We start from the raw sequence: 288,358 nt of genomic DNA, 5'->3' as shown, positions 1-288,358 counted from the left end.
TTTCTCATCGAGAACCAAATAAACGCACCGGATGTTTCTCGCTGCAATCGAATCATCTGGCAGTAACGATCTACGGTGGGTGCAGTAAGCAAGTGGTCTCATGAAGAAATATGTATCCTGTGCGCTCTTCCTATACATTTCCGTGTGTCTCGAGCGTGAAGGGTAGTTTTGTGAACAATAAAGTAGCACAATTTATTAGCCGCTTGCCTGTGTGCAATGGCTTTTTATGGCGTTGTTCAATAAGACACGGAAACTAATGCGAATAGTTGTGGAGACGGCGCAGTGTACCAACGAACGAAACGATTGCGATGAGACAGGGTGAAGGAAAATTATAGTATTGTAATGAGTGTAGCCAACCACGTAGGCAAAGAGGTGAACATTTATTTGACTTTCAAACAAACAGCTGCAAACTCAATTGTATAAGCGTCAATTAAAAATAAGAGACGCTTTATTTACGAAGAAAACCTACCATTCGGGCAAAGCATCGTTATCGTGCGCATTGCAGATATTTTTCTGCCACAATTCCAGTAGGACCAACTCTGCTTTTGATGGACACACACAAATTAAGGCCGTACGTATTATCTTTGCGTCTCATTGAATGCAAACAACTCTTCAGCATGAAATAAAGGAACATTCTTCGCCATGCGTTCTATTAATGCTTGCGCTGTCCCTAATGGAATCATACAGTGAACCGTTTTTTCCTGCAAAGAAGGCACAATCGAGTGGTCTATTTGCCAGGAAAAATCTATCAATTAACCCCCGCCCATAACATAACCGTCACCACTTGTGGACCTGCTGTGCTGTGCTGTGCGAGCGAGATATATTCAATTTATGTGCGTTTTGACTGTGATCCAATACTTACAGCGCGTCGATACTGTTGGCCAGCTTGACCGGTTCGATACGCTCGATCGAACAGTGCCTCAGAACTCTGCCACCGGAGAATGCGGAAATAAAACAAGAAAGAAAGCGTAAATCAAACAAAGGAAACGGTTAGAGCAGTAAAGTTACTACCGAGGAGGAAAAAGCAATTTGTGGCGAAACGGTTTGTGAAGGGTGAAATGGGACGCAAGTTCTTGTTTGGTGCGGATTTAATTAAGCTCTTACTCGTGCTGTCAAGCTTGATAACGAGTGCGACAGAGCCGAACGTAACTGGAGGATCTATTTTTGTGCCCCAGGGCAACACTTAGCGTCCGGCGATTGGACAATAATTGTACGTGATGTAATTTTTAACGTAATTGTCGCCATCCGGAAGGAAGGGGCAGCTTCTCGGTATCCTGTTTTCCCGATGCACTGACCAATGCACCAGTCGCATGCATCACGCGTTTCCGGGCTAGCTATCCATGCGATGATAATTCCATGGAAAATGGATGAAATTGATTTCGAGTTGACGGGAATGCTGTGAAAGGGACACTCTTTCTAACACCGGCGATTGTCCTGCCGTTGGTCAGTTCATTTCTATCCCAAGACAACATCCAAACAAGCACAATGGATATGTTGACACGGTGACACATGGCAGTTACGGAAAGAACTAGCGGAACAAACTGATAGTGAAGTAGGAAAAAGGGAAACAAATGGAATCTCAATGCGATCGGTAGTGTACTTACAATGTGTTGAGCTCGGGAAACCGCTGGAACACATTCATATTCAGCTCGATAAACACATTCCCTGTGAGATCGCTGCAACGACAAACAAAGCACGGAATGAAGGGTTATTTCTATTTTGTTCTTCGACTCTATTATATCAAACAATCCGTGCACGTGCTAGCAAATCTCTTGGGAGCATGATTTAGGGATTCGCGCCGCATTCCCTGGCCTGGTCACACCCGCGAGATGTCACTTCAGCCATCATGTCAATAGTGTGAAATGAAGCTTTCGCATCTGCAAAGTATTTGATTTCAGCCCACACTTACAGCAGTGTGACGTTTTCCGAGGTGAGTACCGATGGTAACGACGTGAGTCCCTTGTACTCGCACAGCACATCCGTTCCGCGACATTTGCAGGTATTGTTGGCGTCATTCCAGCCTGCAGATAAGAAGGCATTGCAATGTTCTAGTTAGTATCCTCTAATTCCTACACACAAAATGCTCCATCTTACTGCAGGTCGTGTAGGGTAGCTGATCGTTGATGGCAGCCGGTCGCTTGCGGAAGTAATGATCATAATAATTCCTTCCAACGGCATCATCTGTAATGGCAAGGCCGAACAAACAAACATAAACTACAAAATTGGGTTGATTGTACAGAGAGGATTTTCGGGGTCAAACTAAAAAATCCATCATTCCATACCACACTCGAGCTCATCCGAACCGTCGTCACAGTCGGGGAATCCGTTGCAGTTCTTGCTCTGCTCGATGCACTGAAGCGTGTTGTTGCACCGGAAGTATCCATCCTCACAGCGAAACGGCACTGTTCCGAACGGTGGATACGACCCAGCACCATCCACGCTGACGGCATTCCGGTTCGCCGGTCCAGACTGTTCCAGAATTCTTTCGTACTCCGTCTCGGGCAGAACCAATGCACGGCGCAACGTGCTGGATGCTGGAAGGGAAGCAAAGAATAAATTGAATCAGTGCAACCGCGTTGCTGTCAACGGATGGATGGACGATTTCGGTTGTATCAGCAAGCTAAGCCGCGGCATCTATTTGTAGCTTTCGGTAAGCTCATTACGATTGTTTCAATACATGAACGCTAAATTCAATTTTATTTCCCATGAAATAAGATTTGTATGTCTTGATAAAGGACTTAGGTGCGTATGCTAATTGGTTTTATTAAATACAGCCAGAAATTCAAAAATACTGCAGATGAAGCGTGCCAGGGAAATTAGCGACTCTTGAAATTTTGCGTAAATCCTATTCCCTTTGCAATACTGTTTATATTGAGTGTTCAGAGATCGAATACTTCTTTTCACATTACGAAGCATACGCATAATTGATATCTCTACCCGCCCAGCCTAGTTCGGAACAGAGTTACGAAATCTGACAGTCATTATTGAGGCAAATAGATTGTGCGTCATCGAGTATTCAATGATGTGAAATAATTTGAATAATTTAGTCTTTCATTGAGGCTTAAAGTACGTACGTAGTACGTAGTATTAAGCAATAAATTATATTTAAAGTTGTTGCGTCGTTATTGACATAAAGTATTCTGCAGAATTCGAATCGTATTTGGTCATGTACGCTTAAATGTTAAAGTCACAGAAAGTTTTATGAAATCAACATCAAAAATAGCTAGTTCAATTTTGGTTATTTGTTCCCCAAAAATAACGTTGCACTGGTGTCAGTTGTGACCAATCGAACAGAATTGCTTGGTGACAGGGAGCATATGGTTACGGTTCACACACCCCTACAATGTTATCACAATATGATCCTTTGCGCTATGCGTTGTTTGACGTTTTCCTACCGATTTAGGTCAACAGTTGGTGGACGGTTGAGGAACAGCTTGCATGTGAAAGGCTCCGGGGTCTGTATCGTTGCGAAAAAAAAATACACTCTACCGGCTACGAAAGATATTGCACTGGAGGCAATTCTTTTATCCGTGTGCGTAGAGCGATTCATCAACAAACTTTATGGGCCCGCATTCGAAAAATCGAACATGGCCAACAGGATGTTAACAGCGCGACCAGCTACCCTAACAGAGCCCAACGTCACATACATGTTTTGTGGGCATTTTAAGCAATGGAAAACAATCGAATTCCATGCGTAAAATTGCTGTACCTTTTCTAGGAAACGGCAGATGAAATTTAATACTTCGGTGAAAATTACCTTGAAAAATGTAACAGCTTATAAGTTTAATTTAATTAATTAATTGCTGGCGGAAATCCCAACTTTTACAGAGTTGTTTCGCACAACAAAAGCTTCGTACAAGTCAATTAGTTGCATCAACTTTCTCTTTCACTTCCTATAATCAGTCTATGCGCCTAATTAACCCACTTATACTAATCAACGAACCAAACGTTCCATGGAGTCACTTTCTAAATATCCTTTCGCGTGTAACGAATGAATCGCTTCTGCTTCCATCAGCCAAGAACATTCCCAACCCGGTGACGCTTAACGTAGACGGCTTCCCAACGGAACACACTATGCCTTCCCTATTCATTTGACCCACATTGCGGTTTGGATCTGCGTAAAGAACGGTACGGCAAATGACACTTAATGACTTCCGAGACTCACGGAACGCATACGTTGGTCCAGATTACCTGAAACGAACGACGTGCTGCTGAACCTTATTTTCACACACAGTTTCCGACGAATGTCACCATTTAAAACACAATTTATTTACACGTACCACATTAGTTTGCCTCAAAAGTATACCCAAGCGAGGTTTCCCAGGAGGATGGGAAAAGAAACAAGAGATGAATGTTATGCTAGTGAACTACCGTTTGACTTTCGAACGTAATATTAGGTGTGCTTTTAATCATTTCCATGCGAATTATCCTTTGACCGGTCACACAATATTCCCCCAACAGAGCAGGTCATCTGCGAAGAAGGCGTCCCATCACGAACGCAACAGTGCAAACGAGTGTGCAGTTGCCTTGAATGGAGTAAAACTTTGCACCAGCCGGAACGACTGGAAACCGCACGCCCAGCAGGAAATGAGCAGAAGAAGGAACCACACGCCACTGTGCTTATTAGGCAATTGCCAGCATCTTATCTGAAGGTCATCCATTTGCGGTCGAATTTCAGCAGCAGTTACGCTGTAAGTCGCCTGTAGCTCCCGGAAGGTCCATGATACATGCCCTGTGGACTATTGCACTGTGCTCCAAAAAGTTAAGCACGACTATTTCCGTCCAGTGACAACCACAATCAGTTTCTGCCAAACGTTCCCTCCTTCGACCGATGGTTCACATGCTTTACGAGAGCTGAGAAATATGCTGAGTCCGAACGGGTGCCGGAACAACATCCCACACTCGAACCGGACGCTCCGTCTAATGTGAGTGATAAATCAGAATATCCATTTTATGCATGAGCTTTTCACTCGCTTTCGCCGTGTCCGTGTGCGAAAAACCGGCCCGAGTGTCGGTGTTAAATAATACCATTCCTACACTATTGCCACCATTTGTCTGCGCACAATTCTTTTGCGCTTACGTAGTAGTTGCGTTAACAGATTTTCATTTTTAACACACCACGAGGCTGGTCGAAAGACTAAATTGACTACCGGCAGCACAAGATTGGTACGATTCCAATCTCGGATTTTCTTCCAACGGCTGTTAGTGGGACTTTCGGGAAAACAACAATTAACGGCCGAACTCGCACTATCGTGGAAATTTACGACACAACGCACTCGTCCCTGCACTAGAGGCGTTCAATTTTTGGGCCACGGTGCTTTAATTGCTTCAACTGGTCATTCCCCCCGGGGGCAGATGAAGTCATTCCGGGTCCGACAAAACGATGGAGGCGGTAGCCACTTTTGTGTGTGAGGGTGTTTTTTTTTCTTACCGGTCACCGTAATTATGCTCGTAAAAATCCAACTCGGGACCAATTCCCGACTTCCGGATTCTTCGTGTGCGCAAAGTATGACAAACATGAACCTTTTGGGGTTTATGCTATAGTGCTGTTGCTCTTATATCGCAACGCGAAACGAAAACCCATCCCTTCGTGATGTATGGTTGTGGAAGATAATTGGGAAATTTATTAATATGCTCCTACTTGTGCAGCTGCCAGCTTACGGCTAGGAATGAATAACTTCTTTCGTGCAGGTAAATTTATGTTAAAGTTATTATTTACCGTTAAAAAAAATACAACTATTTATCACATAAACTAATTGTTATTTTCCTATACATTTCAGGGCATGATTATAATAATATGGACGCCTATTTTGAATAAAATATAAAAAATAAAGGTGAAATCTTTACCCAATGAATTAAAACTAAAATATGTGCTGTCAAGAATCGTAAGTTTATGGAAAAGTAATCATAATAGATCATGAAAAGGAGTCCAGCATAAAAGAGACCATTCACTGTAAAGCGCATCCTTGAAGCAGATCATTTTGTCCGCTGTTCCCAGTACCACAAAGTAGAAGTATTAAAAATCATAAATATGCAAACATAAATGGCCCTCCCCCCTTTCCAGTGCGTCTAGGCAGATAATTGAAATACAGAGGCAACGATCTCCCGTCGATTTGTATCGCGTGCGTAAATTCGCTCGGAGGGCTTCATGTAATACCATCGACAAGGAACGTGCAGCAAATGTAATGCTTAATAATGCAACCATTACACGGGCGTCTTTTGCGTCAAGCGTTGAATGTTATTGCAGTGCTGGACAAAACGTACCGACCGATTCTAACCCAACGGCCGTTACAGTGACCGTGGTCATGGTCACCGGCAACTGACCCACGGTGTCGTTCGTTCCATCCACGTGGCGAACCAAAAAAACCACTTCAAAAAAAATGGTGAACAAAACCTCACTTGACGTCAAACCGGTCGGAAAGATGAGCGCAACGCCGGAACTGACCGCGAGGGATTGTATTTTTATTCAACAAGTTTCAAATGCATCCACCGCTGAAGCTATTCTCGGACCGGCAATGTTTCAGATTACGCCGGCAAGTCCATGCGAAAGATTGTCTCTTATTTTTTTTCCCATTGTTGTTTTGCGTGGTACACTCGGGAAAAAACGAGCGCGGACAAAGAGATTATTTTCTCGGCCTTGCTTGTTTTCGGTTATGCAAAATGAGACCCTGGACGCAGTGCAGCAAAAACGCGTGTCAGTGCAGTGGTGCGCTTGATGGTAATTTACAATTTACTGATCGGATTAGGTCAGCTCATGCTAGCGTCAAACTAGACTCGCGTCAAGATGTTGTGTAGCAGAAACTTCCAAGTCCTAAGGGAGCGGAAAAAGGAACGTTCGTTCTTGCCTGATTGTTTGTTGTGTACCAAGATGTTTGCTGCGGGGGTTTCAGGATAGTGCATAAATGGTTAATATAATTTGTATGAAATGGGAAAACACTAAGCGTGATGAAATAAAATTGGTTTAATATCTTATGAATGTGCGTTTCATGCCCAAGAGGCTTAGTAACCAGCAATACATAACTACAGGTCAGTGGATTATAACGCCCAAAGGTATGCAATCCCTCTGTTAGTAAATCCTTTTCATGATTGATGCGATGGTGAAAAGTTTAAAATTACATATTTTATCAGTATGATGATCGATATGAGATATCAATATGATTTTCCTAACTCAAGGTGCATAATTTAAGGAGAAAGGGGAATTTTCTTAACAGTTTTCAGGTAAATTATAGTACAGGCACCGGTTCACATTCATTTTCATCCACAAGCAATGTTTAATAAATAATATTATAAAAATAAAATAAATGTGATAAATACTAAATCTTTATAACAGTAAAAGGCAAATAAATATTATTCAAAATTAACGTTACTATTCAGTTTCGCTATTGCGTTGTAGAACTAATTGGTACACGTTTACTTTGCATTCATCCACCAAAACCTTATGCCTTAGTCACCATCACAGGAAACCCGTTAGCATTATCACACCGAAATACAAACATCGTACGGCCATAACCTTGGCAATAAAGATAATTGGGAATTTTTGAGAGCAAGGATGGAATATGACCTTTTTTCCCCCATGGAAATATCATTTGGGTTTATCAAAATATGCCCGAAGTACGCATTACGCTCGCTAAACAACCCAACAGTAACGTTGAAATACCCATCCATTAGTGCAACCTGTTGGCAACCTGTTGGTATGGTGTTTCCGCCAGACGGAAAAACTGCCATTTTCCCGATAAGATCAAAAGCGATTCTTTTCATCGCGTGAAGCGTAAAGCGGCGGCTCGTTAGTTCACACTTCCAAAAAACGATAATTCAACGGTTTTCCTTTCGCCCATCCGTTTCCTTCGTCACTCATTGTCCGATCGTGTTCCGCCAGACCGAATGAGGCGGCCAAATGAACCGTTTTTCATTAAGGCACTATCATCGCCGTTCGGTGAATCCCCACATCGGCCAATAAGTAATAATCCTTCAGGTCGATTACGTGGATAAATATTTACCTCCATTAGACCAATGGCCCAAAACGCACGAAGCCAAGCACGGGCTATGCTTTCAGCGTTGGCCATCCAACGCTGCGGATGACGAATGGCTATGCGGCGGACGAACGCAACAGCCACACACGCACACACAAAATTGGCTTCAAAAGTTAGTGGAACACGCAAAATTGAACCCAGGTGCAAAGCCTGCTTCCTCGGGAAAATGAAATGCAAGGCAGCAGAGCTGATTGAAGGAATGTTCTTTTCCTCCAGCAGGAATGTAAGGTCAAGTGATTAGCCGGCCGGTTTCGGAAGCGAAGCATCAGAAAACCAACGGAAAATCGAATTGTTTATTATTTCGGTACGATGTTTCGTTCCGTTTCTCACTCAACCCATCACTATTGGCTTTGAACAAATAACCATACCATAAATTTTGCATTCCAGGCGCGGCCATGCTTTGTTTTCCTAGCAGCTGAACAACACATACAGCCAAACAGATGTATTTTATGTATTGTCGAAAGGTTTGTGTGTTTGACTTTTTATTTTTAATACGCGTTTTCTCTGTAACCGATCAGTGTTCGAGCTCGTTTGCTTCGAGGTTTCCTGTTCCAATGAAATCGAACAAAGTGGACACATTCACATTATTCTACAAACATGCATGATATGTTTGATTAGTAAATGGTACCCCAAGTAAATAACGGATTTCCTTCCTTCGATTGAAATTTTTTACGGAGGAAAATATTACTTCTGAAATGTACAAAGTTTTTCTCCTTTTATGAAAAGTTAGTCCACAAAACGAATGATTCTCTTTTTTCTCGCAAGTCCCCCAGTATTCAGTTCTGCGTTCCTCCTCATTTATATACCTATACCTTTGCGTAGAATGCAAAAAGTCCCAATTTTGTTCCCTTACATTTTACTAATTGCTGTATGCAACAAAAAATCCAGCATCGAGCAATTATTTCTGCGCTTTAGTAGATACCTTCTTCATTGTGCCACTGTCCATCAAGTTGTCCTGCTGATTTGTATGATTTACAAAATATCCCACTGGTGTGTATTCAATGATCATGCAATCCAGGTGATATTGCTTGAAATCTGTACGTCATAAGCAGCATAATGTACACCGACCCTTGTCACGTGGCATGGCAGACGATTTAATGGAAGGGACAATGGAACCTAACCATCGGCAAGGGATTGGATTCACCTCGGTTTTGTGGAAAGGTCGTATTCGTTGATTTTTTATCCACATTCTACAGATATGCCGTGTAGTTAAATAATAGCAGATTTAATTGAAATAAAAATAAGATCCCTTTTTTGTATTGAAGCTGAACTTGCAAAACTTTTGTAGTTGAGAATGTGGAAAGAGTTTGAAAAAAAAAATAAACATTTCGTTCAACCGTTTTACCTCCAAAGGCAACATCATTTACATCGTAAGCCGTGAAAAAAAAACTTAACTCAACTCGTTGTCTATCCCGCAAAAGTGAAGGAACGTAAATTATGTTTGCTTTCTGCAAACATTGCCACGAGAGTGACAATGGAACCAGAAGCGGCAGCATCAGCAGCTCACTGCACGGTAAAGACATAAATCGATCTTCACACCACCGATGGCGAGTGCATGGAACATGAAATTCAAGGCCTACGCAACTTCTTTACATCACACCATACAACCGTCCTGCCAACCCGATGCCGGCGCACCATGATTGAATGTCAAACAAAGGTATCGTTCGTCATTTTAATGGAATATGATGCGATGATGTCTGACGTTGGCCAACTGTTTGGTTTTTGTTTTTCTTTTCTTTTGGACGATGTTTTTTTATTTTTTTTTTTGTTTTGGATGAATGAAGTTCATGTTCCGGAATAAATTGCATAGCCGAATGACCTCATCGCGTCTTCATTACGGCGTTGTTGACAATTCGTTTCACGAGTTCAGGGCCAGGCTGTCCAAACGTAGTACCGAGGCGTTTGTAAACGCGATTATTGGTTGCTCTAATTTGTCTGATAAGCTTGGGCATAGCCTAAATTCGCACAGGTCTATGTAGATAATGTTTTAATTTAATCGTAACGAGTTGTGAACGACTGTTCACGATCGTCCAAATGCGAACGTTTGGATCTGTCTACGTATGGTATCTGGGTTGGTAAAATATGAAAAAAATAATTATTGCTGTTTTCTTTTTCCAAAATTTTACTCATTTTCGAATAAAATGAAATTGGTTCAACATATAAAATTAAATTGTTTAGAAGTAAGCGTATCATTGAAATTATTGGTTCGGTAGAGTGCGTGATATGAATAATTTTTTGCAAAATATGAACCAGTAACAAGCGATTCTTTATGACGAATATCTTCCGAAATCGACTAACTACATAGGTATATAAATGTATCTGAACTGTGGAGTGGGTGTACTCAAAAGTATGTATCCCTTATTCAAGATAAACATTATTCAAATGCTATAAATGCTGATGCTAAATGCTAACATTACGAAACACTGCATTTAAAGCTTGGATATGCTCAAATTTTGAGCTCTGGAATCCTTTAATAAAACCAATCGTACAGATGTGGCCGCTATGGCGGCTCTTTTAAGTAAAGCTATTGTTTTGGGTTTGTTTTTATTCTTTACGTCTGCTGTTCTCTTACAACTTCTAAAGAACACTTCAACTCCACCACATAGCTTATTATCTGGACGGATGCTTCCGCCATAGTTTTAACACTACCAGCTCTACAAAGGACGATCTTTGTCGGTGAGAACGACTTCCTATTTTCCACCCTTATAAGTTTGCATTTGTTTATGAAAGCGACTTTCAACATGGTACGACCACACACTTTGGTGCGGCAAACCACTTTAGCCTGCACGGTTGCCGGAAATAAGAGTCAAAGGAAATCCACTTCCTTCGGTTCTGTGTGTCGGCTCAGTTCAATAGTGTCACGACATGCTGGAAAAAAGATGGTTTTCTCTACTAACTGTACGGCTGCGCTCACTTACAGCGACTTATCGCTAAGCGCTTGGATAATAGACCGTGCTACAACTATTTCGATGACGGTGAATATCGACGAAAAGAGCAAACAAAACTGGAATATTCTAAGGCATGGTTGGTGCTAAATGAGAAAAAATGATCAATACTTGTACGCATTGTACCTTCCAGCAAAGTGCTACTTACCGATGGGGAAATTGACTGCGAAGATGAACAAAAATCCTACCAGCAGCTTCATCGTGTGCCTCATCGGATGAAACTGGGAGCAGACTAGCAATGGTGGACGATTTTTCTGAGGACAGAAGAACTTTTCTTCTTGTTCGAGAACCACACAGGGGCACACAAACACACAGTCACAGCGAGCTAAACGACCCGCAGTACACACACCCACACAAACACACGTTAAGCACTTAATTACACCCGGACGGAAAGGCGTGAAAGGATTAAATTTCTTTATTTCCGATCAGTCGCGGGCGTTCCGGGCGTCATCGGGATTTTCACTCGCCCTGCTATGCCACCGTTCTGCTCGCACACTAATCACTCGCACACAGTTCGCCGTACCGTACCGTACACACATACGGTGAAGCTTTGTTTCTGCTTCGGTTGTCCTTACTGTAAGCCGCTTCCAGCAAAGATGACACGGTGCGGGGCTCCGGGCTTGGCCTTCGAAGTTGGTCGGGTTTAACGCGAACAAAATATCGGATTGAATCGACTGCAAACGAAAAGCAAGATACACATAAAACTGGATGAGTTTTGAGCCATTAGAGCTTAGGAGCTTTTGAATCTGATTTGATGACTGCGTTGCAATGGGGTGGAATGGAAAAAAAAAACCCGTTTTGTCACTACCATTCGGTACTAGCACCAGCGTAGACAGTAATGAATGAAGCAACAACAACATAAAGGGGAAGAAAAATATAAAACGCCTTAAATGGATAATGCCAGGAATTGAAAATGGTATCTTGGCTTTGACTTGATGCCAAAAGCATGGTGCATTTCGTTTACTTTGATTGCTTTTCCTATGCTTTTCCACGCCGCACAGAAACGACGGAAACGACACACACACACACGCGCACAAGGAACAACCGGGAGGTGACGCAAAGCTTGCACACTTTCGGGTGATCGAATCTTATCGCTGACTGGTTATCGGCGGTTAAACCATTTTCCCCACCAAACATTATTGTACCGCAAAAAATCGATTTTTGCATTCTGCAAAATACGCTTTTCCTGGGGTGAAATTTTTCCATAATTTCACCGTACCAAACATTAAGATGCGAGATATTTCCCCACTCCGATTTTCCTCCTTGCGCCAGAGAAAAACAAAAACACCTAAAGAAATCAACAACACAAAACAGAACTATGTTATCGCACCCTACCGATAGGGGTGAGCTAAATCATGATGCTAACTCTTGCGCTTCAAATTTCGTCAGCCAAACTTTCTATCGCGCATTCCGTTTGGGCGTTTAAGCGCAAAAACTCCACAAGTAAAATTGGCTTTTTTACGATTATGATTGCAGTTTAGCTTTCTTCCATCCGGCATCCGGTTTCCCCCGCCAGAACCACAACAAACCACTAGAATTACAATGGTCGGTTTTTGTGTGTGTGTTTTTTTTTGGCTCTCGGGAACTTATGCTTCGAAGCGTGTTTACTCTGTTCGCAACAACCTGCAGCAGTACATTCCATCTTCCCATCCGCGATCGGAGCGACCAAACGCAACTTGCGACCATTCGAACTTCTTATCTAAACACACATTGCTTTCACTGTGCCCGATGACGCTGACGAAGCGATGCGTAGTGGTTTCGTTATGATGATATAAATATTTATCGTGCTTGTCTAGACGAAGCGCAACTGGCTGCGGGATAGAGAAAAGAGAGCACGAGAGACCTAAGACACACATAACCGTGTACATGCCGATTGGATGCTTTCGAAAAACATTTTTCAAACGCTTCCACAGCTCATTTTTCAATCAATTAGTTTTCCCTGACCAAAACAAATGGCTAGCAACGATCGGTTCGATTAATTTGATAATGTTTCCCATTTCGTGGAAGCGATGGCGTTTACGCAACGCGCTCCTTGTTGTCACTGCTGCAGTGCCCGGTTTTATGAAAATGTACGATCGCAAATTGTGCGACTGTAAAATGTAACATTATTCACACAAACCGTCCCAACGCAAATCGAAGGGTGTTTGAAGGGGCCGGCAGGCGTCCGTCCACTGTTTGGCAGGCGTTCAATTTTCGGGAAACGAATAATTGTAATCGGTTGTTTATGGGATGTGTATTGGGGCTGTGCTATCCAATATTATCGATACGATAAAATGAGATCGTAGTTCGCTACTGGTTAACGAGGCGTCAGCTGTTCCGACAGGACTCATCAATTCGTTCCACTAATAAAATCTAAATGACACGAAGAAGTGCAAGTTCACTTAATAAAATTTCTGCACTGTAGTTGCTTCCAGGTTTATTCTAAATTTTCTATTCATTTGACTTGACCAAGGTCTCATGTTCTCTAACCATGCTGACGCCGTTGTCGGCAGGATTTGGAAGTGTCTTGGAATGGTTATACGTGCTGGCAGTATTTTTTATACCCTTCAATAAGATTTTAACTATTTCTAGATATCTTTATTGTTTTTTTTTTTTTTTTTTTTTTTTTTTTTTTTTTTTTTTTGGTTACATCATCATATGAATTTTGGTCTGGAATCTGACCAATCTGTCGGTAAACTCATTCAGATCATATCGAGCTTGTACAGAGAGCTTTCTTCATATTGGCCATGAACAAGATTCTTGTTGTTCGCTCTACTCCACGCCTTTGCTATAAGATTGGGATTGGCTTACTGTACTTAGGGTCCTGCTGCTTTCCTAATTCTCGATAAGATGAGTGGAGAACATTGTAAAGGCTTTCGTCTATTAACTTACACATTCCTCGACTCAATTATTTCATGCAAGATCACAATAAGTGTACTAATGTTTTGATATGGCAATGCAAGTTTGACTTTGTAAGGTTGATTGGCAGCCAATTTTTAAATAAATGAAAATGAAATTTTCTACATAACACATACACAGGAATTCTATAAGAATTTATCACATTGGAAAACAACAATATAAATCAATTTGTAAAAATTCATAAAACTGTCGATTGCACTCAATAAAACAGGAAATGAATGAAAAAAAATCATAATGTATAGATTAAATGGAGGTTTATTAAATCAAATTCCTTTACAAACATCAACAAAACTTCACGAACAGCCTTCCAAAATGGTCTGGCAAGATGGATGATGATAAATACGATGTCCTCACCACACCATCTTAACACTTTCAACACCACCGCGAGTGAGAAGAAAGCAATTCACCAAGATTCATTGCACATTTCCACTATTTTCCCGTTCGTAGGGTGTTTCACAATGGTTGAAAAATAAGTTTTCTTTTCGATTCCATCTGTAAAAGCGAGAAAAATCCAAGACAAGTCAGCAACAAGCGACACGAGCAAAAGCCACATTTATTATTGGACTCCAAAAGTGATATCACGATCACGGCGGTGTGATGGGAAACGATGGAAAAGCTTTATGTAACCACATTCATTCATAATGGTGGATCTTTCGCCTAACTTTGCGTTTAAATTATGCTCCTCTCTAATGGGATGGCTGGATGTTGTGTCGTGGTTTAATTGAACCTCAAAACAGAATTCATTGCCTATCTGACCTGTCCCGTGCGGTGAAAAAAACAATGACCGAAAGAGCCACTAACAGGTGTTTACTGATAACCGGCACCTACACGGTGTTCTGTTTTTTTATCATTCCTGCCAGAGCACTCTGTCTTCCGATGTCTTTCCTATCGCGTCGCAGTCGAACATGGTTCGAACCCTTATCTTGCTAAAGGTGTCGGACGGTTTTTACCTCTGATCGGGCATTCGAAACATTTAAAACGGTGATAAAAAGGTAACTAAAGAGCAGCCAACCCAAAACCCACGCTACCACACACAGCTTTACTTACCGTTTGTAGTTTTAGTGGTTTAGTTTGTTTTTACGCTTAGCAGGAACCATTGCGCGTGCAGCATCATGCTCACCAAACGCCATTAGCTCATAAATTAGCAAACAATCGGATTAGTTGCACACGCTGAGTAATTAATTTATAGTCTTTCGCTCGGCAACGGTAGTGGCTTAACCTTTCACTGTTGGCATGCAGCTTAGAACTAGTTGTATCTGCACGGAAGATTTTATCTGTTCATTTTTGTTCCGTAGGATATTTTACTTATCGTATAATGAAATTGATTCAGTTCAATGGACTAAACATTTTTTACTGCTCTGGTAGCGCATATATTTCATTTCATACCGAATGCCACCTGGTAATAAATCTAAGCAGATACTTCATCCACTCACGATCAGCGTGCATTTGTGCTGCTGCGTTTTATGCTTCCTCGTATTCATAGATTGACGGTAGTAAAATGGCTTTTATTGCATTAAACTTTTTTTGTTCCATTACAAACTTCCATTGTGTATATAAAAAAACACACTCTCACACACGTACGCACTTTACAAAACGACCTCTTATCACATTATATGGCATATGCAGAATGTAACCATCAGCGACAGGTTAACGATCACTTTAAACCATTCATTCAACAGTTGCACACGGCCGGCGATACAATTGGAAGAGGTTTGTTTTATGAGCGCAACATGAAGCGCATCGTTAAATTATGCTTACGAATTACCGCTATTCTTCTCGTGCCATAAATTCACACCATATACACACACACTCACACACACTGATTTACAATATAAAACGTAACACCACACTCGCATATACGCACTTCGATCGCGTTTGTTCGACCATATCGATACGGATGGTGAGGGTGCCAGGAAGGGATGGTTGAACGTGTGAATGAAGATGGTCCGAAAAACTCACCACAGATGGTGCAAGTTTTACGGTGGTGGGACGAAACTGGACATTAAGATACGCGGCTTACAGTTTTCACACCACGGGTAAGGGTGGGTAGAAGACAAAGTGAAAGAGAAAGACGAAGGAGCGACCTAAGGATCCTCCCGAGACTACAACGGTTTTGTAACGTTACGAAGTTACTAGGAACGATAAAACACCATATTTCATATTTATATTCAACAACGATACTATTTGCACAAAACTTTACAACAATAAACATGGGAGAGAAGGTAGCAAAAATTTACACGCAATTGCACTAGGGGAACAGACACTACACTCGCTACACACTACCGGAAAATGCTGTACCGATACTTGGAATATGGAAGGCATATTTCGATTAACACACTAGCGAACAACAAGTGTAGGGCAACAATATACAAACACACGGAATGTACTTTTTACACTGCCTTCCCGTTCGATCGTGTTTCACTGGTTGACTGTCGGATCCTTGCGAATCACTTCCGACCGTAGCCATGAAAACGCCGACACTTGCTAGATGTGTGGTGGCAATGTACAGCAAATCGGCTCGTGTCGGCAATGCTCCACCGTACGGAGGTGCCGGATAAAACGGTCAATTCTTTACCACGGTCACGGAAGCACTGAAACGTTTCAGCTGCGTTTGCAGACGACGCGCCAGACTGTTGTTTTCGTGCTCATGGTTCGCCCGTTGGATGGCGTACCGTTTGAAAACATGTCGGCACTCATTCGCTGCTTCAGCGTGAGTTCCTTCCACGCATGCCGGTGAGAGAACTGGAAAATTGTTCGGTTGGCGCTTGTTGTTGTCGTGCTTTGCTAACGAATTTTAGTTTATTTTACTCGGTAAATTAGTCTTGGTAATCATTGTTCATTAGTTGTATTTTTTCGAAATCCATATTAGGGTAGGTGGCTCAATTATGGTTAAGTTACGTCATCAATATAGTGAATCAATTTTTTCAAAAGTTAATCGTAGATAATATTATGTGTCATGTAGTCTGCAGAAGAATGGTTTATAATTAATGATAAACTATTCAACTAAAAGGACGTTCAATTAATCGACATCTAGCCATTAGATTATTTTAGTTAGTTTAGCACAACGTCTATGTAATTTTAAGATTATGGTTGTATCTATTATAATTATATAATCATTACTTGATTACTTCCTTTAAAAACAATGATGCAGATAAATATGTGCAAAACCATTTATTTATTTTTTGGAACAAAACTCACGAAAATAAGTGCTCCATATTGTGAAACAGGCCAGGTAAGCTAGGAGTTCCATTCCGTAGGACAGCAAACAAATAAAATTTTAATTCACGATCGCTTCCAGCACGTATAAATCAACTATTACACATATGCCCATACCCATGCTATATAGGTAATAGGCGCTTGAATGGTACATATGAACAAATTAGCACCCGGATCAGCATTTATTTTACAACCCACCCACCAAACCAACTAGTGTGAGAAGCATTAAAATAATACACAATAATTAAGCTGCTTACGACGGCTCGACTTCCGCGCTGCACAACACTCGCACTTCCGTATTTCACCAATTCCAGCGGCACTAAATTACGACATAAAGTATTAACCATAACTTTCGCCTCTAATCTCCGTACCAAATCAGTACCGTGCACGATTAGTTCACGGAAGCGTACGTGTGGAAAGGTACGTTGCCACCGATTTCAAACTGTGCTTCCATAATGCACTCGACATAAACCAGATGATGATGCGCTTGATAATGATGATGACGGTAGTAATAAATTTTGCCCGAGCAGTAAAAGACTGTTGGCAGATAAATTTTCACCCACCGTAGTAGTTTCAACCTCAAACTGCAAATTCTCCAAAGTAGGGATGATCCTGCTGACTTTTAACAGGTGGTAATGGGAGCGTTTTAGCGCCTAAATCCGGTTACCGCTACGAACCGGCCGATCCCCCACAGATGGAAATCGAATTGGCCCATTTCTGGCGGGTGCATTTGTTTGCGTCAAACAGCATCAACTGGGTCAACCTTGTTGAAAACGTATTAAAAGAAAAGGATATTGTGAGTGCATCCGAGCGGATGAAAATATTTTACCCAGCATTCTGTTCGGTGATTAATGGCGTGAATAAACTGTGCCGCGTGCCTTCCGGGACACATCTAATTTGTCGCATTTAATCATGATGATAAAAAAAACAATCATACTCACTGTCTCTCTCTCTCTTTCTATCTATATCTTCCTTCCAAAAAACTCACAGCTGCTCTGTTTCACGTTAGGGCAAATAATGCTAAATGCCACCTGCTCAATGGGTCGTTTGTTGATAATGAAACCATTTGTCGCACTCTGTTTGGCTTCCGATCGTCCAGGCTCATCACATCATGGTGTGGCTGTGCCTCCCACAGGTATTTATATAAACGATTATAAACGATAATCGATGTGATGTGTGATGCCTTCTGCTGCCGTTAACCACCATCATCCGATTGGAACATAATTTGATGGTAGTTTTTTATATGATTTCGTTTCGCTGGTGGGTTTTGAATTTAATTAATAGGCTGTACTGATTACTCGCATCCCACCAATGGACAACAACGGTGACAAATGGTTAGGGTCACTAACGGTCTCCCGCGTGCATTGTATGAAAAGGACTTCAAACATGTCTGAACGTGATCAAAGAAGGCTTTTTTTCTGAAAATGATCAAAGAAGCAATCCATAGAAGGTTGAAGACAATAAGCTGTACCTAATAGGGCCCCTAATCATAAAATGCTAAAATTGGTTTTGTGTCACATCAACCTAAGAAAATCTAACTACTACACTTCATATCTTATACATCATAGATCCAAAGATTAATTACCGGTTTTGCGGTGTGAAAAATGATGATATCACTAAACTACCGGGCGTCTCCATAACATCAAACTTTTTTCTTTATTCACGATTGACGGCCAGGCCGTATTGCTTATAACAAAGAGTGACTTAATGTAAGATACAATCCACATTCGTTTGAAGACATTTCTTTCTCCAAACAGTGAAAGGTCACCTAATCCCGGGTGTACTAGGCCGATAAAATCAAATGTTAATATGAATGAATTTGATTAAGAATGTATTGTCAGACAGTAATTAACAAACCAGGTATGACTTGCCATTCTATTTATCTTCTTAGTGGATAGTGATAAGATTTAACGCTTATCTAAAAACTTTAAAACTGGACAATTTATTTTATTTTATATTTATTAACAGGACTAAATCAAACAATTTTAACATCATCTATGCTGTACCATTCCTTTATACTCAAATGTAAAAATTCTTCTTCAGTAAAAAAAACTACCAAAGAAGTGCCAATTCTGGGTTTAGTTCGTACCGGTATCAACGTTTGGAGATTTCCGCTCATTCCACCTACTACCTCATTCCACGAACTACCAGGCGCTTCCATCCAATCAAATATGAATAAGAATTAAAGCACGTATGGATTGCATACTTTACGGCGTAGGAAGCTAGGTTTCGTAAACCTGGAATGTATCTAATCTTTACCGATTAGATACCGACGGAAATTAACGGTGATCCAAAAAATATATACAGTTTTGCCATTTAGGTAAAGTAGAAACAAAATACAAAATGGTATGATAACCTTTTAAAATCCTCAGAATGTTTAAAATGTTCAATTGATTGGAACTATAGGTGTTTTTCATTGTATGGTGTCACAGATTTTTTTAATTTTTTTTTATTTTTCATTTTTCATTTTACACACAGATTTTTACATACCTTCTTCTTATACTCGTACACATACATTCGGTTCAATTTCATCGGAGTAGCTTCTTCATTAAAGATGCTCCAAAAATTATGCCAGCTACATTATATTATACATATGCATGAAGCTGTGAAAACATTCATAATAAAAAAACAAGCAACATCAGATACTTCCCGAATAAGAAATCCAGTTCGAACTGACTCCTACGAAGCAGGTCGGCGATTTTTGGCAAGCTGTTTAGCGAGACACTGTTACGCCTAGAGAATTCCGCAACACGTTGTCCCAACACGGACCTGCTTTCAGCTGCAATGCAAGCAAACGGTCGCGAAACTGCTGTTCGCCCACTTCTAATCTATTTCCACTTACGCGCTTCGCAGCACGATTCCCATGCGAATGGTTGCGCGAAAGATGAAATATGGTCGAATATAAAAATTTGCTCCCAAATCATCACTTCCAGTGCACGCGGAAACACAACTTGTCCCGACATTGGTCGCATAACAACGAGAAGAGGTATGCCGTCTGTCCCGACGGCGCCAGGCAAAGTAAAATCCAGGCGGTGTCGATCGCGTTCAGCAAAACAGGAAGTTATCACAAGGTATACTGAATGAGATTCGACATATAGTTTTTAAGACAAATTAGAGACATTACAACCATTTCGTTGCATAATATTTGTTTCAAAATTAATGTACTATCTCCACATTTTTACCACTAGTTCATAACGCAAACCAAAGCAAACAAAATTTATAAAATTTAAAACCATAAAGCATTGTTTGTTCCTGCCAATAAATAAAAAAAAAACCTTTCCCATTTTGTATGAACCAACGCCGACCGACGGTATGGAAATAAAAGCATAAAAATGTTCAACCATGCGGTCGTCGTCTTGCGGTTATGTCTGCAGACTCCTGATGAACCAGACAGATACATACACACACACACACACGCATGCTGGGAAAAACAGGGACACAGATCAGATGATTTCTTTTCTCCTTGGTAAAACGGTAAACCACCGACTGAAGCTCGGCACCGCAGCCGGAAACAAAGTGCTTTATTCAAGTTGCCAGTGACCGTAAGCATCGTGCTCGTATTATATCGTAATTTAAAGCTGTGCCCCACCCAACATGCATGTATCCCGGGTGTATAAGTACCGGTGGTAATGCTACACACTACCGTGCTCAGTTGTTTGGATGGTGCTTTAGTTTGCTTTACGATCGTCAGACGATGCTGCGAGTTTTTCTTTTCGCTTCCGCCACTGTCTTTCTGATGCAGGGAACCAAACGCCTAGCATGAAGTCAAGACATGTGGCAGCAGATGTGACAAAAAACCTCACTAATGCCGAGAATTTCCACGAAAATGTGTCAAAAATTAATACCTGTGTGGAAAATGAAACGAGTTAGGATGGAGCTGATTAATTCACAGTAAGAGTTATCAAAACATAATTATCTCCTTGTGGGATTGTTACTCTGTGTGTGTTTTTGTTATACTTTTTAAATAAAGTGTGTGTGTGTTTCTATACTATTTAAATGTTTTCTATTCCTTACGTATCAAGTTAGACGTTACAATACAGTAAATAATATAACTTTATTAGTTATAATGTTTACCTTTGAATAAAGTTATTTGAGAAAAAATATTGGAATGTGTGGTTAGTACAATTATTTCACATTCATTTTAGTAGTTTGTTGATTTAAAGACCAGCTTTCTAATCATATGCGCTGGAATAGTTGGTATTAATTTCCGAAATGTTCCATCCACCAACACTGGGCACAGGCGAATCTCATCAAACTTTCACCCAACACACATTTGGTCAGCACACGTTGAACAAATTTCAATTAAAATTCACAACCTGTCCGTATGGTTGTAAAACAATTTCAAAAATTGACCAAAATCTACCACCTGTAAGTAACCGGTTAAGGAAAACTTCTTGCCTCGAAGCTTTACCGTAATGAACCAGGCCGAAAATGGACCGTGCAGAGTAGCTTCAGCACCACCGTTCACCGTTAACCAAACGGACCGTAATGGAAAAAGGTAAGTCAATGGTAAGTTTTTTGTTTCCTCCTATTTAAAAGCTCTTCTTTTTCCATACTGTAATGCAGCAAAAATGTTATCGTTAGTCGTAAAAATTTAAATCCTCGTACTACCCCATCAGCGTCGAGTTGGCACGAGTTTCCATTTAGCGCAAATGTCTCTTTAAAGCCAATTTCACCATTACCCATGGTTTTGGGGCATTGTGCTGCAGTGAATGAGCTTTAAAATGCAGAAAGTTTTTAGTGTTCCAGATTTCTGGTGGCTTTTTTTTCTTTGCTTCTACCTTATCCCATCAACCGTCTGGGAAATGGCTTCTCCCGATCTGATACGATGGCGATGGCCATGCAGTGAAGCTGTAGGAAGGAAAAATGCAAACGAAGCGTTAAATTGATTCTTTTACATTTATACGATTCTAGGGGTGGGAAATGTTACGGTGCATACATTAAGGGGCTGCGTACAAACATATCCAGACCGCCATGTGCGCTTATGTTTTGTTCCATCCTATGCTATAAATGGATGGAGTTTCTTTTTTTTTTTGATCGCTATTGCAGCCTTACAATAATTGGGCTAAAAGCATAGCGCCAAAATGTGGCACAATATCGTTGCAAATAATTTTGAGCTTGACCGAATTACCATTCTTCACATGTTTTTAATCAACAGTGACAGTAAATGATTGTTTTCACATTTCTTTTCACACGCAAACCCCGTAACGAAGTTAATGCAATTAACTTGCCCCTTTATGGGTGATGGAATGGACCGTGATTTATTATGCGGTGTAAAATTATTACAACTACTACGCTGTGATGAATTTCGGTACATCGGTTCGAGCTACCAGGCCCAGTGCACACCCATGACACACCGTGATGGTATAAATTTAATTTGATTTTAATTCCAGATTGCAATTGCAAGTCACATATCTCTGCCCTTCTGCCTTTTGGAAACCCTTTATGTCACCGGTCATCGAAGGTTCTCACCACGGTACGGAAGATTGGAAGACCCTTTTGCAGCTATGCCGATCGAATCCGCCGCCCTACGGTCAATAATCTGTCAAACACGCATACAGATCCGTTTAATTACATTATCACTGGCGGGCACCATCGAACGGAACGACCATTTCAAACCCATCATACCCGATTACAACCGTTCCAAGGTATGGATTGCCGTTCCGTTCGGCACACCGTACCTGTAAACCGTAAAGTTTGCCTTCTGTCGTTGTTCTTGTGTCGTGGTATGTAGATTTCCGGTGCATGTTAACCTGGCTGCCACAGATAAGAGACCGTCAACCTTTGTGAATGGTCAGATAATTGACATCCGGTTTGGACGGGAACCTTAACAATAAACGCAGCATGCTGTGTAAGTGTGTGGTATTTAAATATGGAATAAGCATACATTTTGAACGGAGGTATGCTAGAAATAGCGTAGCGTGAAGACTATATACATCTGACCTGCACCTTAACCAACCTAACGAAAAGCTAATCGTACAAAAAATATAATCAACGAAAAATAGACATGAGTCGCACAAGCGTCTGGGGTTCTAGTGATCGACTACCAGGTCTGTATTCATCTCGGCATGGTTGCACAACATCTATATAGCCCTTACTATCTCCCACTGACTAGCAACGCTTGAAAATAGTGCTAAAGTGTAAGCACTGGAACACGCTTGAGAACATGCAAATTAATGTCATAGGAGCCCTAAAGGGTATGCCAGCAGATGAGGGTAGCCGGTGCGGCTTGGAAGATCCATCTACAGCAAGATATTGATATAGGAGGTGACTATTTTGAAGATTTGTACGGTTTTGTAATTATCGAATCAATTTTTTTACCACTTGTTACCATTGGGATGCGGTTTTGACGGTAAGGTGATGTATCGGTGGCGGCACCGGTCTTATGACCACGGGACCACGGAAAAATCCTATTCGACAAGGACTGGAAGCACATCCATAGCAAGGACTACGAGTTTAAGGACAGATCCTCGTCTATTCTTACAATACTCATCTTCCATGCTGCTAATAGGAATTACATAATTAACTTTAGATCAACGGAAATCTAAAGTTAGTTCTGTAGTTCCTGCTGGCAGCTTGAAAGATGAGTATTGTAAGAATGGCCGAGCAAGTGTCATTGGATCCATCTGATGAGCTTAATGCACTGAATTGTGATTCGCCTTTGTTGGAGCATTCCAGATTGAAAAATGTTGGCCGTGGCAGCGAATCAAAGACGACACACATAAATGCTAAATGAATTGATTCTAACCTTTCCATTCTGGATAGTTGCGTTTGTGGCTTTATATAAAACAAAGTCAAGTATGGAAAAGTAATATTATAACTATTCTATTGTACATTAGTTTTAAGTATAGTTAAATAGTTTGGAAATATTGGATCAAGGAAAATTTTTATGAATAAAAGAATAAAACTAATAGAATCTCAAACTAAAGCTTTACGTTACTGGGCACTAACAGCAAATATCTATATAATACTCAGATTGCTTCCTCTAGTGTTATTCCCATTAACTCAGCTCTTCAAACAATGCAGCATTTGAAGTGTCCCAGAATGGCATTAAGGAAAATCTCAATTTGAAAAGTAAATATCTACGAAAATCGTAGCGCTGCGCTTTGAAGGTCTTGCTTTGCGCTTTCAAAAATCTTCCCGCCGTACTACGCGTTCATTCCATTCTAGATTAAATTTATCATTCATGCCATTTCATCCACTCAGAATAATCCCATTCAAAACTTTGCCCAGCAAGCAAACGTCGACCGGAAACTTTGACCCAAAACAGCACTATGGGTAGTGTGTCCTGAGCAGACACGACGAGTTCGTTGGTGTATTGCAAAAAAAAAAGACTAAGAAAACATGACAGATTTCTGAAGGCTGCAACATGAAACGGTTTAGCGAAATATGCCCACCGTGTGGCATGTTTATGAGCAAAGTTTTCGCGACGGCGAAAATCTCGTGACAGCGAAGAATTTTGCCAAAGAATGTGGATTTTATTTTTTTTTTGGCCGATACAAAATCAACTCTACTTAAATTCGCCTTTCCCTTACCGGGGGTTAAAGCTAATGTGCAATGAGGTGGTAAACCTATCGTTACTGCACCAGTACGGTCAGCAATACACGATCGTGTGAGATTCGATTTGAAAAGCATGAAACAAACGAATGCGTCAGCCAGTAGCCGGTTGGTACGAGGGGCAACACTTTCTAGCATGTCATTCGGATTGGCCTTGAGCTTAAAACACATCGATGTCCCACGTGCGATTCGGTTCCTTCGGTCGGTGGGACGGCTGCCAATAGAATCGCAACTGTGGGCGAGAACGCAAAATTGGAACGGACAGCTTCTTGCCTCGTGCATCGTAAGACTGGAACACTTGGTGGTTTAGTTACATGTTCCTGTCTGTGTTGTATTGCTAGCTTTGGTTCCGCTTGACCGTAACCTGAAACAGGACTATATTATTAAACACAATGACAATCCTACAATCCTCGTGATCATGCTTTTACAGATCATAAGCCTAAAGGAGCAGAAAAAAAAAACATTTCTACCAATAGGTTACAAGAGTTTGTTAAATAATTTTCTGAACCAAACCAATCTTGCTTTAGTTTACTTTTTTAGACATGACTACGCTTTCTTGAGGGGTTATCTTTTTCATATTTATTTTAGAAAATTGAAACTACCCCAAGATAGCCCACCTGGTTCTTCATTCTGTTCAAGTGATTCCACTTATTCTTTACCACCACCTAATGAGACGTACTTGGAATATGACCCCCCGTAGCGCACAAGTACTTCCATTTTCTCTCTTGCCTTTTTATTAACAACGATGAATAGTTGTATAATCCCAACAGTGATGCACACACCTTTTTCTGCACTAGCTGGCATGTTTTCAGGTTTTCTCCCGTGGTGCTCGATGTAGTAGTACCGAATAATAAACAATCGACGGTGAATCTTCATCTACTTGCCCGTCGTAGATGTACCGAAATCAACCGAAATGAGTCTGACTCACACGACGCTTTACAAAACTCGAACGTTCTTCAACGGACCCACCAAATGCTTTCACCGGTCGGAAGAAAAATGTACAACGGAGCAAAAGGCGAACCACTTCTTTATGGTTTTGCCCCTTGGCGGTACCGTACGCTGGTCAATTTATGTAAATATCGTACTTCATCCTGTTGCCCTGCGTGGTTCGGCCGAGATCGTGGCCGACGTTGATGTGGACGATGACGTGCACTTAATCAATCACTTGAAACGGTTCGGCTCTCATTACATCAGGCCAAAATACATTACGATGTAATGAACATTACAACGAGTTTGCGCATTTCTGCATGAATGCACCAAATGGAAACCATTCTCATTAAACTGCAACTGTTTAATGTAGCACGATGTATAAATGATTAATGAGCAACCAATTTTTTATAAACAAAACAAGCATTGTAACATATTAAAAGCATTTTAGAATATAATATAGAAAGTTATTCATGTGTATGAAGTCTTTTTTTTTTGTAAGTATAATCATGATGCTTTATACAGTGCGTATCATAACTATACGATCATTAAGTTCTGATAAACTTCAAAAAAAATTACAGTTGTGTCGAAATGAAAGTTAACCAATCATAATTAATTTTGATTCTACTTCAGAGTTGAAACCAGTCCTCAAATGTATATCAATTGCTTTATCAATATTTTAATACGCATTTATTGCGAAAGGTGATCGTCGAATTGCACGGTTCAAATTACTAAACAACTGTCCCTATTGTCACTTCAATTTTTATTTATTTTATAAGGCACAACAAAACATTGACACGCTGCAACAATGAACCAAGTTTCTAAATATTATCGAATTTAAACGCACTCCCATAACCCATAGCTTACATCTAATTATTTGGCTTATGATTTGTAGCAAAAGAGCCTGTTGTCCGAATACCTCCAGATTTCACCACGAATTGGACATTAAATTTCGATTGCTCCTTGAAGCAGGAAGCCAATTGTGTACATTGGTTCCTGTTGTCGTATAAAATAGAGTTGGTCTGGACCATCATGTAATAAATATTGCCTAATGAGATATAGAGCCAGGCGCTATATATTTCATCCCTGATTCCACCGTACAGGCGTAAATCATAAGCCACCGGGCGTCTCCATCGAGGAACGGTGCCGGACGATTCCAGCAGCTTTTCGGTCTTCGTTCATCAGATTAATCTGTCGCAATAGTTAGTGTGTGACCTTCGGATATTTCGCTTTGTAACGCTGGGTGACAATCGTACGAAACTGGTCGGTTAGAAGCTTGTGAAGAAATATCCCTACATCACTTCTCCCGTGGTTAGCTTTGTACTCTCAAGGGACCGTAAGTTTCTTCCTTATTATGTTTATCGAACAAAAAAAATTATACCGATAAACTGAAACACACCAAGACGTTGGATAGTATTCACAGACAAAGGGTCAGCTACGATTAAGACCAATCGAATGTTCCGGTTTTGCTCGCGGTTATGTTGTGTGGCTCCCTTATCATACCGGAGTGGGAATTGTAGACCACAAATTACCCATTAGCCGGATTGTTTGTGAAATTTAGGAACTACATAAAGTTAGAATTGATTAATACCATCTATTTGTTAATGAATAACATCGATTTAAACTGAATATCAGTAGTATATACTTTAGGAGAAATAAAACATAATACGTTTCATTTCATGATATTTATAATCATATTTGCTCTTGAATACTTTGAATGTCTAAACAATGCTTCCAAGAACTGCCCTTATTCCCCAAATCATCCTACGGTATTTTCTGCCGTTTCAACGAATGACTATTGAACAGATCAGCACTTTTTGGTGCTTTTAGCATTCATGTTACAGCAATCTCAACGTAGAGTCCCGTACCTGATTGTCAAGGGCAAAACATTGCAAACTAGTGTAACGAAGATAATTGAACTTTTAATTGAATTTGACCATTTTCCGTACACCCCAACAATGTTTTAGCGCTTTTCGTACCGATCGCTGTTTTCAATTCCCCAATCGGTGGCATTTACTCGATTCCTTTAATTCAAAGCACAAAAGGAAGCGATGTATGGTTTCAATTCTTGATGTTTTTGTTTAAGATTATGTAATAGACATTTTCGCGTTCAATTTATTCGCAACAACGTAAAAGCTGTTTAATAACCAAGCAGAAAGACATTTAAACTAGGTTCAAAACAACAACCAGCCAACAATACTATAAAATGACTATTATCGATACTTCAAATACCTTTATTCCGTATTATGAAGTTTTCGAACTGGAGTATGAAGAAACCTTTTCTCCAGAAGCTAATAACAATTCCCCGGAACCAACAACGCATTCCGGGTGGAATAATAATTCACCCACACAATCTTCCCGAACGGGGTTTGGGTTCCGTATGGTCGGCGTGCAGTTTTGAGCAATTTCCCTCATCTTTGCCGCACCCTAGTTGTTGCATCGTACATGAACACTTCTGCTGGCCGTGGGAATGAAACTGCAATCACAGTTTCGATTTCAGATTCCCCGCATGTACGAAGCCCGGAGAAATGATTTCAACGACCCAAATGAACTTTTATTGACTTTCATTCACACATTCCGGCACGGGTTTCTTTATTCATCCCATTACTTCTTTACCGGGTGACCTTGTACGGTACCTTTCTAGTGGTCTGGCATCAGTCCACCTTGTTTCCGGCTTACACTGGTAAAGTGAAGCTTCCGGCTTACACTGGTAACGTGAAGCACAGAGATGGATATTCGAACTAGAAGATTTACAATATTTGGATTAGTATAACTCATTGAATACAATTTAAATAAACAAATTTCACGATCAACAGTACCGTAATAATTGGTTTGCACCTTCAGTAATTAAACATTCCATCGTTTCAGTTCTATCGTGTTGAGGAAATCTAACGAAACCTTTCCATTTTCTGAATCTTGCTCTTATACCCCGTTGGGCTCTTCTAACTCCAACTCCGTTATATGACAGTTGCAGCATTAACCACAACCGCAGTACACTGTAACCAACAAAGTAATATACACCAGCTCAACGGCACTGCCATTATGACATTCATTCCAACGTCCTTCAATGCTAAATGGTCATTCACACTAGAAAGGCTAGGAATTGTAAAACAAGTCTTACGTCCGACTCCATTACATAAATCAACTGTTTGTCGTTTTGACGAATGGTTGTTTAGAAAGTTACCGTTTGACGTAGGCCTTTGGTTGATTGTTTCGTATTATTGTACCGAACAGCGGGTACACGGGGCTCGGTGTGGAAAAAAAACAGCTGGCAGGGCGGTGTAAATCACTGCGATGTACACAATCATGCAATTCGCCTGCATTTCAAATGATTCCAGTGATTAATTTGCACTCGATCTCCACTTGACTCATGGTGCCCAGACGTCGACAGCCATGATGGTTGAGACGGACCAATTGTAATTTCATTCAGTTTTAATTGATTCGAGGCCGCTTTTGAATTAATTACATTCGAATTAAATTAACTGTCCACTGTATTCACCAAATGTTTCTTTTTGAATAAATTTCCCTGTAAACTATATAATTATTTAATCGTTTTTGATGCTCATAAAAAATATTATTGCTACACTTGTTCACTAGGAAACCAGAATGTTTAGCTTGATTCTGCAACCAAAGGATGCATCCCGACACGAACGCTTTACTTTCAAATGCATTTCCAATCGCATTCCCATACCGGAAACTCGTTCTTTGTGATGTAAATGCATTGTCATACGTTAGCAAATGCAGTAAATCTTCCAACATGTTTTATTACTTGCGTACTTTGAGAGGTTCAAAATAAAATACAGTCAAACCCAACTCTAAAAAAATCTTTCTCAAATTCCGATTGCATAAGTCAGATTGGTGGTAAGAAAACCTACAATAGTCCGCTGCCATGGCAACAGAACGAACCGTTTGGTGCAGGTTATTAGCAAGCTTCCAGCAAGTGTTTTTATAATGACGATCAAACCAATTTACAGCCCCAGATCAATCATGGAATCCAACCACAATACTAACAAACACGAAAGGAAAACCTTTATTTACATCATGGTCGGTGTCCATTACACAATTTAAAGCTAGGTCAGTCCACTCGTTTTATGATCTTAATAAACAGAGCTTGCATTATTTTCCCCAACGGAAAAGTGTTTTTCCATGGTAACATTAAATCTTGTTCGAACTGTTGGCACTAGTTGTACTTTAAAGTGAAAGCTATTAATTCATTTTACAACTCAAAAAACAATACCGAAACGGGTTTTTTTCGTTCCGTTTTACCGCACACTCACGAAATTCTCTCTCTCTCTCTCTCTCTCTCTCATCTGCTCTCGACACCAACACCGTGAGTGCCTGGAAAATGAGCTCCCGGCTAGCGAACAGAACGTAACACAACCGGCAGTTTAACAGTTTTCCCGCCGTTTTCAAAAGACCGGCTCACAATCACCATCACCTGACTAATCCTGTACTCTTACGCGTCATCACAAACAAGCTTTAAAAGGTGTTTGTTTATATTACACGAGTTCGGGTAGATGTAATTCGACCGCACGGTAAATGAAGCGCCTGTAAACGCACCGAGTCATGTTTTGCACACAAACATTTCACGCGAATTTACCTATGATCAATGAGGTCGTTCGGTTCTTTTGAATTGTTTTTCAACCAAAAACTAGCAAAGGCGGCAGATGTTCCGAGGCAAATGTAGTGCCGTTAGTGGCGTTACGTCAATATTTGAAGGGTAAACTTTAAAACGATAACAGATCATAAATTGTAAACACCACTATCCATAACTTTCCCTCACACCTTTCTGTCACTGCGAGGTACCACGCAACTCATCACGACCAAAGTTTCACCAAGATACGCAACCCGGTACGACCTATGACCTCGTTCCAGCGATGTTTGCGCACTTTCTTGCTTTTGCATAAAAAAGGGAACAATTGCTCAAGTACTATTTTCATCACAAGTTCTTTCACTCGCAGTGTGCTATCACTACACACATTCGGCACGGGTTAAGTGTAATGCTTTTCAAACAATCATGCATTGCATGTGTCAATAAGATGAAAAACGCAATTTTCGTCTTTGGTAAACAATAACGGTTTGCCAATTTTAATTAAAAGCAACATCAAATGGGGAAGTTTTTTGTCAGTAAACAGTATCGACAATTTAAACAAAATCGACATTAAAATGTTGCTGGTTTCTTTGAAAAAAATCGAATGAATACTTTCAAGAGAATAATATACAAAATGTGTAGTTTATAACATATACGCAAATAACCTGGTTCACCACATGAACATGTATTTTGCAATACTTGAAATTAATAATAATGCGTGTATTCACATCCCAAACTACCTTATTATTTTATTATTACCTTAACTTTCCACATTCGTTCCACGATGAACAGTGCCTCAAAAATCAATTTACCACACCTTCATTCCGATCAAAACATGTGTCCAAAACTTTCGTCGCTCAGGCGTCGCATTCTGGAGGTTGCTCAATGCTTTCCGTCCAAACTCAAAGGAGCAAAAGTTGGTCTCATCCGGTTGTGGTGCCGTTGCAAAATTTGCCAGCAATAAGGGTTCAAACGTTTACGCTAAGTGTGTTCGGTTGTATGCAGTTGTTTGTTTGAAGGTCCATAAAAACTCAAATATTACCAGTTCCTCTTTTTGGGCAATGGCGTGTATCGGTGGAATGGCGATGGTGTAGAAAATATTTTTGCACCATACGGGTATGCATATGCATCAAAATCATGTACCTTTATGCAGCTTCCAGGAAACTGAACGAAACGTCTGAGTGCTGATTTACGATCGATGATTGAAATAGTATGTGTCACGTGTTAAAACAATGCAAAAAAACACTGGGTGACGGGAACGCTAACCATTCGAATAGAAATACTTCTGCATAATGAAATCATAAGCGAATCATGCATAGCGAGTCAAAAATACAGTTCTTTTATAGTATCTATAATATTCTTCGTTAAATGTGAATAAGGCAAATAAATGTACAACTAACACTTGAGGTCCTTTACTATCTGGAAGTAACCTTCATTGTACAATAATTTTCCTCAATTCCAGTAAGCAACTGCAACAATCTATTCCCTTATCCTTAACAATTGATTTTTCGCCCAGCACATATACACACCATAAACGGTAACGTCCCATATTCTATCAATTTCACGCACCCAGGATTGCAGTTGACCTGGATTATTCGCCCGTTGTCTATTTGCATTCGGAATCATGGGAGAAATAAAAAAAAATGATCTGCATCAAAACATCCGCACCAGTTGTGCAGCTGGCAAAAGAGGGCTTGGAAAACATGCACAACCGATAACCGGAAAAAAAGCTCCTCCGAACACTTTGGAAGGGCAAAAACAATAAATAAAAAACACATCCCCCTGTTGTCGCGTTGACTAATTGATGGTGAAACTGTGTGCATGCATGTGTGCGAAGTAAACATTTAATTTGTAACATCCCAAACGGGGCGGTACCGGCCGAACGGTGGGCACGCATGCAACATCCGAGGTACGTCAGAAAAATAAAACGCAAGATCAAAACCGAACGTTGCCGCTTGTGTGGGGTTGCGTTCAAAGCGTATGTGCATTTACATCGCCTATTAGCATCGAGAGCAGCATGGTTGTGCATTAAAACCGTTCCACCCCACTCAGTTTGAGAACCGAAAACATGACCTCAACAACCTAAGCCTTGCTATAGTCCTGACGACACAGCAACACCGGCTAAGCCGGACCTATCTAGCAGCTGTTTCCGGTAGCGTTCGGTTGAATTACACTCACTATCATTTTGGATGGGAGTTCTACTGCCGCCTACCAACATAATGGTGTTAGCTTAAAAAGTTCCTCGAATTTAGATTCTCCGTGTGTGTGTGTGCCATGCACATTTCCAGCGCAATGATGGTCAGTGTAGCACACCCGGAATCGTTTACAAAATGCTAAGGTTTCACGGAAAACTCGTCCAAATTCCCGGACAATCTCGGATCAATGAGGGCGAGCTAGCTGACTTTGTCCGTGAGACCTATGTCGACGGGGACCAACAATGAACTTTTCCGGATTTTTCAAACACCATCTATAAACCAACCCTAGACTTCATGCTTGAAAGTTGTTGGGTTAGAATAGTTGGGTTGGGTTAGGATATTTGATGTCATGTCGAATCTGAAACTCACTGCTTATGAACATACCGAATGTAACACGCACAAGCCCGTAACAAAGCGACAAAGCCGGTGCCCCAAACTAATCCCCACTGTTTGAGCTGGAATTCGGTGTTGGGTGAGATCCAATCGGTCCAACTCCCTTTCCGGCTACCGGACATGAATGTGTGAAAATTATTCTACCGGATACATTACCGACGCTACGCAACGGTCCACTGAGGCTCATCATCATCGTAGTCGACTCATCGTCGCTTTAGAGGTACAGAAATTAAGCTCAATCCTATTTGCCAAAAGCCACCTGTTTCGACGTAATGGTTATCCTTTGTTGCCTCCCATAATGACCATCGTATCCCACAAACAACCGTTAACGACTGTGTGTATCGTTTAAAAGCTCATGCTTACGTCCATAACCGGATGTGTGATGGTCGTAAATGAAAAAAAAGAGTTGGTTTATTTATACTGATTATGTCACTAAACATTTTTTTATGAAGCATGCACACCCAATGTCGTGTGGAATAGTGATGTTCTAAAGCAGGACAATTCCTAAAAGTGGTGACCTCTTACCGACTACTTCTGCTAATCCCATTCTATAATCCCTAATAAGCCAAAGACCATATGAGGATTGGCGATGGAAAACTCTTTCGCTTGGTTGCCAATATGATATTTACGATGCACGATTTTTCGGTCCAACGGACACGCTTCGAGTATCAGAACACATTTTTTTTTGTTCGTGCTTTTTCAATCAATTGCCACTACAATTCAATCAGCCATAATCGTATTATGTTCCGTTAGAGCGATTACAATTAATCTGGTCGTATGTGACAAATTTATCAAAAGTCAAATGAAACCAGATTATTGATTCTCTTCGTCTGTACATAATGAAAATTGACAGATTTTTCAGTGATGATTCTGCATCCAACCTATCTTTTCAATCTTGTTTTCAGCACGCACGATATTATTCCTTTTCAAGTATTATTCTTGTGAATTGGTTCTCTCCGCTACCGTAATCTGACCATAGATTACTGAACGAATCAGCGACCATATGTAGTTTACACGATTCCTTTTACGTTGGTGATATTGAGGATCACCGAAAGTGATCGAGACGACACAGCTTAAATAACTTTACATAAAATAAATACTTATCGGAGACGAAATAACGACCTTGATCGTCCTGCTCTCTCATACCTGGACATTTGTGTTCCTACACCGGCGAGAGACTTCGAGTCGGCGTACCGGCGGAGAACGAGTTTTCATTCTGCAACATTCTTGCATATTTATGCAAAATGTTTGATAACTGGACACCAGCAGACGATTCACATTTCGTCTGCTAAGCAACGGAGCAACCTGATACCACCTTGACCGTGGGATACATTCAGATGTGGCCGAAAGTATTCTTCGATGCTTTTCGCAAGTTCAGAAAAGCTACTATATATGGCCTTTTTCCATCTTCAATTCAGTCTAGATTCAATAGATAATTCTTCTTAATCACATTTTTTTTAATCACCCGTGATGCCTGATATAATATCCGCAGCCGAGTAACCAATTCTACGTTAAACTCTGCTCCGAGATGTTGTGGAGTCAGTCATCCAGTAGACCAGATTAAGGTTATTCTTTAAAGCTAGCTAGCTATGGCAAGCTTTAAGTTGTAGTGCCACTAAAGAAGAAAAATATTTTTAAGGTATTCAATACAAAGATGCTACAATTGAGTGATGGTGTTGATGCTATCACCGGAAAGGTTGGCATAATTGGTTGACACTAGAACACTCGACCGAGAGAGTTTTAAACAACTCGTTGAAAGGAGGAAGCAAAATTGTTTTTCTCACATAGTCGTATAAGGCACAGTTCATGCTACGGAGAACCTCAAGATTCAATCTACAACCTTCGTTGTATTACGCCGAGCCGCCAAACTATGGGTCAATCCGAGGTGCATATGTACAGGAGCATATTAAACACGCTTGCGTCAACCAACGCTTCCGTTACCATAACAACTCGCTATTACAAACAAGCGAAGAATACGCTACCGGCCACATACACTGTACGTAGCCACCATCATGGTAAGACAAACATATCATTCCAATATGTTAATCAGTTAAACTAATTTCACGCAATCTCACCCTTCTAGATACTTTCTCGCACAAAATCCGAATCGGCCAAAGGGAACCGTAATTCCGCTGGTTCCGGTACAGTGCGCACCGTTACCATCCCTTCGTTCGAAGATTTCCTTCTCAAGCGGGATTACATCGGAGCGAAAACGGTCCTACAGGTACAGCTCTTCATTTATTTCCCCACATTCACTGATGTCTAAACAATCTCTCATAGTGCTCCAAAGATTATGACGAAGTGCCGGAACAGCTCAAGCAACTATGGACGGGATTTTGCGACTTTCACATCGGTGAGTACAAACGTGCCTTGCAGCTGTACGAAAAAATCTACGCAGCGGACGGTACACTGCACGATGTAGCGCTCAACATTTGTGTGTGCATGTTTTACCTTGGCATGTACGATGAGGCTCAAAAGTTGGTGGAGGAACTGCCGCAAAGTCCGCTCAAGATACGACTACTGTTCCATCTCGCGCACAAGCTGAGTGACGAGGATCGGCTAATGGAGCTGCACGGCTCACTACGCGATGTCGTCGAAGATCAGCTCAGCCTGGCCGGGATGCATTATCTACGGTCACACTACCAGGAAGCGATCGATATTTACAAACGGGTGCTGCTAGATAATAAGGATCTTCTTGCGCTGAACGTGTACGTTGCAATCTGTTACTATAAACTCGACTACTATGATATCTCGCAGGAGGTGCTCGATCTATACCTCAACCAATTCCCCGACAGTACGATCGCAATCAATCTGAAGGCGTGCAATCGGTTCCGTCTGTTTAACGGTAGAGCAGCGGAACAGGAGATAAAACATCTTGTCGAAAGTGGTACATTCGGGGCAGATTTGATCCGGCACAACCTCGTGGTGTTTCGGAATGGTGAGGGTGCGCTGCAAGTTTTGCCGCAGCTGATCGACATCGTGCCGGAGGCACGTCTAAACCTTGCCATCCACCATCTGCGTCGTGGTGAGATTCAAGAGGCGCACTATCTCATGAAAGAGGTACAACCGACGGTACCGCAGGAGTACATCCTGAAGGGTGTAGTACATGCTGCCCTCGGTCAGGAAACAGGCTCCAAGGAGCATCTGAAAAACGCCCAACAATGTCTGCATCTTGTCGGTGGGTCAGCGTCCGAGTGTGACACCATCCCCGGTCGGCAAAGTATGGCGTCGGCATTTTTCCTGTACGGACAGTTCGAGGAAGTGCTGGTGTATCTGAACTCGATCCGTAGCTACTTCGTAAACGACGACACGTTCAACTATAACTACGCACAGGCGAAGGCTGCTACCGGGTACTACAAAGAGGCGGAAGAGTTACTGCTCCAGATACACGACATCACCATCAAGACGGACAGTACGTTCTCGATGGTGTTGGCCAAATGTCACATACATGCGGGCCATGCGGACCAAGCCTGGAATATCTTCCTCACGAAGGATTCTACACCGGATGCGTTCGCGCTGCTGCAGCTGATTGCGAACGACAGTTATCGGGTCGGTGAGTTCTGGATTGCTGCGAAGGCGTTTGATACACTGGAGAAGCTGGATCCAAATCCGGAGTACTGGGAGGGTAAGCGCGGTGCGTGTGCCGGAGCCGTACAGGCCATTCTGGCCAAGCGTGGTAGTGGAGCACCGCCCGGAGGAGTGTCCGAGATCATTTCTCTTCTGCGAGATTCGACAAACGCCCAAGCGGAAGGGATGTTACGTGTTATCCGACGGTTTGCAAGTAGCATTAAGTAGGCGGCTTGTATCAACTTTTTAAATCTATCCAGATATAGTCATTTGAATCACTTAAAGAGTCATATTTTTCATATTTTATATTTGCACATATTTCACGCTCCCTCCAAAACCCATTAATGGACAGTTCGATCGATTTATAAGCCAATAAAATGCCATCCGGATTCGGAAGGTGTAAATTTTAGACTCATAATCCCATTCACTGAACAATGGTGGTTGTTCCGTTGACTTCATATGCGTATCTGAACTATGGTTTAACTTCATTTTTATGAGTATTCGTGCGTATTTCACTCGACATCCGTGCACTTTGCGGCCATCAAATGAAGTGCACCGAGTGCTGCTCAATCGATACCCGAAAAACTTTATGCCGGTAGTAATTTTTCACTCTGCAGGGATGCACAGTGCCCCATTCAATGGCACTCTAGCAAAGTGTCAAAGTGCACTGATTCAAATTTTATCACGAAACACAACCCGCACTCGGGGGTTCTTCGCTAAAAGCTGTCCAGTTTGATCGGTGGTTTCGTCCCTTCTCATCATCATTCGCCTTCACAACGAAGGTGTTGGGTTTGTTTGGCTCTCGAACACCAAAGTAAAATTAATTTAAACTTTTGTCTAATTAGCTTATCCTAAGTGAAATACGTGCACGAAGCTAAATGGAAAAATACGGTAGCGAAAGTCTTACCTTTGGAGGTAGAATTTATCTGCGAAAATGTTTTATCTTCTGCACAAACACACCTGGCATGATTAGTCCCCTATTTGGTCACCATCATGATGATTTTAATGCGATATTGCATCAAGTTTATTGCGTTCTTATCATGATTCTTTTCAATTTTTGCCATGAATTTTTCGCTTCCAGACCAAACGAAATTGTGTTGTTCAAGTTTACTAATGCAACCGTTAGAATTATGGTAAATGGTGGATATTATCTTCGAAGCGGATGCCTGCTTCCAGCGTGTCAAGAAAGTTACCGAAGTTTTGCAAGGAAACGGAAGCCAAGGGAAGGAGGACGGAAGTAAAAGTCAAAAATTTGGAAAGAACCACAAGAGCACTCCTATAACAACCACACGACAAAAACCATCTGCCACCGGACGATGAATGGAGTAAACTTTTTCTCACAACCAATACACGGCGAAGGTTAACGGAGAAGAATGCACTTGCATGGCACAATACTTACCAGCGCATACCAAAGAGAAGCAAATAAGATCAACTCTTCTAACCTAACAGTGCGACGAATTGAACAAAACTTTGGAACTTACGCTTACAAATCGACGTTATGGAATGGTTACGAAGGTAAAAGAAAACATACCCGCAAGGTTAGGCTACTGTCAGGCGCGTGAACAATATGCATCGGGTTTGTATGGCACATTGTGAGTTATGTTAGTGAAATCATATTGGCAGTAATCGAATTCTATAAATCATGTTATCTTGGGTAAAATAAACCAATATTTAATAAATTATTAATTAATTATTCGAGAAATAATAACTTTAAAACCACAATCTGCAAATTATAGCATCTTTAGCATACAATTTCATACTAATAAATTTAAAAATCAGAATCAAGTCTCCAACCGCTAGACAGGGACCATTTGGTCAGATGATACACACTTGGCAGAGTTTAAGGTGATATTTGTTTATCGTACAAAATACTGCGTACGTCCCTGTCTTACTGTCCTTAACCCGGCTGCTACCGAATGGTATATTCTATAATGGCATAACAACACGTATGATCCTATTTCAAAGTTAGAATTCAACGAGATATCTGCAGGAGACAACGATTTCCCTGGGAATTTGAGGAGCAAATGACGAGACTAAAAGGATAATTCTTGTTATACGAGATTGTGAGGAGAAAAGTGTACACAAATTACAACTTTTGGCGCAAGTTTTCCCAAAGATGCCTCGGGAAGATAAAAAAAAAAAAAAAGTACTATAAGAGATTAGGGGACATTGCCATCAAATTGTCTAGACATATGTATGTCCCTACACAGCGGTTAGACAATTAGCTAGCATCGTTGAATGAACTGCTCAAATGTGGTTTACGGCAGCATCGTTGCTAAATTAGAAATGTTTGCCAAACGGATAACAAACAACCTAAAGACGTGTTTGTACTAGACAATATGTTGGCAACGATGCTGCTGTTTGTTTCGCAAATAACAATCCTGTTTCACAAATACCAATCCTGTTTCACAAATAACAAGGGGTTAAGTACATAATGAAACTTTTTCTCCGTGAAATTTTCCAATGGTAGGTAAGCTAAACAAGTAATCAAAATCGAATTTGCGAGCTGATTTCGTATTTATTTCAAAGAAGGAAGGTAAGGTTTTTCATAAATTATTCGAAAAACGGGGTATCTCGCAGCGGATGGTCTGATAATTTACGTTTACGTTTGTGAAATGTTTCCCCGTATGCAAGTTCATTATTTCTGCTGTGTGTGTGTATGTAAGTATTTTTCATCTGCCCGTAATACCAAAACGGAAAACAATGTTATATCTATCACTCGTCGCAATGTATTATCCAGCTGCCGGGTGTAGCCGAAATACCGTCGTAATGAGACATTTTACCTATTACCTTTACCGTATCTCTAAAGATCGTCGTTAGAAAGGGGCGAATTCAGTTTCACAAAAACGGACCATCACCTCTGTCCGCATCCAGCAATCCTACAATCATCAATAAAAACAAAGAACAATCTACCGGTCACTGTAGAAAATGGATGCGCACTAAATTAACCTCCGCGTTACATCCATACGCGCCGTCCTATGTGTGTGTGTGTGTGTGTGTTTCTGTGTGTATGTGTGCTCTCCACGTGCTGAAAAAGTGGGGCCCGTGTTGCACAATTGCTCAGCTGTCGTAGTAGAAAAACCACGATTTGGCTGCATTTGACTAGTTGTGTAAACTTTGTAATTTATCACAAGACGGTGTGTTGATGCTTTGCGCCTTATGGTAAAGCTCTCGGTCGCCAAAGTTTCGTGCCTTCATTAGCATGGTGTCTTCTATAAGAACGGTACAAAAAATGGGAGACAAAAAAAAGTAAATGGATTAGCATCCGGGATACGTATCAGCTGAGGAATGGAATCAAAACAAAAGCAACGTACTATAGTTTCGTTCTCGGTAGCAGGAATGCTTTAGATTGTTTAAATATTCTTCCTCAACCGAAGCTTCCAACCGGCCCACCGATCCCTGGTACTCGGAGTGAAAGTTGTCCTTCACGTAATACGGTATCTTCAACTGGTTCGTTTTGCGGGCGACCGAAAATTTTCTGTGTTGGGGAAAGAAAAAAAAAACACACACACACACATTACCCAACGTCCATTCTACCGGTAGGTTTTTCGTATGCAACTTACTGGCTCGGCGTAAGGCTGTAGATAGGATCCGAAATGAAAAACGACGACATCATAGACAGCGCGATAAGCAGTATGATTGGCAGCAGGTTAATGAACGCGGCAATCCCTGATTGGGGCTGGAAAAACAATAGGACCGTAAATTGGCAGCGTTTCAAATAGCGGTGTGTTAGTGCGTTCAACCAACTGTCTTACCTCCCTGTACTGCTGCTGTTCGGCTCGATGAAACCGTCTTTGGCGTGTGTACACATGCTGGGTAGGAATTTCTGCTCCGAAGAACATGTTGAACAGTTCTTCGGCAGTAAACTCGGTTTCGAATCCGCGCGAATACGCATAATCGTACTGGTAGCGCGTTTTACGTGCCGTCGGTTGATGATGTTCCTCCGAACCATACAGATCGTACGAACGTCGTTTTTCCGTATCCGTCAGGATGGCGACCGCATTGCCAATCGCTTTAAATGCTTCCACCGCACCGGGTGCATGATTCTTGTCCGGATGTAACTGGAGGGCAAGCTTCTTGTAGGCTTTCTTTATGTCCGAATCGGTCGCATCCTTCGTTACGCCCAGCACTTCATAGTAATCCTTACACCTGTACGGAATCAAAACAATGTTTGCACTTGATCTTTTCGGTCCGCGGTTTCGATTCAAACTTACTTCTTGATCCTTTTCACTGCATCCAGCTGTTCCGGTGTGTATTCCGCCTCGTTGCCACTTTCCGCCTTCGGTGCAGAACCCTTCGCAGTGTTTCGTTGCCGCACACCGTCGTCGGACGTGTTGCCGGATGTAGCGCTTTCCGCGTACGCACCACATTTGATTTTGCTAAGCAGCTCTACAACGTGCAAATCGGATCAGTGTTCAGTACAGTGCAGCAATAGGTCAAGGTGTGCGATATCAAGGCACCCTACAAAACGAACATACCTTCTGCCCGTTCCGTTCGATGGAGTGTAATCGATTTGTTTAGTAGTTTTTCAGCTTTCTCGATTTTCCCCTCGGCCAGGTACTTCACCGCCCGCTCAACACAGTCCTCGGCTGCCTCCTTGTTCATGGTTTATTTTTATCCTCTGTCGGGGTTAGCTATCCCGAACCACCTTTAATTGAGGAAAAGAGAAAAAAAAGCAGACAAGTAAAAAAAAAGTACAAACCCAGTCGGTACACGCAATACGCAGCACGAATTTACTAAGCTAATATGCAAACAAATCAACTCCCGTGCATGGTAACGATACCACGACGGTGTCTACTACGGCACTTGTGGAAATACGCACCACGGAAGAATGTTTCGTTTGCGACGGAAAGCACACACGGGACAATGCAACGAAGCGGTAATACACACAGGAGAAAAAGTGTGAAAACTCGCTCAAATCTAATCGACACACTTCCCAAATCGTGTCATTATCTTTCCCCTATTGTCTTCTTCTTGATTTGGCAGGCGATTTCGATGGCCGCGTATCCTAGGATGTTGGTTTTTTCTTCACCAATATGAGCTAGCCCTCACTTTCACCCCTTTGTTGTGGATGCTATGTTTATCTCTCGCCATCACTGTCCCACAATTTACGTATTGCTAAAACGTCAAGCGATGCGTTTACAACATGCAGTTCAGCTCTCACGCAATATAGCTGCATATGCGAAGAGACAAACTTCGAACCAAGGGGCCCTTCTACAACTGTTCGTGTAAAAATGTTGTTTTGTAAAAACTTGTTTTGCTGTAACTACATCTTCAACAATGCGAGAAAACTATTGCTATGCTTGTAACGGAAAGTGGTCAAAGCTTTTAAGCTTAAATCTGTACAAAATTCATAACAAGATCATCATGCGAAGCCATTCAATGAAGAACAATAAGTAAGTTTTCTAATGTTCTACAACTAATTTCACAGGCCTTATGTATGAATCTTTCGCAACAAACAACTTCCGAAAGAATCTCTCGAAACAACATCCCGAATGCGAATAACGCCACCAAGCTGAATTTAAACTCAATCCCCCTATCAGTTCCATTAGAAACCATATCAAAGCTCTCGTTCCATATCGATGTGCATCCCGGGAGACGCATAGGATATACGCATTACTTCCGGCGGTATCGCGACAGTTTCCGTGCTGAAAGGTATAGAATGGCCGTTATCGATCAAACGCAAACACCGGCTAGCGAATGAAGTTGCTCGAACTCAAACACCGGTTCCAACGCCTGGTCCCATACTGATAGTGACCTGAAGCACCTTTTTGATGGCGTGCTTGATTTCAGGCCAGATCCTGGCATACTTCCCCTTTTCGAGTTTTGCGTGTCTTGCGCCTGACGACTACTCCCGAAGGTAATTTGTCATACCGTTGCCCATACCGGCATCAAAGCCCAAAACTCGATGACTACTACAGCACGGTTGGAGGGAAACTTTTTTATCGGCATTTGTTTAGTTTTCGGCTACGGCTGAGCCAGCAGACGGGTTATCCGGACACTACCGTCAGTACAACGATACCACTGATCGATGTTGGTGGGTTTTGATAGAAGTTTAGCAAAAAAGCAATGCTGTAAAGTAAATAAAAGAGTATTCGAACGAATGTGTCGCTATTCTCGAACGTCCCTGCCGGATTTGTCGTAATAATTTAAGTGTAGTAATTCTAGCAAGTTAATTTCCACGTAATGGAGTATCACTGTCGCAAAAGATCAAAGTAATCTGGGTGTTCCGTGCCGAAAGCTCGTATATCATGCATTGTGTGAGTTAAAAGTCAAGCTAACAAGCAGATAAAAAGCTGCGCTCAGGCTACTACACACCGAGAGCAGTCGCCAGAAGTCCTTGCCAGGTGCCAAATTCCTTTCACAGACAATTGACATTCCTCAGCACAGCGGATGTGGTACGCTGATTTGATTTATGGTATGGAGAGTTACAATTGACGGAAAACGATGTTACGCGGTCCGTGTTACAACTGCGGTCATTTCGTGTCTTCGGAACACCATACCGAACAGTACCGACGCTACTAACAAACGAAATATCACTATGGTGTCGGTGGTTGCCGTTTCCCATCTTTTACTTCGCTGGTAGTGTCGGTTGCGTGTAAATAGTCATCAAAAGCTTTCACTCACATAGTACAAGACACTGCCTGGGGAATGGGTGACTTCGGTTCGGGTGAGTAACATTTTGCTTTTGCCATTTATTTACGACCCTTCTGTGGGTGTACTTTTACAGCTTTTCATCGACTAAACCGCTCGTCTGTTATTTTTGACGAATTGCACACGTTACGAAGCGTTAGCCAAATCGTATTAACGACTAACAATTAACCAATCGTCTACAGTACTACTATTAGATAGTACTATTCTAAAGCAATGCCACACCGTGATCTAAACCAGGGGTCTCCAAACTACGGTCCGCGGGCCGCAAGCGGCCCTCGAGAACATGCAATGCGGCCCGCGACGCTATCGTTAAAATTTAGAACTTATGAAACTGGATTGTTCAACCAAAGATATAATATTTCCTATTCGTTAATCTATTAATTATTGTTTAAGTTTATTGAATTGAAATGTTTAAATTCAAAATAAAGAAAATATTTTGAGAGCAACATCAGTCAATATCAGTCCCGCAAGATGCTGAGTTATTGGCCCCCAGCTACGGTAGTTTCAACCAATGCGACCCCGTGGGCTGAGACCCCTGATCTGAACTATAGTTCAAGCAAAGCATTTGTACGGGTGAAATGATTGATATTTTTGTGCGGAAGTGTTAAACTTTCCACAGCCGTCTAGCTCTGAGACAGGCAGCTCAGTGTCGCCCCTGCAAAACCTTACTGACAGTGATTTCTAACAGCAACACACCGATACTTCCGACGATTGTGCCGAGCAGCAGTACCAGCACCGAGGACACCTGATCTAGGTTAACCTCCGGCATTTTAACCTCATTTTCGTCACACCTTGGTTTGTCTGCGTAACAACGCTTCCGTTCATACTGTACCATACTGGTTGCGAAGATCTTTTGCACCGTGACACGAAACTGTTCCCTCAAGGGGTGATCTTTCCTCAGGGCCAGATGGGTGGATTTTTTACTCATCAACGGAATTTCCTGCAGGGCACACCGTTGCTCGTCGGTAACATGGTCTGCATAATGGAAAAAAAACGGAACATGGGCAAACGTATTGTCTGTAGTAAAAGGCGTCATTCAACTACGACAACTACGTACGCCGTATCAGCTGATAAGCACGGTTAGCTTCGCATACGAATGCATTTCTTCCACCATCGAGCATCGACGAAATTCCTTCCTTAAGATCGTAGTACACAGTGCCCGTTTTAGCCAGCTTCATTTGAACCAACGTCAACAAATGTTCGTCTTCCGTGGCCTACTTGAAACGGTAAAAAACAAAATAAAATACATCCCATCAGTGTGTTGTCACGGGCTTGCGCCCGTTTTCAAATTCATTAGCCTACATTGACAAACTCGACGATTTCTGGGGCATTTTCCATCGCTACATCGAACTCGTTCTCTACCAACTGTTCAAGGGTTTGGATGTTTTTCGGTGGCACCACCAGCAAAAAGCTGACAATGTGCGTAATGTAGAATTGATAAATAAGCATGCTGAAGATCAACATGCTGAGCAGCGTCAGTCTGCTCGCGTACGTTCTGCAGCTTTCAATGAAACCTGCAACACGATGAGATCATTTCCTTAAATGTGGATTTAGAGTGTTATTCTCTTGGTGTACATTTACCTTGCTGGCAGAGTATTCCCAATACGATCACCATAATTCCATTTTCTCTATCCCGTTGTGCTTTTGCGCGCTCCTGTTCCTGTTGCTCGAACGTTAACGTTTTGTACATTAGCGACGTAAAGCCAACGAAAAATGCACCAATTGCTACCCATACGACGGTGCTGAAGGGGCGCAAAAATGAATTCCTCGTGCGGTCAACGTCCGGGTGTAAAAAGAGAAGAATAATCCTACGGGGAAGGAAAAAAGAAACGAGGAATTGAAATGTAGACATGCGGCATTAAAGTTCACACGTACTGGATATTTTGAACTGCGGCAGTGTAGTCAAGCTTGTGTAGATCCTCTTGCTTGATTGCTACAGGTTCAATGATAAAGTCTGCCAGATGGTCATCGTAGTACGTTGAGAGTCTCTCGGTGATGCTGTTAGAGAGGAAAAGTTGTCAGTGATTTCTGGCCATCGAAGGTTTGGTATGTTTCCGAAGACATGAAGCAGATACCTGGTGTTATGTACCATAGACAATAAGTTCCACAGACGCTGTCCGTAGGCTCGTGTACTCAGACTTTCATCATTTAACGTTCTGTTACCATGCATGATTCTAGTCTACAGATTAAATAAATTGTTTAAAAAAAAGCACGTTTCTTTTTGCAATCCATCCAACCTCACCTTACTGATACCCGACAGCTGCATTCCGAATAGATTCAACTGTCTCTCGTACGCGCTTCTATTATCCCACATCGTTAAACCGTTGGCCACACTCCAGCTACCAATCTGCGGAAAGCTTACGTCGCCCGACATCCCCATCCACTGTGCCGAACGTACGTCCAGAACCGCACTGCTGTCCACGCCAACCGGTTGAAGCAAAAGTACACCCGAAGGAACGGTAATATGGAGCTTCCGGAAAAACGCCCCAATCTCCTCGATGGCACGCAACCCGTACAGAAACCAACGAAAACGTACACCATTCAAATAACCTCGTTCGGCAAGCATCGCTAGTACGCGGTCCGTATCCTGACAGCTCATGTCGGCCATGAAGCCCACCCGGACATGAACCGGTTCGAGCGAGGTAACGAATTTCTGCTCACTAAAACTTGCCACATTCACGAAGGACATACTTTCGGAGCGGTTTTTTCGTGCGCTGTGTAGCAGGTGGATGTATTCTGCGGAGTAGAAAGCAAACGAACCGAAAGAAAGTTTTGCGATTTATCGTATCGACAGAACGGTGCTTTCTCTCGCACGAACCATCGCGTTGTTCGTTATAACAGTGGAAAACATATACCACCCTGAGATGGTACCAGTTGACTAAATCAACCAGCAAACGCTCGGTCGCCATCGTGAGAACAGCAGGCACAAAAAAGCACAGCAACAGAAGCATCCAATATCTCATGGTTGCGTATGTGTCGATGATGGTTCAACAACTGATAATCGATAAGTTGGAAAAGTGGTCTAGTAGGCGCAATCAACCTTTAACTGCAGATAATGCAAATATACCACCCAATTATCCTGTCCAGAAGTAATAAGACCAATCTGCAGTAACTTCCGTTTGCAGTAAATTCTTGAGCAACACAAGCCTGTGGTCATAAACTGCAGATCAATTCGTGTAGTGTGACGTGCCTAATCCCGCAATGCTTCGTTCCATTCTGCTTGTACTGTCCGCTGTTTCCGTTGTCCATGGACGATGGTTTGTAATAAAGCAGTTTATACGGGAATCGGCAACCAACAGCTTAACGGTGATCCATTGTCACCGGGAAGCACCCGATCAGGATGTGCTAGTTTGGGCGCGAATTCTTCACCAAAGTTTTGCCGGCCCGGTAGCTTACATTGACATTGGTAGGACGCGCAAGGGAGATGGGTTAAAAGTTACCCCCATCGATGTACGATCATCGTTGTATAGGTTGGGGTTAGTACTGAACCTGGAGTGCCACAACCATCCGTCCTTCTTGCAACAGGCATCTCGATCGGGTGGGTTCAATTCTTCGTACCGTTGGTTGTTCTTCGGAGTCCATAACCTTAGCAACTCCATGGGTATTTTGAACAATTTAAACATCAACATCGACGCGTACATTACATTGGCTGTTCGGCGTGACTCGGAGGCTCGGAATGCCTACGCGATATACGATGTGTACGGCAGTGTAAAATTACGTGGCGGGATGCTTACGGTTGATTATTTGGGTGATTCTACACCGACCAGTGGATGGCTGAAATCAAATCACAGGAGACCAAATCTTCAGCAGATCGAATTGAGAGCCGTCGTGTCTGTAAATATATATTGTGGCTATCGTAGTTCTGTGCTCCCTACCTGATCACCTTCCAATTTCGTATCTCCTAGACCTTGAACTTACATCAACCAAAGAGCCTCAAAGCGTACCTGAATTCTGTTCCCGTTCGATCCAGGGCATATGATGCACCGAAGTTTGCTTATCAGCTCACGAAGATACTACAGATGAAGCTAAACTTTAGGTGTTTTCCAACGTGACCGTCGCTTATTTTTTATGATTCTCAAAACGATCATTCCCTTCCATACAGATTGAAAATCATTTTAGCTTCATCCTGGCGTTTGGATGTTGTCGGCACCAACTCGACCGTGGGCGTCATAGGACAGCTTCAAACCAAACAGGTAGACTTTTCCTTGACGCCACTCTCCCTGCAACCGGAACGCATGTTAACCTACGATCCCACGATTGAAATCGCCCGTGGAAAGTATGTCGATGGGAAGACTTTGCTGATGGGCCCAAGCCACCCTAACACGGTCCTACCTTGCGCCTCCTTTCAAGGTTCTACACAATCTTTCGCCATCCTAAGTATGGGATGGAACGAAACATTTTCCTTCGACCATTTCAAACCATGAGCTGGATCATCATGGTGACGCTGCTGGCCTGCAGCGCAACGCTTCTTAGCGCAATTTTTATTGCACGAAGAACTACAGCTGCTAACGCACTGCCTGTGGCGCTTCTCAGTGCGTTAGGTGCACTTACGCAGCAATCAATAGTAGCAGTAGCCGGCAGAAGGACGCTTACTGGCAGTGAAAAGCTACTACTGCTGGCATTGTTTGGTTGCTGTATGCTTTTGCTGCAGTTCTACTCATCCTTTGTCATAGGGTATCAGCTTATAGACCCGCCCAAAAGCATCAACACGATGGAACAGTTGATTGCCACCGGAATGCCTGTTTCGATTGAAAATGTATATTACAACCGAGACTTCTTCATGGTAGTACCGCGATCGGTGAAGATCTATCAGCAACTTAAATATTTTATTTTTGCAGAGAACCACAGATCCTGTCGCAAGAGATCTGTATCGCAGGCGTATTCTACCGAGTAAGGAGGGATTTGTTAACGTGTCCACTGGAATCGCCCTAGTCAGGCAGGGTGGGCATGCTTTCCACTGTGAAACATCATACGGATACACACACGTTTTAGGTGGTTTGTATGTGGTTTTTGATTGTTTGCTATTTTACTTCAACCAGGGTACTGATTACAGAAACGTTCACCGAAAGGGAAATTTGTGAATTACACCATGTGCTGCTGTACCCGCACCGAATTATTCATATCCCGCTAGCGAAAGGCAGCCCACTGAAGGAACCGTTTAAGGTTCAGTTACAGATCGTGCGTGAATCCGGCCTCCTGGCATACCACCAGGCGCGATACTATGCGGCACGGCCTAGATGCGTCAAAGACAGCCATCAGACCGAGCCGGTGAAATTGGCTGATGTCGTGTCTGCGTTCGTACTGTTGGCCTGTGGGGTACTTTGCTGTTGGTTCCTCCTGTTAGTGGAAGTATTGTTCCGATGTATCCAGTTACGCTACACCAGACAGATAGAGTCCGTCTCGTTGGAATAACTGCAAATATGCATTTTATTCAATTGTTAGAATGTCCACGGTCCTGTCGTGTGAAGACCGGCGTCGCTACACACCATCGTGCACTGCACCAACGCTGAATCTCTTACGAATCACTGAATCAACTAATGAATCCGTAGGTGCGTGAGTTAGTAAACACGGGAGGGGGCTTGGAACCGTGAAGAATATTGTAGCATGTTCTTGTCTGGATCATCTGGTGGATGAGCTGTTAATGGCTGTTTATGCTTCTGTAGTCTATACTACAGGCAGATATCATGGCAGTACCCTTTGCCGGTATCAGAATCGTGGCGATGTGTGATCGTGCACTCGTGCAAATAGTGAAATCCGCATTGAACAACAAAGTCGCCGATAGTAAGTAATTAATAAACACAGACTTTAAAGACCCATGCCGGAGTCGTTTAAGAAGATCTTACTTTAACTTAATTTGAAAATACATATAAGGAACTCAGAAGGCGTAAGAAGTCGAATGCGAACCATGTAGAAAGATCTCATGATGAAGTTAGTCTCACCAAAGCTAAGTGTAATTAGTTGCATAACAATGCGTCTTCGGTGCGTACCTACAGTTTGTCATCTACTGCTTCATTAGATATGCTACAATTTTACTGTGCTCTGTGCTGTTCCTGAGAGTGGTATCTTCTACACGTACAATAGACATCATATCCTTGCAGCATTCGCTTCCACCAAAATACTTTTTCCAAAAAGCAACCTACAAAACTTGTGGTTCATTCATCTCACCTATCGTTCGAAAATGGCGTGTCAATATAGCATATATCGCACAGTAAGGACATGTGTTACGTTTGGTATCTTGATGAAGGCGATTGGATTGTTTGTGTAGTTGAAAAGTATGTCCAACAATGTTCATGCCATCATGGGAAGGAATAGGAACGAAGTATAGCAAATCTAGCTCCAAGTCTCGATGTATGCGTTTCGCATTAATTTTATTGGACTCAATTCCGGATGACCTCAAAGGAGAATAAGGAGAATTTTGAGGACTTGGCCTCAACAAAAAAAAAATACAAAAACTATAAGAGCCTTGCGGTCGAAATGGCGGCTGGGATGAAGTTTGGTATTGGTCCTGTCCCGTTAAGAACGGCATTACCCGAAGATGTTACAGTTTTTTTTTTCAATACGAATGTTTGTGGTTTAATTTATCATAAAGTGGAGGCAAAAAATCAACATCATCAGGGTATGTCAAACTATAATTGGTCCCAATAACCCTTTCATTAGCCTCGGAGCAATCATTTCCTCTGGGAATGAGAATAATTGAAGATCGCAAAATCTCTTTGCAGTAATTGTGGTAGTAGTAAAGGACTTTGCGAAGAAAATTCCACCAATCATGACAATTAGATACATACTTCACATGCAATCAATACAATCAAAATTACCTCCTCCCTTTTATATCAACTTAATTCGCAGCACGCGGCTTCCTCTGTTGACAATTTAATTACGACATTATCGTATCATGGTTCGGGCATCAATATCTATTTAGCTTACATTGGAAGCGCTGTGTGTTCTACTTGCCTTCATTACAGCAATTGTAGGTAATACTACTGAACAACTACTTTTAACTTCTCGCTAATTTGCTGTTGGAATTTAAATATGAGCAACATTTATCTATACTTCTCTAAGAACGTTAATAATTTACCTACTTCTTATTATACATCATGCTTGATAACGAAGCATTTATTATACCAAGATCTCGTAGTAGTGTAGTATGTAAAAACCAATTGGCATTGGCGAGTATTTAAAGAGCTTCACTGACTTCACTTCGCGTCGTCAGTATTGCAACTGTTCTCTGTAATAACCCCGCCGTGATGAGGCTAGTGCTTTGGGCCGTGCTTCTGCTACAAGCTCCGAATCTGTCCCAGTGTTCTACTCGTACACGGCTAATTGAAGAGTTTCTGCAACAACGCTCCTTCACTAGTCTCACACTGCTGCACTGCGTGCAGGAATCGGTCGATCGGGATGTGGTTCGTATAGCAAAATCACTCCATGAATCATTTCTCGGTACCGTCTATTACACCGACGTGAGTAAAATACACTTTGAGCATCAATTCCACCGCCACATGTTTTACGAGCGCTACAAAACAGCCATCTTCTTGAACCTGGAGTGTTCCGGCATGGATCGAGTGTTGGGACAACTGTCGGAAAATGGATATTTTAACAGCACCTTTCATTGGCTGATGTTCGGGGGACGAAGCTTTGAGCAAGCGTCCTGTTTACTGTCCAAACAAAACATTAACTACGACACTTCGATCACGCTGGTGTTTGACGAGTACAATCCCCAGAACATTACACGTTACGAAGTGTACGAAGTTACGGGAACTGTAAAGCGTCGTGGAGGCAGGGTCAATTTCGAGCTGCTGGGAATTGTTCCTTCGTTGATGGATCTTCCCAAACGAGCTGCTCTGCAACGTGACTTGGAGGGTATTGAACTGCGGACAGCACTAACGGTAGTAAATTGTTGCATTTTTCTACTGCTTTGGAAGCAGAAACTGTATCCCAGCGCTTTATTCTTTGCAGACCGTTAATCAACATCAGCCCCGACCATTTATCGAGAAGCTCAATTCGGCTAGGAGGCCCAAATCTTACAGTGCTACCACGCACTGCTACCAGATGGTTAAACTTCTTCAAATGAAGTTAAAATTCAAGTAACAGACATACTCCTTCCTACCGTGCGATCAGCAGCCTCCATTAATCTTTCGATGTTTTGCATTACCGGATAGGCTTACCATGATTCTTGCCAGCGACTGGCGCTTCGATCTGATCGGTCAAAACTCTTCGCATGGTGTCGTTGGGCAGCTGCAGGCTAACCACGTCGATTTTGGAATAACACCATTTGCAATGGCACCGGAGCGCTTCCCGATTTGTGAATTTACCATCGAGATTGCTCATGGAACGTACGTGCCCCCGGTTGAGTGTTGTATCGATTGCCTTGCCTAACATTCCTTCCTTCCACCTCGTCCAGCTTCTACACCGTGTTCCGGCATCCGAAAAGTTTGAACAACAACAATATTTTCCTGCTTCCGTTCGAGACGCTGCTTTGGATCATGATCGGTATCATATTCTGTGCAGTCGCACTTATCCAAGCGATATCGATCGTGTGCAACCAACAGCCAGCTTCTGTACGGTCCTGCATCGATAGTCTCGTCGACCAGTCACTGCTGGGTACGCTGGGTGTATTGTGCCAGCAGGGACTGCACCACCGCATCATAGGGATAGACTCGAACAAGATACTCATACTGGTTGCGATGGCATTTTCCATGTTAATGCTACAGTTTTATTCCACCTTTATCGTAAGTTATCAGCTCATCACTCCACCGAAGACGATAAACACGCTGGAGAAGCTTTTGGACAGTAACATTAAGATGGCGGTTGAGAATTTAAGCTATCAGTACGATTTCTTTCGCGTAACTATCAAGCTGCAGCCACCATAAAGACACTGGGCGTCCCATATTCTGATGGAATTCATCTTTCCCAATAGCGTACCAAAGACCCGACGGCACTTAAACTCTACGAATCGAAGATTCTCCCCAACAAGTACGGGTTCGTTAACTTATCGTTCGGCATACAACTGGTCAAACGTGGAGGCTACGCATTCCACTGTGAGACTTCTTACGGCAATACACTTATCATAGGTTGGTGTTCGACTTCCACGGTACAAAATGTTCAACGGGCAAACATTTATCTCGCGTTTGAACGCTCCCCAAATTGATCCATTACAGAAACCTTTACCGAGCGGGAAATTTGTGAACTGCAGCAGGTGGAGCTGTATCCACAACGTCCGGTGCATCTGCCGATGGTTAAGGGCAGTCCGTTGCGAGAACTGTTCAAGGTTAATTTGCAACTGCTGAAGGAACGCGGACTGATGGCGTACCATCATTCGCGTAACTACATCCCCAGGCCAAAGTGTAACAAGCACAGTAACAATCACGCCGAACAGATCTATCTTACCGATATGAGGTTCGCCTTTCTACTGCTGGCCGTTGGTATGGCTGCGAGTGTTGCGATGCTATCGTGGGAGCTGGCATTCGAACGTCTTCAGCACTGGTGGCGTCGCTACCAAACACGGACCCACATAATTCCGGACGGGTTTGTGTGGCTTAATTAAACCGGCGGAATTGCATTCTGCTACTTGCTTGCACACGGTGTAGCAACACTACTGATAACCACAAGAACAACTATGAAATACAGCACCGTTAGTTCGCTTTATCGTGTGAATCATTCCACCTAACGGAGTAGAGCAAGGATGTAACTGATGTCTACCTTTATCAGAACCACTTAATCCGCGACTTTTGTGCGCGAGGCTTACCCATCGCATGTTAAATGCAAATACACACTTCGTCCTTTTTGCTAGCACTCGTCGGGTGAAACTTTTTCAAATTGATTCCCACAATGAACAGCGCTGTGTAGCGCACTAGAGTTCAACATGCTGCAACGACGGGCCGGTAGTAACTGCCACTTCCTAAATTCCTGATGGTAATCACACATTGCCCTGTAACGGACGCGATGTTAGTTTATCGCACACACGGCAACTCCTTAGAAACGGTTGCATTCGTCCGAAAAATTGGACCTAGCGTAAGGAGTTACCCGATGTGCCGGGAAGGGGTACCGAGGTTCCTCATTAACTCGAAGCGACTGGGTAAAACACTATTGGCGTGCATCGTCAGCAGAACCTGAGCCTCGCTTCGTTCCGAAGTTGTACGGAAAATGTACATGCATTCTATCGCGCTGTTCTACTACTCCATGACGTCACGCACGGGAACCGATTCACACCCATGGGTGGGCAATAGAATATGCACATTATGTTTGATAGACAGGCAAACGCAAACGAGACCCATAACCCATAACGTCTAAGTAGGCTTTTCACCTTAAGGCCACCCCGTGTCTAATGCCTCAAGTGCAGGAGGTATCATCACACGGACGGAATATGGAGACTTATGGTCCTGCGTCGATTCGTATGCAGACGTTACATTACGCCCAGGTGTGCATTATGGGGTGCTACACTTCACATAGTGTTGTCTCGTGGTCGTTTGCCATTGCCATCATCGGGTGGTAATGGCCGTGAGTGTGCGATGTGTGCGGTTTTTGCCACCTTGCTTGCTTCCATCATCTCCATCTTTCCATCTCTTGAACCACAACCCCCGCCGATGGTCGGTTTCCAAGCGCCACTGCTCATGAGTATCCTTCCTGCTTATTCTTGCGTATAACTGAGTTTTGTCCGTTGCAGTAACAGCACTGTAGAGTCTTCGATACACCAACAGACCCGGCGAGTTGCCTTAGGTGAGATTTCAATCTGCTTCAACGCTTCAGTAACCTGTACTCATTCGATCCTGACGGATCTGGGTGTGTTCCGTTGCGTGGTGGGCAAATTGGTTTTATCGACGTGTACCCCAGAAAGCCTCAGACATACACATACACACACACACACATTATGAATCCGGATGCGTGTGATCCACTTGCTCATACGAGCATGTACCAACGTGCGGAAGAAGGTGTTACTAGGAAGTGCTTCCGGTCTTTTCGTTTACTCCACTAACTTTCTACAGTGTTCTAATGTATGTGTTGATTTTCTCGTTTTGTACTCACAGATAGCGACGATAGTGATGGAGAGGGCGGTCTAGGAAATGTGAGCCGTGTAATTGTTCGACCGCCAGGTAAGTGCATTTCGACTTTGGCTTTACTTGAAGTTTTGAATGAACACTCCGTTGAGCACAAGACCTCTTTTCTAAAGGCACTGTTGTAAATAACTAGCTGCAAGTGTAATTCCATATCAGTTACAAAGACCAAGAACTGAGGCCTAAATACTGCTAACTCAGTAGGAAGTTGAGAAGCGTGTGTGATAATTATTCTCTATAATGATTAAAACTTCAACCTGATCTTGCATGCTCTTTAATCGCTTTTTTCGTCTAAATTCGGATCAGAAATCAATGAAATAGTCACGTGTTTTTTTTTTGGAACAGACAGAGATAGAGAATCTACGTCTCGAATGTGTACTGTGTTAAATTCATTTTATTACGAATTACTGTCAAACGGGCTACTGCAAACATTGACAAATTATGATTTTCCATTGCTTTTCTTTGTGTATTGAGTGGTCTGTTTTTTCTTTGCAACACACATGTTTTCACCGGCTATTGCAGAAGTAGCGAAGAAATGCAGAATATATCGGGTTATTATTGTTATTGTAGTGTGGTTAATGTATTCTCATGACCGTTGCGCATTGTGCTGCTGCATAATCCTCAAAATGTCTAGGATCTAGAGATCATCGTCGAATGATCTTCCGCTGGCTGGAATGAAGCTGCACCAAAAACCATTCTAAGCTAGCTAGTGGAGAGATCTTTCCAATCGAACGAACGATCGTTGATTTTTCATGTTTTTTTTGCAGAATACTCCAGTATTCTTTTGTGATCGTGTTTTGCCTTGTACGAATAGTATGTGTAATGTTTTGTTTAAAGTATATAATAAAACGTTGTTGTTACTAATGTAGATGTTGTAGTTTATTATAAATGTAAAAGCTTTTTAAGCGCGTTCGCCTCGGATACGACGCGCCAGCTGGATATCCTTGGGCATGATGGTAACCCGTTTGGCGTGGATGGCGCAGAGATTGGTGTCTTCGAAAAGACCAACCAAATAGGCTTCGCTTGCCTCCTGAGTAAGGGACAGAGGGAAATAAACAATATAGAACACAGGTTAGATATATTGGCGCTTACGTATGTGTTCAGGTGAGATGCCATAACTGAATATAAACATCAAACAAACGTACCTGCAGCGCACCGATAGCGGCCGACTGGAAGCGCAAATCGGTCTTGAAATCTTGGGCGATTTCACGCACCAAGCGCTGGAACGGCAGCTTACGGATCAGCAACTCCGTCGACTTCTGGTACCGACGGATTTCACGCAGAGCCACCGTACCAGGACGGTAACGATGCGGCTTCTTGACGCCTCCAGTAGACGGGGCACTCTTACGGGCGGCCTTGGTGGCCAGCTGTTTACGCGGAGCCTTTCCTCCGGTAGATTTACGCGCTGTTTGCTTGGTACGTGCCATGGTGATTTATTTTCGTCTGGGGGGAAATTCGGAAGAAAAAAAACACACATTATTAGTTATTGCTGCTGGAATACGAGGTTTAAGGGAGGAATATTCCATTGCATCCGACAAACATTCTCTCGCTCTCGGATATTGTCGCTCTTTTAGCAGAAAGGAAGGTGCAAAACCGGTTTCTCCTTCTCGACCATCTCCTCTAGGTGGGTCGTGAGAGGGGGAGGCATGCGCATTAGCGCTCCCCGCCAAAAACTTGAGAAAATCAATAACCAAGCCAAACACTTTGCCTAACATGAAATTATTTACAGCCTACTGCACTTAAAGCAGCATAAATCCAAGATGTCGGTTATCGTTTGATTAAATGCGCAAACAAACATATCAATATTACGTAAAATATAACGAAGAAAAAACAAGCAAAGTGAAAAAAAGTTCAAAAACGAATTGAAGCAATTAAAATTATAATTTAAAACATACAATATAGTTAATTTTAGATAATACACAGATTTGCAAAAAACAACAAATTAACTAAAAAAATCACTTATTTTCAATAATACGCATTTAGCCAATCTTCCGTCCATCCAAACTAAATTGTATAAATTATTTACGTTGAATTTACTCGGACAACGAAAACAGTCGAAAAATTCCACCAAAACAAAAAATAATCTCTATTTATAATGTTCAGAAACATTGTTTTTAAACGGTTTACACCACGATTTCATCAAATCTCATCACTTTTGTCACACAAAAATGAATTTGGAACATTCAAAACATAATAAAATTCCATCTCTTGCTTGACCATCATTGGCCTTCTATACTTCCAGCTTAGTAGCGCTGCCACACAACAAAATGGCGTCGTTGGTGGACCACCGCGCGCGAGATCGAACATTTATTGCTGCACTACTTCTTTTCTTTCATCGCGCGCGCATCACCGTCCACACCGTGTCAAGCTAAATGAGAGTGCTTCGTCGAAAAACGCACATTGCGAAGCATAACTAACTTCTTTCTTCATCAGCATCATCATATCTTTTTGCCAAACAGCACTCTGTACGCGTTTAAGGTTTTCACTTTCGATTCACTTGAACTTTGCAGCGCGGCACTGTTCTTTGCGTACATTTCCACGAAACAAAATCTTTTGTTGGCCCTTGCGGAGCGCTAGCGCTACCGCTGGGGGCCGCAAAACTCTGGGACAGCATGATGGCGATGGGGGCTGCTTACCTCTCACTCTTTTCAAACAAAACAATTGCAGCTCACACACAGGGAGACAACGCTTGAATTCACTTCTACTCGCGAAGAAGACCCGAACGGTAATGACGTGTTGGTGTGTACATTGGCTTTCTTGGCACTGCAAGTGTTCACACCAACACACACGCCGACGGTACCTGCGGTCTCTTTCGCGCACATTACGTGTGAAGCATCGTTGGTGGGAGAGCTAGTGTACTCGCTCACGCTCTCCCGCGCTACACAGTAATCAGTTAGCAGTGTGTGTAGCAGGTTTATCTTGGGAAGTGTGTCTTTGCTGAGTCTTTTCTGCGCAATCGTTTGCGTTGTAAATCGGTTATGAAAATACCTTATCAACGGCATTTTAACAAAAAGAAAACAATGGCACAAAAGATTTTTTTTATGATTCTTCAAACTAACAGAAACAATTTTTAATTTGCTTCGCCTTTATATTTTAATAAACACTCATATATTACCAGAGCTCTAAATAAGTGACCTACTGTACTGACCAACGATCCTAAATATATTAAAGGATATAAAGTCAAACGGGAACCAGTGCAAGTTCCTGAGCTAAATATCCAACATCCAACCAACTTAACTATGTCTTCTGTTTACCATCCTTTTAGGACACAGCGGAAAGGCTAAACGTGGTCACCTATGCTTCGATGCAGCGTTCGAAACCGGAAACCTGGGCCGGGTTGATCTGGTCGGAGAGTTCGAGTATGATCTGTTTCTGCGTCCGGACACATGCAATCCACGGTATCGGTTCTGGTTTAACTTCACCGTGGACAACGTGAAACAGGACCAGCGAGTTATATTCAACATCGTCAACATGAACAAAAGCCGGAACCTGTTTAAGGATGGCATGACACCGCTGGTCAAATCAACCAGCCGCCCCAAGTGGCAACGATTGCCCCGGTGCGAGGTATTCTACTACAAATCGCCAGTACATCAGAACCACTATGTGTTGAGCTTTGCCTTCGGGTTCGACAAAGAAGATGAGGTGTACCAGTTCGCACTTACCTTCCCCTACTCATACTCCAAGATGCAGGCGTACCTGAATGCTGTTGAGCTCAAGTTTCCGGAAACCTTCGAACGGTCAACGTTGGGAATGAGTATCGTAAGTATCGTACCTTTATCTCGACGTTGGAGGTAGTGCATTGCGCTCCTTAAGAAAGTTATTCTTTCGACTGTAGCAAAATCGTAAACTGGAATTGATCACGTTCGACGATGTGAAGAAACCGGACAAGATGGACCCGAAGAATGTGATCCATATGGTTGTCATATTGGCCCGCATACACCCGGGCGAATCCCCGGCATCGTACGTGGTGCAAGGTTTGATAGAATTTCTAGCCGCCGCTAATCAACCCATCTCCAAGGCATTGCGGGAACACGTTGTGTTTAAAATCGTACCGATGCTCAATCCGGACGGTGTATTTCTCGGCAACAACCGTTGCAATGTGATCGGTCACGATCTGAACCGTTCGTGGAACAAGCTGTCCCAGTATACGCACCCAACGCTATCGGCTGTTATGAAGATGCTGAAGGAGTACGATAATTCAAGCGTTAGTGTTATCCTTGCTTAACTTCTCGTTGTGACAAATGCTGATGGATGTATTCTCTTGTATGTTGGCAGTGTTATCAAGTTGACTTTGTGATCGATATCCATGCCCATTCGAGCCTGACCGGGACGTTTATCTATGGTAGCACGTACGACAACGTGTACCGCTACGAGCGTCATCTAGTCTTCCCGAAGCTGTTCGCTACCAAGTGTGAGGACTTTTGCCAGGAGCACATGATGTTCAATGCGGACGATCGCAAGTCTGGTACGGCTCGGCGATACTTTGTCGAAGCGCTCAGCGACATTGTCAACACGTACACGCTGGAGGTGTCCATGTGCGGGTACTTGCTGAACGGTACCAATATTCTTACGCAGTACACGGAAGATGGATGTATGTATGATTGGCAAGATCCATCCAATATATCCCAAACCATACCATCTCTAGAACATCTTTAGTTTATGTTTTCCCTTGATCACTTTATTTCAGATATGCGAATTGGAAGAAATCTAGCCCGTACATTCCTGGAGTATTATCGATTCACCAACATTTTGCCCATTCCTCCAGTCGATGAACTACGGCCCCGGAAGGGTCGCCCTAGAACACACCGACCACGGGCCCGTTCAAAAACACGCAGCGAAGTACGTGTCCGGCCGAAAACGACACGTGCTTACGCTCCGATCAGCTACACAGATCTGTCCATCTGTTACGATAGTGCCACTTCGGAGGATGGTTCTCCGGTGCGGTATATGTACGGGCAGGGTAACGCCGGGTATGGCGGGTTCCGGATGCGTCCACTCATCCATCAGGATCAATTTTCACTGTCCAACATTCAGGCGGCACGGTTCAGCAATCTTGACTTCACGAGCGATTTTCGACTAAAGGTACCGAAAGTGAAAGGTACCGCACAGGAACCAAAAATGCCACCGATCGAGATGTTGAACATACCGCCCAAACCGCACCTGACGATTATCGACTTTAATCAACTAACGCGCGGTGGCCTGGATGAGGCAACCTCGGGCAAAACGATCGAGCGCGAAAAGGAAAAGATCCGACGGCACACGGTCAAATCGTCCTCACGGAAAGCCTAAACTGAACGGCAACCTTAGTGCGGTGTACCAGCTGCTAAAAAGTGTAACAATTTTCTATTTCCATCCTCTGTAGACTAGACTTGATAAACGCTTTAAACGGTTCCGTACCGCACAGCAATACGAGCAGTGATTGTTTCCCATCCGAAAATGGGCGCTCCAGTAGTCGTTCGATTTCTTCCACCTCTAATCGTCGATCGTAGATCGGTTCATTGTATCTCAATCGCATTGCTAGGCAGCCACAGTTTTGCTCCTTGGCCAGACATGCACAGGTACGCCTGGAAAGGAAGATGCTATATTTGAAGTTCCAGAATCCGGCTAGTGAGTGTAGTTCTTCGCGAAGTAGCACATTCGGGAGGTCCCGGAAGCATGCGCATAGCATCAAGCGAGTCTCATCTTCGTCATCGTCTAGAATCGCTCTCAGCGTGCTGTAGATCGGTGCTATGGCAACACCTTGCACGAATGCCACAACGTTACGATATTGATTGCGTTTCCACAGAAAATCTCCATAAACTCCCTTCCACTCGGTGCGCGATCCAACCGTGAGGGTTACGAGATAGCTGCTCATTAGACCGCCGGGATCCAGCTTTACCAGCACATCGAATGTGCCCTTCTCTTGGTCGAATGAAATCGGTGTGTAAGGGCGGCTGAAATATATGTCATCTTCGCTTTTATCGTACTTTTGTATCGGTTGCTTTGATGCTAACGTGATGCATTCTTTGTCGATCTGCACGGAATTCTTTTCACGCCAGGCTTGTAACAGATTATTTCCAGCACCCAGGCCCCAATTGTGGCATGAAGTTCTAAGCGTACGTAGCATTAAATGACATCCCGGAGGTACAATCAGACACTCTCGGTCGTTAGCAAACTTTGGATCATAACGAAATCGGAACCGGAATACATTCGCCGCAGCTTGAGTAATTGTTTCACACAGGAATTGTTTGTACGTTCGATCGAAAACGTTCGTAACATCGGCAGGAAACGTATGCTTTGTGGGTTTCACATCCAGTACACAGCTCGTACAGCCTGAACCGCAACATACCGGATCTTCGTCGCTCATGGGAATTTCAATCGCTTCGGTAATTTTCTTTCCTTTCGCCAATTTCTAAACTTTGCCCATTTTGACAGTAGCTGATGTTGTTTACATTCCTCCTCCATGCATTGATGCGTCAGCGAGCGTCTCACGCAACCGAGCACATTGCATTGCAGGAACTAACCAAAATCTCCAATTCCTGTCGGTTTTCAATCACAAAACCCGTTCCATTAAATAGAAACAATGATTGACCGGATTTTTATTAATTATAACATAGTTTAAGTATGTACGCAGTTGTACGTATCACAAGTATTGCTTCCTTACACACCCACCTTCCCCAGTGCCGAGTCCGTTTTCGGATCGGCGGTAACGTTCTGCACTGTGACGATCGTTTCGTTTATCGTAGTCTGCATCGAGCGCATGTTCTGTATCTGCAGCAATCGCAATATGTGGGCCGCCTTTTCAATATCCCGTTCCACGCCCTGGTTTCCTGCGGTGGTACTATTGTCGGTCCCAAATGCAAAGGGTTGTCCGGAGATCAGCGGTTCCTTCAGCGTTTCCTTGTTTAGACAATCGTGAATGACGCGTCCAGCGGCACGCAACGACACGAGATGATCCGGGTGATAGGCAATACCCAGTCGATCGGCCAGTTTGCGTGCGCCCTCCTCGAACTGAGCGTTGGTGAAATCGAGACTATCGAACGGGTTGGCCGATTTCACTTCCGGTGCGTTTGATTTTTTCTGCTCTTCTGCCTTCCGGGCACCGCTCAACGGCCGGTAGGTATCCACGTTGTCCGAATACTCCAACCGGACGGCATGCAAAAGCAGCCAGGTTAGTTGCTCTTGCCGCGTTACCAGCTCGTACGGGAGCCCAACGTCCGTCTTGTACTTTTCGTACGCCGGCTCCCAAATATCGACCGAACCGATCTGCTTCAGGTTTTCGCGACTTTCGATCGTGTAATGGCGTATTTTCTGATCCTCCAACCATGAGACCAGCGTGCGGAATTCCTTCAGATCTGCAAAAACAAAAAAAAAACAGGGCGTTTTAGGTTGGGGCGGGGGTTAATAGTCGCCGGTTTGTGCAGATCTGTTTCCGCACACTTTACGTTGCGAATTTGGTTGGCTTATGCGCGTACCATCAACATTAACTGGCTGGTTGCCAGTGTATTGCAGCGCGGACAGATATCGTTCAAACATTCTCGCCACGAAAAATTGCGAAACAAATAAAACACCGCTGGGGAGAATTTTCGCGTGTCTATCTGCACTTTGCGACTTGTTTTGTATTGTCTGCGGAAAGTCAAACAGGCCGTGGGATGAGCAAGCTTGTGTTTACACCGCCTAGTCGAATGGTCCAACAGGCGGCCCAAGGTGTATACATTGCAAAAAATCATTCTGCATCCGAAAATCCTATCTTTCTTCTGCTACCGAACACACAAGCCAAGGCAAAGGACTTCCTCGGAATAAGGATTTCACGAAAATGGGTAGTTTTTGGACTAGGACTCTTCAAATATAAAACGAAATTTTAAAGAGGTGAGGAGGTCGGAATGATGACAGATCATACTTTTGTTTGGATACAAATCAAATCTAAACATCAAAGAAAGATAGAAAATCCAGCCGGATTTGACCATAAAAAGGGGACGGAAATGACTGATTCCGTGATTTCCAATCGGCACAAGGACTGTATGCCCTGCCGACTGGTCAGCGGGTTCGGAGTGATCGGTATGGGAGTGTATATAGCGCTGCAAGGACAGAAACGACCGAACAAGCTAGGCCGGTACAGCATGTTTGGAATCGCGACCGGTACGTATGATTGCGTTTTTGTTTTTCGTTATAATGAATGTTCTTTTTTCTTTCCAGCCGCTGGAAGTATAGGCATTGCACGCTTGCTAGACGTTTACCCTTTTGGCGACAGATCGCACAAGTAGTTCGATTTACTGTTGTAAAATAAAAAAATCTCTCCCATATTACATTGGTTTAAAAAATTCAGCTACACTTACTTCATTCCCACCTTCCCCAAGCTGGTGTCCGTTCGTGGATCCGCCGTTACATTCTGCACCGACACAATCGTTTCGTTAATGGTCGTTTGTAGTTTACGGATGTTCTGGATTTGCAGCAGGCGCAATATCCTTGCGCACTGTTCCAACTCCTGGTCCGTTTCGAGTCCCATTCCGCTGCCCTGCTCGATCGGGTACGGTTGCCCGGTGATGACACGTTCCTTGAGGGCTTCTTTGTTGTACGCACTGCCGATAAGTTTTGCGGCCGCTTGCAGAGACAGCAGGTGATCCGGATGGTAAGCGATTCCCAACCGTTCGGCCAGCTTCCACGATCCATCCTCAAAGTCAGCGCTGGTAAAGTCTAGGCTATCGAACGGGTTAGTGGATAGCACTTCCGGGACGCTTGATCTCTTCGCTTGTTCGTCCATTTTCTTAGCCCCCGTCGTGGAACGGTACTGGTCCGCATTATCAGTGTACTCGAGCCGGATCGCATACAGCAGTAACCACGTTATTTCCTCCTGCTTCGTTTTCAGATGGTGTGGCAGTCGTATGTCTTTCTTGTACTGTTCGTACGCCCGGTTCCATTCGTCGGGCGAGTTGATTTTCCTCAACGGTTCCCGACCGTCAATGGGCAGAAAGCGAATCTTCTGATCCTCCAGCCACAGTACGAAACTTCGAAAATCCTTCGGATCTTTACAGAGCAGAGAGAGGCAGAAGTGAATGAAAACGTTCACAGGCAAACACAATCGAACAGAATACTTGCCATCGATGTTTAGCTGCCCTACACGAGGGTATTGAAGTGCAGAAAGATAACGCTCAAACATATCGAACCCAATTGCAAATGTAGCTACAATGTCTCTGCTGGTTGGTACGATAGTTCTCAGCGTCCTTATTTTTGTCACAGAATCCACCTCTTTCGTAAACAAACCCGAACAAGGTGAGTATACATAGGGTACAACGTAAACATATTTTTCCTAAAAATGAATGTTGTTTTAAAAAAATAAATGAAACACAACACAAACGTTGTAAAATTATGGAGATCACATCCAAACGCTTGCCACTGTCTCCATTGATACTACGTTCCACTACTATCTACTACACTTCGAAGGAGGGCGCCATTTCCAAACGACGAATGGAAAGTACTATCGCAATGTGGGGAATCATGATAATACGAATCCTTCCGGAATACGGTGCTTCAGCGAGTATGTCGTGTGCTCTCGACACCAGTACCCTGATTCGGATGTAACCGTACCGCGGGACATTCAGACCACCAGATTGAACCTCAAAAGTCTATAAACCAATCCAGCTGATTGGTCACTTTGGGTGGACATTTGAGCCTGTCGTCTATTTCTCACGTGTTCTCACATTGAACACGGTCCTAAAATAGTGATGAATTCCATTGTTTTCCACCTTACCATTCAAGTGGACGCATCATGATTCACGTTATCTCGAATGAAGAAAAAAAAAAATGGTTTTGTTTAAAAATAAAACTGAACTTCACACCAAGATTGAAAGTCATCCACTCTTTTTGGATTTCATTGTTGCTAAATTGGTCCTTCCCTAGAATACATTCGGCATTTCGGAACACTGATAAGCAAACGGTTTTTATTTCCACTACGTAAATGCAGATGGTAATAAACCCACATTTCGGCTTATTAACATCGTACCGTTCGTGGCGTTAGCATCACTCAGCTCCACATGGTTCCTTTGCATCTTAATCTAGCAAAGTAAATTCGGTTATCATCTAACGTATGTCAACACGAAAAAAGGAATATTGTACGCACCATATACCGGTCGCTATCGTTTGGGAGGATTTCCGGTACACCACCAACGTGGGGCGAGCGGTTAGAGTGCGGAGGACACCATTTCTTAAGTGTTGTTTTGCTACCCATAAAATCGATCGTTATCTAAAGACTAAAGAGAGATAGTAGCGGGAAGGGAGGGAGAGCGTTTTGCAAACTTTTGCTCGCACTAACTGCAGTTTTCAAAGATAAGCTACAATAGTGTGCCTTAAAAACGCGTTCCATTGTGAAAAGTCGTCTCATTGACTCGAATTAATCGCTACATTACGCACTTGCGCGAGGCGGAATCGAAATCATGGCAGATCGCCACCATCCAGCGGCTTGGGCTGCTATAATATGGCTTGGCTGTGCGTGTATTGCCACCGTTAGTGGGCACGGAATGGTGTTGGATCCGATCGCACGAGGATCACGATGGCGTTGCAATTCGGTCGCACTACCCAACTACACGGACAACGAGCAGTTTTGCGGTGGATTCCCGGTGCAGTGGGGTACGTACAACGGAAAGTGTGGTGTGTGCGGGGATAACTATGGCGATGCTCAGCCCCGTCGGCACGAGCTCGGAGGCCAGTACGGTCAGGGAGATATTGTGAAGCAGTATGTGCAGGGTAGCGTCATTGAAGCGAGAGTCCGTATCACGGCAAACCATCGCGGACACTTTTACTTCGATCTGTGCAAACTCGATGGTGGTTCGGAGGATGAGTCTTGCTTCAACCAGTTCCCATTATACTTAGTCGATGGAAGCCGGAACTGGTTGCTACCTTCAACGGAACCAGGAGAGTATAGTGTCAGTTTGAAGCTGCCTGATTCGGTCACTTGTAGTCATTGCATTTTTCGCTGGACATACGTTGCAGGTAAGTTTCCAAATGGAAATTCTCGGTGAATAATTACGGAGAGATAATTGTGTGTGTATTTGTGTTTCCGGCAGGAAACAACTGGGGATACTGTGAAGACGGCAGTGGCAGGCTCGGTTGTGGACCTCAGGAAACATTCAAAACCTGTTCCGATATACGGATAGCCGCCCCGAAGGATGTTATTCCCAGCTTCACTTACTGCACGAAAGCTGTATGAAATAATGTTCGTGTTTTTTAAACCTATTCATTATCCACTATTATCCACTAACAAGTCCTGCAAATAAAGTTATTAAAAAGAAGTACATTTAATTTAGTTTAAATGAATTAATTTCAGTTGTTAAATTAGTTTCGAGTTCCTTCTAGTTTATGTCGCTGTGATATTGAACTCTGGCCGCATAAACCGCACGATGAAATATCCATCCCAATGTACTCACGAAACTCACTCTTTATTCTAGGTGTTTAAATACATAATTTCCAGTTCTTCCCATTGCGCGGGGAAACTTACAAATGTACGACATGCAGTGGCAACTAGTGTGTTGTATACATTTAAAGTTCTAGAGATAGATAGTAAAATATAAGTTTACGTTTCTTCCACCACTCCCCAACTCTACAAACGATCTGCTCTGTTTTTTTTTGTTTGGGATGGAAATTCAAAACGAAAGAAATAATTTGTTAAGAAGATAGCTGTAGCGATAGCGGAAAATAATAGTAGTATAACTTAGCTAACACAAACGCACATTGCATGAGATGTGATAAGAAGTACTCCTGCGTTTCTCCCTAACTCTAGGCATTTTTCACTCTATCATCTTACCATGTTTGATACTATATTCCCCCGTTTCCTTGCTATGACCAGATACACACACACACATCATATGCGCCATTTCCCGTTGGTAGCAGTTGGTTTGTTGAGAATGACTGTCCCGTGCTAGGCGGTGGTTTATCTCAGCTACTGCTGACGATTTTTTTTCAACCCTTCCAGGAACTGCGACAGATCGTACTCCTCGTGGTACTGGCTATCGTCCCACAGCTCCGGTAAGCTTTCCAGAACCGTCTTAATAGCTGTCCCACTATTACCGTTCGCTTCCAGTTCGGCGACGGGTGCAGCAGTCGTTCCGCTATTGTTTGCCGCTGAAGAACGTAAACGTCTGTCTGAACCGGATGGTGCAGCAGTAACCGCACCGCGCTGCTTGCCACTGTCATCCGCAAGTGTGAACAGATCGAGCAGCTGCTCCGTACCCATCGTATCCATCGAGGCGTTTTCGTCACTGACGACCGTGTTGGCCGTGAGTAGCTTAAACTTTTGCAGGCCCATAATTTTCTCCTCGAGCGATTTGCGCGTTATCAGCCGGTACACGTTGACGACCTTTTTCTGACCGATTCGGTGCGCACGGTCCATCGCTTGCAGGTCCTTCATCGGATTCCAGTCGTGCTCGACGAAGATGACGGTATCGGCACCGGTGAGATTTAAACCGAGACCACCAACCTATGCAACAAAAAATAGAGAGTTGATTCATGGGGAGCATAATTCACACCACATGATCCTGCATTTACCTGTGTTGTTAAGAGCAATACATCGATACTGGGATCACCGTTGAACTTAGTTACGATGTGATGTCTCGTGCTAGGCGGTACACTGCCATCCAGCCGCAAATACGACACGGCCGGAAGGTGCTTCTTCAGGAGATCATTTTCGACGATGTCAAGCATCGCCTTTAGCTGGCAAAATATTAGCGCACGGTGTTGATTCACCGACACATCCTCATTCGTACCGATGCCACAGTCGAGCAACAATTGTCTAAAACGAAAGCACCATCATAAGTAAATCCATCCACTACTCCTTTGCCCCCCCCGACTCACTTTAAGACGGGAAGCTTCGCCGAATGGTCAATATCGTCCATAGACGAGCCGTTGCGCGTGAACTCGCCCACAATCATCTGATATTCCGGATGGGATGGAGAAAGTACCAGCTTTGGATGATTGCACACATTTTGCAGGTATCTGAAATGGGTGAAACTCGATTAACAATCACACAATACTTTCCAAAGCCTTTGTCGGGCGCACAAACAACACACGCACCTTAGTGCCTGGAAAACGTGTGTCTTCTTGTTGGCCGGTCCCGCCATCTGCCCGTCGATGTTCTCTAAACATTCACGAATATCGGACGAATGCAGATGCATTCGGCTAAAGTCTTCGTACAGCCGCTCCTGCAACGGGCTTAACTCACACAGCAAATCTTGCGTTATCTTTGGCGGTAGATCAGTCAACACATCCTCCTTGACACGTCGCAGCAGGAATGGCAGCACTTGCCGATGCAGTGCTTCCATTGCGAGCGCACCCGCTTCCTGCTCCTTTGGTGAACTCTTCGGATCCCGACTGGCCAATATGGGCCGACTAAACCTTGTGCTAAATTGTTTCTCTGTGCCGAGAAAGCCCGGCATTAAGAAATCGAACAGGGACCACAGTTCCAGCACGTTGTTTTGTATGGGCGTACCGGATAGTATCAACCGATGGTTTGCCACCAGCTGCTTAATCGCTTTCGAGCTTTTCGTGCGCCCATTTTTGATGATGTGTCCCTCGTCCAGTATGCAATAGTTCCAGTGTACCGAGCTGAAAAACTCTATATCCTTCCGCACGATATCGTACGAGGCCACGATTAGGTTGTAGGTACCAAGCTTCTGCCGCAGCTGCTCCCGATTGCCCGGCAAACCAACGTAATGGAGCGGCCGCAGGAACCGACTGGGCAGGAACTTTTCCACCTCGTACACCCAATGCCCGGTCAGCGTCGGTGGACATATGACGATGCTCGGCAGCTGTGCACAATGCGCCTCCTGGCTGCGCTGATGGTGATCCGCCGCGAGAATGCAGATCGCTTGCAATGTTTTCCCGAGACCCATGTCATCGCACAGGATGCCGTGCAGTTTATAGCGGTTCAGGAACCACAGCCAGTTCACGCCAGATTGCTGATAGCTGCGCAGTTCCGCATTGATCTTCACCGGTATCTCGAAGTCTGGGATGGTTTTGGGAGAGAACAGATACTCCAGAAACCGTCGATCTTTCATTTTGCGTTGGCGAAGATCCTCGGAAAGGTTACGCGTGCCACCACCGTCCGACGCCAGTCCATCTAGCGGCATCAGCTGGATGAGCGTGGCGAAGCAATGCGTCGAAACAAGCCTTACCGATTGGTCCGGATCACTCATGCGGCCGAGCAGTGGCACCACTAGCAGCACCACATACGGTACAATCTCGAACTGCAGTCGGTTAACTATGCATGTAATGGCTTCCGCAGCGCCTTGCCTCTTAATGACACTTTCGATGCAGGACAGCAATGGTACAACGTCGTTAATGACCAGCGTCATCACAGTTGCCGCGTCAATTGCTGCCAGCGTAGCCAAACACCGTCCAACCATGTGCCGGATACCTTTCAGCGGATGGCGTAGCAGAAGGCATAGCTTTGGCAGCAGCTCAAAAAGCTCCTTGTGAAGGGATGCGTTCAAATAGGGAGCGGACACTTCCAGCAGCTGCAGGGACGTCATAAAATCGTTCGTATCATCCTGTGCAATGACGTCGAGCGCCAACCGATCGATGTATGTGTCATCGACGCGGGATTGAATTTTATCCAGCAATAGCTCCCACACAATGGGCAACTTCTGGGGCAACTGTGACCCAAACTGGGCACATATCGTCGTAATGGCTGCCGTTGCACCGAGTCGCTGGGTCCGTGCGTGTTTTCGCTGCGTTTCTTCACTCTCGGACGGACCTAAAAGCTCATCCAGTGCTGCATTGGTGCTGTTCGACGAACTAGCAGACGACGATAGGTCAAGCGCTGCTGCCACAGTGCTAGCAGCCGCAGGTCTGCCCGGTCCACGGGACGACCCTCCACTGGACCCACCGGATGTGCCGGTATTTTCTTTGCAGCGCTGATTCTGCTTGGCGAGCGTCAGAATGCCATGGTAGGGATTAGAATCCTCCGTGTTTGCTGGGTCGAAGTGCTGCAGTTCCTGGTCCGGACACAGCACACGAGGCGTAAACTCGGTATCGCTCTTGAGCAGCGTGCAAAGGTTCGTGACAATCTTACTGTTCGGGCATGGCGTTCGTGTGATGACCTGGTCGAGCAAGTCGCTTAAATATTTTGCCGAAAGCCGTTGCAGCAGTTCACATTCTTCGCGCTTGATCGATTCCATCAGCGGTTTGACGACGGGGTTCAGCCGGTCCGGAAGACAGCGCAAACTGACGACGGCCCCGGACACCGACGACTGGGTGCTGATGTGCAGTGTAGTCTGCTCTAGTGCGGTGGCGGAATGCGAACCAAGTAAACTGCGGCGCCGATCCTCCAACAGTTCGGCCACCTTTGGCTTGAGGCAGTATTTGGTGCGCATCTCGTCAGCCGACCATCCGATGGCGGTCGCTATTTGGTAGATTTGATCAAGCGTCAGCACCTTCAGCTGTTCGTACTCGGCCAGCTGTACCTTGTGCTGTTTTAGCGTGGCCATATAGTCACGGCATTCTTGCAACAGGCGCGTGAACAAGATGCCCACCTCGTCGTAGTACACGTACTCGTTTAAGCAGGCGCGCAATCGTTCCTGCAGCACCGGCGGCCCCGGCTGAATGGTTGTGTCAAACGAACACCAATATGCAATGACGAGGCTGCTGATCAGACGCTGAAGGGCCGATCGGGATTGAAGGTATCCGATCAGCACTTTGGTATAGCAATCGATGGGACTTTCCATCTCGGGTGTGTAGGTGACGCCAGGCGCCGGCAGCACAAGGTACCGAGACAGCACACCAATCATCCGGGCGGCTTTGCACCGTGCCCGAACCACATTCTTTTCCCGTACATCGAGCGGCACGGTTTCGGCACCACCGAGGAAAAGTTTCTGATGCAGTGAGCCGGACGACGAAGACGAGGATAAATGGCCGCCACCTCCTCCGGCTGCTCCACCCGTGTCAAAGGAGTCGAATTGACGGGGTCTTCGTTCACGATTGCTACCGCTCTGGTGGTGGCTTGGTTTAGCGTAGATCAGCGATCCCGGGTCGAACGCTAACCGTACCGGTTGCATTGCGAGACACAGCCAGCTGGATACGTACGGGCAGGACGCGTGCAGTAGCGCGGACAACTCCGCATTCACAACCAGATTGTTCCACACATCTTCCGCGAGTGATTGAATGTCCTCCACATGCTCAACGAGCACACGCTGAAAAATGTGTCGAAGGGCCTCCTGCAGCAGTGGCGGTGGCCAATCTTTAACACCGAAATTTAGCCCCAACTTCGACTCTTCCGAATCGGGCACGGTAAGCACAGCACTATCCGCCGGTTCCGATTTGCCATTGGAAGAAGGTGGTGTTGTAGAGCCTCCGTTGGTTCCCTCTCCGGTAGAGACTGATGTAAGTGTTTTTAACGTCTGTAACGTGGAACGCCGTACGGAAGAGCTGCAGTGACTTAGGAAGGGCCAAAGCCGTGGTACCAATATCGACATTGGTTCCATCTGTATCCAGCTAGATGCGGATGGCAGGCTTAAAATGGATGCGAGCAGTCCCATGAAGCTGTTGCAGGCTGAAGCCAACTCGTCCTGATCGAGCAGCAGATCCCATAGGAGCTTCACGATGTGTGATACCTGTGCCCGGCTCAGTAGCTTCGGTAGCCAGGTAGCGATCGGGATAAGGGTAGATGCTGCAACGGCACCCACATCATCAACCGCATCGAACAGCCCCGTCAGTACATCGTTAATGATGACGGGCAAGAACGTTTGTATTAAATCTTCCCGTACAACCAGCATGTACTTGATACCTAGCAGACCGCCGTGCCGGACTTCCCATTCTTTCTGCTTCACGAACGTCAACAGTATGGCAACCGTTTGGTGCACTTTGGCTAGCGGTAGCTGACGTAGAACCGTTCCAAGCACCTGGGCACATGTTTCACGGACCGGCGCTACCACCTGGTCCGACACGAAGTCTCCAAAACGATCCAATGCCAACACGCACAGCAGACGGAGGGTGGCGTCTTCCAGCCATAGCTGGTGCTGACTGTCCATTTCCGATTTGGTCATGTATATACTTCTACCACCACCGTCCGCGTGCGATTTAAGCAGCTCACGCAAAGCCGTTGCCGATCCGTGACGAGTTTCCCATCGTGGGCTAAATAAATCAAGAAAAAGTTTGGAGCAAAACGAATCCAGCGGCCAATCGGTGGCATCGACCCATGCTCCGGTCAGGTCGGGAACTGCCTCTCCCGTCCAGGTACCAGTCATACCCGATCCGACCCCACTAACACCTCCAGGGCCAGCAGATGTTGTGTTAATGATGTCACCTTTTTCCGTTTTAATGCGCTTTCGCTCAGGCTCACCAGTATTTGAGTCTAGCTGTCCTGTGACTGCTGATGTCATATTGATTCCCAAACCGTTCGACCCATTTCCAGCAATCGGAGCAGCAACGACGACACTTCCACCCGTTCCTCCTCCTCCACCACCGACCGTACCGATCGGGGTTGGGAACGCTTGCTGCTGCTGACGTGCCTTCCGCCGGGCACGGTTTTTCTCCCGGCAGCTTAGCCCTTCCACCGAATCGGCGCGGTTCAATCGGAGTATCTCCTGTACCGGTACCAAACGTTCTCCGCTCGCACCCGTTTGATGATCCCGATTGCCCGACATTCCGCTTCCATTGTTCCGCACATCATCGAGCGTTACCAGCTCCTCGATGTTGAGCCCACTGCTTAGGCCAAGCTTTTCATTCAGCAATGCCCGCTGCCGGGCAAGCTTTTCCCGCAAATCCACCATCTCGTTTTCGTCCAGCGGGTCGAACTCAGTCCCTTCCGACCCCATCAACCGTGCGCCCTTAAATAGCACCGCATTCAGATCGAAATTATCGAACGAAAGTCGATGGTTGTTGTGGCCATTCCGGTTACTACTGCCATGGGTACTGGATGAATCGCACGACTTATCTTCCTCGTCATCATCGAGCTGTTCGGACGGTGTTTCCTCCTTTGTTTCTTGCTTCAGACTCGGCAATCCTTTCGGTTCCCATTGCGGCACGTTCGCAAGGATCGCTTGGACGGCTTGCGATGCAGCGATACGTGTATCCCAGCTATTGCTGTGCAGGTAGGCCAGCAGACGGTTAAGCAGATTGTGTAGCTCGTGCGGATGTAGCTTCTGTACTTCACCGATCTGTTTCGCCGCAGCCTTGCGCGTTACCGCTGCCGAACCAGACTCGAGCAAAATAAACAACCGATCCAATCTGTGGTAAAGAGGGAGGGGGGAAAACAACAGAACAGTTATTGCTTGGATGTTTGCTTTTGTTTTATCTATTTTCGAGAAAATAAAAAGAAAACTTACCTCGAAGTCATTTTATCTGTCTTTTATTCAGCTAGTAGTGTTTCTTCGATTTTCTTCATCAATTCTATTCCACTTCAAATTTTCATTTGACCAACATCAAGCGCAACGATAACCTGTGCAAAAGAAAGAAAAAAGAGATATCAATGTTCTACTTGAAGTTGCAAGATTAAAGCGATAAGATAAATAAAACATAATCCAGATAGGAATCAGTTCGCGACTCATTAACATACACTATCTGTATCTGTGTTTTTTTCTTATTTTGCAAAACGGTTCTCGAGCACCCGCGATGGAATCGCAGGGAAAAAGCGTCCAAACAACTCCAAGTGCAGATGCACACTGGTGAGCAGAGAACGATTCCACACACTGGCAGAATGCAGCGCCACAGAAAATAAAAAAGAATGACGCCAATCCTATATCAGTCGGGGAGAACATAGAACAACCATACATACCCATTGGATGGGGTGGTTTTGTGTGCTGAAAAGCGCAAGTGCAGTCTGGCTGGCGTCTGGCGCTACTGTGTCCCGGAATTCCTGTCAGCCTTCTGTCTCAGAACACGCGACGACGTTAGCGCCCTGGCTCGGTTCTAAAACCGGATGTGTACACCTTTCCACGATGTGCTGACAAGATTTTCCACGATGTCCTGGCAAGATTTTCCACACTGTGTGTGTGTGTGTTTTTTAATGTAAGAATGAGAGAGACGAGTGCTTCTGAATTGATTGGAGAATTCTCATTCCAATAGTTCTAAACCCTCTCTCTCTCTCTCTCTCTCTCTCTTTTTCTACTCAAAGCAGTGATGGTAGGCTAGTACAACAATTCTGCGCAGAACGGGACGTGTCTGTCGAAGGCCGTGAAGTACAGCGGCAACGAGACAGTGTGACAAATATCACACTATCGCCGGTGATCCATTGACCTCGGGAGCTATATGCACATGATTCGCGACAGTGACGTATGTGGGAGCCAAGGTGTGCCCTCTATATCCGGAGAGTGCTGGCGTTCCACAAAAAAGCACGTATGTTTTATCGGGTTTCAGGCCGGTTTTCTCCTGTTATAATTGGACATGAGATCATACGCTATTGTGTGGAGAAGCAGGGAAAAACAAAATGGAAACCGAACGCACACCACACTTCACCAATCAACATGAATTGGGGAAGCAGTTGGATTACTTCGGACCGTGTTCACTGCGGATACGGAGCTGCTGCTGACGGACGTCGCTCATAAATCAATTAACGGATGCTGCTGGTTCGGATAATCTCGGGCTCTTCTGCCATATTGACAACGCTGCTGACATTTCCATTTTATGGCCATTTCCATTATCTTTCCATTTATTGAATATGCACTAAAATACACACGCGCGCGCAGAGATAATTTAATAAAAATCGATTCAATTATCGTTAATTATGGGTGACACGACGACGCACAACACAGGAATCAAAAGTTTAGCAGATATATTTAACACACCGGAAACCTCAATGTGATTCAATATGTATAAAAGACTTTTAAATAACATTTTTGTCCACAATGCCCTCCTCTCTGTGCTAATCTGCTGTGATCATATCCGATCCTGTACAATGCGTAATATAGGCTAGTATATCGTAGACAACGTAGCAAATAGAATAGATCATTATTCAAATTTTATCATTATTCGCTCCCCCCCTGTTAGCCAGTCAACCGATTATTTTTACTTCCGGCGGCCACATGTGCCACCATGCGTAACGTCTACACAGCATCGGCTTTTGGATGACAAAAACCGGAAAAGCTCCCGCTAGTGGTTTTCAACTTACGGGGCGCTAGTCGAGCCTGCATATCACAGTAACCATCGATGCAGTGCGTTGCTAACGGGTGGATCCATAGCATCCAATATTGTTCCACGTACACGTCTGCGATAATGCGATACTGCTCGTGAGTGCTGCTATTTCTTTTGTCCGAAAACCGACCCGCAAAAAATAATAAAACAAACGATCTCCCTTCAAACACTTGACCTCGGTGGTATAGAAAACAGAACGGATGTTTATCTCATTACTTTTATTGCTGCCAGACTGGCAGCACGTCCAGGATAGGTCGTTCTCGGCAAAAGCTGGAATTGCCTCTGTTCTCATACGGCACACATCTGGTCGGATCAAGTCTACCAATTAGACATCATTTTATCGTTGACATCATGAGTAATACAGCGGGCATGGACGAGACCGTCAATACTGAGGAAATGCTTCGGATTGCATTACAGACAGATGACCCTCACCGTTGTCAATTATAAGCCCATTTTTACAGTCGGTAACAAATTTAAACAATGGGAAAACATTTAAAAATAATATCACCGTGCGGCAGTGGTGTCAACATCAAGCCAAATAATACTTAATGATCAGCAATAAAGGAATTGTGCATGGATTTTGAACAGTCGTGCAACTATTATTTTCATTCTTTGCAAAATTACATTTAACTTTTTAAACGGGGCTATTCATGAGATGAAATAGAAAGGTCGTTAAAAAAAACACTCCACGATTGAATATAAAATTTATGGTGTAATGAACGTGGCTATCTGAAAAATTGCAGACATTAAGAGGGACTAAATGACTAAATGTCACCTTAAACGGAAGGACATTAACAACGGTTGAAATGATGCAATAATTTTTATAAGAGATAAAACAAAATAATTTACCATTATTTTAGGTTGGGGACAAAAAAAATCCATTCTTTTTGTGTGAAATTCATGACTTAATTTATAACATTCCAAATCGTTCGAAAATTCCAGCAAATGTTAGTTGGCTTGGTTAATGCCAGATAAAAGGTAGTGATCACAAGGTGTCAAGTCCATATAAGACATTGGATGTATTAAAACTTTCCAACCAAACTCGCTAAGATTCTGGCGAGTCACCAAATAAGGGGTCTATTGTTGTCGGATGGAAAACAAACACCATTTATGTTGGCCAATTCTGGCTATTTCCGGTCAATCAATAGCTTCCAACTGTCCTTTTGTAAGATAAAGATCAGTAGCGATCCGAGGCCATGCGGCCGCAACTCATAATAACCGATCTCCTACTAGTCCCACCAAATCACCTTAAACCCTCTCTCCAGGTCAGTTAAGTCCTGGGCCGGTAACCGTTTCAATTGCTTCAACACGATCGTTTTCGAAGAATGATGATGCATTTGATTTCTCATTTTCTTATCTCCAGCCAGACTCAAGAAACGGGTCGATTTCATTTCGTTAGGCCAAGGCTTCGCAGATGATCCACCAAGTGTATTTTGGTGTTAATTGGTGTGGCATCCAAACATTGAGATTCGAGCTAGAATCCTAATTTTAGCAATTGTTTTACAGGTGTTATAGTCGATCTATAGTTTCGGTCTAACATGCTGGTCAATTTTGTACATTTACCAAAAAAAATGGATCAATTTTTTCCCAACCAAAAATATCACACCAAATAAAAAAATCAAGAGCTTTTTTGTGACTGCCTGTAGAAGTGGACATCTCGAGAAGAGATCTAGCGAATGGTATCGAATTACGGGATGCAATTGAGCGGTAAGGGGTTCGTGTCGACCATACTGCCACCATTCGAGGCCAGACAATCGAGATGCATTGCTCGCAGGGCCAATACGAAACCGGGATACGGAACCGTATGTGCCCTGTCGTGTTAGGATCGTTCTATTGCAGGCTGTCACACACAATGTGTGCAATATATGACACACGGGAACAATTCTCGTGATTCAAAAACATAGGGCGCGTAAACATTTGGCACCTAGCGTTACTCAGACCAAGCAGAATGTTGCTCTACTGTTTTTCCTATTTTATTAAGCGACCGTACCGCAGTGTTTGTTTGCAATTAGTTGTTTTGCTGCCATTGTAAGGTATTCTTTTTTAGACGATGTTACGCTGACGTAACCGTTTCGGCACAGCGGGAAGGACGTGGAACCAAGATAGAATTTATAAGTTTGCTAATAAAACTATTCATGACAATGATCATATGCTTCATAACTTAAATCATCATAGCCAAGCAGGATACAGGAAAAGAAAATATGCATACAAACCAAAAGATGGGGTAGAGCAAATAAACAAATCGAAAACTATACTAAACTAGCCAAACAAAAATGGCGTTGGGCAAATCTGTTTCAAATTTATCAATTCGAATAAACCTATGAATTGAATTGGTTAAGAATTTCCGAAGATTAGCGAATCATCAAAGATGCATGATACGCTAAGAAATTATTATATTACGCAATTTTTGTTTGTTTACCTTTTGAAATAAGAATTCCTGTACTGATGAAATAATCCGACCCACTGCTGGAGTTCTATTTCTTAGAAAGAAATTCTTATTTCAGAAACTACGAATATAATCTAATATATTTTCAGTAAAATCGTGCTTTTCTTTCGAATCATATTTTCAATAATTCATTACTTTTAAGGATTAATGAATCACTGAGGATTAACTGCACTAATTAGGTGCATATGAATGATTCTTTTCTGAATATTTTTAATAACAACTGCAACAACACCTGATCCTACTTCAGCATTAAAAGCAGATAATTAGCGTAATATACTTTTAATGGGACTTTGTCTAATCCCAAAACGTAACATTATTTTAACCTTCAATGTAAAAAAAGCTATTTTTACATAAGAATAATTGGCTCTTTTCTTTTTGTTGTGATTATTGATCGGTTGGACATTTAATTGCCCAAGTAACAAGGTACAACCAAAACGGGTTAACAACATCAACCATCCAAACCATCCAACAACCGATCAGATCGGCACAGAGCTCTAGCGTGACGCGTTCCCGCAGCCGCCTTTGATTGCGATGACACGAACACACGCGCAATCAAACACATGTTATGAATGGCCGTAGAGAAATGACAGATGACGAAAGGTGCAAAAGCTGCGTGAATGGAACCCGCAACATTGCATGAGTTTCGTCCGCCATGGGGGACCGATGGATGCAGAGAGTTGCACAGACAGTTTGTCGCTATCAACAGTGTTTGATGTGATAAATGATATACTTTCTGTTATGCGTGTGTGCGAGCGCTAACTTTTATGCTTTCCGGTAGCTAATTTGGTACTTGTGTTATTGTATGTTCAGAGACTGCATGATTCATGTCATAAAATCTTAAAGAAACAAAAAAAATAGCCCATCCAGAACATACCGTGGAGAGTCTGCTTTGTGTAGCTAGAAATTTAATCGATATTTGCCACCATTCCTAGACAGAATAGCGCACTACCACATCATGAGTCCTCCATGCGTTTGTGTTCTTTAACTACTACAAACGTTTGGACATAACCGGGTTGGGGTTATTCCCAGTAGAATATTACGACTCTTTTTTCCCTTTGGATCTTCTCACCGATTCTAAATATAGCAAGCCGTCATACACCAATCCGAGATTTGGGGGTAGAATTAACAAAAAAAAAACACACACACACAACACATACAGCGAACGATGGACATTGGATCATAAAACAAACAAATGATTTTTTTACCCTGTCAGTGAAAGTAAACTCTGTAATCTACATTTCTGCATTGAGCATCACACTCGCAAGACATATTGCCCTTAGCTAGTACAACGGAAATTATTTAGAACAATCCTTGTACACGCGTACACAATCAGCAATGTGCGTCTCTTTTAGTGCTTTGCCCGTTCTCTATCGTTGTCTCGCTTTTCGCAATAATTTTCTCGCGCGTGAGTTCAGAATTTTACTGGGGTGCGAATCGAGCGCAGCGCAGCGCAACAGCTTTCTGCCACATACGCACACGGTTGTTAACAGCAGCATAAATGCTGCCGCGTTGTATTACCACTGCAAGCAGTACGATAGGAATAGTCGTAAGAAGACAACACATAGAAGAAGTCTTACCTTTCGCTTTCGGTTGCATTTTCGGGGCTTAAGAAGTCTTTCTTTTCCTCTCTTTTCCATCGATGCCGCTGTTCAATCGGCCGCTCAGCCTCTCTCGCTCTATCTATTTTTCCTCCACAAAACGCACACTAACTCTCTTCATTCTAATTCTAACCACAGGGCGCGGATTGTATTAGTGCATTTTTCACACCGTTGAACGGATTTTTTATTTCACACGCCGCACACACTATCATCCACCGTGCGCTAAAGCGCGCACACGGGCAAGCATTCCAAAATCATACATATGCACACACCAACACACGCGCGCGTTTTGTTTTTCCTGCCCAGCACGCACTTAATCTGATTTTCACGCACACTAATCGGCAATCACTTCACACACACAGGTTCGCCAATATGTGTGCACCACACGCGCTTACATGGCGAGGTGAGAAAAAATATCCCACAGCGTAGCGCCCTTTTTCGCGGCCTGCTTTGCTGGGGCACTATTTTCTCATCGATGTTGTGTGGTGAAAATGGAAAAGCTCATTCTTTTCGGCATTATTTTTGTATCACGGAGCATTGGACGTATTTTAATTCGCACCGGAACAGGAGTGTCATTTGCCGTCCCCCATCGAATTGTCAAAAGAACTCACTTTTCCGCATTTTCTACCATCCCTCGGCAGACGCAACCCCTGTACGAAGGGAAAGAGGGGAGGGAAAGGTATGGGGGACGATGGTTCCACCGTGCACAGATACCAGCTGCTGCTGTTGCGAGTTCACCTCGCACACACACGTTCACTGCGGATGATCGAAGTAGGTGTTTGCCTTCTCCTTCTACCGCATGGTAGGAATGGTTGCAGAAGCTTACACCTTTTTCAACCGTCCGGCGGACGGAAGAGATAGCGGCGGGATGTGTGTGATACTGCTGACCGCGGCAGAACCAACAACGGTGGCCACGGTGGCCACGGTGGCAACGGTGACAAGAGCAACCCGACGCACCGCAGCAGATGATCTGGCAGCAGCGGCAGGAACAACACGAGAGCAGGCGGCTGCTGCAGCTTGACCGGAACACCACACCGAAACACTTTCACTACCGACTCACGAGCCGCGGGCCCAATTGAATTTTCAGAGAATTTCTGCATTGTTCGGAGATCAAATTTATACTGTTCGCCATTCCACAACGTCAACTGACTTTTCTTGCTTTCCGTTTGGTTGTGTGCGTGATATCGTGCCCAAGTGCGTGGAAGGAAGGCTACGTCAGGCTGAACAGTTTGACGTGTGCTTTTTGGCCAAACAATTGTGCATTTTGACAGCTGTGATGTGGTGTGAAACTAGGTAACACGCTGAAGATGTTGTTTGATGCGGTATATTCCTGCTCGAAGGTAATTTATCTCTGATTTATTGCAAAGCTTTAATTTGTTTTCTCTCATTTTTTGCTGAACGATATCTCTCGATAATACAACGCCTGTATTTCGCTTTGCCACTATTTGACAGTTGTGATTTAATCTGACGTTTTGAATATTTGTTTTAAATTTATTTATTTGGTATTATTTTTCAAATAACTAAATGTTGTTAGAGCAAATTTTTAGTAATTGTATGTACGAGGCATATGGATTTATTGGGCGGTCTGTGGCAATACATCAGCAAACAAAAAGAAGAAGCTTCTTGCAATTGCAGACTTTGAAAGTAGTGCAACACTGCAATCTTCTGATTTTGGCTTTCTTGGACTTGGTGCACCCATAGCTGGATAGGGGCAACTCGGAGGTATCGACGGTTCCACACCACCGAAACGGTTCCGGTGGGACCGGAGGTGAGATTACTTGATATCCTGATGAGATTTGACATTAACCTTATCGTGTGAAAGGCCAACGCTGCTACTACTACATTAGCCCCAAATAAGAAATTGGACAATGAGCAGCAAAAATGCCCGGGAACAATTTGAATATTTTAAACAACACTTGAACGTTTTAAACCGCAAGGCTTCATAGTGGTACGCCCAAAGAATGAAATAAGATGATGAGACCAGTGATGTACCATTGGATTCTTTACCTACTACTTACCCGTTATCATGTTGTTTTTTGGGTTTTTACTGGGATTTTGCCAATTTCGTTTTTTCCTAAATGATGAAGCATTGTTTCAAATACGGAATAAAAAAAACTGCCATAAAATGGTTGAAGTTATGTAGTTAATTAGGCTTTTAACACTGTTTAAATTCATCCAGTACGTGCACTCCAGGGTCAATAATGACCTATATAAAGATCTATAAACCCGTTTTTACCTGATTTTTCTTTGAGAATGTTTCCCAAAATTGGAAATACCCAATTTGGTACATCACTGGATGAAAGAGAGATGAAGGTGATTTTCGATGCCCTACTTTTTTACTGACAGAAAGAAGTAGATAAGGACGTATGTGTTTTATAACAAATAGAGATAGTTGAGCACTTAATGGGTGTATCAGCGGAGTCGCTTAGAAGGGGCCCAGGAAGCTGGAATGCCACCCAAATCGTATCGAGGAATTGACGCGCAGAGGAAAAGAAAGTGCTAGAGAGGGACTGCTTTTAACGCAATGGTTTAAAAATAAGCATCTAAGTATTTTGTGTAAATAAAATAATGTTTATTTAAAAAAAAATGAAACAAAATGCTAGCTTCTGCTTAAATATGTATATTAAAATCACTAGTACGTCACTTGTTGCGCGCGTTCGCTTAATTTTCGTTTGTCTAATCTCTATCACAAGGTAATCCAGGTTGTCATCGGTGTGCTATCAATCATACATCTCGCGGCTAGGCCTCGTACGCCGGTGGCGCACTACTGTGCTCATTCAAGGTGTTGTTCAGCTTTTGCAGTCCTCCGGATATCGAGTACGGCGTGGCAGATCCTGCCAATGGGATCTGGCCGATCGTAATCGGTATGTTCAGCTTCATGCGCTTCGTGGAGGCCTGTGGTTTAACGACCAGTGCCAGCTCGTACCCTACAGCAACGATCCGACTGTGCGTCGTTTCGGTGGACGGAATTGGCCCGACGACAAAGTTTTCCACAAACCGTGCATCGTTTTCACCCTCGATGGTTGGTATCTTGTGTACCTCCAGTACCTCGTACTGGATGTTGTTCTCCTCCTTCGGTATCTGCGTTTGGGCGATGACACGCGTTTGGCTGGTAAACTTGAGGATCTTTTGGAACTTGATCTCAATTTCGCTCACCGCCACTTTGCTCGAGTTTTGCACAAACACCTCCAGCTCGATCGTTTCACCCGGCGCATAGCCAGACTTTGGCGTGGTGGCCGATACCATCAGCGGCCGGGATCGGCAGAAGCCGCAGTAGAATGTTAACATATTCTCCGCCTTGGTCGGTATGCACAGCACTTCGTTGCTTTGGTTTAGGTCTGCCTGACACACGACGGTGAACGGTTGCTGGAAGTTGTGATCAAACTTCCAAGGCCGCTCGAGCGTCACCTGCAGCAGATATCGGACGTGGCCGTACTTTCCCTCCATTGAGGTCGGTGCCGCCGGTGGGATGGTGAAATCGAACTTGTACCGGATGAGGTTGGGAGGCAGCTGCATACCGGCACCATTCTCCGACCCGGCCAGATACAGCTTCTTCTTGATGAAGTCTTCGCGTCCCTTAAACTGCGCCTTCACTTTTTTGTTTTTTGGACCGTCCGGTACCTTTGCCTCCCAAAACACGGCCGAAAACCCGGAGATAAGCAGACAGACACCTGATGTGCGAGAACAAAAAAGCAACGGGCCACAGGGGATTAGCGACATCGATAAGGCATTCCTTACCATTCGAACGCACTGTAATTACGCACTAACCTCGCACTTTTTTGATCTTGGTAAGGTGGAGCTCGATCGTCCCGGTGACACGATCGCCGGCCGTAAATATACCGCTCGAGTTGTCATCAAACAGCACATCGCACTTCACATGCTTCGATGTCTTTTCCTTCGGCATTATGCTTCCCTTCACCTTGAACTTTGGAAAACTAGCCCGCGAGGAGTCTGCGTTGTTTGAAAGGAACGACCACCCTCAGCCGTTCGACGACCGAACACGTACTCGTTTGACTGGCGGACCGGTGTGCAATGCCAACCTCCGATAAAATTGATAACGCTTCGGGTGGGCATCAACGCGGCCCACATTTATCTATCCCGTGGCACGGGGGATAAGATGACTTAACGGTTTCCGGGTGTTGCGAGATAATGGGAAACGATCGCACCGGCGGAACGGAGATGTGTATATACGGCGGGCAGTCACCTGGGGTCACACACAATCAATACGGGGTTCGATAAAATGAAGAACCCATTGCTGCGGCATTACTCACTCACTGGTTTGTTCGTTGCGATAAATCCCGAATGACAGTGCGGTACGGTACGTGCAACGACGACGAGCTGATGATGTGCGGATTCATTCATCAACACACCCGATTGGACCCGATTTTTCTTACAGTTCGCGCTCCGATCATTCACGATCAAAAGGCAGCTTTGTGAGGCGGAGTGTTTGCGTGCTCGCGCTGTTACACACACGACGTCAAAAGTGAAGACGGCGACAAACAAAGGCACCAGTTCTTCCCGGACACCATCTTTAAGAGCACGAGCACAACAAAACTCGCACAGATCTGCAGCTTTTGCGTGCGGTTGACTCACAGCACCACTCGCGCATCGACTAAAAATACACGCGCAAACGAGAAAGAACGAACCGGAGGGAGTTGGATCGCGAGTGGCGTCCGTGTCCGAGCCCAAAGATATCTTGCACGCATACGATCGTGGTGGCGTTTATTTGTGTGCTTGCCTCGTTCGGTGTACAACCCCAGAACGGTACATTTTCCTTCCCTCTGTTTTTGCTGTATGCTTTCGTATGCTGCTTACTATGCGCATTGCACCAACATAGACACATCGCGGTACAGTGTTGGAACAGGGGTAGAATGTGATCATGCGCGTGCGAACCAAGACCCTTCGCTGCGTTCCGTTCGCTGCGTTCGTGGGTGGTTTTGGGACAGGTCAGTTATCAAGGACAAAGGAGAATTTCGTCATTCTTTCCCGGATTGAAGAATTAAACCCCCTCCCATTTGTGTTGTTAGAAACGTTTTATATCACACACTTTAGCTATCAATTCTTGCACCTTGGTCGGTTGAGGTCGGTTAGTAATTTTCGTCGAAATCTCGCGGCGTGTACGGCTCGGACCCCTTCTCGAACTCGTGCTCCTTCACATCGACCGATGAGGGTGCTGTCGGACCGTCGGTTAGATTATCGCTGGAAAACGCCCGAGACGTGGACGGTTGGGCATCGTCCGGGTATGGTGGTGGCGATTCCGACGGTATCGGAACACTGGTAATGCCGGTACCCGCATCGGTTGGACCCATCCCGAGAGCTGCCCGTTCCTTGCTCAACATCTCCATCGGATAGAGTGTCTTTGGCAAGCCCACCGTACCGACCACGATCGGTAGCGTGAGGAACAGTTTCTTTCTCGACCGTACCGGACGGATCATAACTTCCAGCTCGTAACGCGTCATGATGATCTTGCACCGTTCGTCATCCGATGGTACGGTCGAACCGATCAGTATGTTCTCCTCGAATATGGCATCGTTACGCCCAGCAACACGGCCAATGGTACGCTCCTCCATGACCGAGTGCTCAAGGTATTGCTGCACAATCGGCACCTGGCTGAGGAAGGTGTCGATGCGCTGGAACTTGACCGTGATGTCGCGCACATCCACACTGCTCTGGTTGTTGACATGGATCGACACCTCGATCACCTCGCCGGGAGCATATCCGGTGCGGGGTGTTCCTGCTGTCACAATCAGCGGATCCGTTAGGCCGAAGTAGAACGACTGCACTAATTCGGCCCGTGCCGGTCTCAGCATCCGTTCCTGCGCCAGGCTCAGATCGGCATGGCTTTTCACGATGAACGGCATCTGGAAGATGTGATCGTACTTCCAGGGACGTTCGAGCGACAACTTCACCACGTAGCGGATGTGGCCATACTTGCCTTCCTTGGAGGATGGTGCATTTGGTGGAATTTCACATGCGAACGTGTACCGGTAAACGCCCGCCAGCACTTCCAGCGGGTTCCCAACATCCGATCCCACGAAGTAGGTTATGGTGCCAAAGTAGTCCTCCCGCCCATTGAAGTGAGTTTTTTTGTTTTTCTTGGCGTTTTTAGCATCGGTTCCTTTGAGCTTCGCGTTCCAGGACGTTGAAGCGAAACCGTTTATACGAAGAGCGACGCCTGTGAAGAAATGGGGTGTATTTGAACAGTGACTCATTCGGTTATTCGTCGAGGCAAAGAGATACCGCTCAATTATGCTGACGAATCGAACGCTTGATTAATTAGGTATAAATAACCGAGAGGTAGCGATAAGCGATGATAAGATGTTTTGAAGATTGTTTCGAGTTCATTTTCATTCTCTGTTATGGATGATGTAGTGAGAACGGAGTATTTGATGTCGTGTAGAAGATGAACCGGTCAAATGGTGTAGACTTGGTAATGCACGAGACATGGACCGTATTATTCTCTACGAAGGTATAGAAGAGGTCTGGTATGGAATAACCTGAAGAGGTCCATAGATATCGGGTTACAAACGTCTTCGAAATATGACAGGCTAATACTGATGGAACAGTTGTTGAATCATTGGCAAATTAACCTAGAATAGGTTATCCCCTGAAGTTCTGAATCACTGTTCCAAACACTATGAATAGATCCAGAACCTAAGACTGTTTACTATTGAGTCACTCGTGTTTTGCATTTAAAACACATTCTGAAATATTTCATTTCAGCTCTTGTCAAACCCGGCTAGATGAAATGTTTCACCATAAACATAAACACACACACATATACTGACATACAAGCAGAGTCACTGAAACACCTGTTCGCTGTTTAAATATTTACCTCGAAATTTCTTTGGTTTGTCCAGCTGTATTTCTACCGTTCCGCTGACGGTGTCACCCGCCCGGTAAACTCCTTGCGGATTGTCGTCGAACAGGATGTCACACTTGATGTGCTTGGAGGTTTTGTTCTTCTTATCCCTGCCCATATCCTGTCAAAAGGGCCCGAAAGGTTTTACGTCGGATAATCGAGTGTATCGAGGACAAGCGAGTGTAGTGCCCGGGCGTACAGTACCGGTCTATGCTTTACCGGTTCAATCGATGAACTGATGAGTAAGAGCAACCGAAATGGAGTAGTAGTATGGGGTGTTTCCATTACAATTTTGGCAGAGCTATCGATAAGCGATAATATTTTAGATACAACAGGGTGGAAGGAACCAAGTAAATGCGATTACCGATAAGAAACGCTCATAACTAAAGCTTTATCAGGTGTGTTCGAACGAGCATTGCGAGCGGTGTGTTAGTATGGGCGGTTTGGACGTAATTTGTTGGACGCAGTCTGTCGCAATAATTAAAAGCACACCTGAAAAGCAAATTTAAATGTAGTTTAGTAAGCAACCGCTTTTCTCGTGTGTGTTGCACGTGTTGTCAACGCTTTCCCATAGCAATAGTGTTGGAAATGGTGGCGCCCTCTAGCGGTGGGTGCTTATAGCACAGAAATGATTTTTTCCCCACAGACTACACTGATGTTTCCTTCGCGAGATGAACGATATCATCACGTTATCATAACACCAGCGAATGATAAGACCACCCAAGGTGACCATTTGTTTTTCCTAACACTTATTTTATTCAAGCATAACCTAAAGCGTTTCCTTTTTACATAATCTTACAGTAGTGAATTAAAACATAATGCTTGTAGCAACCGTTTCCGGCTGACAGGGGGAGAAATGTAACGAAACAAAAGTCGTGGCGCACGTCCCGGTGGTGGACATCACGCGCACTAGAAATTGCTTCCCACCATTCAACCATTCAACCAGCTTATCTTGCTGCTGGTTGAAGTGGCGCCTTGGTGTTGGTAGAAGCGAAAACAAATAGTCCAAAGGTGTTAAAATCAGCGCATGTTCCCAATTAGCGAGCCAAAAGCGGAACAGCTGGGTTGGCTCGGAAAAGAGGATGGGACACGAAGAATCATTTTTGTTCGTCGGAATGTTCGTCTGCGAAAATCAACTCGACCCATGGGTGGACAGTGTGGGGTAGGGTGTGGCGGTTGCCTCGACCATCCTAGTCGCGTTGGTTTTTGTGCACCTCCGTCTTGATGGCGTACACGAAGGACAGCACGTCCATGATGACCGGTTCCTTGTGCGTTGTCAGGGCACGGTTCATTTCGTCGATGCGGACACGAGTGTCGGCGTCGATCTTGTTCGAGACACCTTCGCGCGATCCGACGTGCTGCAATCATGAGACAAATGCGTTAGTTACAGAACAGATTTCACAGATTGTTTCTGACATCGTACTTTAGCTTCAAATTCCTTGAAGGTGCGCTCCCGCTCGGCACGATACTTTTCGATCTCCTCCGTGGCCTCATCTTTGGCCTGCTTTAGACGACGTGCCTTGCCTGGAACGAGAAGAAAGTAGTAGATTTTTGTGTTTATATTTTACTCCCGTTTTATCACCAAAAAACGCTCGTTTTATCACTGCTTTTCCGCTGGTTCTTACGAACGCTTTCGTGCAAAACAAATCTACAACAGGTTGGTCATGTGACCAGGGGTTACGTTTTTTCTTTCTTCCACACGCTACGCGTTTGCTCTCCAGTTTTCCGTTGCGACGGCACGGTCCCCTCGCCAACAACTTACGTTTGCGCGCTTCGCCAACCTTGTCGGCGGCCTTCTTTTCCGCGGCCAGAAGCTGCTGGATACCCTGGGTGTTGCTGGCCATCGTGAAAGTCCACGGCACGGGGTCTCTCTAGCACGAAGCGAACTGAACGAACCGACGAACTAAAGGCAAACGAGAGCGCGCAATCCGACCGTCTTGAAGTCACAAGTTGCTTTGGGTTTTGAGAGTTTTTTTCTTTGATCATATGACAACCCCCCGGTGTACCGTACCACTCTGCCACCCTGTAGGGTGGTCCACGTGATAGCATACAGTGCGCTATACATCCTCCCACGTGCGTGAAAGAGAAAACTGGAGTGCACGAGGTGAGCACGTTTTTACTGGTGGGTTGAAGTGTTTTGGGGTTGTATTAACGGCACGTTAAGGTGCCAACACACGGCAGCAGGAAGAAAAATGTAGTATTTTTATGACAAAAGGGGGAAAAAATCATTCATGACGGAAAGTTGCAAAATTCAAAAGAGATACAGCGGTGCGTTATTTCATTCGCGCGATACAAAATAGTTTGATACTTCTTGTAATTTAGATTATTTCGTTAAGTAAAAATTGGCTGAGGAGTTAATGACATTGTATTGAATTGAAATTGAAAGAATTTGCCCATTAAACTTAGCATGCCGCTAACAGACTCGAGTGGTCAGTTGTGCTTCAGATGTGAATGTATGTAGTTTGAGTAATATACAATTTGTAAAATCAATCTCTTTGAAAACAACACTCAATATTCATTGGAAAGCTTGAAAAAATGTTATTTTTGGGATTCTGAAAAAGAAAAACCATCACATATTTTGAAAGTGAAGTATTTTCATAAGTTAACCGGTTTGAATTTAGGTGTAACCTTTTTTTTATGTAATGATTAGAAATGTGGACTTCCGCAGAGGTTTGATATAAAGTATTATTCAAAAAACTCAATAAAAAATGATGTTTATCGTACAATCTATGAAAAATATCTTTAATATCATCGGCAATAACAATAGAGGTTTTGCAAAACACGATAGGATTAACTTAAATCTTTAGAGGAATCACCCTCTTCATAACATTTTTGCTCTGTGGGCTAGAAGATACATAAATCGTTGTAAGTTTCTAAAAAAGCTGTATCTTATACACGATAAATAATGTCATTTTTTTATACATTTCATAGAGGCTGTGGACCTTCGGCTGACATTCGCCTCTCAAATAATGTCAATGAAAATCAGAAATGTTCGGTCCATCGTTATTAATGTTATAATGTCACAAAAGAGGCAAATATTTTATCCCAAAAAAGTTACACAGTTTCCTTTGCTGTGTTGTGACAAGTTTTTAATCAGTTTTGAGAATCAACAACTGTCTTTAAATACTTAGAAAAAATACTATGAACAAAAATGTATGAATACTATTGTTTGTTGCTTTATTTTCCTCATCTGAAAGCTTGAACATTTGGATTGTTTGCAAGTTTGTGACGATGAAATTGCAAGATTGCTTGCAAGAAATTGTAGTAAAGCTAAACGAGGAAGCTTAGATAAGCTTGTAGTAAGACCGATATGATATGTTTTTTTTTAAACAATATTGGCAAAAGGTAAATCAAGAACAAGAACTGGAAAATAGTGTAACAACTAGAATCCCAAATAAAAATAACAATTGTAATAGGAAAAGAGATACAACAGATGCAAACAATTAATTTAAAATAATTTCTTTCAGCATTGTTCTGTTTTCATCTACACACGAACCAATGTTTCACAATTTAGAAAAAATGTTTTTATTTAAACCCGGCTGCTCTGTTGCTGTTTTCTTCCCTTGTAATATCCATACTGTCAACAATTCACTTGTACGCTGTTCTTTTATCTCCATCTGAACGACCTTCAATATCGTTCATTTAGTGATTAATTCCTCACCTGTTTCTTTTTGTTTTATTAACGTTTCCCCCCTTTGTTTGTTCATTACGCTTTCCTTACTTCATCTGTACAAATTAAACTAGTTTTGCTTGGTTTTTTGTTTTAAAAAGTTTCAAAGAAACTGGAACCATTCGTCCATTTGGTTGGTTTCGATGCCGAAAACGAAGCCGATTTGAAACGATGCCCTGCATGGATTCTGGTGCTTTCGTTTATAGAATTTTTAGATAGAAAACAATTAATCTGAACGGGAGACTTATGAGAAATTGCAGCACCGAATGCACCGCACTTGAGCCATCCGCTGTGAAGCATTCTTCCTGTCTTAAGGCTCGAGGGCATCTGCTTGTTTCCGAGGGTGGCAGCTGGCAACAATCTCCATCGCAGTTTAATTTATGTGGTGCCACTGTGTTTTTGTGTGAGCGTTTTACTTACACGCTAGTATGTATAACTATGTACAACATTTGCCGAAGAGGGCTTGATTGGGAGGCTTCCGCTTCCGGGTTGGATTGTGATGTAGTTTAATGTAGTTTTTTTTTGTCAACTGTCCAGAGAGTGATGCAGAGAAGATTTGCAACCGAAAGGAACCGAAATCTCCGTAGCAGGGAGATTCCAGAATGCCTATTTCTAGAGGAAATCTTTGTTTTCACGCCCACGTATGTACAGTATAGATAATTGGATTAATTTCTACCCTAGAGTGAGTTTGAGTGTTTGTTAACCTAAAACAGATGATTTGTTGTCTTGACGTACGATCCCATCGATTCGTGCGCTTGTGTGTTTTAATTTTTCAAGTGTTATCTAGCAAAAACGGATGACATTTTTGCTTGCGCTGCGATTTGTTTCATCTGCACCCTTTCTATACTTATGCTACACATTGGAAACAATCCCCCTTTCCTTCATTTTCACCATTTTCCGATGAAGGTATTGGTTTTGATACGAATTATTATTGTTACGGTTCTTTCTTGTTATGTACACAATTATTCTAATCCTAACAACGTGTGACGAGAAGTATCTTTTTGTCCTTTTTTTTGCTTTAGTTTAGATCGTAGTGAAAATGGGTTTTTGTTTTCTAATTCGTGTTCTGTTATGTTTTTTTTTTATTTTCCTTTCCTCGTGGTCTGTGTGTTCTTTTTTGTTTTTGTATTTTAATTGCGTGTGTTTCACTATTACACTTAGTAACTTTCATCGATTCGTACTCTGCACTACAAAGAATGTGTGTGTGTGTGTGGTTGTGTGAATATTTAAAGGTCAGTTCTTTGCTCACTCAGCAGGTTTTTGGAGCGAGTTTTCTTAGCGTAACCGTACGCTAAATTATTCCGTTTCGATGCCCTTTAATTTGCTTGCATTCATTTATAATACTTGTTGTCACTTGTTACAAATCCCTTATCTCGCTTCTTACCGTTCGTTTCGTTATCGTGTATTACAGCATGTTAGATGCTTTTGTTTAGAACACATTGAAATACAAAACTAACGTTAATTACTGACGTAAAGAAGAATGAAGAATCGCGTTCGTCATTCCAGCACAAGCTCTTTTGGTTCATTTCTAATAAAAGTACAAAAAGAGTAGAAAATATTTAACGCTTATTTTTTGCCTTAATATATAGATGAGCATTCGACAGTCGAAAGGTGTGCACTGCATGAATAATACGATGTGTCGCATAAATAAATCCTTGTCAAGGTTTAAAAACAAAACCGATATATTCGTTAAAAAAAACCGAGCATACAAACAAAGGCATTAAAATGCAACTAAAATAAAGCAACAATAAAAAAAAACATCACGCATATTGGAGACGAGTGCGCAAGGATAAAAGCAACCGAACATAACATTTTAGGTTGATGAAAGGAAACAGAGACGAGAGAGGAGACAGAGGGCACTTTCAAACAATGGGTAACGGGAGGGTGGCGTCGAATCGAATGCCGGCCGGATGCTTCGGACGCGCCATTTAAATTAATTATTAATTTTAATACTCTCTCGAAGCTGCGGAAGTCGATAAAATGGAGGAAAATATGAATACCCAAAAGGGAGTTGGAAGCGAACGTGAGTAGTATTCGTGTAGTAGGCCATGTTTGAGTTGGGATTTGAAAGCTTTACCTGCAGTTCATGTACCTACAGCACAGACAAAGAGAGAAGTAGAGAGAGTGAATGCGAGAGAGCGAGAGAGGGATGGGGGGGACTATGAAAATACGAATGCTTGGACGATTTTTTTGTTTATCAAGTGCATTTTCCCAAACACTATTTCACAGACGAGAGCGCAATCTTTTGTACATATTGGAGTGTTATGTTTGGTTGTTTTTACCCTGCCGATGTGTTTCATGATGGTTCTCTTACCACAAGCCAAAGGCATTATGCGGGCCACTTTCACTTTCACAAGCGCGTTTGTGTTTGGAGGGTTTTTTTTTTGCTTTCCATCCGCGAATGATGATGGCGATGATGAAGATGGGTACGATGGGTTGCAAAATTTGTTTAAAACATGCCCCACACACACACACACACACACACACACACACACACACACGTGCCTTCCACTTGGTTGAATAAGATTTTAAACCCAGCTATACAAGAGGTACGCAGCGGAAGGAGCATTTGTGTGTGGCTGATGAGGGCTTGTTTTTTTTCCCGGGCCGTTAACGAGCACTGAAGCACGGCGTCAGTTAGCGCCGTTACCGGGCTACTCCCAATTAATTCACATTTTCCGGAATGGGCTTTGTCCATTTCACTGGTTGCTTGTGCGAAGGTTTTATGTTAGTTTCTACTCTTTTCAGGAAGCTCTGAAGTGGTAATGAAGTTTTTTTTCAAAGTTATGTTTTCGAGCTATTTCTCGTAACAACATTCTTTTTTAGGATTTTTGTTTTGCTACTTCTGGCATCTGTGCAGTGTTTGCGGCTGAGTGGTTCATCCAGAACGGACGTGGCTTTCAGGTAAGGCTTCCCTGTGGCCGATGATTGAAGCTCCATGATAAATTACATGCGCGCCACCGATCAGGAAAGCGAGTGCGAGCGTTGCTTACACTAGCCGCCATTCAGGCGAATACGGAACGGTTTGGCTGAAATGGGCCAAGTGACTCAGCGGTATTGACCGCCCGTGAGTGGGCGGTTTTTATTGTGTCCCGTTTTAAAAGTGGCGGTTGTTTGGTACAGGGCACGCGAATAAGTTTCTTTGCTTACGGAAATGGGTACGGGAATGTTCACAAATACTACAGTTTGCTGTAGATTATTTTTGCTATGAAATTGGGAAAAGTGAGCCACCATCTGTTGCACAATATGGAAATCGTCCCTAACATTGTCCCACTTTGGTTTATTGGTGTGAAATTAGTTAAGGATGGTGTAAAAAATTTAAATTAACAAACTCTAATTTATATAATAATAGCACTGTAGACCAAACGAAGTACTAAACTCTAATGATTATACCCGTAAGTAGCGTTACACTATAGAAATGGCGCAGCAAATATATACTAACAATGAAATTCTCGAATCATACAAAACGAACTTTATTCCACGTCAGCGATAAAGCGCTGCCAAATCGATGAATCGTCCAGGCATGACTTCATTCCGTGTTCCACACAATTCCTTGCCCTCCGTTACAGCACGCATGTTAAATGCGAGGGAAACGGTGACACTGTTGTAACCCGTGTCCCATTTAAGTGTTGCGGAAAATCTACATAAATTTCCCATTACGCAGAAACATGATTATCTTACGCGTCTGCCATCATGGGAAGGATAAGCATGCACACCGAGTAGTTTGGAGTTTTGCAACAAAGCAAGGACGTTAATTTCATCAAAGTATTAATGGTGATAGCTTGATAGTAGACAACGCAATCATTGTTATTAGCGTTATTGTTAGCGGGAGTTATGGCCGGCAGCAATGTGCAGAACTTGTCTTGTTTACGAACGATTTGTCCTACCATCACTTACATGATCAATTTTAATGAGCGGGTCAGTAACGAAAATGGCGAAAATGGTTAACGGTGACGTGTGAGGTTTGAAAAATTCCTTCCCGACATGTTTTGTGGTTTCATCAAATTGACTTTGAATGGAATGTATCGGTACAACCGGTACCAGGGTAGGTGCATTCGAGTGTGTATAGATTGTGGCTTCGCTGTGTTTGGTTTGATGAATCGTTGTCAATTAATTGTGTTGCAACCGCATCCATCTGACGTACCGGAAATAATAGTGATCGAACGCACCTGGAAGATTGGGTGTGTGGTTTGGAAGACGTTAACCGATTTACCACCTAATGTCCGATAAAATGGCTTAATTAATTAAATTAAAGTGATTATTGTTTACAACTTGCCGTCGGGCAGTTAGGCAAGACCGAGTGCTGGAATGGTGACGCAAGTTAAGTTTTTAGGGAATTGAAACAAAGCCTAAACTGATGCTGATTTTCAACCATCCATTGACTGTTGCTGTGTTTGCAGAACAAAAAAGATGCTTTAAAAAAATCTTAACAGTAATAGAGCAATAGCTGCTGTAGAAATGAGTGGAATCAAATGTATTATTTGAGATTATACAGGCTACGAACTATGCCTAAGTTCAGGCGTTCATTTATCATAGAGTGCTCGAAACACGTATCCTGAAGGAATGCAGCATTCGCAATTTAGCCATTTCGGGACTTATAGCGGTTGTTTGATTGTTTTCGAGTTAAATTTTCATTGGGTTAAAAATTAAGATGAAGTTGTAGCATTGGATAAGATCTTGAAGTGTAATTTGAGCAGTTGAATGGGCTTCCTTCGCTGGGCTCCCCGTTATGCACGAAGTCGCTTGCAATATTTTCCTTTCACATTCATTTACTTCTTTCTATCCCTATCGGTCTCCTTTCGAGCCATTTCCACGTTTTCCGGTGAACCATTAGACACAGCTTTCCTGCTGAGAAAAGGCTAGCGGTGTCCGCACGGTTACGATCTCCCTTAGGTATTGCTTGCTGCCATTGCCGTTCGCCGTCGGTATCGAGGGTGACTGTGGCAGGTTGTGGGGCAGCTGCAGTGGCGAGTGCGCCAGGACGGCACCTTGATGCTGCGTGAGCGGCTGCGACAGTTGCAGCAGCGAGGCAGTCGTCGGTGTGTGGGGCGTGTGAGGCGCGTGGTGATGATGGGAGGACGCCGGTTGCGTTGCGTCCTGTTGCAGCTGCAACGTTAGTGGATGGTGATGGTGTTGCTGCTGCGACACCGGTGATATTAGCGGGAAGGAGTTACCGGTCGCGGACGAACCGACGGACGCGGGTATCGTTGCAGAGGGATGCTGCAGCGGTGGCCCCACCGTCTTGAAGCTGCCACCGTGATCTATCTGGGCGTAGATCGTCGGCTCGTCGAAGTAGTTGTAGGCCGGCGGCGGTGGCAGCTTGTTCAGATGATTGTTCAGATGGTTCTTGCCACTAGTGTCGTCGTGCGGTATTGCCAGGGCCAGCTCCGCGTAATGCACTTCATTAGCTGACTGTATGTTGGTCGAGTAGATTCCGGTAGATATGTAATGCGTGAAAAGGAGGATATAACATAATTAATTACTGCAGCTAGAAGCAACACGGACAAATCAAAGATTGTTTCGTGAAACACGATTATTTGAAAAAAGCATAATATAATGATAACGATCTTTCGATGGTAAAATGTGTGACGCCAAGAACTACATGCAAGTGATTAAAAAGCAGTCTGGGTAGCCGACAGGAAATATTTTTTACACAGGCGAATGAAACTAATGAATAGCGAATTTATGTTCTTTAACTGATTAAAATGTTGAATTTTTGTTAACAGTGTAGTGAAACACACAGTTTGAATAAGTTAACTAAATCCTACGCATTGTATAATTAAAGGCATCAGCGTTAGCGACTAACAAGTCATAAGTTTTTGAAGCAATATTAATTAATTGAAAGTATAATGTATATCTTAGGCCTTATTATATCCAGACAACCTGCTAACGAACCCTAAGGAGGAGCTACATAAATAATAACAAATTTATCTGCAGAATAAAGTAAACTTATATCAAAGCTCAGTTCGATTGTAGGCGGTTTTATTGAATCAGGTTTCTTGGATAATTTGTCATACTTAAAAAAATAGCTTTATAAAAAGGGCTTGATGTAAGTAGTTACTGCTACAACTCTCGGTTCAAGCGAAGTAATGCTCATTCATGTAATTTGATACTTTCTTTTGGCACATGATTGAAAGCAAACTGATTTGAAACTTTCGCAATTTTATTTGTCATTTTTCATACACTAAATCACCAGCTAATCGAATGAAATTAGGTCAAACACAAAGAGATAAACTATGTCGACTGGAGGATGCTCTCCACGCTACATCCCATGTCCACTAATTCGCTGCAAAACTTGTAGCAGCAAGTCATTTCTAAGGACTTTTGATTGGATAGATGACTCATCATTTGTGGCACATTTATTTTACCCATCTCTGTCACCGGTTACCTGGTAAGGTTGGACAGTTTAAGAGGAATTGGTCTTACGCTCCGAATCGATCAGTACGCTTCAAACGCTGCGCAGAAGTTGAGTATGTCATGCACTCTGATAGCTCCACCGTGAATCGTGTCTTTTCGATGGCCGTACTAAAGTGCGAAAGTTGGTCAAACAGCTGCCAACCAGGCAAAGTAAAGTGCAGATAAAAGTGTAGTCCAAATATACGATTTTTCCCATTGGCATAAGTTTTTGGGTTATTCCAACGTATGTGCTCCGGTTTTAGCTAACGCAGCGGCTTACAAAATGTCGCTAAAGCAACAAACTTTGTGTCCACAGAGAAATCTCTCGGAATTCGTGCATCCCGTACTGGTGTTTGATGATAAGGATGAAATGAACGATTGTCATGCAGTCCGAGAGGAACCCCATCAGCCCATCTTCGAATAACCGAACGGGACGGACGGACGGAACCGACGGAGGTGGTCGACCCGAATTCCACAAATACCCCATATGCCATCTCGAAAGTTCATCGCTGAGGTGCATTATCGCGTGCAAAACTTTCCATTTTGGCCCATTGCTGAACGGTGCGCTGTTTGGAAATGGAAAACGGTCCCGGTCTAGCGTACCGCTGGCTTTGATTTTCCGCATTCTGCCGCACAGTGTTCGCTTTGTTTTCGCACGATGCATTAGCCCGAACAGACGGGTGCGGTCGTGCGTGTGATTCACCGCGAGCCAGTGAAATCGGATTCGTAGACTCGTGATCCCTTTCGTCCCAAAAACCGGACGCTGTCGGCATTACGCGCGACAGCTGCATACGAAATGGTGTCGTTTACAGTCATCACACATCGTGCGGTACCGTCTGTAATTGGGTGTGTGTGCTTTGTTGAAACCTATTGGTGACTTGTGTCATGAAAGTCCGAAAGTCGCCACCGAACGTGAAGTTGCTTTATCGGCCGGTGGACTTGTTTTTCTTTTTGGTGCGGTGGGTGTATGATGCAGATGTGCATCATGATTTGTGATCCATCGTGTGCGGGGACTTTGTGGTACGATCCGCTGCAAGCAAGATGGCGTCGGTGGAGCGATAGCGCTTGAATGTTAGGAATGAATGGAAGCACCGCATGCTTGTTAACTCGTTAACGCTGTAGATACGCCGTCCTTTGCCAAGCAATCTCTTTCTATTTCCTGGCCCAACAGAATGGCATTGAAATTCCGTGGCAGCCAAGGGGCAACCTAGGACAGCACATACGCACGGAATTCGAAACTTTTGAAGTGAACCCATTCCGTCGAACGTTGTACTTCCGATGGAATTTCAGTGAATGAATTTCCTGCGCTAACTTTGCTGTCTTCACGCGGAGGAAGACGAATGTTTTGCTGTATGCATTGGAAAGATGTTTAAATTATGGTCGTCAAGAAAAAAAAAGAATTAAATTTGAATTTTATTCAATTCTCAATAATAGTTTAATGCGAGGAGGAGTGTAAATGTATTGCATACCTTTCGGCGCCTGATCTTCTAGCGTTTGACAGTAAACTGTTTGTGGGTTAATATAACATTTGTTTAAAATTTCAATCATTTCCGTTTGCGTATGAATTAAATTACAATTAAATTAAAGAAAAGAATAAAAGTCTTTTGTAGTAATGTAATAATTAATATCTAGCTGGTTCTTATGCAAATTGCATATATATCGATGCCAAAATTAAGGGTTTAGATTTTGATAGGTTGATTTTCATAAGAATAAAGATATTAAGGTTGATTTGTGAGCAAACTAGCATTTTTGTTGTGCATCAAAATCATAACCACCTTTCATTCCATCACCTGCCGTTAAATTTGCTTTAAGGAACTCACTATGGAAATTTCCTCTACTGCAGTGACTTCATTTCACAATGTCCTGATTATTGGGAAGCTTGGATTTGGAATGACTCTCTTACGCTGCGTCACTCTTAATTCCACAGCAAAACCGACCTACGCCAAGATTCAGCTGTGGAACTCAGGTAACAGCGAACAAGAAAAAAAAAGAAAGCAAAAACACGCAGCCATTTACACTGATTGCACACTGTGCCTGTCGGGGTTGAACCCTCCATTGGTAACCATTGTGATGCGCACACACTCTCAGCGTGCTCTAGTCAACTTCCGGCAAGTCGTTGCGTTGGCCTCTGGAAGACGCTACGGTTGAATGGCGAATCTCGTAAATGGATCTCGCAAGAAATGGGTGAACGTTGTCCAAACAGGCAACGTCAGTGACGTCCTGTTCGTTTGTGGGGCGTTTTCTTTTTCGCAGGAGATGGGAAAAAAATACGAAACACGTACACAGATCCCCTGTCAGATGCACACCGTATCGTGTGTTTCGCCCGTTCCGGACAGTCTATTAATAGTGTGCCACTGCTACCGTCGTCCCGTAACGAGCAAGATTCGTTTTGGAGCACCGACTGAAGGGAATTATCTTGGACATGAGTGCTGAATTGCATTGCGGGTTTTTGTGCGAAGCTTACATGGGCTTACGGCAGCAACCAGGTATCACGTTTGATGGGCGATAAAGCGCCAAGGAAGTCGCCGGTTATCGGTGCACAGTGGGCGAATGTGGTCATAACATTTGAAAGTGTTTTTTTGAATACCAAATCCGTATCATGTTTGATTTAAAATTAGACTGGGAAAGCCAATTTTATATACTAATTCTAAAGAAAACAGTACATACATTATATTATTTCCACAACATGCCACATTTAGAACATGTTACAGGAATATGTCAACATTGTTCGCTTAATTCCAATAAGCTATTACTTATATGTCCTGTTAAACGATTAGGGAAGGTCATTTGAAATTCAATTGTCGATCGTTTCCAAATTCTGATTCGTTTGCCCGTTCGCCCAATAGAGTTATCCGAGGAATTTTTAGCTGCATCAATACACATGCTGCAAACAGGCCACATAACCGGGAGGTAGAGTGGCACATTGAACGATTTCATTAAAAAATACTGTTATCCAACTGGGTCATCTTGTTATGTTCGTTCCGGGCGATAGGACTGGAAGTCTGTGTGTGTGTGTTTTTTCCCTTCATTTCGGGTGGCTTTTTCTTCGGAGCAGATACCGTGCATTGCTACGGGGGACACTTTACCGGGCTGTCACAAAGCACAATGTTGCAGCAATACAGGTCTCCAACGTTGGCGTTCCGTGATGCCCGTTGCCAGAACGACGCGCATACGGTGTCGTGATCTTCGTGATCCTTGAGCTTCGTTTTCATGACGGTACTCTAGCAGCACGGGGTTTGGCAAGATCCTGTTGAGTGCCGGTCTGCCTTCAGGTGGCAAAATGTCCTGCACATTCTTAGCCCAGCAACATTCATTTCTTTATTCGTGTTTTATTTTTTGCGCTGCTTCCCACATGTACTTCTCACCACGGTGCCAACTTGCAGCCCTTGAAGCGACAGCGTTGAACGGGCGGTAGAAAAAATCTGCCTGGCTGAAAAAGCAAACTGCAGCAGAATGTCATGGTCTCGCAGTACGATGTTTGCATTTTTACTCCACTCTGACGAATTTGCTGTGCGCTAGACCCCTTTCTGGCGCCCAGGTCCGCAGTTCGGTGGCGTGCAGGCAAAATCCTGCGGGTAATCGACAGTCGCAATCGTTGCTGCAATTGCCTGCCGGCAAACTAAGACACCCGACTGTGGTCCGGAACCCGTTTGTGCGAGGGTGGTTGAAAAAAAATGAACCGAATCAACTGACCGAGGCGACAGCAGATTAGGTTGAGTTTGCTTGAGTACTGTCGTCCTTTTTTATGTGTGTGTGTGTGTTGTGCTGTTGTTAAATACATTTTTAGTTTTCATCCGGTCGTCCCTGAAGTGGTCGTTTCTTGTGCTTGGTTGGGTAGAAATCATGTCAAAAAGTGAATGGTTCTCTTATAGGAAGTGGAGCAGAAAGAACGGCACAGGGAGTATTTTTTTGTGTGAATTTGCACGATGTTTCAACTTGCGGTAACTTGATTGGCCGGTGTGATGATAGTGCAGAAGCAGCTTAAACTGCTTACGGTAAAAGTAGTTTGTTGCGGTTGTGTGTGTGTTTTTTTTTGGAGCACCGCATCCCCATGCAATCAACTCGTAGCGTTGGAATTTCTGATAATTTATATTGGCGAACAGCAAAACTATGCCAGAAAACGTTTGATGCAGTCGCAAATATGCGCCGGCAGTGGATCATTAAAATGGAACGAAACTAAAGCGCAACGATTGCACGACGTTCATCAAATCATCGATTGCATAAGCGGAGCTGATCTGCAAATAAAAATAAACCCGTATGTCGATGGTACCGCTGGGCGCTGTTGGAACATTATCCTCCCGAGTCCACTAAGAGCGGTACGGAATGTTTACTCCCGAGGTCGAGATAAATGTATGAACTCAAGTGCTCGAGAGACTTACCGTACCGTTTGCCCAATTTTTGCCCCATGGTGTACGACAGGCCGACATCGTCCATTCGTTCGCGTTCGTAACACCGTACGAAAAGGTTACCTGCGGAACGCGCATCAGGAACGTGCGCTTTCGGCCGATGTGGGTTATCTTTCCGGTTCGATACAGTTTGGGTGCTTCATAATTGGGTGCCCATCGTTGGGTCAGCGGGGACGGGGATAATGGTGAATTTTATTTGTAAAGGATCGATGCCACCGTCCGTCCGAGTGGAGTTGCTTCATCCGGTGTGCTTTGCGTCTATCAGTTCGATGGTTCGATTCGCGATCGTGAATGGTTCCCGGGTGGATGACATGACATGTCATATATACAAATATATATATATAAAAAAGAAATGTTCTAAAATGAACCACGCACCAGCCACGGTGCCACCCGGAGGGTAGAAGAGACAACTGGGAATACAAGCACCACACGGTAACGATTATTGCCTAGTAGTCGTATCGCGTCAGAGCTCGCGATTCCAAATGGTCAACGAGGTTCCCGCACCGATGAACTTGGCTTGGCAAAGCCCGCACGGTAGCACGGTGGTCATTTCGAAAAGGCAATATAATCAGCACTTGACGTTTGGCTGGTGCCGTTTTAAGGGCGAAACCTCCGGATGTGACCGTTGTAATGGGTATGTTGTACAGGGTGTTGTCTACGGTACCATAAAGCGCACATAAAGCGATATGGAGCGTTCCAATGCTGGACGTCGGAACGCTCGGCGATTGTATCGCGATTGTCGTCATTATTCGAATTGTTTGTTTGCTCGTGGCTGCTGCACCACGTGGTTGTTTGTACACGGTAAGGTTATGTCATACCCGGAGTGAAATGAAATGAACGCACTCGCCCGAAAATGGCAACTTGGTGCAATTTGGTAACCGTGGTTTCCTTTTTTGCGGGTTCGTTGAACAGCGCAGTTAGGATATGCTGTTATCCTTTTGAATTATATTTAAATGAAAATATATTACAAATTGTCATATAAATATATTTCCCATCGACACAGTAAGGTGAAATAATCTTTACGCTTTCTTATCGCAGTAAAGTTGCTTACTATCAAGAAATTTTAGACTATTTTGTGATCTATATATCTGTTTCTCCGGTGTTTAAATGTTGGTAATAATTAGAATATTGAAAGTATTTTTCAACAAGCTTACTTTCTTACTCAGCAATTATCATGCGCTACAAATGCTTCGTGGTGTTGGCCTGCGACAGGAGTCCTTTGAAGCGCTTACGGGCGAGCGTCGTCGTCAACCAATCCATAATCAAGGCCTTTCTGGTGGACGCAACAACGCCATCTCCCAATCTAAAAATGGCCCTACCACGCCACCTTTGTCCAGTTGAGAATGACGTTACAACCTTGGTTGTCCGGTGTCCTTCTCATGTCCACCAGCTCACCGCAGCCTGGCGAGGCTTGGTATTCGTTAGTGAGTTCATCGTAAAGCTCGTGGAGTTCGCCATATTAGCGGCTCCTCCGTTGTTCTTCTACACATACTGCCAAATACGTCAAAATCCTGCTGAACAACTTTCTATGGAACGCGGCTAAGAGGGTTTCGTCATTTTCCCATGTTCAAATCCACGTCTCAGAGGCGTACGAAGTACTGGAACTTAGCAAGTTCTGTATAGTTTCAGCTCAGACTGTACAAAGCCCTGTTGGCAGCCAAACACCCTCAACACACCTATCTCAACATCAATGTTTCTAGGTAGGTGTAATTTTGGACGACTTGGAAGATGTGGTTAGCTTCGTCAGCTGTGTAAGTTAGCAGTTGTCTCTGTTAATGCCTCTCTCAATTGTGGTTTTGCTTCGTTGATGTCTATTTCGAAGTTTTCCGCCCCATGCTCTATCCGCGATTGAACAATCAATTCAACAACTCAATTAATGAATTTATCAACAGAATTACAATGCAATTTGTTTCACGGACTTCGATGTATAATGTACCTGTTTGTTTTAGATTTCGTGTGGAATCTTGCTTGATCGTATTGATTCGTTTCCATATATACTAATTAAATAAGCTCCAGCAGAAAGTATCCTTTGCACTGCTGTGACATTCTGAGTAGCCTGGACATTTTCAACGTTTGGAAAAAAGTTCTTCGCTTCCTGGAAGAGTTGAAGGACCAGACCAGTCAAAAGCTCTATAGAGAACGTGATTTCTAGATAAATCGTTTGAAATATCTTATCATTCGCAAATTGAGACATGAAGAGTTTTCCGTCATTGCTAACGATTCATTCGCTTCTACAAGGGAAGCTAATCAGTGGACGTGAGGAGTACTCCCTCTGGAAATGCTGTTACGTTACGTGGAATGCTATCTCGGTACCATTTGATGGTGCTGCTTTGTATGTAGCCATGATTTTTGTCGCAGTCGACAGTCGTAGCAGCCGCAAAAAAGACGCAAATGATACGATCTGTCGTTATTGCGAATGAACATCCGACCGGTGCGAAGAGATGTGTTGCAGGCCGGGAAATATTTCCCACACACGCATGTAACGGAAGAAGTGTGCTACCATGATTAATTTGTGCTCGGCGGAAGATTTTACTTGACCCACATTCACCCGGCCGCTTTTAAGTCAACGTTCCGTCGGATTAGCCGGACGGTGTGGCTGTCAGCTGTTATTGGCAGTAAGTGGAATGTACGGACGACATAGTTTGTAATTTTGCCCCGGCAGTCGTTTGGCCTCGCTTAGAATGCATCCGAGAGTTGTTCCGAGTGCGGTACGGGTAACGAATGCTCATCAAGGATGAGCTGAAACGGAAAAGCTTGTAGAAGATCTTTCTGCGCTTGCTGGGAAAGGTAACATAAGAGTGGCATGGATAGTGCCTTTCACCGTTCTGATAGATACGTTCCTATTAGACTTGGCTGAAATGTTATCGTCAGCGCAAGGTAGCAGTGTTGCCCTCGCGTCCCTTCGGGCAGATAAACAGGTGAAGCCAACAAATGAGATTGAATGTGTGCGTGCGGTCCCGAGAGGATCCCGTGCACCGTGCAATGGTGAAGTGATGAAAAACGTACGTTCGAGTCGCACAGATTGTGAATACCGGCTGTTCGAGTACCTTTGTGCACGCTGGAAAGGTTAGGCCGGAAAACCCTCGAGCGCTGGATGACTTTGTGTCACTTGTGTTTGCCAATCCGTACTGTTCGTAATCGGACGTACTAGCATGAACTAACGGGACGCACATAAGGATTCGAACGAACGCGGAAGGTACTCATCTACTCACAGCATTTCTTCCACTCAGCTGGATATATACTTTGCCCTTTTCAACATAAAATCATCTTCGTTAGCACAGTCGCAGCCCATTGATTAGGAAAACAAGAGTTTGATATGAAGTGCACGTTGGCTTTGCGCAATATACTTTGAAATACTTTTCCTCAGTACTTAGATTTGCAGCGTCTAAAACGCTTTGTGTCATGTTGTTTCAATAAGTAAAGTATACATAAATCATTCAATCAATAAATGAATAAATATTATTTATTAATTAGCTACTAATTTAATGGTGATATAAAAAAATAGATTGACAAGAAGTAAAATGTTGACATTATGGATAAATAAAGTATGAAGATAACGATTCTCTTCGCACAGCGATGGATAGCTGACAGAAGTGATAGACTTTGATCAGTTTAGCTAAGTTTAATCAGTTGTTGGATGGTGAGCCAAGTGAGTGCCAAGCCCTGTCAACTGAAGTATTGTAAATATGGGTAACGGGAACTATCCGTAGTAAAGCCAAGCAAATGATCCGGCAGCAGTTCTGTTCACATTCGTAAGTGCTTTTTTGATGGCTATGTGATGAGTTTGCAACGTGATGTACTTGTTTGCAACGCTTCGCAATTCACAAATGCCATGCGGAGAGCGTAATGAAATGTCCCAAAAAATGCTACAAACAAAAACATTAATCAATTTTGATAAATTGGAGTAGCAAATGAAATAAAAGGAAAGGGAAGTCGTACATACAAAACAGATCATAATTTAACTTAACCATTGAATGCAAAACAACAATAAAATAGATTGTAACATCAAAATATTGCAGAAATTTTTCACTTAAGTTGCGAAAAAAAAGGAATTTGCTTGTGGTGTGTTTTGTGTCATTACATAAGAGATACTCTCAAACGTTATCAAAACATCCAATTATATTTCTTAGACATTCGAAGCAAAGGTGAAAAGACAAATAACTACATGAGTGAATGTGTTTGTGTTTTGCTGGGAATTGGTTTCGAGGTGAAGCGGAAAAATGAAAAGAAAAGCAGGTCCCCAAGGGCACCGGTTTCCTGATCTTCGCCATCGCTCAACCCATCCAATCCAATCCCCGGGGCCGAGTGATGCGTGATGAGTCGCTCTATATGCACACATGCTAAAAAGCTAATGAAATGATGAACCTACCCCGGTTAGGTACGTTTTCCGGCTATCGTCTAGTATCGTCCTGCCGATAATGTCATGTTTGCTGTTGCATAATGAATTATGCAGCGCTGTGGGAGTCTGATTGGCTGATATTAATTTGTAATCGGGATCTGGAAAATGTTAAATGGAGAGAGAAAGAGAGAAAGAAAGAAAGAGAGAGAGTGTGTGTGATAGAGACAGATACACAGAGTGAGATGGAGAGAAATAATGTAGCTAAGTCGTTAGGAAACTGTACTGCACGCAAGACGCTTTCCGTCCGGATTAAGCCATCTTCATTAAGCTTGCTGAACACAATCGATGCCAAACCAAACCAATGACTATGGAAACTAGTGCATAAGCGCATAACATACAGATCGCTGACCTCGAATGGTAGTTGCTAGTGTTGTTGGGAATACGAACTCGTCGTGAAAATAATAGATACATCGAACAAAGGAAAAGCACATTGTAAGCCGTCGTAAGGTGCCCGTTCAAGCGAGCTAATTTCAAATGGGGTTGTCGTGCCACTGTTTTTTTTTCTATGTTTTCCTTTTTTTTCATTTATGAATAATGACACGGGTTGAGTAATTACTGTAAAGGGAAGCAGATAGCAAACAAAGCGTTCGAATGCCATGACAACGGAATTAGCCAGCATTCGCAAATGTAATCGAGCGCTCGTCTGCATTTGTGAAATTTGTGTTCGATTCCAGCGTCCGTGTGCGAGATGGGAATGGATCATTGGTTCCGGAACGCGGTGCGCTTACCCTCGTTCGATGGGACGACGTCCGGGTTCTTCTCGTCGTACATGTCTTCCGACTGGCTGAGCGGTAATGATATTTTCTCCTTAATTGGCAGATTACCGGGCCGTTTGCCGCCGGTGGTGGTGTGCTGTTTGGCCTGGGTTGCCCGCAGCTTGAAGGCGGCTGCGACCGCGATTATAATGCAGATAAGCACCGTTAAAATGCCAATAAATATCCCGATCGATACGATCGGCGTCAGCTCGAATTCGGCATGGGAACCTGCGGGAAAAAGAAAAGAGAAACAAATGAGTGAACACATGAGTAACGTTGAACAACACTGCAATTCGAAGTCGAAATGGAGCCAAAGGTAGAAAAGGTTCCTTCGTCGGAATGTTAAAGAATGACGAAGATTTTTTGTTCTAGTACGGCATATTTACGCATGATTTGACTTATGTTGTAAAGGTTACCAGAGCGTAAATGCAAAGAGTAAATGTACATGTAAATGTTTCCTATTTTGTAGCTTAGACTTTTGTCCAATTGCATCAGCTAGGGGCATTCGGTGTGGTGTTTGGTAAAAAGGGCCACAGTGAAGATACTGCGGTACATTGTATGCTTCGATAGTACATACAAGCGAATTGGATGCAGAAACACAAACAAGAACGGTGGGGTGAATCATCACCATACTATCAACGCCTGCCCGTGCATATTGCAAGTACAGTGGCGGGATTTTAAAAATTATGCCAAACAAACGCAGCAAACAAAATGGGGTTGATAAATTTAACGTTCCCCGCATTGCAATCCACCCAACCGGCACCAGAAATAAGCATCGGAAATTGCCAATCGGATCGAATTTGTGCACCGAATCAGCGTCACCATTTGCGCCTGGCGGGTATGCAATCGGGATACGGCACACATCTTTGCGTACGGGTGGAAATTGGAGTAAATGGAGTAATTTCGTTACGTGGAAATTTATTTCGGACTATAGGTTCCCGCGGTCAGAAAGCATTTTTGGGGGTTCCTTTTTATATTGTTCTCTTCATGTGTTTCTTTTTGCTACCTATTTGTTGTCGAGTGCGCTGCCTCGATGTACTGTGCCTGGTTCATTTTTTTCCTCAGGCTCGTGGGCTTACTCTGTTGTCCTTAATTGTTTATGTGTATTTATTTATTAAATAAATCCGTTTAATTAAATTACGACGATAAGGCTGCGAGAGTACACTGCAGCAACGTTTTGTTTGGAGGTCGTACGCATTATTGTTTTGTTTCTTGCCGTCAGGTTGCTTCATATTATCTTGCGTTGTACTGTGCGTCCTGCTGTTCTGCATGTATCATGGGTTGGAATTTATTTTTAAATCCATTTCCATTGTTGAGCGGTAGTGCAGAGTAATGGAGTAAAACCGAAAAAGAAAACACAAACACAAATAAAATATTCCTTTAAAAGGGGCATTCATTAGCCCCCCGACAGCATAGTGGCTGTGTTGTTTTCGCTTGGAAAATCATTATGTGTGTTAAATTGATTGGAATAATTATATGATGGTGCATTTTATCCTCCCGTTTCGTAGCACTAGGTTGACTCCGTATTAAGTTAATGGTGAGTTTTTCATTGGCTTTATCCTTCGAACTGCTGTGTTTGTGTGTGGCTAGCGAAAAGGATGAAATGTGGTACTCAGAACACGACATACTCTGGGGCCAATGCAACGTTTAAAATTATAGATAACTCACGGGGTATAAAGCATTGTCACCGACGATTGATGGTAAATAAATCGTACCCAGAAACGCAAATGCAATCATTGACAGGTTAAGGCTGTGTGTGATTCGGTACTGGCTCGGAGCATGTAGGCTCGGAGTCTGGCGTCCATGGCCGAAACATGGTGAACATATTCTGAGCGGATCAGTCATCGTAAGCTGGCGTTCAGCCGACGTATGGTAAATAGGATAATTTTCATGGGAGCTGTTTTGCAAACCAGATCCCCAAACCACCAACCGAATCGTTCGATGTTTCTTGACTCGGGGCTGTATATTGTTGATGAAAGAATAAAATAAATTTCTTCCAAACTGACGAACAGTGCGAAATTTCTCTTCTGTGCAGCTCTTTATGCTTTCTGTTTCACCTATTTCTGCAAAGATGGGTTTCATGTAGGACAATCGTCAATAAATCAATCAACTAGGTGAAGATTTATCGACATTATGTGCCACAACAATGTGTGTTGCACCCGCACAGCCATGGTATGTTCGCACTGCCATAGTTTGTGAAAATGGGCAACGTTTGTCGTTTGTCTTTGCAGGCGGGCGCTGACAGTTACGCTACGATGATGAGATTTCGAGAACATACCGAGCATGATGGCCGTTTGATGTACTGCTGCTGATGCTGTTGTTATCGACAATGCGATGATGGGACACATTCGAGTGTTGCAATATTGTACAAACCATTACAAATGCTCTCTGAAAGTTTAGTTTACGTTTTGCTTTTATGTAAAGATTTCTTACACATCGAACATGTTGATGCCTATGACTATAACTATGTATCATCAAATCTTCACATGATGAATGTAGGTTGTGTCCCAGTTCCTGCATGTTCATCAATAACTATGAACCTTTTTTACCAGCGTCAATGTGTTATAAATAAACTGAACATTGGTCCAAGTCTTGTGTAAGAATATAATTTAAAATATTATCATGTACAGTTCAAAGTTGTTCAAGTAAACTGTAAAAAGCACCGTTGGCTGACGAGAGTTTAAAGAGTTTTTCGATTATTTTATAAATGATAATGATAACCTTTACCAAACCCCTTGTAAAGCATCACAGGTAATTCAAATTAGTGTATTTTGTTCAAAGGAATGCATAAATTTTGGCGTTTTCTCATTTCAACTGTTTCACACTCTGTATGTATCTGTACCCTTCTTGGTCGAAGTAAACGATCTACATGAGCACCTCACTCTTTTGTTCGGTATTATCGAAAGTTTGATCAAATAAAGCGTAGCGAAACTTTGTGATGGATCATCGGTTGAATTTTGCAAATCGGTTTTCGCTGTTTACACCCTGCTCTTGCATGAAGTGCAAAAAGGGATTGGTGATGCACGTTGCTCGTACCGTCCGTTTGCAAACGTAAACGTGAGAAGTTTGTTGGATGGTAGAGAGGGCTTGCAGAATAGTTGGAAAGTGCATAAACTGCACCATGCGCACTTCTGTCGACGCTTTTGTAGATGAAGTTTCCCGCTCCATATAACACCTGTTTCGGTTTATTAGAGATTAGAGCGGGAAATCTGTACCGGACATATGTGGGTGTTGGGCGTATCGTTGAAATCGAATTAAAATTTCAGATCGCACATAATTCATATGGTGTGGTGTGCTTCAGCAGGGCGGGTGGGGCTGCAATATACCACCGTCTCAATATTGCAGTTTATACAATTCGGCCAGATGGTATGATACGCTTTGTGGTACACAGGGTAGTGGAAAGCGAGAAGGAATGAAGCAAATCCCTTTTCGATCAACAATTGAGCCATTGTTTCAGTGGGTGTAGTGCTGTTCGGAGGTGCACTTTCGATGCTGTCGGCTAAGCTCAGGAGCAGAATTTGCACAAGATTTCCTTTCGAGAAAAAGCAGCAGGGCCGTTTTGTTGTGCCAAGAGTTTCATGTTAGTCAAACGATACATTTACCATTCCAGCAGCAATCCAGGCATTGTAAGGAACAAAGCAAACAACTCCGAACGGAAGCTACACGGGCGGTTAGATTGGATGCGGCCGGCAGTTATCTTCTACAAAATAACAGTGAGTAGAGCTAGAACTAAAACGACATGATGGGATGTTGTTTTCGTTCGTGCCTGTACCAGAACCAAGAATAAAGTGAATGGATATTTCCATATCCTGGCCATTACTGTACACATCGTTTCATCGTGTAGAACTATCGCATCGACACATCATATCTATTCGAAGTGTACTTCCAGTGAGTGTACGCTTCGACAATTGCTAGAGTGGGCCGCAACCGTCGGATTCAGTCATAAATTCAAATATTTGCTGGATAAATATAGAAAGCTTATAGGAGTAGCGGGACACCCACGGCACACAGACTTGTTACTTGGAAACATTCAATCGAAATTTGGTTTGGGATGTTGGATGTGCTTGAATGACCTTGAGTGTTCCACTGCGAAGAAAGGAGAGCTTTTTCCTTTGCTGCCGTTCATGAATTGGGTTGTTGCTGATTTGGGCTTCGAATACTCTGTGGGTTCGCTATTATTTTAAATATTTTGACGAGTCGGTAATGAATTTTCAGTTTGGTATTTTGGTAACTTTAAATTAATCAGCTACAGGTCGCTTCTATGTACTTCATTTAAATAGATATTTATGTGTTTTAGTTTTGCTTAATTAATGCTTTCAGATAGAGTTTTTTTATTAGCATAGGAACGGCCCGGCCGTATATCTCATAAACTATCCTAACTATCCTTTTATCTAAAATTTTTCATCTAAACAAATTGTACCTTCGTAAATGAGGGACATTTCCTTCCTTCATCCTAAAGATGATCGGATGTTGCACTCGGTAATAAGTGCATGCTGTGTACATACACACTTTATGTATGCCATGACGATGTATTGAAATGATGTATTTTCAGGCGACGGTTCTCGGCCGTGAGTGTTTTTTAGCGATTTCCTGCAGCAGATCAACTCTAATCCCAATGGGCTGTCATCCATGCTTTTAGCCTCAAATGTGCCGATTAGTTGTCCAAATTTTGTATATTTTTACGCTGACAGCTGATGTCCGACAGCAGTGGGCCTCCTTTGACCTCTACCGATAACAGGTTTGGTGCTATATGTGGTTGGTATTGTTCTACAGATCTTCACGCCAGAGATGCAACTGTCAAAGTGTCGTATTGTCACCAACAACACGCAAGATAACGTTTCACTATGCTTCAAAACAAAAACAAAACTATTCCGGAAAAATTACTCACCCTACTCACTCCCTTGACTCTCTTAATGTACCGAAAGCACGGACGGTCAGGACGAAACAACAAGGCACTACACTATGTTGTACACCTTGCTAATGCCTAACTATCCACACATTGGCACCGTTTGCCCGCATCGCAAAATTCAGTATCAGCTTACTCAAACAGTCTTAATAGTGATTAAGCTTCTATTAAGCTTTATGTTTACTTGCTTCGTTTTCCACCTCCTGGATACATCTTCCCCTCCCGTATTGGAGTGAAATCGGGATAAGAAAGTTTGTCAAAACCCCCTGTTCTGCGGGATAGCAGGGTGAGAGATGCCTGATGAGCACGTAGTAACAAACAAATTTCTCTTTCCACTCTGGCTGCGGTAACGCACCGCCCGCACAAACGATTGTGATTGTGTGAATGAAACTGTAATGCTACACCAGATGCATGAGTTATCGCTAGTTTAGGTATGAAGTAATTATAATGCTGCACTGTTGACCTCTGCTTTAGGGAGTGGAGCTGTGTATGGATACCGTTCCAGGGAATGGGAAGAACGTACCAGATTGCATCAGGCACAGATGCAACGACTTTTCGTTGGATCGTTCAAACTCCAATACAGCAGAAAAGGATGTGCTCGTGCCCGATGCGAAGGAACATTAGAGCAGTAACGAATGTGGTGAGTGGACCGAAGGGCCGGGCAGAAGATAGTAGATAAATTACAGTAAATATTTTCCAACGTATGAGAAAGTTTTCCAACATTCAAAACTCACACACATACACTTAACCACGTGCATGCTCACCACCTGTTCATAGGTGGTGTATTTGATCAAAAGCAAAAGCTTATGCCGTACCGACGAATAATTGGTTCTTATTTACATTGGGTACACACCGAAATTGCTTTCGAAGGAGCCGTCGCTGGAAGTCCCCCGGTCATCGAAGGGAGGGGTTTTTGCTGGACCCAACCAGCTGCCAGGATCAGGTGTCGGTGGCATGTGTGAGCATTAAAACGCCGAGGAATTATTTATAACTTTGTCCGACACTCTCACACACCCACCCGCGTCGTACATCCCAAGCGCTTCATGACTTTGGTGCTGCAAGCAACCAACTAAGCGTGGTTAAATTTAATTCCCTTCCAGCTGCCAGAAGCGTTGATTAGTGTTGGAAAAGGATTTTTCGGAAAAGGAGTTCCCAAAAATCAAGCCCAATCCTTCGCTGCATCTGTTGTGCCATTTTGGTGGAAGGTAAATTAAAGCGTAAACAAGTCGGGATTCTGCGTGAGATGGATTTGTTGGTACAAAAAAGGAAGCTAATTGAATGGGGTGCTATTACAGGCGAGGTTAAAAAGGTAGACTCTTCAGGTGATTAAATATGAGCAAAGCTGCTCTGCTGTGATTTAAACGATGTTTGATGATCTCCACACAACAACTGTGAATTGTGAATGTTGATTGCGTTGATGCGCCAGTTTTCAAGCCACCCATCGAGTTTATTATAATCGAAGCTTCTTTCTGGGCACGTCACCCAGACTGACATTGTTCTGTGCTGGAGTTCATTCCCGTTTGGTGTGTGTGTGTGTGTTGGTTTTGTGTCTCAATGGCTCGTTGATAAGCTCAATTCATATAAATTGCCCACAACGGTACGGTTAGGGCATACTTCAAAAAAAAAAAAAAAACAAGGGACGAAACTACCAACGTCAAGCGTGATTCACGAGCTCGCGGTCAATTTACTCGTTGGCACCCGCACGGTGAGGTTTCGAGTGGTCATTTCCTGTCCGTCCGTTCCTCATCCTTGCAGTGTTGGCATAAATGTGTATATTTTTTTGTTGTTGTTGGCACCGTCCGGACACCAAGTGGATGCGTGGCACGTAATCATCGATAGTCGTAATTTTTCTGGTAGTCGTGAAATGAATATTCATCATCGGTCAATGCGCGCGAACCCCTACTAGCGGCGTGTGCTGGAACGGAACCCCGGAAATGGACCATGATGATGAACTGTGCGCGCGTATCCTGCGGCAAGGATATTCAGATGATTGAGCCAGTCGACCGTTCTCGGGGTCGTACGGTTTGATGGTGGTACGATAAATTAGATTTTTATTCGATTACCTTTCAAGTGGATGGTTGGTTTCATTTCGTGTGGTTCGCGCTGTGTGTATGTGGTGGTATTCTTTTTTGAGCACGTAATTTTGAAAGTTTGACGAGATCGTTCTGATCATCGTTTGACAATGTGGTTTGGTTGGTGGGGGAGGGAGTGGAATTTAAGATTCAGTTTGCTTGGTTCAATGTTTGTTGTAATTATGCCAAATATTATTATGTCTTTTATATGAATATACATGGTTGGTCGAGTGAAAATATTTTAGTGGTTGGAAATTGTCTATACGATCACGTAGAAGTGATTGCCTTTCCTAAAATCAATGCAGGCTTATTTATACAGCTCGATTGTTGTTTCATTAATTCAATCCAGTGCATTTCATGTACCGTGCTTCTCATAAGCTACCATTGCGAACTATTTTTATAATATTTTTTTGTTTGTTACTGTTGTTCCACTTTACATGATAAACGTTGAATTCTTTAAAGAAGGTCAACCCGTTTTAAGACTGTTGTTGCGTCCCGCAACAGGGAAATATTGGCCGTATCCTGAAACAAATTTTATTTCTTCACTCAATCAACAAACCCGGTTCTTTTAACGGCTTTTTGTGGTTGAATCGACCCGATTCATTTTCTAATTTAGTTCGCGCTGTGTTAGTAATTTTATCGTGCGTTGTTGAAAAAAAATCCTACTTCTTTTCGCTGGTTGAGCTCTGGCCACACTTCTGTTTTTTTTTTCGAGCCGACCCAAAGGTGGTTCTTAAGCGGTGGCGACACATAGCCCCCGAACAGCGCCCTCTGCCGTGTGGTATCGGTACCTCGCATCGTTGCTAACAATCACCACTAAGATTGGTAACGGCACCGGTCTTCACAGGACAGGATCGATCCAAAATCCAATCCGGACCAACCCTCCGTACGCAGGACTAATTGTCCTGCTACGGGTAAATAAAGTCAAAGGGCGCTAGAAATGGCAGGCCTAGACTTCTGGAGGTTATTGTGCAGATAAAGAAGAAGATTTGAAACATAATTTTTTTTTTTTTTTTTCGTTAGAACGGCCTGGCCGTATCGACTTATTTTACCACGTAGCCGGATAGTCAGTCCTTGCTACGGGGGATTGGCCCGGATGGGATTTTGGTCCGGTCCGTTCGTGTGAAGACCGGCGCCGCTACCATCATGCCACCGGGCCGCCCCTGATTTGAAACATAATTTGAACGAGTAAGATAATGTTTTAGAATTGTAAGGAGTTTGTTTTGTACACAAAATTGACGTACACGTCCACTGGACAATTTACCAACCTAAAAAAAAAAGTAATGGAATTAAAATGAAGCGTTGAAGCTAGTGTTTAGTAGTTAAATGCTATCAATTGGATTACTTCGAATACAACAAAACATACCAAATTTAAAACAGTTTTTCCCTTTCTGTTAGCTGGGTTATAAATTGACCTTTTAAAATAATTGTGAAAGTTATCGAAAATATGTTAAAAACTCGTCACCCACGTCCATAGCCTTCTTCGTCAGTACCTTGGCACATCGCTAGGCACAGTTCACCGTACGTTCGTGAGGTTTCAATATTCAACGCATTATTATTAGCTTAATTACTTTACGACGGAGTGACGAGCCAGTGCGATGGGATTAAATTTTCCGCTCAACTGCATTAAATAATAAGCACACTCAATCTCGATCCGTCCAATTAGCTTTTAATCCTGGCATTCGTACCACACTTTAACCGGGCGTTGGTGCATTACCACATCCCGTACGGTGCGGTAAGGATGAGTTTAATGTGCTGCTATTTTTCGTACCTTTTTTCCCCGTTTTTCCTCTGCTTAGGTGAACATTGAAAAGTTTGTCAAAACAGGAAAAAAAGGCTCATCTCCAACACATTCAAAAGCAACCGAGTCTGAACGAAAGGTCGGGCCATTTTGGCCGGTATCCAGGAGCTGGGCGGGGTAAAATTTTTATTCACCCCACTCCCGGCCATTGGTGTTATTGGTGCTGTGTTTTCGCACCAGCAATTATGCCATTAGTATTATCATCGGCTAAATGGTGAGACATAAAACACCATTAATTTGCCTTTTGGCAGGCGTGGCGTGGGGGTTGTGATTTTGCTTTGCTCTGGGCAATGCGCTATCACTTCGACACCGGGTGTGGTGAGTGAATGGAGAGGAAAGAAATGGTGGATTGTCCAGATTTTTATGCCAATGTGCCCCCAGATAATCTTTGGTAGGTGGGTACCCACCCCATCTCATTTCTTTGTGTTGCTCTCTTGTAAATGCTCGAGGGCTCGGCCCCAATGCTGTTATGGTCAGTAACGTTCTCTGTTGCTGTTACTTCTCATGTGCTTCGTTCCATATTGAATTTGGTTAGAATTTTTGTAGCATCGGCAAAGGGAAACCCGAACAAGAAGAACTGGTTTGATAGAAAAACAAAAGTAACGCTTCGGTTGGGTAGGCGGATTGACTCATCAATGCGACTGCGATGCGTCCCGTCCCGGAGAAACGGTTGCAGGGTGGGGTAGAGAATCGTAAAAATAAATTACTCTACTCGTGAACATAAAAATACACATTTGCACATTTGTAAGACTATAAAAGCTAATAATGCTTCGGCGTTTGTGAAGACTCTAGGGATGGGAGTATCCTAGAAGCTGACTTTCACACGTTTAAGGCAAGGAAATCGGCACGCTCTTGCCCAACTGTGCGCCGAAGGAACAGAAGAAAAGCGGAAGGAAGTTGTGCGAATATTTTACACACAACCAGAAGTGGCCTCTCCATGCTCTTTCTTTCCTCTCTCCTGCCTTCCCTTTTCTTGCCACCACATTAATGCATCATCATTCAGCAGTGCGCCCCTTTCCATGCTTTGTGACAAACAAATTCTGACGCCGTCGGGAACAAACAACGAAATATGGCGACTGGCTCCAATGGCACTCTGATAGTGAAAGCGTTCGCTCTGCCCCAAACACCGGGAACAATTGATTGTTGTTGATTTTATTTTGGTCCCTTCACGAGCCCCATTGATCCTGCCCCCGATGGAGGCGCATTATGTTTTGTGCCTGCGTGCGTTTGTCTATTTGTGTTGTTTTCGTATGAGATTTTTTCATCGTTGCTGTTCTCATCCCAACTCCCTATTGTTTGTCTGCCCGAAGGGCATTACTAGCTTAGGCTACGAAATAGCGTGCGGTCGTTTTTAAAATTGATCCATATTTCGCATTCCGCGTAGAAGTGAGAACGATAAATGAAATAAAATTTTAACTTCCCCAATAACGGATCGTTATCCGTTTGTCGTTTTATCGTTTGTTTTCTCCTCCGGTTTCCGTTTCTCTTCGGTTGAACCGTTTCGTCAAAGCCGTGCTGCACCCTCGTCTGGTCTGTTCGTTCGTTATCGGAACCGTGTCATCCGTAGCGTTTATTGAGCTGGGCGGTTTTTTTACTGCCAAAAACGGGAAAGCTTTATCATTTGTCTTTTTTTGTTCGTTTTGCCCGCTTTGCGCTCAATGGTATCAAACGGTTCTGTTGAATGGTTTTATTCGGTTCAACGCGGAGTGGGCAGACCAAATAAATAGAGAATAAAAACTCGAATTCCACGCAGAAAAGAGAAAAAAAAGCCCCTCACGAATTGATGCTTCCCGCAAAACTGGAACGTTCGCGGGGGATGTTTTTTCTTGTATCTCTGTCTTTTTTGTACTGTTCGCACACCCAAACGATCGGAAAAGCGGGTTGGTCATTAAAAAAATAGTCCACTAAATTTGCACCTAATTCAGCGCGAGAGTGAATATAAATTTTATGGCATGAGCTTATGGTAAGTCCTTTTGGTAGGGGTTTTTTTTGCACAGCACCGTGCCCTTATGGCTCCAAATTTGATTGTAGTGCAGCAGAAGTGCGATAGGAAAGGCTTCCGCCGTTGCTGTGGTGAGGATGTGTTTTTTTTTGTTTGAATTGAAAAATATATACAAATAGCGGGAATACATTTGCATCACGAAACGTGGACGATGGTTACCATGTTAGAGTACATCCGCGGCAATTATGTAACCGATTTGGTGTGAATTCGTACTAATGAACCAGTTATACCAGAACCAGGAAACTAACTGGTGTGTGACGAAAGGGGTTGTACGTGAGCACCGTATGGCTCTTAAAATTGAACTCAGTGAATCCATTTGATGTTCGAAAATTAAATTCTGTCTAGCAAATAAAGTATTGATAGGGAGTGCTAGTTGAACAACTTTACGCGTTATACGATACTTTAATTTATCATGGAATTACAATGTTACAATGCGTACTATTGAAACCTGTGATGTTGTGATTGTGGTTGAGCAGATATTGAACATCAGACACTCTGAAATCTAATAAAGCGATTGTTGAATTTGTAAGCATCAACTTTGCTACAAAATTGTTTTGTATTGATGGAATGTACTTAGCATTTCGTTAAAATCGAATATTTTAAATGGAAATACCTATACGGCTCACATATTGTACCAATCACATATTGTAGCAAGTCTTAAATATGTGTAATTGTAATTCTAAATTCAATAGAGTATTTCATTTTTTTTGTACAAACTTCCGGGTTTAATAAATTTATTGCACAATGTCAAGGGTACACTTATGTAGTTTAATGACTCTTAAGAAGATATCCATTTCACTAAAGCACTCTCAATAATCAATAGACCACGAAGACATCTATTCAGTCCTTGAACGGTCATTATATATATATTACGGTGAAATGCCACCATAATAGAGAAAAACTGAAATGAACTTATTTCGCAAACTGTTTATGGTGCTAATATTGATGAAGAAAAGATTAGTAGCTCTTAAGACAACACAGTTTCAACTGGTTGTTATGAACAAAGCTTAAGATGCACTTAACAGTGCAATTAGCAGTATGAATTAAACTTAAAATGTATTTGAAATTGTAAAGCTTTCAGTTTTCAGACGGATGATGATGAAATTAATTGTTCAGTAGTCATGGGAAATGATGCTTGGGTCGTCACGTTGTTAATACATTCTCGAAAGGATTCTATTAAACATTCCCAAGCTTTTTGTACTCTTCAACATGTTTAGTGTAAATATAGCTAATTTTTTTCTGTTTCATACAAAAGCACGTTAGTGAAATATAGAAAATCCAAGCATCAATGTTTTCATGGCTGGAATTCACATCGTAGGTATGATAAAATCATTACAGCAACAATGACTAACATCTCAAACGCACGAAACCTATAACAAACAGAATGCAATGCGATTGTCCCAATCCCGAAACCATACCAACCCCAACAGGGCTATAACCATCGTTATTTGGAGCCGATCGGTTGATAAAACTGCTCGACAAATCCCGTACCGCCCTCGGTTCCAGTGTCGTAGGGCATCGATAAATTTATTAATCTGTACGTTTGTTATTAAATCAGAACCGCCCGAGCGGTGCACGCTTGTCGGGAAACAAACGACCCTTATCGGGTTTGTGCCCGGTTGTGATAAGGGATTTGCACATCGATGCACCCTGTTCGTTTCCGTTCCCCAAAATTGGCAACCAACATGCAGCAAAATGAGTTCTGTGGTTTTTTTTGTTTGGTTGTTGTGAATAGTTGTGTCTCATTAAACTGACAGTGGGCTTTCCTTTCATCAGCCGTAAATGAACGGGAAACGCAATATTGGCGCATTACTCGATTGTTCCGATAGCGTAATCTGATTAATTTTCAATAAATTTACAGGGCTTAGAGTAGCCGGTATGGGGAGTATCGTTATTGCTGCTGCCATCATTATTAGTACTATTAAAATGTTGTCGTTGTACTCCACTCGTGCCGCGGGTTCCCTTTTCGATCACCATTTAACCTGATCGAAGCTTAAGCCGTTCGGTAACATACATAAACGGGTGTACCGTGGTTTCGATGGGTAGGTTTATTTTCTTTTTTGCTGTCGCTTTCCCGTCGACTGCTCGGGGATCATAATTTACCCTAGCTCTGGACCCTCGGGCAGAGCCTGTTTCTCTCCTTTTTCGCCCTGATGGGCAACGTGCTGGCACAGGGTTCGTGTCAGTAGTGCGTTAGCACGGGCAGGAAAGTTATATTCCGCAGTACGGACGAACGGATGGCAATATTGTGTGACGTATTATTTATGAGCAATAGTACAATTTTAACCATTTTTTTCTCCAATCGCGCTTAAGCTTAACCGTACCGCAGCTTACTATGGCGGTCGTCCATTTTATCCACGTGCGAGCGTGAAAATGATGAAAAATCGAAACGAAAGGAAAAGAAATTTTGTGTCGAATGGCGTTCAGGCATTCAGCTCAGCTAACCGAAATGGTGAAAACGGTGAAGAAAGAAAATGTGTACTGAGGTTTTCGCGGACCAAACAAAAAAAAATGAATTCACACAAACATGATGACGAGAGAAAAACATGAAATTCGACATGGGATAATTAAGCAGCACAAAAAAAAAACACCAACCACAAACTACAACACGATGATTGCCCGGCAAATGCTAGTAACGAAGTTAAATTATTTAACCCTCGCAAACACGATCGAAACCTTGGTTTTGTTGCGATGTCTATCGCCATTAGTAGCGAAGAAAGTGGCAGGGCAATGGGGGGAAAGTATTGAGGAATTTGCCAACGGCATTGCTACCGATGGGAGACATTTTATTTAACCGAATTATTGAATAATTAATCACGCCGCTAATAATAAATAATTCGGATTATTCAACTATTTCATTCGCAGGCAAATATCGCCTGCTCCGGATGGAACGGACACGGGGTGTGGGAAATATGGGCCGATTGTGGGGACTGGGGGGACCAAAGCTGGGATTATGACGGGTCCTCTCACATACAAATGGGCGCACGTATTTGCGCACGTTGGAACCCATAACCCAGTACACTAGCCTGGTACGCGAACAGGTATGTTTTTATTTAACCCAGGATGGAGTTTAGGACCTTCCGAGAGGGTTGCGAAGGATCGATATTGATCCGCATCGGTTCGGATGAGGCGTGGGTTTCGATGGGGTCGGTTATTTTAGCGGCACACTCCCGAGTGTACATATTTGGCGAATTATAATTATCCGTTTATTTGATTAGCTATCGATTCACCGCAGTTGCGAGCCGAAAGCATCATGTGTATGTGATTTTTTTGTTTATTTACGAACCAGAGTTCACAGCATTAGTGTCCGTGTGTATGTGGCCTCAAGTTTGGTTCTTTGGTAGAGTATCGCGTTCAACTGCAGCACGTTTGAAGTGGCCTACCAGTTGGCAGGCGGTTGTGCTGGTTGATGATAATTTTAATGATGTTCTCTATTGGGCAAATGGAAGTGCGCGAATGCCTGTGTGCGGGAAAACCTAGGCCCAATTAATGAGGTATTCTGTCAAAATATAGCTTGGCTGAGGGCAACAGGGTTGGGTTTGCATATGTTTTTTTTTTCATATTTACCACGCACACCACGTTTGAACGGTGGTTTTCAATGTTATTGTGAACATTAGCACATATTGGTAAGATTTTCGGTTTTTTTTCGTTCAATGCCTCTAATGTTGCATTGTACTATTGTTGGAGCAATTGTTTGGCTTTGTGTCATGCTTTTTACGACCAGCCATACACGAACACGAACGATTGTGCAACGGCTAATAAGGATAAATAAAACAATGTTGTGAACACAATGTTCGTTTGTTAGGTGCGATTAGTACACATTTATCCCGATGTTATGATGGAATCATGATACGTGAACGAGGTGTAGTTCTGTTTGAAATGTATGCTCGGCAAGAGCTGAGCACCCAGAAGAGTTGCTATTCATAACAAGGAGATAATTGTATAAGTGGCATTGTTGGATTTTTTGTTTCGTTAGTACGATCAGGCCTTATAGACTTATTTTATCGCGTAGACGGGTAGTCAGTCCTAGCTACGGGGCAACGATTCGGATGAGATTTTGTGTCGGCCCTATCGTGTTGTTGGAAATTCTGTTAAGCTTATAACTAATTATACCGTTGAGCCCAGAATAATCAAGATAGTTTTCTTGATAAGAATTATTATGAAGAATTGCTATTTAAAAAATTAATAAATAATCAAAACATAGGTGCAACATTTTCAGTATTACTGATATTGGCATTGATGAACAACTGCAGAAGCTTTAATTAAACAGATGCAATGGCATATCTTCCGATCCAAGGATGAGTGGACGTTTGTAGATCTCGCTATTGATATGAATGTTAATGAACGATCTTTCCTCTAGGGATTTAACAATGCACAATGGCAGGAATTAATTATCACCCTGTGAAAATGCGTGCAAACTTCACGTATCACGATACGATTTTATTTCCCAACTAGAACACCTTGCACACCCGGTTAAACAATGGAGGTAGATTATTTACCGACCCAGCTTAAGGAATAATCTACTTCTCGGCGCCATTGCTCTACCACCAGCGAGCACGAACCGGTGTCGGAGTTGGACGGCAGCAGATTTTCAACACCGTGTCCGAACGTTTACAATGAATGGAGCGCTTTCTATTTTGCCCCGTACTGTTGGTATTAAAGAATAAATGGGCCAGCCATCAAGGGATCGGAACTATAGCAGGAAGTTATCAGGGGAGTTTTCAAACCAGAACCACCTCACCTGGATCTCGATGTGAGATGCTTTGGAAATATTGTGTATGGCTTTTGGTTTAAACCGTTTTAAAGCTTCCCATCGGATTAAAGTTAATACAATATAATGGCATTAATTAGGATTAAACACAGCTGGTTTATTTTCTTCTACGGCCACGAGTGGTTGCAGTGAGCAGGTTGTATCGTTAGAAAATTCGCCATCCAATCTGTGTCAATGGACATATGCCATCAATGCTTCTACTTCATGCAAGTGATTTTTTCGAAAGCGATTTCGATTTCGAAGCGAAAATTCTGTTCTGATAATCTAGCATTAGCGATCATCCCTTCCATTTCTTTGTTGCTTAAACGCAACCCATACGTTTCCGCGTTGATCATACTGGTAAGAATGTGTTAACGAGCTATGTGTTTAACTGGTGTGTAGCATAATTAGTAATTCGTTTCCATGCACATACACAAAAACGGTGGTCCAAAGCAAGGTTTACTGCGATGCAGCTCCTGTGACACGAAACGGTTTTTAAGTGGGAAGTATTGTAAAACTCAATTTCCCACGCGCGAGTTCTTTGAATGCGTTCGTTTTCTGCACCGATGCAGTGGTGCATGCTTTCTATAAGGAAGGCATTCGAAAACGTAGGTAAGTGCCCTTGTCAACGACCCTTACAACGCCTTGGCACAAATGATAGCAAAACTCAAATGACAACCGGGCCACTTAAGCTAATTAAATTTTAACAGCAACCTAGTGACAGGAGCACTTTTCCAGGTCTGGCGTTGATCGGTACAGAATGTAAGCACATTCTCAAACCCATCATTCATCCACTGTTTCTGAACAGTTAAAGCTGGTTGGTGGTGGTATAAATTATGCACATCACATTCGACACCGAATGGGCCACCTAAAAACGGGGGAAGATACACAAATTGGAAGGGCCGGAGTTTGTTCAGTGAGTTGGTGTCAAGTTTTGCCAGTGTTAACGAGTACTCATTCGAATCAGTACTCACCCGAAAGGTTGAGTTCCCGGCTATCATACCGACCTGCATATATGACAGATCGTCAACGTAAAACGATTGATGAAAAAAAGTGTCAGCAGAGGAATTTAAGTGGTTAGAAAACCTGTTTAACCTTCTTGGCTACGGGTCACTGGCAAGACAAACATTTTCTCACATTGTTTGGGGACGTTTTGGAAAGGTATTTTCTCCGGGAAAAAAGGTTCGGTGGTTTTTTGTGTTTGCCTTTTATCAGGTAAAAAGACTTAGGTAACAAGAGTAGAGTCTGCTGGTGAAACGGGAATATAAATTTAATTTCTTGGGTTGTACTTGGAAAGTTGGTTGGTTGATTTTGGCTGTGTTCCGACTGACCTGATTCTTGAAACGCATTCATTTGGATGTTCGTTCGTTGAAAAGTCAAGCTTTCGAATGGCTATTGAATAATCTGTGGTGGTGTGAAATGGAGAGGATTTGCCATAATACCTTTGACGCCGGAGGTTTGTTTTCTTTTATCCTTATCGAACCCGAATCCTACTTGTAGGAGATTTTGTAAATGTTGTTTGCAAACAGTTAATTTTGATCGTGATACATGTCTAGAACTTATATTTACACTGCGGATTGCAGAGCTGCAGGCGTTTAAATACACATAGTTTTGCATACTTTGTAAATGAAAATGTATTTGAAAGTAAATTCAGAATGAAACAGACAATTTCGTGTTTCCAAAGTTAGTTTACTAGACAAAAATGTTCGTGTAGAAAAAAAAATAGTACTGGAATGTACTTAATACAACAGTAAGATCCACAATTCATTTCTCCTGATAGTTATGCAATTTGCACACCAAACAACATGTGAGCCAGAGTGTGTGTATTGCATAATAGATCAGGTTTCGTTTAAAGGCACTTACACATTGAGATGCATTTTACGCGCGACCTCTTACGAGCACATGCATTAATTAGCAAATTATCTCATACCTGTCTGCTTTTCCGCTGCCTTCAATGTGTACGCCTGTAGCAGTATGGGTTCGCTGCGGCCGCGCATGTTCGTGGCATAGATGACAATCTTCAGCAGCAGTCCGGCATCCAGTCCGTTTACGGTGAAGATTGGCAGTTTGGAGGACACGTTAGCGAGTAGGGCGTGTGTCTGCTGGTCGTAGATCTCCATTACAAACCACTGCCGTTGACCACCGTCGAATCCTAAAAAAGAGTACAGAGTAAACCGTATTCACATTCATGTAGGCAGACTGCTGTAATTTTACAAACTAAAAAAGGTAATCCTGTTCAGAATTATATTGTTGGCAGTTGATAAAAAGGACAATTTTGTAGCCCTTGTGATCATAACAGGGCTGAAATAGAAATACGTAGAAGAGTTGCATTTAATAGCATATTAAATAAAGCTCCCAGCATAACTGTCTCGCGTATAGAGCATTTCGACGAAGTGGCAAGTTTTTGCCCAAGGCGAAATTGAGCGGTTACACGATTCGGTAAATCCAACAGAATGGACTGCTTGGCCCGTAAATCCCACTAGAAGCGGAACGTAGCCTTCACCATGCCACTTCTTTTCACCGAGGGCCTTGTTTGTAAACTTTTTGTGATGACCTGTCACTGTGTAGTTTGGTCGGTTACATATCAATTTGTACAAATGGGGTTGCAGTAAAAAAGCTCAACTTGATTATAGGAAGTGTGAGAGAAAGAGAGAGAGAGAGAGAGAGAGAGAGAGAGAAAAAGAGAGCACAGCCACATTTAGTTTTTGTTAGGTTTTTTGTGTGCTTCTACCCGAGCTATTAGACCCAATTGCCAACTGTCACAGCTGTGCGGCAGGATCTGGTTTTTGTCGCTCCGGGTGACGGATTATTGTGACGGTATCTGTCACAATGTTGTCGTAACCCGCATAATGGGCGATTGAGCTCTATTTTGCAACAATGAATATAGGTTTGTATTCGGTTTTTTACAGACCAAAAAGGAAAACAAATGTATTCAGGGAGATTTAGTTTTTTTAACACTGCTACAGTGTTGCGTGTTCGATTGTTATTTTTCTCACACAATGATGAAATGTACTGAAATGTAATGAGTGGATTATTTTGGAGTGTTTAGAAAGGATTTTTTTAATGTTCATGAAGAACGGCCGGGCTATTTGAAGGCGTATGGTTGTAAGGTTCGAAGTAAAATAAATTTTTAATTTTCGCCATATTGTTTACTATCCGTTTACTATTAATTCGCCATATTGTTTACTATCCGGTTTCTCTTGTCAACTTCTTAACATTGACAACCATATAAAATTCCATCTCTTTCCATGAGTTCCTACGCAATCCAAAGCAACTTTTCCTATCTCGTTGGCAGAGCAAGTGGGAGACGGATGAACTAGGGCGATTCTTTTTCTCGGTCTCTTCGCAAATGTTCTTGCGGCCTTGGTTCGGTGGGCTCCCTGTAGGTTGTGCGTTCATTCGGATGATGTCCCGACTCATGTCGAATCATTTCGTATTGGATGCACATCTGCAGCGTATCAATCTGGCAGAGACAAAAGTGTGTGGCTGCTTGGTCGGATTCCATGATATGGTCCATCTTTTATGGTACTGCGTGGAATTCGAAACCGCCAGACCCTCCTTGATAGGAGCAGTCGAATCAAGCGGTAGAATCCCGGATACACCGATACGAGATGTTTTGGCTGGCAGGGATCCGAAATGCATGAGGCTGATCTTTCACTTCGCCAGGGACAACGGTCTTCTCTTATGAAGCCCATCCTTATCCTTTGAATGAAGCCCCTCCTCGTGTATCCTTCGTTCTTTTACCTTTGTTATTCGTTGTGTTGTCCTTGTAAATGAAAGTTTTTTGCAGTGCTATTTTTAAGCCGTTGAGGAAACAGTCGTCTTTGAGGACAGCACCAAAGCCGCAAAAGGGAGGCACACTACACAGGGTGTTTTGAATCGTCCAGTCTGTATGTATTTGCTGTTTGTTTTGTTGCAGTCCAAAGACGATCAACGAGCTAAGCTTGATCCACGTGAGACAAGAACGCAGTCGGAACCATACCATACCACCGGGAAACCATAGGACGATCGACGAAAACACATCACAAAAAACACAACAATAGAACGAAACACAAGAAGACATGATGACGAAACGAAACGAACGATCCACAGCAAGAAAAGAACATCCACAACATCTATACTTTCATCAGCAACAGCATCAACAATATCACAACATACATTCACAAACGATCATGCACTGGATAAGGCCAATAGACAAGGAGGGAAATGCCTTGAAGAATTTGTACTCTACGTAGTCAAAATATGACTGATAATATGGCTAAAATCCGTTACATTTGTATTAAACCGATAAACAACCACAAAAATTAACATTAACAGTTTGTTTTAATCATTATTATTTAACAGCATTAAATTAAAATCTGAATTGTCGAATGTACAGAGAGATGATCGTGCTTTGAAAATTGTCCAATATTTCACCTATGTTGGGCCAATGCCGTCATCAACAATGATATATGAAAAATATTGCTATATTCGATATGTTTGATAAGTTTGCACATAATTGTTGTTCGAAATCGTTACAGTTGTGGTTGAATGTTGCACAAAATAATTAGCACTTTTTATTGAGGTGTTGGTTAGTACTTTTTCAAACAAAGATGATAATGACCACGTAAATATTTCCATCATTGCACCTAAAGGCACCAAGTCCGCGCATAACGATTGCGTGAGAAAAGAGAAATCATAGTGCTTTACTTTAGTGCCTTTAGTGCTTTGGTGAAATGTTTATTGTATGCATTCACTTTGCACATTGTTTGTTTACCCGGTCCGCCATTTCCTTTTGTGAGGCAAAATTAAAGCAACCATTCTGGCAAGTTCATCGTTTACACAGGCGAAGTTACCGTATTGTTGCGATTGAAGATGCTGCTCACTATCGCAACAAAATGGCTGCCGTAGCAGGGGTTGATGCATCCACGGGTGCATTAGGTTCGAGTGCGACGGGGAGCGACACTAGAGGGTACAGGGTACACTAGACGTTAATTTTATTTGTTGAATTCCTGGGACTAACAAAACAAACGTGCAAACAACGACGAGATGCTCATTCCGGACAAGGAGGTAAAGGGTTTGCATCACGGTTGTTGAGATACTTAGTCGGATGGTGGATCGGCCAAAGCAGGGAGACTGAGAGTTTGTGGTAATTCGATGACTTTACGGTAAATTAAAAGTGTCACGAGATGCGACGTTTGAATGAGATATTCGCAGAGCGAAGATGGTGCACTTTAGGGTGTGCCATAGTTCTTCGTTTAGTGGCTTCGTTTCTTGTTTTATTTTCGCCAAACGGTGATAAGACTGGTTGTAAGATGGAGCGGATTGTGCTTCTTCGGTATTGAGCAACACGAAGCGAAAAAGATCCAGAACACCCAAAGGGACGGCAGAAGACAAATATCAAGACTGGGACCTCTTAAGGATTGTTTGCCATTCTTTCACTTCCTTGCAACACAGCGGGTGCAAAGTTCGGTTAGTTCAGGTACACCATGCGGACCAACATTCGGGAGCAGCACCAAGAACTTTGAACCACTTTAATGATGTGCCGCCATCATTTACCTGGTTGAGGTTTGGAGTTGTGCACTTTGGCAGTATGTGTGTGTGTGAGCGAGTGTTTGCTTCTTACCGGTTTTGGTAACCTCAGACCATCTTCACCTTTCTGGGCATTTGGGTGACACAGTTTACGGTCATGTGGACACACAGCGGGTCCCGGATGGTAAAGTCGGTAATGGTGTTTGAGAAACGTCATGGGGTAGAGTTTATGTGGGTTGCAATTGGAGCAGCATCCTGTCAGCGTAGAATGCCAACGTTCTTTACTTTCGTGCACCACGGTTCGGTTTCGTTGGTTTTTTGAGAGTTTCATGCCCGAAGCTCGGCGAAAAACCCGGGTTCCCGTACCCGTAGCTGATAAGGAATGTGAAAATTTAATTTACCAAGCAGTGTGTGAATATCCGACAGGTATAGGGGTTTGCTTTTGCTTCGGGGTTTTCGCATTGCATGTGACGTTTAAGAGGAAAGAATTGCTTTTAAAGCTTAATACTTAAAGATCGCGTGGTTGGTTGCATTTATTCAACGGTAGGATACCACATTGAATGTTTGTGTTAATATGGAACTCGACAATACGGAATAGTATCTTCCCAGTTCACATTTTACATTTCAAATTTTTAATGAAAGCTGTTATTTGCTTGATATTTCTGCTAAAAATGAATCGTTCGATAGTTGTTTCCAAGGAAAATGTGAGCTTAGCTGGGTAGCACATTACTTTCAAAAGACAAAGAAACATGTATTTGCTAATTGGTTGCATTAAAATTATAGCTTTCAGCATGTCTATATAAGACTATAACAGTAAATTAAAATAAATTTACAATAAAAATCAATAACTTTTATACAATAAATGCGTTCATCTGCGCATATTTGTCACAAATTAGCTCGATGTAAAAAAAAAATAAATACGGAACATACCTCCAGATGAATAATTGGCCTTTGGGCAAGATGCCACGTTTACTATGTGCTATTATCGTGCTAGCATTACCACCGTTCTTGGTGTAAAAAAGCGCACGGTTAATGGAGTGGATCGTTTCGCATTTATTCCCAGGTCATGTTTACACCGACCAAAGCAACAGCAATTACCGGAAGCTAATGTGTGCCGCACGGTCTCACCGTACCACTCGTGGCAAAACCGGTCAATATGCAGCAGTATATGAAGAAATTTTCCGCCAAGCCCGTACTCCACCGGACATCGTACCATGGTAATCAATCGAGGGAATCGGTTTTATTGCACCATTAGGCATCTGCAACAATACATGCCTAGTGGCCAGCTTGGAAATGGTCCGCATTCGTTTCGTTTGTGACCTAAAGAACCTTTCGGCGTTTTATTGGATGCTTTTCAAAGGCCTCAGTTAGATGCGGGTACATCGTAAAGAAGGCTACACTTAGGGAAGGGAGACGGGAGTTTTGTGGCCCCATAAAGGGAAAGAGTTCCCTGGTGAAAAAAGGGTGTTAATTCCTCGCTATCGACATTCGTCGTGATGGATAGCTTCAGTTGTAATGGTAACGCACTCGAAATTCAACACGTCCTTTTGTAATAATGGGGAATAAGGGAACCTTTGGTCGACCAAGACATGTACTTTACAGGCGCTCTCTTTCCATCGCTATTCAAACACACAAATCCCGTGGAGATGCCGTCGACCATGGCCACTCTCGATTACAGGCGAAAATCTAATTTCATGCCCCAACGAGAGAACCCCCAACATGCTAATGATGAGAGCTCACCACCGTATTGGAAGGGTAATATGCGGGCACTCGTTATCGCCCATTCGTGGATCGGCAAGCCGTCGGAACCTTCCGGGAGTTATGTTGCGTTGCGTGTGAAACGCTTTCCCTTCCTTTCTGGCCACGACGCATTGTATTTGCTGCTTGGTGGCACGGTGGCACTTCAACACTTCGACCATTTTCGGTGGTACCCTGCAAGAAAAAGCACCATCATGCTGGTCCACGGTCATGGCTTACATAAAAAACGAACTTTCTTTTCACACGTCCTTCAGTACCACAGGTTGCGTGTGTCGCACCTTCGGCAGGACGAATGACCACAGGGCAGTTTTTGCGACCTACCCTTGGAAGTTGCTAGAGGTAATGGGAGCCAAACCGGGGTAAATGGAGTGTGTGTGTGTGATGCGATGGAGAGTCATATTGATTGAAGTTAATTTCCCACATAACCTTGGAAGCACGGACTGGGTAACTTGCAGTAGGGACATAATGCCCAGTTGGTGGAATATGTTGTTGATGGCCACCGAAGCATGAGGCTCTGTTGGTGTACTATCAGTGGTTCCAGTTTTCGGGAAACCAGCGCCACAGGGAACGTTAAAGCTTTCCCTGTAAAACTATAGACGATATGTTTGACCTTAACTTAGCCAAAAGGGCAAAACACCTGTTAACGCGATATGTTCATTAGGGAAATTATAGGAATGGGAAACAAACCGTGATGGTAGCTTTAGGCTGATCTTGTGGAATTTTATGTCAAAAGTATAATAATATTCATTCCCGGTGCAGAAATGATACACTGAATAGAGATGTTGGACATTTCCTTCGTACACTCACTCCAACATTACGATCGGTGTTCCCAACACGCGGATGTAATTTTCAGTCGTTGCAATCCATTTATGTGTCACGTGTCGCTGCATGTCAATCATACGTGGCCAGCGCAACTTAATTTAATGGCTTCCACCCACTGCCCTATCTATCGATGTTAAATAAATGAATCAATGTTAAACATTGCCATCATCATCATCAACACGGACATCATCTTCCTGATTGATGCGTTACGATTGATGGTACCGGGTTGACGAATGGAAGCGTTTTTACTGCTGGCAAATATCAAAGACGGTACCGGGGATAGGGTTGAAGGTTTCGACGCGGGAAGTACATTACATTCCTTTCGATGAGTTGTTTCGTTTCGGGGTAAATGCGAACCGTACACCACCTGCACTTCCCTCCATCGACCGAACCGTAACAAGACCGAACGGCTGACGGCATTCCGTTAATCCATTGTCCACAGTCCCGGGACCGTGGCGAAACTCGTCGATAATAGACGTAGCAGGCGTATGCGGTGGGTGCGTGATAAACTGGAGTCGATGAGATAAACAAATGATGGTGAAATAATTACCTTCGGCACAGTCGACCTCCAGCGAGTCGGACGTTTGGTTGACGAGGGAGCAGTTGTACGGCATCTCGGGCTTCCCGGCCGCAATCAGATGAAACACGCACGGTTCCTTCTGCTGGCCGACCACATTATCCGCCCAGCACATGATCGTCCCGTAGTCGAGCTCCTGCAAGGTTGGAAGAAGACGGAACATCAGGTTAGCATCAGGGTTAGGCATATTAGTGGGTGGATGGGTTTCGAAATGCGGGATGAAATAATAAATATGTGATTTATGTGCGTTTCATTATGCTGACTGCTTAATAAGGACTGTCCCCACTGGCGCTATTGTTTCGAGTGGTGTTATCGAGTGGTGGAACTAAATTTCTGGATGCGAGTTATTCGCTTCCGCTCGATACCATAACGCGTTCCATCAGAGCAGCCCGGCATGGGAACCCCTTTTTGGGTGACCAACAATCAGACGCGGATTATTTCCTGTGTGCGCGCGTCTAATTGCCTGCCGGAGGATGAGGAATTCCGGTGAGGATGAAACGATGGTTATGATTTGCTGCGAGGCGTCCTGTTTACACGACAGGACGCCACACGGTGCGATGGTGCAAGCTGTATTGACGCCATGAAAAGTTTGTCCCATCTCTATCGATGTAAGGTTGGGCCTCGCCCGGCCGCGCGTACTGTGTGCGCGAATGAACTGGAATGTTTCTGGAATGTTTGCTGTTGGTGCTGAAGGTTGACCTGCATTTACGGTTAGTGCCGAAAGCGGTAGTTTCGAGTCAATGGTCCGGCGCGTGTGCTTTCGTTTGTGGGTTGACCAGAGAAAATATTTGTGTTTTGTGCAGCAAGAATTGGGTCGACGATTTGCTGTGCGAGTTCACTGATCCGGAGCACTGTGCGTGGGGGTGGGGTTTTGGTACGCTGCCTGCGAAACCCCGACATTTCAGGTAGGGCACCCAGCACTGTGTGCTCTGCCTTTACAGCAAGCTGATCAAACAATGCAAAACACAACACACAGTTAATGTAGCGCTATGGGCAACGACACTGCTGGAAGTGTGCTAGCATGCTGAAAAGTTTATTCAGCGAGTCTTACGCAACGATTCGGTGCGTGTCGGTGCATTCGGTGCGTAGGAAATATGCAGACCATACCAACATACAGTTGCATAGGGTCGATGGAATGGCTTGCCGCGCAATGTAGGGTCAGAGATAAACACATGAAATGTACACAATGCTTCGGGGGAAAAAACGGATAGTTGACTCAGCTGCACACACTGAAAGAGAGGGTCAAGGGGGTGAGTCTATTTGTTTCGTTTGGTGTGCGGGGACCGTAGCATTGTTTTATTTTCGAGGAATTTGCTCTTTTTCATAATTTTTAATTGGTGGCACTTAACTTGTAGAGGCTAGTGGGGTATTTTGTATCCAAAATATAATTATGTTCATTACATATGCTTTATATGGAATTGAAAATGCTTGATAACTTGGTCTTATGAATATTTGATCTAGCAAATTTTTTTTTGTACAATGCTTTAAAATGAACGACTTATATTAGCAAGAGAAACTTATTTGAAGCATTATCCTACAAAAGTTTATTCGTACAGTAATGCATAACGGTAAAACATGTGGTCATTTTTCAATCAACCAAATAATGAATATATGCGTCAGTTTTGCTTTGATCAGTATTCATTTTTGCACCTCAAAATCCCAACACTTGTTAATGATTGAACAGGCGTGTCTGAATTTGCGTTCAAATAAATCATAAATAAACTTATTTTAACGCAATCATTCATTTGACAATTTAACTCCCCCGCCGCTGTTGGTTTGCTTTCTCCGGAAAAAAAAAGAAAAATTGCCCCACATGACACGAAACGCAACTGAATTATGTTGTAACGTAATCCAATTTCGACACGAACCACATAATAGATTTAATTGGGATAATTCAAAATAACCGCATTGCAAACGGTGCCACTCGATCGTGTAAGTCCCGGGCAAGCTGCAAACAAACAAACAAACATAAAATAAACCTGGGCTTGGGACGCACTCACTGGGATGGATGCGTTTCGATCAGGATGATAATAAATAACGAGCTTAATTGCATTAAGTGTTTGTGAGCAGTGTGAAGGTATAGCGTCGAATCGAACGGACTATTAATCGCTGCAAAGCCACCGCAGCCAGTTTCATATAATGCGCCACTAGGCGCCTCCACCAGCACCAGCACCAGCAGCCGGCTGAATTCCGTGCTTGATCTCGTTTTAATTTTCCCAATCCTGTTCGGCACCCTTCGCCCAGCCACCCGTCGAAAGGGTTCGGATGCCGTGGGTGGGGCCGGCCGGTGCCGAAGTTGTACACGTGATTTATGAGCACGATAATTGAATTCAGCACAATTTTTCCCCTTTCGCTCCGCACGAGCAGTTTCGGCGCCTGATCGAGCCACTTCACGGTGTGTGCTGGCTGTAGCGTAAATCAAACAAACCCAAACCGCACTCGGATCAGAACTGGATTGCGGGCAGGTTTCATGGGGTCATTGAATTATGTTGCGCAGTACGAAAAATGGGCAAGGCGCGATACCGGCGAGCATGGGCTGCTGGTGGGGCAGAAAAATGTCGATTGAAGGAAAAATAAGGCAAAGACAAGTTTGCAAAGCAAATGGAAATTATTTTTCAATTACAGCGTTGTTCCATTGTGTTTGTTAGGGCGTGCGATAGAGAAAACATGGACGCTCGTTCTGCCACGGTAGTAGAAGTGCTGTCGAATGTCTCGGTTGATTAATTTTTTACCCGCCTGACACCGGCTATGGTGATTTGGTGCGTTGGTCGGTTTATTTTTGCAAACAATAATTAATCAACGTTCCGGTAGAAATTATAAACTCATATTCTGTCGGCATGTCAGCTTGCTTTGCCACGCAGCTAAACGTCAAGCGACGGCCTCGCCTCCAAGTTTGCCAGAGAGACTTTGGAGCACCCGAACGTCAGCCGTCACCGTCTGACGTTCGTCAGTACGGGTGGGTCGATTTGTTTTGCTAAATGGTCAAAAGGATGGTGGAAAGAGTGGCTCACCGACGCTGGTGGCACTGTCTGACAGGACATTGTTTTGCTGGGAATGTGCCGGCTGGGCAGACGGTGGAGCTGTTTGTACGAGCTATGTTTAATCTGACATGCAAACAACACTTAATATTGCTTAAGTTTGCTTGCGCTCGAAGTGTGTATGCATAGGGGGGAAAAAGTGCAACTAAAGCGTTTACGTTGCCGAGAGAAATATTGAATCGTTTCTGCCGCCAGCACTCGAGATACTCGAGACATTGGTGCAGCTGGCAGATGATGTAAGCTCCTAGCACGAGATACAAATGACAGATCAACCTTCGACCTTTGGTCCGAAGTAGCATGCAAACAGCAAATGAACTGAAAGCAGCATATCTGCCACCTACACAGGTCTTCAATCACTGCTCGACCCATGGCGGACCTGAATGGAGCGGACGCAAGACGAAAGCCAGAATAATGGTAGCCAAATTATGATTGATCGAGTAAGGTACTTGAGTTGCCCGTTCTGTTAGGTGGCTTACAACACGCTTACGAGCTTGTTGCGTGCTGGGGGCAAACCGGCTGCCATCGAACAAATTTCCAAAAGAGCAATTAATATCGATAACGAAATAGCGCGAAAAGAAAGCTGACCTTGCTTGGACCATTCGTCAAATCGTTCAATTTGCGTGTTTGGGCGGTTGGGAATGCGTTATTTTGAAAGATTTAATCGCAGTTCAAACAATGGCGAAGGGCACTGGAAAAGTTTAGCAAGCCGTGTATTTATCTGCGTAGAAAACGTAGATCGTGGTCATATAAAGGAGCAATTTGAAGCTAGTGTACTCATTATTTAATTCACCAAAAAATAATCTGGCATCGATTCACTATGTGTGTCGCTCGGAAGATGGTTGATGGGCAACTAATGTAGCAAATTGCTTTGCCAAGTAGACCTTTAGTCCGCAAAACAGTACAAGCTGCGAAAAAAAAATTAAGTATTGAATAGTTTTACAACTTCAAATAAGCAGAATGTTTGCTAAGGATAGCTCGTACTAGCTTACCAGAGCCTTATTGTTTCTTTTTCAATAAAAATAAGGCTATCTTCGATAATCTTCGCAGATAGAATTAGCAGAATTGTTGTGGAAAAATATCATTATTTGAAAAGAAACTTAATTTACACTGCAAGCATGACTGAATTACATTGGTTTTTGGCGTGTACAATATGGCGTACGCAACCATTTATGCTTTATTCATCATAAGAGTTTGTCTTATGGTTGATTTTTTTCTTCTGGTTGCTCAAGCATATCCTTACGCAGGACTTACCGGCTACGAGTAAATTAAATAAAACATGGCTAAAATAAATTAATAAATTAAGTAAAATGATAAAAATGGCTCTTGAGGTTGTTGTGCCACTAAAAAAGAATCGCACAAACCCGTAAAGGCTATTAAGAGCCCAAAATATTTTGAAATAGAAATAAAGAAGATCGATGGTTCACTGTTTGAAAAATTGTTTCACATTTCAATACTTTGACTGCCTCCTTATTTAGGTATGCTAGGGAATGAAAAGGTAGACCAAATTTCCAAAATGGGCTTCGGAAGGAGCTCTTTTTGATAGGCTCATCCTACCGCACCTTTTGCCCCAAAGGCACGTTGGCAGAGTATGTGGAACGCCAATGAACTCGGCATTTTTTTGTACTTGTGAAATATGAAGCTTATCGAGTAATTCAAAGAATTTCATATACAAAACAACTAGACTAATATGTTTTAAATTACATGCCTCCTGGGCTTGCATTGCCATGCGGATGATGATGATGGCAACGGTACTGCAATATTTTCCAATATCCAGTTTCCCAGAAGCATTTTCAGCAGTTATTACGCTGAAAACTGGCACACAAAGTAACCATCGCGCTAAAGTGCCAGCGGCTTCATCTAGCCGAAAGGTTGTTTGCGCCCACACCGTATGCAATCTGCATGACCGTTAACATTCCGTACCTCGTAGCCTCAAAATGGTAATAATTTAATCGTGTTTTTTTCATATTTTGTACAAAGCTTTCCCGGAGTTTCCCGGGAACAGGTTCGCATTGGATAGTGATGGTGTGAAATTGGGCCATCAATACGTCATGCCGTCACTTTTACGTTTTCGTGCGTTACGGGCACGGGTACACCGTCCTTGCGGTAAGTGAGCGTAATGATACACTTTCCTCACATTTCCCATTTGTTCGTTGCTTCGGTATGCCGGAAAGCGCAAGAGAAGGAAGGATGGTCCGGCTAAAGGCCCGACCGCAAAAAGAGGCACACGTCGTTTGCTATCGGAGTGCATTCGTGTGCATCCGGCCGTGAGTATCGTCCTGCTGCTCGCAGGGCAACCGTTGGAAGGATCGTTTTCATTTTCCACGAATGAACGACGACCGCCGGTGCCTTCACAATGCATTGCTTTTCTCTCTCCCTTTCTTTCTTCCTCTATCTCACACGTGTATATTCGAGCCGGTGATGGTCCATACGTGGTGTGATCGTATGGATTATGCTAATAGTATGTTAATAATGGCTAGTGTTTATGAAAAATTATATCCGCCAGTAAGTGAGGCGACGGCTTTTCCGTGCAGCACTTTTGCCGATCGAAAACACGGATTCACCGCTCGTACCATCGCTTGCCCTTGTCCCACGAGAAAAAAAAAAAATAACCCGTAGCTCCACGCAACCCATTTTCTCGGAGCACATGGGCTCCGGCTCGGTCGAAAACACAACGTCGGACGCTTCGCCATGGCAACATGCAACAAATTTACCTTTAATGGTAAAATGCTTTTAAAAGTGATGAAAAATAAAGTATATTTTCTCCCAGCTTCTCGCCACTTTGTCACGGCTTTGTCCCCGCACAAGGTATGGAAAAAGCAGGAGCACGCAATTCAACCCAGCCAGACCCAGCTATGTTTTCACCTCAACGTCGAAGGCATGTTTCGAACATTTCGAGGTTGGGAGGCCTGTTTAGTGTGAAAATAACAAAAAAATAAAACGCTTGCAAATAAATAAAGGAGGGTCCGGTAAAGGGGGACACCATACAGGCACGAACGGGTGGAACACCTTTACCGGCTAGTTCATAGTTTTCTCAGACCCTAGGGAGGTTGTCGTTTTATTTGCCTTGCTTCCGGGCAGCTTAAAATCCGCGTGCTGGGTAGTTCACTTCTATCCACACTACCACAAGCCAGTCAGTTGGTGTGGCATAGTTGTGCAGCTTTTATAGAGCAGCAACTCACCTTCGCTTTTACTTCTCATACTACCTTATATTGTTGACCCCAAAAACGGCCGGACGGTTTGGTCGCAAAACAAAAACTCGGTCATTTTCGTCAGGGGAAATGTTTTAATGTGACATTCGGTTTGAAGCTGTGCATTCTATTCGGCATGTAGGAAAAGGTAGCTGTTCCACGTGCTGTTGGTATCGGTTCTGTCATATTTTTTTGCCCCTGCATCAGGTCAGGTGATTTAAATATTTAATTAAATACGGACAGCAGTTTGCTCATGTGGTTCCGGTTTGGTAGAATTGGCGTGAGGAATGTTGCTTTGTCGATGACAACTACAAGCAATCTGCAACCCGAAACAGCTAGCCATGGTGGTGACCTGCGTTGAAAATACACCGGTCCACCCAGATCCCTGCAATGGAGCTAGGTGCTTTCTGTATATGCAGCAACGGAGATGTGGCCAGTTGGAAAACGACAACATCCACCTTTCGGCTTCGGTTGATTATTTATGCACATCAACAATTTCGTTACCAACCAGCCGTTCGGAACCAGGTCGCTTCAACGCTGTTTGGCACGTGCTGTTAGGAGTAAGTGTGTGTGTGTGTGTTTGAAAATGTGCCTTCATGCAGCTACATGCCCCTCAAAAACCACATTTGTCAGCGAGTGTTGGTCGTGCGTGTGGGGAATCCCACACTCTGCTCGTGTAAGGACAAGGTTTGGAGTGTTTGAAGTAGGATCCTAGCATCGTGTGGGCAATGAAACTTCAGGCTTCGAAATGTGCTTGTAGATACGTGTCTATTTGTGTGTGTGTGTGTGGGCCCCATTAAAAGGTCCCCTTTCGCCGATTTCGATACCTTTACTGGGGTGTAGGTCAGTGACGACGCTTGCTCGGCATGAACGCGGTATCCACTCTGCGGCATATCGATCGTTTCGGCGGTGTTGTTGAAGGACCACTTGAACGACTCCGGTGGTGGATAAGCATCGACCTGGCAAAGGATCTCAGCCGCTTCGTTCCGGGCAACGCCGTAGATTTTCTTCTGATCCGGACGACAGATTGGTTTATCTGAAACGGCACGACAGAAAGAAATGTGAAGGTTAACATACACGTTTGCTAGAGTCAGTATAAGGCGATGTGGTGATATTTATTGTCACAAAATGTATGAAGTAATTTAACGTTTTTTTATTAAAATAATTCATGTTTATAATATATACGATTTGGGATTTCTCAAGACACATCGGGGAAACAATTGAATAAGGCCGCAAAATGCTAGGATTAATCTAAAGAATGACGAGAGGCTTAAATGATTTCTTATGTTTAACTCGTACTGTTTTGTTTTGTTTACTCGTGAAACCACTGCTTGAATATTATTGTGTTATTTGGGCTCTCACTGCTTACTCAACCAGTGATCGCATCGCAACAGTCCAACGATCACTCCACCGGTTTAGCAGTCAGGAAAACATAGCATAGATTCCAACTGTTAGGTCTGTATACCCTGGAAAATGGGCTGTCGAATGCTGCGGACGCTCTTAACATTATTTATTCCCTGGACTTCTACCTTTTTGCCCACCGCTTAAGTCCTCGTCATCTTCTATCTGCCCCATACCCACGTACCTCACTGGGATTTAATTACACTCTGCTACTCGCCATTCGCTTATTGAACCACTCTTCCGCATCGTACTCCGTGATAATATGTAGAGATTAGGGTTACACTAGTGTTGATGTGTGCCTCAGACAACCGATAAGTTAAACCAAAAATTATAATAACTTTATATCATGTTACGTTGATGCACTTGAACGTTAATAAAGAACCTATTGGAGTTTAGTTCTAAATTATCTTTAGGTTTTATTGCTTTATTGCAGAAACGTTTTAAATGATGAAAATATAAACCATTTTAAACAATCGAACTTTTTTGTTGGAACGGTAAAAAAAAGTTAAAATCTGATGCTGCATGTCTAAAATGTTTTTTACAATGCAGTTGGGGAAGATTTTTTTTCGTATGAAAGTACTGTCTCTAAAATTCACGATTCTAGATGAAATATGCAGCAGAAAGGTACAAAAATAACATCACATTCATTAATTCACCAGTGTTTCACTATGCTGCATTGGTGTTCGCATCCAGTTCAACCACGAGCATTGGTGTCATAAATCCCCTAACGAGTACCTCGAATTGTGTACATTATAAATAAATTACAGATTTCTGATACGTTCAACTGATTCGCCGCTGAATGCAATGAAACGGAACAGCGACAAGAAACTTGGAATTCATCCATTTCCATTTCACCTGACGGGCAATCTACCGATCTGTACCGTACGTACAGTTATTGGAACTGTGCTGTTAGTTGTAAGCTCGGTGTAACAATATGGTTTCGCTGTTCGTCATAAATAATAGCAAAAATAAGCTGCGGTAGTTTGGGTGAGCTATTGCGGACGGCAAAATATCGGTATAAAAAGGGACGTTTTGTAACGAGATTGTTTTCACTACGTACATATTTATTTTATGTTTCTTTTTAGAGGATATAAATAAACTTGTGGCTAGTAGAAGAGTATCTATTTCATCATTTTTTATATGAAATATTTTATATAACAATATGACTGTGTACCGCAAGTCCCTGAGAGGCTGATCACAGAGATTAGAGATACTTGAATTCTCGTACATCCAATACAAATGAAATATAGTTTAAACTGGAAAGTTAGAGCCAGTACTTCACCTATTTGCTCACATTTCATTTTGCACAAAATAATAAACAAAACTCAAACTAACTGGATCGAAATAGAATCTTCCATGATATATTTTCTTCCTTGTATTTTGTGTAATACGTTTATAAAACTACAAAATTTTAAAATTCACGTGTGTCATAATCCACGAATATTAGACAACTTGTAACTCAGAGATTACCTGAATGCAAATTTACATAGAATGAAGTACAATATACACACAAACTTTGGGTTGTTGTGTTTTATTCAAATTCTAAAATAGAATTTATAAATTCTATCCAACATGCTTTTCGTCGGAATCGGACTGACTTAATCATGATAAATTTCCATGATTCTTCGCAACAAAAGATAGATTTTTTAAAAATTAGTTTTACAGAAAATTGTAGTAAGAATGAACTAAGCTTTAATTAAGCTTTTTAAATTTTTTGCCCATTTTTGATTGTGTCGTCAATTGAACTATTCAAACAATTCATTTCCTTTGTACTGATATTTAACATTTTCATTCGTATCAACCAGTTCGTAGCAACTGCATCAGAGACAAAAGCATAATTTAGTACTATAAGAATAGTGAAATAAAGCCTTTGAACGGAACCACCGTACAACCATTCATCAAATCAACCACATAACCGTCGCTTACTTTGACGGTTTATTGGAAAGCGCAATGCGCAAGCACAATCCCTACAGGACATTTCCAATCACCGTCCGCACCATTCCCAGCTCTCCCATCCTCCGTGCCGCAAGGTGGAAAGGAGTAACGAGTCATCCGTTCTTCCACCGTGGCACGTAAATTCTCGGTTCGATCTGAACTATGCTTTATGGTTATGCTGTTAGTGTATCCGTTACACATCCCGTTACGGGTTGCGCTTTCTTTCGGTGGAATCCTTTACACAGTAAGAAAGAGCATTGCATTGCCAACCCCGGCAGCAAACCTCCCGGGACGGATCGAATCTATAAATCAACCGAATGTGACGCAATTGTTCTTTATTACTTTTCCGAATGGGATTTTTGCTGCTGGGTGTGTGACAGGGAGCGGAATGGGCCCACTGTTTTCTCCAGGGCCGTGATTGGAAGGTACGAGTTAAAGTATCAACGGTACTATGCACGTGTGCTTTACGATCGCAACGGGTTCTTAATTGTGATCCTGGCGAGCATCCCGCGCTTCGTTGGCACATGGTGGCATAAATAAGTTTCAATAAGCAAGCAATGTAACTGGCCAGCGGATGTGTAGGCACGACATAAAAACAAGCGTGCATCAATCTGTCATACGTCCGTCGCTAGAGTGTCGTATGCGTTACCCCACGGTCCTACACAAATCACAGGTATGAACGCACCGCCTACCATTTCACTCTTTGTTTCGAAGGACATTCGAAAGTCTGATGTCGCGTCAAAAAAACCTATTCAAGAGTGCTCTTGAAAAATGATTTTGGTTTTGAAAGTGAGAAGACGTACAGTGTGCAGCACGCGAGTGTGTAGCAATGTTTGGGAGTACGGTTTGAAGATAGATTGGAAAATATTTGTTTGCTCGTTTGCGGTCGGGTTGGTTACGGTTGTACGATACTTTACGATTCAGGGATGGTTTACAGGTGATGACCTACGATGGCTGTACCGTTTCGATGATTGATTTGTGTTCACATTGTGAACACGGTAGCTGAGTTGTGCGACGAGTCTTGAGTTTGGATTCTTTAATAAGGTTGAAGATTGCATACGTATGTAACTGATACATCGATCGGAGGGAGAAAGCATTGACTTATTTGGCTATAGAACAACAAAACTCAATTGATGTATTGTGTAAAATCGAATTATGTAGAAACACATGATGAAAATAACATATTCAAACGGTTTGCTGGTTTGTAAAAAAAGAATACTGGATGCTCATTATTTATGAAAAACGTGCTTTAACTTTCGAAATTTTGTATTGTGTAACAAGATGAGTTTATTTTGTAACTGTAATTATTTTATTGATTGGAATGTTGAGCGCGCGAACACCATGTTTGTAATGTTTATCATAGTTTGGTTTTTAATAGTTAAGAGACGAATCAGAATTTGATAAAAATACTCGATTAGTTAATCAGGAACACATAAGATTAATTCTTCACAATCATAAAGTAGCCAAAGAGAGTGTGGTTATTGGTTATAGTGAATATAAGTGCCGAGGATGTAAGTGTTCAATATAGTGTCACTTCCGAACAACCCGGAATGGTTAAATCTCGGACGGGTTAGTGCATGTTCCAAAAAGGACACAAGATAAACGACACTCTGCTCTCAGGTGTGCTGGTGTGCCACCGACCGCTTTGCTTCTTTGCCATCACCAGCTGCTACCACCTGGCTAGAATTTATTTTGATAAATGAAAATTAAGAAATTTATGGCCTTGTTATCGGTGTGCCCTGCTATGCTCTTTGATCCCGCCCGGCTTCTTTGCCTCCGCCTGGGTGCGCCTACAAAAGTGATAAAAATCACATGCAGAGTCGATGGACGCACCGGGACGTCTACCATATGTGAAGGCTTTGGCAAACTGTGCGCCTATATCTCTATGTGTGTGAAGCCAGAGACCAACCTCAACAACGTATCGCTCGTGCAACTCGTAGCCATGCCGTACGACAAGCGGTCGTTAGAGAGGCGGGCAAGGCTAATCAATCTCCTAAATGTCCTGCGGGGACACTCCTGCGATGCTGCGCTCACATCGGGGGTCGTTTATCGTTACCATTGGGGCACAACAGGCAGAACAGTGGCTGGCTGGCTGGCAGGCTGACACGCATAAAACAGCCCACAAATTATGTTCCACGTCCCACGCCGCACAATTTGTTCGATCGATCCTTGTGAGCGGTATCCCTATTCAGTGGCCGTTGGTTTGACAGTTGTAACATGGTGTTGTTTTTATTCGACCTGACGCCTCGTGGATGTTTTGTTTTGCGTAAGGTTGGGCACAAAATGGTTTTATTACGATGTCGTAATTCATTTCAAGGGATAATGAAGCAGGGCGACAACGCTGTGAGAGAGAAAACAATTTCTTTGAAAATATAATAAAACTAAACTCATAGACAAAGGTGCTAAATGCAATCCTGAAGTCGCCACGCCAAGGGATAATGATTACTGCAAACATAAAATCCTTTCCCCATTTCATTTCGTTTCACGAAATAAAGGCAGACACCGGTGTGTCTTTCGAACACTTTCTCTCTCATTCGCTTTCCACGCCGTTTCGTCCTTTCGCTTTAGCTCATACAGCGCACGTTGATAGCGAAGGACGGTATCCATCAAAGCCCAGCGTCTATGAGTTGGAGCTTTATTTGATCGACCACAACTGGGGCGGGCCAGTGAAACAACCAACAAAATGGTGATGAAGAGGCAAGTAAAAGCTTTCCCACAAAATTAGAACCATTAAATCATTTTTATTAGCTTTTACCATGCAAATGGTTGGCTGGTCGATTGCAGTGGAATGGTTTTGTCTTTTTTTGTTTTGTTTGCTTCTCTTCTTTGATGGTGACGATTCGCCTGCTGTGGTCGTTTCGTTTTCCGGTTTGGTGTTTGATTTGTTTTTTTTTGTTTCGTTCATTGAGCTTTACATTTTCCATTCTGTTGAACTTCGGACTACTTTGATTGATTTTCCGGCAAAGTGGGAAACATAATTATGTTCTCTTTTTGTGCTTGTTTTTCCACCGTGCGCTGTGTTTGCGCCGGTGGAAAGTATGTTTATGCGGTTTTATTTTCAATTATCACCGTTGTTTTTCTAACCACGACCCTAGCGCTGCCTGGCTAGTAAATTGTGATATTATGGAGCACATTTTATATGTTGTTTTTCTGTGGATAAGTAAAGGTGGGTATTTTCCCACAAATCAGTACATCCGTGTAGTGATACGTTGAAAAATGGAGTGATATGATGTTTTTGTGTTTGTGTTGTAGGATATCTCTTTCAAGTATGAAACCTATAAATCATTTTAACAATTCATTTTCTGCTGCGATGCGTTTTGGTTAAATTACTGCCAATCTCACGAGGTCTAGGTCTGCCATTTCTGGCTTTCTTTGAATTAAACTACACATAGCTGGAACGTCAGCCATGCGTACGGGGGACTGGTCCTGATGAGATTTTGGTCCATGAGTTCGTTCGTGTGATGACCTGCGCTGCTACCATCATGCCGCCACAGATTACCGGAGTGCCAATAATCTTTTTAAGATTTTAAAGGAATAAACAAATCCTAACATCAGAAACATCATTAATACAGAAAATCGGATCACATGTAAATCCGTTGCCATAGAAAATAAGATTGCTAGCAGCAAAAGGGTATTAATACCACTCATTGATGTCAACTTAACAACACACAATTAATTTCTGACGAAATGGTCACAAGATCTTTCTGGGTACGTTATTTGTACAGGCAGTTCTTAGAAATCCTTGAAGACATTCTTTGAATGTCTTACCGTCAAATTTTAAAAATTAATAATTGATTACAGCAAAAGCGTGGGTTTAGCGTGGAAGGCAGAGATTTTGCCATAGTACGTTACTGTTTGAGGCCGGAAGGATACGCTGGTTGGGGCACGTCATGAGGATGCCGGACTCGTGCCCCACCAAAAAGGTCCTCGTCGGCGACCCGTTCGGCACGAGACGCAGAGGAGCGCAGCGAGCCCGTTGGCTGGATCAGGTGGAGCAGAACCTATCGGAGATCGGGTGCAGCAGAGGATGGAGAGCGGCAGCCCTGGATCGAGTTTCCTGGAAACGTATTGGTGACCAGGCCATGTCAGCACGACGTGCTCAACAATAAGAGCGGGCCAAAGAAGAAGAAGAAGACGTTACTGTTTACTGGATCTGTCTTAATTATGCTGTGTTTGTGATTATGCTTGTGTCGTGGTTTACATTTTATATCATTAACTAGATTATTACAATACCAATTTCAGGTAAAAATTGTGCCATTAGCAATTATACAACAATCAATAACAGTCATCTTGATGAAGAAATTGTCTAATAAAATCGTCCACTCGAAATCAAATAACAAACAAATTTTATGAGTTTCGTTCGTTGTACAGTACAATTGTACAGAACACTGTTGTTACAATAGTTACTCAAGGAATATTTCAATTATGTTATTCTCAATTATTGAGAAATGTTCATTATTATAAAATTTTCACTTAAATAAGCATCACTTTTTGTGAACGTTTACCACCCCCTGTGGTGCGTACATTTTTCCTAATGTATTTATCGGTGTCGCAAATGGATGTATGTGTTTTGTGTTATATAGCCGTGATATAAAACTTCACTCAAACGAAACGACCACTAACCTTTGATTTGTAGCAATCAAACAGGAATGTCGAGCATGTAGCACAGTACTATATGCGTAAAACTAAATCACATCGTTGCGCCTTCACTAGCTTAGTGAGATTGCTGTACATCATTCGCTATGCTTAATATTTCACACGGAAAGCTGTTTGTTGATCATCGCACTGTTGAAAAGTCCGTAGCGTAACATTTCGTTTCCGGTTGGGGTCAAGGGTTACGTGTAGCTGGCAGGCGTGGCTAAATTTCGATTTCCTCCCACATCCTGAGCGTTATCGCATGGTACTGGTGCTGGTGAAATATCCGCAGCGTACAAGGCTGCCTGGTAATGCCAGAAAAAGCCCTCAACCAAATGTCATCTGTCCAGCAAATGCGAGTGCCGAAACAGCGAGCGCACACCGTATTACCCGGTCCCGGCATAATGTATGTTTCGGTAGTTTAGCCGATGCCCCATGTTGACGGTACGGGTACATGCTATTACCTTCGGTATGGAAGGTTGTCATGCTTTTACTTTTCAAGCATGTGTTCCCCATAAATACTTGCCCATTACACGAAACCCTCGATGGTTCCATCTTCACCTGCATCCAGTGCCGGTAGAAAAAACGGAACGGCCGGGTGTGCGGTGGTGTGGTTGTGGAAAATTTATTTGCCCTTTTTCACACGCTCCACTCGCCGGTGATGATGCTGGGTGATGGAAACGAAATGTGAATGTGAAACGAGCCCGATACTAAGGTCCCCATAATCTGCCATCGTTGGGCCGGCGCGCATTCGGTAAGAGCAGCGAGCCGACATGCGAATGTTTTATTACATCTGTATAAAGTGCTAACATATTCATATCAAAATCAAATAACATAAATATATTTGCAATAAAATATCTCTCTCGCTGCATCGCCAGATGAAGCAGGTTTGGGGGAATAAAGGGCTTCTTGTATACTTTTTCTTCCGTTGGTGTGTAACGTGAAGGAGGACATGTGCTAGCTTTACCGTTCTGTTACAGTCCAATTCGTACGTAGCAGAAGCTGTGGCTGTGGCTTTGAAACCGATGGCACGATGGGGTTAGCATGGGTTCGTTTAGCTTCCAAACGCCACGACCATCATGACGATGTGGCGGCAATGATGATGACGAAACTGATGGTAGTGTGTGATGGTTCGTTAGCAGCAATGGTTCCAACAGCGCTACGCCACACGTTGCACTATTTCGATTCGGGCAAATCCGTTGACGAGCGTGCATCCGTTCCTAGTCGTTCATAGTTTTGGTAACATTTCGCTTATCCTGCAGCGAGCGTTTATAGATCTGCACGAGAACAGGGCGCATACTTTAGCCAAGCTAAACCGTATGCACATTATCTCATTCTCTTAGGAAGCTTTAGCAGTTTGCTTGCTATGTAAAGTATACGCTGACAGCTTGCCAATGGGTAGAAGAAAATGTTGTTACATCGCGGCTAACCTTGAATTTGCTGGGTGCTGAGGAGATGTTTTAATATTAAACTGTATATGCCTACGGTTACGCTTTCATGGGTTGGAAGATCCAATCCCAAAAATGAACTGATGCTGCAGATGCATGCTTCGAAGTTTTTTAAGATTTAGAATTGAGTAGATCATTAGTAAATCGTTTTATTAAAGCAAATTACTTTTGGAAAATAAACACCACACATTTTAGCGTAATCACTTTAGTTCTAAATTTGTTTATTGAGTTCACAACAATTGTATGCATCCAGGTAGTTCTAATGTTATAATAGTCATAAAAGACAAATTATGAGTAGTTATTTTTAATGTTAATTTAGTGCAAAAAAAAAAACAAGTTAGTAGGAATAATGAATAAGTTTTGGCAACTGGTGCATGCACATCTAATTTAATATGAAAATGATCTGATATGTGTAAGTTTTAAGTAAAGTTATCTTTTCAGACGTCGAATAAGATACTTTGAGCATGGAAAACACCTTTTCTTTAGTAATTTAAATTAATAAATTTCCTATGCCTTCAATAAAACTGAAATATAAGTACAACCTGGAGTACTTTATGTTTGAATGAATCATCTTTTTAGTTAAAAATGAGAGATACTTGAGAGATGGATATTTTGAACACAACATTTCAATCAAGTTTACTCTGCAGTACACCTAGCACAAAACACAATCAATTCTTTTTTTTTTGCTTGATCACTAACATCACCCGTAACACTCGATCTAATCGCAACTTGAGTGGAGCAGCCTAATCCATCTTTACACATTTGTCCTGCTGCAATTATAGATTCCGTTCGTTCACACCCTATCTAAGCGTGGCCGGTGGCCAATGTAACCATTTGCCGAAACTGCTGACTGCACCAATTTCCAATTCCAAACGAACACATCAATGGCAGACCATAAAATACCTCGGTCGGCTTAATTCAAAATCCTACCGTCCCCTCGCTTTACTGCCTGCTGAGGTGCGTTACAAATATGGTCCGATCGGTATGGACCGCTTGGACTGTTGCATTGTTGGCTTTCATCGAATGCTTGTTGCATTCCCAGCTGGTCCCGGTATTTTGCTCCGTTTCCGCATTGCAATAAACTATAACAATAACTTTAAATGTTTTATTCAAACGAGTGTGCCTGCTGGTCACTGCCATGGTTTATTGTGACCAGGCCCCGAATGTATTGGTGTGTGAAGTGATGGGGGGAAGATTTTTTGTTAGTTGTTGCTGTATGCTACTATCGGTAAGTACATCGAACGGTTCCCATCGGCCGGGTAGGAAGGATGTTATGCACATTGTACATAAATTTCATTTGATGAATGCAGAAACTCGCTCTTGCGCTCGGGGCCATTATCTGATGTGTAGCTCCGGTTTGGGTGGCACACGATGGGAGACTGAATCTTCGACACGAGCAGCTTCGTGAATTGTTGCTCGGTAGAACCGGAAAAGTAAGTAAAACTTTTTTCTCTCCCCCACGACGGAACCGTTTCCCATTACAGCGAGGGCGAGCTGCTGCAGTCGAATGGAAAAGTTTGCCATTCGAATTTGCCTTACAAGACCACCGTTGGCAAGGTATGCCTTCGGTTGGCGGAAGCTGCTTTACGAAATCTGTGGTTACAAAATGCTGCAAAACAGCGTAGCAGAATCCGTAAGACCCCGTGTTCTAACTCGTAATCCAAATAGCCTGCTCACGTTCGTTCTGGCGTACCGCTTCGATCGAGCGGATGAAATATTAACATATTAGATGGAAAATAAGTTTCCGAATGCTCCGGCTCCGGCGTACCCGGTGTACGCACCCGGTTGTGGAGGAAAGTCAATTGAATTGTAAATAAAATTCGTTTGAAGTAGAACGCCACACGCCACCATGTCCCACGGTACACCGAGTTTGCCGGTGGTGCGTTTGAAAAGTGGGTATGTACATTGGTGAGCAACTTCGGAAAAATCCCCTGGCAACGACAGACAGACGGTTTGCAGGGAAAAACTTTCCTCGGGTGTGTCTTATGCTATTGGTTCGGTGCAGTGAAGGCTGGAGGAATAATATCTCATACCGTTGCGCTCGCTTCAGTTTCCGTGCTGAAAGTTTGTTTCCCCGTTCTTCTTCATTGTGGGCGACACGGGTTGTGCGAGCGAACTGTAAAATCGTATTTGTCTTGCACAACATTTCATGCGTTTCATCGATGAATACATTCTTCGGCAAGATTTGTGGGAACGGTGGGGGTTTTTGGCGTGGTAGCGCGATAAGAAAGTTTCCTTAAAATATGCTAATATTTTGGTAGCAGACTCCGTACCGATTCGATTCAGTCCGGTGGAAAATGAGTTTTTATTGATGTTGTCGTAATGGGTCTGGGCCGTAATCGTACTGAGCGTGCAGAGGGTGCGAAAGCTTCAAAGGGCATGAAGTTGATCGTAACTTCATTTGCACCGACCCTGGAAGGGGGAAACTGATGCTTTCCGATTTGGGTAATATTTTTGATCTGTTCCATGCTGAATGTGGGGAAGGTGCCGGTTTTTATTTGATAAGTTTGCAATTCAAAACCAGCATGCGGATGTGGACGGAGTGTCCAATAAACCTCACAGCAACTTATTGCTGGCCATTACTTGTGCAGCACTTCAAAGGAGAAAATTTATAGAATACGATTTGCAGATGAGATACACGAAATTATTAATGGTGATGGTTTGTCATTTTTCATTTGCTTAATTTTTTGAATAAATATGTGATTAGGTATACTCTCTTTGGAAATGTTGGGGTAAATTATAATTAAATTAAATTATAAATAAAATTATACTGAATAGATGTTTCTAAAACAGTACAAATTGCAAAGATCAAACAACTGGGTTTCGAGTTAGAATTGAAAAAAAAACCTCGGTATTTACTATGCTTTTTTCGAGTTCATGCTAAAGAATAGATATGTAGAAATCATCATCATCTTGACTGCAGTACCAAGTTTAAATTCTAAAAGTTCCGCTCTGGCCCGATCGATGAACTGCAGGTTCGTAGTTGAAAACATACCATCACTAACAAGCAATAGTACTAACAACTGCAACAACAACTAAGGATGAGATCATGTGTCTCGTTCGATTTAATTACTTCAATGTTTAAACTTTTAATCTCGTTTACTTACGTTTGCAGTAAGAAAAATGGTGATGATGTTGGTTTTTTAATTCAGTTCCGTTACTAAAATGGGTGCGGATTGCTCTCCAAGGAAACCTGAACGAACGTTGCCGTTTATAGCAGAACAACTTGTTATAAACCATCAAAGAAGGCCAGATTTTCCAAAATGAGCTCCAATTTAAAGAAAGATGAACATGAATGAATAAGTGCACATGACCACTTGGGGTGAAGCGATTCGGAACAGGCGTTCCGGAAATGTCTGTAGTAAGGAAACAAGGAGGAAATGTGTTGTGAGAATTGGGGGCCAATGGGACTGACAATAGCACGAAAAACCACTAGAAGTGAAAAGGTTTGTCTTTATTGAGGATTGATCATAGCAAAATAGACAACCTTCAAGGTTCATACTCGAAAGCATGTTATCCATACGGCTCAGCGATTAGATTAATAAAACTACTTGCTTCAAATCTAGGTTCACCACACTTTCATAGCACCGTCTGCATAAAATTACCTACACCACAAAGTTCCGGTTTGAAGGAAAAATTCGACCAGCATTTCGAATTCGACCATCTCGAAAAACCAATGCCTTGTGGAATCGTTTGCTGCCACCGCTTTGTGTACCGTTGCTGGCAACTAACTTTACGGCTTAGCGCCACTGTTTATAAGGGTGGTTTGAAAAATGTTCAACCCCGGATTTGTAACCATTCGTGTAGCCTTTTTTCCGGGGAAGCACAAAACCAAAGCACGTGAGCAAAAAAGTCATTTTGCAACCCTGCACCGGCGAGGGCAAGATGTGCCGAATGCACTTTACGCTGCTCGCCAAAAATTCCAAACAACACAGCAGCAAGAACAAGTTTTGTGCGAGGCGTCGAGATGCACGTCGTCGTTGGCGGTCGTGGAGACGTGGGACAACCGGTACCAAAAGCTTGGCCACGTTACAAAAAGTAAAGTCGGACACGTTTTGGGAAAATTTTAAAATAAACACAATAATTTACATGCAAAAGTGTGTGCGCGTCTTGCAGAGTTGCACACAGCGCACGAGCAGTACCGTGGTCTGGTGAGGTTGGCCTCTGATATTGTGCTCGCGTTTAGGGGTGGTTTTTGGGAAGTTTTCTGTACCGTACCGCAGGCGTATGGTAGATTCCCCGGTGGGATGCCAGTGCTGGGAACCGCACACGGGTCGTGAACGGAATGTTGTCTGTTCCGTTGCAGCACCAGGCAGGAGAGTGAATGTGTGCAGGCTACGTGAAATTTTACCCAATTTTGGGAGGGCTTTGCTCTCACATCTTCGCGGTGAGATTGCGGGCGGTGTAACGTAAATATTTTGCAAGTGCAACGAAAGTTTTGTGACTAATGAGTTTTCTCTGGTGAATTTTTAGTCATTTTCTCATAAAACCAGCTAGCCAGTTGTTTGCGTCATTCGGTAATACGCTTTTCCAAATTACGATCCTATCGGGATCGTGCAGCTGAAGGCAATGAACAACCGGACAGTGAGGAAATTTTTCTTATTTCTCTCCTCTTGCTCCCTGTTCCGATGAATGCGTTCAAATATTTGTCCGGCCAGGTTTGAAACTGTGTTCTGCTAACCGACACGGAATGCGAAGGATGTTCGTGATGGTGTGAAAATTATAGTAAACCGAAAATCAAACCGATTGCTTCCATAACCATGATCCTGGACGGTTAGCAGAAGCTGATAAATGGAGTTGTGTGAACGTTCGCATGAGCGACGTTTGAAATGGGTGTTATTTTCGAAATTATTAGCTCTATTTGTGTGCTGAAGCAACTTAAGTAATGAAAGGGAATTATCGTTCCAAATCGTGTAGAGGCAATTTTGTTGAATGCAAAGTATTATTACTGGAAATGCATTAAGTAAATTGTGTAACCAACGAAAGAGTTGTTACAGTTTTTAGTAGTTGAATCGAATTAAATGGATTATTTTCTTACTGTTATTACTGTATTATTGTATGTCTTACATGTCGTATGTACTATGTAAGAATGTCTTACTGTTTGTTACTGTTACTGTTAACGTTACTGTTAAAAACAGGGGTTATTCGAAAACGTGCGAAAAAGATATTTGAAATGTAAAACACTTCGTTTTTTACAAAGTTTATTCTTACTAATTGTTTGTGTGTCTTAGTGTCTTACTTCTTATTCTCAGTGAGTTTTAGGAATAATACAGTAAGACCTTAAATACATTTTGGATTCATTCTGGTACATTATATTTATTCATAATTATTATTAAATGGAAACAAAAATGGTGTGTAAATTTGCACCGAAATGGTTCATAAATTCACATCAAACATGAGCAGTGTAGAGGACTGATCATAAACTCTCTTTCTTTCAATATGATTTTACTGACACTCACAACGAAAAATGCTCCCTTCCTGAACAAATTAAATTATCAACATTATGGTACAAATATTACAAAACAAAAGGTAACTTTTTATGCCCGGAACCTGGCAATGGAATGCAGGGTCAGGAATGGTGGAATAATCCTCGGTAGGTAAGCGTTGCACAGAATGGCTTATCCTTCCAAGTTGCTAAACGTCTTAGCACGCTGGCGTTGGTGCAGTGTGTGTTGGGTAGAATTTTTCAATAAAAGAGTTTAATAAAATACCATAACGAACGACCGGTGGTGCTGGATGGGAAAAAGGTGTCCGAAAGGGTAGGACCGTGTCGAGATTACCGAGCGGGATGGTGGCATCATAAGGGTAGATTGACGCATAAAAATCCATAACCTAGCACAGTTTCCATCCCTGCGACGACAACAATGTGAACTGTAGATGGCGATGGTGGAAAACACAACAAACGTGTGAAACAAAATACAAATAAAGCGTAATCCGTTTCATAAATTGCCACTACTATAATCATCAATAATGGTTTGCCGGTTGCCATCGTAGCTGCTCCCAAGAGCTAACTGGCTGTATGTGTGTGCGAGCGTCTGTGGTTGGCTTTGGGCGACGCTTCACTGTCATCGTTACCATCGTCACCCGTTTGATAGGATGGTAACGTCAACATAACGTCTCGATTGTCTTGCCCTTTTTCTGGGCCGCTCGTTTGGCCAGAGTCAAAGAGTCGCTGCGTATTACTGTTTCCGTTGCTTGTGAACTTCAATGCTCCAAAAGGCAGGTAGCAAAAGATGAAAAATCTTTGCCACACGAACTATTGCCGCGTGCTAGCAGCAGGGCGAATGTGAGTGCACACATTTACACCGTTCGACGAAATGATTGCGTCAAGGAAACTTTGTACCCAGCTTCTTCCGGTTGACGTCTTGCGGGTTGAGTTTGTTATGGTGGTATTGTTTGCGAATGTCTGCATAGTTCGCACTCGTCATCACCTTTAGCTTTTGCTGCACGGAAGGTAAATCGATAGATGACAATGTGCGAGAACGCTAGCGGTGTTGAAGTAACAAGAGTATGCTAGAATCAGTTTTCCGAGTACTTTCATAAGTTTGAGAATATTTTAAGTTTGTTGTTAATGTTGTTTTTAGTACTAAAAACAAAGCCTTTATCCAATAAGCAGAAATTTGTTCAAAAAGCAAGAGCGTCTTTTGTTACAGTTCCTCGAAGGTTTTTATGAATTTTTGGGTATAAAATTCAAATCAATATACTGGCAAACAACAAAAATCAACTCAAGGATTTCAATTATCTAGAATGTACTTTACAAATGATAGCAGAATGATACGTTCAGAAGAGTGTTTCAAGAACAATGTTAACATTAAAAGTGATTGTAATGCATTGAATTCTGATATAAAATGAGATGTAATATTAAATGTAGTTAGTTTTGCAACTTACACATGACTTTTAGGTGGACCGTATTGCTTTCGCCATCACCCTCAACATTCGAGGCGATGCACGTGTAGTTGCCTGCCTGATGACGTGTCACCGTCTGCAACGCCAGTGCGGTACTACTCATGATGACACCCGATTTGGAGTTGTGTTGAACGACTTGATCCTGTAACGAGTAATGATGGTAAATAAAAAAGAAATAATTCAGAGACCCGCAATGTACAGAAATTGGTTTGAATGGTTTGGCAGGAAAAAGAAACGGGCAGCATATTAGAGCAAAAATAGCACTACCAGTAGCGAGAATACTAGCATTCGGTATCCATAAAACATGCCCACGCCCTGTCGGTGAAATTTGCTCCCATTGCCGTACCCGCCGACAGTTCCGGTCGAAAGTGAACGGAAAATTGTTTGTGGTTTCCGCTGCCGGCTGTTTAGCGTGAAAATTCCGGTCTTACATTTTCCGGCTGCCTCCCAAAGCGACCATCACAAACGCAAATGAAGCTTATGATCTTTCCTACCCCGGCCGGTTGCGAAGGTGTCGCCGGTTGTTTGTGCTGCGCCAGAATACACCTTAGTTTGCCACCGCCTGTTTACCGGGCTGCTCAAGCGAATCACTTTGAAGTTATTAGTCAATGACACGAAATGAGCAAGTGGAACGGTAGCAAGGTATGGCAGCAAATGACAGCCTGACAGCGGGATGGCCTCGCGAGATGGTTGGTACATTAAGTGAAATAAAATTTTCGTTATGATCATAAAAATATGCTACGGCCTGATGCTGCGTTCCTGCGTCCCGGTGATGATGCTGGTACACGATGCTGCTTTTACAGCGCGCACAAGCAAACAACGGTGCCCCCGTTAGCGGGCGCGTACAAATTCGAACGGGATGGTAACGGTTTCCGCCATTTGGGCCGGGAGACGGCGGTATCGTGCGCGGTTAAGCAAAAGTCAAAAGTGAGGAAAAACAAGTGCGTAGGCAGTAAATTTGAGCTTTATTATTATGATTATTTATTTAGAGTCTGCAGTGGGCGCTCGTTGAATTTTTCCGTTGAACCCCGTGCGCCACGCTACGCAGCCACTCGCATAGGATGAGCTACCATGCGCCTCCATGTACGGTACGATGCTGCAAAACCACACCGTGGGGCGTTGCCTGTGCGCCATATTTTGTTACCGTAGCTGGGGGCCATGCTCGGAAGACACAACCGAAGAAGCGCAGTTTAGGGCGCGGTGTCGTCATCTAGCAGGATGTGTGAGTGTTTTTTTTTTGCGATTTTTGTTTCACAAATTCGTCGGCTGTTTGCAATGGGTGGCGGCTGTGAGGTGTACACAGGTAATACGAGAAGGAGCTGCACGTTTAATGTAACGGTTTTTTGGAAGAAAAATTCACAACCGGAAGGCTCCGTTGGGCGTAAATATAAAACACCGCGCGCTGCAAAACACCACAGCGCACTTTAATGTGCAGGGCGCAAAGATCGTTGCCGATGTTCACGTGTTTTGCTGCACGGCAATGACGACCACCGGTTTGGCTGTCGTAAAAAAGCATGAATGAAAACGGTTACCAGCATTGCTCTGGGGTGAAGTAGAAGAACGTGGAAAAATGGTCACCATGTTAACACCGCACCAGGTGATGGTTTAGTTAGTTTATGGTACCATTTTTTGCTGTTGCCCGCGGTGCTCTGTGTTGTCGTTCATGACAGTGAGATTATGAATGCCCTCCACCGTTCTACTTATTGTGAGGCCGTGTCATATATAGTGATCATGCCGCTACTGCCGGTAAGTTGGCGTTAAACGCACAAATAACGCATCATAATGCGGCGTATGTGTGCGACGGGCCATAACATTCACCCGGTACTGCGCCCCGTACTGCAGCAGCAACGGTTGCTATGTTGGGCGGGTTGCGTACGCAGTAGGGATCGATTTTCATCCCTGGCACCAGATTCGGTGAAGGGCAGCAAGGTAGACGGGTGATGGCTTTCCATGACGGAATTTGGTGCACGTTGCGAGAGAAGTATTTCAATACGAAAGTAGTAATATAGTAGAGCATTTCATTAAATTCGAGCTGCTAGGTAATGCTGGTTGAGGTTGGTTTAAGGTAGGCAGCGAGCGTTGATAAGCATTTATGGTTGCTACGTGTACATTTCCCCCAGAATGTGAATGAATGTAGATATTTAACGTTACGTATGTTTTCATTGTTTAGAAGCAATATGAATGCGCAAGAAATGGGTTGAAAAATTTAGGTAACAATCAAAGGATTTCGTTTGTTTGTCGAATCAAAAGACGTTCCATTAATCCATCATGGCGATAATATTTATTGCATTTATTGCTTTTAAACGTTCCACGGTTAACGGTTAATCTTTGTATAATAATGATGCTGCTTCTTAACATGTAATAATGTTTGTTTAATAAATCATAGTCTATTTTTAAGTCGTGTCAATGTCAGAATGCATTTGATCACACAGTGGTCGTCACACGAATCAAATTTGTCGCAAACTTATTATTTGCGTTAGTAAGAAGGGCAGAATCACAATATTATTATCAACGTCAATCTGTGGAATCGTGTCATGTCATTAGAATGATGCTGGGCGAATCAGATACTATTGATGCAATACGTTTTCTATGTTGATAGGAGTTCTTCAAAGCAGATAATAAAACCTTATGTTTACACTAATAAAGAACGATTTTGTTTGTTGAATTAAATTGTATTATTTAAAGGTTCTTGGGATGAATATTCCTATTGACATGTGTTTATGATGTCATTTAATTTAATTGGTTGTAACGCAATGCAGGTGTCATATTCGTTTCATATTTTTATATTTATTCAAGTTTTTCTACGGGTTTGCTTCCTCCTGTCGTTGATTTTTCCTCCTGTCGTGCAGTCCGGGGCTGCTACCAAAACACCAATGGACCGCGAAATATTCAAGTTTTTCTTAAAGTTATAATATTTTAGTTTTTTGCTTTTCAAAATATATCACAATGGTTTTCTATAACGCAAATGAAAATCCCTTTTTGAATTAATATTGTGTGGTGACATAATTCAATTTCAACTCACTTTTAAAACATTTCAAATGCTTACAAATACCATATTAAATGTCTACAAAATATTAAACCAATCGTAACATGATTTCGATTTGCACGTAAAGTACAAATTGCATTGCTATGCACCTGATCTCAGTAAAATATTTTTTCAGAGTTAGACTATTCAAACCGTTAATGTGAGTTTTGTTAATGATAAGAGATGCCTAATGCCTTCTTTGCCGCACTTATTTTTGCGCATTTAGAGACGAAATTCAACCAATTTTATCCATCGATCCTTCAATTATTCGAGAAGCATAGAACAGAACATAATTTTACGGAGTTTCCTAGTTTGTTCAAAGTTAGTTGAGCAAATTGCTCTCAGTTTATTTCTGTTTTTGCAAAACGTAAAATGCAGCCAGACATATAAAACCAATATTAACGTCCATCTCAACTTAATTATGAAATGACGTCATTTTTCGGCACGTAAAACCAACACAGTCGTTCCCAAAAGCACAGAAAAGATCAGTAAAAACAGCTACAGTGCTTTCAAAATTTCGTCCATACAAAACTGGCAAAAGACAACAAAACGGATCACCACGGATTGGGAGCGATGTAGGAACGATGTCATTTTGTACCAATTTTGCGTCGTTTGGTGGAACGGTGACGGAAAATTTCACACTTCCATCCCGTGACTAGTGAGCCCCTGCTCACGTTCAATAGGTGGTTTTCGTTTGTAGGACACCGAAATTTGAGAAAAGTAGGGAAAAGTGCTCTATAACTGCCCTTCACCGTTGCGCCTGCACTGTACCACGGTACCCATTTTCATGGAATGGGCCGTGTAGTCCCCAATGACGCGCAATGATTACGAAAACAATAAAGTAATAAAAGAAAATTAAATTCTAGCGGGGAAATGTGTTCATTCGACGCGTTTATTTTGGACGCGCTGAAAAGCGCTTTTATGGTGCAGCATAAACAAGCCACTGCGATCGCGAGACGCCGTTAAGGATGGGTTGAGTGTTTCTTTTGCCATTCTTTTTTTTGCCTCTTCTCCTCCTCTTTTGCTACGCTTTGCAGTTCAGCGGAAGTGACACTGGCAACTATTTCAAGCATCAGAATCGTGAAAGAAGGGTGCAAATCCCACCGGGAACGGTAGCATCAGTTTCGTTCGATGTCGTTCAGGGTTTTGAGCCAAAAGTAGCAGTAGAATGGGTGAAAAAATAAGAACACGAAGCAGCAAAGGAATACTGGCACCTTCTCGCGGAACGTTCAAGTTTGTCTTTCTCGGAAAAAAATCAAAAACGTAACGAATAGATAGTGGCTTAGGAACGGGAACGGCTCTATCTTGGCGGAGGGTTCTATTTGACTGGTTGTGTACTAGCATGTGTAGCAACGTGATTGTTGGTAACGAAGTAGAACTGCTCGTTATAGCCAGTGGATGTTTTCTTCATTTGTCTGCTGCGTGTTGCATGCTTACTGACATCAATGTAGCACACCGATGATAGTGAGCATATTAGCAGTGCGTGCTTGTGTCGCGGGTCGTTCTACAACAATGTCATTTAAAACATGCTTTAAATTGGGGTTCAGCAGAAGATTAAATTATTATTGTCATTAGACATACACAGCAGGTTGACAAGCATTCCAGGAAGCGAAATACCCTTCTTGTGCATATTCCTTCCGGGGAAGGACAAATGCTGACGTTGATTCCATGCTTCCGGACACTTTAAGCAGATTGTTTCTCAAAAAATAAACGAAAAAACGGCCATCAGCTTTTCTGCACACGATGTGAACGGATGCCGAATGGAAAAGAAAACCAACGAGATCGGAATGGAGTAATCAAGAGTGCAGTGAAAATGAAAATTACACACCGCTTCCGTTCCTGGCGGCCTTCGAATGGGCTGATATTTTCCCTGACCCATAGAACGCTCGTTCATTTTTAATGGGGGGCCATTACACGGAACAGTAGATCCTTCCTCTTTCTGGACGGGCTGTTTTTTTCGTCTTCATCACAGGAAGCGGGAAGTGCAACTGGGTTTAATCGTTCCGAACCTGGGCATCCATTTGGACGGCCATGTCGAAACGAGTGGTGACGATCTAACTAACTGGCGGTGGTTCCATTTGCGATGAGGGCGTTAATTGTGGACGTTGTTTTTAGCATCCAATTTTGCCCTCGGTACAAGCTAAATCGATCGGTCATTATATCTGACAATTTGCATCTTTTGGGTTTCCTGCAATGGTTTGCTTTTGTTGACCATGAATTAAACCATGGTCCATGGACCATAGATGAATTAAAATTTTAGATATCATTTCACGGAATGCCACTAGCTAATTGTTAGATCGGTCATACTTTCCAAATGTATCACAGATTCGAAAGCAGTCTATGGAAATGATGGTGTAGAATCCCTCTCTACTCTCAAAATCAATTACATTATCGATTGACTGTGCTGTACCAATTATTGCAGGTGGAAAGTTGTATCATTTACATATTTTGCAATGGCAAAGAAATTATAATTAGAGTACGATCAATGGAGTTGATTGGCGTATAATGTTCAACTAGAAACTACATAATGACAATAACGTATGCAGTGATTGCTCTTTAAGCTTTACACTAATTGTAGTAAACCTTGCCATGCTTCTGGATCAACCTTTATAACACAGAATGCACTAATATCTTTTTTCTAACATACTTAGAAATTTCAAATATGATTTAGTATAAAATGCTGTTAAAACATATTTATTAATTTCATGATAACATTCGTCCTATAGTGGGAGTACTGACGCAATGAAGTACAGTGAAGACATTGGATTAATAGCAATAACAACAATTTGACTTTTATTTAAAACTACCAGGATATTTGTTAATTAAACAATTATATGCGATTGCTGACATTTTGAGTAAAAATTTATCTTTCGTCATTGATATTGGGAGAATAAAGAACTTTAAATGAAGTTTATTGTTTTTTTTTGTGAGAAGTTTAACTACCATGCGCTTAAATCTCGCCCATAAAATACTAAGCGCCTCTTCCCGTTGAACGGAAACTGTCTAGAATCGTAAAAAAACTGTGAAGTACCATGCGTCTCCATTTGATAATTTTATGTTAAGTACTCCTTTTCGTTTATTAATCGTATGCTGATAAGAAAGCTACTATAATTTTGAATTGGCTTAAATTACTTCTTTGAACAAAAATATGTTTACCCACTAGAACAGTCCTGTAAGAATTGATTCATGCATTTTTAATATTCTCTCCTTCCCTTCCAAATCGTCCATTTTGTTTCATACAACCAAACGACAGTATGTTTTCCAGCTTAAGCTTAAAGAGTTGAAAATGTAGCTTACTGCACAAAGCAATACGCTTTATTGTTTTGTCTTACAACTATGACCGTGCAGCATTTGAGATGCACTTTTACTCCCCTTGCAGGATTTAGTGAAGTCCTTAGTAAACAGAGCAAAAGTTCCATTTTAAGCTTTTGCTTTGCTTTAACAGCGTAACAGAAAAAGAACGAAGAAATTCATCAGGATTGGTGGTGTGGTAGGTGAACGTGAAAAAGATGCGCACCAGAAACCAAACCCGTTTGAGATAGAGTCAAACAAAACTCTTGAAACGCAATAAAACCGCGTTATGTGATGCGGAAAATATGGGACCCGAGAATTGGAACGAGCAGCACATACCCCGATGGCAGCGAATGGAGGAATTTAATTTAATTGAAAAACTGCTCGACAATCGATGGTGTGCAACTTTTCCAATCAAATTGTTCGCCCATAGTTTTTTAATTGATTCTAGCCAGCCCGTTCGCGAAAGGTAGCCTGCAGACTGCTTTGCTGCAGTAAAAGATGCGGCATGGTTCCATAATGATTTTAACAGTGGTGGAGCTTTAATAGATTCACAATTTCCAGCCCACGTATTAATCCAGGGGGGCAAACGTGCACGCTTTTCGGAAAAATAATAATCATATGCTTTTAAGGCAGGTTATTAATATCAACTATACATCAATATTTTACTTCATTTTGAAAACTTTCAATCCTACCGTTTTACTGAGCAGAATGAAAACAAGTCTTCAATATTGATTATCGCCAACATAAGACAATAATGGCAATAAATTTAGTTGAATGTATGCCGGCAAGTAAAAGTTTACCAGTTCCATAAATACAGCTGATCTGCTCAACAAAAAAGCTTGAAAGCGAACGTTCGATAATACCAAAGACCAATAGCTAAAAGTTACTTTTTTCGTCCATTTTCTCACAGTGCTATGGTCAGTGAAAGAAGTGTTCTACGAGTTTGTAAGCTACGGAAAGTTTTCGTATTAGGCAGGGGGATCGTTTATCCAGGTTTTGCTTTCCTTTTCTGCTTTGTACTTTCTTGTTGATTTGTTTGTGCATGTGACCGATTCAGTTTGATGGTTTTAAATTTCCGGCCTGCGCTGCGATCGAAGCAGGCATCGAAATTGCGGAAGTGAATTCCAATAAGCAGTAAAATCGATGTAGGCAATAAAACGTTATCAAAAAGGTTTGGCTTTCTTTCCCAACTTCGATATGTGTGTGTGTGGTTGTAGGTTTGTAAGTACGAATTACTAACAGTGTCTTCTTGTTTTCCCTGTTTGTATCATCGTCTCTCCTTAGACTCTTCGTCGAGAGAAACGTTCAAAATCACAGCGACGATTATGGCTACCGGATGCAATGCACCATCCGGTTGGAAAATGGTGCCAACATGGTCCCGTTCGGTTTTGTCCGGCTCGCGCACGGGTCGATTGAATTTTATCAACCATTTCCTTTGGCAGTTCGATTCGGCCATCTTTTCGGTTGACTGAAGCTGGTGGAGGGCAAGAGGGAAGAGAAGGGAACAGGAACACGATGTCGAAATGGTTTTGCAAGCAATGTAAAATTTTATTGCCATTCCGTTCCTGTCCCGGTGCTGCACCAGCTTAGATCGTTTGTCGTATTTGTAAAGGACACTTCCGGCCATGGGTAAAACCGCGGAAGTATAACACCAACGAAACAATCTGTGCCTTGCTCTTGCCCGGAGGGTTGGCGACGAAAAACAGTTGTCGAGCGAATGAGGCACAAATAGAATCCAGTTGGGAGGAAAGTATTAAAAGTTTGTGGGGTAGGAATAATGTGGAATGAAAAAAAGGCGTGTTCAGGTCCTGGCCGTACCAACACAAATGAAAACCTCATAAACTTAGCACCATTCCTTCATAAAAATGCAATGACAGCAATTGCCAGCAATCGGAGGATTTCGTGTCCGAACAGTTTGAAGTAAGCGGAGTGAAGAAAGTACAAATAAAAGATGAGATAATCGCATAGCTGTGACGCAAAACAAGCTTTTCAAAGGAAAGTTGACAGGAAGTTGTCACCGAACGAACTGATCGACGGTTGAGTTTTGTCTGATTTTGCAAATAATGAAACCATCAAGGATTTTTTTGTGCCTACATAACTACGTTCACAACTAACCCCAACTGGGAATAGGAAATTGCATTTAGACTAAAGTCATTAAAATTTTACATTTTTTATTTAAAATGTCATAGTTCCTAGTGCTGTGGCGTTGCTTTGCTCCATATCATGTTTTTCCATCGATCGTTTTCCTGCACGTTATACTGCATGCATCCTATTTTGATATCTGATATCTTGTTTGAAAGTTTAATAGCATTTTTAGAAAAAAAAGTATCACCGTTCAGCTAACGCAGACTTGATGGATTACGATCCTCATAATGACAGCTCCTGTCAAAACAAGAAATTTCCGTCACATTGACGATTGGCTTAAAGAGCGATGTGACTGTTATCGACATTGGCTTAAAAAGTATCCTTCATGAAAAGTTTTCTTATTAAACTTCTTGTTGACGAATCATTGGGTCTCGGGTAGAGTTGCAACATCCTTCAAAAAACTGGAACACAGAACAAAACTTTTTTGACAGCACTGTGCGTAAATAATCCAATTACATTCTTGTTTTAATGCGTTGTTCAGCGCATGAGTAAGGTCAATACTTTCTGTTATAATTGCAGAACCTGTTTATGGTATTTTGATGTGAATCACCGTATCTTATAGCTGTTTCCACATCAACCACCGTAAAGAGATACAAAGATATTGGAGAGATACAATTGTCAATAGAAATGTGAAGGAAACTTGTGGTAAAAGTATCCATTTCGCTGCATCTTCTTTCTGACCCACAATAGTGTATCATCAGCTATGTTTTTGCCGTACTGGTTCTCTCTTCAAGCAAGGCATTCATATGGTTCAATGCGCAGTTACACACTGTGGCGACGCATACGACCGCTTTGTGGATCTGGAAGATGACTTATGTACGGTATCGTTCGGAGATTTCTTGAACATCGAGCAGGGTACCAGCACAGGTTGCACGGTCGGTAGTCGTTGCAGTTTGAGACGCTTGAAAATGGAAACCGAATCCAGCACTAGCACATCATCCATTATGTACGGAAAGGATCATACGAATCGTGCGTACAAAGCACCCGATGTGAATGGGTGCACTATTTAACAGAGTATTTGGAAACGTCATCAGCAGTCGTCGGATACGATGCAGCAGGTTGTTAAAGCTTAGGAACGGATTAATTGAATGTTGCTGAAGAAAAGGAACGTAATCATAATTTACTGAGCTTTGACCTGATGTTGATGATGCGAATGATGTACTTGGGACATGATGCATGTTTAAAAAGGCAATGAAGATAATACGGTTTTTCATACGCTGGATGTCCGTTGTGCCACAAATGAGAATAAAAGCTGCGTCGATTTAATTAAACTTCATGTAGAGTGGTCCAATCATTCATTAGAGTGAGATAAAAGGTAAAGTTGTTGGTCAGATTTTCCTGTTCCGGTTGATCCAGGAGCGTAGTATCCGAAAGCATTCGTTTTCATCTTTTCACTGTGGTTTTAAACTGCTCCGGTATAACAAAGTCTCTAGCTCTCTTTCGCTCCCAAACCGTTGTTTGTTTCACTTGCTCGTCATCCATTTTTAAACCTCATCGAGAAAAGAATCGTTTTTCTTGTTGCAAAAACCCCAAAGAACCCTCCAATCCCTTCCACGGTCAGTGCGGTCGGTGTGTAAATTTATGCATTTATTATTATCCTTTTTTACGACCATTTTATGGGGCTCCGGTTTTACATAGGAAAAGTGTTTGAGTTATTGACGTACCGATTCAGATTGCGGGTAGAGCATCGGCATCATGGGCATACACATATGTACGGTCTCTCGCCACCAGTTCCCGGGTTTGCTTCTTCAAAAAAGGCGTTTGTGTAAATGTGTGTGTGTGTGTGTATGTGTGTGAAGTAGTGACTTCTTCCGGGTGATGTAACGGGCTGGGACCGGAAATAAAAAATTTACATAACATTTACGAGCAGTAGTAGCAAATCCGCTACAGTCCTCGGTGCACCGGGTGAGGAGGTTTCACATTTGGAAAGGAACATAATCGTGCGCTTGAGCTGGGGGATTTTATTGCTGTTATTCTCTGGATGCGATGACCACATAGTTACTAGTGGCTTGATGGATGGCAACAGCTGAGCATGGAAAAAGGGTTTCAACGGGTAGTTCGAGATGCTTTAACGGATGTTCCAAAGGGAGCGCACTTTAAGTGGTTTGTGGGTGAAAATTCGATAAAGATAAAGCATCGTTTATTCAAAGTGAAATGCAAGACTAACGTTTGGCATGACTGCGTCCTATTGCAGTGTAAAGGAAGGACTGTTTGATTGATGTTTATTGTTGAATGAGTGATACAGCCGGTTGTTTTACACGGAATTATTAATAATTTTTAAGCTTATTAGTACGTCTATGAGGAGTTTTTTTTCGTATTAAAGGGTTTGTGTGATATGTAAATTGAAGCCTCTAATCTGCTTCTTGGTGTATCTTCTTCTCTTTGGATTTATGCCTATTTCTGGCTATACTTGACTTCTATTTTTCTGTACCTTGTCTATTCGGCTATATTCGAGCAAAACCAAATGTTTCCTTCAGGATGATGGATTCTAGTTTCAATTGAAGACTTAACACTTGGCCGGTATTTCGAAAGATGCCAGATGACAGATATCATAAAGGTATCGCTTTACAATGTTCCAATATCATTCGAAGACAAATGATGTTATAGAGCAGGGGCTTCCAAAATTTTTCAGCTCGCAACTGCGATAGCGTGGGAGCCACTAACGCATTATCTTACGAGTAATTTACACAGATATTGCACTCAAGATATTTTTTCTTCACAATTTCTAATGTATTTAATGTTATTGACTTTAGCAATAATTGATATTTGAACTTTTAACTGCTACAACTTTTTTAATGAAACAAATTATTGAAATGGTAACAACAGCGATTGCGTCGTGGGCCTCACTGGAGTTCGGAGGAAAGCAATCATTTGGTACAGTGTTGAAGTTGTTTCTAGCACACCACTTATAAGCTTTTTTACCATAATGACATTTCGCACAAAGCAGACCAAAAAAGCAGAAATTTTGTGTGTTTTTGAATGAATAGTAGTAATTTGTAAGTAATTTCATTACTAGTAATGATGAATATTCGAAAAATGCTTCACTTTTTGAACGAAGATATACGACATTTTAATCGCAACTCGAAAATTGTTCACTCGTGATTCGAGTAATTGTAAAAAAGAAGAATCTTCCCTTAGGCCGTCACAAACTTCAATATAAGAAACTTTCTTTGCTTAAACTATTCGTTATTATGCATTCCAACACATGAACATGTCTTAATCCGCTGCTGCTCTGTGGGAATCAATACTCATAAAGCAAACCCTCATCGGTTTCGATGCACAGATTGTGGAAAGTTTTTTAATAAATCCTCCAAGTATTAGTGTGCTTCGCAAAGGATCAAGTAGAGAAAAGGTCCCGCTGATCCGTGCAAAAAGGAATCCGATAAAGATGTTTATTTAATTTAATTGATGATTGAAACGGTTCCAGCAACATCCTTCACCATTTGCCGGTCGAACGTGCTGCTCATTTTGCCTCACCGATGTCGGACGGCCACCACTCTCGTTGACTTTTTATATTTCAATGCAGTTCATTTGCAGCACAGCGCAAGGGGTCGCATTTTTACCCGCCGTGCAACGTTAGCAGTTCAATCGAGCGTTGAACGGCGACTCACTCCGGCGCACGGAAACCCGTCGGAAATCGTCTGAAACCTGGGTGCTGCATGAGACGTCTGAAAGCGTGACGGACATGAAAGAGTTTTCGCCACGCAGAAGGACCGACCGCCGACAACCGTTGAGTCGAAAATTTAATTTACCCTTCCAACCCCATTCGACAAACGTTTCCAGCTATTCTTCGGTCAGTAATATAAGAACCGAACGCGCAGGCAAAACTTGTAAAATGAGGAAAAACTTTTCCCCTGTTGGGGTTTGGGTGCGTTTTTTCGGTTGATCCTTTTTTTTTTGTTGAGTTTTGTTGCTTTGAGCTTCGTCTTGTCTTTTTCGGGATGGTCGCCAAAATGTCCGGTAAATCGCGGAAGGCGACCGGAGCGGCGGGTCCCATGCGCCGCGTGAAGGCCAGTTCGTTAAGGAAAAACTTTTCCGTCAAGGGGTGGCTCATTTTCGACCGCTTTTGGAAGCGCAGTTTTCCATTTTTCATGCTGCTGTTGCTGCTGTTGATGTTGCTGTTGCCATTGCGGATGCTACTGCTTTTGTATTCCGCTCGTCGTTAGTGTCTTTATCCATTTTGTCGGGTAAGTCCTTGGGCAGACGCTCAACTTATTTTAAGTTGAATGGTCGACGTTTCATTTCAGCTGTTTTTTTTTCGTATCCCTATTCGACTCTTTGAAAGACGTCCGACAGAGGTCAACGCGCGTTGCAACCGTGTACGTTGAAGTTGCCTTCATCATGTTTAAACTAACGGTGCTAGTAAATTGTTGGCCACTGAGCGAAATGCGGCCGGCGGCGATGGTGACCGTGCAGATAATTATTAGTGCAGACAACTAAAGACAACCGCGACAAAGATTTTACCAGCCTTGCATAGTGGACCAGTTATAAGAGCTTCCCGCATGCTAGATCAGTGATGGGCAGGACGATTAAATGGTTTATAACCTCGAAACGTGGAGCCATAACAGCAAGAAAGACGAAGAAGAAAATTGAACAACAACGCTTCGTTAGTGTTTGTCATGATAATTACGGTTATGCTGATGCTTACTGAACTAAATGATGGATTTTGGTTTTCTAACCATTTTTTCGTTTTTCTTCAAAAGTTCAGTAGTCGATTCAGTTCTGTGTAAAAATATTCGTCCAGCTAGTGTGCATTATTAACTGTACATAGTTAAAAAAGAACCCATTCTTGGTCTATTATTCGCAGCTTCATAAGTTATTCACTGGTACGGAAAATGTTGGAAAAGCTTGCTAAAATGAGTAAATTATCATGTCATCTTTTTTTCATCGCGTCCGACAACGTAATTTTTAATGAATGATTTTTGGTCATCCTTTAGTGTGTGTGTGTGTTGATTGTCCTGTACAATGCAGTCTGGGGAAAAAGATGATTTCCACGAATTACCTCATGATTATGTAATGAAAATAATGAAGGAAAATTTGGAATAAAAAGCGTTCTTTTGTTATTTTTTGCTCAATGTTCTCTGGCATGCCAGCTTTAGGCAGCTGCGAAATGTTGATCGTTTTAAAATTGGCATTCCCTTTTGTATGCAATTTATGTTCGTTCGTGCGTAAAATGTTGTACAAAGGCTGAAATTGACGAAGGCCACCCAATTTCTAGTGTGGACGTTAAAAGAAGTAAGAAAAAAAAATTAAAGCGACGCTACAGTAGGGAACCCGCAGGCCACAAATGAAGAACCGATTTTGTGAGTCCGGTGGTGCTTTTTTTTCTTGTTTTGTATCGTCCGCTACGTTTACTAAATTGTGGTAATTTTTTTGACTGTAAAACAGAAGGTGACCGGACAAGGTGAACAGAGGAAAGGTTAATAAAGTGAAAACAAGATAAGGTAAAGGAAGAGAAAAAAAGACACACCGTAACAAAGAGTATAAACGCGATGCAGGTTTGAGAGCAAGCCAAGCCATGCTAAAAAAACAGAAGAAACAAGACCCGTAAGCACAAAGAAATCACCATGGACAAGAAGGACATGACATGAACCACAAATAATAAAAAAAAACAAAGAAAAAAAAAACCACGAGGTAAGAACAAAAGCAAGAAAAAAAGAGCTCACTCTAAAAAATACCACATTGTGGAAAATGGGAAAAATGCCAACCTTAATCAAGGCGGATAGGACAGCTGTTGCCACCGGGTCCGTTACTGGCACAATGTCAGCCGGCCTACAACCGCAATCAAGTCAAACATGGTCACGGGGTTTGACGTTTTCTTTTTTTTTTTTTTGGTCAATGTTCACTTTTAGGTTTCTGTGGTAATTTTGACGTGTGTATGTGTGCGCTGTGTGGGTGTGTGTGTGTGTGTGTTTGTTGGCCTGTGGTTAATATCGTGAATGGTACACAATCGACCCCGGGATGATTATCATTACGAAGTAGACGGTGACGCCCGGTCCACTGAAAACACCACTGGAGCGCCTAGTTTCCCGCTGGTCATACATTTTCGGGCACACAGTAGGTGGAAAAAATGGCTTTCCCTTCCAGTGGCTAGCGCCAACCGACCGAAGGTTGCTACGCTTTTTGCCGTAGAGCAAGAACAAAAACATCGCTGGGCAAATTCTAGCCGCTTGAACACGAAGCGAACAGTTGGGTTGTTGGAAATGACCGCATGCTACAAAAGCGCAACGAGTGAACGACACCGTCATTACTATTATTATCCGTGCTTGGGGCATTTTTTTGTTACAATTATATGATTGGAACATTTTGAGATGAAAGCGTTTCCTGTGGAGCGTTGATTGAATTTTGTGCTTATTGATTTTATGTTTGTTTGTTGCTTTTATAGTGGAAGACGAAAAAGATTTGAGAATGTAACCTTTAAATTGTACAATTAAGTACTTCCTATACTTTTATCCATAAGTTTCTTATCATTTAAATGATGATAACCATCATAGATACAGGGTTAGCAATTGCTTGTAGATAGCAATAGTGCCCTACAAACATATTGATGTTGTACGGTTTTGGAATCAAGATCACGTTGGAACCGTGGCCTTGCCGTTATTATAGAAGCGTTTGCAATGATGAGAAATGATGGAAAAGGGCCGGTAGACGTTTGTTTGTTTGTTTGTACATTTCATAGCGAATTTGGACCTCTCGTATCACTTTCATCATTTTAGGGTAAATAGTAATTGTAAGGGAGAATAGTGAGGGGAAAACTATGGATAAGGATTTGAGGTGTGTGAGTTAATTGAAGATAACTCAAGCCTTTGGGTCTCCGCTACATCAGACCAAGCAAGAGAGTAGGCCGGAAAACGTGCCTTCAACGTGTATTGCTGCGAACTATTCATATATACATTAATTATATACGTTAATTAATTATTTATCTTTCCTTAGTAGTGATATCGAGCATTACTATAAACCTAACACCATACCATAACACAATTCGTAGTTGGTTTATTTTAACCGTGGTTTCCTCCTATCTGCATTTAAATGACGCACAATAATTGTTTAACATTCAATAACAATCTGTCTTTAGAATCGATATAGATATATGGAGATTTACAGGATAACTTTGTTATCTATTTGTAATCCAATGAAACGAATTCTTAAACAATCGTTTGATTAACATGTTTTGTTGTGCTTTCCCAACCATGCAAAAAAAGTAATTCCTCCACTCGATTCGTAGCCAGCGATATGACCTTCAAGATAGGAGTCAAAACTAGCAAATGTGGATGAGAATTTATTAAATCGGCTAGACGATGCAATAAAAATGAATTGTCAAAACTATTTTTCTCTAGTTCTCTGTACGTGGATCTCAACGTTCGTGACGAAAAGATGCTCGCAGGGAAATTTCGAACATTTCTAAAACGTTTTCCCGAAAAAGCCGACTTTCCCAGTCTGGCTGGAAGATTGTATAAAACATTAAGATAAAATCTGGATCACCTCTACAGCACGTGGTCAAAAAGATAATACGTGTGTGTGTGTGTGTGTGTGTGTGTGTGTTTGTGTAGCTAGTGTAGCATCCGGTGTTCGCCCATAGGTCGATACCCGACAACCGCAGCATTGCGGACAGAAAGTGAAAAGCCAGCATATTTAGCACACACACATACTCGAACTGTTACACATACGGTGGTTCGTTCCGTCGTTCATCCGGTGTCTCGTTTCGGTTCATGGGTTCCCAATGTTGGGTGACCTGATCGGTCGCAATCAGGATCAGGATCAAGATTCCGACAACGGTACCGACTACCGTTACAGACGGGACATCCGAATTAGTGAGGCACTTTAAAAGCACCACCAGAGATGAGGTTCGAAGCACGGGAGACTGAAAAAAAATGGAAAAAACTGGAAACGCCACATTCAACATCGAAATAACTTTATGACCCAAAGCTTGTCTCCATGAAGGAAACAGTTTGTGACCATCTCCGGCCACAACATCATCGCTTTATCCTCGTGTTTTTGCCCCGTCCGGGTTTCCTCCCTACCACTGGTTGAAAATTCCCCAATAAGTTTAAGGTACTACGGCACGGGATGGCGCAGTGCGGTAAAGAATATCGAATATTGGATATTTTCTGGTCGATTCACATTGCCACATATTTTTGGGATGGAATTTTCGTTTGCACTCTTATGAGGTTTTGCTTGAGGTTCGTGTGTGTGTGTATGTGGGTTTTTTTATTTCTTGCTTCATTTCATTTCCCTGCACTTGGCTCTTACATGGTAGGCCATTAAAGTCAATCCCTTCGCAAGGGGAGGGAAAGGAGAGCGAAGACGAAGAAAACACATCCCAGCATTCTGAAGGCAGTGGTTCCAAAAAACCACTAACTTCATCCGGCGCATCCAAAGTGTGAGATCGTGTGAGAATGTGAATGTACCGGAATTTCAACCAGGGGCAACCGCGCGTATATCAATCGCTACACGCTGTGCTAACGAAAGGACCCCGGGATGATGACGATGACGACAACGGTAACGAAGCCCAAGACGAGAGGAATTTATTATTTTAACGTCTTCAATATGCATATCGCATGGGACGGACTTGATCCTTTTGCTTGGACGATTCCGGTTTCCGGGCCGGTTTTTGCGGACGTGACCGAAATGCTACACGTTGCCAACGGGTGATTCATACATTGGGACGGGAGTTGAAGGAGATGAGCGATGCTATGTGGAGGAAAAACTAAAATAAAACATTCTAACACTCTGCAGTGGGAAGAAACGAAATAAAGCTGAAAATGGCTCGAGGTTGGTCGTTTTTTTCCACCTCATGGCACCATGTGTTTGAATCGTTCGCTGCGGCCCTTCTTCGGTGGATGCAGTGATCGTTTTGAGGCGTCAGAAAAGATGTATCCGAAAAACGAAAACACACATACCCGTATATATGAAGAAATCGAATGCTCTTCTTGTTTCAAAAGCTTGTTGGCTTTGGAGACGGATGAAGAGCTATGTTTTGTGGACGGAATGTGGTTAAAGGATTCCCTCCCAAAAAAAGAAAGACACAGAAAGAAGTAATAAATTCAATCAGGATCCATAATTGTACAGGCCGACCACAGTGCTGTTTTGGCTGAGTGTACAAATGCCTCTTTTATGGTGTATTCTGCTTCAACATAAAAAGTTTTATAAGTTCGCTGCAAGTGCACGCCTAAAATATTTCAAATTTCACTTAGTTTAACAATTCCGAATTGAATAACATAAGAAGAAATTTTTATGATTTGTAATTGGTATGGTCAATAAACTTTTTTCTTTGTATAATGTATTATGAAATACCAAATTCGTCTGCCAATCAATTGATTGTTGAGTTGATTGATTGTTGAGTATAAAACCGTAAGAAAAATATTTACACATCTCTCATTTCACTCTCACTCGTTACTTTAAAACATATACTGCCGTAGGTTTGCATACTTTAAGGTTAATTGTAGCATTCCGATGAAAGTAAAGTAAATAGCGATAGTTCCCTCATGCTCATAGGGTAAACGGTCGTATCGGGTTCATGGTACTGCATTGAATGCTTTATTACATTCTCGTCGCAAGGAATCTTTGAACCTTCCTGGTATGGAAGGTTTATCTGGTGCTTTTATTGATTTTGTAAGTCAACATATCGCTTTACAGCTATTTTGTGCACTTTCAGTAGTTACAGCCAAATTAAATATGCATGAGTGTGGTCAAGAAATTAAGCTGTACATTTGGCAAGTTTTAAGTTCTTTGGAAAATATTCAAATGTTAGTTGGTTTTTCTTATCAATATTCTGTTTTTTTATTCACGGATAATAATTCTCTTTCAACGAAAGTGGGAATACAGGAGAAATAAAACACTGAAGTGACGTTTTTCTAGTAAAAATACGCTGCAAACAGAATATCAACTGCATTCCGTTTACGCTATTGACATGATCCGGCCTGACACTATGCTAACGATGAACATTCTCCACTTTCCATCGAATAACCAACCCTGTCATCTCCTGATCGTTCTGCAAAATGTGCATTTCGTTCCGCCATCGATTGACAGGCGGCCGACGGGTGTGTTTTTGGGAATGGGGCGATCCCGAAACGCTGCTAGAATGCACCCCGAAAGCTGAAGAGATGGTAAGCCGAAATTGAGTCGGAAACCAACCAAATCCAAGTGAGCCATGTGCACGTGTTTCGGGACGAAGCGAAAGAACGTTATAGGTTGCGGTTGAAAATAATAGAAATGGAATGGGGCAAAAAGCTTTCCCTTGCGGAAGAAAACAAAAGCCAGTACCAGTAAGGAACAGGCGGAAACATAAGGAGACATATGTAAATAAGATATCACGAAATGGAAACCGCATTGCCAGAACCCCGCCAGAACCGAACGCGAACTGCCACGAGAATGCAGATGCTTGACAGTGCAATCTTTTAACTGGATTCCTGAACCTGGAGCCCGTCTGAGGCCGGCCATTTTAAGCAGCTTCAGGGTGGGGATTTCTTCGCGAAACGAGCTGGATAGGATGGTATGAAAGAATTCTATACTGGCAAGAATCTTTCTAGCGGGTCCGGTCGCAGACGGTATTCGAGTAAAAGCCGCGGAGACTCCAAGCATGGACTGTGGGGGTTTATCGAAAAACTGAGCAAATCCAGTTTGCTTGATGCAGATGCACCTAGTAGGGTGTGCATTCTATGCATACTGGCGCATATATGTGTGAGCGTACTTTGGAAAGCAACCCCTTTTCTTGATCCTTGAATCGATGTGGGTTCCGTTTCAACTGCGTTATCGTGTTATGGCTTCCCTTACACAGTAGAACCCCTTCAAAACGAATGTTTCAAGTCGTCATCGTATTTCTTGGTTCACGGGTTTTGCACGTCTTCTTTTGTGGATCCTTTCACTGTCGGGTCGATGCGTTCTAGTTCTAGGTGCTAGGGCTTTATCTTGCGTAGCTTGATGCATATGCATGACGATGATGCAATGCCGGGTTCGGAAAGCAATCGCAATGCCAACATGTGGTCACTAACCACGCGGGTGAACGTTGGATTTGCAGTGAAATCTCAATTTCAACCCCAGCAAACCACACCCGGCTGCAGTGTAGGATCTGCAGTTTCGGGTGCTTCTACCATCCAGCAGGGCAAACCATCGACCCCAAATGCACGGAAACGCTCACCCATCCGACGGAGCGCAAAAACAACCACCGGGAGCCCACATCCTTAATCCATCCGTTCCGTTCACTTGGAACCGTACTACGCCAGTACGGAACTGCCCGGAAATGGCGACGACCGAAGAATAAATAAATGAGCGAATGAAAAGAGATATAGCGGTGAAAAATTGGGGAAAGCGAACGAATACTCACATTATGCTTCCAGACCACTTTGTATGCAGACGGATTTGCATTCACTTTACATTCAAAGTACACGTCGTCTCCTTCCTCGATGTCCTCCGGGTTCATGTTGATACCGAGCTCCAGCTTCAGTGTGGGAAGGTCTGTGAAATTTAAAGCAGTACAGATAGTGATGAGAAATTGTGCTCAATTCCGTCGGGCTGTTTTGGGCCCCGATAGGTAGCCGTGTGAACATTAAATTCATTGAATTCTCTAGTGGTGAATATTTGTTTGCAATTGTTCTGTCGATGTTGTGTTTTAATATTAAATTTTTCTATCAATAATTGTTAATATTATTTTGCTGTACATGACTTAAATTTTCAGTGAAATATAGCTTTCATATTTGGAATTGAACATTATGAGATCATTGGCTAATACATACAGCCACAGTGTAGATCTCATCAAGTTCAATCGAATCATTTGGAACAAAATACGGCATGATACTGCAAGGCACTTCGCACTTCGTACTTGAATTGTTTACGTCTAGAAACAGTGCCTTCAGCGATCGTAATGGTATGAAAACAATTGCAATCGCAATGTGATTCTTGTAAATCCGCCGTTAAAACACCTCGCGGGGTCAGCTGATGAAAGCTTCGCTATTAAGGTTTTAGTCGCACCAGATTGTGCTTTCTCTCAAATACCCTGTCCGAGTGATATTACTCGGAGGTAACCGTTGGATTTTGTTTATTTAGTTTACTTAGATTTTGTTTATTTAGTCCACTCAAATCCAGAGCCGTGAAGCTTTGAGGCAAACAATAAGATAGAGAGAGAGAGAAATAGAGAGCGAAAGATAAATAACGAAAAACTGACGAAAATGTCGGTTGGTTGTTCATGATTGTCACTTAACGTGTATGTCGGTCGGGTTTGGGTTGAAAACAGCATCGCCAAATTCTAGCACTGCATGTGTCTTGAAGTCGTCCTTCTCACACTCGACCCTTCTTTATTTATGGTTGTTTTGCATGATATCTGTCGCTTTTATTGTCGCCATAAATATGATAAAATATTTTTCCTTTTCCTGCTGGCACTCCGAAGGCTATCCCGACTTATAAGGCTTCTCGAAACCTTCCCGAGCAGGGCAACCGAAAGGATTACACAGGTCCGGTTCGCACGCGTGCTTTAGCATCTTTGATTGGGGTTTTCTAAGCGTTTTCGGCTAGAGTGACCGAAACGGTCATCCATTTCGGTGTGCCTTGGTGCCGTGTTCATACTGAAACCCATAACCGTCCTATCCCGCGTCCGTTTTTGTTTGGAATTTGAGCAGAGCAATTTGTGGTTTTGATTTTGGTGGGAAGCATTTTTGCAGGAATTTTCATGCTACCAACTTCTTGGAAAAACGATCCCTGGTCCGGTGACAGAATGATTCAGGATTTCACAAATTTTTTATTTGTACGAACGGAACGACTTTTTTATAATTTGTCTGAATGTATGCAATTACTTAGCTGTGGATCGCTATAGATGGCACAGGAAGTACACAGAAATTAATAAAAAAACTTCATGTTAATGAAGGACCATAAGGTTTTTCAGGACTTCGTTTATTAACTCATGACCTGATAAATGGTTTGTATACAGTCAGACTAGACTAGAGATTGTAAAAATGTCACAACTTTATTTTTGAAATCGTTTTTTAAATGCTTAACTCGCAGGAAAATGTTCCATTTCTGCTTGGAGTTAGGTTTTGTCATTAAAATTCAATTTCACCCTAAACGCCAGCGATTTCATATCGTACGGTTTATATTTGGAGGTGCGATAAATCTTTTATCCGGCTAATTACTTCGATTATTTGCCTACTTTTCCTCGTTAGTGGAGCGCCACAGATGGCAAGCTTGCGCAAGTCTGTGGCTAATGTTCGGCGAAGTAAAAGGAAATAATCCGCATTAAAAAAAAACACACACACAAAATGACAGTCGAAGAAAGTATGCTGCCCTTTGCGGTAGCTACCCGTTTTTGCGGACAAAATACATCGGCATGTCACATCAAAACCGCATAAACGTCGCCATCATCGTTACCGTCGTGGTAGGTGTCGTCGATGCGATTTAGCGCGTTTGCCTTCCTTCACCGGCCCTAATCGAACCGAACCATCGTTCCAAAGACATGCCGTCAATCTGCATTCTGCTCACGGCCAAGTTAACGATCCTGGATGCAAGATGGCGGATGGGGATTATGTGGCTGTGTGTGCAGACGGATGCCTTTTTTTTCTTTGTTTTTGTTTCCCACCTATCCTTTTTTCTATGTTGAGCAATTTTCTTTTGCATTGCACCCACAAACGAACAGAAACGGGAATTTGCCAGGGGTTTTTCCTTCGCTTTTTCCTCTCTGCAGCCACATTCTATGTCAGACAGGCTGACGGTAAACTGCGGATGATCGTGTCAGCTTTTCCCGGGGGTGACAGTTGCTTCGTTTTCCTTTCTAACAGTCGGACGCTCGCTAGTGTTAGGGTGGAGTTCAGGTTGAGTGGCACTTGGTAAAAAGTCACTTTCTTGTCAAATACTGTGTCGCCCCATCGGAAATGTATGCGCCGGTTCGAACAGACAACACACTTGCGCTTCTCAAACCAGAACCGGAACACGTTTTTCATGTTTCTTTCTGCGAGTGGCTTTTGTTTCGCGCCATCTTCCGTATGGGATGTAGCCGACTACGGTGGCAGGTGACTGCCGGAACTTTCTCGCTTGCTGGGAGCGCGTTGTCAACTTTATCATTAGCAACTTTTGGGCACAGTCGCCTACTGCCAGCTTGTCGGATTTGGGCGAGGGATTTGCGAGCGTGCCAGAAGCTATTTGTCCTTTCGGACCGGTGCGTTCGGTTTGCATATGTTGGCAGTGGTTTTACACGTCCACTAGGTGCGTGTTTGCTCCCACGGGAGGAACCCTTTAGGTATTAAACAAGGTTCCATCGGTGTGGAATAGAAGAAGAGCAGAAAGCGTTTCGTACTCCTAGTTGGTCCCGGTAAAGGCAAATAGTGAATGTTTCCGAACGATGACATCGGTGTATCATTTGGTTCCGTGTTCCAGGTGTATCGAATGTCTAGGGCAAACCGAAGAACCTGTCATACGCGAGCGACTAGAGTAGTGAAGCGTGTCCTTGTTTACTTTGCCCGGCCCTTCTTACATCCTTCCGCGGCAAGGAACAATAAATCCTTCTCCGTAGCAACATCTATCGATTTATCGTCATTGCATCTGGTTGCACGTCTTGCCATGATTTTGTCCTAACGGATCACCTCAAAAGACGTTGTCACTTGTAAAGTAGGTGGAAAATTGCCTTCCCGCATGTACGGAATGGGAGGGATGAGAAAGAGCGTGAGAGCGTGTGAAAAAGAGAAAGAGAGAGAGAGTTATAGCACCAATATCGAAGCACGGCTGGTTGATACGTTGACCGAGCGGGAAGAGTAGCAAGATTAATTTCAATTTTCCACAACACGATTCTCAACGACTCGTGACATGATGCGCTTCGGTGTCATCATCATTATCTTCGCTTGCCGGTTCTTCTCGGTCGGGTTTCATCGAGCAGCAAATGCACTGCAAGAGATTGTGCTCCTGCACCGCAGCTTTCAATGTGTTTGGGGGTTTACCTTGCGTGACGCTATTTATCTTTCGAGCTGTTTCACGTTCAACCGGGAAGGATGCTTTTTAAGCGCCACGCTTGAAAACGAGCTTCCGGGCTTCGGTTTTGCTTTGCAGAATGCGGGAGAATGGAAAGAATTATGAATGACTGAAGTCGTCACAATGCTTTCTCATGATAAAATGTGCCTGCTAGCGTTCTAAGCTAGAGCAGTACACGATGGGTCGACTTTTAGCATTTCGTACTGTTTTAAGCTATAGGAATTTTCGAACAGTACCAAACAACATCACACGATAATTTGAGTTATCTCATTCTCGATCTTTTTTCGGTGTTCGTTTGGCGATTTGATTGCGGATCATTGGAGTTCAGTTCTTAAAGTTGTTTCACTGCTAGGTGGATTGATATGGTACACAGAAGAAACGAAAATAAATTAAAAAAAATATTTAATTTTTCCTTGACACCGATTGATAATTTGACTGTCAGTCTCTGGCATGGAAGACAACACCTATGGGTTCATAAAGAAATATGTTTTGGCCGTAAGATGATCGTGGCAGCAAAGTTTTTTCAATTTTTGAAGAAGTTTAAAGAAAGGAGCGTGCGTGTTCCTTTCGAACAAGAAGACGGTTTTCTGCATAATCCACAGCAATCTGTTATAAGCTAGTTTATAGAAAAAAACGTGCAAGTCCAGGATAAGGCTCCGAACTGGGAAGAAATGCCCATGCCACCTTCGGCCGCCGTTATTAAAAATAAAGAAATAGAATAATAAAATTGTATTCATATAACGTGATAGCAATATGGAATTACTGCTGCTGTCTATTGTGGTTATGATTTTAAGTGTTTGTATGAGTTTGAATATGTTTAATCAACATTGAAATACTTTTTTGTAATAACGTAATTCAATGATGATGATGTAATAACATTGGCGCATTTGATGTTTTAAGCGCACAAATTACATAATGGTTTTTATTTTAGTGAAGATAAAAATGACTCGATTAAGAATGCAACAATATATGCACAGTAAATGTGATTGTTTTGAGCAGCTAAGCTGTATAAACCATATGCTAAGGTACCAACGATCGCAAGTCACGGAAGATTGAAGTAAATGTATTCATCCCGCAAGCGTTTCCCTGTGAACGAAATGAATATGAAAGCAATTCGTTTCAGTTTTTGTCACTGTCAAATGAATTTTGAACATTTTCCATTTTGCCACATCCGATTAAAGCCTCCCGTTACCTATCAACCGTTCGAGGTGCGATTGACGTCCAAACCATCAACACCTTATAAGAGTGCCGTTCCGAAACAGCTTCACCCTATAATCACAACCAGTGTGGTACCGGCTGGATCTCCCCCTATCCAGACACCGTATGCCACCAGCGGTTGGTTGTGATGTGGTTTAACGCACCACCGTTTCTGTCAACTCGCATGTTCATCGAAACAACACCGACGACGGCAACCTACTCGTTGCCAGGATATGGGTGTGAAATAGGAAAAGTTTTGCTACGGGGAAAACTTTCCCATCGTGCATGGTGCGGGTGCTGGTGTGAACCAAGACACTGCATCTTGGATTCACTCCCAGGATGGTGTTCGCTTCGGTGCGTCCATGGAGTGACTGAGATTTCTAATAGTACGGTTGACTTCCCTTTCGGTATGAAAGAGGCGCTCAGGCTCTCGGCGTACGCTTGTCAACGTTGCCCGTCTGCTGTCAGGTGGCTGAAAGTCGGGAATGGGGTTCAAGAAGCAGACCAACAAAAAAAAACAATGGATGAATAAAGTCCCTAACTATTCTATCAAATAGTACACCTTCCTGCGTATCTGAAAAACCTTTTGCACAAAAACGACGGGCGATCTCTACTGGAACATTTCGGAAAGGAACCATACAGACCATGAATGGAAAGTAGGTCCATGAGCGAAAGGAAAAGAAAAATCACCTCCACAGCACTCAACGCGAAAGAAAAACACGAAAAGTGAATCGAGGGAAAAACTCCATTCCTTCAAACAGCGGATGTGGAACTAGGAAGGTTTGCTAAGTTTCCAGTTCGTTGGATGCTGGTACTTTGGGCATATGTACTTCAACGCAGCACGATGCGGGTGGGAAAGCGAACTGAAAAACAGACAAACAGTAAAATAACAAAAAAAAAAAACTCACTCAAAATACCTTGCTATGATACTCGAATGATACGGTACGAAATTAGATTAGAAGTGAAATGGGTCCTTCTCGATCTAGACCAGAACGTGGGGCGGTCCGAGAAACCATATGGTGTTTGATTCCTTTTTCATTTTTTTGTCAGCTTAAAGTTTGGTTTTGCTCTTTTTCGGCTTTCCGGAAGTTGAAAAGCAAGCCACGCACGGTTGAAGTTTCCGGCTCCCTGACCTCGATACCGTACCGTGCTGACCGGAAAAGACGAAAACATCCTCAAAAGGGATTTGGTTGTATGTGTGTGTTCCATTTGTTCTTCGAACAGGCTAGCCAAGTAATTCGCTGGGAGGGATTGACTTTTTTCCTGTGATGTGACCACTGTCAACTTACTTAAGTGGATGATTCCACGAGTTCTCTTCTAGTAGCGCCACGATTGAGCAGGAAAGATTTTGTTTTCGATCTTGATTTTTAAAAGAGAAAAGTAGTAGCTAAACCTTCTTGTTAAATAGAATCAATCCTGTTACACTTCACGAGCTCAGAAAACACGACAAAAAAAATAACAAAAGGTTTGTTTGTTTGAGTTTCATCATCATTAGGAAAATGGTAACGGATGTCCGGTGATGTTGAAATGCGAGAAGTGACCGATGATGCACAATACCAATTAAATACTGGCCAGCAGGGAAATTTGATGTCTCGAATGATTTGGAAACCACTGCGATCTTCGTTACGTTTGGTATTTTTCAAAATTCGAAGAGAAATGAGTTTCAAACCACCCTCAAGTTAACAACGGTTCTCATCCGTACTGGTAGGAATTGACTCTATAACTAGCGTAACAATAGCACGGTGAGCGATAGATGCGAAATAACTTCATCCTAAAATTGCATTGCATTTCTTACGGGACGGTAGTTGGATTTAATTGATAAGTTCAAAGTTCAACTCTTTCCAAAGGAACCTATCCCTTACGATCTAATGTGTCCATATCCGTGACGGCGTATCGAAAAATCCGTCTAATCGAGATACCGGATATTAGTTGGGACCGATTTCAAAAGAGATGCGAGTACAGCACCAACGCACGACCACATCCTCGTTTTCCGGAAAAATCGGTTTGAAAAGTTTGATAGACATGACCGTATAGGCACGGAACGGATGGTTGATTCAAAATTAACACACTCGCTCCACCAGCTCGAACCGATGCTCATTCGCGTTGATCTGCTGGTGGTTCCGGATACCGCAGTGGCTTTCCTGAGTGGACACGATCGAATGACATCGCATGAAGCTGACAAAATCAATTAACCAACCCTTGCTGGCGTTCCAGAATGTCCGACAATTTTGGCCAGCAGTGGCCTTGGCGTAGTGGCACAAATTTACCACTAATTGAACAAACTGTATCCGGTGCTTCGGAACCGGAGGAAGGTTCGGACCGAAGAGAATCATTTTCCGTTGCATTGCTCATTATGTCGCCGGTGTTGTCCCGGGCCAGTCGGGGCACCAGACCGGCCAGCGAGGATGAAACCGTAATCAAATTCATGTTTGCGGTTGCAGCGGCATACGCTTGCGTCCGAAGGTTGGTCCCGTGTCCGATGCTTCGCGAAAGGGAACCAGAGATCCTTGGATTCCGTCCATTCTTCGTCCTGGCAGTGGTTTGGGGAAACGTTCGACCGGAATCGATTGGGAGCGATTGTGACATACCGGAAAATTAAGCAGCCTAAGTTGGGCTCGATTGATGGTCCGGTCACTTTTCGGATGGACGACTAGGGGAAACAAAAGCTTGTTTCAGTGCAAAATGCAGGCGATGCAGCTGATGTTCATTTTCTTCTGGGTGTGGATCGTTGGTTGGTTGGTGAGAGGCAAGATGCAATTTGACCGGGAAACAGGCACGGAGCTAATTAAATACCATAGTTACGATACGAGCTGAGGTTGCCATCGTGAAGTGGATTACAATACGGTCGTAGGATGAATGTATTTAATGAACGGAAAATGTAACTGTTGTGATGGTACGGCGTAATTATGTTAAGTTTTTTTTAACTAAAACAAAACTATTACACACACACATTTGATAATACAGATTTCTAAACTAGATTGTTTATGTCTAAACTTCTTCTTACTTCTTATAAGGTTGAGCTGAAAAGAAAATTCTTACCGTTTATCATATTATTGGAATTGCCTAAGAAGAATGAATTCTCCCCACTAATAAAAGAAGACTTAAACATAATCACTCTCTTTTAAACTATCGACCATGAACCGTGGCTTACCAGCAACGCTCCGAACCGATTTAAGTGGTAGCCATGGTAGTAAATTTTTGTGCACCAGCACTTAAAACATTAAAATATTTACCGAAAGCCCATTTTTCCGGGCGTGTCAGAGAAACGGCGTGAATAATGCAAAGTACAGAGAAGTTCTTTGACTTTCAAGAACTATCTTATCTCTCGCGCCGTGTTTCATTTGCAACCGCCGGTATGTGGAAACGGTTGGTTTTCGCTTTTGTCCTTTTTACTGGCAGGCACAACCAGGCAGCATAGTCAGCGCACCGAAACCTCATCCCGAAACCACCGTATCGTGCCGTAATGAAAAGGCAAAAGCCATCTGCATAGACGAACCGGCGGAAGAGTTATGAAATATGCTTCGGCGTCCCGTGGGCACTCCCAGTGGGATCGTTGCGCTACGAAACCGTACGGGTACGGGTCCGTCCAGGGTGGTCGTTTCATCCTTGCGTACATACACGATACAGCAAAACGAATGGCAACCGGAGGAACCACTTCCAACGCATAAATTAATGTAAAATGTATGTACGGTTCCGAGAGCATCTCGCTTTTCCCCCCGGGTGGACGGTTTGCACATTAGGCAACCAAGGTTGGAGCAGGGTAACCAGCGAGAGTGATGATATGATTTTTGCTCTGTCTTCACACCTCCACCCGACGGTGGATACGGAGCAGGACCGGAAGCAAACCGAACGAAGGGACAACACCGAACCTGTGGGCCACCCATTGGGAACTCTCCCCCTTTTTTAAGGGACTTCCGTGTGGCTTTTGCAAACCGAATGAGAAGTTTCGCTTTTAAGAGTTAATGTAAATTAGTAACAGTAACATCATCATCGTCACTACGGACCCGCATCAGAGCACGCTTAATGACAGCTGGGACAACACTGACAACGAATTTCCAAAACCCTTTTTGGGTGGTGGACCGACACGAAACTCGAGAGCAGCTCTTGATGTTACGGGAGCAAGAATGTTGCAATGAATTATTTTGACCGAATTTGTATTTCTGAGTGTGGCATTTTACACCCATACAGCATGTCTTTTCATCGAACCTGAAAAGGCAAGGGAGTATTCGTCATATTTAGGATAATAGAATTTGAGGATGCGGAATAGTTTGTCAGGAAATGTGTCTGCCAATAATAGCTAATGGTTTTTTTTGTTATTAGTTTAAAAAAAACGCTTAATATATACCGAGCAAATATCTTAAACATAAACTTTTTGAAACTGTCAAAATGATACATGATCTTTTCACAGATACGTTTGTTTTTTAATCCCTTCGATTGATAATCAATTCTAAAACGATTAATTATTTAAGTGAATTGAGCACACATTTTTTTTTTCTAATTCTAGGTTTAAAGGTTGCATTTATCAAGTAATGTAACCGCCACAATACGACACTTCCTACATTACCAGAGGATTGAGCTAGCGGTGGAAAACCTCGGGTTGAAGATTAACGAGTCAAAAACCAAATTGATGGTGGCACTGCTAGCAAATCCAGGGGTGACGTGCAGATAGGTGATGGCATCTTTACCTAATATGTCTCCTATCGTAGCTCAAAGATCTGCACCGACAATGACATTAATACGGGCTAGGGTGCTGGCTGCCAACCGGTCTTTGCACAGTCTGAAGTAACTTCTGTACTCAAAATACCTATCGCGACGGTCGAAGCTGGGACTATATAGAACTTATACAGTTTCATTACTCTTATGTGAGACATACACTTTGTTCAACTCTGATGAAACCCTGGCAGTACGTGCAGAAGGACAATGGCGGAGCCGCTAAAATGACGAACTTCATGAGCTGTATGATGAACTCACTATCGTACAGCGTATTAGATTCGCCAGGCTCCGGTGAGCTGGTGGGTATGAGAATGACTCCGGACAACCCAGTCCATGAACCCAGGTCGTCCAAATGGACAGAGGAGTAGTAGTATTATTAGCATTATTAGATGGGAAGATGGCGGTGATGCGTCCGACAGGAAGGCCGGGATAATGAATTGGTTGACGTCGCCATTCGATCGTAGGTCGAAAGGTAAATAAGCGTAATCGCCTAAAGTTATGCAATGCTTAGCACAACATGTACTTTTTGTGGCTGCTGTTCTTTGTAGAATATTTGATGTGATTTAATACGTTGAATCAATTCATAGTGAACAGAATAACAAAGTGATTCATCAAATATGACACAAAACTTCATCGGAATAATTTTAATTATTTGTAAAAACATCGCTTGTAAAAGAATATCTCGCATCGAGAATAATTTCGTGTTTCACTTTGAATGGTAATCTGTCATTTGGATCGACAATAGCGATATAATTGCTAATGTGAGCTAGATAGTAGGCTAACACCACGTTTCATAACGGTTATATACTTTATTCCGTGCAATATCCGTAATTTTATGGAACAATTATTCGCTTGTCCTCTAGGCTCTCTCCATTCTAAGGCTATGCGTTGTTGCTGCTTTACTTTGGGGAAATTCATTAGCATATTTAGCACAGAAGGAAGAGCGTACCAAACAAACACTATGACAAACAGGACCGCTTACAGGAAAAGAAGTGAAATTGCGTTATAATCTGTACCACCGCTGTAATGCGACCGACCTAGCGTACACGAAAAGGGAACTATCAAGAAGGAGGAACATTTTCACTGTCCATGTACGGTAGTCATTGTGGTGTGTTTTGAAAACATTTTTTTTCGTAATCCCATCCTCAACCATAGCCTGATGCACAAGGCCCACAAACAGCAAAGTATACCACAAACAATTTTACTACCGAAGGTATTCCCCGATGCGACAATTTGTGTATGAAACATTTTTTTCTTCTCATTCGCTTACAACGGCGCTGCGTCCTTGACTGTCGGTATCAAAGCTCGGTAGCGCAAACGGAGCACTAGATTGAAAACAAAAACAATGTTTTTTTTGCACCAAAAATAAAAATACAAAACTTAAAACCTCACTGCTTACCATCCACGTGGACGGTCTGTTCCTTTGCCGACCAGGTACAAATCATTTTTAAATAAACCATTTAGAAGCTGTAACGCGCTATCTTAATTTCCCCAGATGCAAATGATTTGCCCGTAAAATGTGTTTTGCAAAAAGAGGCAAGAGCGAACGCATACATACAAGGATAGGAAAAATGCATAGAACCACGCTCAATGGAGTTGGGCCCAAGGGGTTGATTTTTTGTCCTCAGCGCAGCTAAGGTAGGTGCGATGTCAAGAATTGTCATGGCCAGAACGACCTACCACAATGTCACTGGATGGAAAAAACGGGATTATAAGCGTCTGACGTCCTTGGAGGCTTGTGAGGAAATCGCGATGTATGGCCGCTTTTCATCGCTCAGCCATTGACAGAGTAGTACGGTGGTTCATTCCGTTCCGTTGTTGGTTGTACTCGGAAGCGAGACTTCATACACCGGAACACATTCATAATGGGTCCGGGATCGTATAAATCTAATGAAATCCGATTTAATTTTAATGACTGCCAACATGCGAGGTGCGAAAAGCGTCACGTTTCGATTGGGAGGAAGACTAGAATAACGTTCCTCGTTTTATCCGTTCTGTCTCGATCTTTGTGTGCGGTGTGGTCTGTTGGCTGAGTAGAAGTGCGTACGCATGACGCAATAATGAAATGATGGATCAACGACATATACTAGCCGACCCGTGTGTATGAATGTGTAGCAGTAATGTGCACAGGGAATACGATTCTCGATGGTGGGACATAAATAAATACCCACCGCACGATGTTGAGCCCATTTTGGGGGAAACTTTCACCTCTGGTGGGATAATTTTAATCCCCTTTACGGTCATAACTATTCGGCCGTTTATCGTGTTGGCACGTAATTTATCCGGTATTCCCGGTATGGAAATGTTTGCGGGTCGAAAAATGTGGCCCAATATTGTACAACACCACAAGTGACAAATTTATCGTGTTCCGGAAGCAATTTATGTGTTTTCCTAAACAGTACAAAAAAAGTTATCGAAAATGGGAGGCCTAATTACAATGAAAAATAAATATTAATGTGCTAAAGGTAGATGGACAAGGCACTGCTTTACTACGTGCTTATTAGGGTATTCGTGTTTGTAAGCTTGTGGTGTTGATTTATATATTACAATGGTAAAGTTTTGCTTAAAAAAAGCGATAAAAAAGTTCTAGGGTGTAATATCTAAATTAACAAAAATTATGATTTAGTAACAAATAATTTTACGATTTATAAAATTGATGATAGTTGAAGGTGACATTATTGTTGAATATCCAATTTTTCTAAGAATTCGTCACGACTTTTAAGGGGTTTACATCACGCACGGACCTATAACTCTTTGAATTTTTATTATTCTCGTTCCAGTTATGGGTATCATTTTATTGTTAATTCACTGTTGAATTCAAGTTACATAATTTTGTTTGGTACGCATTAGTTGCGTAACTCGAGAAATGATTATAGCAACTATTTGTTTAGTATTCAACTCAAAGCTGCTCAAAGAAGATCTTTTACTTTTGGTGCCTTTCTGCCCTCTGACTACCAAAACGTAAAATGTTCCCGTTACGTGTTGGACATCTTCCTACGCACTTAGTTTAGATCGTCCTTTATTTGCTTATTTCTTTGATATATTTCTTTGCTCGAGACAGATATGGTATTAGGAATAGGCTACAAGCCATCTTTCCTTAAGAGTCTTTTCTACGGATTAATGTGTTCTTGTAAGCGAATACCAGATTTTTAATTGTAGATTGTATTCAAGATAAAAACTACATCATGTGTGATTAAACCCACTTGCAAATTACACACTAAGAATGCAGTTTAAAGTTACAAAAAACTTTCTGCGTTGTTGATCCATATCTTCTTCTATCCCATATATTTTGAAATGTTATTCAATCTGCAAGTACCGCTTTAATGCTTTTCAATAAGAATTTGAAGTTTGAATATTTAAGGATTTTAATACTTTTCGAATACCTGTATAGGTATGTAGGCCAAAAAATTACAAGGGTATTCGTTGCAAAGCTTCCTCCTCGTTCCCTTCCGATCGAATCTTGTGAAAGTTTGCTGATTTCCGGTGTACTTTTCCCATCAAACTTGGTGCAAAAACTTTCGATCCAGCAAACTTCACACCACAAGGTATCTGGTCGTTTTTCATCCGAAGATAATCTTCCAGAAAGGATGCTTTGTATCATCCGAACGAAGCCGGAAACCATTTCATCAACCGGCACTAAGATATCGCGAGAAAATGGAAAGATTGATTAAATGATTTCTTGTGATTTAAGATTTTCTGCGTACTGTGAGCCGAGCGACTTTTGTTGCGAAACACGATTTGATTCCAATAAAAAGCAAACAACTTTGTGTGTTAGCGCTAACCGCAACAATAACAAGCAGGTAGTAAGCAGAAATACGCAATGGTGTGTAAAGGTTGGAAACAGTATCTAGATTGTCCGGACTGTACACCAACCGTCATCGTGGTGATGGATTCATTGTCATCGGGTAACGCTTCTAAATAATTCTTCCGACGAATGGGCGCCATTGATTAAGTTCCGGGAACCAGTAACATAAGCGTAACGGGGGAAAACTTTCACCGAATCATCAACCACCCCACCCCGTGGGCATCCATTTTCAACGGTTCAGGTCGGTTTTAGTTTGGTTAAGTTGGTGGTTTTCGATCGTCTTTTTATCGGATTCTGATGGAGACAACCATAACCAGGTTGCAGGAATTCGGTAGTCCTTTACCACAGAAAACGGGTCATGGTGGGTGTTTGGGTGTAACAATTCGGTCCGAGCCAGGCGCACCGGAGATGGGGCGAGTTTCCCGACCTGTAAACGAGCCATTTCAAGCCCCTTAAAAACAAGTCAACCGTTGCAGTTTTCTCTTTGACTCGCTTTCCATCCGTGCCACTTATACCGTGGGCTTCCTGGGTGCTTTATACCGACAGCGTTTGGGAAGCAACCGTTTGTGGCCTTTTTGTTTCTGGTCCCTCGACTGTTTACCCATTCGGAAAACCCTTTTAATTTATTCGATAGCAACGTCGCTTCGAAGGTTGTGTCACCTTCATTCTCCCTCTATTGTTCGCTCTGTCTCGCTCTCTCCCAGTCACGATGGAACACAATTCCCCCTTGTACAGTGTGCCCTATTAAACACAAACCATCGGACAAACCATAGTTGAGAACGGGCGACTTTGGGGATCCTTTTGATCCCGGTGACCAATGTAAATAAGTGAAGTGAGCGAATGTTTGCCCAGCACGAAACGAACAATTCTGTGGATGAAAATTTGAACCAAAGCGTATCGTCAACCGTATGCGCCATGACCTTTCAGTCGTATAAGGACAGTCCTGTGTGGGAGCTTTTTTTTCTCGCCAGCAAGAGTATAGGGTGTGTGTGTAAGTTCTCGGAAGGATTCTTCAGAGGACCCGAAAAGACGTTTTCCGTTTTTTTTCTCTTTGTTGTTGTGCTTACTTTACAAAGAGAAGAAAAGACGAAGAGAAAGCGTTCTGTACAAATATGGAACCTTCCGGCCGGTGGACGACATTTGCGTATCCCGTTAATGGCGCTTCCCAATGGCACTACGGTACGGCACTGGACAGAAGGAACAGGCAGGTGACAATTGTCCAGAATAAATTGTCCGTTTAGCGAATTTGCGTCCGGTTTTGCTTCTCAATCGTCCTTCCATTTCGTTTCGAACGGAATTTGGTTTTTTTTCGTTGCTGGTTTTTTTCCCCGTTAAAGCTCCTTTCATTTCAGAGATTCGGGTTAGAGATTTTCTTTTAATCTCATTTCACCGTATGGCCCATCAGAATCACAGTCCCTTTTCTTTGCTTTGCTCAACCGAAATTAAACGCAAATGAAAAATCCGGCAAGCGCAAAGGTCAGTCGAACGCGGCACCGTGCTTGCTGATAAAACATTGAATTAAACGATTCATTTGCATTTGCAAAGGCTTCACTCTGGGGTTCAGCAGGAAAGGAACCGGCCTATGGTCCGTAACGCCGGTTCTGTGACAGAATCGTGACATTTTGCTGTCCGTTCGGTGTGATAAGGATACGCACATCCTTCGTTCGGTACGATTAAATGGTGCTCTACCAGTGGGCAGTGGTTTGGTATGGCGTAAGGATGCAGAGTGTAGGTTACTTACAGAAGACGTTTAATTTCATCGAAGTCTCCTTGGTCCCCCGTTTCACCAGCTCGTTCGTAGCGCGGCAGATCAACGTTTTACCGTGGTCTTCCCGGGTCGGCGTGTAGCTGAGCGATGCCAGTGTACTGTTTCCATCCTCGGACGTCTGGATGAATCGGGAAAGAAACACGAATGAGAAGAAACCGTGAATGGAAGAATGCCGAACCGAATCTTCATTATCACAGAGCAAAAAAAGAAAATTTATACAAAATATACCTGCAAGTAGTAAAGATTAGTGAATGAAAATGTAAATGAGGGCTTTTGCTTGTGCGTTGAAAACGGGTGTAACAAAACTGGGCGCATCCCTAAGATAATGAAGACGGGGCATTCTACAAAGCGACTCATTATTCGTGCGCGCTAGAGGGAAGCAAAAAATAAAACGGAGTTCGTGTTTTTTCTTTGCCTGCCCAAAGAAACACATAAAATTTCCCTCAGTTATGATGAAGCAATACAGGTGAGTAATTATCCCTTCCGGACTATAAACACGCGGTACCGGTACATGAATACTGGCCTGAAAGGGTATTGGGGATACATTTTGGGATCTGGTAAAGTTGAAGCGAATCAAGCCAGAGTGATTTTTTTTCGTGTGAAAAAAATTATCCCCCTTAAATGAAGACAGAAGATAAATCGAGACAGTTATAAAAAGGGGAGTAGCAAATAAAATAAATTTGCCTGATGTTTCCTTGCTTTGGTGTTACGTAAAATGGGTAAAACGTGCTTGAAGGGGTAATTTAGTTTTTCGTTGTATCATCGATAAAATTATTTTCTTCACCGCTTTAATTCTATACATTTAATTCTGTTAAAAAATTAGTTTTTATTTACATAATTGAAAAATATCTTTTGTAATAAGAACTTTCGTGTAAAGTGGTGGTCTATGTTTATGTAATGTATATAATATGTTTATATAATATGTATATAGTATACGAGACTTGTTGGGAGTGTAACGGTACGTTAGGTTTACACTAGGTGGCGGTCGCAGCTAACAAGGGATCGTACATGAAGACCGATCATCCTTCCACCATAAACCACAAAGAACGAGGTTTTGAAATTAGTGCGAGGGAAAAGTGATTTAACTCTGCTTTACAAAATAAATCAAATTAACGCTACCTCTAACGACGTTAAAAAAAAACTTTTACTGGGCACCTATTTTATTTGGGATTGGGGGTAACTGTTTATATGTAATTGTAATTGTTCATTTTATAGGTAATTGTTGCTGTCAAATTTCCAAACACCGCGTATCTCCGAATCTGCGTATAAGAGGAACCGCGTATCTCGGAGACTGCCTGTATCTGTTCGCCAATATTATAAAAAACTGGACCTAATTTATTATTCCGATCATCTATCTGACGGTGCTAGTCTAATTGGTAGTGATAACCTACCGTATAAAAAACTTGAAAAGAAACAATTTTACCACAATTTTTGGTAAATTTGTTATCGAAAATTATGTTAAATGTCTTTGAACGAAAGCAATAAGTTATTTACGGAGAGATTTAGATATTTGTTATCGAAGAGCAAAAGGCCTTACGCAATAAACAAACAAACATTTAAAGCAACTCTTGATTCTTGTCTTGAACTTGTTGATTATTATGTGAAAAGAGCACACGATACTTAGTACATTGTGAAACTAATTAAAGTACACGTATCAATGATTTATGAATATGAATTTTTCAGCTAAATCTCCTAACAACCAAGAAAACTGTTCAATCGTACCACCCTGTTCAAAACACTAATCAGCAATTGTCCAAAAAAGCAACAAAACAATCAACAGAATAAGCTACAAAAAATATATAACGTTATAAGATTCACAAACGACATTGTTTCGTGATGAGGATGAATTTGGAGCATCGTAGCGGTTTTTTTTTTTTGCTGTTGTCATTGTTAAGTCCCATGACATAGATCCGCACTTTTATTCAGCGACCGGTTGAAAGACAGAGCCCGTCAGACGCATACAATAGCAAGAGCAGAAAAAAAAAATATTCCAAACGTGACCCATTCTCGCTATGGAAAGATGATGCAAATTTGGTCACAATCTACATAACAGTGACTTTGTAGAGGGATAATTTTAATAATCCTTTCATTTTTCCACGTAATGAATATCGCCTACATTATGCTGTGGTGTCCGGCACACTGTTGCGCACTGTTTCTTTTCTTTCAAGAACGCATAATGTGTTCCTAGCCCTTCTGCTGTCCAATGGTCAGTTTTGCTGTCCATCCTTTCACCACCAGTGTGGCAGTTGGGTGGAACAAAAAATGGACGCCATAAATTAAATTCTCCTAAAAGGATTCTGGGCGAAGCACTGAGGAATGATAGCAATGCTGACCAAATCCCACCCATTGTTGGGATGCTTTGGCGAAACAGAGCCGGGAAACAAAGATGAAGATTTTTCATTACTTATCCGTTGGGTAGAAATGTATGTCTCGTTTTTTTGTTCCTGGTGGCCGTTGTTGGAGGTCCACTGCAATGTGGCACTGTCCCTTTGCTTGCCTCATGCCGTTGTAAAAGGGCTCTTCAACGTTGCGAGTTGAACGGACTGACACAGACTTATGAATGATGTAACAAGTGATTTATTCATGGTAAAAGAATGTTGTTCCTTCTTGCTGAATGGTATAAAAAAAGAACAAATCAGGGATATCATTCATATTTTGTTTGTTTGTTAATATCGGTGCTGTGAAACGTTTAAGCTTCAATTTGGGTTCTTTTTAAACTCAATTGGAAAATGAGATATTTTCGTAACTGTTACCCAAATAAAGCTATATTACAGTGGGGCAAATTAAATGCAAGCACACCGTTAAGCGGCTCAATCAACCGATTATGGTTTTGCTTTTAGTGAAAACGGGACACTTAAAAAGTGTTAGCTCATCCCATGCGCAAACATATGCCACCAGTTGGGCACGCTATAACCGTTACAGAAACAGTACCGAAGTATGGCTGCAATTTTTGGCAGGCGTGAGCACCAAACGAGAGTCTCGCCCAGTCGCACAGTTAGCTTCTCGTAACCATCAATTGGGTACAAATCGTTTCCCTAATGGATCGCCGAACCAAAAACCGGAAGAACCCGAACGAGCCGATACCGTGCATCGTACCCTATTTGGAAAAGGTGCCTATCTCTAATGCCCGCCAGGGACGAAGAAGATCCCTATTTACCAACGTGTTTTTTTTTTCGCTTGGTTGAAACATACTGCACTTACACTACCCGGGCACAGAAGTGTCTAAATGCCGGAGCCCAATTCACTCACGACTCCATTAAAGGCAGTTTTTTTACCCGTTGCTTCCAAAATCACCCGAAATTGGGTATTCCTTTCCATTACGGACGGAAGGATAAGGGTAACGATCGTGTGCTGAGTAAAAAAGAATGGTAAAAAGAACCCACACTCTCGCGTGCTACACGTACACGGAAGTGTGAAATCGTTGGCCTGGAAGGTAAAATTAGCACACCAGCTGGCATGAGAGTGCGAATAACAATAACAGTATCATTACATCACACCCGGCTGGGAGGGATTTAGGTTAAAAAGTTAAATTTGACGAAGGTGTACAGCTTGCACGAACTGTGATAAGCCGTGATGGTGAGGTAAAATTGCTGTACAACTGGTGTGCTACTTAGCATCTACGGTGAAGGGTTTACGGCACGATTTCCCTCCTAGCCCGAAATGGAAATGATATGACAGGATGTTTCGGTTGGAAGTTGTAAAATGAAAACACACAATTAGAGAACCGAAATATTTGGTATCATAGTCTCTTAGTATGGCAGTACCCCAAATTTACCTGCATAAAAATTAAAGTAACAGAAGTAAAATATATTACTCAGAATTATGTTTATGATAGTGTTATTCTGGGGCGGATCGCTGATCGCGTTTAGTCTAATAGATTTCATCTAATCTCATCTAATCTCTTTCATAAGAAGCGGTTTCCAGTTAGACAACTCGATAACGTCGTAAGAATAATGCAATGATCATAATGACGTCATAATGAAAGTGACTTTGAAAACATTCCCAGCAGATGACAACTCAACGGTATCGATCATATTAGGATCGCAGCACATGACAACATAAGTTTGATAAATGTGAGCAAGATATCAGTAGGATGTTGTCCGTGATGTACACACTAGCGCGTATAAATTGGACCACAGATGCATTTTCCCAATCAGAAGATAAATGTTGAGTTTAATAATATAATTACGTTAAATATATTAGAGGAGCATTGGCTCGTTGTCATCAAATTTGTCTTTTAGGCGTCGTGCTATCTTGTGCTATAATTGTATTGTTAACTGTTGGAATCGTATAATATTTGATTTTCTTATCTTGTTATCCAAGGCTGTTGAGTTTTGTTCGCTACGTTTTGTTATAGATTCTCGATTATTCCATTGTCTTAAAAACAATAGAATTAGCTGTTTTATATGACTATCAGTCTCCACAAAAAAACATCTTTTATTAGCAGCAGCTGTTTGGAAACTAAATTCAGTTTAGTAGGCTGTAGTAACAGTTCGCATAGCTATAAAAGTCTCCGACACGTTTTTCGAAAAAATAATATTAAATTACAGTTACAAAGGCTAAACTCAGACATTCCTTGAATTCGAATAACATCAGCCACATTTTGCCTACCGTTTGATTTGTTGCCGTCAGCTGGACACCTCCCATCCACCAGGTGATTTTAGCAGGAGGTCGTGAACCCATCGATTGACACTGCACAATGTAGCGCCGATCAGCCGATAGTGGACTGCTTCCATTCACAATCTCCACTGTTAACGGTCGTACTGGAAGTAACGCAATGTGAAGCGTATGCAAAGATTAAAACGTCTCCTCAAGATTCAGTTTGAACTACGGTTCAGGTTGAAAGCTTTTTCTCAAGTATATCGATTTGTACTTACATCGTAGCTCTATCGTTACGTTGGCGGTTACGTTTCTCCGGTAGAAGTTAGTCGCCTGACAGCTGTATACGTTATGCTGGTGAGCACGGGAGAGATTTCTGACAACCAGCCGGCTGCTAAGTGTCGACTCGTGTGCATAATCAATCATTGCGCTCGGCAGCGTCTTACCGTTGCTGGACCAGGTAATCTTCGGTGTTGGATTACCTGCAAAATGTATAGAGAAGAAAGGAATAATAAGATATGGATTGTATGCTTTCGTGAATTAAACTAGCCAACCACCGGCCACAAATAGTTAATGTCATGTTCAAAGCGTTTAATCGCGTGATTTCCTTTTCTATCCAAATAAACTGTTCTTAGGATCGATATAAAATGGAAGAAGACACGGTTTCTATCGCTAAAGACGACAAAGCTTAAATATTTACCAAAACGTTATCATTAAATCAAATACTACCGTACAGCCGGAGCGCAGCAGGAGTAACCTTGTTTCGAACGAACAACGGACGAAGCGCTAATGACACCGTAATTTGTTCCGCTTCGATGATTACCGTCGGAAAATACAGAAATTTCGATTTCATACCAAAGATGCCCACCTCCGTTTTAACCTTTTTTCGAAGCGTCGCGCGGAAGTTCTGACGAGGGGTGTGTGCGACGAACGGTTGGTCGTAAAATCGGAACCAATTAGATTATCGTGCTTGACGTAGCGGCATCAGGCAGATCATTCTTATTAACAGTTTTATTCGGTGAAATTTAGATTTATTGAGATTTGCCTTTCCGCACAGTGGTTTGATTTTACGTATAAACCTGAGAGGAGTTTTTATGGCTTTGGTTTATTATGGCGCTAGAACGCCGAAGGTATTTTAAAACCGTTAGGTATTTATAATAGGAGATTCATTCAACATTATGTACTCTATGCTTTTAATGTTTCAGGCATAACTTACTTACTTATATTTAGCAATCTCAATCATTAAACATTCTTAGACATAATCCCTAGCCATTCTGAATGAATAAATGCAAAGATATTAAAACCATAACTCTTTAAACATGATAGTGATAATTTATTTAAGTTGAAATGTTTAAACGACGATAACACATAACCTCATATTTTGTCATTGATTCGAATAAGGAATTTAAATTAGGAACAATTGTGTACCCTTCTTACAAGAACCTCCATATACTGGAGGTAGCACCATAACAGTGGGAATACCGAACGAAGGTTTTGTGAGTATGCTAGACACCGCACGTCACTGTAATGCGCCTGAATGGTAGGCAATCCGAATGCATGATAGAATGTATGCTCGGTATATTGAACCCTGTATTGTATGTATGTTTGTCATCTTGCAACGGAAAAATGGTGGTGATATTTAAGAGCCGAAGCTTATTTATGCGATCATGTTTATTGAAATAGATATTTCTACGAAAACCCATGCCTAAAGAACCACACGGAACGGCGGAACAGGTGTCACGAATTTGGTAGTGCTCGAGGGAGCAAAATATCTTCTACAACCGATTGCGAATAGAAGACATATTCTCGAGTGTGTGGCCGGGCTTCGCTCGCCTGATGAACTTTGGCTGATGAGAATTGGGAATTGACATACATGTGCTCGGGTTGATCGTTGGGTCGAGGTTAGCAGCTGCTAGACACGAACGTCACAGTCTAGCGTAGTGTTTCTTGGCGACGAGTCGCTAAGCTGCTTAACAAGCTCACACACCCCGTAGGGGGTTCAACGTTCTACACTTTTGCAAACGGATCGTTTGATAAATGGGATAATTTTCAGATGATCCTACATAAGGCTTACGGCTCTGGTATAAAATTCCAAGAATAAAATTTAAAGCTTTACAGCATTTAGTTCCAAGGAAAATATAGCTATAATTTATTTATTAAAGCTATAGCAAACAATTTAATTGTAGTTTTGCTAGCAAGAATTATGATCTAATTTGCAATCTTCTGGTTCAGAAAAATTGGAATAACGAAAAAACAATAATTTGGATATTTTTATGATAGCTTCATGACCACATATTTTCCTTGTGATTAAGAGGGACTTGTTTGTACTGACTAAGTAGAACACTAAATCAATCGCCAATCTGTTCACAAACGATAATACAGCTCCAACCACAGGGAAATAGGGATTGGGGATAAATCTGCTAAAGAAAGCGTTTTATTTTCCTCGCCACATACTTCGTGTGAAAAGCCCACACTGCCGAATTTCCCTGCCACACTGGAAGACTACCAGTAATTGAATGAAGAAATATTGTAAACAAAATTGATTGCGTGTTAAAGTTCACAGTTTTATGTATCGGACCCACATTTATTGGGCTTCGGATGGTGGTAAAGCAGTGCTTCCGGTTCGCTTCGAAGCGACCAACGCCAAGCGGCTGGCCAAGGTGTCGGAAAGAATTGGTGAAATAAAAGAAAAAGACGTTAACAAAGCCCACGATGGAAACAAAAGGGCACCCTGCAGAAAAACAAAATGAAAAGAAAGCGCCAAGTGAGAAGTAATGTAAAGCTGACCTCACCTTCAACATCAGGGTAATAGACGCAAAGCCGACACGGTGCGGCTTCGGCCCGGTTTTTGGACGGTTTCTATTTCATCCGTTTTACTGCTCCCCAAGGAGGTGGGAAAAGTTGTAGGTTAGGTAGGTAGGTTTTCTAGGGACCGAAAACCGACCGCAATGGTCAACGAAGAATGGTAGTATTAAAAGAAAAGGATAAAAAAGAGGAACAATTTTTATTGATCACCTAAGGGCAGTAGTGCAAAGGAAAGACTATTGAATTTCTTCACTATATCTCACTCTCTTTCTCTCTCACACACGTATACATTCTATAGCACTCTGTCTTTTTCTTTTCTGTTTCCTCCGCATCTTCGGTCGGTTTCACCGTTTTGAGGCTGCCTTTGCGATTGAACAAAAACGAAGAAAAGTCGAGTTTATTTTCCCGTATCCACTCGCAACATATAACAACGTATCGAATATTCGGACTGACCTTTCACACGGCACGTTCTTTGGTCCGGTCTGAGAATGTTTCCTCTTTTTCGGTGGAGAGAAAGCTAAAGGCTTTGCCTGCTTTCCTAACCGTGTTTCGTTAAAGCATTTTATGGCAATGGCATTCTTGCCTTTCGGTTCGCGCTCAATCATCATGCTGCGGTTCTAGGCGATCCCATTGGGCGTAGGCACCACTGCCGGGAACCAAATCGACCGTAAGAAAATCGAACGTATGTACAAAGGCGCACATATTCGGCCACCATAAACAGGCAGACGGTATGTGTATGTGACCTACCCTTTTCCCGGGGTACGAGTGTTCCCCCTTACGGTTTCCTGCGTTTCTTATGAAAAATCATGGAAAATCGATCGAAATTGCTTCGAAGTGGCCTTCACTACACGAACCATTCCCAAGTTGGCGTGGTGTGAGAGTGCGGAACTTGATTCAGTTCAATCGATTTCGATTGCGCTAGGCTGCGATTTTTTATGCAAATATTTCCGAAAATATGCCTTTCATTCGCCCGTTAGCCATCAAACGGAACTAGCTGTATGGCAATAAGCATCGTAAACTGTTGGCCTACAGAAATATTTACGTAGCTATAAAAAAATAATATCCTAAGCATCTTTAATGCGACTGCCGCTCGAAGAAGCATAAGTATGGTCAATAGAACTGAAGGTGGATGGTAAGAAAATCTTGTGTCAATTTAGAAATAAAAAAAATTAATCTCTTCATTTTCCACTACCAGTAGCAACGTTTGTGCGTTATTAAAAATACCGTTCAATTCTATATCGAGATTCCCACGACGACACTTTCTTCCAACGAGTCGAGCGGAGTGGTGGGGTTTCCATTAGACATCCGTTCAGGCACTTAACTTCCGCAAACAGTTCCAATCTTCAATTAAGATCTTCTTATTGGCGTGAAATCTGAAGCCCGTACCGCAACTGAACCGTACAGCTGGAGAGAAGACCATTTGGGAGGGATCGGAAATACTTTCAAAGTTCACTGGGTTTCCTTTCTCCGGAGAACTGTATGAGAAACCTCCACCCATTACAACACAGGGACACTTTCTTAAAGACCGAACAGGGGACGTGATCCTTCGCATCCGTGTTGAGAAGGGTAGCAGGATGGGAAATCTATTCCACATCGTATCCTCTAATGATTTCCATTCCATGCAGGTCTTTAGCTGCCCCGGTGTCCATTTCCTTCACATCCGCACGGTCGTCACTGTCCACACTGTCCGTAACCGGAATCAAATGGGTAAACGAACGTTTCACATCGAAGCGAAAATGAATGAGGCGAAATTAATTAAATCGTAAAATGACTGCCAGTGTCGGCTGACTTGCCCTTCCAAGCACGACGGTGGACCTCGCCTTTTGTGTACGGTTTTTTTGGAACGGCCCCTTCGAATAATCTTTCCACTCACTATCGCCACTCGCTCATCTATCGCATTTTTCTGCTTTCTTTCTCGTCTTGTCTGTTCGTCTGGTAGATTTTCTCCGTTTCGCATTTTCGTGTCAGTCTCTCGTATAACCGATCTCAGCGTCCTTAACCTCATCATGCATCATTTAATCTTAATTATCGTGGTGACATTACACCATTCCGTACGCATCGTCCCATTCACCTTTTTGGTCCGGCATCAGTTTTGTTTCACTCAATCTTTCTTGGCTTGGCTTCGGTTGATAGCGCCTTTTTACTGGTGACATTGTGATCCACACGGTCCGTGCAAGCGTTGACCATAATATGGCCCTGGGTTTTCATGATGGAGAGTAACGATTTTGTATGATTGCGTGTGTGTGTCTTTTCATTTCCTGTGCTGTTATAGTAGAACGGTTTCAGTAAAAAGAAGCATGAGAATAAAGTGATAGCTACCGACGGTATGTATGAATTCTCTCGCTGCTGATGTACTAATGATCTCTGCACAAGAAAGGAACGACACAGAACACTATGACGCACTGTGAGTAAAGCTTGGCCAAAAGAAGCTATGTTTAAGAAAAATAATATGAATTTTTTATAGCATGAGCACCAACTAACAAAACCAATAATCTTTTATGAATCTTGAATAATTGAACGTTTTAAATTTAACAATTCATGAACGAATCAACATTCCACGGAAATTACTGATAAAGAAATAAATTAATAAATGAAGCTAAATACTGCATAAACCCGAGGTAATATAGCACCACTGTGAATTCACACAAAGATGAGATCTATGTCACGAAACCGACATAAAAGGCAGCAAAGAAGTGAATTACGATTGAATCACGAAATAGAATAGAAATTGAAGGAGACGAAATGTTCCATCTATGACAGACTTCCTTAGAGGAATAGGAAATCTTTCCTGTTGTTGGCTGGGAGTTTTTGTTTTTACCCCCATTTCGTCTTCCTCCTCAACAACACACGAACGTTCACTATGACACTGAATAGAGTCGATCATAGGGTTGATGCATAAATTGTGCTGCTTGACATGGAGGGTATTAATTACTGACGGGGTTGATTGTTACCGTATTGTAATCTGTCTGCCTCGTGTGGTGGAGACGCCTGGTACTTCAATGTACGAATATTCCCGCTTTGGTGTATATTGAGGCTTGGTGTTAACATTGACCCTAAGGACATATTTGTGCTTTTAGTATCTGTATTACTTTCCCACACATAAACATGCTAAACCTTCATAATATTACTTGCAAACAGTATGGAGAAAGATTGATCATAAAGAAAAGCGTGTGAGTATGGAAGGTGGCAATCACTGTTAGACACCGCGGGGTTCAGTAGCTTCGTGTACCATGGTGAGCAATGTATTCTATTACACTCACTACGAGAAAAATAATCATTACTAGATGCTCTGTGACGAAAGTGTGGACAATAGTAATGTGAGTAAACGGCGCGCGAAGAAAAACAAATGATTATCAAGTTTATTTGTGTAATTCATCTCTACTTAGCTTCGTTCGCGTTCATTATTGTTATAATTTTCATTGCTTCTCGTCTTATCAGATTCTTGCGTTCATTGTGGTGATCGAATACGAATAAAAACTCGTAAGCATTGGATTGGAAATGCTGTTTAAAACATATTTCATTTACACTTTTCTTATTAGTTGAAGAAACCTAACGATTTTCATTAAATTTACGTTGCAAGCGAGCTTAAAATTCAGCATTCTCTGGCAAAATTCCTTCAATTAGTAGAAGGTAAAATGAACCGCCTTAAAGAGAACGCCATGTTCCATCCACCTGCAAGCCATTGGGATTAAAGTTTCATCTATGTGCACACTAGTAAACGCTTCACTGCTAGCTACAACAGTGGACTTTATATCACGGAACTCAAGCCACTCGGTTTCCTACACCCAAAGTTAGTTTGTTTCGTTTCGCTGCTGTGCTATAAAAATTCATATTTTATAACAACAACAAACAAAACTCAGGTACGATAACATTCTCCCCGGACTGGGCCGACCATAGTCAGAAGTTAGCTCGGTGTTTATTGTGGCATCCAGTAGAAAGCTGACCTGTTTTAACCGTACATACCTACCATTATTTGCCTCATGGCGGTATGGTATTTTGTGCCCAGCGCTTAAAAGGACTTACCGTGTAATATTATACAGCTCTGCCCATGGGGCTGTGCACAGGTAGCGCGATGGGTTCGGAGAACTACAAAATAACGAAACAACAGCAACAAAACAGCACGAGACGCTGGATACTGGAGGCGAGTAGGTTAGTGGGCCTGGCTGACTGTTTGTGACAAAAAATAAGTATTGCACAAGCACCATGAAACAGGAAGAACTTTTTTACTGTAGCGGGAGGGATTTCCATTCTTTCGTTTGATTCTATTATTTTTTGCCCGATTCGTGGAAGGTGTTGGGACATTTGATCGCATTTTAAGTTTGCAATGAAACCGAATGTAAGAAGTGAAGTATTTGATTTCTGAAACTTGCCTGTTGTCCGTCCTCTGGTAGGATTTTGTCTGACGTTACCAGGTTGTTGCTACTATCCCAGCAATGCTCTTAAGCAACACTTTACTTCGTTAAACGATCGATTGCTATCCCGTTTCCCATCCCGGGCCATCCGAGCGAACCAAATAATTCGTTCAATTTTCCTTCACTCTAGGAAATGTTTTGCTACCGAAAAGGGTAAATCAAAAATCGATTTCCTTCTGCCAATCGTTTGCTCGTAATGGGTTTATCCGCAGTGTGACTTGCTCCGTTGATGGGAGGCCTTACCTAGCGATGGCGCAAACACCTATCGCCGAAAAGGGACCACTACCACCGATGAGGTTTCGTCGATAGACAATTCAATTTTTGCTTCTACCACGTCTTTGCGTACCGTGCTAAAAGTCTAATCAAAGCGTGAGGCGAGCAACGAGACTGCCGACGGGGAGCGGTGTGTGCTTGAATGAATCGATTTCATTTAACCCTACGAAGCATGAGCACCCAGCACTAAAGCAGGGACCATTAAATGCTGCAGCGATCCTTAAACCGGGCGCGATTGAGCTGCTGAAGAAGCACGCTGCGTGAACAAACGGAGCAACGTCGCTTACCCGTACTAATCGCTTAATTAATCAGCCATTAAAGATGTAAGCCGTCATTAGATACTAATTGAATTCCGTTTTCATGAGTTTCGCGCACAGGCCTCTTTTTCCTAGCCAGCAAAGTGCAGGCATTCATTCCATTCAACCAGTTTCGGCAGTGAGGTTGTGTTTTGTTCTTTGTTTTATGTGACGTTTTTATGTTGCACGTTGTTTCACTTTCGGTAGTAGTACGCACACGGTTGACTTCATCATGCGAAATGGCGTAATTTAAGGGCGAAACTAACACTGCGGTATTGTAAAGGAGTGTCTAACGCTTTGGATGCACGATTCAGCGCATAGCACACGAAACTAACAGGATTGCAGATGCTGTGAAGTGTTAATATTGTAATGAAGAGTTTTTGAGACTATTAAGGCTCATGTTTAAATTTGTAATAATTGGATGTGATGTTGTTGCGGAGTAGAGGTGGAAATTAATTTGAAAATACCGGGCTTAAGTGCAGTTGCGTGATATTTTTCAGAGGGAATTATAACAATAATTATTTTATGTTTCAATGCAAGAATTGGCAGTATACTTCAATCAAATTGAATGCAATATTTTTAGCAATAAAAGCAGCATCAAGTGATTTTCATGAACACACAGATATGTTCGATTAGCATTGTTTTCTAGAATGAAGCACCACTTTTGATTCGCTTGATATCATTGCTCACCATAACATTTTATTGTTTTGTAATATTTTTTTTTTCGTTATAATGGCCAGGCCGTATCGATTTATATTAACCACGTCACCGGATAGTAAGTCCTTGTAATGAGGGATTGGTACAGATGGCATTTTGGTCCGGTCCGTTCGTGTGAAGACCTGCGATCATCATGCCTCCCTGGCGCCTCTTTGTATTGAATTTCATTGTATCAGAAACAATCATTATGACGTATTATTGATTGAGCAGCCTTGTATTAATATTTATTTGTCTGACCTGTGCAGGTCAATTGACACCTAGATTTTCACACTTCCATTTCTGAATAGTTCTGAAAATATGCTATTCAAAAGGTATTAATTACCCTTTTTCTTCATGGTTTATAGCTTTAAGTGATCCAACATAATGCGATTTAATTTATAATAGTGCAAAATATACGGTTTTTAAGCTACCAAGCCTCAATTTAATATATAACTGACATAAAAAATAGAACTACAATCCTCTTCCATTCCATTGTATATTGTATTGCAGCAAATGGTTTTATGTTCGTGTGTAGTGCAGTAGTCATACCACGGAATGAATGTAAAGATAAATAAGAATGATACACACTAGCATCTCATTACGCCACACAATGGAAGAAATGGAATTTTACAGTGGGCAGTTTACGTTCACCACCGTGCCGAACCACAGGACAAACGAGTGAAGTAGGTCCCGGTGGGTGAATTAATCGAGATGGCAAACAAACGAAGATGTAATTATATGTTCTCCATCCCTCCGTAATAGGTTTCGCGAATGAGCGCGACGTGTCGCAGAAGTGCCAAAGTATCTTGAAACGAACCTTAAGCGGCCGGGTCGGCTTCATGGCTGCCATAATGCTAATGACCAACACCATAACAGTTTGCGTTCGCTGCTCTCTCCAACCTCATCTGCGAGTTAGTGAAGCCTACCAATTGAAGGGAACTCGACGGAAACCATCCACTGCAGTGCGTTTTTTTATCGGCTCTCGATTCAATTTAGAACTTGTAGCGGGACAAGAGGGCGCAGCAGCAAGGTCGCATAGCAAATGGAACAGCAAACATGGAAATTCTTGCGCACTGGCGCATGCCCCGGTACAGTGGTGAATCGGTGCCCGGGTGGGTAGAAAAGCCGAGTGGAAAAATTAATTAACTATCTTTGGCGTCCGAGCGGTGGGTAAACACTTGAACACACGGCGCACCGTTTGGATCGATCGTGACAGACGGCTACTGGGGTGTCCACACGGGATATGCTGGAAAATGGCAGACTGCAGTTTAGGCACGGCACTCGGATGCGATGGGCTGTTCAGGTGGTACTTTGGGGTGATTTAATCCCGTTTAAAATGGCGCTCGAAAGGTTCTCAACGTTTCAGCGAAATGACTGCGTCACTGAGTTCCGATCGTTTCCGTTGATTCCACATTGTGGATGGAAGTAGAAAAACAGTTTTTACTTATATTACTAGCAGTTTATATTTATTTTGCAATAAAAGAGTTTCAATTTGAAAAATTGTGATTATTGTGTTTGAAAGTCACAAGAGTGAAGGAAATTTAAATAAATAAATTGAGAAAAGAATTAGGAACTACTTATTACTTATGTTTTGAACTTACAGCTGAAGACAAATAAAATGACAACTAATTTATTCTTCTTATATTTTTAAAGTATGTTTAAAATCATATCTTTGTAAAATGTAAAATGTTAATAAAGAATCGATTTACCTAAGAGACGGAAGTTGTATCAGAGAAAACCACCAAACCTTATCATCCCGATCAAAAACAAGGATAAGAACTTGAAAACCATGCACTGTATTTCATCATATTTTCTAGATAGTGATGCTTGGAACAGACATATTGCTTGACAGAGAACAAAATAAAACAAACATTACAAAAAGAAAGTTTTTCTAGAAGGAAAACATTCCAGTAAACATTGTGTACATATTTTAAGTGAAAATAAAAACAATTCCATCGCTACAACCATCCACCCTGTCAACAGTTTCTTCTGTTTTGCGTATCTTTTGCCGTTTTTCCACCAACACTCTTGAAACGGACAAATCCCAACGATCACCATGTGGTGTAAGTTGACTAAGAGACGACTTGCGAAAGGAAAATAAAATATGTTGCCGAGAATTAAAATTCGCCGAATGATAAGGGTTAAGGTTATGCTTAGCTTGCCAACCATTGTCCACGCTTTCACACTGCATTCAGCATTACCCATGGCACAGCACACCAACACTGGCTGGTGTTTGGTCACGGTCGGAGAAAGATGAAACCTATTTACATTTCTCTCTGCAAACAACTGGAAACTATGTATCCCAGTACGCTGACGGGTGGGGCGGTACCTTTCGTAGGGGAATGCATACAAATAAAACTGAAATAAATGCGAACCAAAACAAGGAAACAAAAAACTTCACCAAAAAACACGACTGCAATGTTTGTCTTGCCCGCCGACGAAGCTTATGGGCAGGCAATTTCCCCATACTATGTGAAATTTATTCTTCTCCCTGATTCTACGTAGAACTTTGGTAGTAACCTTTTCGGAAATTTTATTTTTATATTTTTGTTTTTTTGCTGTCGGTAGCCCTTCTTTTTGTGCGGCAGAATTGGAAATTGTCAGAAAGTCCCTTCAGATACGTACCTCCAGTGACGACGCATATCAGCACCAAATCGCCACCCTCCTCGTAGGGTCCGGCATGGGATGGAAGCACAACTCCAGCTTCATTATGAATCTTCGGTACATCGGGTGGTACTGGAAGCCGAGACAGAAAGAAAAGGATGTTCAAGGATGAGAAAAACGAGAATCATTAGATGAGAGGAAACGAGATCAAAATTGGCACTAGAGCGTTTAGGTAATTGGACGAACGTTTAACCCTGAGATCTGTCCGGCGGGATGGAAGAATATATAAATACCCGCTGTCATATGATCATTGAGTTGGTGTAGATGAGACAAGTTGATGTGCCTGATAAAATCGACTAGAAATCGGAGAATGTGTACGATGAACGGTTGAAAATATGAAGCATGGCGAAGCCACTTGTAAGCAAATGCCGTATATCGCTAATCACCTAAGTAAAGCTGAATCACATAGGATCCAACATATTATTATAGGAAGTGCTACAAAATGTTGTGAAATGACGGTTTTCTCGTTATGAGAGCACATATGGTTTTGTGGCAACAATATTTTTGATATCACAATCTTAAGTGTCATATTGTATTAGTTATCTCCGTTGAAACAAATTATTGGCTAAAAGCAATAAACAATAAATGTTTCTATTTGTTTTTAATTATCAATTATCATTTGTCCTGCAGCAATGTGGCCCGGCCGTTCATAATGAATAAAAAAAAATTGTCCTGTACCTTATATCTTAAAAACTTAATTACTAAACACCAGTACGCTGTCGCCAAGGATTAATCTCATAAGGTTTTGTGCCTGTTGAGCAATAGTAGTAAACACTGTTTGCACATATTATTTGTGAGATGAATAGTAGAATAGCCAATTCATGTTTTTAAATCAACGTGAAATTGCTTATACCGGATCGAGGAAGCTATGTGAACAAAATGGTCACAAAGGAGCATACATGTCGAATTTTTGTAATAAGGCCGATACAACCAACAATTGTTTACAACTTTAGCTACAAACACACATTGGTTTACTTTGACGCGATGTACAGGTGTCTGGAACCCGAATGTAACCCGATGTACGGGTGTCTGGAACCCTAATGGTAAACAACGGTAACGATAATGTGGTATGATTTTTAACCCTTGCTAGGGATCACATTTCAAGTAGAACCTAGAAAATTTGTGTTGAACTCTTTCTAGTCTGTTTGTCAATAACGCACAATGAGGAAAGCAGGAACGTACAAGAAATGCAAATCACGACTTAAGACGTAAAGGGTAAACAAATTCACGAGTTTGAAAATAGATAACCATTAATAACTTAAACGTCTCATTAATTACACTGTAAATCTGAGAACGGGAAGTAAAAAACTATGGTCCACCGTAACTCTTAAGATCCGTAAGATCACAGATCTCCGTAAGATCACAGACTTGCTGTTACCGAACTAACACACTACTTGACAACATTGGAAACACAAAAGATTCTAAATGCCAATAGTTCCAGATAGTTTACAGAACACCAAGCACTAAACTTATCAATTAATTGTTATTGTGATTGTCATAGCTTGTTTTAGGTAGGAAAAGTTTACATCATCGAGGTACATTAAACACGTGCTAGACGGAGCGTCATAATTGATTGCGGTTTGAACAGAATGAGTAATAATTTACTTATTTTCCCTTTGTTTATAAGAGAAGACCGGCCAGACCGTATTGCTTGTTACTATTGGTAACCTAATCTCACATTCACTCACATTCACTCAGCTCACAACTAACAACTCACATTCCTTCGAAGCATTTCTTGCTCCAAACAGTGTAAGGATTCTCTATCCAGGGTGTAATCGATCTTTATTTTTTTTTTATTTTGTATCTAGTTTGACATATTCGATGCTTTTTTTTATGAATATAACATGAAACATTGACATCATAATGCAGGCTTAAAACACTGTTTACTCATTTTTCGCCCAAGATATGCAGATTGTTTGCGTATGTTACATACATTATAACATCAAAAATATAGAAGAACATATTCCTGCTGAATCTCTTAAGCGAAGTGAATAGTTCAAGCGATAAAATTATATCAAATTTTGGACTTGTCTCGAGTTAAAATGGACTGTGTAGAGATAGTCATGTGTAATATAAAAAAAGTTAAGGCATGTAATTTAACTTCACTGACATCATTTCAACATTGTTGTATCAATGTACACACGCAAACATACTTTTCGGGTGCATTTGCAACACTCACCGACACAAAACCTCTACGGTGTGTCGATGATCCAGGTGATGTTTAGAAACCTGTAGGAGGTTTTCTTTACTGGAGCCGTTGGATACATTGAGGCCTTACCTTGGGTAGGGGGACACTCAATAGTCTTGAAATGAGAAGACGTTAGGATTGAGTTGGATATGATCCAGCCTGACGGTCCATATAATATAAAATTATTCTTATAACATTTAGCTGTTTTGTTTAAACAAATCCTTTAATACATCTAGAGGTTCAGCAAATTTGCTACAGGTGCATTCTTTTGCGATATTGTTAATTTTATGCATTTACATTTAATACATGCTTCACAAAATACACTCTTCTTAGAACGAGGATCGTCATTTCGACCGTTTTAACCGTTTAATGTAGCTAAAGCGAACGATCAACATTTGAAGACTAAGTCATTTTTGCATTTGATTTAGGTATATTTACAATGTACTTAATTTCTTAAGACTAATTTAAATAACTACTTAAGTGTTTCAGATTTTAATCCACTGTAGTATTTCTTAGTTCCTTCTGTGTTTCTATATTAAGCAGTAAACTAACTATGCTTAAGACAGTCTGTAAACCAATTTTTTCAGCTATTGGTTTTGCACGATCGTAAATAGCCTTCAATCAATTTGCAATAGTCCCACAAACGCACAGATGTTAAAACCTTAATATAAAACCAGCTCAAGAGATATGTTCAAGCTTAGTACTTTTTTTAATCTACCACTCAAATTGCGTCATTCACAAGTTCGATTAGCCAGTTCTAAAAATCTAAAAAGAAGAAATTGGGCCGATTTTGGAAAACAAATCTCGTATCATGGTCGGAAGCGCTGTTTTCAAGGGCAACTAGAAAAACTTGAGTAAACAAAGCCACCTATTCGTATTCCGTGTACTGATCGTCTTGTAGCTGCAACTGTTTCGAACCACATTTTATCTGCTTTAACAGCTGGGCGTTGTTGTTTTCGGCCTAAATTTCCAAGCAGACGTTATCGTAACCATTTCCTTGTTTGTGACCGTAGCATGTCGCAGGTCTGTAGGCGGTTCCAGATAAGACGGTTCCAGATTCTTTGCAATCTTCATTCGTTTGTTAACTTTGCCAGCTGTAGGTGGATGCTACAGCATGTCTAAGGTGCTAATTTTTTTCACTGCCTTACTCTGTGGCATAGTGGGCGATGCCAGAGGGGCAGATTTGCAGGATGTGCTTTCGGTACTGACGGAAGGTCCGCTGGCAAGATTGTTTGATTCGTTCATCGTACCAGCGCCGCGTACGACCGGGTTTGAAACACTGGTACCCCAGAAGAATATACGGCTGCACTGTACGAAAACTTCGGAACCACGGTTTCAGGAAGTGTTCTTTGGCGATATAAACGTAAGGGAGAAGCTTAACTTCACACTGCCGTTGACGATCGCGATCCATGGCTGGCGTGATAGTAGCAACCTCACCCTGTACAACGAGCTGACCACACGCTACCTCCGCTTTGTGAAAAACACTAACTACTGTCTGCTGGATTGGAGGCCGTACGCCGAGTTCGGGTATCAAATTACCGCCCGCCAGAGCGCTCCGCTGGTGGCCAACTATCTGTTCGGGTTTTTGCAGTCCATTAGTTTGCTTTACTTCCAACTGGAGAATGTGTCCCTGATTGGGTTCAGCATGGGCGGTCAGATAGCTGGATTGACAGGTAAGTTGTTGCCTGGAAGGATCGGAGCCATCTATGCGCTGGACCCCGCCGGCCCTCTGTTTTCTCATCCGTTCGACATTGGGCCGAATCGCCGGATAGCCGGTACCGATGCAAAATACGTGCAGGTGATCTACACTTCGCGATACACGGTGGGCTTTGGACCGCTCGTGGGCACTCAAAACTTCCTGCCGAATGAGGGCTACCATCCGCAAGCACCGTGTGTGACCAAAGACGATGGGTTGGGAGAATTATCGACTGCGTTGCGTTGTAGCCATCAATATGCGGTGAAGCTGTTTACTGACTCGCTTGATCCGGCCAACCCAATTATGGGTCAGAAGTGTAATAAAGTTCTTGGCGTGCGAGTTTGCTTATTCCAACCAAAGGATCGGTTGGGTATTTATGCCAAAAGGTAAGACAAACTTAATTACAATTTAAAGAACTGAATGATCATGGATTTGTTTTTACAGAATACCTGGCAATTTTTACTTGTAAACGAACACTTGAACAAATCCTCTCGAATGGCGTAAAGACATGCATCACCAAAGCTCATATTTGAAAAATGGGTTCAGAAACTCGGACATAAAACACCATACCATACACAAGAAAGCTTTTTGCCTTATTTCATCCGAAAAAAGAAGAAACAAAATGCCGTCCCACAGGTTATGGACAGAAGGAAGATAGCGAACGCAGTGCAAAAGGCACTAAAGATATGAAAATTAAAGCTTAAAGAGCGTACTTAAGAGTGCCGCATAAAACACAAAATGCTCTCGAAACCAACAGGTGAATGATGATGATGGGAAAACCTCTCCCGTTTTGGGGAGTTTATTGTTTGCAATCACCGAAAGTGTACTGCATATTTTGCATTTGCATAATTTAAATCTTGAGCTGTCGAATCACGCAACGCATCGAATGATGTGGTGAAGATATGACTACGTACAGGGTTGTCTTTTTTAATGCTCGTTTCAACCAACATCGACACACACATGCAGATTCCTGTATTTGGAGATATGCTGCCATCTTGGTGTCATTCATCTTTTTGCTTCCCTTCAACATGCATACCGCTTCACCACCGTTTCACCGCTGAACGCCAGGATGGAAAGCAATTTCGTTGATGATAGCCACACATTGATGATTATATGCAGGGTGCTGTAAAAACCGGCGACGCACTTACGGAAGCTCTACACATACCATCGAGTCGTTTGATGTGTTGGGCACCATCCGTCTGGTACGAAACGTAAAGGCTTGAATAGCATCGTGCCGGTAGCAGCTGGGTGTCTTTTCTATGGCCGTTAAATGGCGGCTTACCGTACGATGCGAACGATGGGTGCCGGTGCTGGTGGTGCATCATATTAATGTAGCGCACTAAGAACTCGTCGCTCAACAGATGAGTTTAAAAAAGATCATTTAATGGCACCACTATGAAGGAGATTGGGGTGCTCCATTGGGAGACGGTCAAAGCGCTTAAACCATGCAATTATTTTACACGCTTTTTGAGTGATTACTTTGCATGCGGTGTATGGAAGCGATTCTGCTGGTGGAACGATGTTAGTTAGGGGTAGAATAAATTATTTTGAAAATGAAATTCATTTAAACTCTGCATGAACCACAGTTGAGCATGCTTGAAACGTCGCCTCAGCGTAAGCAACACATCAAATCAACACACAAAGAACGAAATGCAATTAAGCGTCACGCCGGAAACGTATTGTGGTCAGCAGCATTCAGCCAGAATTCACCTCTTTTGCCAACCATTTTCCGGACCGGTGCATTGTTGCGAATGAATCGCACCGCATTGAGGATGAGGACGCATTGTTCCTGACGATTGTTTCTTTGCAAAGCGGGTTTTCCCAATTAAAATCCTTCACAAATGGAGATTTTTCTTTCCCCAGCGAACCTCGGTAAGAAGTGCAACGAACCTCGCCATTTTCAAAAGAAACTTTTCGAGAAAAACACCCTGTACCTGTTTCGTACCTGTTTAGGTCCTCTGATCGTGTTTTGTTCTATATCCACTGGTGGAAGGAAAACAAAATAAATAAGTATTGGCGTATTTCCGTGCTTGAGCAAAAAGCTTTTTCACACAGAGAGTGACAGCAAACAATGCACCGAAAATGCTCGTCACGATGAAAACAGGTGGTGTCAACAAACCGGAAAACAATACGGTATACGACACAAATACAGGGAAAGCATAAATCTACAACCAGGCCACGTTTGTCTCCCCCCCCCCCCCCCCCCCACATTTGTGATTACCTTGTCGCTATTTAAATACTGTGAAACATGATGCGCAAAGAAAAGCCACTTCATTCAGCATGTGTTCTTGTTGTGCCATGATGGCTGCACTATGTAAAACCAGCACCAAATAGCGGTTCAAGATATGTGTCGGGTTTTTGTGATTTTATGTGTACAAGCTTACTTACCCACAATTTCTAGATTTACATTACTATTTTTCGTAGGAGATAGCAAAAAGTCTACACGACATCGAAAGATTCCAGCGTCCTTTTTCTGTAAAGAGCCAAACGAAAATGTTATGTTAGTATAGGAAAGGTAGTATAGTCTGTACGATGGTGGGTTAAGCTAAATAAGATAAATGAAGTTTCCAGTACTAGAAATAGTTTCCATGTTTGAACCAACTAGCAAGATGGTTGTTCGTTTTGCTGGTGGTAAGAAGTGACTGGCATCAATTTAGGACGTACAGTTTATCATATGGTTTTTTTTTTATTATTTTAATAAAATAAAGCGTATCTGTTAGTATAAAATGCATTATATTCTAGCAGTAGAAAGGTATAAACCATTGAACGTTTTAATTGGCATTAATGAACGTTTAATGAATCTTTCGAGAATAGTCATTCACAAGATTCTTCCGTGAGGAGTCATTTCAATCAGGAATCATTTCCTAAAAGATTCAAGACAAGATAATCCTCCAAGGATTATGAATTTCTTTTGAAACGTGATTTTAAGATCATCTTCACTCTTTTGGCTTGTGTATTAATTATTTATATAAAGGTGAAATATGAAGTGTTAACATTTGTATGTTAGTCATGTTCGGAAACAATCAAATAAAGATAAGCTGAATCCGCCATATTTTTGATTAAATGCTGTAAGTATTAATCGTTTGTTTGATGTAGCTCTTTTCGAAAAATCAAAGATATGTTTTATCATGAAGAACGACCACGCCGTATTGCTTAAAAGACATGGATATAGCATTATTGAAATTTTCAAATAAGCTTTACTTTGCAGTAATTCCAATTTGATTCCCAATTCAAATCCAATTCGTCCAAAGCGGTTGATAGTTTAATTTTTTTACGTGATTCAAACTGATAAAGCCTGGTATCTTTTCAGGTTGTCCACAAGGACAGAGGAGATGTAAACCCAATTTAGAATAACGTGATGGCGTTGATGCGTCCGCCAGAAAGGCCATTGGACATTGGATTGGTAGATGACAGCGTTTGACTGTGAGCATTTCGCTCAACCTCAAAAGCTTCAGTATTACTTCTTTTTCTTGATATTTGTGTGCCAATCTATGAGCAAATGAATTACATGCCGAAGAACAAACAGACTAAAGAAGCTTCCTTCTTTATTCGCGTGTGGTCAATTCTTAATATCATGTTCACCCTTATAAGCGTATACATCTACAGTCTTGTTGGCAACCTCCCACATCCCCCAGGCCCTTTCTGAGATATCAATGTTGGCTCCAGTGTAACAAATCTCGTAGTCACAGTGGATCAATAAATACCATATGGATAAACTTAATAATGGAAGATAATCAAATTTCTTTTTCTGAAACAAGTCGATTATTGGATTAAATGTTTTCCTTAAAAAAACTTAAAGTCGCCTGTTGTTCCGAATCGAGCGCCCCTAATTGAATACTGCCCTCACACGTTCACGTGTCCAAATCGAAAAAAAAATCACGACATGCTTAAGCTCTCCATTATTCACAACAATCGAAAGCACAAGAAGTTCCATCATCCTCAGCTCATCACCAATCCGTAGTGCAAATGGTTTCGAAATTGGGCCAAAATAAATGACCATTCCCTCGGGGCAATTGAAATCTCGTTTCTCCGATGGCTAATCCATTCCAATCCGCTTGCTGCAGCAAGATTTCTGGCATGGTTCGGTGGAATTCCCTAATGATCGTAATATATTTTCGTTCTCCATCGACACATCGACAATGATTCGAACGTCTTGATGGGGATGGAATGCTAGTGGATTTCAAGAAATAATCTCTTCTCATACCGCCAGCCATCCTTTCTTCGGGGATCTCTTTGCTGTGGCGACGCGATTGAATCGAATGTTGCTGAAATCTGTTTCAGCGAATAGAATCGTATCGATTTGCGATTCTAATCGGCATTCGAGGAGCATGGTGGGTTTTGGAAGGGAATGCAAACCATTTGCCACCAGTCAACCATGGGATGCACCAATTAATCGTCTACGGGCTGAGAACCAATTGATTTCGATTAAAATGCGAAATAATTTTCCCCTCTCAATGGCCAACCACACATACCTTGTCGAAATCGTCTGGTCTTTCGATGGAGTATTTTTTTTTTTCAAACTATTTTCAAACATAATGTGCACGTTTACTCATTTCATTTGATAAGCCTGTCTCGATGGGCGAATGGACAAAACCTATAAAAATACCAACGAAGCAATGAAGGAGAACACATTTTTCTTCTTCACTTCTCCTGCAGCGAAAAAAGACTAGTGCCCCGTCGGGCTAAATAAAAGCTGGTCGCTTTGTAAGATGAAGAGAAAAATAAAATGAAACGCAGGCACTGCCGAAGCAGAATGCAAATTTGACCAGCCATTCCATCCTCCCTGTTCTTACTTCTTTGCCCACGGGGTGTTTTTAATTCTAGTCGTCTCTGCTATGGGTTTTCAATTTTTCCTTCGTTTTGCAATCCCACTCAACGGTATTGTCAATTCCTGTGAAGATTTTCACCCGGGAAAAGCTAGACTCTGTCGGTGGCAATGGTGTGTAAAAATGGAATTTCAATTCAACAGTCCGGTCCGCTATCGGGCGACATCATCTTCTGATCGTGTAATGCTGAGATGAATAAAAATCACTGACGCTTGAAGTGATTGAGTGGCAGGTTTCGGGGGAGAATCGGAATGTAAAACTGTACAGCAAGCTCACACTGGACAAACATTACAAGGATATACGGTGAGCTAGGAAACGGTGAACAAATATTGGGTTATTTGGAAAGTTAGCGCTTGTCTTCTTGTGATTGAGTCTTCACACGAACGATCAGAGATAATAATACGAAATCTACTTTTTACATTAAGAATCTTCTAGGCGGCACATTTCAAGTATCATAATTTTGGAACTTAGAATAAAAGTAGTACATTTTTATTTTCGCGACCGCATTACTAAACGATTTAGCAAATCTGTTGCTACATTAACCACTTACGTTACAAAATAACGGCGATACTAACCTGAACTGGACTGATGACCAGCATCGCCCGGCTTTGCTCTCGTGTCGTTTTGAAGTTGGCACGATCTTCCAAGATGGCAACATCCTTCCAGTGAGAAGGTGAGTTAACATGAGGTCCACGAGTATCGAAGCTGAAAAAAGAAAAAGGGAACGCAAAATTGCACGTCTATTATTATTAGTAAAAATCATAACAAAACTTACATTACAAATTAAAATATTTGTAATGGTTCAATTTTTTAGTAAAATGTGAGCAACTGATTCAGAAAAAAACAATTAAGCTTCTTTCAATTTGTTGTAACGACCTGCAGCACACACCCGTAAGCTTGTTCTCTAAGATTCACTTAACAGGAAATGATCCTCGTTATAAACCGGGACAAATTCCGATAAAAAACGTGTTCGTCCCAATACCTATCAACCCGCACCCGCATCACCGGTGCCAGAAAACTAGTCTAACTTTAGGTTTTCCCTTTACATACAGTGGTGTATGCATAGAAATCGATTCAATATCCCGCAGTTGCCCAGTTCCAATCATCTACCTACATTTTATTTGCAGATTTCCAGAAGCATGGTATTTGCTTCTTCCTTTCCCCTCGGGGTAGTCTGAGTGTTGTGGCACATTCAAATAATTTTGGGTCAGGGGACTTTTGACATTTCATTCTATTCGTTGACATGTCCGGGACTACTTCTGTTTCTTTGAGGAGAGTGCAAGAGTACACGTGTGGGCTACAGGTAAGGGGAAGATGATTTGCATGGAAAAAGCTATGATTCCTTTCCGCTTGTGCACATTCTCAGGTAGCTATTACCTTCCTATCTATACGATGACGATGAAGTTCCGACTACTATTTGCTATGCTTGCCTCAGCGGGACGGTTTGCAACTAGCACGGAGGTCGTTAAACATAGTACGGAACAAAAAAAACAAGCAAGATTCAATATTCTGATTCAGTTGGACGGAATCGAATAGGAAGCACGAAACTAGAACGGCCAAAGTAATATCCGTAGTAGAGGAGTCAGGCTCAGCGGACAAATGAAGACATTTTTTTGACAAATGGCTCGACTTTCAAGCCGGTAGTTTCTCATTGCTTTAGGATTGGTTCTATTTATATACCGTACTTTTCTAATTGGGCTCGAAGGGACACAGCTAGCACGGGTTTGGGCGTTCCAAAGTAGAGACAAATTAAAAGGAACTACAAGAATTTGTATTGAGTTTATTTTCCCATAAATTGTGTTGTTTGAGCTTGCCGCTGTAGAGCATTTTGTGTTTCCCATTCCTTATCGAACACAGAAGAAAACTTTATTTACCACCCATTCAAACAGCAGGGTGGATTGAGTTTTGTCGATAAACTGAAGTGGTTTGCGGATTTACGTTTACCCATTCCATGGATACTCCCGAAAGGTGCATTTGTGCTGTACGCTTACGGTACCGATGTGCATGCCTCTTTCACTGTGTGTTCGGTTCCTGCACTGTTTGACTTTGAGCCGATTTCTCTTCGAAGGTCTTGACCTTATTTGAATAATCTTGCTAGTGGGATCAGTATCGGTATCGGATTAGCTACCAGTTTTTCGACCTGTAGCACGTACCAAGCGCACTGTAGAGTTTGTGGCACTGCCGGCTGCTTCTACACAGCCCGGGAAGCCATCGCTGTATGTGGCGGTGTTGAGCATTTCACCCACTTTGCGTCATGTTCGGCATTGAGTTTCATACACCAGCTTGCTCGAAGTGTCTAGGCAATGGTAAGCAGGCATACGGAATCGAGAATTCATACCCAACCACCCATCTAAACAATCACACAGGAGGGCCTCGAACGCCCGGAGTGGTTTGACAGCTTCTCAGCGTCATCTTGAGAAGATGTTGCGTCTCGAGTGGCTGGTATGTTCTATGGGGGAAAATGTATCGATACCGCTGTCGATGAGCACTCGATGGCAAGTGGCACTGTTGCAGAATGTGACTCCAGTTGGCTTCGCCCGGACGGAGTATCGATTTCGTCGAGCTCACCACCATAACAACCAGTACCGTCTCACCTTGCGAACAGTGTGAGTTCATTAAGAAATTCGATCGTGTCCCGGGGAAAATGAGGCGAGTGGAGGCGAGCTTTCACATGGTGAATGTTTCGAGCATGGAGTATTTGTGGCTATGCGATAATGATGGTTGCAAATGGTCGTAATCAAATTGATTTCTTTGGAAAATAGGCATAACATTTTTGAAGACTGAGCGATTCCAGTGAATTTGGGTTATATTTAATGAACGTGTATCCTGTAATATTAGTCCTATAGAAACCTAGCACATCCCAGACAATGCATTCACACACATAAGGCAATAATTTTATATGGTTGCGAAATTATTTTCTCCCGCAAATTGAATTCTAGAAAGATGCCTTGTGGTTTTCTTCACATTTTCTCCTCTGTAGTAACTGGAAAAGTGGTGCGCTTGTAATTTCAACCACAACTCTTCGATTTTTCCTATTAATCACCTTGATTGACAACATTTGCATCCATTAGTCCGGAACATTATGCGGTATCGACGTTCTGTCCCCAACGGTGGAATAACGAAGCGGAAAGCAGTTCAAGATAAAGTTCATTGTTATAATCAAGAGCGCCTGGGCGGTTCCTGCAAACTTCCATTAATAAGGAACCCTGCCATCCGGTCAGGGTGTTCCCTACTCGCTGGAAGGTATCCAAAAAATGGTTTTCTTTTTAACTTTGTTTCGCAGTTTTTTTCACACGGCAACGCTCATTTCTCTTTACGTTCAAGGAAATCTTCTGCCCTCCGCATGTTGAACATATTCAAACCTATTCCATGCACATCCTTTCATACACACACACAGAGAGATTTCAGTACGTATGCATGTTTGCCTTACGAGGCTGAGGATATATTTTTCCGTACGCCCACGAACCCAGCTGAACAAATCCATTTATTTGGGAAGCTCGTCGTGTTTTCGTCATCGATCAAAACAGAGGTACGAAAAGTGGGAGAAAGGTTGAGTGAAGTACTTTCAGACGAGCTTCCGTGTCAGCTAAGAGCATTTCCCTTATTGCATGTAGAAAACGGTAGACACCAGTGAGGAGCACCGGTAGACGAACGGAGGATGTTGAGAGGGTCCCGTGTTGGGAACCACTCAATATCACTATCACTTACTTTGGGGTTTAACAAGGATGGCATGAAGGATTCTTTGCGATTGGAAAGCCTCCAAAAAACAAATCGCTTCAAACGGTAAACAGTGGCTTTTGTGATATTCTAACGTGCGAGATGCACACGCATAGACGATCGATCAGACAGGGCACAACATATAGACGGTAGTTGCCTCCATCCCCAACGCCATCAACGAATTGTAACAAACGACGCACGACGACCTGTGTTATTTTCCTTTGCCGAACTTTCGGTACGTTACAGTCTGTAGTGCGGGATAAAAATTTATATCCAGGATGTTTTGGAGATTATACCGTACATACCATTGTATGCTTTGTATTCGCGATGGCTGTGGCATTTCTTAAGCGTTTGTCCCGCAAAGCTTCGCAACGTGCGCACTTTTTAAAGTTGTTAAATTGGTGTTTTTCGTGTGTGGTATATTGAGTAAAGCTCGTGCTCTTCATTCGTGTCCACAACCAGATTTGTTTTAATTATTTAATCATTTTCAATAAAACGTTGTATTCATGTTTAAAAGGATTCGTACAAAATTGAAAAACACATTTTACAATTTTAAAAATGGGTTGGCAAAAAATATAGGGAAAGGGAATATCAAATTGATTTACATAGCTTTGCACGTTACTAATTAGCTGAATTATTGTGTAAATTGTCTATAAACTATCACAAATGTAGGGAATAAACCTCTCTGCGCTTAATAACAGTTGGTGCGAAGTGCTGGCAACACGGTCGTTAGAAGGAAGCCAGCGATTATGGCTGACGAGAGCAGTTAGGATCGGGAACTGCACTCAGAAGGTTGTAATATAAGTAAAAAAAAGGAAACATAAACGAACTTCTTTTTTTACCATATGTTTCATAATACTAGTCTTTGTACAGATTTAAGTTATATGATCGGGACATTGCAGAAAAAATAAACGTTAGAACTTTGTTCTAGAAGACTGCGCAAGAGTATTATTCAGTGATGAAAAATAAACTGACTTTAATTAACCAACTGAGATGTTTAACTATTCGAATGACGCTAGTATCAGGCCCTCCAACAACTGCAACATTTTTTTTTACATCGCCCCTTCGTGCATACGATACTAGAACATACTGTGATGATAAGAGCTAAAATACTTAGTCATGTAAAAACGCAGGAATGCTTTATTTTCACTAGGGTACATAGTCAAAAGGATACCAAAATTTTAGAAGACGTTATGACACCTTGTGCATATGTATACCTTTTTGCTGAAGTGATTTGCTTTAGCACAATAATAGGGCATTCAGTGATGAGGCAATAATGGCATAATCCTATGGAACGCCATTACTCTCATAAGATATGATGGTCATTTATGCTCTTATATACTTGCTTTCAGGAACCGAAGAAGTCAATTGGCTTGCTTTAAAAAGTCTATTTCATAGCTACAGCTGTAATGTAGAGTAAAACTGCTTTTATAACTACAAAAATGTAAAAAAACAAAAACATTATTCGTGTCAGATATGTGATAGAAATAGCAATTTTAGTCGAGCCAACGAAAAGTATCCTTATAAATATTTCCGCGTGAGCGTGCAATACAGAACGCTTTCAAACGAAATGAGCTAAACGCTCAATTTCTCGGTTGTAAGGTGTGCTTAACAGATACTTTAAGAAAAAATCAGCGCGAAGTAAAATCGGTGCAACATTCTTTTGGATACGCGTGTCGAAGATGTGTCTTTATACTTATTTCCACGAGTGTATATAAGCTGCATACATTTTATTCCCAACATGCAAACTGCAATACTGTTACCTTGTTTACAATAATGTGTAGGTCCTGGAGAAATGGTCCGTTTGTCATACTGATGGCAAACTTTCCGCGAAGGAAAGTCAGTAGCAAACGCCTCTCCCTTTTTAGCAAATGTTTTATATTTTCATGTAAAATATGCGGTATGCATACATTTACAATACAATTCGCATGTATTCACGATGAACGATTCCTTTTCCGCTTTTCCGTCACAATGCAAAAGGTGAGATAGCACCGGCATTCTTCAAAGCTTATATGTACGCAAGACGAGGTAAGCAAACACTTTCCACCGGAAATGCGTGAGAGGGCATCAGGACCGGAGGAAGTAAAAATGCTATGCAAAGCCATCACTTATGAATACACAAGCATTACATCGCCACATCAAGTCGCGAGCTGCGAAAGCTTCGCCGTGGGAAAGGCACAGTGCGTACTGCAAGCACGTGGGAACGATATCTTGTTTGCGATCCTCATCACATATCCAATCCAATTTGCGTTCCACTGAAGAGTATAACCAGCCGGTTGGGGATGAAGGTTGAACATGGGGCAGTGGGCAAAGGGGAAGGGGGAAAGGGAGCCCATTGGGTGTTAAAAAAAATCAGAACCATTCGCAATGAAGCTTCCACGAGCATATTTACCAGGTGGGAAGGAAATGTTCAGATAGGCTACGTGTTTGATGCTATTCTTACACAATATTATTATGAAAATAGACGATATGTTTATGCTGTCTACTGACATTGCCCACGTATGTGCATCCTCGGTGTGTTCGGAGTATGTTTTCCTTGGAATAGGATCAGATCACCATGCGAGGTGATATATATTTTCAGTCGAGTTTTTCATGCAAAAAAAATGACGTTTACCATCGTTCCGAGAAAATATGGCGAGCGAAAGCGTGCGGGGAAAATGGTAGTTAGATTGAAAATTGTTTTTCACCCCGATGTTCGATGCCAAAGTGGCTGTGATGGGTTGTGTGTGTGTGTGTGTGTGTGTTTTTTTTTCTTTTCTGCTCTGAACTGTACGGTGAATGTGTTGATCTTTTCATCAGCCTCGAGCTGCTGAATATTTTGCTACCGACTTTGTCAACGAGTGGCTGTGCAGATTGGCATACACAAAAAATAACATACACACACACACACACCATGCAATGTGCCCGAACGGAACGATGTGCCCGATAAAGTTATCGATATGTAAATTATTTTTTCCCTGCCCCCTAGTTCCATCCTTGAGATTGTCATGCTGTGTGTGTGTTTTTTTTTCCTTTTTTTTTCTACACCAACTTTAGCTTCAAGTATGGCGCTGAAATACCCATCCTACCGGGAGGCAACCCGGGTTAAGCGTAATTGGTGGACCGGGTTTGTCGTGGGTTGCTTCCACGCGACACCCACCGCTCGTTATTGGGTCGTGTAAAACGAGAAGATTGATGTTTTGAATATTTTACGATCTTTTCGTCACCATCGTCACGAAGCATTGCGCTCCAGTGTTGAGGAAAAATGAAAATATAAAACAACAACAGCAGCAAGAAAAATGGATCAACGTCGATAAGAAGGTTTAAAACAAGACGTTGCGAGAGCCTGTGTCAACGAACGATACATTCCCGAATTGGCCAAAAACCAAAAGACAAGCACTGCCAAGATAGCGGGTGATAGTGCAAGCGGAAGCAAACGAACGGAAGCTGAAACGATGGCTAATGGTTGGGTAGGGAAAAAAAGACTTCTCCTTCGATGACTTCCGATGCAACGAATCAAGAGCAACGCCACTTTGAAGAATGCAACGAGATTATTTTAGTCATTTCCTCTGAAACGTTTTCGTAAAACGTTACGTTTGTGGGGAATGCATCCGTAAAGTAGTAACATCAATCGAAAGTTACAAATTGTTTTCTGTAGTTTGTATGCGGTTGTCTCGCGGTCTAATTGATGACTTTCTGAAAAAAAAACAAAATTGTCACTTACCTGTAGATTGGTACGTTATCTTTGTACCACACCACCAGCAGGATACGATCGTTCGTAAGATTGGATGAGACGTCGCATTTGATTTGAGCTGTCTCATTCACCAGCACTTTCTCCAGGTGAGTCGGCACGTCTGAAATGGTGGAAAAGAACAGAACGAACATTATTAAATAGCCGAGTCAGTGAGCATCCGTGTAGCGAACGGTTTTACACCCATCTACTTTGTCCTCTATAAACATTGCCATTGACATGCTCGAAACCCATCCATCATGGGTGGCCGGTATTAATTAGGTCGAATTATGAATGATTGTTGACGAACAAAAAAGAGGAATGATCCCACCTTATTATGTATCGTTTGCTCGTGTTGTGGTCACAACAGTATAGAAAACATGTTCATTTGTGTGTTTGAGTCACCTGATGCTTGATTGAATAATAGCCCAGAGAGCTTTTCCTTAGCGCACTTCACTGTGCGCCCGTGTTCATTTCCTGTTTTTACCACGAAAGTATCGTGACCCGGTCGAACTAACTGCTCATTACCGTTGGGAGATAAAACGGAACTGACCGTGAAATGCTTTGCAGAGCGATGGTTGATGAGCGAGTTTCGAGGGCCGCCCATTTTTGCTGTCATGCTTAATGGTGGTAATGATGATGCTTCTCGATTCGTGGCAATAATAATGATTGCTATTATGAATTCATCAGCTCGATATGGGTTATTTTCGCTTCCTCCTTATTTTTGTGCCGAGGTTTCAATAACGAGTACCATTACTTCTGTATATACTCGTTCACAATTAATTAATGCTTGAAAACAACAGTATTGTATCAACTGTTAATTGCAGTTTGAAAGAATACAATGATAGGTTAGACTTATTTTACGTCAAGTTACCTAGCGACCAAAGCTTTAACTTTAATTTTAAAAAAATGTCCATTTCTAATATACGTTTGGATTTCCTGAACGAAATAACTAGTTTTCTGAAAACATTCATTGGTTTAACTTCCGAGCTACACAAGTAGATATATCGTGCCAAAATGCAAGATAACGATAACAAGCAACCTCAAAAGCAAACTCAAATTAGGTTTCCAATTATTAGGACCCTTTTCGACTTATCGACTATTTCGACTTATCTTACCACGTAGCCGGATAGTCAGTCCTTGCTACGGGGGATTGGCCCGGATGGGATTTTGGTCCGGTCCGTTCGTGTGAAAACCGGCGCCGCTACCATCATGCCACCGGGCCGCCCCAATATTAGGACCCTCGAATGTGGGATGTGGAACTTTAATCCTGTATTTTATTGACTTTAATCTTGCCATACAGTGAGAGTACGGCCCATGGGCGTTCTAGTCTTTTTAGTTTTCCGATTACCACTAGGATACCACAAAGTATACGAAATTTTAGATAGTTCAATACTAAGACATTTATTCCTCAATCTTTTTGCAGATGGTTTAAATTTGTGTACATATGAATTCTCAGCAATATAAGGTTTTAGTGGCAAAGAGAAAGACAGCCAAAATGTCTTGCATGGTACTACAGAAAATTTAAAGCTTTTGTTTTCCAAAGTATTGCTTCTTGCGCTACTAATAATATTATTTTTACTAAATTTTAGTAAAACGGCATTAAATGGATTTAATCCACATTCGATTAAAGCTTCTTTGAATGCATGAACGAAATAAAATGGATAATTGAACATGATATTTTGGTATTCGCTTTGGTACTGGATGTACTGGTTGAAAGTTAAAATTGAAATTTTGAAAACGTGGGAAACCTCCCGTCTTACATTTTTCGTCACAATCTAGAAGTTTGATAGCTTTTACGATAGGCACCGAAGTGAAAATGGCGTTTAAAAAGTTGGTTGTTTTAAGCGAAGCCAAAACCATTTACCGTTGGTTTGGCAGGGCGCGTGCATGATAGGACGTGAAGCAATGTATAACAAATTTATCGTAAACGTACCCTGTCAGTTGTCCGCATGCTTCTATATCTTGATTTCTTGCTTTGTAGAAATATTGAACAGCTATGAACAGGCAAAACACGGAAAAACTCGAAAAACGAACTGGCTTACTTCTCCGGAAACGTGAGGCCGCACACGAACCTCCCAAACCGCAGTGGCAGGGCACCCCACAGTGGCCAGGTAGATTACAATGTCAGCCTGTTAATTCTTGCCGCAGTATAATGTTGGCGATGAAATATGAGTGCCCTGTCCTGTCTTCGTAAACGATTCGCCGGCAAATGGGACGCTGGGTGGAGTGTGAGAAGTTTCCTACCAGCAAGGGCGTACCTACGCTTTACTACCCTTAGGGAGAAGACACAACACAACAGCAGTTACTGTAACGAGCGAGAGCAAAAACAGACTCTTTCCCAGAATAGGAAAAGTAGAAGCGATGAATTTGAGCCACGAACATTCGTTTCAAACCACAAACGAAATGAGCATGGACAGACATGCTGGGCAGCATTCGGGGACCAACGCTGCGTGCGTGTGTATCTATTTGGTTGCCTTAGGGTGGGTAAATGATGCTAAAGACGTACGGTAGCTGGTGCCAGTGTCACCTGATCCACCTGGCCGGAAGTGACTTATATTTAATCACAATAAATATTATTGCACAAAAGGTGTGCCCCAGTGTGCCTAATCCGATGGACGATGGCCATGAATGCTTTTGCTCCATTGAGCATTCGCCAGGCAGCTGTTTGTTGGGCGTGGGCTTGGGAATGTGGTATGAGTGGGAGATTTTTCCTGTCATCTTGGACAATGACATAAAGCCATTGCTTGCCGTCACCAGCACTAACCATCGAATGAAGTGAGATGTATTCTAAGGGGAGTTATTTCCTGAAGCAAGAACAAAAAACAATACCATTCGACCAGGCATGGTTGGTAATCGGTTTCGGCCATCTGGTGAGATTGGATAAACAGGGCAACAATTGGTGTTGCGTTCGAAGAAGCCAACGGCGATAATCCCCTTACTCGGAAGGTGTTGATTGGTGTGTACGGACTTTTATCTGTCAGTGAACGATTGACTTAAATCAGGCATGTGAAGGTTACAGTGTTTTTATTTACATTCGCTTTCCGTTTGATAAACATAATTCAACGCTTGATTGCTGAAGGTGTAATGCATCACTACAATCTGTTCAAGGAATCAAGCCAAGGTAAAAATGTTTGTCAAATAGATCCAATTTGACCGTAATTTGATCGTAATTTTTGGAAAATTTGTTAAACGTTCTGTCGAAGAGGATTTTAAAGACTATGGATAACACAAAAATTGTTTCATCATGGTGATTGATTAGTAAATATCCACTGCAAGAAGTAAAAGAATGAGAGTAGTTAAATGTTTAGTTGTTGAATTGTTCATCATTTTTATATGCAACAAATTATACTTGTTTAAACCGTATATGCGCCGTTAGTTGATCTCGTCTTTTGTGTTGTGTCTATAGAATCTTTTGACATGAGTAATTGAGATGAATCTTCGAATCAGCCAGAAATCGAAATAACTGAATAATAAATAATCCTGTTAGCATTCGATAAATAGATATCAAGTAGTTATCGAAAAGCTTTGAGAATTTATTGTACACGGTTATATTATATATTGTTTGCACACGGTAAAATTAAGTTTTGTACGTCTGTTGCATATTATTCAACGTTCGATTTATTTACAATAGCTGGGTTATAACATTTGGCCGCAGAGAGTGCTTTACGCACGAAATTTATTTCGCTAAAGATTCCCGATCGAGTAGGAGCAATGTTCAAAGTACATGAGGGGACACAAACAGCCAACGAAGACGTGATTTATTAGGTCGAGGCTAACGAAACATGTAAAGTAATTTGTGTTAGTTAAATAACAATGAACAACAATAAAAAAAAACCTGCCTCAGTATTACTACGCGTTGTGTTTGTCGTGTTTTATGTGAGAAACGTCGCTGTCACAAGGTGCAAAAACGTTAGTTATGACAGGCCCCGGCCTAGAGAGTTGGTACGCCCAGAAGAAGAATTCGACAACCATTATTTTACACATTAATAACGATAATTCTAATGCGGCAAAACAAATTGACAACTCCATGTTAAAATTCGCCTTCGAACCACTAGAGTTTGAGATCAATCCATCAGAATTTGATTCCATCAAGTGTTCAATAATCGTGGAAAATTCTTCGACATGATGTCTACATTCTGTAGATGTTTTCGCTACGGTCATCATTTAACCGTCCATTAGCATGATTGTTTGCGGTAGCGAACAAGTTGTTTCGAAACACTTTCATTTGTAAATTGCCACAACGGCACACGCAACCACCTGGAGACATAAAAAGTTTAAAAATGAGTTACTTAAGGCATTCGGTTTTTTTGCCTATTCTTTCACTGCGTTTCTTCGGAAACTTAAAATAAAACGACTAATTATCATTCATTAATCAGTGAGGTGGATGATTTTCGTAGGTAAACACTACATGCTTCGTTTACGGTTGAGAAGGGTTACTCATCGCCATTCGGGGCAGAACCACTCACTCATCCTGTTGCGCTCCGGCCAGAAACCCAGAAGGTATTTTACCGTGTAAACATAATTCAAATAGATTGCTAATATTTGTCATTCGGTTAGTTTTCTGTCATCAATTCCGCAAGACCTTACCCATCACGCTCAGATTTTGCTTTCGGCGCAAGGTGAGTCGGGCCAGGTTGGGTTGTTGGTAAATCTGTCAACAGTTACGCGGAACGCGTATTCTCCGGATAGGGTCTTTGGTGACAACTCGTTCAGTCTTTCGCCAACGCGCGTTATGATAAATAGCTTTGAATAAATTAAATGTCAACAGTGAAACCCGGAAGTGGTTCGTCTCGAACTACCGCACCGGATCGTCTCTCTACCAATGCTATACCAAACGATCGTGAAACGTGGCTTTGCTTAATCCTTAATCCTTCCAGTATCAGCGAGTTCGGTTCGTGCACTGGCCTTGGTGTCATTTTTCTCTCGCAGGAACCCCACCACCAAAGACTTGTCATGGAGGTGAATGGTGTTCTGTTTGCCAAACCGATCGATGGTTGTGCGTCACTCACGGCAGGGCCGTTTTTTCAACGTTTATTTGGTTCGGGCGAATTCCACCATCATCGAGGTGACAATCATGATGCCTTGTGTCAATTTCAGCACCCAGATCGTCCGCTCGCTTTTTTTTTTACTCGGTATATCTTTAGTCAACTCGGCCAATCAGCTCACAATCACTCACGCTGTACGATGGTGATAAATTGATCCCAATTTAATTTTGCGCATCAAATTGTCAAAAAACGACCGGAATTGCCACAAACGAGCTCGGGCAAGCTTTGACTCTTGATTACACTGATATTCTACCGTTTCTGCTACCGCTTCCCAGTAAACTCGAAATCTCCGGGACAGCCGTCACCTTACACCTTCACGAAAAATGAAAGCACAGCACGAAGAACGTTTCGGGCAACAAAGTTCGCTTGTAGTGGGACCATCACCGGCAGCGTGTTTGCCTTCAATTAGCGAAGTAATTATGTTTGATCTTTTAAAGTGAACCCTCGTGTACACGATGCCTCGAACGCAACGTTGGCTGATTGAGCACAGTGCGAAGCTTTTCCGTTGTGGAACTTCTGAGTACTTGCTGATTGTGCTTTACAGAGCCACGGAATTCATATTGTTCAGATAGATTTCGAAAGCAAATTATCGTTTCAGTCTCTGGAGGTGTCGTGGTTTTTATGAGCGTGTGCGCAATGAAAGCGTTTTATTCTGAGTGTTTTATTTTCTCAGGCACATGCTAACAAATGGACTTTGTAATGAGAGATCAGTTCAACTATTAAAAATACCTACATTGCATGACGTCGATTGAAGATTACGATTGTATAACAACTAGACGTTTTGAGGTAAAGGTAAAAACAATATTAAAATACGTGGGACAATTCACCGATCAGCTCAATTTTAATATTGTATAATGGTTCTTACTGTACTGCATTAGTTGATACACCCTAAGTCTATTTTATGCTTCATTTCATATTTGTCCTTTCCGGTGGTGATATATCAGGTCATAACAAATAGATTTAAAGGTAGATCAACCAAACAACCTAAAAAAAAATTCAATTGAAGATCAATCAAAAAAGCGGATATTCCTCAATTTCTTAACTCTAGCATGTGCTAGAAATTATTCAGTGATTTTGTTTATTGGACTTCCCAAAATAAACAAAGATACTGAACAATTTCTGGCATAAAATTGAGAGGTAATGAAACCCTTCATACAAATTGGTGAGCTTGTGTGATGTCTAATTTTGACATCACTTGACAACCTTACAGACTCATGGTAGAATCCAATACATGTTGGGCTTGATATGTGTCCGGGACGGTAATCGCGTTATTTTAAGAAGTTCATTTATATTCCTAACGTCTATTGCTGGTCGTTTGAAGTCTCTTTCTCATAGCAACAGGCATTAGGGATATAAATGAACTTCCTAAAATAATGCTACCACAGTCCCTGACAGATTTTCTGTGTCTCATGTACAGGATTTATAATTACGTTTTATGTAAACACATAACAATAGTGATAATTGCAGCAAACACCATAACATTAAGAGTACCGTCGAACCACTTCAGTATCGAGTATTTTTATAACATGAATCCCAATTTATGTTGAATGCAAAAACACATAATTTTATCCAGCCAAACATGATATGAATTTTAAGTCTCCCTACCACCGACCGAACACTTTTAACCGACACGAACCCAACATTAAGCTTTGTTGTAGCGATGGCAAGTAAAGGTGGGATCTAATTTCATATTCTTGCTCCGTTCGAGTTTCCCCGATTCGAGCCCGATCAGAAGAAAATGAGTCATCCATCATTGTGTAATGAATTCATTTTCCTATTTGAAAAATTATGAGACACTCCGACCATCGGGCTTCGGGCTTTCAATTTCGTTCGAATGTTTCCAGCACGTTTTGGCATTCATTTTACCCGTACAACCCGGTTCCGGCCGTGGGTTGCCATCGATGATCACTCAAACGGAAACGGATGGAAAGTGGCGATGAACGAAATGGAAGTAGTGGAGGTAATGGAAGGAATGGGAGGATTGATGAGGTGGAAAGTTGGCACATTATTATGTTGCCTGCCGGCAACTCGGCAACCCATCACGGTGGCCGGTCATTATTTCTTCCAGCTCATCGACCACCGTCAAAGCCTGATTGGGATGGATGTGTTTTGTGTGCTCTTGTTTTTACTAGCAGCTTTACCGTTATGCCGTAGGAAAATTTGCATTTTCACTCTCATCTCGATGTGGATGGAAAAACGGCATCCGAAGTATGCAGGGGTCTATTATTCAGCGATGTCGGAAAATCAATGTTAGCTTCCAGGGCAGATAACACCTCGAGCACTGTTGTTCTATGAAACATGTCTCGTAAGTAATAATTTCCGGAATCATGTTTATTATAATCGTTGGTTACTTCATGTTTGATTTCAACACAACCATACCCACAATCACATGCACACTGCGAGTGTTATCGGAAAAAAAGAACATGTTGTTCACCAACTCAAACGATACATCGTACCGCTTTACCCTACTACAACCCGACAGCATAAAGTCTAATCAATTCTACATTCAATTAATTTTGTTCAACGATGTGTTAAATAATGTATTTCCATGGAGAAAATAAAGCCCGATTGCTGCCGAGCAGAGTACCGGCAAGCGCAACGGAGCCTGTGAAGAGCCATTTCATCTCACTTCATCTGCTTCAGCCAATGGGACTGCAGTGGCTGGATGGGAAATGAGCTTTCCCATCGCAGGATGGAGAAACTCTTTGGCCATGCGATTGGCATGTTGCTGTTGGCATAATAACGCCAACGGTACGCGGACAGAAGAAAAAAGCAAGGAGCAAAACGAGTGGATATCAGCGCTCGTACACAAAAGCTTGCACACTGAGTGCGGCAACATCCCAGCCCAGCGCACTTGCTGCCTTTAATTGCATCATATTTTATTGTGTGCTGCTATCGGCCACGGACACGTCTCAGCATACGGTGCGGATGAACGAGACCAGTAGCACGATGGTTTTTATTGCCGTTCGTGAGAAAGATTGCTTCAATTTACTTGTGCTAACGCTCCTAATCGGACCGGTGTAAGCGCTCAACCACAGGACTGGGGCAGAGTTGATTTAGCACTGCAACAAGCATCCGTCCCGAGTTGAAGCATCAGCATAGATGAATGAAAAAGGTAGAGCTGAACATGGATTAGTTTTGCTTTCGGTGGGAGATTTGCGTACCTTTGATGCATATCCAAAACTGCAACCACTGTCTGAGATGTTGGACCCGTGATGGGTGCGGCTTGAAGTTTTGAATAATTATTTATCAATTATCCTAAGAATGCGTTTTTGTGTTGAGGGTGCACATGGTTTTGCTGATATTTACGGAGGTATTTCAATTTACTTTGCGGCAAAATGGAGATTGTAACGATAATCTTAAGCTACTGGTACTAATTACGGTGCGGATGATGGGTTTGAAGTTGTGTGAATCACTTTATGGTGTACCAGTGTTTTGTGAGGTTTCACTTCACCTGACATCAAATTCTTCTGTTAGCATTTGTTGTAGAGTTATGTGTTGTAGCAAGTTATTTTTTTTGCTCACACAAATGTAGTTTTAATTGCTGATAATTGTGTTACGTTAGAACACAGCACCGGAATTTTCAAACAGAAAGTTTGAATGAAATCATTGAAGAATGTTTTGATTTTTGCTCTACCACATCAAATATTTCCAATCAAATGCCATGAAGAGCAAATAGCATAGTCTCGATCTGTAGCAGGTGTTAATTTTGTTTTTCATACAAGTTTCATGAATTACTTATTATTCCTTTAATTAGTTACATTATGCTGGAAATTTAATCGTGGTTAAGATAAAAAAATTGGAAATTTAAGTAAGAGATAACTTGTGTAAACAGTCATGAATTGCTGTCCGATCTCTTTAAGTCATTTGCAAGGATCATAAAACAAACAGTGTGTTTACGTTTACCTTCATCAAGCGAACTTCGCCGGAAACTAGCACGGTGAAGATGGTTTTCCTGGAAATAGTGTATCTCGACAGGCATTCCGACCCACACCAGGAACGGCTAATCATTCCAGACAGCGTCTTACAAGATAATGGTAAGTAATCACTCGGGAAAGAACCGAACGCCGGTGAACCGAGCTGGAACGTATCGTATCACCCGTACGCTGCTGCGCCTTCACATTGTTACCACTCTGATCACCCTATGTCACACTTTCAACAGCACGTTGGCAAACGAGAACCACATTCCAGACATTCATTAGATCCGATTCCTGTTTGTTCGGTGCTTGGCATACGGGAATCGTTATTCCCTTCGGCTAGCCTTGCCGCCCGATTGCACTCTGGACGAGAGCGAACCATACGGCTGATACATGTTCCTGCTAAACCGTTCGCAATCACCTTGGAAAGGATTATTTATACAATCAACCTCACTGTTCGTTCACTCTTCTCTGGCAGAAATCGTTCATTGGATTCCATTTTCCAAAAGGACAACGAGCTCTAGCTTCCAATCTAATGACGCTATCGTTTCCTCCTATCTGTATTCCTTCTTCTTGGCAGTCCATGGTAGTCGATTGCTAGCTGGTCTATTATTGAAATGTCTTAAATATTTCCCCTTGCTTTAGTCCGTCGTCCATTACATTGCAGTTCGATGAGTGTGGTTGCCCAAGAGAGTTCACACCCGTATCGGTTTCGAGCCTGATGGAACTGGAGACTGGTACAACCGGACGTACGATCCATTTGCAGTACGGTACGGCAAGAATGGAGGATTGATTCAACCTCCAAACGTTTCCGACTATCCGAGCGTCGACAAGCTCGTCCGCAAATAATTCCTGATGTACGGTAGTACGTTTGCAGCGGGTATAAAACCTGTACGCACTAGTGTGGGTGCAAGCCACAGGGACCCTTTTAGCATGGTCTACCAGAAGAGCGAACAAACGTTCGTTCTTGAGTGTGTGACAGTTCATACCGGCCATGGAACTAACAGGGCGCGTGGGTTTAGGTAGGTAGGTAGGTGCGACAGTAAGACCCGGAACCATAATCCGGCTACGGGCATTATTGCGGCAATAAGATTATATGCTAATTCGAAATAATTAAATTTGAATCTTATTTGTTCTCCCTTGTATCGTTGCCACGTGCTGGGAAACCTCAGCAACCGTAATAATTATGCGACACCGACAATAGCCACGGGCACTACTTTCCTGCGGCCCGGGTAGTAGTTGAAGCCGTGTAAAACGGTTTGCGAAAGTCTCCGAAAGCTCGCACAGCATCACGATGAAACCAAGGGCTTCAGCTTGTAGGTGACCGTGTTGGTGTTTGCTTCCGGTGCTAATTAAACCGCCCTAATAGGGGTAGGAGCGATCCGCCGTTGTCAGGTATGCCACATGGAGGTAGCCTGCTAATCCACCTTGAAATATTTGTTCAGGGTTACGGTAAAAGAAGTGTGTAGTTGCCATGTTAACGAGATGCTGGCGATGGGTTTTCCGGGAACATTGCTATCTTGATCCAGCAAAGTGTTCCCGTCTTAATGGAACGCAAAATTCGCACCCTAAAATGGTGAGCTGATTTCAATAAAAATAGGGTTCGTGAAAAACGGTACCACAAACAACGTATAAAGACGGGAAATATATTCCCGAAACGGTTGCGAAAGTGATCGCCATCAGGAAAAACACCGAATAAGCTTTAAAAGCTCGCTTACTGTTAGCCATTACCAGGCACATCAATTTCAAGGACAAGTACCCAATGATCATGGCCTACTAAGCGGTTGCTCTTTTGCCGCCCCCGTTCCCAGACACTGTAATATCTAATTAAAGAGGCGACAGTCAAAAACTTCGGCCGGGCAAGGCAAACGAAACAAACCCTGAAAACTTTCCCATCCCATGGTGGGGGCTATATTTTCGCATTAGTAGCACCTCATGGGTCAGCGGCATCTCGGGCTTTACACGGACCGGAAACTTCCCCCACCACCCCTCCCTCCGGAAGACTCGTTTCCAGCGTTTCAATCCGCACCGGCGGCAAAGACCACATCCTTTAAATAACGAGCACTAATGTTTCTTTCAATTTGCTAATGGGCACGCTGAAAATTCGCCTTTTCCATTAGCTGGTTTTCGGGGGCAATCGTAATTTTAAGCGCTTGTTTTGCGAGCGTAAAAGCTTTAAATTGTGTCAGAGCGTGGTCTTCAGTAGGAGGAAGAAATTCTTTAATAAATGTTTACTTTCCGTCCCCGCACCTGCCGCTTCACTCCTCTCCTTCTTCGCTAGCTATCCGCGTGTCGAAATGTTTGTTGTGACTTTGTGTCATGGTTCAGGGACCACTGTGGATGCTCCCGATAGCGCAGGCAAAGATGTTTCTTGACAGTCGGGAAAGTTTAGCGCACGTGAAAATAGCGCGAAGAAAAAAGATAAAATAAATAACAAAACACCGCCATAAACATTTATTTGTTGGTAGGAAAAAATGCGTTGTATCAAGGATTCGTACACGATTTTCCTTTGTTTTATTATGTTTCTGTTTATACGTGCTTTGTTCAAAAACTTTTGATTAGATTGAAAAAAAAGATAAAACGCTGTTGTTTCATTTCGGCACTCAAATACCTCGAAATCCATTTTGACAATAGTTTAGAAGTTTCACGGCTGCACTTTATTTTTTTTTCGTTTCATTTGTATAGTGTTTCACAGGTTTCAAAAACAATCCTGAGAAAGTTCACAGCTTGTGGGATTTTTTTGTTTGTAATTTCTTCATTGCAACGAGTTGTGCTTCATTTCGGTTTCATCCGAATCATCTGGTAAAAGATTATTCGTCTGCTTAGCTTTGACCCACAATTGACTACTTCCCTGGGGGCACTTGGTGGTGTATTCGCAAACCGATTTATTTACTTGTTTCTGCGCTTTCCCTTACACGTTTCATTCCGGGTGTTTTGGCGTGATGCTCAATTTAGCGAGATGTATGTGCTTCCTTATAGTTTTTCGAGTTGTTTTGCGCGACTTTTATAGGGCGTGTGAAAAAGTGATTATTTTTTTAATTTAATACATTTTTTAAGAATTTGTACTGATTCCTTACGACCAGGATTGTAATGAGAATATTATTTCTCCGTATTAAAATATTTGCAGCATTTTGCATAACATTTGCAATATTCATGAAAACAAACAAACATAAACAAAACCATGTTGTTTCCGTCAGAATATGTACATTCTGCATAAAGTGCCATAAAAAACAGAAGAAAAAATCATTCAATGAAAACTTATCGATTTACCCAACACTTTTTGCGGTCCGCTGAATCGTAGAAACGGCACCTTGTTTATCGCTAGCTTTATTTAAGGTGAACGATTTCCTGCCATCCCATGGGTGTGGCAAATAAAAAGAAGTGGAGAGAAATATAAAAAAAACCAAGACGCCGGAATCGGTCTTGGCAAAAATAATAGTCAAGAATTACTCTCGCAGGACTTTGCACGTGGAGCAAATAAATTCAAACGTGAAGCAGAAGGTTAGTTTGGTAGCATTTTCTTTTAACACCCTCGTTTTCTTAGGGTTTTAACACCCTGTAGCACCATCATCAACTGCTCGGCAACAGACGTTCGCGTATGGGGAAAGTTCATAAAACCCGGAACAAAAAATCTCACCACCCGAAGGATTAGCCTTAAAGCAACGCCACCCGCACACACATATCGAACTTTTTATCGTTCCGCTCGCCCGTTTGGGTTTGGCACTTGCTGCATCACACTTTCCCCGCATTGGACGTCCCGGATTTCTGGAATGTCGATTCCCATGGCGCGTATAAAGTGTGTTCAAAAGTTTTTCCATTACTCATTCGGAATTTTAGCCCAGTTTAGGGATTGGGACAAGCTGCTTTTCCCGTCGGTGGACACCAACCGAGCGGTTTCGGTTACCGTGTGTGGTTCATTTCCCGCTTTGCCCCATGGAACCCGAACCGATCGGAATCTATCCAAACTGCATCTGGTCAGTTCTGGTCGTGCCCGTATGAAGGAGATCATTTTCAACATTGACAATACAGGTGACGCTAGAGAAAAAAAACTTCATCGATTCAAAAGCTTCATTTGACATGGGGAAGGGGATGGCCCGGAAAGTAAGAGCATGGTTGAATTTAGATCGAAATCAATTGGGAATTTTACGACTGAATGGTCTGAGTGAAACTCAGCGATCCACTATTCACATTACCCCGAGGCTCGCTGAAAAGGGTGCAATGGTCCAGTTACGGTAAACCACAATACCCCTTCCGGGGGTTGGAATGCGCCAGTGATGGTGATCCATTTCGCAACAAATTCGTGTAAATCGATTGTGGTAGAAAGCTGCATTGCTGCGAAACTTGTTGCATTCATCTTGCAGCCTCACCAATCCGGGTTTGAGGATTGGCACCGTTAAGTTTACTCTACTACTAAAGCGATTCATTCGGTTGTGAAATGGGGTGTCGGATACTTCGAGCATGGACAGCTATCTGCAGCTGGAGCTGACAGCTGAGCGAAACCATTGCACTGGAATGCGCAAATCAACAGTATCATTGAATTTACGTTTCATGGACTCAGAAGGACTAGTAAATAAATTCACTTGTTACTTGGGTTGTAGCAAATTTAGCAAAATGAAAAATAATCAGACAATTGTTTTTCAAAGTATAACAAAATGACATGGTCAGCTCGCAGTCCGTTATAGGACAGTGAAATAAAAGTATAATTCGTAGAGCGCTCCAACGTAGCCATGTGAATGATTCATCTGGTATAGAGATTGCTTATCCCTAGTTTTGTGCGGATCTTTGATTTTTATTAGAGAATCATTAATCTGGGAGGTTTCACAAATATTTGAGTATCCATGAATCTAGGAGGATTATTGATTATTAATGATGATTGGATTATATTAGAGGACAATTCATTCTGCGTAAAGAGTCATATAGATTCGCAAATGTGAATCAGAAACATCCAACACTTCTTTTATTAAAGGTATAGAAGGGTACTGACTGCGAGTTTTTTTTTTATTTGGCAGCGACATGAAAATTCTATGTCGTATGCGTATGTCAGGATATGGATTCCAATATATGGTAAATATACGGATAACACCTATATAGCACACCTCCCGTATCATATTTGGGGTGGAATAATTCTACTACAAACCGTTTTTAAAGCACGCGTGGTGATCAATTCAAAACACTATTGGTTGTAGTGTGGTTTTGGTGTCGACACTCTTGGGATATATTTTTGGCACAAAATAGAAAGTAAGAGTACTTTTTATTAAGAAACTTAATTCTTTCATCATAAAAGCAACATATAATCTGTTTTGATTCTGCAAACAAATAATTTCTGCATTTAAAATTACTTCAAAGTCTGTATATTATCCATTCTCATTCACGAACGCACAAATTGCACACATTTCCGTATGCAAAAGTTGAATTTTATCGGCTTATCACATAGCGTATCACGAATTCCTTACAGCTCGCTTCAAACGTCCGGCACTGACGTTAAACCAATGGTTATAAGGCAATGTAAATATCAGTGGCAGTGTGGTTGCAGAGCCGACATCGTGTCAAGCGAGAAGTGGCTACACAGCTTTTCGAAAGAAACTTCTGCATCCGTAACGATAAACCAGCCATACTCTCCAGATTCGACCGTTTCAAGTGGTTACATTGCTGTGAAAGTGATGCCCCATTGTTGGGAAGCGTTCTACCGTCCGTAGGCGGGATCGATCGAAATGCGTTACCATTGGATTTCAATCCGATTCAACCTTTTCCATTCGCTTGATGTCGTTCGAAAAACAATACCAATATGCCGGGGCCTAAGTCAACATGGCATGGTGTAGCCTTTCGGCTACAAAACTCGTCCACCCGCTTCACTAGTACAAGCGGCGTGGGACGTAGTGCTAAAATGCTTCCTATTCCGAAAGCGTCTCAAATGGCGTAGGCCTATCGATTCCCATGACTTCCAATGTTTCACGAGTAAACCAACGCCGTGAGCTGCGAGACGAAAGGCAAGCAGAAAGACATGGCAATAAGAAATAAGAAACCGAATGTTGACCAAATGTATCCGGCTTAACGCATGGCAAAACGACCTCAAAGGCATCGAAGGCAGTCCAGGCAGAAGGAGAAGGATTACTTACGCCTCGCCAGAACCGAACGCGTTGAAGGTGAGGCAGTTTTTCCAGCTCGTTGGTCGCTTCATTCGAGCGCAGCTTTCGGCGACCATCCTCAACCGATCAGCACTCGTCACCAATACTATGGCAATGCCCTTGAGCGATTTTCCACCGTCCAGTGGTTCGGCAAATGGAGACGAAGATGCAGAGACGCACAAATCCCAACGGTACGAGCAGTGTCTGATGGAGCTGCAACACCGGAACGGATGGTCGTGGGCAGGTGGACCAATGGAAGATGGAAGTTCGATCGAATTTCCATATTGTGTTCGAATCGAACCCTTCAAAGAATTTCATCGCCTGCTCCATGCAGACCTCTAATTCCGATTCATTTTTCTTCAAATTGTTTCTGTTTCTGTTGTTTCGTTACACTTTCAGCCAGGAGCCGGAAGGATGCGACCATTTTCCCGGAATGGACCGATCGATCTGGTTTGGGTAGTGAGTAAAGAGGGAGCGTGCGTTATGCCTTTTCTGGCATCCCGTCATCCCTCGATCCAGTAATCGTCAATGGAGGAAAAGGAAAACTCCCAAGAGATTTGTGGGTAACAAATTTTGTAGCTTCATTAGCATGATTGTATGGGATGGATGGCAAGCTGTACACGAAAGTGACGGAACCGATCGGAGCAAACGAGATTTCTTTCTCCAAGTATTTTTGCGGTTTCGCGCTCGTTTAGCAAATTGTGTTCACCGTTTTTCACACTCTGCTGCTAGCGCCATTATGGAATCTGTTTATGGTTTGGAGCGAGTTTGTCGTATCGTTAATGCTGTTTTTTTAATGATATGCCCATCGAAATAGATTATTATTTTTTTATTTCGTGCAAAACGAGAAGATTAAGAAGTTTATGGCGTTAGCTGTCAAACATTTTTTTAACAAATTGTTTATATAAAGTCTTTTTTCTGACAATGACTTCTCGGACTAACTGTAGTTTTAAGCATCATGCTTATCCCTCTAATTACCTGTGCCAGGCATGTCTATTGCAAAATTCTGTGAAGTAAATCGAATATGTTCACAAAGATTTTTTTAAAATTAAAATATTGCTTTGTTTGGCCGTGTCACAACTGTATTTAAAATGTCTTAAGACTATGATATATGGGAGATGTATCTTTAATCATGTTGGAATCATAACTTGAGATATTTCAGAACGACCAATTAAAAGTATGTTTGTAACAGCTTAATAACTTGTTATTGGATTGATCGTGTGTGTCTGATTGTGTAGGGATTGGATTCATAGTGTTTGAATTGATCATAAGAAAATGTGAAAAATTGAGTCATCTTACGGATTTCACACCTTGACGAGGATCAAAACGAATAATAATTCCATTAATCTTTCATCTCTACAAACATAAGTCAGGCGCCTCCATCCATTTGAATGCACCAGTCTCTTCCATTTTGGTTTGTTTTGTGCATAAACACGTTTGTCACAACGCTGTTCCACATGACCAACACTGGCAAACAACGCTATGAAAAATGATACTTTGCTTGTTAAATGCTTGAAACCAATCTCATATGAATACAATTGTTTTACTTAAAACGAACGTCTCTGCCGTAAGACAGCACTGTATAACAGATATTTTTTTCTATTTGTGCGTTATTAGTTCGAACTAAAAGTGTATGTGTATGTAAAAGTGACTTACCAAAAATGTAAGAAAAATACGTATGCTACAACACAAGGCATCCTATTGCTTCATATGGGAAAATTAATAACCATTATAAAACTCAACTACCTGTCGCTCTCTATACTGGCAAACTTCTTTCATCAGCTCGAATTAACTTCAATTGAGTGCAAATGGGTCTGCAGTTCGAGAAAATTTCAAATCAAACCGAACATAAAATGAGCTTCGTTTACCCCGGAACGGGACTGGATACATAAAAACCTTAAAATGTTTCCCACCCACCGTCTGGTTGATTCACGACCGTACCGGAGATTGATGTTTTGCCGGCTTCATAAATAATCAATGGTCCGAATGCCAAAGGTATCGATGTCGGGTGTCTTGTTTCACACACACATACACACTCAAACACACGCACGGAGAACGTTCTCATTCGGCATCAGCTATTCCACCATTGCAGCCCCGGCCCGCATACGCTTCAAAGTGGCTTAGGTAGTTGTCTTAAAAACTGATTCCATCCGGAGATATCACACTTATTGGGACGAAATCGAACAATGGGCAGCAAAACCTTTCTCACAACGACATCATTCCGGTGCGGTGCGTGTGCGAAGGCATCGAAGCAAACACCGGCTCCGTTTTAGCCCAAAAAGGGATCCATTCCCTCCGTTTGTCCGTAGCAGTTCAAGCGCATTCATTCATATTGAAACAAATTGATTGTCCGTCGAAGGATCGGACAGAGAAAAAGGGATCGAAATCAATCAAACCTTCCTTTGCGGCGGCCGACGGTAGAACCTTACACTGGCAATGAGCCCGGGATTGATTACATATTGTTTCGGAGCCCCATTGGGGAGATATGGAGGTGGATTTTCTTTGATTTAGTTGGCGAGTACCGTATCAACCCGGTCACAATGAGGTACAGGTTGATAGATCTCACCGGGGGCACGTTCTTTCTCACTGGCCCGCTTCGTCACACTCGGAACCACTCGATTAGGGATGGGTCAGTTTTTGTGATGAATATTGAAATTTACACACCCGAACCTTGCTACGTTGCGCCTGGAAAATGTTTCTGCTTGAGGGCGCCCGTTGTACGACTGTGTGATCGACCAATGGGGCATCGGTTGGGAATGGGTAAGATTCGTTTCCCCAAGAAACCAGTCGATACTAGGGCCTCGGTCGGTGGTCGGTTGTGATTTGATTGCAACCAATTCGATTAAGCGTTGTGTTCGAGTTGTGCAGGTGATGAATTTCTCTGCTCCAATCCGCAAAACCGAACCGGTATACAATACCCGGGGTGCTGATTTGGATCTGCTTTGGTGCTCGTAAATTGTCATGAATTCAATTAAAAGGGACATGCTGCTGATTCCAATGCGGAATTGTTGATTGATCAATGGTTGGTTTACGTTTTTCTACCTGGTTTAAAATTTAAACGAATAGGAAATGTGGCGAGCAAAATCGAATTTGGGAGTCAGAGTGAAGCATTGCAAAAATGTAATTTAAATTCTTCCTCATCATTCCACAGCGGGGAAACAGCCCATGGCAACGGGTCGATTAACTCGATCATCATTATGGTATGGGGGCAACTGTTGATTATGATTCGCTAAAGGATCGATTAAAACTTTATCCTGGTGCACAGAAGTTACCCTTTCAAGTGAGCTAAAAAAAAATGCAAACGCAGAAACTGCACAAACTCTTAGCTGAATGCATTGATCCCCAGCGGGTAAGGTAAGACAAAGTGCAAGAAAGCAATCTTGAACCATGATACCGCGTTCTCGGTAGCCAAGAAAAAAAATCCACTTTAAAGAACAGGCGGTAAGCGAAGGCCGATCCTGTTATAAGAAGGATTACTTATCCTTTTGTTTGTAGCCCTACCTTTCCGAGGCGATTGTGAATGGGTTTTTTTCCTTGTTCTGGTGTGACTGCACCTCGCTTATCTGCAACTCGCTATCCCAACGCATTTTTGTACGTGCTTTATTTTCTTTCCTGCCTTCAGGTGATTTTGGCATTTTTTAATATATAATCCGTTCGTTTTTACAATGGTGGTTTTTACCACCCTTTCACTGTTCATTGTTGCGGGCCGACGACAGAAAAGTCGCACGGAACCACATTAAAACTTGGCCACCCGTAAACTTAAACAATGAAAAGAGCAGAAAAGTAAGTTGTTCCTTGCTGACCATGCCGATCAGTTTACCCTGGGCGATGGGGAAGGTAAATAGCCTTCTTGAAGCTTCTATGAGAAAAAAGGACAAACGACAGCAGGAAGAAACATGCAATAAAAACTTCCCCTTTAGATAGGGAAGAAATTATTATCCTTTACTACATAAGAAGTAATAAAAAAGTGTAAAATGCAACTCTCTCTTACACACACACATATACATAAAATGAGAAAAAAGTCGTCGTTTCAGTTGAAAAAACGTGAACTAATTCCATGGAAGTGTAAAGTTCATCATCGAAAGGGCGGCTTCGGTGAAATAAAGATGAGTTAAATATGAAGGATGAACGCTTACGCTTTAAAACAGGTGACAAAGCAAACTAGCTAAGTGCGGAAGAAGTTTCCCGGTTTCTTTTCGATGTCAGGATAGATTGTTTCAAAACAGTATTTCACAGGGGACATTTGCAAATGAAACATTGTTTTAAATTAAATGAGCTTCTCATTAGTGTTGTGCGTAAAGAATCTTGTAAGAAGTTCAATTCATATGAATTTGTAATGAGGAGTCGTTCGAATCAAAAGTCGCCCCCAACAGATTCTCAAAGTTCCATAGTACTTCTCGTAAAATCATGAATTTTCAATGATGCTCGTATTTCACCACAAACAAGATTTATTATTTTTTTTATTCTTTTTACTACTGAAATGAAAAAGATTAATGTAATTGTGAATAAAATACTTAAAAGATGTCTAACTCAAAAATCCTTAATCAATATTGACAAATTAATTCCATAATTTGTTTCTCTTCAAATGAAAGATTTCTATGTGGTAAAAAATTTAATAAACGAAAGTTTCTGCGCAAAGTTTTAAAAAAATTGGATAAAACTTATAACAATGAATTTAAATTCGTATTTTTCGTAGAGTAAAAATAAAAAGGGTTTAATGAAATTAACAATTTAAACATTTCATTCAGACATTTTAAAGCAAAACATAAGTATCACGTTCCGAAAAATAGTAAAATTTATATGGTGAGTAGTATGCAAAATTATTTAAAATTCATAAAAAAATATCGTAAAATGTACTCGCACCCAGATTAGCTCTAAAATTCTCCATCGTGCCATTTTGTGCAACAATAAGTAACATAACGCTAAGCAACTGCCAGAACAGCACGTCAAGTGACCACGGCGCCATGTCAGCAACAACAGGAACACGTTGATGAAGGGAAAAATTAATTAAAAAATTAAATTACTTCCATCGTTTCCAGTGCCCCATCCCATCCCTGCTGCAACGTACCACCATTCATTGACAATGCCTGCATCAAAAGTGGCCCGGCTGCAATGATGGCAATGCGGCAATGCAACCGGTGCAGGCATTAGTGCTGACAGTGCATACCGGTCGCATCAGCTCGAAACAACGGACAGAAAGCAGCCCGAAGTCATTTTCACGTTCAACGTACCGTTCATTTCAGATACACGGTGTGGCGCTGATGCAGCAGACACTGTACCTTCAAGAAGGTGCGAAAAGTGAATGCGAACAAAGGAAGAAACATTTTACCGTTCGGGGGTCGTTGGGTCAACGAGGGCACATGAAACTGGGCCGATGGCTAGCAGGGAAAACTTCATTACACAAACTTGCTTCGTCGATTATGATGCTTATTTATTTGCCTCGCAGGCGGATACCACGATGAACGGTGTTTCGTGTCGAAAAAAGGGCAAATAAGGGTAATAAAAAAAGGTAGCTACATGGATGTATTGAAGCTGGAGGATATGAGTTTTTTTTGTGCTGTTAACCTCTCCTACGTAGAGTGCCTCAAGTCTTTGAGCAACAGTATCGCATCGTGCTCGCCTTTGGCAGGTGAGCGTCTAAATTGAAAATAATAAAGATGAACGGAATTTAATTATAATATAAATTGAGGTATTATTATCCCTTAATCATTAGCCCCCGAGGTCGGCCGGGTCAGTTCGTGTCTCACCGGCGCAGGTTCCGTTTGTTGATGCTGTGCCGCCAAGCTGGGGTAATGGTGACAAGTTGCTTTCACACGACAGCCATAACTCTAGCATTTGGACCCATTTTACGGCTGCCAGGCGGCCACAGTTTCAACGTACTCCGCGAAAGAAGAGTTCGGCAAACCGCGAGCACACCGAGAGAACGAGAATGATAATAAAAATAATAAAGAGTCATAAATTATGCTTTTTATGTACCCCTACAAACCGAAAGGTGGATCATGCTAAGCGGAACCCCGGATGGGGCTTCGTTATCCTCCTCCGAAGTCCCGCATCCCGATGAACGATGTGCGTAGGCTTATGACGCTCCGCGAACAACGTGCCGTAAAGGCTGAGATTTAATGCCGATGTAATGCGCTATCGTAAAGCCGAAACTCCACTCGAATGGGTAGATTAAGGAGCGTGAAGGAAACGCGTCGAACGAAAGCGTATGGATGGGATAAATAGGAAGGAAGCGACTGCAGAAGTAGAGAACAACACCCGTTTGTGCTCCTCCTTGAGACACATCCCATTCATTAGGGCTGCGATGGTTCGTGCGTGAGCAACTTATGATGGCGATTATGATCCGCAAAAGGGCACATAAATTAAGACGCAACAACACTTTGGAACGTGTGACGTTTCGCTGCGAAATTGTCAACCGAGGTGAGGCATGAAATTAACTCATTTCCTTCACCATCGGGGAATGTTTGATTGGGCGGTGGAGAAATGGATGCAATTAAAAATGTTTCTCGATCCATTCGGAGATTGCGATTGACGTTGTGTGATGGAAAATAATGGTTTTGATTTTAATTGAGCCATCTGTTGATAGCAGGCTACCATTCTTTAGAATGAAGTAATATTTCGCGTCAAGCGTAGCGTATGTCTTCTTTATGCGTCGTAAATTTAAGTGTTGATTTTACTTTTATTATATCATATTGTTCATCAGCAAAATGTGATGTTTTTTTCTTACAGTTGGATTGATTTTTTTTGTTGTGGTAGATGGTTTTAAGAATAAGGACCCATTTTAGAAATGGACTAAATAAGGTAAAAAAATAAAGAACATATCCTTGTGATAGGAATCGCTAACATTACTAACCGTGTCATGCAATCGCTAAGGTAAACGAGGACAGGCGTATCCTATACAACGCTAAAAAATCATCCTATCGGTTAACGAGTGGCGAGGAATAAGTGAATCCAAACTTGTATTTTTTCGCTCGAACTCAAAACATTTGTGTTGTCCAACGTTCTGTACGAAAAAAAAAGAATAACTTCTAGAGAAAAAATGCTCTTTTCCAAGAACTACATGCTCATCTTCCGTAAAGTAATCATTCAGATCCATAGATGATGGGTGAGCCCAGGGGGTGAAAGGCCTCTAGAATACACTTTGTGTGTGTTATGCCAATTCTTGACATGTGCTATAGAAATGAATATTAACACTTTTGTATAATAAGGTCCATCCTGTCCAGATAATCATTCAACGCATTCATCGTAACGTTGGCTCCTTACTTTTGAAAAAATAATGTTTTGTATCGTTTTTTCGTTGTCTTCATTTTCAGAATGTTATGTTAAATTATGGAATAAATCAAACGTAAATAATCATCTAAACCAGGGGTCTCTAAACTTTTCAGCCCGCGGGCCGCATTGGTCGAAACTACCGTAACGTGGGGGTGCAATTGGAATGTTTTTTAAGATCTAAGAAAAACTACACACTACAGCAGCTATAAAAAATGTAAAGGTGTATTGTAGTCGGTAAAGAAAAAATAACCGTCCATTTTAAGATAAGAGATGTTTACACCAACCATCGATTGTATTTCAAAGGAAGGAAACCCCTCTAGGGTACATCCAGTAATGATCTGTTCACTTCCTTTCCCGATAGCAATCGCGCCTAACGAGCAGAAATTCACAAATTCCAGTAAAGTTTCGCCCGGCAGCCATACCTGTAAATAAAGAAAGAGAGAAACGGCTGTCAGTTTGATCACGTCACGATCAGTTTTTCACCTGCTGTAGTTTCTCGTCACCCCTTATCAAGATACGGTCTGGCATCGAAATCATAATCAATCTTCACTCAGTCTAACCATTCCCAACCCAACAGTCAACCGTTACTGAGCCGGCCGCTGCTGATTGACGTGCCATCCGGACATGGCATTAAAAATTTAGCAACCGAAAATTCGTTCCACCATTTGTGCACGATGTGGCTCGCGGCGACCATCACCAATTGGCCGGCAGCGTCAGTGAAATCCCAGCGCCAATCAATCTGAACTAAGCTAAAGCGTCCATCCGGAACCCGAAGGAAGTAAAAAAGGCAACGGCTGCAAATGGACATAAGCCGCTAAAACCTTCAGCCCGACGGGATGGTTATGCGGACATGCCAACGGTGGTTCATCCTTTCCGGTTTTCTGTGCCCGGAACACGGGTGCGCTGTTACATCGCTGGCCTAAAGCACAACCCTAGCAGGAGTTTCATCTGTTTCGTTCATTCCTTCGGTCGTACAGACTGAGAAAATTCTTAGCCCAAAAAATAAAAGAAACACCGTGACATAGAGCACACAAAAAATAAAAAGAGGTATATCACACCGCACAATGTTCATCATCCTTGTGGTGGACGCCAAAAAAAAAACCGCATTCTTTTAGTGCCAAGGCCCAGGGTATTAATATTTCATCTCCATTATCAGCTACCGTTGCCGTGCTGTAAACGGACATCCTATTCCTTTCGCGGTAAGGATTCTCGGGGATAAAAACCCGGTCCACCATACACACCATTCGTCAGTGTCCAGTTCGATGAAGTCCATCGTGGACGTGGTTGCACCGTTTTTTTTTTCTTCAGATATTTGCTTTCAATCTTCCGGGAACATGCGGAACCGCGGTTGAAATTTCACTTCAAGCTCAAAACGGCTTAAAACTGAACTTCATCGCAAAACCATACCTTCAACTATCATGATTGCACAACAGGAACGTGTTGCACATCTAGGAGGACAAAACTCCCTCAAAATACTCATACAAAAATGTACTTTTTAAGCGTCATTGAAAAGCTGTTGTCTACGGAAGTGAGTGCTTTGTTGGGCTATTTGGATTAAATGCACATGATTGAAACATGGTTATATTTACAGTTTCCTACTGTGTCGGTAAAACTCAGCCCAGAACCCGATTGCTGCAAAACTAAAAATCAGGAAAGCTTAAATAAACACAGAAAAGCTAAGAACAACGAAGAAACACAAGAAAAGCGAGTGAGAGAGAAAAAGGACAACTTCCTTGAATGTGGCCCAGATAACGCAGGCCATAGAAAGGAATCGCTTTTATGTTTGGGATGCTCAGCTTGGGAGAGGGAAAAATGATTTATAAACAAAAGTATTTCCACCGTGTGGTAGTTGCAGAAGAGAGGATTTTATCTGGCCGAGTATTGGCCGGTTTGTTATCATCCTGAAGGAAGGGTGTAAGCGGAAAGCAATGGCTCGTTGTTGCGAACGGATTAACGTAATGGAAGCAAGAAAACACACCCATCGCATCAGCATCACTTGGGTAAGGTCGGGGCACATCCGGAATGGTGGCCTATTTCGCGCGTTCGATCGGAAAAGCTGTCCGGAAGGGATACCGGGTTGGTTGAACGACATTGATTCGTTAACTTTACTACCGTTGATGGTGTGTCGGTGCCTTGCCACTGTGGCTACCGTTGCTTAACCGAGCGTTGAGATTAAGAGGCAATGATAGCGGGCAAAAAAGGAAATGAGTTCTCGACGCTCATCTCATCTCGTTGGGGTTTGATGGGCTTCCTGTTTTCATGATGTGAAGGAGTTAAGGCTGAACAGGCAAAAACTGAAAATTGATTCTATTATAAAGTAAGATATCTACTAGTTTGTCCGAAGCTTCGTTTACAATTTGGCTGGCTCTGCATATGAAAACTATTTTTATTCCTTTCACCTCGCAGTTTTTTTTTTACTATTCATAATTTTGCTTAAAATTTACAAAAGGGTTAAGTTTACTTGTTATATTTACGATAGCATTAATAATAGGTAACGTTATATTGAATCTAAAAATCACTACTATCGAAATGATTTTTATAATTTGGTAACATTAACAAAGTAATCTCGTTTTCATTGACTCAATCAAGCTTTTGGTTTGTTTTGAAAAGGATATTTTTATGGTTCGTTCATATCTTTCTTATCCTAGCATCTCCCCCGTTTATTACAGAATAAATGCTGAGCACAGAATGAACCGAAATCCCTCAGCTAAAACGATTGTGCGTGAAATAGCTTTAAATCTGCTGCCTCTTAATTCATCCCACAAAGAGAAAGATTCTTCTCCCATTTGTATTCCAGAGTCTTATGGCCCACGGTACAGATAAGCAACACTGCTTTCGATGTCAAAATCAGAACTGTTAACGTTTCGATTAAGGCCGTCTTTAAGGCAAGGATGATGGGCGAAAGGAAAAAAGAAAATGGGAAAAGAAATAGAGCAGCAAAAGCAATAACCGAAACAGGAAAAAAAACGAACAGAAAAGCACACACAACGAACCGGACCGGAAGATAAAATTTGCTGACAAAGAATATGATTAAATATTTGTGCGGCGGGTAATATTTTCATTCCACAATGGCTACCCGTGCCACGGTTTGGGACTTGGGCTCATTTTCGGCATTGGCAGAAGGCGTTTCACTTTAGCCAGCTTACAACGCACGCTAGGAGGCAGATGCCAGGAAGCGATATAGTTACAAAAAAGCACCCAACGCTCCAAAACGTGAACGAAGGAGGAAATTATCTAATTTTTCTGTTTTTTTTTTGCTGAAATTCGTACGTTTTTTTTTGTACTTCTTTCTAGCTTTATATTATTCCAACTGTGCGGTCGTTGCCACTCGGTTTGGTGGAGATACCAATCGTGGTCTCGCTATCTCAGTGGAGTTGTTGGCAAAATCTACCCCGAACCCGTCGTGAACACGACGAAGACGACACAATTCGAGCGTAACTTCCTTGATTCAAAATTTATCTTCAATTTCCTTTCCATTCCATGTCATGGCGTTTCCGGTGCCGCTACTTCGCCCCATTGCTACGCCTCGGAAAGGCAATGCCAAGGCACTGGTTCTACCTCCTGGAGGACCGAGGTTTTTTTTTTCGTGTCCTTTGATATGAACGACAAGATGGACTTAAGCGTTGGAGGGTGGATGTGGTTGGTATAAAATGGAGTCATTTCCGATCCTTACTACACAAAAGCGTTGCCTCCATGTCACGCTAGATAAGAGTGACCATCTAGTGACCTAAAGCGTAAAACTTCTTTTAAATCTGTTCAACTCGATGCACTTTAAAATACTTGATGAGGTCTGTAATCATGCGAATTGATAAACTTCTGGGAAAACCTAGTATTAAAGAAATCCATGATGTATGTGTATACAACAATAGTTCCCAATGCGTCATGGCTTTACTACGACTGGTTGACACTTTTGTGGTCACCCACATACAAAGCCTTCGCTTAAAGCCCCTGTCTGTTCACAACATACAATAGATGATGCAAGGCAGAACGTTCTCAACACGGCACACCATGACATACCGCCAGTCGTGGCAATGGTGAAGAATAATCGTCCTTTGCTCCTGCAGCTGCTTGAGTGTATGTGTGTGTGTTTGTGAATAGAAAAAAGTCAAAGCACCGAGACCGGTTGCAACAATCGCTGCAATTCTTCTGTTTGGTTTGCCCTTATTTCTTGTTTGCCACAACTCTTAACGGACGCCTCATTGTACACAACACCACAAAAACCGAGGAGCGAAGCGATAGATAACGCCCGGCCGTGCTGTGGTCTGTTGAGGCAGGTTTCCATTTCCTTTGTGACTTGATTGCGCCAACGACCATGCTCTGAGTCTGCCCTCGGTTAGTCAAAATGGTGCAAAAGATGAAGCATTTTGGGCCACTATTTGGCGGTACCGTGTCTACAGCAGATACCGACCCCAATGGTGTCGAGAAGAAAAATGTCCCTTAGGCAAACGGAGGCAGGGTTTAAAAACGTTGACAATAGAAACATAACAACAAAACCACAAGTCATGAGAAACTAAGGACCTGAAAAACTGCCCTAGAGCTGATAGTGGAGTTCATGGCTTTATGGGCGAGTAAAGAGTAGTACAGAGCGTTTATTTTTGGTACAATTAAACAGGTTATGCTATGCATAAGGAGGATGTTTATTATAAAATCATGCACAATTATGGAAAAACTTTGATGCTCCTTAAACATCCTGAATTTCTAAGATTTTGCACAATCAATGTATCTAGAATTAATGCTAATGCTTAGGAAACTAAAAATTAAAGTAATATCAAACTAATTCATCGATGTTAAGAGGTATTTTCTCTGTGTTTCTACGATACTGCTTTCAAAATATGATTACCTCAGTTCTAACTGCTTTCCATCTTGCCTATTCTTTTCGACAATTTATTATTAATGAAAGCAATTGAAATAGGTATTGGAGATTTTTATCTTTAAACAGGTAAATAAAAAATAAAACTACCAAAAAAGAACCAAAACGAAAGATATGTCCAGTCTTAAACTGAATATGAAAAATATAAATCTTCATAATAGACTATAGTTGCAAAAATGTAACTTAAATTTGATAGAAAAGGAACGAAAGAACACAAAGTCCATCATTTCGTGTTACAGTATGGTAGTTGTTCCAGTGATTATAAAACATATTTATTTCTCATTTATCTTCTTCAAGGAACGCAATAATGTCGCATAAGCTACTTTATTTTTCGCCCTCATACCTACTCAATCCATGGTACCTCTTTTAGATGCGAACTGTGGGACAATCCCACACACTATTCCCTATTTTTAAAACGACTTAAAACCTTAAAAAAAACTACTTACAGGCAAAGATTAATGCATTTTTAAAGCAAGCCGTCGTCAAACCGTGCAACTACTTGCTATAAAACGACTGTGTCCGACTGGTTGGGAGCAGCATACATGCTGAGACAGCAACTGCATTCAGTCCTTCTTTTTGCAGCCAAATTTGATTTACAGTCAGCTTGATTGCGGCGGATGTTAACCGACGAAAACTCCCGAGGTTGGTTCTACAGATGGTTCTTGATGCAACGGTCATACACCCACCACGTTCTGGCTAGCGGTGCGGATTCGAGAGGATTGGAATCGAAATCAAGCGATTTGTGATCCGGCATCCGTGCTATCGCTGACTGCACCTGCTGTGTTTCGCTGTTCGTTCGAGCGAGAATTAAACTACAAAAGACATTGGCAAAGCAGCAATGCGAGGAAGTGCAGACGAGAAAGAAACAAAAAAAAAAGGAGCTCGACCGAAGCGCAGCCGAGAAGCATAAAACGATTGCTGACTTTGTCCATCCTTAATCGTCCCTTCGTGTGAGTCTATTCGCGTAGAACAAAAAAAGCAAGCTATGAAAGATACAAGTGATGGTAGTAGCAGTAGTAGTAGTAGCAGTACTAGCAAGCAAGCAAATCCGGATTCTATTTTTCCGCCTGGATTTCCATCGCATTGGCAAGCACAAGCGGAATGGATGGTGGTGACCGCCGTGTTGAACGTCAAGTGAAATTGAAATGTACTTTATAGTGCACCGTGAGAGGTTTCGTCTGGCAAATCGTTCAGTTGACTGCCTCTGATGTGCTACCGCACATACATTCACACACATTTTATGCTGCAGTCGTTTATTTATGCATCAGGAACATCATTTCCACCTTGTGACGTGTTGTCCCTTTTTCTCACTCTCGCTCGTACGCTGGGGTGCAATTGTTGTTGAGCTGATAGATGGCAATGTACCGCATGAAGTCGGGCACACCCATTTGAAGGAGCGTGCAGGAGTTTCTGTACAGTGTGTGTGTGTTTTTTTTCGCTTGCTGAAACTACTTTGCAACTACGTACCAACAATTCCAACCTTTGAGGTTGCATGCAGCTCGCATGCCGAGTGGAGCGAAGGCAAAAACAAGTAAAAACATAGCATGCTTTGAAGCGTAGTGAAACGATTTTCCACCTACCCGGAATGCCCGAAGTCTCAAGCCATTCAAGTAGGGTAAGTGAAGCTAAAGTACTCGGCAATAGAACGGTTATTGTTTATTTGCTTCTCCTCAGAGTGCTTCAAAGTGTCAGAATCGGAATCACCCGTCGATAGGCTCCTGTTTCTCGTCTGGGGAGGTTAAAGTATTTTCCCCCCTGAGCTGTGCGAAACTGAAACAGCACGCGAAAAGCGCCTCAACCGCAACGGAAGACCTGGGAACTGGTGGTTCGTTTCGTGACTGCGATTTAAAAGTGCTAACAATCCAGTGCCGCGTGGAAGCGTGGAAAAGTTGGCCCCTACTTTACCGTGGCTTAGTTTCAGCCCTTCTGGCTGTTGATTTGTTATTTTTGTATTGTTTTTTACGCACTGAGGCACATCCATTTGAGTTGAGGCTTGTTAGCCGATTTGACGTTGCAAATTGACGAATGGCGCTTGCAGTCATGGACGTGAGTGGAGCGTCCAGAAGATCTTCTGACAGTGCTTCAACCATCCAGCAAGGGTGAGGTGTGCGGGTTTAATAATCACGAACCCAATAATAAAAACCGCGGGCACAACGAATACTAGCGCAATGGTGCATTATACACTTTCCTGGTTCGGGAAACGCTCATAATCTAAATATACTCATCAAACCCGGCAACCAACGGTAGACAGTTCAAACATAACGATTTATTTACATACAGATACATAATTCTTCATTATTAGAAGTATATTTGAATCAGATAGGAAATTTAACTTGTAGATTTCATATTGAGTACAGGATATTGGTAATCGGTAACAATAAAATATCGAATATCAACAAGTGTATTTTGCATCACGGTACTTCCAGTTAGTGTCACAGGTTGACCTATGATACCTAGCTCGGCATGGCATGGGGTTCGTGCTGCTCTAGCATGGTATGATAATTAAACACACTGGAAGCACTTCATGTTTCCGTTTCTTTGCTCCAGTCATTACCTATTTAAGTCATTAAGAAGACTCTAATATGACAGCGACAAGTGGCATGACAGTTGTTGTTGGTAGTGGTGGCAGAGTTGTAAAACGGCCCAAGCTATGCAATGTGGGTGTTCGTTTTTATCATAGGTGTACATTATCAAACGTGCGAAGTTTATCACAGTCTGCATCTTTGGGGTATCGTGAATTGAATTTTAAAGAAATAAACCATACATTTTCACTAAAACGTTGGGTGCATTTCAACTTTATTTCTGTATTTGTTCAGAGAATAAGCTAACGTTATGCAATGGAAAAACACAGTGCTTTAAACGGTAGTTAACATTGGCGGTAAAACACAATAACTTGCTGTACATTTGCACCATATTGTTAGGTAAAGCTTTAGGTAAGTTTGTTTGGTCAAGTAGGTTTTATTTCATTCTTATCAATCCACCCACCCAGCAACACCTTCGCACAACCGCACACAGCATTAAAACTAAATAGCACCAACAACTTTTCATCCCACAACCACGCCTAAAGCAACCGTTTGTTAGTAAGGTGCAACAGCTGAAAGTAGTTGCCATTATTTAAAGTGAAGGAACTGGCAAACAGCAGTGCTCGTTTGCCGTTGAAGATGGCAGTGAAAGGGCACAGAATGAAGTGCATGGCTGCACCGACCTGTGTGTGAGCGTGTAAGTGTGGTTTATTTATTTGCAGCTGTTTCAGGCCCTCGCACAGTGAGTTAATACTTAAAATCTACCACATTTATGTCGACGTGGCTAAGGATTGCAGCGTGGCTGAAAGAAGTTCGGTGCAAAGCCATTATTAATATAAACTATAATTGCTCACGGTGGCGCTGGTGCGCTGGACGCGTGGAAAAGAAAAGTGTAGTAACATAATTGCAATCGCTTTTCCCTGTTTTTCCACTGGTGCCACGAGTGGCCTTCGACAATATGTTGCCAGTGGATTGGATGTGAAGTGCCGGTGTCCTTTGCTATCGCTCCTTGGGTGGAGTTTTTTTTATTTTTCGTAAACTTGGAGAGTTTCTTTGCGAAAAATTACAACCCAACTACCCAGCCGCTCCGGAACGGTTGCAGACAAAATCCCGGTTTTTGTTCGGGAAAAAACGGAGGGCACCACAAGAAGTGCAAGCAGCAGAACCATTGTTCCCACGCGAGGCGTTCAACCCCTGGAACTCGCCCCCAACGAAAACCATCTTACTCGAGGTTGCGATAATTTATTGCATGTCAGAAACGGTTAGCGGCGCAACTTTTACTGCAAGAACTTTGTTCTGCTCGCACCGTGGCCCAGTTCGGGCGCGAAACTGCAGCAAATTGCCACAGCGCACTGTGTATCCACCGGTTGGGTTGGGGAGATTGTGCGTGGCAAGGGGCTCTACGGGTACTGGCAGGCAAGGTAACGGAGTGGAAAATAAGTGTTTCTAATTGCCACCAGCGAACACAGTGGAGTGTGAAACAAGAACAGTGCCGCAGAACCATTTGATGTGGAGCGGAAAGGCGTGTGTTGCATTCTGGTCAGTCGTTGTGTATTGCTGTCTGATTTTTTTTTCGCCAGCTCTATTCAGGTGTCAAGCTTTCATACACATCCTTTAGTCGAGGTCTTCGGACCACTTTGCGCACGATGGGCTCACTGACAAGAAAGTGAAAAAAAATAAAAACTCCCGGAACTTCTGAACGTAGATGTTGCACACTACCGGAACCGGAACAGAGCGCATCAGCAACATCGTCCGTTGAGTGTTGATTGTTTAGTTTTTGTTCCTTTCTTCGCTGAAATTTTCTTTGGCACAATCGATCTTTGAGCTCAATCAACTCAATCCGTTTTCCATCGAGCAGCGCAAGGAGTGGAACCGTAAAACGGCTGAAGCTCATCATTCTCGTCCGCAACCTACACCATTCCGGAATGTTTCGAACAGATTGAGTTCTACTATAAACGGATGCTTGCAGCAATAGATGTAGGCAAAAAAACAAAACTTCTCTCGATGCATCAACGGCAACGAATCACGATCGATACGCTACAGTAAAGCAAGCGTTCGAGGTGTGATGCTTGTTTTTCATTTGTGGAAAAGCCTCTCCAGCGACCTATCAGGCTGATGGTGAGATCTACAACGAACAACACCGTATCGGATCGAAATATCTGGTAATGGATGTGTGCTGGCAGGAACTTTTTGCTTCGCTTTCACGGTACAGTCTCTGCTTTTTTCGTTTTTGTTCGTTTTTCCGGAAAGCGGCTTCCTTGACTTCCGGCCCATCCGAAACCTTTCCTTGATAGTCTCCGGGTCAGGTGTACTTGCGAAATGATTTCACTATCGCCACCGTACGGACGGACGAACCGTTTCCTTTTGTTTGTGTGCCTTCGTTCGTACACCGAGGCCATAAGTTGCACCGAATGGTCCGATGGGAACTAATCAAGGCCAGTTGGCAAGGTCGAACGTCATTGCTACTTTGCTCTTCTTTTCATCCTTCTAACGCTACGAACCACGTTTGAACGGTGCTGATCAAAAACATAGCAATGGTCCTGGAAAGGGGAGGAGTTTTTTGCTGCTCCCATACTTTATTCCACCTTGACTGGATGGCCATTGCAACATGGCCACAAGGGGGTGTGTAGGCTCGTCGCTCATTAATGCGATAATTGTTGCAATTTGTTCCCAGGGCATTCATTGACGGCAGGTTATGAGGAGAAGCTATAAAAGGAAAAAAATAAACGATTGTTGATCATACGGTTGGTAGCGTAGGCACACGCGAACTATCGCGAGGCGAGCGTTGGTTGGAAGAGAGTAGCACTGTCGAAGAAGCAACAATCGTAAAATGCGTGTTGATAACATTCAATCATTTGCTGGCAAGTGGGTTTAGCGTGTTTGAAATCAATTTCTTACCAGTTCTACTCATTTGAAAATGAGTTTTGAGTTGAACGAGAGTATCATAAACATTTGCACATAAAGTTTATGATTTGGGCACAACACAAAATTTAAATACCATTCCCTTTATGTACGTTTGTGTGAAATACGTACTTGAAAATGTATGTTGACTTGTGGCTCTTCACAGCACAAGTCGTCTAGTTTGCGAAAACGCCTTGAGTTATGCAATATGCGTTACATTTTGAAATTAATTTTCCCTGCGCCATTTTCCGGTTCCATACATCCATTATATTCGAGAGTAAATAACAAACAGGCAACAAATTTCGATCTCGACACAACGCACCAAGAGTTGGTTGCGTCTTAAAGCTTCTGTATGATTTTCCCATTATGGGTTTTAAATATTCATGCTGCGCCACCAGTCAACATGTGTTCGGAATGATGTACAATTACCACATATGCAAAACAGCAGGGAGCCACTTACGAGAAACTGTTTGGAAAATGCGACTTTCTGTGATCTTTGCCAGAGGCACGTGGTAAAAGAACTAATGCCACACTGCCAAAGCCCATTGGATGGCTGTATAATTTACCCCTAATTGGGGTTGTACCATTCCGTGTACGTTTATCATATGTTGAGCATACCGGATGATCTACCTACACGGGACAGATCGTTACGGATGTCCGGATTGGATTAGATCCACAGTTCCACACTAAGTAGGCGGACAGTTATGCTGTGGCGTACGGGTAGGGCAGCAGGATGTAGCATTATTGCGGCGCATTCTCACCATCTGTCAGCTGTCGGCCGGTGTCAGACTAATAATAAGAGCAACCGAAGCGCTGCGATAGGCGGACCTCATTCAGCGGTCGTTGCGGTCGTAAAAAAGTTAATTATTTTATATGAGCTACGTGACAAATCTTTTCCTCGCCGGAACAGAATCTTCTTCCTGTGCTAACAATCTGGGCCAGCGGTCGGAGAGTAATTTGTGTGACCTTTCCCAGCCTTCCGAGCTTCAATTCGCCGATTTCTATCCTGTTGATACGAGGGACCCTTTCTTTGTTTCACCCCGAGTTCACGGAGGCTCTAAATCTCTAAACGTCGACCCGGTTTTGCTGTAATTACAAACGACCTTTCCTTTTCGAGGCCGTCGGTGTTCAGTTTAGCTAAAGCTAGTGTGAAAATGTACATAAAAAAAAGAAATGTCCACCGGATCGGGCTAATCGTTCCCAGGGTTCTCGCATGTGGCAGTGGAATCCTGTTTTTTTGTTCCTTATCCTATTCTGGGATACGTTGTCCTTCCATTGATCCGTGCAGCGGTGCCAGCAGCAGCTGTATGTGTATGGCCGATAAAAATAGTTCCACACTGCCTACAACGAAGGTGACAGATAATGGGTCATGTCATTGTCCTAGTCGACTGCAAGTTTGCAGAAGTTATTCCAACGCTCACCGGATAGCTATCAGGTTGGAAGAATCGGAACTATCTTTTTTTTTTCTCCCGGTTTTGCTTTCCTTTGCTCAATCTATTTCCGTTCTGGGTTCCATTACTAGCTCTAGGGAGCGACAACGGAGATAAATTTATCCCACATGAGGGACCACTTTTTTACTGCTCGATGCACTTTTCGCCCGTGTAACACTCGGAGCTGTGGTGTCGGTTCGGGTTACGGTTATCTTCAGTTCTGGGAAGAACCGCGTGGGTGAGAATATTTGCACACCCGTGGAAACTTCCTCTGCAGCGTGGCGCATATGTATCGGTCAGCTTCTGCCTTCCTATCACAGCTGGAAGGGATTTAGGTAAGCTAAAATGGGTTCGATCTACACCAGGCAGTAGCTGCCACAGCTCCTGCAAACGGGAAAACTAATCCACTAAGCGAGGATGATGTGGTTTGTTTCTCGTTTTCACACTCCACAGTGAACATCGGAAGTCGATCGGTTCACCGGGGAAGGTGTGCTCCTAAACCGATGGAAATCGTACAACCGGAAGCAAACAGTAGCTGCCACACTATTAACGTTGTATGGTGTAATGGTTAGACACATTGGCATTCGAGTTTTCAGGGATCCAGGGATGTTTAAGGGATCCATGTTAAAAACGAAAAGTTCGCGAAACATTCTTTAAACGTGATGCTTTAAAAGTCGACCAAAGCAGAAGCAACACATGATGGTGAGGACGGTAGAGCTTACAAAACTATTGCACACCTGCCTATCAGCGAATGACGGTAACACTTGGTAACACCATACCATACTGTACTATGAGAGCACATTGCTTTTTATAATCAAGTTCATGTTTAACCCGGTGAAGGGCATAGGTTTATGTCACTAGAAGCACTTTTTTTATCAGACTACCGTGGGATGTGATATCGTTAATTGATTTTTACCGGTTTTAGACCATCTCGGATGGAAAAAAAACAATTGACTGTGCACATGTTTCAAACAGACCTAGTGATTTTTATCAAATAAACAATGTTTTATGGCACCTTGTTTTTTTTCATGAGAGTGTCAATTTATCCAAAATCGTTTTATTTTGGAAAAGCGTGTGATTAATTCGCAACGAAAACATATTCAATAATGCAGATTAGGATATTATTATTATTATTATTATTATTTCGTTTATTTCATCGGACATTCGTATTGATCGCTGAATAATAATCAAGAATTATGTCTATAAACAATTTTATATACATTTTTCTATGAATTTTAATGCCACCATAGATGCCATAGATTGTCATAGACAGTCTTATAGATTCCATGTAGTGGCAAAGTCACCAGTGACTTAAATATGGGACCAAGAGACAAAAATTGATGTATTGGAGATTACAATTGATGCAGAATGTCAAAAAATGTCGGCTTCGACAAAAAATGGATATCTTTGAGACAAAATTTAGTAGCAACGTCTGATTGTTGGTTGCATCGTTAACGACTGGGGGTCAATTGTTCACTGCAATCTGCTTTGATCATTATTCGCATATTCATAGCATCCGTATTAGAATATTTCTTCGAGCTATTAACGCTGTTCAAATCTGGAAAAAGCTAGTTTAGAGACAATTCATTGTTTATACCATGGATAACGTATCAAAAGAATCTGAGTGTCAAAACCTTGTACTACTCTTCATCAAGACACAATTGATTTGTCTGGTGTTCTTAACAGAATAAACTTAGTATTTATCGCAAAAATTCATTTCGAAACCGTTATTACTTAGGTTGAAGTACACGAAAGCGACCTTTGCTATTCTGAATAACGATTGTTCTAAATATTTCAGACGACAGGGGGCTTTGCAATTATGTTGCATGTTGCGGCAAGAAATATTGTTGAGCTAAACTAAAGTAGGTCCGACCAAACCAAACAATCTAATTTTTATGATTCATCTTTGATGGATGATCACGAAATGCCGTGCCTCCGCCTGTTTAAACCCATCACATGCAAAAATTCTTCCTAACTGGGAGCAAACGTACCCAAAAAGTTCCCAGTTTCCCTGCCTGAAATGCCGAAAGTTTTTGGATTTGGGTTTTCACTTGGGAAAACTATTCCCCGCTCAAAGTCGTTATGCCGCCCGACATCGATGGGGTGGGCAGACACGTGAAATTTCCATCCCCAATCCTTTCGCCCCAAACCATCATTCCAACGAAGTGTATAACAAGACTTCATCCTTCAAAACATCAGCCATCGGATACCTTGCCAAACGTAGGGAGCGGTGAAACCTACTCAAATCTTTGGCCAAAAATCTTACGACGAGATTAAGCCGAACTTGCTCGCAGACAACGTTCCAGTCCTGTTTCTCCAATCCATCTCACCTCATCACCATCACTAGTTGGTGAAAAGTGTAGTGTATCAAAAGTTTTTGATTTATTTTCAGCTCCTCTTGTTAGTTTCCTCTTGTTGCGACCATGCGAAAGGTAGGCTTCATCTTTGCCATCCTTGCCTCTGGCCATCCTCTGCCAGATCCGGATGGGAAAGCTTGGAAGTGGAGTAGTGGTACAGGACCCGGGCAGGCTGATAATGAAGATACGATGTTAGTTGAATTGTTAAAGACTCTCTCGTCGTTCGGTTTGCGAGTGTGTACGCTTGCTGTTCTTTTGGCTTGTGTTGGATTTGGGGCTTGTTTCGGGAAGGCTTGCATTTTCAACGGGACGAGCCTTTTAGTTGGTTGGGTACGTCTACCGGATTTCGTTGTGCTTTTTCTCTATCTCAAGGGAAAACGCTCTTCACACCACATACACCCTTCTACTTCCAGGTCATCTCGTCGTACATCTTCATCATGACCGTCATTCACCGGAGATATTTGGCAAGTTCCGACACCAAACAGCACCGGCATAAAGTTTCGCCCCCGCTGAGATGGAGACGAAGGCTTGTGGGTTGTTTTTTGCACCCATCAAGCCGGAACAAAGCAGCTCCGTTACGACGTTCGCGCGACGAGCAATAAACGTTCGGAGCATCGTTGCAGTTTTAGTGGAATTTTTAATGTATTAGAAATTAAATATTAACCAACACATCGCTTCCGAGCCACATCCTTGGAGGTGTGCGTGTGTCGATCTGTGTATCGATTTGTTTCACACTGCGATCCCTTTTTCCACCGAAGTGTCTCAGACGGCTTAGTGCGACGTCGTGTGCAAATCTTCAGAGGCGTACTCTTAGCACGGTGCTGTTTCATTATGCACCTACTTACACCTTTAGTTCCACTCTCTCGCTGTGGAGCATGCTCGGTACAACTATTCAGATCAAACGAGTGCCGCAGTAAGTACAGGTACTCCCACCGTCATTTGTCAGCGGTACGAGCTCTGTACGGTGTGCGAGAATGTGAGCATAACTCGTTATAGCCGGTGAACCCCTTGTTTAGCCCTAGCTGAACCGTGAACTGTGCCAGTGATTGTGGAAATCCGGTCGCTTTACCGGCCGGCGGTTGTTGCCTAGTTGAGAAATTAGAATGCTCCTTGAAGTGAATGAAAATAATGAGCTTCAATTTGCACCAGCTGCCGTCAAACACTCGCGGCAAAGCCACGCCATGTTTGTCTGTGATAAACCGCACTTTGAAGCTTTGTGAGTTTGCATGTGTGTGATCTTGGTGTGAAGAACTTGTGAAGGAGAATCGTGCAAGGAGTGAGTAAATAATTATATAACCACAGACTGACGTAGCGTTGCGGCCGTCATGATGCTTGTCCTACCCTTTGAAACCCCTTCCGCAATCAGGACATAGTGATTGTTTAAGGTTTTATCGGCCCAGTGAGTTGCCATACTTCAACGGTCGTTTGACATTTCTGTGTGCCGGTGTGCTCTGTGAGATTTGGCTGAAGACCGAAGCCGTGCCGACGTGTGTGGCGTTAAGAGCATATTTAAATAAATTATCGCACAAACGCGTTATGTGACCATTATGAAAAAAACTTCCACCTGTGTGGCACCGAATACCTGTGTACGGGTGAAAGTGTCTCACGTCTCTCGGGATACGGAAAGGATAGTTTCGCCTAATTTATTCTGCCCCGTTGCCTCGGACGGATGTTTAATCTGCGCTTATGGCGGAAACAATGAATAAACACTAATGCGATTGCATCCGGGCTCGTTCGCCGGGTGCAGCTACGGATGAGAAAACACCACCACCAAGATGAAGCTCGATATGAATAGTAATGTTCGCTAATGAGCGCATTGTGGTAGGTGGATTTCATTTGGCATGTGTGCAATCAAACATCCAAGTGTATCGAGCGTATCGAGGGAAACTATGATGCTGGGTCGAAGATAGAAAAAACTTCACTTTCTGACAGGATATGTTTCGCAGAAAACTTAATTAACTATCTGAAACAGCTGAACTGCAAACCTTGCAAGAACCTTGCATTTCATCATTTGTCGGAAAGCGATTATTGTTACTACAGGAAAGAGTTTAGCATAACTGACTACATCTAACCTTAATTGCTAATATTAAACTTAATTAAACCAATGAAACAATTTTAAATTTAAATAGTGTTTTCATGAGTTTTATGAAATGAAATTAAAGATAATGAGACATACAACCCCAACCATGAATAATCGTTGCATAAAGTAATTTATCTAAATTTTCGAAGGAAGCACACATAATCATTTTTTTGGTAATTTTTGCTACAATATTGCACAAACAAACGATGATGAATAAAATCATCAATAAATTTATGATAACAACGCAACATTTTAGTTACAAAATACACCGAATGCGCCCAAAATCCTAAATGATGTTCAGTACCGTTAGTATATTGTACAAAGCACAGAATTGTGATAAATTCTTGGTTCGTATTACAAAACGTTGCATGTATTAAAAAGGCTTTGTAACATCGATCATTTAAATAAAACAATATTTGATGTTTTTTTGTGCCAGTGTACTGCATTGAAAAAAATGAAATGATTCCTTGAAATTATAAGATTCAAAAATGGTAAACAATTTACACATCGTTAGTTTACGATCGATTTGCTTGTATTCTCACATTCGGTTTTTTTAAGAGTATTAAAATATTCAGATAATACTGATAACAGTTCCCACACAATAATGGGTAAATTTTGTAATTAAATTGTTCATGCGAATGCCATTCAAATAAAAGCAATTTACGGCTTCCATTCCATTGATGGATACTTCTGCGAAACGAAACTGTTCGTCTCATTTAATTTAAATTAAATTTGCCCAACGTACGTTTGTCTACTTCTACAAAATACAGCGAAGAATACCTAACGATTACGCTGATGACATAATTGGATCGAACGTTTAATTCACCGCACCACATCAAATTTTGTCAAGAGGGTTTTTTGGTGCATGATAATCCCAAATTCAACGCATTTTGATTGAGGTTCATTGCTTGGTTGTAAGTTTTCCGTTGAAGGTTGAGGAATTTGTCCAGAAACCACCAGAAACAGGATATCGAATGGTTCAGCAATCTTTCTTTCTCAAACTCTATCGCTCTCTCTCTCTCTCTCTCTTTACCTCTTTCTCTCTTACACACTCGATTGCTCTGTCCTTCACTCTCACTCACTTGCAATCTCCTTCACTCTCTACCTCATTCTCTATCTCTTTTCTATGCAATGATCTAGAGAGGAAAATTCTGCCGTACCGCAGTCGCGTTTCAAGTTCTAATTTTGGAAAAGCGTGTCAAAAAGGCTGATCCCGGAAATTGTGTCTGAGCTATGGTTGTCGATGGTGAAGCATACGACGGAAGTGAGTGCGCGTGAGTGCAAATAGGATTTCAGAGGCGCAGACACTGGGTTCCCTTCACTCCGCAAGACCCTTCCCCTCGTCGGGTTGGAAGCTTCCGTCTTACCCCATCTCATACGTGCTCTTGCCGAGTGTATCAACATTTAGCTGCCGGAGACCCGGAGCAGCCTTTTGTTCGAGTGGAAAAACGCTGTTTGCTTTCAATTTCCACCTGAGTGCGGATAAAGCGTAGGAAAATATGCGTACACTTGTACACTGCCGGGTTTTTTCCCCCCTTACCCTCCCTTAGGGGAATTTTGTGCCCCCTTTTGCGAAGGTTCAATCATCGATCAGGCTTTAGCGAGGCAGTCGCGCTGATGCGAACGGAAGCGGCCCCGCCGACACGACGGTGCTGTATTCGAATAAATTATTCTACGGCATCAACCGCGCGGACCCTAAAAGCTGTCCCTAGACACCCAAAGACAGGATGGAGGAAATGTGGGGCTGTGAGTACAGGTAAAAGGTGGCGCAAATAGAGTACGAAGAATTACGGGTTTTGGACTGTATTCGTACCTGCCGGGAAGCGGCAATGCAAGGTAGAAAATCAATACTAGTTGTTCCGTATTCTTTGTATTTTTGTGCCGAGCGATGAGAAATGGAGCGCTTTATTTGGTGCTACGCATTTATAATAACAGATTGCTAGAATAACACAAAATCAAATATATTTGAAAATCATGCTTCAAATCAACAGAACTGGCTACACAAATAGGTAATTTGATGTATAAATCAATATACCTCACAATTATTTGATGATATTCTTTCGAAAACACCATATCCCTTGATGTTTTGCTCTTTTGTTTACCAATACACAACGTTTAATTTTGTACTAAAAATGGAATAGTACAGTATTTTTAAATGCATTAAAATGTTTTTTTTGAACCAGGTTTGTTATTATTCATCACTTCTCAGACGTTTGTATTAATTATTACTGCATTACTGACGATTGGACGTGATTATCCAGAAACGGATAAATGTAGAAAATTAAGCCAGAAATGAAACCTTTGTAATAATTATGTATTTATGTTATCACAATCTTTATTCAATAGTTTTTCAATAATTCCTTAGCTAAAGGAAAGAAACGTAGCTAAATGAAATATTTTGTTTATATTTCAAACTATAAATACTACAACTAAATTTAGCAACCGTTTAGGTCAAAACGAACAAACGTAGGTAATAATTATTTCCTTGAGCACTAACATCATTATCGTTATGTTTACAGCAGTGAAAGTAAACAAGTTACAAGGAAAACTCATCACAGTAAACAAATCGCTAAGCGTGCCATGTGATAACACACACATCAGATCCATCCATAGCTGGTCAAGCATTGGCGATTTTCCCCCTTGCGCCCCTCCATTAAACACGGTCCACACCAAAAGCTGACCCATTAGTAACATTTGTTATCGCAGCGTCACAGCTGCTGTGTCGAAACTTTATGCGCATATTATCGCTTTCCAATAAGCGCCTTGCCCCATAAATGTATAACAAATTCGATATTAATCTTTCGTTCACCTCGTGTCTTCCCTCGGCGTGTATGTTTGGTTTGCTCTTGGCTGAATGTTTCCCAACCTAGACGTCAAATGTCACGTGCATGAATACGTGTGAAAAATTCATGTAGGAAAAACATGCGTTGTGGAAAAAAACTCTACAGGAAGGCAAAAAAGGAGGGAACCCTCGTACTTCCCTTGACGGTGGAAAAGCAGTTGAATTAAATACATAAAAAATACTTCACGTATGAAGGACAGCTGCATGAGTGGGGACCAAGATGGGTTAAGAAGCTAACCATGCCGAATGTTGCGAGTTCCGTGGTATACACAGGGGAAGTATGCCCACTGCCATCGCGTAACTTGGGACCTTCTTCCGACAACGGTCACCGAAAGTAAAAGCATCAAATAGATAGCCCACCGTCCAATGTCGACACCGTTTTCCTTCAAGGATCTGGTTGTAGTGCAGGAAGTAGACGGCTGAAACCCTCTGGCCATGTAGAAAAGGATACGGACACACATCAAAGGATCTTGGCTGGCAGTAGGGACACAGATGTAAGGCAGGACAAACGATACATAAACATTGCTTCAACAGAGCCATTTTTTTGTTGGTTCGTGTCTTTCATCACCTTGTTGTCCTTTGCTATCGTCGTCTTAGACAGAGTTGTTTTTTTATTATGTTTCGGCTACTTTTTTGCTTTATATCTCTCTGTATCTAATACGCTTACAAGACATCCATACTTTTTTATGTGACTCAAGTACCCAGTCGATGACATGTGCAAGTGGGTGTGCGCACAAGGAGGGCATCCTCAAAAAAAATACATCCCTAAGTCACTGAATTTTTACATGTGCCATGACCCGACGGTCTATAAAATGTTTATCTTGAAACGGCCACCCAACGAAAGTGTTTTATCCGTTCCTGCGGGGAAAGTTGAGTGTTGAGACAAAAAGCAAACAAAAACTCCCGAAACCTGCATCGACAAAACACCTCCACTTGGTTGAATGTAATAACGCCGCTCGTATGGTCTCCCTTGCTCACCGATCGGCCAAAATCGTGATTCGTGTGTAATAAGATGTGTCAACAGTGTTTCTGTCCGCTCTGTGTTCACACCATACTTAGGCAGGTATGCACAGTAACGACAGTTCGACTGTGAGTTGCATGATGTAGGATGTAGCAGGGGAAGTTGTGTGTTTTCTTACATACACAACGTTTTGTCTCGCCAAACAAAAAAAAAATGTGAAGAAAAGGTATTTTACCCGAACAGCCAAAGGAGGCAACGTTGAAAAGGAGTGCAACTTACCAGCGATAATAAGCTTCATCTACTGTTGGGTTTACTTAATTGAAAGCTTATGCCATTGCAGCAGTGCACGGGAACGCCTTAAACGTGCCACCATGTCCCGGGGAATACTCGTCGAACAAGGACGTGTTTATGATGGTAATAAAGTGACATTGACCCTAAGTGCATGACTTGTTCAGCTTTAGGAAGGTGTTACCGTTTTCTTCTTGCCTGCTGGTGTGAGACAGTCTGTAAGCCGGCACCGTTTTGTTCACGGATCGCACTGCATCGGTAGCCGCCACCCGGCAGCAGTGGTATGGTTTCCTAGATTTTCACACCCGACACTGGCCCGATTCGTTCGGGAAAGGGATAAGTGAATGAATATTGTCCTCCGGACTGCACGTGTCCTGTTTCAGACAGAAAGTGGGCTCAAGTATCCACTCGCACCGAACGTGATCTAATGTCCTAACCAGGAGCAAGTATAACAGATAAGAGGTGTAGGCTTTTCACAAAAACGGGTACCAGAGAACACTGGAGGTTGGATGGATTGTTTCACACGTTGGAGACCATTGAAGTGCTTGAAGTGGACTAAAGGCCATTTATCATTTTTTTTAACAAAACTCGAACAAATTTGTGAATTTTGAGTGAATGAACGTATGAAAAGGAACGATGTTCATGATGTCAAAAAAAAGGTTTCATAATCGATCCCACACGAAGCATGCTGTTCATTAAAGCTTGTTTTTTTTCTTAAATTTAATATGGTTTGAAAGACTTGCTTGTAGTCAGGAGCAAACAGAATCTTTTACAAATCACGTTGTATCACGCAGTATTACGCCACTATAGCTGTGGTGCACAAATACGCATTCCGATCCATATCGCAACATCCTGCCCGCGATTGCTAGAGTTCTGAAAATTCGAATCCAACACGTACGTTTGACCAAACGAACGTCATATCTCCCGTGAGTTAGGCGGAGTAGTACGCGATAGCATTACACAGCGATACTACGGTACAAACATACAGCACATAAAAAACGCTCCGAGCAACGTACTCACTTCATCGACCAGTATACGAAATCATGATTCATCACAGAATGGTGGAACAGGACCTCTGGACCTCGCTCCCCAACGGAACAAAAACCAATCCCAACGCCACTCTACAATGATCCGGAAGGTACGATAGTGCTTTGGGTTTGCCCTAGATGGATGTTCTGCTTCTTTGCGTCTCATACTGTACACAGGTCTGCAAACAAATCTAAAAAATCCGCCAAATTCCAAGACTGCAAGACAAATAGCCTCACCGCTTCGCTTCCGATGGCGATAAAACCGTTTCGGTAACAACAAGCTTTTCCCTCGAGGGTGTCAAAAACCAAACGCAAAAACAAAACGAAACACACAAACTTAGTACGAATCGTCCCGCAGCTATAAAACCAAACAGTTTGCATGGGAAAATGCTTGATTTTGCGGACGAGAACCGTCACGGCTTAGCTTTGAAGCCAAATGGTATCGCAAGTGGGACAACAAACAAACCGGACAAAAAAAAACTCAACTTCCAACGGATGTGTAAAGTGTGCCTGGAGTGTGTTCTTTGATCTGGCGTTATTTATTCGGACGATACAAATCGCCCAGCTCAAAGGTGAAAATGCATTAGGCGTAGCTCAATTCGGGACAGTGCAACCGAACATACCTTAGTGTGTGCGTGACCGTGGGTCATGGTGTAGAATGAGCATCAGGTGATGGGTGCAAGAATAACACAAACCAATAAAGCTTAGGCGCACGCCATGCAGCGAATCTCTTACTTGTAAACAAAAAAAAAAGACCGTCATGGGAGAAATATTACTGAACGACCAGGCGCCTCCATGAGAGAAAAATTGCTGCACGACCAGGCGCCTCCATGGGCGATATGTTTTTCGCTTTTATCACCATTGTGCTCCTTATTTTGAAGCTTGAATAAACAATAACAAAGCGAAAGCACAGAAAGCAAAACCTACCCAAAATGGCTAGTCCGGCACCCAATTTGCTCGCCCAAACAGCTTCATCACCGGCACTCGGTGTTCGGTGGTTGTGTGGTTTCGTCTTATGGCTTCCTTCCTACAACACACCGACGTAAAAAGAAAGCTCCACAAAAGGGCGACCCCTTGCACAGACCATCATCGTACCCGTCAAACACCCTGCGTACCACTCGTCGTCACCTACCAAAGCGCAAATGTCAATATCCGAAATCGGCCGAGGCGCGCCAAAAAATATCCATTTCGCTTATCGAAATCAATTATCGACCCGACACTGGAATGGAAAGTTCTCTGCCCGAGAAAGGGATTTTCGCGTCGTGAAAATAACGATATTCATGAGGTGATGCCCTTTTGGCGTTTGGCCGTACGGACCGCATGGAACTGGGTGGAGAAGGGTGCAGCGCAAAAGTTTTGTATATCGAATTCCGACCTTGTTTGCGTTAGTTGTTGGTTGCGGGCGGCCAGTAATGGGTGGAAATAGAAGGGAAATTTTGAAAGAGGAATAAATTCACCGTCAGTGGCTCGGATCGATGGTTTTAGTTGATTTTTTCTTTTCCATTTCCATTTTTCCTGCCATTGACTGGAAGCAAACAATCTGAATCCGAACAATTTTGAAAAGATTTGTTTTTATCATTCGTTTCTTTCAGTGACCAGTTTATGGTGCCATCGGATTTTGGATGATTTTAATATTCATAACGGCTTTATTAGGACGTGCTCAGTGCTCTAAGACGAAAATCCAATCGAGTTCAGTCAATGGAAAGGAAAACTGAACGCTTGAAATGTGGTTAAAGGCACCACAATTACTATCGATGGTAAAAAATACTCAATGAATAGGACCTTTCGATTCCGGCTCCCATTCTTTCACCCAGCGAACGATCAGAGCGTACACAGAGTGTGTATTTTGTTAGTCAATCTATCAATGCAACCCTCACGCTTCATCACTGTTGCCACCAAATCGGAATCACGATTGTTGGCACCCTCTCAGCACTCTTTTGCACAGTCCAACATTCCGCATGGCCGGGGTGGAAGAAAAATGGCCAGCAAATGACTATCCATTAGGCAAATTGTAGCTCTGGTTGCAAATTTGCTTCCATTTCGCACAACTGCTTGTGACGATGAAATATTCATAGTTGGGTCGAGTGCAAAATGCAACATTGACATAAATTTATAAATCAACGGTTTACTATTACGGTACATCACTGTTGGAAGCAGTGGGAATAAGGAAATGGCTGGAGAAGAGATGCTTTTACTTTGCTAGCAATTTTTGCGTAACAGTGCGTTGAATAAAATATGATAAAGTGCAAAATGTTTACAGTATCATGACGGTTTGCTGAACGGTGCTTAAAGGTGCATTAATTGTGTGTAAGTTGTTTATACTTAAATTAATTTTTCAAAGATACGAATCAATTGATAAATTCTAAGAAAAGCAATGAATGAACTATGTACAGTGGAACATATCTTCGATTAGCTTATTTGAGGGAAAGACTTTCAGTAAGTATGTTTAAAAATTTTCATACAATTTCAATGTGTAATGGTGTTTAAAAAAAGCTAATGTAACATAACACGATCTTCCGAATTTCTCAAAGTTTATTAACAGATGGAACCCGGCACCAGTTGGAACACAATTAATACCTTTCACTGAGCTTAAAAATAAGGAAATAGTTAGTCGCCGACAGAGGGCGTTTTGTCGATCATCAGAAGAGAGTGCAACTTATACTTGCAATTATTCATCGTAATTATCGTTCTCAAATGCACTAACATCCAATGCTATGTTGTTTGATAAAAGTGCATGTATACTTGATAGAATCATTATATTCACATAATCCATGATATATATTTCTTACCTGCTTTGAATCCTTCGCTTTTCACGTGCACCCACTTGCCACCGCCAACCATCAGCAACAGCATTAGCCGGACGAACGTGGTGAACTTATGCCGCAATTCCATTGTAGCAAACAACCTGGCACACCTTTTACCACTCCGCACAGTGCACGGACACCGTGACCTTCGTTAACGATCCACAGCCAGGGCAGAACGAGAGCCTGCCAAAACACTCCAGCAATTTCACGCACTTTCCACTTGCTCACACTCAGCGAAGCTCACACCCGCCCTACTCGCAAGTGACACTCCCGCACAAAGGAAACGCGAAAGCTCTCCAGTGTAAAAAAAAAAACACACGCGCACGCTCGTACACTCACAATCGATTACACTACCCGTCGCAATCCGGCACACGATCTTCACGATGATCTTCACGCACACCAAACACTATCGAATGAACGTGGCTCACTGCAGTGCACTGACTGACGAACCATTCGGCCATTGGCAACCGCTTGCCCTTTCGAGACCATCTTCGTACAATTCGCAACTATCCGTTTCGCGCTGTAAAAGTTTCACGCGCCGAACGACACACATACGCGGAAAGACCTATAGCTGCGATTTTGTGTATGTGCTCCTGCAAAAGTACACACAGAAAAACATCCGATTCTTCGCCACACGATGATATGTGGTGCTGGAAAGAAAACAAATCCTGTGACGTGAATGACTGCCAATCTTCATTCGTTCTCAGCTGAGAACAGAACACAAACACTTGAAGTTCGCAGCCGGGCTTGCAGTGTGCTGGTTGAAAAAGTCAATGTTTCCTTCGTTCGTGATGGTGTTAAAAAAGCTTAAAAGCATAATTTAAATAATCTGCTCAAATAAATTATACAATTGATAAATAACTGCAATGTGGCTTACATTTCTATGAAGTCTCGAAACTATTTTGTTTTGTTTTGATAAAGGCCGTATTGATTTTTTTCCATGTAGCGTTGAGCGATAAGGCTTGTAGCTTCAATTTAAAATATTTAGTGTGGAAATTATCATCTTAAGTATCCAAAAATGGGTCTTCAAAAAACAAAATCCTTGTATAGTTAACAATGGATTTCCCTTTTTGTATGCTTTAGTTCTAAAATTCTGATGAAACGATGAGCACCTACAACAGTACAGTTTCATCATAGAAACATCTTGCTCTAGTATTTCGATTGTAAAAATATAATTCACATCAATTGACCAATTTCACCCGGTTCAGTGCGTATCAAATCAACTCCTTTCAAGCGCATAGAGTTTGGTTTCGAACAGTTCGTTACGTTCTGCCACTCTAACGTGTGCTTCACCTTCTTTCAATGGTACCCAATTAGCCTACGAATGGCATGTTCCGTAAAAATGGGGAACGCTTTTCCGCTTTTAAAAACAGGCACGAGTCGTTTAAGAGTCGTCGGGACGGCCCGGGGTGTGGTGGAACGGTGAAGAGTGCACTTTGTTCCGGACCTACAAATCGCCTACAGTTAGCGGCTTCTATGCAGGACGGGGTAAGCGTTATAGTTGCTGTCATCACGGCACACAAGTGTTCTATCGTTCATGTCGTTAGCAGCTGTCGATTCGAATGCTCCCGTTGTTTTGTATGTGTTTTTTTGTGTCATCCGCGCTGAATGTTTAGTTCCGTGGCACTTGACGAATTTCATCGATCGTTGTGGAAGTTGCACTTTTTTACTCCTGCTGTTGCTCTTATATAGCATGGTGTGATGATGCTGATGTAGTTCGGTTGATTGCTGACAGTCTATCGGAATCAATGCGGTTGATCAACTGCAAAGAGAAAAAAAGAGAGGCACAAACATTACAGACACATAATCGCACCGAACATGCTGAAAATAGAGCCAACGGGCTAAAAGTGAAAGTTTTAATTGCTTCCAGGCAGACGAAAACAAAATAAAGGCATTCGGTAGCACGGACAACAAGAGAACATTACGCCAAAGCCATGCTCGAAGGCATATGCGAAAGCGGGCCATCATCATAAAGAAACGTATTACACTGTGCTACTACTGTTGTACGGATAAAATAATTCGAATCACGTTTCTGGCGTGATCCGTTGTAATTTTTGCCACGCTACCAAACAACCATGCACTGAAATGTGACCGAAGATTTATGTAGTAACTGATGCGGAGAACTAGCGCTGCAATGTCCCTCAACAAAGGGAATGGCCAAAAAAAATGTCTTCCCTTCGTTTTGGGGAACCGAGTGTGGAGTGGAGATCAGAATAGCTGTTGTAGTTTATTTTCTTGCTACATGCATGCAAACGCCATTGTAAGCGTATTTCGAAGTTGTTGTTCCCATCCGCTGATTCTTTTCGCTCTAATAACATCGCGTGAATCTCTACCGACGGAGACTAGAGACGATAAACTGAAACAAGTAAATTGTCATATTCTACGGAGGACGGACAAAAGATGAAGTAATTGAATACAGCGCAACGCAACGCGTCTTGGTGGTGAAAAGAGGCGAAAATAATATCTCCAATCCTGCAGCACTCGTAATGTGCCGGGTTCAGGAGAGATCCGCTTTTCCCCCCCACCCGCAAGTGTTGCGGCATCACATTACGCGGCACGTACAGGGCCACGCTGTGCCGGATTGCCACTGAGCAAAGCTTCACGGCAATTGATGAAACGGTGAAAAGAGATGGAAAAGAACAGCCAAAACCTAATTACTAGCGGATACAATCTGACCACTCATAAATAATCATGAACGCTTTATTAAATGTAGCAAGTCGCTACCACAGAGAAAAAGGGGAGGGCTGTGAAATACCGGGTGGTCAGGTGATGGTGAAAAGTAGAAGCTAAAATGTCTCAAGAAAAACAAGCCGAAACAGAAGCAAGAAATGTTTTCGGCAGCAAAAGTTCGGGCTGGATGTATATTTTCCTTTGCGCTTCGTGCTTTTCAACCGATAGCCAACTGGCACGGACACATTGTCGTTGGTTGCATAAATCGAGCACAACATTGGTGAAGTCAATTAAGGGCACAAGAAAACTCGTTGTTTTTGGTATTGGTTCTTTTTTTCTGTCGGAATGTTTCAATGTTGGTACACATTTTTTCAAGATTCTGCTGGTAGCATTTATTCATAAAGCGACTTTTCTTTCATAAAGCGAGCTACCGAAAGCATCCCAGTCTTGAACATGAACTTGTTGAAAAAATGATGTTGTTTTTTTAATGACAAATCGTAATTTTTCTGATCGCGAAAGATGGTCTGCTCTTGAAAAGATTTTTTTGATGTTAATATTATTTGTACAGTACTGTACTCTTTAATAATTTATTTTGTTACACATCCTACCATAGTTTGATGAGTGTTTTTGAAAAGTGTAGAATGCTCAGGAATCTACGACAAAATATGTTTACTGTGACATTCCTTTTATCGCACACCACACTATTATACAGTATTTTTTAACATTACCTATAATTACCAACTGTCTTTGAAGAATTATGCTAATTGAATCGTTCTTGGAAATCAAAATGCAATTGATACCAATTTTTGAATTAAATTTTGTTCCATGTATTCAGGTATTTGATAGCTTTTACTGATGTGCAACAAAACAAAGTTGCATTGTAGTTATGAGTCGAAACGTCAACCCAGGTCGCATTATACGAACACATATACAATCAACCAAACTTGAACCTCTTCATCATCGTCTTATTTCTTCAAGTTTCTCGCAACTCCACGGTTCAAGGTTACCCACCAGCAGTGATTGGAATAAATTAAAGGTCCCCGGTTTTGTGCGGTGGGCAAGAAAAATGGCCCAAACCATTTACAGGCAAATGAGCTTGTAATGATTTTGGCACAAAGGGGAACCGAAAGAAAGGAAAATATGTATGAAAGATTATTGTTATAACATTGCGCACTCCCCATGGGCAGCTCGCTGCTACGAACATCAACTGTGCCTTTTTCTTTTCTTCTTTTCGCCCACCAGCACCAAGGGCGTCTTCAGCACGTGTTTCCATTGCGTCAGCGTATTTGCACGAGTGGATTTTGACCCCGGCCAACATTACCGGTCCCGGGAGTTGAGTTGAGGTGAGGTGTTTTTTTCGTCTTTTGGTTGGAATTAATTTGTATAATTTATTAGATTTTAGTGGAAAGTTATTCGCGACCATGGTCACGGCGGTGGTCACGCCGAGGAAAGCCAGGACGATCGTGACATAAAAAGAAAGAGAGAGAGATAGAGAGAAAGAGAGCGAGAGAGGAAGAAATGGACGAGGGAGGTCGAAAAATAGCCCAAAAAAAGGTGAAAGCCGTTTGTGCTTTCGAAAAACTGTCGGTACGCAAATCAAATGCGTTTCATTTCTATTTAATTTCAGCCGCTAAAAAGTTCCTTTTTTCTCTTATCAAACTTGTGCTTCGGCGTTGATACTCCACTTCTACATCCCTCGTTCAAGTGGCCGTATTGTTTCATTATTTTTTTAAGGCTTAAGTTCAATCCAGTCGAATGCCTTCAGTTTGTTTCTTCCCCTCAATCTTATGCTTTTTTTCTGTCTAAGTCCCGGGGCTATTGTTGAGAGTTGATTTTTTGTACGCTTCGTTTGTTTCGCATTTTGTTTCATACTCAGCAAAACATGATTGTTTCTTGTGCGTTCTTATATGACCGAATGAGAAAAAAATGAATTACACAAAAACCTTTCGTACATTGTTTTGCTAAGCTTGCCATTTTTGTTCTTCCATCACTTCGTACGTTGAGCAAGGGCAAGAATGTGTTTGTTTCACATAATGACCTAAGGCAGGATTTTCCACTTCGTTTTTCCTTCGTACGGACAGTAGCCATGGCCTTAAGTCGGATCGTGTGAATTCCAAATCCTCCACCAGAGTGTCCATTTTTCTTTTCTCCTCCCAGGCAACGAATGCTCCACGAAGGTTTTGCACCTATTTTCCGCACCATTTTCTGCACCGAGAAATCCGTCACTCGCAGCATTCCGGAGCGTTCAAGGTTTCCTCTCTCTCTGTTTCCTGCACGGCAGAAGAAACGGTGGTCGCCTATGGTTACCATGGAGTGCCCGTTTTACACTCACTGACAAAACGGCATAAATCAGAGGCAAAATTAATGATTGCAAAGCGCGTACTCCGGGCGGAGTCATCGGGACACCGTAGATGGTGGGAAGACCGGGCCTGTGCACCGGTAATAAGGGGGCATGAAATAAATTTTCGTTTCAAGATGAAAGTGCTATTTTTCAAGCTCACGCGGTCCTGCGGCGATGCGCGCACGACCCAAAGCAGCTGAGAAACAACATGTTTATTCAAATATGTTGTTTGCTTTGCGCTACCGGCCAATTCCCGCCGGTCCAGTCAAGCCGGATGGAACCGTGATGGCAAACGAGCATTGACTGTGATTCGCTGATGGGGTAGGAAAAAAAAACTGTGCCGGGAAAGGAGGAAATGGAACAGTCACTCTAGACGTCACTCTAGACGGTGGGAAAGAAACCGACCCAACCGAATAAACGCTGTTTTCCCACAAACGAACGCAAATAAGTACGATTTTCAGGGGGTTGTTTTTGTTTTTTGTTTTACCTTTTCTGCTTTTGGACAACTAAAGCGGGGCTCTCCCTTCGGCGATGCTAAGGAATGGCAAAATAAAATAGATTTCCACTCCCGACGTGGTGAGCGGATCGGAATGATGTAAAACAACGAATTGTGCATGTACAGAAGTAAACGAAGAAGGCAACTGAAAAAAAACCTTGAACAAACGGATGGCAAATCCATGGCACTTAATAGCTTTTTATCATTGGTGCCGGGCCTTCGGGTTGGTTTTTGTTGCCCGTTGGTTTCCTTTCTTTATTGCAAATCCTTGTTTCCTTGTAATTTTATTGTTTTCGAGGAATTCTTGTACTTTCCTGGTTTATTTTGTTTTTATCTGGCGTTTGTTTGTGTGCTTTTAGAAATTATTTTCAATGACAGTAAAATATGTCCCGAAGCTTGTCTTGACTGGCCGGTGGAAGTGTACAGCTGCATGTTTGCAACGTTTTAATTGATTGGTAGCGCAGTTAAGCATAAATTCAGCTTCTGTTGTGATTTTTTCTTAATCTCTTTTTGCCATTCGACTATTGTAAATTGTTTAATGTCCTTTTGTTACACAATTTCTGGTGCAATTATATAAAAAGCGGTTCAAGAATTTTTGAGAAATTTAGTAAACTTATGTAGTATTCTAATTTTATTAATTCAATAAATGGATTGCTAAGTGCTTATCTCAGATTTATCTCAAGTAATCATTGACTATCCATAAAAAAAACCGAATTTTTATTATTTACTTGCACCTTTGCGAGTATTTCTTTTACTTCAGAGGGATTTTTTTAATTTCATAAGTAAATACTATACCCTAAAAATGTATAGTAATAAGTGATATAATAACCATGTTTGTAATTATACTGTATCAATTATATTACATTGTAGGATGTAAAGTCGTACCCGAACCATACAACCTTACCCTACCAACAGCTACAGTAATGTCGTTTGGATGAGCCGCGTAAAGCTCTAAAAAGCACATTTTGAATCTGATCATGAAAGAATAAATTGCTGGTTTGAAAAAAACTTATATCAATATATTTTTCTCACCTGGAATGAAAGAGTCTTTTTTAATATAGACTTGACTATAGCTAATTGCAAATAATTCAATATTAATTACATTTCCCTCGCAACTGCTGATGAAACATTATTATTTACTCCATTAGTAGCTTAGTCCATCTGACGTGCGAATATGTGATAGACAATGGTGTCTTATCAAAGATTCGGTTCTTTTAACCATGTGGACTGTTTTTACTGGACTGGTAAACCCTATATTTTTTATTTAATTATCAAACTTGCCAATCAATTAAAAATTAAAAATCAATACATGGACTTAACAAGTAAAGTGTGCGTATGCATTAACGTCACATTGGACCTTCACAACGGTAACGTAATCGCTCCGCGATGGACGAGATTGGTTTGTTAAAGTCAAAGATATTGTATACAGTGTTAAATCCTCTTGACATAGCTTCTTTAGGATCATTTGTTTATAAATTGTTGTGTCCCATCTGTGTATGTATATATTGAAAGCTTGCCCGTTGTTAGGGGCGTTTGTTAGGGGCGTTAAGGGTTTTTTCTAAATATCTTGCGCCGAAGAGAGCTTGTGCATTTTTTTGCGGTATTCCAATGTTTCGATCCCTAGGAGTAGGTAAGTGTTACACATTGAGAGAGAAATCACATCTATCGACATTTTCTTACAACCAACTCAAATATGAACAACAATTTTAATGAGACTTAACGAGGAAACACTACACTCTCGAAAAAAAAATAATCAAAGGGGTAAATATCATTTCCTATGACTGTGAAATCTTTCCAGCACTCGTTGGAACAGTCGACATCAGTGTAAGCGAGAAAATAACAGCGAAACGCAAGCGATAGAAAAACGAATGCGAGACTTCAAACGCTTTCACGGTAGTTGGTCGCGGGTTCTTAGAATTCGTAATCGGATCTTAATATTCCATTGCAGCTTACCGCCGGCTGCTATCTTTCTCATCGTGTGGCCCATGCGCTTGGCGACACAAGAACTTCAAACGCGATCCGGCACAGAAGTGGAACAGTGCTGGACGATGCATTCGGATATGGAACCGTTAAGAAGTAATTGCTACGCGAAAGTGCCGATCAAAGCGATGCTGAGAAATCCACTCATTTGAGATAGTATTTCAGCTAAGTAAAGTATCTGGTGAGCTAGAATTGAGGCTTTTTCTGATTGAGGGTTCACTAAGTGAAGCAATTATTACAACGCTAGAAGAAGTGTAAGCAAAGCAAAGGATGTAATAAATCCTTCCAAGTAATATTCACCTGTTAACAAGGCACAGCGCTTGACATTCTTTTCGCCGAGTTCATGGTTGAGTTTCGTTAACAAGCAGCATCACTTAACATTGCTCGTCCCTAGAACGGGCAAAGTACGAAACCGTGGAGACAATCTTAACGCTTTATCTCATTATCCTGCCTCTAACCTTGGCCAGAGGCTTCCAACTCGGAGGACCGACAGTCGTCTGCTGTTTGCAAACGTCACTTGGAATTCACTTTAATTGGGCGCTTGCGATGCGATAAATTAATTTCTATCGCTACTGCTGTCGGCACGGTGCTCACATTGGGGTGGACAGTTTGTACATCGACAGCTGGGCAGCGTGAGCGTGTGGAAGCGAGACGAAGGTTGAAGTTTAGTTGTTGGCTTAGATAACTCATGTTGCTGAATTGTTTTACAGCAGCGAAACCTTCAGACGGTCGCTGTGCTGTCGACGCTGCAGTTGTGTAGTTCTCTGCGAAACTCAACCATTCTAGGTATTCCATTTGGACGACATTGTGTGGGAAAAGTGAACGTAGACCCTCGCATCTTTGAGATTCCCCGCAAAGTGAAGATCGGTCGGTTTCGTTCGTACGCCGCACTTGAGGCATGACATTAATTGACATGCAAGAGCTGATTGCGGTGGGTAGATAAGGAAACTTTTGGTGATACAACCGTGCAACCCCTCCGCTAGCCGGTTACACCCATCCCTGCCAAACCTCGATCGAACAACCCGGGACCGTAGTCCTCGACCCGGTTCAAAATTAATTCAAACTACCAATTAAGATAGAAACTTTACCCGAACGGGTCTTACTTTTTACCGTCCTTACTTTCTAAACGAACGCCAGGGTTCATTGGAGCGGGTCTACCCCACGCCATCAAACAGACCGAGGAATTCCTCACGCACCCTTCCTCGGATATCTTTTCCTCACCAGCGTCGACTCAACCCGATTCACGCTCGATACGTTTCCAACGAGACGCATCCGGAACGAACCATTTTAGGGGAAGGCCGGAAAATGTACTGATGCTTTCCTTCCGAATACACTCGCACACGAACGGACCGTTTCCATTTGCTAGTACGATGCGGTTAGTTGTCAACCATTTTTCCCACCGCTTGTTTGTTGTGTTTCCTGACATCAACCTCTCTGAATCGGCCCGGAAATAGATTCGAGGAATACGCTAACGGTAGGGCGGTTGCTTTCTTTTAATCGAGAAAGCCATGATTGAAACACCGAAAGTCAAACAAACATTCGTTCTAACCACTCTAGTCCCAAAATATAGCATGGTTTGGAATTGTTTTGGCAAGTGGATTATTTAAACCGCAAACATGGTTATATGTTTTTGGTCAAACGTAGGTTTGGAGTTAAGTGTTTACTCGTTAAAAAAGACTTTCTAACTTAACATTGTCTTAAATTTCCAGCTGGACCCTGCATATTTCAAACTATAAGTCGTAATAGACTATAAAATCAATCTTGTGGTGTGTTAGTTATTAGTTATAAGTAATTGAATATGTTATACGTTTGTGAAATTCCAAAATGAAAATGGGACAAAGGATAAAACAATCAGGTTCTCAAGAAGTTCCTTTGATAGGCGGGTTGAATCAGCTAGCATCGTATTTTACTACTTCTTGCTAATGTACTTATATCATAGCAATACGCTCTAATTTTAAATAATTTTCGAAGAATGTAGTTCCAATGTAATGCGTTAAAGTTTATTTCAGGAACAAATGTATTTTCGCAAAAGAAAGTAATTTCTTCGATTTTCATTCGATAAACATTAGTCTGATTTATTGAGGCAAGAATCGATTTCACTATCGCTGAGACTCCAATCTTGGTCAACTTCAATAGAATTTCCATATTAAAACAATAACTTACCCTGTATTTGAGAAACTAATTAAGTGGTTGTTGAACTGTGATGCTGTCGTTTTGAACTCCTCTCTATATCCACTGTTGTGAGACAGCATTTAAATGACTCTTCATCATTTAACTAAAATTTGCTATACGAGAAGAACCTCTAGACGCTAAACGATAACGAACCACCCACTTTAAAACTCCGCACATGTGTACCGGTTTTGGTACCGCAATACGAGTTCTATCCTACCGAGGACTTCTTCCGGTTCGTTAAAGGACACCATGCCCTGTCTTGCTTTCTACGCACACCCAACAGCGGATATTCGAGTGCACGAGCAGCGGAAAGCAATTTTGAAGCAATTTTCAGTCAACAAGCAGGAAAATGGGGACACAAATACTCACACACCGAGAGGAGAAAGGTTTTCCTTTCCCATCAAGCCGATCCGGGCCACTTCAGGCGGCGCGATCGTAAGCCTAGGAACGTGCCCAACTCTGGCCACGCTGGGATGATTTTCATGTAGTGAAATTTAAATTTTCATAAACAGTTCTCTCCGTTTTGGGTTCATGGGAACGGAAGAGATGGAGCAAACCAACGAACAGGCACGCGTGAAAATTCGCTACCGGCAGACTCCGTACGCGAGAAATTCACATTTTTTGGTCTCGTGCCTCGTACGGTACGTCAAAAAAAAAAAATGAAATCGAAAGCCCCAAGAGTGTAACATTTACAGGAAAGGCACGAAAACGCACCGAACCATGAAGTTGATGGCGGATGTGTTGATGCTGATGGAAAACAGTGCTTACCAGGCCGGTAGAGACTGCGCTTAACCTTCCCCGGTTTCGGTTATTTATTCCACTCACACACGTCACTCAAAGTGTTACTGATATATTCTTTTTACCTCGACGGCGACATCGACACCTGCAAAGCATTTTCAACACAGGGCGTGCCCGGTTGTCGTAAGCTGAGCGTGGGGTGGAAAAAAGGTGGCCTAATGCAATCGGTTCTGCCTCCGAAGCTCTGGGTGTCAAATTTTCCCACCCATCCTTCCAACCATCATTTCTCACTCCTGACGGAAGCGGAAGTTGATAACGAAATTATCAAAATGCGTAACACAATTAATGCATACATTCGCTTCGCTTTTTCACTGCGCTTCCTGGGTGGATTTTGAAGAAATGATTTTACTCGCTAGCGAAATGGAGAAACGGCCAACCGTATATAAATTATTCACAAGTATACACATTTCCCATCCACCGGTGCCATCATTGTATCTGGTCGTACGTGGCAAACGAAAAGCGCCATGAGATTTTCCAAGCTCGCTTACGCAGTACTGGCCGGGGAAACCGGGACATGATTTGGATATAATCCAATTAAAGGTTGCGGTTAGCACATGTAAACGTATGGACCGTACGCACTTGCGTTCGAGGAAACGGCAGCTTCTGGCGCCATGCTTTGGGAGGAAAAAAGCAATGTCCGCTTGCGTAGAAAAACACAAAGGCCTCTTTTAAGAGGTGTTGAAATTTTCACCGAAAATCGACACGCTTCGATGGAACTCGTGTGCCACGTTCGTGTCTGCCAAGCATGATGAATAAAAATGTTTAAACGTTTGGTGGCAACTGAGTTGAATTTCGTTTTGTTTGACTCTTTTTTTCTCACTAGAATAAGAAATTGTTCATACACTTTATTTTGTTAGTTCATCAACTGTTTGTATTTCAATTCCAATTTTCCTATCTAGCCAAGCGATTCTTCTCGTTCTTTCAAATGTTGTCTTCAGAACATTACTGTAGCGTTGATGTTTTGTCCCTACACTACACTGTTTTCTCTTCTTGGCGTAAAGACTTTCTAAGTCATGCCTGCCGTTTCTGGCTTACTAGACTTAATAATCAGGACAATCGGTCCATCGCAACATTCATAGCAACAGTTTATCTCGATATAGACCTTATCTGCAAGGGTAGACCGGTTAGAGCATTGATTGTTCGCTGTCAAACTACTGTCATAACCAGCCCACCTGACAAGACCTAGTGCAATCCACAGAGCTCATCCATCAATCTTGATCTATTGCTTTCCTGGCATAAGGGGCCAAAAAGAGTTTAAAGCGTTTTCCCAGCAATAACACTATCCATGCTTCGTCACCTAAACATGGACGATGTGAAAAGATTGCAGGGGTCAAATATGGGAGACGCTCTTGTGCACTTGAAAAAAAATTTCGCTGTAAATTTTGTTACGGAATCATTAAAAGAAGTTCCTCCATGTTAAGTGAGGTTAAACAGTGAGGCAATAATTTTGATATTTTACATGTAAATATTGCATTTCGTAATAGTTTTAATTTTTTTTTGACGCACGATATCAAAACAATTTATCTTTTTTTGTAGTAGTTTTGAACGACTCGAAAAGATTGAATTGATTTATTTTTTTCCACCATTTTTTTATCGTTGAAACTTTGATCATCTTTTTGTAGAAGTTTTGTAGTTGCCCAAGCAGTAAATGAAAAATTTTCTATACATCCTCCTCCTCCTAATGAGCTCCTAATGAGGATATCATCAGAAATTATCTGATCAGTTATCTGATTTGAAAATTTTTACAACTAAGGCCGATACGCAATACTTCCAAGATGTCATTGATGAAGTATGTCCATAAAAAGCAGAAATCAAGATAGATAGTACACGAACATCATTACACCCCAAGTAAAAAGACATAATTCAAAACCGAGACCGCATTTGCCACATGGACTTTTATTTCTGGGTGTTTAACCCAGAACCTACATTTAACTCGTCTTACACTCATTCATGTAGCTGTTTTCCTGTTTTTACTGAAAGCTTTCGCTCACGCAATCAATTCCGCAGCAGACACAGCTTTCTATCTCATTCATGCCGAGCAGGAAAGATAAAGCTGATTTTAATGTTGACAGTGTTAATGCTGCTGGTAGCGAGTAAACATCGTACCCGTCAACCAGTATAAATACAAATCTCTGTGCGTTTGCTTCAGCTAATGAATTAAACAACGAAACTGCCACAGTAAACAGGACCCTTTCCTTCCATGCTGACATTGAACTTTTCCACATCGCAGTGAAAAATGTTCAACGAAACAAGTTTAGAGAGTGGGTTGTAAAGCAAAAATAAATTTAATGAAAACATCCCACACTGCAACTGTTGTTGAGTTTTGTCAAGGATTCATCACGTCATAAGGGAAAAAAACTTAAGCTAGTCACCAAGAATGTTACCACCTTGACCAAAAACGGCAAGGTTGGTAGATGCAAGAAAATTGCACCGCTTCAAATAAAGTTTTTAAGCGAGTAAACTTTACACTAACTCAGGTGGTTTACACTATACCTTTGTTACACAATTCTAAAACTGCTTTGTATTATCATTCGGTTTTTTTCTATAACAGCCTGTGGGCATTTGAACTTACGTAAAATGGTCTTTCTGAGAAAACAACAAACTTTTTGAAAGTGACACAAAACAATGATGGAATTTGGTTAAATATGACCCAAGTTTGCTTTTATGTAACAATTGAGAAATAGTTCAAATAATTAATATTTAAATACATAACTGAAGCATGTTGTTTTCAGAAACATACTATAATTAAATAAATTTTATTGAATCCCTTAAAGAAAGGCAAACACGAGACATTAGAGATCTAGCCAGTGTACTAAAATACCTGTTCTGCAAGTAAATATTTAACCAACAAAAACAATATATGCACCACATGTTAAATTTATTTTACAATAACACCTAACCCGAAATAGTTGAAACGCAGTTAACCGAACACAACTACCCCATTTTGAAATCGTTTGAAATTTCACAAATTCACACCCACGTTCCGAACCTTTAATAATTAAAATTAACCGACCGGTGAACGAGCACAAACCGGTGCACAAACAGGCCGGAAAGAAAATGTTGATTAAAAAGTGTTCGTTTTGTGGCACCCCGGGGATGTGGGAGAGATGCATCTCACTGGAAATGCAGCGGAAACGAATATTTGACCGAGAATGGTTGATCCATTCCGGCATACATCTGCCGTGCACCGTCGAGAATTAAAAATCGATTCCAAAAGTTATCGATCCGTGGTCAAAAAACAATCTGCACAAGTATAAGCTTTAATTAAAATTTGCTAACCATGTGCGAAACTTGTTAAAAGCTGAGTGCTATTGGTGTTTTATCGCATCATTTCAATGCGCAATAAATATGTTGTACAAGAAATCAAAAATGAAAGCTTTCCATACGATTGATGGCAATAAAATGTTTACTTTTCAGTATTAACGCACCGGATTCGTTGGACAAACGTTGGTTTGGTTGTTGAGCAAGGCGGGACAGTTTCAGGCTCCTTGTGCTGTGCATTTTTCCCCACCGGAAGTTACACTCGAATGCTCCGGATCCTGGAAGCCACGTGCATATTAACTGTTAAACATAACACCCGTCACTCACACTGGCTAATGGCTGTATACATCCCATCCTCCAACGCGGTGTACATTTTCCGTTTTGTTAAAACCATGCACACATAGTGAAAACGTACGCACGCAGACACTCACTTACACTACACCAGAAATCGTTAAACCAACACTCGTTAAACCAATCGAACCCATCACCTCCGTGCTGATGAATTGACGCACAGGAATTGCACTGCATGCCACCGTAACTGGGCCATCAAACATTGACAAGACCGCAAGGGAAATGAATTCACTTTCGGCCCTTCCCAGCGGGGTGGGCTGGATCTACGGTGGGTGGGCTACGTAATTCGAATTACGAACGATTGGTTGAACTCCACGCCAAATGCAAATTCTGGTATCTCGTTGCGGGTAATAGTAATTGGAACGGAAGCTACCGTTTGCTGCTAGCATGAAACTGCGCTTGTAATCCCATCAGCAGCCAATTCGTGATTCACTTTCCCAGTGCTATCCATCTAAATTAATGCACACACATACATACACACGTACACACAACAAGTAAACACATAAACACGGGTTGGCACAGTAGCACACGACGATCCAATTGTGAATCCATCGCCTGGGTTACGACAGAAAGGTCACTTCCTGTTTTGCATTCCGTGTCAACATGGAGCGACCAACTGATGAGCACCAACTTGTTTTGTATGGCAACCAATTTCCAATTGGTCTACGATCACTGTCGATCGGTTTCGAGGCAGCACAGGAGCCTAGCTGATTTTCTTCCGCAGTAATATTTTTGAAGTGGAAGTTTACAGTGTAAAACTATTTTTGTTTGTTTTCTAGTATGGTTCTCCATTGTCACTGATCCTCAACACACACACACACACACACACACACATACATTCCATACACATAACCACACGTAGGGAAAAGTGAGAACGAGAATGAGGAATGGTCATCCACACCGTCCACACCCTGGCCCCACAACGAATGGGCGACGTCCGGTGTTCCACGGGGGAAGCAAATAGGAGGTAAAAAAAAACCACACCGCCTCTAGGCGCAACGCGATACCCGGTACGTACCCAGCATTCACATTGTTTCCACGACGATTATCGAAACACTACTGCGTCGGAAAATTCGGCCAACCGTCGGCAAATTTGTCATTCGCGAACCGCGCACCACTTCGGGCGGGGTGTGCGACTACCGAATGTGTGTTTTTCCCTTCGGAGGTTTTCGCAAGCGCGTGCCGGGCAGGGTTGCTTCGGAGGCTAGACCATTGGGGAACCGGTTGGATTTCAAGATTCTGCTCGAACCGGTCCAATGAAAAGCTCGCACACGCGGTAAGGGTGCCGATTCGAGCAGTATTCGATTTGGGGTCGGTTTTGTGCGCACGCTCCGTTTCGTCGTGTGCCGTTTGCCGGTGTTTCGTTTCGTTCGCTGGACATGGGGAGGTTGGTGAACATCTATGAACATCTATAAAATGTTCTATCAGAGCTGTTGCCTCCTCTGGGTTTCGCAGTAAGTCGCGCCCAAATAGTTGAGATGGATGGGCTTTAAATGAATGAAAACAAAACGAAAGGCAGATGAATTAACGTACAGAATAAACATGTTGAACGCAATTAACGTGACAAGGTATTGATATCCATCGAGGATATACAACCAACAAATACAATTTCTGATACAAGATTGTTGCATTATTCCTAGATTAATGCGGCATTTAGGGCCAATTCAGTTAATCGCCAAACATCAATGATAGCGTTTTGGTCACGCATTTTGTGATCTAGGCGACTCATCCGTTAGAATAGTTGATAGCGATATTCACACGACAGTGCTGTTACCGCGAGCCATTCGGGTTGCGTGAAGGACTAATTAATTATATACGAAAACATATAGTCATATAAATCCAAAAATGGTAAACCTTGGCTTATTGAGGTTCCCCAAATCGATCGAAGTACTTATTAGTATTTGCAGCGAACTTATTATTGTAGTTACTTCGATCGGAGTTGTTTAAAGATGTTTTTCGGTATAATGGACTGAAAAACCCAGGAAAGGCAGATAGACCCGTAACCTCCTTCGGAATACTTCTCGCTACTTTCGTTACTTGACATCTTCCGAAAGACTTACACCTACAATGCCATTACATTTTTGCTGATTGCTGTTCGTAGAAGGACCTTCTTTATACGCATAACGCGCAAGTAGTCAATACTAACCACCTCGTTGTTTAGTAAGTTAACAGGCTAGACCTCACCATTCCAAGAAGGACGCCATCGTCGTATTGCTCACAACTGTAGCGCTTCATCGGAAAGAATATTTTCATCAGCACCATCAGAGTGATGATCTGCTTGACACTTTCGTATAACAATGTTCATCTTTTCCAAGTATTTCTTCTTCGTCTGATTGGTTGCATTATCATTCTATGCGGGAAACAATCCTCGAGCGTACTGAGTTTCGTGAACTGAGTCGTCCAGAACTTAACTTTTAGTCGACACACAGGCCCTTCTCAGGACCAGCAGTGAAGTTATTATAAGTAATAGTTTCGCTATATCCTGCCCTTAATAGTTTTTCCACCTTTATCACAATAAGAAACCACCATCTTCTTTTTGATAAAACGAAATACAAGGCTGCCATTACCGTCTTATGCTTACGTTTTATGTCTCGATTTTCATCGAATTTCGAATCGTCCGGTAACGTATTGTTATCAATGCAATGACGAAAAGACATTGTTTATTGTTTATTGCAAATTAAATTCACTGTTTGATAACAAATTTTTCTTTCCATAGCGCTAGCTAAGAAGCATTCATAAACGATTACTTATGTGTTGTTTACTTTTTAGCCTTGAGTTCTTTTCCTTATATGTTTAAAAAAAATTAATCCTTCTTCATTTGAATGAACGTACCCGGAGAGACAGCGAGAGATAGCAGTGAATTATTTGTTCCTCGCTAGAATGTAATGTTTTCCTAATTCACTTTTAAGCCACACTAAATTAACATTCTAAAACTCATTCTACACAAAACTTGTAAAGAAAAGCCACCAAACAGCACACGCACTGCTTGAATCTTTACACCCAACGAAAAGAGTCACAAGAAGGCTTAATCAGAATTTTTCGTCCCTCGTTACGTATGCATATACGACAATTTTTGAACCCTACATCTTCGTTCGCGTACCGCTCGCATCACTTGCCGAAGTTAATCCTCATTAACCCCGCGAGACCTGTGAGTGCGGGCATGATAAATGAATGAAATTAAAAAGTTTGCTTCCCATCGGCACAACGCACCATTATTCGAACGGCATTCCAAAGCCGTATCGCCCACGAAGGTTTCCTTCGATTCAACGGCTACCGGCCGGAATGTATGCGTGTGCTGGAAACTCCTAGAATACGCTGGATGGGCAAGGAACATACGTACTACGTTACATCACCACGCATGCAATGAAGGCTGGAAGGGAAAAAATCCAGATTGCAACCACAATCCCCACAGCCCTTTGACATAAAGCACTCGGTACAGAACGAATGCCTTCATTAGTGGTTATGGTACCCTCCCTTACGCAGGGATGTGAAAGTTATTAGCAGTACATCTGGTAAAGATCACTGCTCGCTTCCATCGGATACCCGGCGCTGGTACGTGCCGGGAGAATAATAAACCCTAGCGAGGCAAAGAGTTGGCACAGCGGAGTATGACCTCGCCGCAGTACCCTTGCGATGAGATTCATTATTTCCATAGTACGCACGCTTTCCTCACTCGTTAATGCCTATTTACCATATTCGGCGACGAGATTGTGTGGACCTTTTCCTCCACGTGTGGAAAATTTGCACTTCTCATTATTAGCGCAATAAATTAAAATCCCCCGTTTTTTCTGATAAAACAAATAAAAGCGCTGGTTTTGGTTTTCTTTTGCGCAATAAAAAAAAGCAAGCAACCACGTCACAACCCGACGGCATCCCGAGAAAAATAAACTTTTTAAGCCATGCAAGCGATAGAAGCAAAATTCTCCTTTGCCATTTAATGAGCTCTTCATTTCATATGTTTCATTTCATGCGATTAAATAAAATTCCAACGAAAAGGTATTACAATAATACTGAACGAAGTTCTTTATTTACCACATGACTAGAAAAAACTGTGATATTCGATCCTAATCACATAAATTTTGTAAATAACATATAAATAAAAAAATTAAGTAAAAATATCTACGTATGATTGAAGAATAAAAACCTGATACACCACTTTGAAATCCCTGCTAATGAATCTATTTCGACGATGAGTTACATTTAAGTGAACATCTTCTCAGTAATCTTTTTCTTCCTTCTCGGCAAAACAACCTCAAGAGGTCTAGGTCTGACATTTCTGGCTTTTTTTGACTTTATTTACCTGTAGCTAGCTAGTCAGTCTAGCGTACGGGGGTTTGGTCCGGATGGGATTTTGTACCGGTTCTGCCGTGTGAAGACCGGCGCTGCTACCAAATATATTCCAAAGCCGGGCCGCCTCCAACATTCTCTACTCAGCAATATGATCCTTTAATTGAAGAGATTCACTGGAATTAATAAAATAATTGTTTTATTAAATCATGGAACTAATAAAATCAGATTTTTTATTGGAGTATTTATTGAAAAAAAACACAAACTTACAGACTACCTCACAAACTGTATGGAAAACATTAAGGACTGAAAATAGGTAAAACATAGTAACAATTAAAATCTATTAAGGGATCTAATACGATTACGTAAAAAGTTCTGCTAAACCTAATATCCATTCCTTATGAAAGCCTTATTTTCCTCACAAGTCTGAATAGTTTAACTGTGATTAATATGATGAAAACCAGCAATACAGTCTTACCGTTCTTCATGAATAAAAAAATAATAAAATCTCTGCTTAAAGAACGCTCGTAATATATTTACGCTGAACAATAGCTAACCAAACTAAGCAACTCCCATCGATTTTGTTGCATAAAACCACATACAGTCATCATCAATCCATTACATTATTCTGGAGATAAGGAATATTTATCTTTTTTTTTTTGTTTACATAAATCAGCATGTTTAATTGTAATCATCAACTCATCTGCCCACGTTGCTGTTTGCTAACCTTAGCTACGGAACTTGCCTGTTACATCTACATCTACAAGCAACACTTTCTTGAAAAGAGCGTCCACTCAAAGATTTCGTAAGTTTGCCCAATTGAAAGTTAAATCCGATACGCAAACAACTTTCGCAGAGAAACGATTCAGGTATGGGAAGGGAAATCGATTCCATCGCCTCTTCCTGAACCAATTGCCGACGCGGACTGGGTAGCAGAAAGGATGGAGCGAAGGGCGGTTCGCTTCCGTCAGCAATCGTGGCCTCCAGTGGGCGAGCAGCCGAAGTGGTAAGCATTAATTATGAAGCATTTCGAATCGACTAACTTTGACGTGTATTTACATTTCTCGTACCGTTGAGGAAGAACCAAGTATGGAATTGAACGTGGGGAGAGCAGCGAGTCGTCGATCGTGTCGTACCGGTGGTACAAACAAGCGAGCATTCCTACCTGCTGGAATGCGATGACGACTGATGCCGGTTGACTGCTAGCTTTCACCCGTAACTTCTGCACCAGGTGAAAGGTGGTAAAGGCGTTCCCACTAACGAGCGATTGGTGAGCTCGGTGAGGCGAACACAGACAGGACGAAATGACAGTGGAATTCAGCGTGGGAAATGAAATATTCCAGATAGCTCCCATACACTCGGCCACCGTAACTTATAGGTTCGAGGCTGGTACCCTGGCCTGGCATTATTTATTATTCATCCCGATGATCAAGCCAATTTGGAAGGAAGCAAGCGGAGTTCCGGCACGGTCTTTCCACAAATCGCTCTATTTCTCACACACATACATGCGCGGGATTTGAATCCGTCTCTTTCTATTTTGCCTATTACAACGGGCACAAGGATGGGCGTCAATCTTTAAAGGTGCTATCAAATTTTAAAACGGGAGCCACTTCCAATTGCAGCACGGTGGAATCTCATCTTTAATGTAAAACCTACCACGAACTGGACTTCCGAGCAAATTTCACAACTCGTTACAAAACTGTTCGAGTTGGGCCGAAGTACCTGAATGCGGGAGACAAGGATATATGTCAAACTCTTAACTACTTCGACCTCACCAACACCTGCCGGGAGAATGTTGCGCCACTCGAAAGAACGTACAGACTACCCAAAGCACGTGCCATCTTTCCGAGTTGACGACTTGAGAATAACGAAAGACGATGACGGTGTGGAACCTTCGAGAGGTTTTTTTTTTTCTTTCAATCAGTCAAAAGCATTTGTCACATCTTTTCAGCACTTCATGTCGTACCGTCGGACGAGTTTTGATTCGCTCGGATCAATACGGTGCCTGAGCTGAATGTGTTAACATCCTTCAAAACCAAGTCTCTCGCTTTGATCTTGCTATTGTAGGTATCATGTCCTTCAACGACAAATATTTGATGTTGCAGTTTTGGCTGCACACTTCAGCAAACATGCTCGAATTGCTGGGCAATCGAACGAAATGGAGCTATGGAGGGGATAATATTATTCCCTGCTGCTAAACAGCCTCTTGTTGTATAATTAATTGTGTGCCTTTCAGCTGTGTTTACATATGTGCATTCGGTTGATGCTGCATGTACCACGTTACAGTACAATTGGAAGCAGCAATAGTATTGTTACTGTTTCAAGCACAAATCGTTGCATGCATGATTACAGCAACAATCGAGAAAAATAAATTTTAAAGCTTTCATGCATAAGATTCATGATTAATGAGTAAATTGAATCAATTATGTAGGATTCTACATTAAAACATAACAAAAAAATCTCTTATCATCTACAAATAAACAAACTTTCACAGGGGAAACGCACCTGGTAAATGATCCGTACATAGAATTTCTCTAAAACCTGTCAACTAATTGACAGATTGAAAAGGCAGTTGTACTCAACATCATTTAGCATTACTGGATGAGAGCACGCCATATTTTGAATGTACCGATGATTACCGTCTGTTTAATTGACGAATATAAACTGGCCTATGTTATTTTAAATTCAATATCATTAGCCTAATATAAATAGTCCCATTAAATTTATCTGGTATAATTGCCATTTTTCGTTTTACATTTTAAAATATTCGATGCTGTGTTGTGTGCCATATTATGAACAAACAAATAGTTAAAATTAAAGTTACATGTTTCTGGCAAAAAGGAAATAAAACCTCTCCTTTTAATGTTTTTTTGAGTTAGTTTCTTAATATTCTTTACACAATTACTGTTTAATAGCTTTACATTGATCCATATTCTTCCGAGAAAGGCCATTATCAATATATAAGTCCCTGACCGCTTAACCGCATTGCAAGTGTTGTTTTGTCCGGGTTGATGATCACAAAACGGCGGAAGTAAATTCTATCACTATCAACACTCTCACCCACGACCGGTTGGAGCAGTCCGATGCGAAACCCTGTACCGTTTGCTCTATGCCATTTTGCATCGTCCGTATTTCCCGTATCACTCGAAACCATTCAAACTTAACCTTTGTGGCCTTCCAATCCCGATGGTTGTTACCGTGCAGCCGCTACTCGCGCTAAGGAAGCGGCCATGCACAAGCGCGTGTGACGCGTCGCCCTGACGGAAGACCTATAAATTATTCCAGCGAAACACACGCAATTAACGTAATGTTTGAGTTTTAGTGCTTAGTGTAATTTGAGGTAATTAATTTATACGGCTTACAGACCCGTGTATGCAGCAACAGTCCCACGAGCCTTGCGCGAGCCTTGATCGTCGTTCGGTGAAACTCGTCTCGCTTTCCACTGCTGTTGCCTCGTGGGTTCGCAACTGCATACAGGCGGTGTCTTTTTACCTATCCCACACACAGATGCTTCGTTACAGTCGAGTGCACGCAAAGACTTCGTAGCAGTCTGAGTACGCAAGTATGTGGGAATGTAGCAAAACAACCGTACATTGTGGTGTTTATGCTAGCTCACGGTACAATAACGGAGCACGGGTGCGTACGGGAGCTCGAACAGAACACGTCGACTTCCGAACCCTAGCAATAAAATCCGCACAACCCTTGCGAAGCCACTTACAGAGGATGGATTGTTGAACAGAGCTTACTGGCTAGACGGTGCGATGCCGTTGGTTTTGTCTCAGTACATTGTGAAGAGGATTATGGCATTTGACCATGTGGCCGTTGCATTTCGCTGGTCAACTCTAATGCTAATGCTATGTAACTTCTCTTCTCTTTATCGGCACAATAACCTCAAGAGATCTAGGCATGACATTTCCGGCATTCTTTGACTTTATTTACTCGTAGCGTGATAGTCAATCCTTATCGTACGGGGGATTGGTCCAGGTGGGATCTTGGACGGGTCCTATCGTGCGAAAACGGGCGCCGCAACCAATACACGACCGGACCGCCGTAATTTTACACATCAGTCCCAAGTAAACTTAAAACCCTAAGCTGCCTTCAAATGTTTCCAAATACCCAATATTAATATATTTATACTTAATACATTTAATTAAGTAATTAATCAAAACATAGCAATTTCTTTTGTTTCTATTGTTCATAACCTTAATTTTCATTCATTGTTCTCATTAGTTAGCATCTCTCACACTAATGAACGATCCAAAACTAAGTTATTTAAAACGGATTCAACCATCTGGTAATAAATAGCAGCACCACCGAGCCACTGTGAGCTTACTGCAACGGCTTACAGTTCGCAAAAGTAACTTCAAATTTCCCAAGATAAAGTCCACAACACTCGGAATAAATCAGGCTTTTCCACCAACCACTCGTCATTACCTTCCGCAGCCACAGTAACTGCCAAAATCTGTTTATTTGAAAACAAGTAACAATGGTAAATGCACACATAACCATCTTTCCGCCCCGGATCACCTTGCGCTTGTGCAACAAATTTCCAAATGGCAGCAGAAATTTGTTTCGGAAACTGCTGTCTATTAAACATTTAAAAAAGAGCCATAAAATTATGATAACGATTCCGAACAGCACCAAACTAGCAGACTTTCAAATCACCTCTCGCACACATATATAAACACACACATACACATAACAGTCACGCAAGCACACACGCTTCGTTCACACGTTGTTTTTTTTTGTTCGCCATGCAAAAAACACCACCAGCATGGAGGCGCCTGGTCGCTTGTGAAGTTTGTCGCTTGTATCGGGTTGTCTTTTATCGGCGTCGTGCCATCACTGTTACTCGTTGCCCCACTAGCACGTTCACTGCTTGCCGAAATACGATGGCACAATATGCAATGTACATTTGCACACGCATTTTATGCATATTTCCATGTGGCTTACCGACCTCACCGAGGTGCACAATGGGTGCTATGACGGTCATACGGATTATCGTTTTTAATATAATTATGATAATATTGATTGTATTGCAGCATTTTTCTTCTTAGTGGCAATTTTACCTGTTGGGCAAGTCCAAGGATAGCCGGTATAGTGAATTAAAATAACGCAATTTTGCATGCTGTGATGTAATATATTACAAAATGTATAATTATCAATAAATGTCATGCATTCCAACTCATTGATAATTAAAGATACATCCACTATTGTATGTTCAAAATTCAAAATATAGATATATAACAAATTAAACTTGCTTTACCATTTAAAAACATAAAATTTTTCAATTATCTGATTAAGATTAAATAATTTGTCTAACAATCAATTAATTTCACGACAAAGCAAAGCCGGGAAACCGGTCCAAAGGGATTTTATGCTGATC

The 288,358-nt window shown here is 42.2% G+C and overlaps 19 protein-coding genes across 19 annotated transcripts in view; 7 read left to right on the top strand and 12 right to left on the bottom strand.

Moving 5' to 3' along the window:
• Positions 1-11,187, bottom strand: part of LOC128718738 (relaxin receptor 2-like) — a 22,732-nt gene extending 11,545 nt beyond the window's left edge. The window contains exons 1-6 of the mRNA XM_053812358.1: positions 11,124-11,187; positions 2,283-2,534; positions 2,095-2,181; positions 1,910-2,021; positions 1,605-1,676; positions 863-928 (exon numbers count right to left, since the gene is read on the bottom strand). Of these exons, the coding sequence (XP_053668333.1) occupies positions 863-928; positions 1,605-1,676; positions 1,910-2,021; positions 2,095-2,181; positions 2,283-2,534; positions 11,124-11,187 (653 nt within the window). The remainder of the gene's footprint in view (positions 1-862; positions 929-1,604; positions 1,677-1,909; positions 2,022-2,094; positions 2,182-2,282; positions 2,535-11,123) is intronic.
• A 23,435-nt stretch (positions 11,188-34,622) lies between these two features.
• LOC128718005 (intraflagellar transport protein 56) lies at positions 34,623-36,547 on the top strand. The gene is made up of 3 exons (XM_053811680.1): positions 34,623-34,748; positions 34,836-34,976; positions 35,033-36,547. Exons 1-3 carry the CDS (start codon positions 34,623-34,625, stop codon positions 36,545-36,547), a joined length of 1,782 nt encoding a protein of 593 aa, XP_053667655.1.
• Positions 36,548-39,374: 2,827 nt separating this feature from the next.
• LOC128719160 (dnaJ homolog subfamily B member 12) lies at positions 39,375-40,924 on the bottom strand. Its single transcript, XM_053812783.1, has 6 exons — positions 40,798-40,924; positions 40,534-40,708; positions 40,075-40,468; positions 39,883-39,998; positions 39,634-39,797; positions 39,375-39,531 (listed from the first exon to the last, which is right to left on the bottom strand). Exons 1-6 carry the CDS (start codon positions 40,922-40,924, stop codon positions 39,422-39,424), a joined length of 1,086 nt encoding a protein of 361 aa, XP_053668758.1. The 3' UTR covers positions 39,375-39,421.
• A 2,692-nt stretch (positions 40,925-43,616) lies between these two features.
• LOC128708624 (glutamate receptor ionotropic, NMDA 1-like) lies at positions 43,617-45,936 on the bottom strand. Its single transcript, XM_053803604.1, has 8 exons — positions 45,798-45,936; positions 45,216-45,718; positions 45,049-45,152; positions 44,849-44,971; positions 44,555-44,781; positions 44,276-44,487; positions 44,031-44,187; positions 43,617-43,948 (listed from the first exon to the last, which is right to left on the bottom strand). Exons 1-8 carry the CDS (start codon positions 45,934-45,936, stop codon positions 43,617-43,619), a joined length of 1,797 nt encoding a protein of 598 aa, XP_053659579.1.
• Positions 45,937-46,992: 1,056 nt separating this feature from the next.
• Positions 46,993-48,385, top strand: LOC128718004 (ionotropic receptor 75a-like). The gene is made up of 5 exons (XM_053811679.1): positions 46,993-47,009; positions 47,076-47,249; positions 47,324-47,756; positions 47,812-47,965; positions 48,027-48,385. Exons 1-5 carry the CDS (start codon positions 46,993-46,995, stop codon positions 48,383-48,385), a joined length of 1,137 nt encoding a protein of 378 aa, XP_053667654.1.
• A 2,123-nt stretch (positions 48,386-50,508) lies between these two features.
• On the top strand, positions 50,509-52,514 carry LOC128715155 (ionotropic receptor 75a-like). Its single transcript, XM_053810040.1, has 6 exons — positions 50,509-50,856; positions 50,927-51,054; positions 51,130-51,303; positions 51,372-51,813; positions 51,888-52,041; positions 52,129-52,514. Exons 1-6 carry the CDS (start codon positions 50,524-50,526, stop codon positions 52,512-52,514), a joined length of 1,617 nt encoding a protein of 538 aa, XP_053666015.1. The 5' UTR covers positions 50,509-50,523.
• Positions 52,515-53,837: 1,323 nt separating this feature from the next.
• On the top strand, positions 53,838-59,310 carry LOC128719481 (cytosolic carboxypeptidase 6). Its single transcript, XM_053813105.1, has 6 exons — positions 53,838-53,898; positions 53,995-54,060; positions 57,287-57,780; positions 57,857-58,225; positions 58,297-58,612; positions 58,709-59,310. Exons 1-6 carry the CDS (start codon positions 53,838-53,840, stop codon positions 59,308-59,310), a joined length of 1,908 nt encoding a protein of 635 aa, XP_053669080.1.
• Positions 54,923-55,460, bottom strand: LOC128719482 (histone H3.3A). Its single transcript, XM_053813106.1, has 2 exons — positions 55,167-55,460; positions 54,923-55,051 (listed from the first exon to the last, which is right to left on the bottom strand). Exons 1-2 carry the CDS (start codon positions 55,446-55,448, stop codon positions 54,923-54,925), a joined length of 411 nt encoding a protein of 136 aa, XP_053669081.1. The 5' UTR covers positions 55,449-55,460.
• Positions 59,311-59,344: 34 nt separating the features above from the next.
• Positions 59,345-60,367, bottom strand: LOC128707606 (NADH-cytochrome b5 reductase-like). Its single transcript, XM_053802565.1, has one exon. The coding sequence runs from the start codon at positions 60,365-60,367 to the stop codon at positions 59,345-59,347; it is 1,023 nt and encodes a 340-aa protein (XP_053658540.1).
• Positions 60,368-60,654: 287 nt separating this feature from the next.
• Positions 60,655-61,536, bottom strand: LOC128708678 (RNA transcription, translation and transport factor protein-like). Its single transcript, XM_053803658.1, has 2 exons — positions 61,476-61,536; positions 60,655-61,355 (listed from the first exon to the last, which is right to left on the bottom strand). The coding sequence occupies exons 1-2, from the start codon at positions 61,534-61,536 to the stop codon at positions 60,661-60,663; spliced, it is 756 nt and encodes a 251-aa protein (XP_053659633.1). The 3' UTR covers positions 60,655-60,660.
• Positions 61,537-61,982: 446 nt separating this feature from the next.
• LOC128708765 (uncharacterized) lies at positions 61,983-62,264 on the top strand. The gene is made up of 2 exons (XM_053803745.1): positions 61,983-62,139; positions 62,197-62,264. The coding sequence occupies exons 1-2, from the start codon at positions 61,983-61,985 to the stop codon at positions 62,262-62,264; spliced, it is 225 nt and encodes a 74-aa protein (XP_053659720.1).
• A 68-nt stretch (positions 62,265-62,332) lies between these two features.
• On the bottom strand, positions 62,333-63,283 carry LOC128708774 (RNA transcription, translation and transport factor protein-like). The gene is made up of 2 exons (XM_053803753.1): positions 63,097-63,283; positions 62,333-63,024 (listed from the first exon to the last, which is right to left on the bottom strand). Exons 1-2 carry the CDS (start codon positions 63,155-63,157, stop codon positions 62,333-62,335), a joined length of 753 nt encoding a protein of 250 aa, XP_053659728.1. The 5' UTR covers positions 63,158-63,283.
• Positions 63,284-64,430: 1,147 nt separating this feature from the next.
• LOC128718003 (uncharacterized) lies at positions 64,431-65,203 on the top strand. The gene is made up of 2 exons (XM_053811678.1): positions 64,431-64,986; positions 65,061-65,203. Exons 1-2 carry the CDS (start codon positions 64,431-64,433, stop codon positions 65,201-65,203), a joined length of 699 nt encoding a protein of 232 aa, XP_053667653.1.
• Positions 65,204-65,932: 729 nt separating this feature from the next.
• On the bottom strand, positions 65,933-72,322 carry LOC128718002 (TATA-binding protein-associated factor 172). The gene is made up of 5 exons (XM_053811677.1): positions 72,312-72,322; positions 67,063-72,222; positions 66,844-66,984; positions 66,538-66,781; positions 65,933-66,469 (listed from the first exon to the last, which is right to left on the bottom strand). The coding sequence occupies exons 1-5, from the start codon at positions 72,320-72,322 to the stop codon at positions 65,933-65,935; spliced, it is 6,093 nt and encodes a 2,030-aa protein (XP_053667652.1).
• An 8,576-nt stretch (positions 72,323-80,898) lies between these two features.
• Positions 80,899-82,063, bottom strand: LOC128708192 (arrestin domain-containing protein 3-like). Its single transcript, XM_053803153.1, has 2 exons — positions 81,928-82,063; positions 80,899-81,830 (listed from the first exon to the last, which is right to left on the bottom strand). The coding sequence occupies exons 1-2, from the start codon at positions 82,061-82,063 to the stop codon at positions 80,899-80,901; spliced, it is 1,068 nt and encodes a 355-aa protein (XP_053659128.1).
• Positions 82,064-83,246: 1,183 nt separating this feature from the next.
• On the bottom strand, positions 83,247-85,139 carry LOC128718001 (arrestin domain-containing protein 17-like). Its single transcript, XM_053811676.1, has 2 exons — positions 84,995-85,139; positions 83,247-84,334 (listed from the first exon to the last, which is right to left on the bottom strand). The coding sequence occupies exons 1-2, from the start codon at positions 85,137-85,139 to the stop codon at positions 83,247-83,249; spliced, it is 1,233 nt and encodes a 410-aa protein (XP_053667651.1).
• Positions 85,140-86,211: 1,072 nt separating this feature from the next.
• LOC128710127 (V-type proton ATPase subunit G) lies at positions 86,212-86,965 on the bottom strand. The gene is made up of 3 exons (XM_053805167.1): positions 86,784-86,965; positions 86,445-86,545; positions 86,212-86,379 (listed from the first exon to the last, which is right to left on the bottom strand). The coding sequence occupies exons 1-3, from the start codon at positions 86,863-86,865 to the stop codon at positions 86,212-86,214; spliced, it is 351 nt and encodes a 116-aa protein (XP_053661142.1). The 5' UTR covers positions 86,866-86,965.
• Positions 86,966-93,521: 6,556 nt separating this feature from the next.
• LOC128709319 (contactin-4) lies at positions 93,522-264,704 on the bottom strand. The gene is made up of 16 exons (XM_053804305.1): positions 264,602-264,704; positions 218,166-218,295; positions 211,321-211,450; positions 208,308-208,392; positions 201,997-202,107; positions 191,168-191,371; positions 190,902-191,053; positions 186,264-186,408; positions 171,185-171,315; positions 151,380-151,539; positions 135,900-136,108; positions 128,820-128,982; positions 122,109-122,330; positions 104,621-104,875; positions 103,863-103,990; positions 93,522-94,103 (listed from the first exon to the last, which is right to left on the bottom strand). The coding sequence occupies exons 1-16, from the start codon at positions 264,702-264,704 to the stop codon at positions 93,522-93,524; spliced, it is 2,910 nt and encodes a 969-aa protein (XP_053660280.1).
• On the top strand, positions 205,338-206,388 carry LOC128709320 (endothelial lipase-like). Its single transcript, XM_053804307.1, has 2 exons — positions 205,338-206,305; positions 206,364-206,388. Exons 1-2 carry the CDS (start codon positions 205,338-205,340, stop codon positions 206,386-206,388), a joined length of 993 nt encoding a protein of 330 aa, XP_053660282.1.
• Positions 264,705-288,358: the final 23,654 nt, after the last annotated feature.

This window comes from Anopheles marshallii, chromosome 2 (genome assembly GCF_943734725.1).
Source record: "Anopheles marshallii chromosome 2, idAnoMarsDA_429_01, whole genome shotgun sequence".
In the NCBI taxonomy this organism is placed as follows: Eukaryota; Metazoa; Arthropoda; class Insecta; order Diptera; family Culicidae; genus Anopheles; species Anopheles marshallii.
This window is presented reverse-complemented; position numbering and strand designations above follow the sequence as displayed.

Excerpts from the sequence above, each read along its gene's own strand:
- LOC128709320 (XM_053804307.1), top strand. The coding sequence starts at position 205,338 with ATGTCTAAGGTGCTAATTTTTTTCACTGCCTTACTCTGTGGCATAGTG. Across the intron at positions 206,306-206,363 it reads TTGGGTATTTATGCCAAAAG|AATACCTGGCAATTTTTACT; the intron begins GTAAGACAAACT and ends TTGTTTTTACAG.
- LOC128718001 (XM_053811676.1), bottom strand. The coding sequence starts at position 85,139 with ATGGGCAGGGATAAGAAGAACAAAACCTCCAAGCACATCAAGTGTGAC. Across the intron at positions 84,335-84,994 it reads CAAACCAAAGAAATTTCGAG|GCGTCGCTCTTCGTATAAAC; the intron begins GTAAATATTTAA and ends ATTTCTTCACAG.
- LOC128718004 (XM_053811679.1), top strand. Across the intron at positions 47,250-47,323 it reads ATTGAAATCGCCCGTGGAAA|GTTCTACACAATCTTTCGCC; the intron begins GTATGTCGATGG and ends CCTCCTTTCAAG. Across the intron at positions 47,966-48,026 it reads CGGATACACACACGTTTTAG|AAACGTTCACCGAAAGGGAA; the intron begins GTGGTTTGTATG and ends TACTGATTACAG.
- LOC128719482 (XM_053813106.1), bottom strand. The coding sequence starts at position 55,448 with ATGGCACGTACCAAGCAAACAGCGCGTAAATCTACCGGAGGAAAGGCT. Across the intron at positions 55,052-55,166 it reads CCGCTATCGGTGCGCTGCAG|GAGGCAAGCGAAGCCTATTT; the intron begins GTACGTTTGTTT and ends TCCCTTACTCAG.
- LOC128718003 (XM_053811678.1), top strand. The coding sequence starts at position 64,431 with ATGGCAGATCGCCACCATCCAGCGGCTTGGGCTGCTATAATATGGCTT. Across the intron at positions 64,987-65,060 it reads TCGCTGGACATACGTTGCAG|GAAACAACTGGGGATACTGT; the intron begins GTAAGTTTCCAA and ends TGTTTCCGGCAG.
- LOC128715155 (XM_053810040.1), top strand. The coding sequence starts at position 50,524 with ATGGATCGAGTGTTGGGACAACTGTCGGAAAATGGATATTTTAACAGC. Across the intron at positions 50,857-50,926 it reads AACTGCGGACAGCACTAACG|ACCGTTAATCAACATCAGCC; the intron begins GTAGTAAATTGT and ends TATTCTTTGCAG. Across the intron at positions 51,055-51,129 it reads CAAATGAAGTTAAAATTCAA|GCTTACCATGATTCTTGCCA; the intron begins GTAACAGACATA and ends ATTACCGGATAG.
- LOC128708765 (XM_053803745.1), top strand. The coding sequence starts at position 61,983 with ATGACTGATTCCGTGATTTCCAATCGGCACAAGGACTGTATGCCCTGC. Across the intron at positions 62,140-62,196 it reads CATGTTTGGAATCGCGACCG|CCGCTGGAAGTATAGGCATT; the intron begins GTACGTATGATT and ends TTTTCTTTCCAG.
- LOC128718002 (XM_053811677.1), bottom strand. Across the intron at positions 66,985-67,062 it reads CACGTTTTCCAGGCACTAAG|ATACCTGCAAAATGTGTGCA; the intron begins GTGCGTGTGTTG and ends CACCCATTTCAG. Across the intron at positions 66,782-66,843 it reads GCGAAGCTTCCCGTCTTAAA|ACAATTGTTGCTCGACTGTG; the intron begins GTGAGTCGGGGG and ends CTTTCGTTTTAG.
- LOC128708774 (XM_053803753.1), bottom strand. The coding sequence starts at position 63,157 with ATGTTTGAGCGTTATCTTTCTGCACTTCAATACCCTCGTGTAGGGCAG. Across the intron at positions 63,025-63,096 it reads AGGGCAGCTAAACATCGATG|ATCCGAAGGATTTTCGAAGT; the intron begins GCAAGTATTCTG and ends TGCTCTGTAAAG.
- LOC128719481 (XM_053813105.1), top strand. The coding sequence starts at position 53,838 with ATGAATCCGGATGCGTGTGATCCACTTGCTCATACGAGCATGTACCAA. Across the intron at positions 54,061-57,286 it reads TGTAATTGTTCGACCGCCAG|GACACAGCGGAAAGGCTAAA; the intron begins GTAAGTGCATTT and ends CCATCCTTTTAG. Across the intron at positions 58,226-58,296 it reads AGGAGTACGATAATTCAAGC|TGTTATCAAGTTGACTTTGT; the intron begins GTTAGTGTTATC and ends GTATGTTGGCAG.
- LOC128708624 (XM_053803604.1), bottom strand. The coding sequence starts at position 45,936 with ATGAGATATTGGATGCTTCTGTTGCTGTGCTTTTTTGTGCCTGCTGTT. Across the intron at positions 44,488-44,554 it reads GGGAATACTCTGCCAGCAAG|GTTTCATTGAAAGCTGCAGA; the intron begins GTAAATGTACAC and ends ATCGTGTTGCAG. Across the intron at positions 44,188-44,275 it reads AAATCGTCGAGTTTGTCAAT|GCCACGGAAGACGAACATTT; the intron begins GTAGGCTAATGA and ends CGTTTCAAGTAG.
- LOC128708192 (XM_053803153.1), bottom strand. The coding sequence starts at position 82,063 with ATGCCGAAGGAAAAGACATCGAAGCATGTGAAGTGCGATGTGCTGTTT. Across the intron at positions 81,831-81,927 it reads CAAGATCAAAAAAGTGCGAG|GTGTCTGTCTGCTTATCTCC; the intron begins GTTAGTGCGTAA and ends CTCGCACATCAG.
- LOC128709319 (XM_053804305.1), bottom strand. The coding sequence starts at position 264,704 with ATGGAATTGCGGCATAAGTTCACCACGTTCGTCCGGCTAATGCTGTTG. Across the intron at positions 211,451-218,165 it reads GATAACGTACCAATCTACAG|CTTCGATACTCGTGGACCTC; the intron begins GTAAGTGACAAT and ends TTCTTTTTTCAG. Across the intron at positions 104,876-122,108 it reads GGCAGCGGAAAAGCAGACAG|GTTCCCATGCCGAATTCGAG; the intron begins GTATGAGATAAT and ends TTTTTCCCGCAG.
- LOC128719160 (XM_053812783.1), bottom strand. The coding sequence starts at position 40,924 with ATGAACAAGGAGGCAGCCGAGGACTGTGTTGAGCGGGCGGTGAAGTAC. Across the intron at positions 40,469-40,533 it reads GCAGTGAAAAGGATCAAGAA|GTGTAAGGATTACTATGAAG; the intron begins GTAAGTTTGAAT and ends GATTCCGTACAG. Across the intron at positions 39,798-39,882 it reads TACAGCCTTACGCCGAGCCA|AAAATTTTCGGTCGCCCGCA; the intron begins GTAAGTTGCATA and ends TCCCCAACACAG.
- LOC128718005 (XM_053811680.1), top strand. The coding sequence starts at position 34,623 with ATGGGTCAATCCGAGGTGCATATGTACAGGAGCATATTAAACACGCTT. Across the intron at positions 34,749-34,835 it reads CGCTACCGGCCACATACACT|ATACTTTCTCGCACAAAATC; the intron begins GTACGTAGCCAC and ends TCACCCTTCTAG. Across the intron at positions 34,977-35,032 it reads GAGCGAAAACGGTCCTACAG|TGCTCCAAAGATTATGACGA; the intron begins GTACAGCTCTTC and ends AATCTCTCATAG.
- LOC128710127 (XM_053805167.1), bottom strand. The coding sequence starts at position 86,865 with ATGGCCAGCAACACCCAGGGTATCCAGCAGCTTCTGGCCGCGGAAAAG. Across the intron at positions 86,546-86,783 it reads GGTTGGCGAAGCGCGCAAAC|GCAAGGCACGTCGTCTAAAG; the intron begins GTAAGTTGTTGG and ends TTCTCGTTCCAG. Across the intron at positions 86,380-86,444 it reads TCAAGGAATTTGAAGCTAAA|CACGTCGGATCGCGCGAAGG; the intron begins GTACGATGTCAG and ends TCATGATTGCAG.
- LOC128707606 (XM_053802565.1), bottom strand. The coding sequence starts at position 60,367 with ATGAGCGACGAAGATCCGGTATGTTGCGGTTCAGGCTGTACGAGCTGT.
- LOC128708678 (XM_053803658.1), bottom strand. The coding sequence starts at position 61,536 with ATGTTTGAACGATATCTGTCCGCGCTGCAATACACTGGCAACCAGCCA. Across the intron at positions 61,356-61,475 it reads CCAGCCAGTTAATGTTGATG|ATCTGAAGGAATTCCGCACG; the intron begins GTACGCGCATAA and ends TTGTTTTTGCAG.